The sequence below is a fragment of the Nesoenas mayeri genome (assembly GCF_963082525.1).
Source record: "Nesoenas mayeri genome assembly, chromosome: 3".
NCBI lineage: Eukaryota > Metazoa > Chordata > Aves > Columbiformes > Columbidae > Nesoenas > Nesoenas mayeri.
Genome location: NC_137544.1, coordinates 106,680,134 through 106,968,491, shown reverse-complemented (window position 1 = coordinate 106,968,491; position 288,358 = coordinate 106,680,134).

The window sequence follows — 288,358 nt, the reverse complement described above, 5'->3', positions numbered from 1 at the left end:
GATGGCTGGAACTGCACATCTTGCTTTCCCACATTTTACTTTCCAGCAGCTGGGCAGCACTGAAAGGAGTCTGGTCCCATCCTCTTGACACCCACCCTTGAAATATTTATAAACATTGATGAGATCGCCTCTCAGCCTTCTCTTCTCCAGGCTGAACAGACTCAGCTCTCTCAGTCTCTCCTCATAAGAAAGGTGGCCTCTGGGCCACTAATCATCTTCATAGCCTGCCACTGGACTGCCTCCAGTAATTCCTTGTCCTTCTTAAGCTGGGGAGCCCAGAACTGAACACAGTACTCCAGATGTTGCCTCACCAGGGCAGAGTAGAAGGGGAGGATAACCTCCCTCAATCTACTGGTCACACTCTTCTTAACGCAGCCCAAGATACTGTTTGCCTTCTTGGTCACAAGGGCCCATTTCAGACTCATGGTCAACCTGTTGTCGACCAGAAATATTCCATTTTATGTATATATATATATATACACATACATATACATATATATATATATAAGATTATACAATATATAAGGTACTATATGTAATATAACATCTTATATAAAATATGTATTTATACACATTAATATATGCATATGACATATATTATATATACTATATAATTAGAATATATAATATCTATTATATAATATATAAAAATATATTATAATATATATTATTATAATGTAGCAGTGAACATTTTGTATGCACTAATTTTACCTAGTTTTCTTTACATAACTTCTGCAGTGCTCACTTGTTACAATTATCTGTTATGCCCTAGGAAATAACTTTTGTTTACAATGCTACAGTTGCTAGATTTAATTTTTGCAATGGTGGAATAGGTTTTGTTTAAACAGGACTGTTGATTCACCTCATTTACTCTTCACTACTATCAATTTCTACCTGTCACATCTGGGACTCATTAACTTAATTTAACTAAAAATCGTCGTTCAGAAAGCACACTGATTTCTGGTACTGGCCTTAATTTGGACCTTTCTTGGGACAAGCTTTTTCCATTAGATAATTACTCTCACTGTGAAAAAGACTTTATCTGTAATCTGAAAAATCTGAGTTAATTTGATCTGTTGGCTTTTGTTGTATTTATCTCTTCTAGGTGGAAAAGAAGCCCTTGATACCCAGTGTGATCCTTGGGAGCAACTGTTTTGAACCTGGTGGCTATGGGATATTACTGGCCTGAGAATCAAGGATGGGACTGGAATGTGGGTGGTGAGGGCTGGTGCTCAGTGCAGTGCTGCACCCATAACTCCTGTTTGGAAAGGAGAGATGCTGTGTGTCACCTACAATGCAAGATCCACCCACTTTTGCCTTTTATACCTGCCTTCCATAATTAGTTTTCCTGTCAAAACTGTAGTAGGTAGTAAGCCAAAAACACCTGAACTTGTGCTTACACAAAGATCAGCCTTCCAACATAGCAGTTCGCATCATGAGTTTTGTAGATACTTATACCTCATAAAAAATGGAGAAACTGAGTCTTGTTTTGGTCACTGATACGTTAAGTTTTCACCACTTACATTTTCAATGGCTGACCATGTCTTTTTCTTTGTGCTTGCCAGGAGATGTCTTGCTAATAGCTGTGCCTCATTTAGCCTCCTTCTGACTTTGCCCAGTTATATCTGCAAAAAACTATGGTTAAGCTCATGTGATGGGGTAACTGAAATAAATAATTTTTTACTTAAACTAAGGGAAAAAACTTATCATCAGCAAGTTTGCTGATGACACCTAATTGGGGGGAGTGGCTGACATGCCAGGAGGCTGTGCTGCCATCCAGCAAGACCTGGACAGGCTGGAGAGTTGAGTGGGGAAAAAATTAATGAAATATAACAAGAGAAAGTGTAGAGTCTTGCATCTGGGTAGGAACAACCCCAGGTTCTAGTATAGGTTGGGGAATGATCTGTTAGAGAGCAGTGTAGGGGAAAGGGACCTGGGGGTCCTGGTGGACAGCAGGATGACCATGAGCCAGCACTGTGCCCTTGTGGCCAGGAAGGCCAATGGCATCCTGGGGTGTATTAGAAGGGGGATGGTTAGTAGGTCGAGAGAGGTTCTCCTTCCTCTCTACTCTGCCCTGGTGCGACCACATCTAGAATATTGTGTCCAGTTCTGGGCCCCTCAGTTCCAGAAGGACAGGGAACTGCTGGAGAGAGTCCAGCACAGAGCCACGAAGATGACTGAGGGAGTGGAGCATGTCCATTATGAGGAAAGGCTGAGGGAACTGGGTCTCTTCAGTTTGGAGAGGAGGAGACTGAGGGGTGACCTTATTAATGTCTATAAATATATAAAGGGTGAGTGTCACGAGGATGGAGCCAGGTTCTTCTCAGTGACAACCAACAGTAGGACAAGGAGCAATGGGTTCAAACTGGAACACAAGAGGTTCCACTTAAATTTGAGAAGAAACTTCTTCTCAGTACAGGTGACAGAGCACTGGAACATGCTGCCCAGGGGGGTTGTGGAGTCTCCTACTCTGGAGACATTCAAAACCCTCCCGGACGCCTTTCTGTGTAACCTCATCTGGGTGTTCCTGCTCCGGCAGGGGGATTGGACTGGATGATCTTTTGAGGTCCCTTCCACTCTTAACATTCTGTGATTCTATGATATTGTTGTCCTTGTTGCACTATATGTATATTATCACCGCTGTGAAATGATGTGTCATCCTTATGCTGGTCGAACGTCTATTCACACCCCATTGGAAACAAAAGGTGCTTCTTATCTTTTGCCAGGGACTCATTAATTTACTTTCTGAAGTTAGGCTTAGATTTAAGTGCAGGTGAATTGTCCCGAGTATCTAAAAGATTCGAACTAAGATTTTTAAAGCAGGTGGTTATAATCTCTGTAGGAGCTGTGAAATCTGAGGATGTTTTTCTTCTGCAAAGGGAATACAACTTTCTGGAAAGTTAATCTCTGACTTTGAGGCACTCCTCTGTGGCTCTGTCTGTGAAGGAGCTGCTCCCTAAGGCAGCAGATGTGCTGGGAGCCAAAGGAGACCCCAGCACCTGTCCTGGCCAAGGTGCAAACCCACAGGATATGAGCAGCATGGGTAGAGAAGGGAGCTGGTAGCATGGTCCAGCAGCTCTGGACAAGGCAAGGGAATGAGCCACACTGGGGTCCATTCAGGGCACTGTCAGCAGGAGATAGGGACAGGAGCAGGGGGGTGGGGAGGAGGAGGTGAGTGACTACAATGTAGGTCTGAGGTCTATGCAGGAGACAGGGATGAAGGCAGAAAACAACACAGCTCAGGTGAGGACTAGGGCTGCAGCCTGAGCTTATCCAGAGCTTGTGTACTGTGGGCAAAGGTTTGCTTGGGGTTCCCAGGTGGGGATGGTCAGGGTGATTTGGGGTCTGCTTGTAGACTCTGGGCTCTGATGCTGTTTAGTTACACAGTATGTGTATATATACATGTGTGTAGGGAAATGTTTTCATTAGGTCAATATTTGTGATTAATTTTCTGATTGCATTTAAGAAAAGACATTTCCTTTAAAATAGCTAAATAGACACAAACTCTTCTTGCATGGGCTCCATGTAGGTCTTGCTGGCTGAGTCCCAGGTACCACCTCACCCACCTCCCATGGGTCAGGTGCTGACTGCATCCACCTAATTCCCTGGCTGTCACAGTATCAGCACAGTAAATGCTGAGACTAGGTAGGAAGAGAGACTCCACATGAAGCTGTGTGAAAGAAATTGGATTATGAGCAAAGTGAATCTCGGAATCTAGGGATATGGGTAGGAGAGGAAATAGTGTTTGAAGTCGAGTGGAAAAAGCAGGGTGTACTCATTGTAGAAGTGTTAATTTGGCTTGTGATTACAGTGGGTATATTTTGTATTGCTTCTTGCTCTTTGATTTATTGTTTGCAATTACAAGCTGCAGTTAACAATTCTAGGTTATTTTGCATTCATATTTCTAACCAGAGCAATGGATTTGCCTTTGTGGAGTCTAATGGAATAGGTAATTATTTGGGTCATCCATAGTCCAAAGAAAAAGCACAGGCAAGGAAGGAACAAAGACATTTTGTTTATCATCAGTACAATGTAATCTCTTCTACAAATAGTTACTGGTTTCTGCCTACTGCTCTTGGGGTTTAAGCTAATTGCTGTGTTAGCAGACTGCAGGCTGAGTTCAAAAGGCTAGAGCTTGTGCAGGTGGTTCTGGAGGGAAGGAGTAAGAAGAAAACTCACAGGCAATGAAAAGAAAGGAATTTTGGGATGCTGTTCCCACAAACACTGAACATGCGTGGTTTTGGTAAGTTCTCAAATGAATGGCTCCTGCAGATTATTGCTAACTTATTTTTTTGGTTTGTCAGCTGTTTTCAGCAACTGCTAAAGTGTTGCTTCTTGCTGTCCTTTATACATAGTCCTGCCAGCCGGGTTACTGCTTATTTTCAGCTCCTTAGTAAATATCTGCTGAGTCTTAGTGACATTCTAAGATTTTACAAGGGCATTCCCAATTTGTGAAGCAGGAAATAAGTGCCAAGGTTGCTGCTGAAGGGGAGATGTATGCTGCAAAATCAGGGAGCAGAGAAAATGTGCAACAGAAGCAGCAAAGATCCAAAGATGAGCACATGGTATAAAATAAACTAGCCTTAGCTGATGCTATCATGAAACTCTTAGCAGCATGGTTATGCTGTGGGTTTTCGGATGCAGGGATGCATGGGGCACTTCGATTCAGTGTCACATCCACACTTGACATGAAAGGTAAATAGTCCCTAAGAATTCAACACTACCTCCATAGTCATGAAGGGCTCTGTTTGGAATTGGTAATGTACCACCAACATTGATCAACAGTTGTGCGTGCTTTAATTCAAATTAATCTGGGAAATGGTAGAGTACTGTGGTAACTTGAGAGCTATTTTGGCCTCTTGGATAAACACCATTTAGACTTGTGTAAATTTGTAGAAGTTATTTTGACAAAAGTACTATTCACCCAAGTTAATATGTGCTTTATTTTGGTGCATGCTCTATATGTATTTGATCAGTCTGCATACTGTTTACTTACACTGTAACTCTAATGCTTTCAAGACACATAGACCACTGGATATAGTATATTTTAGTTTGATTTCTGGCTTAGATTGAAGACAGACAGTGCTAACATTAATAGACTGAAATAATCTAACAGGTATGTTGTGGTTTAACCCGAGCTAGCAATATAACCATGATAGCTGCTTACTCAGTCCATCCCCTTGCCCCTAATAGGGGAGAGAATCGAAACGGAGAAACTTGGATTGAGATAAACACAGTTTAAAAAAATAACAAAATGCTAATACACTACTAGTAAATAAATATATAAAATAGAAACAGAATATAAAATGAAAGATACTCAGTGCAATTCCTCATGAAATCTGTTGGCACAAAGCAGGCAGTCCCAGGAAGCAGCACCTGGTCCTAGCAGTCAATCCTGGAAAGAGAAAAGAGGAAAAAGGCAGAAAGGCTGAGAGGCCTCTGCAAAATAGCAGGATGGGAAAAAGCCAAACTAACGCAAGTCCTGAACAGAACTCCCCTGAACAGGTCTCTGTCCCAGCTCCGACAAAGAGAGCATGAGAGAAGAGAGAAACTGGAAGATCTTGGCTCTTCTTAAATACAAAGCATGATGTTAATGGGATGGAATACTGTTATTGATCAGTGTGGATGTCAGTCAAGGTCTGCCCCATCCATGCCCCGCTTCCTTGACGCCTCGCACATGTGGGCAGACCACTCAGAACATCTTTGGCTCTCAGAACAGAGCAATTGAAAATATTTACGCTGTCCTGGGGTGTTGTCTCTTGCTCTCAAACTAAATTCAGACAATGACCATGCTAGCTATGAAAAAGAAAGATTTCTAACTGTATGAAGGAAAATTAACTCATTTTCAGTCACAGAATCACAGAATCGACTGGGTTGGAAAAGACCTCAGAGATCATCGAGTCCAACCCTTGGTCCAACTCTAGTCTGTTTACTAGATCACGGCACTAAGTGCCATGTCCAGCCTCACTTTAAAAACCTCCAGGGATGGTGAGTCCACCACCTCCCTGGGCAGGCCGTTCCAATGCCTGACCGCTCTCTCTGTAAAGAATTTCTTCCTAATATCCAGCCTAAACTTCCCCTGGCAGAGTTTAAGCCCATGCCCCCTTGTCCTATTGCTGACTGCCTGGGAGAAGAGACCAATCCCCACCTGGCTATAACTTCCCTTCAGGTAGTTATAGAGAGTGATGAGGTCACCTCTAAGCCTCCTCTTCTCCAGACTAAACAACCCCAGCTCCCTCAGCCTCTCCCTATAGGTCTTGTGCTCAAGTCCCTTCACCAGTTGTGTTGCTCTTTTCTGGACCCGCTCCAGCACTTCAATGTCTTTCCTGAACTGAGGGCCCCAGAACTGAACACAGTATTCCAGGTGTGGCCTCACCAATGCAGAGTACAGGGGAAGGATCACTTCCCTTGTCCTGCTGACCACGCTATTTTTGATACAGGACAGGATACCATTGGCCTTCTTGGCCACCTGGGCACACTGATTGCTCATGTTGAGCTTCCTGTCGATTAGTACCCACAGGTCCCTTTCTGTCTGACTGCTCTCCAGCCACTCTGCGCCCAGCCTGTAGCGCTGCAGGGGGTTGTTGTGGCCAAAGTGCAGCCCCCGGCACTTGGCCTTATTGAACTTCTTCCCATTGGAATCAGCCCATTTTTCCAGTCTATCCAGATCCCTCTGCAGAGCCCTCCTGCCTTCCAGCAGGTTGACACACCCTCCCAACTTGGTGTCATCAACAAATTTGCTGATGACGGTCTCAATCCCCTCATCTAAATCGTCAATAAAGATGCTAAACAGGACTTGACCCAACACTGACCCCTGGGGAACACCACTAGTGACTGGCCGCCAGCTAGATGCAGCCCCATTCACCAGCACTCTCTGGGCCCGGCCCTCCAGCCAGTTCTTAACCCAGTGTAGAGTGCACTTGTCCAAGCCATGGGCTACCAGCTTTTGCAGGAGTATATTATGGGAGACAGTGTCAAAGGCCTTGCTGAAGTCCAGATAAACCACATCCACGGCTTTCCCCTCATCCACCAGGTGAGTCACCTGACCATAAAAGGAGATCAGGTTGGTCAGACAGGACCTGCCCCTCCTAAACCCATGCTGGCTGGATCTGATCCCTTGTCCATCCTGAAGGTGCTGTGTGATTCCATTCAGGATGATCTGCTCCATAACCCTGCCAGGCACCGAGGTCAGGCTGACAGGCCTGTAGTTGCCAGGGTCAGCTTTGCAGCCCTTTTTGTGGACTGGGGTAACATTGGCCAATTTCCAATCATATGAGACCTCCCCAGTGAGCCAGGACTGTTGGAAGATGATGGAGAGCGGCTTGGCAAGTTCTTCTGCTAGCTCCCTCATCACCCTAGGATGGATCCCATCTGGTCCCATAGACTTGTGAGGATCCAGATGGCTCAGTCAATCACCAACTATTTCCTCCTGGAATACAAGGGGCCTATTTGGCTTCCAATCTCTGTCAACCACCTCCAGAGGCCAGTTGTCCTGAGGGCCACCTGTCTTTCTGGTGAAAACTGAGGCAAAGTAGGTATTAAGTACTTCAGCTTTCTCCTCATCTTTGTTAACTGTATTTCCCTCAAAATCCAACAGAGAATGGAGGTTTTCCTTGCCCCTTCTTTTGTTATTAACATATTTAAAGAAGGACTTTTTATTATCCCTGACAGAATTGGCCAAATTAACCTCAAATTGTGCTTTTGTTTCCCTGATTTTTTTCCTGCATGGTCTAGCTATTTCCATAAATTCTTCATAAGTAGCTAGCCCTTTTTTCCACAGTTGGTAAAGTCTCTTTATTTCTGATTTCCTTCAGAATCTCCCTGTTTAGCCAAGCCGGTTGTCTTCCCCGTCGGCTAGCCTTTCGGCACACTGGTATAGCCTGTTCCTGTGCACTCAAAACCTCCTGCTTGAAGCATGTCCAACCCTCCTGGGCCCCCTTGTTTTTAAGCATTGTTTCCCAGGGTATGCTCTGAACTAGGCTTCTGAATAGGCAAAAGTCTGCCCTCCGGAAGTCCAGCGTAGAGGTTTTGTTAATGGTTCTCCCTGCAAACCAGCACAAGAAGTAATTTTGAATGACAGATTGCCTGACCTGTTTCGCCCTAGAGTCAGCATAGTCATACACGAGATGCTCCTTAGATGTTTAGTCCATTGGATCAGAGCCTCTTTGCTGAGAGAGAGAGAAGTAAATATGCCTGGGTAATCATTTCCTTGGAAGAAAATGTTGACAAGCCCTCTATGAATATAGCTTTGTTTGTTTGTTTATTTGGGTTTTTGTTTGTTTTGTTTGTGTGTGGGTATATGTTGGAGAATGGGAAAATAAGGGAAATCAGAATAGTCCTGGTATGTGGTGTCATTTGCCCTGTCCCACCCCTCACTATTCATCCCTATTATTTATAGAAAAGAACTTTGTTTTTTTCTGCCAAATAACTTTGGAAAGCTTAAGCTTTGTCCTGGTATTGCAAGAAGTTGCCTGGGAAATGCTTAACAATTTTTGGTAGAACTAAATTGTTTTCATTTAGCCCAAGTTCCTTGAGACTTCTTCACTCAGCTACTAGTTTCAGAGCTTGCTTGTGCTTGTCCCTCTCAGCTTTCATTTGTTTATTTTTCTGCATCTATTATTTTCTGTTGGTTAAACTCCTTTTGGTCTGATTGTGATGGGACTAGAATGAGGGCTGGCAGCTAATGCCATAGATGACTGTTCCTTTGAATGACTCTGCTTTACACAATTTATTGCTTTTCAAGTGTTGCATGCATGTGAGAGATAAAAGGAAATGCTCTGTGGGCTGTTTCATTGCTTGGTTTGCAAAGAGAAAAATTCAGTTCAAAATGAAAAGGTATAGCCAACCTATGGCTAAGGCATCCAACATTAGCAGGTGATGACAGGTAAGGAGTCAGCAAATGTTTATCTACCAAAATTAGTAGGTACTAATTTCTACCATTTTAAGCAGTTGTATCTTTGCTTATTCCCTCTATTGACATGATCAGACAAATTGCAGTAAATCTTGCTGTTCCTGCTTAAGGCTGTGTCAACCTCCAGTCAGGAGACTCCAAAGGTACTCTCTCTTCCAGGATGCAATTATACTAAAATAGCCATCAGAATTGCCTCTTAATGAGCCTTGTTGTTGTTGACACAGCAGCTCGCACTCTAGTTTCTCAGAGCATAACACTGTGAGAGGTTGTTCTTGTACGAGATGTGGTGGCAAGCTTTCACAGACTGGGAACTCTGAGCTGCCTCACACCACACTGAATTCTTGGAACATATTTTTGACGATCAGTACGACTCCATGTTCACTGCAGATAATGTTTATGTGGGGTTTGTTACACCCGTGAAGGAGATGTGAATAAGAGACACGACACAGAAAAGAGTCAAATTTAAGCCAGTGCCAGTTAAAAAACGGGGCAAATCGCACTCTGACAACTCTTTTGCTCAGGAGCAAGAAAAAGAGTTGCTTAACTGTGTAGCTGTCAAGTAATGTACTAATCAGCTACCAAAACAGTTCTGTAGTCTTCTGAGCCTCAGCAGAGGGGATGACATGCCATGGCATGTGCTGAAGCAATTAGGTACTGAACCATGAGGTGGGTGAATGTATCTGATGCCTCACTCTGGCTAATGAGGGAAGAGCACACAGGGAATGTGGAGGCAGCAATGCTCTGGCTGTGAGTTCTTGGTCAGGTGCCACAGCTATATTTCTGTGATGTTGACATGGCTTCAGCTCCTCGTGAACCCCAGCTTTGAGGCAGATTGCAATGGTGAGAGAGCTTATCTAATTCTTGCTTTAAATCATTGCATTACTTGATCGTATGCTCTGCATGTAATGTGACTGTCTGGTTGCTTATACTGTGCTCCTGGATCTGAGTGGCTTTTTATAAAAAATAGCTCTTCAGATTGTGAAATAAATGTGAAACAAGGCAACACCCTATTTCTAGTACTTCAGGCAGATTCTGTTTATTTTAACTCTGTGAACTAATGATACTGGTAGAGATACCAGTATTAGCCTTTTTAATCAGTCTTCCAGCAGAAACACCAGGCTGAAGGACCCACCTTACTGGATGTACAGCTGGATACAAGGATTAACCTGATACTTACTACTATGAATTTTTCTTGAATAAAATCTTCCCTCTTAGATTTAGAGTTAATTTAGCCTGCACTCAGAGATGCCCTTCTCCATCCCCTGTGACTTAAGCTTTCCCTGTCTTCCTTCCCTGACAATGCCCACCAAAGCTGCACATTCCCCATGCTCTCAAACTCTTGAGTCTCTCCTAGCAACTTTGGAAGGTGCAGAATCGCCATGTTCTCTATACTTCTGAAAAGTGTTAATAGGGACCATCAAGGATATCTTCTGATCTCTAGGTGGGTACAGAGCGGTGAAAGTGATGAGCGGGTCCTATTGAAGGTGGCTGGGTCCTACTGGAGGTGTTTCTATGTGCCATTGAGTAATTGCAGAGGAGGCAACAGGAGGGTGTTAGTTGTTTTTTTCATGCTATTTAACGTTATTGTTTCATATCATAGTAGGTGGTAGGCCATGCAGCCTCTTGTAAATCAGACTAGGTAGAAGCAAATATAGAGACAGAAATGTCCTTAATTTCAGGCTCATTCAGGCTAAACTTCATTCGTAGATCTGTTCTTGTTAATGGTATAGACATTGACAGCTCTGTATTTTAATTACATTAATTTAATGTAGTTTGTCTACATTTATAGCCAAAACTATCAAACCTCAAATGGAGCTAAATGCATGTCTGTCATGTGTGAAATTTGTAATTAATTATAAGTTTTATTTAACCTTAACCTGGGCTTCCAACTGCAGTTTTATCTGTTCTTATGCCAGCTCTGATTAGTAATTCAGCTTGTCATTTATATAATGCTGTCAATTATCTTTTCTTCTTGAAAGAAGTCAGGCAATAAATCAAGTTGCTTTGCTTGTAGAGGAACAGATTAACTAAAGGTTTCTTTGGCATAAAAAATCTTTGATTTTAAGGATGTACACACATTGCCCTTGGTATATCTCAGCCTTTGTTTTATTGTCCCTCATGAAAGCTAAGTGAACCTATTGTGAATCATATTTTCAAAACTAATGTATTTAAGTAAACTGATGGGAGCACTGGGCTCAGAAATATTATTGCTGTTCTGATGTTTCAAAATGTAATTAAATGCAGAATAATTCAAGCTAATTCAGGTAATTTTCAAGATCAGCTAGTCCAAGCCCTCCAAAGGTTGAATTTTTTTTTTTTTTTTTTTGGGAGGGAAGGGTAGAGGGAAATGGGGGTGAGGGAGGAAGGGAGGGAAGCCACACAGATGTTAATGGCAGTGGGAGGCTGGCGTTTGCCAGAGGTCTAAATGTAGGATTTAAAATCATCTAAAGGGACAAACTTTTGTGTATCCACTATTTATATACAAACTGTGCTAGGACACCAGTCTGTGTCCTGGTGACAGCACGACAGTAAATGATGGCAGTTTTTCAGATGATGTGGAGTACACAGAATGGCATCTCATGTGTCTGTGATTCTCCAGCATTTTATTTTTCTTCCTGTGTCATAACACCATGTTATCTGATCTGCTGGCACCTGTGCTTTTGCAGGGCTTTGGGATGCTGAAGGAACTTGGCAAAAGGAGGAACACTATCTGAATGGCAGGTGCACAGAATTTTAGATAAATTGATGAGGCAAGGTAGAAGTCTAGCTCATGATAGTTGTTCCACAGGTGAGAGGCAGCTTTGCTCTGGTCAAAAGTTTGGGCAGAAGGTAGGAGATGATGGCTAAAGGGTCTGGAGCTGGATCAGAGGCAGTAGGTAGGAAACATCCTGGAGAGAGGAGTGAGGGCTCTGGATCAAACAAGATGGATTTGGGAGCCTGAGCTGCCAGGCGTTGGGTGGAAAGAGCTGACCAGGTTTACCTTTTTCTGTGTTTACATGGCTTTTGGGGAGTGGTGTTGAAAAACTGTGAAACAGTTGGTGAAGGAATGAAGTTGTGGACACAGGGGATAGTTTGGGAAAGTTGCAGAAGTGTGGATGATATTCAGGTTTGGGTTTAACTAGGTACTTAAGTGCCAAACTGAATTCCAGATCAGCTTAAGAAATGCTTAAATGCTATGTGTGGCTACCACATTTTCCACCCCTACAGGATATTCTGAGGCTTCTGGGAAACCTTTCATATCCAAGAACTGTGAACTAAATACTGAGAACAGATTATAAGAAGAAGTTGTTTTGTCTTATTTGGGCAACCTTCTTTTGTAATCTCGCTGGTCCTATTGCAGCATTTGAACTCTTAGTTGATACAGCCTGTGGTATAGCCTTTCTGATGTCCTTGTGTGCTGCATGCCAACACAGAGGTCTCTGACCTTCTCAGACCAAACGAGCTGTTGTAAGGGCACTATGTCCAGAGGTGCCGGTTTTAAACATCACTGCAGCCATGTAAACACAAACAGCCTCCTGACCAAACTTCCCACTTTGGTGGTATTGTTCTTCCTTCTGTTACTGCTGCAGGTTGCCACAAATACCGCATCTTCCTGCAGAAGATTTTTCAACTCTGGCCCCTCTAGCAGAGGATTATTAGGGTGTTAAATAAGATGACACATCTCTGTCCCAGCTGGATCAATATTTGAGTTGCTTTTACGTCAGCCTGTCACAGGTGAGCAGGTAGATAAATTGTCTGAATTGCTAAGGAATATTCACAATACCAGCTGCCAAGGATGTAGCTTCTAAATACAGCATCTGCTTCAGTGTGATGCCTCCCTTGGAGACCTGTGCACTGTGGGATATGTTTCCTGGGCTGATGGGACCTCCTGGTTGCCAGGTGCACATTTCAAGTGAATGAGTGACACCTTCAGGACATTGTAGAGTAGGTGGAGAAAAGGTTTTCTTTCATCTGGGAACCTTAGCTGCAGTCTGCAAAAAGGAAAAAAAAAAAAAAATCCTCAAAGGGAAAGAAAAATAAATGCCTGATAGGGCTGCATCTGCTTTCCATCATAATTTGCAAGATATCAAACCCTCTGTAAGGGGAAAAAAGTCCTTAAAGAAGTCTGTGATTCTGAGCAAGAATGCTTAAACTCATTTAGGCTGGTCTAAGTGATGTGTGGTGATTTGTTTGTGTTTTGTTTGTTTGCTTTTTTTAACAGTGTCAATATAATATTCTGTTGATGCAGCTACTTTGGGCTATTTCTTATTGCTCACTTGATCTGTTCTCTATGGAAAAGGTGGAGAATGTTTCCTGGGCTGGGAGAAAGGAAGCATTGTCTTGCCCAGAGCTTGCTGAGCTCAGTGGGAAGCCCTGTGTTGAGTTCAGTGTGTGTGAGGTGCTGAGCAAAACATGGCAGGGTGCCTGATAAGCTGCATCCCTTGCCTGCTGATGTGAGCTCCTGCTCCCAAAACCAGCTGCTCCTTGTGTCTTTTTTTTCCCCACTAAAAGCCCAGACATGTGACTCCCCACTCACCAAGCAGTTATAAGCAGTGGAAAACTTATACCCTGTGGCAGATCAAAGAGCTAAGAGGAACAGGGGAGAGGTGGGTAGCAGGCAGGCACAAAAGGGACAGGGAGATATGGGATTCACTTGCCTGTTCATCCTTGGTAGGCTGCTGCTGTGTGAAGTTTAGATGAGTGCACAGATTTATGTGGACACATACACCTTAGAAGCTGCCTGACAGCCTGATTACCTTTAGTACCCTGATGTGTCACATTAAACCAATGGAAAGTGCCCCAAATACACAAATACATTTATATCTCCCTCTTTAGGAAATGGGAATCAATTTGAATTTGAAATCTGGGAAGACTCATCTGCATTTAGTCTGACAGGTGACATACAGTGTTGCTTGAAATAGAGTCTATGATGAATAGAATGTGTTCAGAAAGGAGTAGACCATCATTTGGTTTGATTTTTGAGGCCTAACACATATTCCAAGTGGAAAATGGATGATGTCCTTCAGGTCTGATGTCTTGGTTTTATCTGTATAGTGAGGTGAGCTCTGAACTTCTGGTCAGCTTGTGCTGAGTTGGTCTCCCCTGACCTTCATCTGCACTAACAAATGAATACAGGAGGAAAGAAATAATAGTAGAAAAGAACCGAACTGGAACAGCTGTAGGGGAAGGAATTTTAAATGATGCCATGTGCACTGTGTATTTGCAGTTGGGCTCACTGCAAACTTGTTTAACTCAGAAATGCTATCTCTTTGCATGCAATACTTCTGCAGTTATGATGTTTGTGATGACCTGGCAGCCTGTATGTCACCTCTCTATCAAAGAGATGAAGGTGATTTCAGATTGAGGTTAACTCTCCCAGCTGCTGCCTAAGAATGTAATAGGCTTATCTGTGAGGCTTGCATTTGGTTATTTTCTTTGTAGCAGATTTAGGGTTTGATCATGCCTGAGCAGAGGACAAAGAAAAATGTCATCTCACTGTGTCTCTATGTGCAAGGAGGGTGCTCTTCTATTGGAGCAAGCCACTTGCTTCTTGGGTTTCTTTGTGTAGTGAATGTGTGGGGCAGGATGTTTGCAGGGCTGCAGCTGGGATATTGGAGCTGTTTTGGTTGCTGTGGGGAGTGATCGCTGCTGCTACTGTGCAGTCAGAGCATGCAAAACCCCGTGGTAAGCAGGGGAAGCATATTCTTTGGCACGTCTTGGCAGCGCCTTGTGCCTGAGAGCAGCAAGGATGGGCTGGTCTGTAAGGGCAGGTGACCTGGAAGCCCAGTGCAGGCTGCAAACCAAGCAGAGCAGACCTGGCAGAAGCCACCAAAAGTCCAGATCGCTGGGGAAATCACTGGTGATGAGGCAAGCCCAAGCTAAGAAGCCAGGTCTACAGAATGGGGACCAGTTCAATAGAGTACCTGCTTGGGCACAGGGGTGGTTGCAGTGCAGCTGCAGCAGAGCTCAGGTGTGTATCAAGGAGATGAGCCTCAGTGTTAGAGCAGTTCCCAAGCAAAAGTGGCAGAAAGCCAGCTGGGGCATACCTCAGCACTTTCTGCACAACAGCTTTTGCCAGGGAACTGGTCTTGGGAAGTGAGCTGAGCCAGGATGGTTGGGCTGTGCAGATCTTGCATCTGTCCCAGCAGGATATGCCTTTTAAATAGATCCTTAATAGGTCTATTTACTGTTTTCATAACTCTGTGTTCAGTCTTTTTTCTTATAGATAGCTGATGCACATAATAAAGGTGGTAGTGCTTGTGAGGGTGGTTTGGTCGTGGCTCTCAGCATTTTTCCTCACTGCTGCACATCAGCTCTACTTGCTTCTCAAGGAGCCACAGCGTACTGCTCTGTATGACAGAGGCAGAGGCTTCTTGTTGAAAACAGGTGATTTTTATTTTTGGCAGGCTAATTTGTCATGCATTACTGGAAAGCAATGTGTAAAAGAAGAGCACAAAATTCTACTTTGTTCATTTACATGTTAAAACATTCATACTTTTTTGTCTTTTAAGCATAAAAACAAGACTAAACTACTTACAGGCCTCCCTAGAAGTCTGTAGCTATTAGACAGTCATGAGTATTCTATTTACCTATTTATTCTTTTTGAACAATCATTTTAGGAGTAATTTCTTGACTCTGAAACTACTATTCCTTTATTTCAGGCACATTCATTGCATATATCTGATATTTCCAAAGAACATGTAATTGTTAGAAAAGCAGATAGTATAATTCTCTCAGCACTGTATTTTTCCTTGCTAATTACTAATTATTACACTACTTGAAGCAATTATCTAAGTGTTGCTTTACATTCCTAGCTGCCTGACTTCTTGTGCAGCTTGTTCATTTAGCCATAGAAATTCCAACAAACATAAGGAGTCTCCTGCTTTCACAAGCTGCCCATCCTGTTATTTCCAGGGTGTAAATGGTTCACTTTGATTGTAGCATGGCTGAAATCACTGGGGGGAGTCTCTTAGGGGGACATAGAGCTTGCTGTATAGCGGACAACAAGATACCTCATCTAAATAGTTAGGAAGTAAAATAGAGAAAATTGGGAAAAAACTGCTGAACATTTTTCCCTCAATGATTCCTTATAATTGTTCTTTGCATGGAACAGCCTCCTCAACATTCTACATTGAGTTGATACCTCCTATACCTTGCACTTTTTGCAGTAAACATTTGAGGTGGATGTCACTTAGCATCATCTTAGGAGCTGGAGATGTTATTCCAGCTACCTCAGGGAGAAGGATGAACACAAAGACTGACCCCTCTGGGGGTCCATAGTCTTTTTGACTGTCCATAGTCTTTCCAGGGCATTTTTCAGGTATATCCTGGGCTTGATGGTTCCTTAACTGCTGTTGAGATTTTGTTGGCTTCCTGTCTTTTGGTCACTGCAAGAGCCATTTACTGAGACCCTGCCTCTCTCTGCATTGTTCTCTTTTTTTGTTTCCTCATTCCTCCCCCATCGCCACTTTGTTCGCTCACCCTCCAAAACTGAGCTATATTGCCATTTTTGATGAGCCTCTAAGGACATGACATCTTTGTATACATGCTTATAGCTTCTGCATACTAACTATATAGTGTGTAATATTATTTACATAGTATAATATTAGTATAATTAGATAGTATGTAATACTATATAGTATATAAAATGTATAAGCATGTACACAGAAGTTATGGTCTTTGGGCTTGTTCTTTGGTTTTAGCCTTACCAGATGGCTTTATTTAAAGCTCCTCATCCAGAGATCTGTAGAAATGGACACTTTTTTTCCCATTCTGTGTTTCACTGCAGGGAGTGATTGATATCCTGTTCAGAGCCAGGGTGTGAACCTGTAGTTTAGCAGGTGAGGTGGTGTGAGTGGTTTCTTCTGTAAGTCTGAAAGGCATCTGCCCTGATCTGAGCCATGTGGCAATAAAAATGAGTGTAAAATTTTGATGTTCAAAAGTTTTGATGTTTTGGTGCCCACTGCTTTATTTTCTTGTCTACCGCCTTTCCCAAACCTCTTGCTGATTCCTCACTCCTGGTGGAGGGTGTTTGAGGAATTAATCTTGGAAATATCTATGCTACCCAGCCCAAGAAGGAAGTTCCAGCCTAATAGAAACTGTGAGCAAAACACACATAGGTTTCTTCCTCTTCTTCTGTTTTTATTCCCCATTTCTATGGAAACAGTGATCCCACCCTGAACGAACCACTTGGTAACTAGAAAGCACGTGGAGACCTCTAAAGCTTCATGACAGCTCAGATGTATCTAGCATGGTTTTAAGATAGCTTTTGAAGTGCTCATTGCAATCTGGACTTGGCAACATGAAGCTTTGGGCAGGCTGGTTGGATATTTACCTTGAATGTTTTTTGCAGCTCACGCTGAACGCTGTGCTGCGTGGCTATGATGTTCATTTTTGGATGGATTTTTCCCTGCATTTGCATTATTGCATTGGAAAACTGTTGTCAACTAACTTGTTTTGTTTTCCTGAATGCCTGTAGCTTTAGTTTTTAGGTACAGTAGTCTCAAGGAACACAAATAAAAAAGTCTTCCCTTACTCATTCCCGCTACTCATTGGAAGAGTTGGGGTGTCATCCTCTTGCTTGTGTCCCTGCCACCACTATCCATGGCCATATACAGCTGAAAAAGCTGCAAATCTTTGCTTGAAGCTGATAAGGTTCTTATTTGAGTGGAAGTGAATTTATTTATCTTTCAAGGATGGCCTATTACCAGTGAGAAATTAGCATATGACAATTTTCAGTTTTCAGCATCTTTTGCTGAATTTTTTTTTAAAGATCGTCTATTCAATGTGATGTGTTAAAGCTAATTATTTTGTTGAAATAATTCTTGCATTTCTCAAGTTACAAATTTTGTTTGAACTATTCAGCTTGATACTAGCTTGTCTGTTCAGTTTATAATTACTTGGTAGTCTGTCCTTTCTGAAATCTGGCTACAATATACTTAAAGATGAATGTGGTATGTAGAGTTTGTGGCTTTCTGAGGAAACATTTTCTTTAAAGCATTAATTCTACAGCTGCAGAAACAAATGTCATACTTCATTATCCTTTAAAACCAGAACAAAACACAAACAAACAAATAAAAACAACAAAAAAACCAAAACCAAACCAAACACAACAACAAAACAAACCCAACAACAACAAAACCCAAACCAACAACTTTGTGAAAGGTCCTGTGTTGTACTTCTCTTCTTCAGGGTTGAAGAGGTTGTCACTTTTATGAGAATATTCCTATACTTTTGCTCTGGCTGAAGTAGAAATGGAGATGAAAAAAATCAAGGAGGAATTTGGTCTTTGCAGATAAAACCAATTTGTCTACTACATGCAATAATTTCATGTTGGGTTTCATAATACTTATTTTCAAAATTTCATTTAAATGTAATAGGATTTAGTCCCTCTCATACAACCACGGTCTCACGTCCTGCGTGGTGAGAACTCAAATCTTCTATGCTAGCTATTGTGAAGGTGACATTAGCCAATATATTGCCTGTTAAAGACAACTATTTCTGGTTTTGAAATGGAGCAGTTGGGGTAGGTGAAGTAAGTACCACAAAAGAAGCTTTCTGAGGTTAAACTGATGTTTAATCATTCCACCTACAATAAAGAACAAAAACATCAAGTATTTTTAAAAGATATCCAGGTGGCCTTTCCAGAATCTCTTGAAGAGTCCTTGTAATGTGTAAATACCTAGAACCTGCTTTGTGCTGATTTTAGCTTAGGAGCTTAACCGGCACATTGAGCGCTTATGTGCTGTGGAAAGTGGTCAATGTGTAGAAGGTGAGTGTTGCTGGGCTATTACAGATCAGCTTCTTAATCACTGAATACTGCAGCCTTGGCATTTTCTCTCAAACTAAGTCCTGTGACAAAGGACAATTACGGGTTAATCTGTAGCCACTTTGGTAAGTGATACTCTACTGATCCAGCAGTTTGCAGCACAATAATTTACTTTTTTTTTTTTTTTTCCCCTTTTGCTTGAGTAACCACTATTCCTGTTATCACTTTAGCAGTGCTACCAGTGTGCTACCAGTTTATCCATGAGAAAAACCATAAAGCATGATCTAGTGTAAATACTTAAGCATACCGCTCGTGTTTACTCCTCTAAAATACCAGTCAGAGTTGCAATATTTACTTTGAAAATATAAGTAAATTATAGTTATCTCTTGCACAAAGAGTAGAACTGCCAATATTCTGTATTGGCTATCCTGAAAGAGAATAGATCACCCATGTCTCCAAGGTAGAGAGGTTACACAAATACGGGGAGTAGGCAGTGAAGCCCGCCCAGGCTGTCATAGGGTAATTTATTAGTGAGTCAGTAAAGAAGTGAACAAGAAAAGCTACAGGAGCCCTCTTTCATGGAAACTGTGGAACACCTGTAAGACAGATGCTGACCAAAGATATTATTTTCTGTTCTGCTAATGGGAGGCTTTTAGGATAATTAATGGATGTCTTTAAGACATACTCCCCATCCCCTTCTTGCCAGTTTTCTTTCTGTTTTTTAAAACCAGATTGCTTTAATCTTTCTCTAAATGACTCCTTTATTGCAGCAGCAGGAGTTACACAGTGTTAAACTGAATGTCTGTGCAAAAGAAAAGGGGGTTGTTGTCACAGCAGTGAATCGTAAAGATGCATATGGAACTGCCTTTAGCTAAAGTGAGTCACATATTTGTTGGAATTTACTGTTTTTTTTTTTTTTTTTTTTTTCTCTGGTACTATTTATGACAGTGATATAACAAAAGCCAGCAAAAAGTCATTTTTAGCAAGTAAATAAATATTGGTAGTTAGTTGATCTCCATGTGACCCACACCAGACAGGATTTGGGCACTGGGCTGTTTAGTGCTGAGCCTGAAGCCAGCGTGAGCAGCAGCAGCGCAGCGGCAGGTATGGAATAGCCATGCTACATGTTGTGCTACCTCCCGCACTCTACCCTGCAGCATTTCTCAGGGAACTCCTGAGAAGATGCTGCCTCATACTGTTAGCGTCAGAAGACTTCCCTAGCACAGATACAGTTGATCCTAACACTGCACCTTTGCTTGGAGGTTCTGGGAGAGGCATGAATGCTGAAAAATGGAAAACAGTACCAGAGAGGTAAGGCAGTTCCTTAAACGACTGATCAAGTTCGGTTTGTAAGGAGAGCAGGTAAGTGGGTTTCTTCTCCTTTAAAGTGAATAATGTGTATTTTGCTCTGCGTGTAGATTTAATGCTGAGAACAGGCCTCTTCCTAAGCACATGCTGGGATAGAGATCTGTGGGTGGTTGGTATCACAGAATCACCAATCAGCTGAAAAAATATTAAGTATAGTATAGGCGCCCCTGAATTTGAACCCATTTTTAGCTATGACAGTGTTTTACACATGATGGACTGAATTTGCTGCTCTGGTGAGTGGCCTGCTTGCTTGATGGTCTTCTCTCCACCACTCTTTTGCTTGTTTGGGTGTGTTTTGGGTTTTTTTGTTTGCGTGTGTGGTGTGGTGTGTTTTTGGAGGTGTTTTTGTGGTTTTATTTTTTTATTTATAATTTCCCAAAGAATACTCCTGCGTACATAGCATGCAAAGTGCAAACAAGCAAACCGCAGTTTTATTACATAACCTGAAACTCTGTGCCAGTGTCCTCTGGCTTTGGCACATATTGTTGCCTACCCCAACATGTTGAACCACTTTCTCACCTGGAGAAAACACTGCCAGGGCAGGCACAGAGGAGCCCTGACTGCCTCATCCAAACCACTGTCAAGTACCTCTAATGGCAAACCGATCAGCCATCACAGTTTAGACTTTTGTATTGAAGTGAACCAGTGACATCAGAAATTAATGACCAAGTCAACAGGATTTCTCCATAAAGGTAAGGATCAAAGGACCTAAGGGCAAGTATCAAATGACTGTGTGCAATGAGGTACAGAGATATGTCTGGGTAGACAGCTACCAGGCAGGGAGGTGTTGGCAAGGATTAGGCTCTCTGTGTGCCAGTAACCTGCCTGAGCAAGGGAAAAGAAGATGGATGAGAAGACATATCTTGCTGAGGTGCAGCCTAGGAAGGAGCAATGGAAGGGCTTGGAGAGGTTGTTCAAGGTGAACCTTAATATCTAGTGTTACCAAACAAGGCTAATCCACATTTTCCTTGCTTGTGTTATATGTCTAGCATGAGATATAGTGGGCTTTTTCATTTTCACTTTAATTCGGGATGTTGGGGGTTTGGTGCTGTAAAGGATGCAATTGCTCAGTTACCTGTTTGCAGCTATTGCAAAAAATTGGTTTTTAAAATGCTAGTCTGTTGTGGAGTAACATACCCTCTCTGCAGTCAGCACGTAATGTAGCTTTTTTGGGATTCCTGGCAGGCCTCTCCTGCCTGAGGTAGACTCAGTTACTTCAAAATCACCAGCACTAACCTCACTTTAAGATGTGCTGCTTGAATTTCTCAGACTGAGATAGTTAAAATGATGTTATGCTGTGATATCATATCTATTTGCTAGATCCCATCTAAAACTGTCCTTTTTTACAAGCCATTTTGCTGCAAACCAAAGATGAGAATGAAAATTAGGCAATTTAAAAAATTTTCATTCCTGATGTCCTCGTGCTCTAGCAAAGGCTGTGACCAATTCCCCATGTACTGCCTGAGGCAGGAACATTCAGCTGGATTCAGAAATGCACTTTTTTGCCTTGTCAGTCTGTCATAATGTCTGAAAGATTGACAGGGTATGGTGATGAATAAACATATGGCATTTATATGTAGTCTTTGAATACAGAACACGGAGCTGATTCCTGAAATAAAGCGAAAGTGTAGGAGAAAGAAGATGGAAGAGTCAAATCCTGGCTCAGAAGAGTTCATTTCCTTTGGAAAGAAGTCAGCCACTGTGTAAATAGAGGCAAAGGCAGGTAATGAAACAGAAAATGGAGATTTTGTGACAAAACTGTAGTTCACGTTCATGGGAGGTATATCAGTGTACTAGACAAGCACCAAAGCCTTGTGATGCTTTGGAAACTGGGGTTGTTGCCTTACTCACATCAAAGGTTGGAAGGTTTGGCTATTTGATTAATAACTTTTCCCCAGACAGTGAGGAATCACATAGTTTTCTTTTATCTGTTTTCCATTTAATGATAAAAGTGGTGGTAGCTACTTTGCTCTGTTTCATCTTGGAGTAGTGGTTTACATAAAATATAAAGATTAATAGATGGAATAGGCTCTAAGAAGAAATCACCTCATGTTAAAACAGAGGACTGCTGAGTAATCCCTTACAGGCACACAGATAAGACTTCTAAAATAACATGGGTAACCCTCTGTCTATACATTCTGACTTTCTGATAAAAATCTGTTCTTTTTTAATTTCCCCAGAGTTTGTATGTGTGCTACCATTTTCTAGAGATAAGCCCACACAATTGTTCAAGATGAAATTGTTGGTGAAAGTAAAATGTCCTATGGTGAACTTCTCATATTCTGCTATGTGTGACTTTTTATCTTTAGAGCTGGATTCAAGCACTGAACTTTCTGTCCAAACCTCAACTTCTCCAAGGCTCAGTGATTTTCACAGTTCAAAGATTAAGCTTGAGCTGTTTTCTGTTGATTCTTGTTTCAAACGCACTCTTCAGAAGTCATCTCTCTGGGAGGAGTCCAGCTGAGAAACACATGAAGTGTGAAAAAACCCCCTGTCCTGCAGGTTGATTGTTTGTCTTGCCTTAAAAATCAAGAATGGTTTCTCATAATACCTTCTAGAAGCATTAAGGGTAGCTTGCCCTGATCATGCTCTCTTTTAAGACCACAACCCCTTCCATTTTCTACTCTACGAACCCTCCCATATTTGCTTTCTAGGAACTGTTGGGGTTTTTTAGGATTCACCCTTTAATGCTTTCTAGGACTCTGATCTGCTTTTTGTTTCTAGGATTCTCTCCCTGCTTTTTTGATTTTTAGGAATTTTTCACAATTTGTAGGAACTCTTGCTTTTTCTTTCTCAGAATCCTCCTCTTTTGCTTTAGCACTGCTCCTTGATGCTTTCTAGGAATATTTCATGTTTTCTAGGGCTTCTTTGATGTGCCTGTAGGAATCGTTGACATTTCCTAGGACTCTGACAGTTTAATTTCTGAGATGTTGCATGTCTCTTGCTTTCTAGGAACTTTCTATAATTTCTGTGGATGCATCTGTTTTGTTTTCCAGAAAACATCTCTTTCACTTTCTAGAATTTGTGCCTTAACATTTCCTGGGACTTTTCTACACTTGGTAGGAATGTTTCCCAAAAGTTTCCTAAGAATCCTCCAGCTCCCTTCCTAGGAATTGGTGCTTTTTCTGGTATATACCTTTCTGGCATATACCCTTCTCAAGGTTTTCTACTAAACCTACATTTTCTAGGAATTGCCCCCAAAAGCTTTCCAGGAGTTTCTCCTTAATGCTTCCTTGTGTCCTTCCAAGTTTTCTGAGAATCTCTTAATGCTTTCTAGGATTCTCTCCCATTTGCTTTCTAGGAACCCCCAACATTTTGTAGCATCCTTCCCACACAAACACTTTCTGGGAGCTCTGGCACCCAAAGTATATGTATGCATATGTTTCCTAGGAAATGTCCATGTTTTTATAAGGGACTTCTCCTAATATTTAGGCACCCCCTTGGAATGCTTCCTAGGAATTTTCTGTAGTTTCTATGAATGTTTTTACTTAATGCAGTCTCTGAATACTGCACACTTTCTGGCAACACTCCCTTTTGGATTGTATAAATTGTGCATGACTTTTAGGAATGCCATCTTAGAGTTTTTCTAGAAATTGTGAGTGTTTTCTAGGAATCCTCCTATCCTCCTTCCAATTTTTTGCTTTCTAGAGGACTTTTGGGAGTGTTCCTTTTTTTCTTCTTTTTTTTTTTTTTTTTTTTGGTGTGTGTGTGTGTGTATTTTTTTTTTTTCCCTTTTTCAATATCCTCCTGCTTTCTAATATTACTTTCCCAACAGCTGCTTTCTGGCAATGGCTACCTTCTGCTTTCAAAAAGTGCTATCCCCTCTTCTTTCCCTGAATATGTCCGCTTTTGATTTCTGGGAACATTCCCTTTTGGCTTTTGAGATCTATCCTCTATTTGTTCTCTGGGCAAGTGCCCTGCCTCTTGATTTCTGGGAATATCTCCCCACCTCCACTTCTTGTTTTCTAGACATTTAATAGTTATGCTTTTATCATAGAATAGTTTAGGTCAGAAGGGACCTTCAAAGGTCATCTAGTCCAACCCTCCTGCAATGAGCAGGGACATCTTCAACCAGATCAGGTTGCTCAGAGCCCCGTCCAGCCTGGCCTTGAATGTCTCCAGGGATGAGGCATCTACCACCTCTCTGGGCAACCTGTGCCACTATTTCACCACCCTCATTGTAAAAAATTTCTTCCTTGCATCTAGCCTGAATCTCTCTTCCTTTAGTTTAAAACCATTACCCCTTGTCCTGTCATAGCAGATCCCACTAAGAACTTTGTCCTTATTATGCTTACAGGGCACTTTTAAGTACTGAATGGTTTTAAGAACATAGCTCACTAGCAATGTTCCCCCTCTACCACAGGTGGCTTTGTTTGCTACTAAAATGTCCCATTTGCTGTTTTGGAATATTGCTTGGTTTTGGTTTCAAGGAACTTTTTTTTTTTTTTCCCAGGAATATACTCCTTGTGCTTTTGAAGAGTGTGCCTTATCTGCCTTCTAGGTATGTTAACCCTCTTCTTTCTGGGAATATCCATTCTTTTCCTTTTCAAGGCTGTTCTCCCCTTTGCTTTCTAGGAACAAACCCATGCACTTTTCAGAAACAACTATTTTTAGAAATAGATATTTCTCTAATTTCTAGGCATCACTTTTTCAGAATATTTCCCCATCTCCTTCCTGGAATGCCTCATAGGCCTAATAACCTCCTATGTGCTTTCTAGGAATAACCCCCTTCCACCATTTTGCTTCTGGGAATATCCTGCATTTGCTCTGGTAGATAACTTCACTTTGCTCTCTAGGATTATGTGTCCTTTTGCTCTCTAGAAATAATGGTCCTCCACTTCTGAAAAAAAAAGTCCCTCTGTGCTCTTGAAATAATCTGTTTCTGTTTTCTTAGTTTAATTTCCCGTTACTTCCTAACATTATTTTTCTTCTGCTTTCAAAAAAACCTCTCCTCTGTTCTCCAGGCATACACTCTGTCCTCCCATTTACTTTCTAGGTATATTACCCCTCTGCTTTCTAGGGATATCTCCACCCTAGGGCGGTGTAGGAATATTCTACCTTTGCTTTCTGTGACCATCTCTTCTCAGTTTTCAAGGAACATTCCCCCTCTGGTTTCTTTGAAGAACCTCCTGTTTATGATCTAGCTATCACTTCATCACTGTTTACCAGGAGTAAGGTCCCTCTGTTTTCTGCCTGTATTCCCCGTCTTTCTGCAACCATCTAATTTGCTTTTCTATGAATATCACACCTCAGCTTTCTATGAATATCTCACTTTTACTTTCTATGAATGTCCCCTTTGTGTTCCCAGTAATATCTCCTAGCTGCTTTCTAGGAACATCCAGCCTTCAGATTTCTAGCAATTATCTGTCTCACCTGCCTCAGAACAATGTTTCTCTGCTTTCTAAGAAAATTTCTTCTGCTTTTCAGAAGCTATTACCTCATCTACTTTCTACAAATAGTTCCTTTCTGCTTCTTAGGAATGTTCTCCAATTCTTGTTTTCTAGGAATATTCCCTTACCTTTTGTTTTCAAGGAGTGTTCCTTTTGTTTTCTAGACATCTATCTGCTTTCAATCAATGCTTGCGTTTGTTATAATAAGACTCTTGTCTTATTATAAGAATTGAAGCTGGCCAGTACTGTGAAGGACAATAAAAAAGGCTTTCTAAAATATGTTACTAGCAAAAGGCAAACTAGAAATAATATTGACTCATTATGTGTTGAGCATGGTCACCTTATTAACAAGGACGTAAACAAAACTGAGATGTTTAATGCTTTCTTCACCTCAGTCTTCAACACTGAAGATGGACATAGGGGTGGCCCATAGCCCTGGGGCAGAGAACATGGCTGCATAAACAATAAACTCCCAATCAATCCAGAACTTGTATGAGATTTGCTACTCCAGATAAATCCCTACAAGTCAATGAGGCCTGATAGGATTCATCTAAAGGTGCTTAAAGAGCTGGCTGAAGTCATAGCGAGACCTCTCTACGTGAGTTTTCAATGCTCCTGGGAATCTGGGGAGATCTCAGTTGACTGGAAGCTGGCAAATGTTGTCCCAATCTACAAGAAGGGCAACAGGAATGCACCTGGGACATGGCAACCATGGCTGTACATACAGATTGAGGGATGAGATGCTGGAAAGCAGCTCTACAGAGAAGGATCTGCAGGTTCTGATTGACAGCAAGTTGAACATGAGCCAACAGTGTGCCCTGGCAGCCAAGAGGGCAACCGTGTCCTGGGTGCATCCAGCACAGCATTGCCAGCCGGGCAGGGAGGTGATTGTCCCGCTCTGCTCTGCGCTGATGCGGCCTCACCTGCAGCACTGTGTGCAGTTCTGGGTGCCACAGGATAAAAAGGATATTAAGCTACTAGAGAGTGTCCTAAAGAGGGTGACAAATTTGGTGAGGGGTTTGGAGGGGAAGCTGTATAATGAGCAGCTGAAGTCACCATGTTTGTTCAGCCTGGAGGAGAGTGAGGAGAGACCTCATCATAGTCTACAACTTCCTCACAAGGGAAGGACGAAACGCAGGCACTGATCTCTTCTCTCTGGCAACCAATGATAGAACCTGGGGGAATGGCAGGAACATGTGCCAGGGGAGGTTTAGGTTGGACATTAGGGGAAGGTTCTTCACCCAGAGGGTGGTGGAGCACTGGAACAGGCTCCCCAGGGAGGTGTCACGGCCCCAAGCCTGACAGCGTTCAAGAAGAGACTGGACAACACCCTCAGACACATGGTGTGAACTGTGGGGTTGTCCTGTGCAGGGACAGGAGTTGGACTTGATGATCCTTGTGGGTCTCTTCCAACTCAGGACATTCTATGATTCTACCTCAGCTGTAAAAAACATGAAAGGATAGAAGATTCTACATCTGTTGAAGTGGACAGGAAGTAATAATTAAAATTGCCCTCAAATGTGCATTGTGCTTCAACAAGTTAGTTGTGTGCTTCATGTAAAATGGCGATGCCTGTCCTGTCTTGTGGCTCCCCTCACCACTTCCAATAAAACAAATAAATTGAGGAAAGAGCCTACATGTACTGTAATAACTTTGGAGATAGGAAACAGTCTGGGATTTTTTTTTTTTTTTGGAAGCTACTGAAGTGACACTTCTAAGTAACAGATGTGATTTTTCAGCTATCCAGTAGCCTTTGGAGGGTTAAAAACTACATAGTGTGTTTATAAGAGGTGACTCAGAGAACAAATGAAGTTCAGGATATCCTGAGTTGTGAAACAAGTGATGAATAAAATCTCAAAGATCCTTTTCAGTCAGATTTGCTATCACTTTAGCTGGAATTTCTTTTTGCCTAAAAAGGTTGTGTATCAGGGAGGCAGATAGACTCGTGGGATCAAGCTCTAGCCTCCCTGAGACATGAAAGGCCATCACTAAGTAACCAAGAACAACGGAGTCCATTACCCTCGCCTTGACTGACTGAAGACAGTAGTAGGTCAAGGGAAAGCATAGAGGGGTGAGATGAAACAGGCTCTAAACTGATGAGCTTGGGGCGTGGGGTCCAAAGTGGTGATGTTCACACAATCACATCCAACTGTGGAACATGTCAGACCAATCAGAGCAGTGACAAAAATTCCTTATCTGCCTCCCAAGATGAGAACCAGAGGGCCAGCCACCACAAGGGTACACACGGCTGCTGTAGATCTTTCTGCACCCCTCATGAGAAAACCACATGCTTCAGTACTTCCCTGAAGTGTTTGTACGCCAACATGCATTGCATAGGGAATAAACATGAAGAATTAGAGATCTATGTGCATTCACAGGGTCGTGATCTCATTGCTATTATGGAGGCGTGGCAGGACAGCTTGCATGACTGGAATGTTGTCATGGAGAGCTATGTACTTTTCAGAAAAGACCTCAAGGTGAGGTAGAGGAGTTGCTCACTTTATGTGAGAGAGCAACTCAAATGTCTTGAACTCTGCCTAGAGGAGCACAATGAGCCCTGGAAGAAGCCTCATGATCACATGCCCTGATTCTCATGGGAGACTTCAATCACCCTGACATCTGCTGGGTGGGCAGCACAGCTAAGCCTGCACAGTCCAGGAGGTTCCTACAGATCATTGGTGACAACTTGTTGGCACAGATGGTGGAGGAGCCAAAGAGGAGAGGTGTGCTACTGGACCTTGTCCTAACATATTAAGAAGAACTGGTTGGAGATATCACAGCTGGCGGCAGCCTTGCGTGCAGTGACCATGAGATGTTGGAATATGCATGTAGGAAGCAGGACAATAAGTAGAACTAAAACCACAGATTTCAGCAGGGTGAACTTTGGCCTCTTCAAGGTCCTGCTTGGAAGAACTGCATGAGTTAGGGCTCTAGAAGGTAGGAGGGTCCAAGAGAGCTGGCTAATATTCAAACATCACTTCCTCCAAGCTCAAGATCAATGTATTCCTATGAGGAAGAAATCAAGTAAAGGGAGTTAGAGGCCGGCATAGATGAGTAACGAACTCCAGTCAAAACTCAGATGGAAGAAGGATGTCTATGTAATGTGGAAAAAGGGACAGACCACCTGGGAGGAATATAAGGAGGCTGTTAGAATTTGCAGAGCTGCGGTAAGGAAGGGTAAGCTCCACTTGGAAGCAGAGCTGGCCAGGGATGTCAAAGACAACAAGAATGGCTTCTTCAAGTATATCAGAAGCAAAAGGAAGGTTAGGGAAAATGTAGTTCTGCTGCTGAATGAGGAGAGTGCCCTGGTGATGGATGATACAGAGAAGGCAGAGATACTGAATGTCTTATTTGCTTCTGTTTTTACTGCTAAGTCTGACCCTCAGGAATCCCTGGCCCTGGAGGTAGGAAAGAAAGTCCAGCAAAAGGAAGACTTTCCCTTGGTTGAGGAGGATCAGGTTAGAGGTCATTTAGGAAACCTGGACATCCACAAATCCGTGGGCCCTGATAGGATGTACCTACAAGTGCTGAGAGAGTTGGTAGATGTTATTGCTAAGCTACTCTCCATCATCTTTGAAAGATCTTGGAGAACAGGAGAGGTGCCTGAGGACTGGAGGAGAGCCAACATCACTCTAGTCTTCAAAAAGGGCAAGAAGGACAACCGAGGAAACTACACGCCAGTCAGCCTCACCTCCATCCCTGGAAAGGTGATGGTCTTATGAGGAGAGACTGAGAGAGCTGAGTCTGTTCAGCCTGGAGAAGGGAAGGCTGAAAGGGGATCTCATCAATATTTATAAATATCTCAAGGGTGGATGTCAAGAGGACATGACCAGACTCCTTTCAGTGGTGCTCAACAATAAGATGAGTGGCAATGGGCACAGACTGAAGCACAGGAGGTTCCATCTGAATATGAGGAAGAACTTATTTACTCTGAGGCTGACAGAGCCCTGGAACAGGCTGCCCAGAGAGGTTGTGCAGTCTCCTTCTCTAGAGGCATTCAAGACCTGCCTGGACACATTCCTGTGTGGTCTACTCTAGGTGAACCTGCTTTAGCAGGTGGGTTGGACTAGATGATCTCCAGAGGTCCCTTCCAACCTCAGCCATTCTGTGATTCGGTGATTTTGCAAGTGTCTCCAATCTGACTTGAACCTTATCCAGAGCATATTTTGCTGACGGTAGAGTTATGAATACAGGATTTTTTAACAAAAAAATGGAATCCTTTCTTGATGGAGCAGCCTCCCCAATACCAAGTTTTTTTCTGGTGTGACAAGTGCTAACCAAGGTGAGAACTTAGTTTTGACACAGAGGCATAAGTCTGTAAAATAATAAAATCACAGAATCATTTTGTTTGGAAGCGGTCCTCCAGATCATCAAGTCCAATGGTTAACCTACCACTGACACTAAACTATGTCACTAAGAACCTAATCTGTGAATCTTTTAGACACCTCCAGGGATGGTGACTCCACTACTTCCCTGGGCAGCCTGTTCCATCACCTGACAACCCTTTCCGGGAAGAAATTCACTGTAGTTTGGAATGAAACTCAGCTGCTCACTGCTTAGTGCTCAGTGACACCAAAAGCTTTTAGACCGCATTAATTTTAGCAGGATTTTTGAAATCTGAGCATCTCAGTAAATAGGACTATCAAAAGCAAATGCCTTGGGGTGCTACCTGTAGAAAAGCATAGCATCTTTACTTTTCTTATGGACAATGGCATGTTGGTCTTGCTACAGCATGGGAGATGTTCAGAAATTGTTCACAAGCCCTGAAACCACAATGGAAGAAGCTTAGGACTTTGCATTTAATCTAGTACCCAATCCATATGTTTTCAAAATCCGAACTTCATAGTACAAAGCCATAAAATGTTTCAATGTTTTTCTCTCTCATTTCTTTGTCTTTTATTGCTGCAGACATTTAACTTGAAATCACGAAATGACAATCAGAAAGGTCAAGGTAACTTTTGTCTGTTGTTTACCTGATGAAATTTTTGTAGTGTTGACATCATACACTGACCACATTGTCAGCTAAAGGTAAGTTTTTGTTTATCCACCATTGTCAGCTAAGCATTCCCTTATCATTTTTCTCAGCTATTTGTTTGGTTATTTTTAAATTATCCAGACATGGGTTTGTTGAATCTTTCGGGTCACTGCTACCAAAAGAGATAAGGAAGTTTATATTAAGTGTGCACATACAATGATGTTGAGGGGAAAAAAAAATAAATGGACAGCGTTTGTGTGGCTTATCTTTATTCATGAAGCCCTTGAGGGTGATGGAAAAGGGTACCAGGAATCCACGCAGACTGTTGACTCATCCAGCAATTTTTAACTTTGTTCGTCCTGGTCGTCTCAGCTAATGCACACATGAGGCTGTGCCAAGCCTTGTACTTTGCCTACCTTGCATTATTAATGCTCCCAGAAGGGCTTACATTTGTATGTTGCTGGCTGAGGCAAGGCTGGCAGTGCTGCACCTCAGCAGAGTGCCGTGTGACATTGTGGCTCTGTGAATTGTATTAGTATTGAGTGGGCACAGCTGGAGCAAAGAGGTATCTAGTGTTTTGCAGGGCTGCCAATGGCTGTAATCCAGAAATACAGGCCTCTTTGAATCCTGATATATTTAATTATGGAGATAGTGACACATGCACAGACAGAAAACCAAATCCAACCCCTGTTATCCGCAGTGTGATTACACTCTGTGTTTTAGTATTTGTGCCTCTTTCTTTTCTTAAAACTGAAATTAAAATGCTTGCAAAGCTTCTAGGATTTTTTTGTGTACGTGTGTGTGAAAATTTTCATTTTCTAGTGCTTGTCAGTGCAGAGGAAAGCTTAAAACACAAATAGGTGCAATGTAGGAACTCAGAGATGAGATAATTCCTCATGATTATATACAGTCAATCTTGTGGATTTTTGAACCAGACTCATTGCTTATTTAGAGCTTATAACATCACAAATACATCTATTTTTGTATGTTCATTTTTACTGTTGCTGTGTGGTTTGGAGAGTGTATCCAAACAACCTGTCCACTTAAAGCAAGGTTGTCTACCTGCCTAGTAAGACCTGTTCTGCACTTGGTCTTGGCAGGCTGCAGTATGGCCAAGTGGTGGTCATGGGTCTGTGCACACACAGGGATTCCTCTTGCCCAGAACGTATTTGTTTTTTTCTTTATCTTTTTTTAAATTTTTTTTTAATTTTTTTTTTTTTTTCCATCTGTAATGTTTGGTCTATTTATGTTAGGGAAGAAAAAAACGAATTCTTTGAAAGTATTTGACTGTTTATTATTTATTTTCTTCTCCTGTTATGTAATACTTTGTAATAAATAGGTGATGCCATTTTCACGTGAGGTTTTTGTGGCCAGGTTATACAATTTGGGTAATATGCACATGTAATGTGATATTCCTGTAATAAATTTTTGCAAGTGTATTATGCTTTCATTCCACTAAAGGTGGAGGAGGGTGGCAGTATTGTAAATCAGAACAATTTATTCTAATTTAAGAGGAATTTGGGGCTGCAGAAATGCTACCTATCCAAGAGGAGTATTATAACTGAGCACAAAGTGTGAGCATGTATATACAATAGGTTAATGCAAGATAAAACCATAGTCTGCTTGCCTCTCCCTGAAGTGTACTAAAGGAAACCAAACAGATTACTTCAATGTTAGTACAGAACTACCAACCTCAGGCTTTCCCAAATCACAGGACTTGCTTAAAAGTCAATATATCCCCCACCCCTCCCCTGAACAACTGTCTCACAAAAAGCAGTTAGTTTTAAATTTTTAAGCTTTCTTCTATATTGAGGGCTAGAAATATGCTCATTTTTAAAAGAAGAAAAATTGGAATTTGTTGATGATAGGCCACTAAGGAAGTTACAAAATATCACGAGACTCATGATTAAAATTAGGGTAGCTGGTAATGCTGCTATTATTAGTTTTGCATGTGCAGTCCTTTGTGTTTGAAACATACCAGTACTTGTCAGAAACGCAATCGCTTGGGCTACTGTGAATTTGAATTTAACCATCACTCTTTCCCATTCTATGGCTGATGCTGTCACTTTGTTAGCTATTATGTTATGGAGGGCAGTTGGCAGGCACATGCACAGGATTATTTCAAGCCCCTTTCTCTAAATGGCTGCAATGTTAGGTCTTCTAGGTACGCGAAGCGAATATTGACTTATCCTTATTTCATCCCCATCTGTTACTAATGTAAAATGACCTAAAAAGTCAATTTTTAATTTAACTGGAAAAACAACAGGGTCGATACATGTTAAGATGTATTTGCTTTAGGTTGCACTTCACCCTGACATCAGCATTTCATGTTGAATCCTCAGTGGCTGCCATTCTAAAGCAGATCAGTATGTCTTAAGCAATAATTCTACCTAATGAGGTGGGTAATTCAGATAAGAGGTAAGTGGTCAACCAGTAAAGCAGCACACTATTTTCGATTGCCATGAGAAGTGTTTGCAAGATTGCATGCAACAGGGCTATGACATGCTGAGAAACTTTGAAGAAGTGTGCTAAATAAAACAAAGACATGGTCTTCTCACACATCTGGTTTGGGTTTGTTTGTTTTTTTAATAGTAATATAAACTGTCTTTCAAACAGGTGTTAAACAACATACAGCTGCTGGTCTTTTCTGTTAGGCTTCTTGTAAAATGCATGAGATTTCTCACATTGCAGGCAAACGGCTGTGAAGAGCTTCGTGGAGATGATGTAGCTTGTATATTGAAGTGCTATTACATATTAATGGCATAATTTGTCATTACATGATTAGTATAAGACACCTGTGTAGTGCCAGTCACATCCTGACTGCCAGACTTTTTCTATAAGGTGGCAGGTAGGAGGGCAGAACAGTGAAATATTGCTGTGGAGGAAAACAGCTACTTGGTTTTAAATAACTATAAACAAACTGCTAGAAGAGCGTGTGCCTGTCTTCTGATTCAGACTGAGCATGATTCCAAACTGATGGTACAACAGACTCCCTTCATGTGCCAGGTTCTGCATGTAAATTAAGAACAGAAGTAGCATCAATAAGAGGGAAAATGATAAAGCCTGAAATTAAACTGTGTGGATCTGAACACTGCTTGCCAGCAGCAAAAATACTTGTTTCACATTGAATCAGGCCCTTCAGGTTCTTGTTTGGCAATGAAGGACAATGAACAGCTCTCCTGTAGGTGACTGTAATCATTAGGGGTAACCTTGATATCCTACTAAAAAATTAATATGCTCAAGGCAGGAGGAGTGCATTAGGTGACCCCCTTAATAGCCCTTCTTGCCCACCAAGGTGATGGCCATATCCTTTAACTCCCTTTCCATCTCCAGCAATATTAAGTTGTCTCTGCAAGGCTGGGAGTTCAGGCTTTGGAGGACTGCCAGAGCTCTTGCTGCTGTGACGCTGTTGTTGGTGTAAATGATGGGTGCAGGAATGGTGGTTTCTGCAATCAGTATTCAAAATGTTTGTCTACAAGCTGAGTGACTCATTAATTACAGGCTATAAAATGCTACTTTGCTTCTTCTGGCCCCTTCAATCTAATTTGCAGGCATTTAACTCAGCCTTTTTCAGATAATGCATGGATGCAGACAATGAAACAATACTCAGTAAAATCAGTGTTCTAGTTGCCTCATCCCTGATTGATGCCTCATGAGCACAGGTGAATTATAATTCTAAGCTAGGGGGATGAATTTTCACAGTTTCTGATACATGAAGATTGTTGGTGCTACTTCTCTTCTTGCTTCCTTACAAGTGGGATTGCTCTTTCATTTACATGCAAATAAAACTGTGTTTGATCTTGTTGATAATTATCTATATTGCAAATTGCCATACAGTTTTTTCTTTCTCTTTTGCCTTGAATATCTCTGAGGATGGGGACCCACAGCATCTCTAGGCAACCTGCTTCACTGTTCAACCATTCTCACAGTGAAAAGGTGACTTGTGTGCTTAGATGGAATTTTATGGTTTTTAATTTATGCACCTTTTGTCTTGTCCCGTTGGTGTATACAACTGAGAAGAACCTGGCTCCCTCTTCTTTGCTCCCACCTATCAGGTATTTATAAATATTACTAAGATACCCCCTGAGCCTTCTCTTCTCCAAGCTGAAAAGTCCCACATCTCTCAGTATCTCCTTGTATGGGAGATACTCCAGTCCTCTCCTCATCTTTGTGGCCCTTTGGTGGACTTATTCCAATAAGTGCATGGCTTGTACTGGGGAGCACAGAACTGGTGCCACCATTCCAGGTGCGGCCCCACCAGCCCCTGGACGGAGAGAAAGGATCAACTACCTTGATCTGCTGGGAACCGTCCTAGTACAGCTCAGGATGCTCTTGGCTGCATTTGTCATGAGGATGCATTGCTGGCTCATGGGCAGCATTACCTTTTTGACAAATTGCTTTTGCTGCTGCTGCTTCTTTCCACTTCTACATCTCTTTCTGCTCTGGGTGGAAAATGGGTTTTGTTTGTTTGTAGCTTCCCCATCTCTCACCCCATCATCCTTATTTTTTTTCTGTATGCTTTCTGCAGCCATTGGGTTCAGTTAGCAAAGCTTGAGACCTGACAGAACTCAAGTCTATTCTACCAAGCTCAAATCTAGATGAAGGAAGTGACTAAATGTAGCAGGACACACAGCCAAATAACTCGTGTTGGGAGAATGGAAAAGGGCAATTTCCAAGCGATTGTATATTGTGCTCTTTCTTTCCTGTTAAATTAATGGAAGTCTACATGATATGGTTAATTAACAACTATCAAAGTAGCTTAAAAAACCAGTGAGGGGGTGATAATTCTTGTCTTTGAATAGTATCATTACTCAGAAACTTCGAACACCGAGGTTTGTCCTCACAAAAACCTCACATTACAATATGTGTATGCTTTCTGATGTGAAAAAAGTGCAGAGGTGAACGCTGAGATAAAATATTGCCTTCAAATATTCTTGATGGATTCTTAGATGAACAAAAGGTACTAAAGTCAGTAAGCCTTTCTTTATTTCCTCTGATGTGCAATTTTGTCAGCTGTGCACAGGAAGAGTTTGTGCTGTTAAGTCTACAGGTACAGAGCCTACAGCCCCACAGGGCTGTACTCTGATGCACTTGATAGATGTAACCCCTTAAGGTGAATACATTTTTTTTTTTTTAACTTCCATCTTATCAAACAGATCAAAGGAAAACCAACTTTGCTTAGTTTTTCTTTACTGAAAAAACAAACTGTAGCTTCATTTACAGTACCTGCTATGATTTGTACTTTGTTGCCAGATGTATATATTAAAACAGTTTGTCATAAAGATATAGTAGTGCATTTAGGATAAAAATGGGATGCAGAATCTTAAATGTACCTGGCAAACATCTGCACTGGTTCACTGCTTATCCACAAAAAAAAAAAAAAAAAAAAAAAAAAAAGAAAGAAAAAAAAAAAAGGAGAGTGAGCTTAAGACTCTGCTTGTATATCTCAGAATCACAGAATTGTTCAGGTTGGAAAGGTCAGCTAGAGCAGGTTGACCAGGACTGTATTCAATTTAGTTTAGAGCAGCTCCACATATAGATAATCAACAAGCTCTCTTGGAAACCTGTTCCTATGTTTGACCACCCTCATAGTAAAACATAAATAAGTAATTCTTATGGTTTCTAAAAGAAGGTGAGGGAATCAAGAGACCTTTTTCTTCCTAGAAAAGAGGTTTCTTGTGTTAACGTAGTAAGCAATTTGATGTTGTGTTTGTTTCTTCAAGTGTGAAATACTAAAGTAGTTATTGAAGAATAGTTAAAAGGTAGTGCAATATTTTCAAGGCTAAGTAAAGTATGTGGAAAAGTGTGAGCCATATATATATATATACACTTTTTTTTTTTTTTCTGCCTGGATTTTTAGAGCTAGATTTAGAGGAACCAGGCTGATTTCTGGCCCAGTTGAACAGAGATAAAGAGACTGAACAGATAAACTCTTTGTGTCCTTTAAGATAAACTCATGCAGTATACCTAGCAATATTACCTGTAGTTGTAACCTTCAAAGCGGGACAACAACAGGTGCTCAGAGAAGATTTTTCCAATCTAATTTACTCTCACATGTGCTAATCCCTCCCATTTACTAACAGTATTTAAAAAAAGATGACTAAAATGATGCAGCTTTGTCCCTGTAAAACATGTCAGCTCCAACTGAGAAATCCTCAGGTCTTTTAATGAATAAATTAATATATTTTGTATTGTTTTGGATTTCATAGAATGATGGTTTGTTTTCATACCTCAATTCCATTCTTCAGCCCATGAACTTCAAAAGAGGAGAGGAAAAACGCAGTTCCAACTGTTCAGGTCATTTCGGACAAGAAGGTTGAGCTGTGCTAGGCTTCTCATTGAGTATGGCAATGTTCTGATTCATTTTAAATTTATCGGGGCACATTTAATAATCTTGGACTGCTCTAAGCCAAGATAGCCCTATAGTTATCAAGGGCGTTGCAGCAGGGATCTACAGCAGCTGAAATCTGGACTCATTGTCTTTTTACTAAATAGATTACCCCATCTCTTGACAATGGCTATCAAGAGCTTATTCTTCAAAAAACAAAACATAGTATCATTTGTGTGTCAATGGCAACATATGCTGCTTGCATTTAAAAATTCTCAGAAGTGTTCAAAGCTGTCACCTTTCTGTGTGAGAAAGTTGTGCTGTCAAATACAGCACTCTCAAACATCCCTGTCTTGCAGAAAGAACTTGATGTCCTTTGTGTGTCCTGTGCTCCTGATGTTTCAAGACACATCACATTCTGGCGTTCTGAAAATGTTCACACACGGGAGGAATCTGTATCTCAGGTTGTTTTTGAATGGCAGAAAGACAGCATTAGACAAATGGGTGCGGTGGAGCCAGGACTGACTACTTGGGAGTATTTTGAGTGTAAATGTATAGCCAAAAAATGGGGTTTTATTGTTTTTTCTCCTGTATAGGACCATGACCCAGTTTCAGTCTCTTTACTCAGCAGGTACAGACATGAAAACAACTACTGTATTTGCAATGGGACGAGAGGGTCAAAAGAAAGATATGAAACTATCATAAGCTCCACTATAAGGCAGGAGGAATAGGATGACATTTTTGAGTATGAAGTTGAATTCACACTGAAGTCTTCCTTCCTACATGAGATAATTAAAGAGGTGGGATTTTTCCTTTTGGATTTCCTTTCCTTACATCCCAGTATTTCAATGCCTGTACTGATTTAGTTTGATAATTTAAAATTTTGATGCAAAGTTATCTGATAGAACACATTTTCTAGTGATGCACATTTTCTCTATCTTATTGCCTGTCCCACCCCCAGTCCAACCTGTCTTCACTTTTTGCCCTGCTGAACTTTAAGGTGAAAATGATTTAGGCAAAGTTCATTAGCTAGGTGATTCTAGTAATCCACATCACTTGTTTGCAGCAGCTCTGCAGTGAATATAAGGCTGTGTCATTTTTGTCCTTCTCTGTGCTGACCCCCTTCCTTGTAAGCTTTAAAATCAAATCAGACAGCAAGCAGATTTCGATCTAAGCGCTAGATGATTTTCCAAGAAAATTGTACTGAAGTCACCATGTCTAATCACAAAGCAAAAAGCCACCAGACCAGCACTGTCTGGTCACACCAGTGAGAGTGCTTCACCTCTGCCTAGCAATCATTGAGGGGGCTGGGAGCAAGGTGGGACTGGGTGCAGAGCTCTTCCATTTCAGTCAATTTGACTGAGTCATGTGATGGTCACATGAAAATTTCCTCAAGCACAATTGTTCTGTTATGTGACATTAAGGCTCGGCTGATGTAGCTGGCATGACATTTTCAGAAAGGTACAGGAGTCATAAACTAGAGTGAATGAAAAACATAAGGGCAAGTAAAAACACCAAGGTTTCTGGTCTGCAAATCCAGATAGAGTAATACCTGGGCTGTGTCTTTCCCTGACAGTGTGAACAAACAGCATAGGTCTTTGTTTGCCATCTTCCAAATACTTATCTCACTTGTCTATGACTGAATGGGACCAATGGACTCTGAAGCCTGTATTATAGGCATTTAAATGCATTTTATCCTCTCTAGAACAGTGTTTCCTATAACATCATATTCTTGATGCTTTTTCTTCTGTGCATTGGGCCATATTTCATACACATATTTTTCATCCATAGCTGTACAGAAAAGGAGTAGAAGAGAGCACTGCAATCCTTCAATCCTGTTAGCAACCTCTGAGCTAGAAATTCATGTTTCAGAGTTGTTGAGAGGAAGCTTAGCTGTTTGGTGTCTGAAAGCCTGTAGCTAGATGATGAGTGATCAACTGCATGAAGTCCTTGCTATGAAACAGCAGAAAATCGTGTAGTGTGCTCAACTTGATTAGTTCAGTCACTTCCCACTTACCACAGTGGTAATTTTGCTGAATGCTGACAAAGAATACAGCTAGCATATGCATTCACAGAGAGACATGTTCTAAAAGGCCAATAAATGCATGACAAGGGTAATTGAGCCACTGCTGATAAATGATGTCAGGGGTGCAGAGGAATGTGTATCAGTCTAATGTATGTATGCTGTTCAACATGGGAAATTAAAAAGTGTCACAAAGTCAAGTGTGTGTAGCAGTAAATATAAAGGAGAAAGAGGAAGGTAGGGATATATGAAAGACTCTCTCTGTTGTTAGTTGTAGTTTGGCTGTGCCATTTCACAAGTGCTTCTGGAGAAAAACCTTGGAAGGTAAGGAAGCAGCCAGGGCATTTACTACAGAGCAGGGCCCAGTTTGAATAACAACAGTATCCAAATGCACAGCATGAAATTGTGGTGGTTTTTTGGTGTGTGTTCTTTTTTTTTTTTTCTTTTTTGTGATCTGCATCATACTTAAATTGTTTGTGTGACTCCTTGTTGTGAACCTCTAGATCACAGCAAGCAGTATTGATACATGGTGCAGAAATTTAAAGGCAGAGAAGAAAGGCAGTGCTGGTGAGAAATGAATGAGAGGAGAACTGCAGATAATAAAGAGGAACACAGCAGATAGGAGGCTTTACATCATTTGAGGGATAATACATGAGAAAGATAGTTCAATGAAGATAAATGTGGAGTAATGATGACTTTGATGAATCCTTTTCATTCCAGACTTTGTGTTTCACAAAACAGGGCTTCAAAAAAAAGAAACTCAAAACCTAGGAGTCAAAGGGCACAGTAATGTGTGCTGTTAAAGAATAATGAACAGGAGGAAGGCAGATCTGCATGCAGATGTGAGGATTCTTGATCCAGGATACGCAGGAGTGGGATGAAACAAAAAGAGAGAAGAGGGGGGAGAGGGAAGAGTAAACCCAAAATGCAAAATAAAATATAGAGCTAAACTAAATAATGAAGAGTTTGGAATAGCGTACTTGTGTATGTGGGCTTCTGATGCCAAGATGACGTGCAGAAGTGAAGTGAATTGGTTCTAAATGGGTTTCCTTCTGTTTCTTACCAGTGGTTGCATTTGGAAGCAGTGATAGTACATATGTTTAGAACACTGGTGTGGGAAAGAAGTCTCAGAAACTAGAGAAGGGGCAGGTAATACTAACACCAATGACACAGTTTTCCCTTTGCTGATGGCAGGAGTGCAGAGACGCCAGCTGTGCCTGTCTGTCCTTGCTGACGCATGACAGGTGGAGTTAATGCTGAGTGCCTCTATGGCTTGCTAACTAGTTTCCATTTGAATTGGGCACCAGGCCCGGCTATTTTGCTATGAGATCATGTGAATCCCTTAACTCCTATGTATTTTAGTCGTCTCCACTGTATAGATGTTGAGAGACTCTAGAAGTTTTATAGAATACTTTGAGGTTTAGATTGTAAGAAGTATTAGAAAAATACAGTTATTCATTACACTGGCTTACTATGTATGCAGACAAATTTCTGTATTATTAAATGAATTATGTAGACATAAGCTTTTGTCTAATACAAGTTGTTAGAGTAGAATGATGTATCATTATGGTGCTAGAAAAATGAGGTTTTATAGTTTAAAAAATTACAGTTCAACCAAGCACAGTTATCTATAAATGCAGGTAAAAATAATAAACTTAGGATTAAATGCTTCTTGTCCTACAGCTGATCTTGAAGCCACTTAGTTTGTTAATGGTACAGCTACTTCTGGCTCCAGAGCACTGGGATTGAAAATAAAAGGTTTTAGTATGTCTTTGTGCATCTGAGCTATGTGTAATATGACTTCAAAAGATATTTCTGCACAGCTGATAAAAGAAGTGTGTGCATTTGTCCAAGTCATTCTGGTGTGGTAACTGAGCAAGAATACTTCCCCAAAAGACTGTGACTGATGCAGAGGGCATTCTGAGGTTGGCATGAGCAGAGTTGAGAATGTTTCCTGCCTTGCCATGGCATGTGGCACCATGACTCACCTGAAGTGGCAATGCAGGAGCTGGTGGGCCAGCTGAAAATGAGGCAGGTCCCATCCTCATTGCTGCTGTCATCCTCTTCCTCCTCTTCTAACATCTCCACCACCTCCCTCCCTTTACTCAGCACCCACAGCTGGTCCAGGGCCAGGCAGAGCTCTGGGCGCAGGGTGGTGCCACATTTGCAGAGAGGAAATGCAGGCAGTGAGCTGGAGGTTGCCTCCTTGGGGTGCCCCCAGGCAGAACCCTGTTCCCCACCTGTCCTTGGCATGGATGTTGGTGCATCCAGCACCAAGGTCCTAGGCTCTGTGGCTGGTGCCAGGCTGTCCCTATCTAGGTCCCATGGCCAGGGATGGGGCAAAGACAGCTGGGCTCTGAGGCTCTCACTGCAACTTGGCAACGACCAGTTCCTCCTGGAGGAGGAGAAGGTGGCTCTCACTCCTCTTGCAGCCCCAGGTCAGCCACATGTCCATACTCAGCATGGGCTTGCATTAGTGAGAGCCTCCCTGCAGAGCAGAGAGCAGCAGGCATGAGAAATGCTGCTGCTGCAGAGCCCAGCTGTGCCTGTATGTCCCTGAGCTGTGGGGGGAGCCCACCTGAGGCCACAGCAGCAGTTGGCCTGGCCGACCCTGCCTGGGACAGGAGGACCCTCGCTGTGTACCAAGGATGCAGTGCAGCTGGCCACAGTGAGGATGGGACACTGGTGCTGGTGCCAGTGCTGGAGCAGTGCTGCTGGGCCAGATCCTGCCTCCTCCTGGCTTTGCTGGGTGCCAGCACAGCTCCCTCCTGCTGTCTCTGGTGACTCCAACTGACCAACAGTCCCAGCCCAATGGAAAGTGGGAGAGGCCTGGGGGGGCACTGAGCTGGGGGTTTTCTCCAGTATGGCTATGTCTGCCTTGCTCTGGGGAGCCCAGAGCAGGACACAGCAGAGGGTAAGGACCACCTCCCTCCACCTGCTTTGCCTACTGCAGTCCAGTAGCCTTATTTGCCCCAAGGGCACCTTTTCAGCTCCAAACTGGTCAACTGGGAGTCCACCATGACCCCAGCTGTCTGCACAGCTGCTTTCTACCATATCCTGGGACAAGCACTTTTTCTCCCTGGGTGCAGGACTTTGCTCTTCCCCTCGTTGAACTGCAGCACATTCCTGTCAGCCCCTCTCTCCAGCCTGTCCAGGTCCTTCTGGTTGGCAGCATGATTCTCTCCTCCCACTTGTGTGCCACCTGCCAGCTGTCTGAGGGGACATTCTGCCCCAGCATCCAGCCCACTGAATGGGAACAGGACCCACAGAGTGCAGCGCAGGACGTTACAGACGTGCGCTTTGATGTGACATGAATTGCCATGGAAGGTTCAGAAATCTAGGGGGAAATTCCATATTATTTTTTGTATTATATAGACAGTGCTTCCTCTTTTTTATTCCTCCAAGCTATTAAAAGACGTTCAAACTGTCTCATTTTTCATTTGAACATCATATTTCTTTATAGTGCTGATGTTCTGTGTAACATGTGATTGGGTTGTACTCTCGCATAGATCATTAAATAGTTGGCAAGCCTAGATTATTAGATGGTAGAGAGCAGATCATCTACATTAATTGTGCTAACACCAGTGACAGAAGGTTGCATCTGGCTTTTGAGCCAAAGGAGAAAAGTCAAAGGTGTCTATTGAACTCAGTGTGCTATGGATCAACAATTGAATTCACCATGTTCAAAAATGAAAAGGTACCTGAGAAAGGCATATTCGATCTTGACTGCTACAATGTATGTTTTAGGAGCTATGAAGATAAATCATCTATGCCCCTCCCTATGACCCCTTCCTTGAAAAAAAAAAAAAAAAAAAAAGAAAACCCATAAATGACTAGAGAAAAAGAGATGCAACTTCTAGAACAGTCAGGCTTTTAATAACCAAGTGAATTTCCCTGTATCATTCCCATTCAATGACTAACTTTGACATTCTGCCTCCATTTGCTACCAATGTAAGACTCTTCCAGGAAAAATTAAACTAAGAAAAAACTTTGCTGTACTGCCATTTACCTGTGTTGTGCTATGGAAGATGTAGAATTCCTCTCTGACCCAGAACTTTCCACCTATAGCCAAAGCTATGGTGAAGTTGTCCTCCATCTCAACCAGTCACTGCTGCCTCTTCCCTAGGGAAAGTCCTCCCTCTGTCACCCTGTGAGCATAACTGCTCATAGATAATGCAACCCCAAGCCTTAGCCAATGCCCGAGGCCACCATCCTCCTTTAGCCACGAGAAAGATCTCAAAGTCCTTTTCAGCTCTAGGGTTGTTCATAGACATGGATGTGCAAGGCACAGTCTGTTCCAGAAGAGCCACAGTTGCTGAAAGCTTTCCGTGTCCTGGATTGACAGTTTGCAGAATCAGCAAGCTGCTCCATTGGCCTTGTAGCAAATGTTCTCTGCATCTCTGCTCTTCTGTTCTCCCTGTATGGTCCTGGTCAATAAATAAGCTGTTTTCCTTGGAAATGGCCATTGTGGCTAAAGACACGCTCCTCTTGGTGGACACCAGCGAAGCTGGGGGAATGTTTCTGGCACCCATGCTGTGCCAGTTTTTAATCCCCAAGGTGCTGGAATTAAGACAGGTTCAACAGGAAGAAAATTTGCCATTTTTCCCAAAATAAGGGAGGAACCTCCAGTTCTGAAGAGCCCTTCATATCCTGCTGAGAGCCACGTGGAAACAAAATGTGTGGTGAGCTGAGGGAGGAATACTCATGTTCATGGAGCAGCACACTTGGGTGTTAAGGCTTTATCACGCTCGGGTGTGAAGGCCTGATCCTTGGCATATGCGGCTGGAGGAGCACTAGAAAAGAGTCTTGCCCTGGTACCTGTGACCTTCACCCATCGAGTAGCTGACACAGACAGAGAAAAATCTGTGTGCAAGGCCATCCTGATGGCAAAGAAAGGATCTAACATGGATGGCATGTGTCTGGTTGAACTGTTTATACTGAGCAATGCCTTAATTCAAACAGAAGCCATTAAGAGAGTTAAAACCCCACCCTTTCAGGAAAAATGCAGGAAATCAGGGACATTTCCAAAAGTATCTTCTGGCTATTTTACACTCCAGGAAGCAACAGTGTAAGGTCCAGTGGCTGATTCTCTTAACCCTTTGGGAAAAGGAACCTAAAACCACTCTTCTGGGCAGCAAGTCCCATGCACTGGGCCAAGCTGGGACTGGAGAGCCTGGGATGGTCTCCATGGTCCCAGCTTTCCTGCAGTGCTGCCTGTTGTGGCTGCTGCCTGTCCTGTCCTGTGATGCTGCCTGCACCCAGCTGCTGGGGCTGTCCTTGGAAAGGGCCCCAGAGCTGAGAAAGGCCCTGGCAGAGGTGGGAGGAGAAGGTCTTCTCCAGAGACTCACTCTGGAGAGTTTTTGTGCAGAGCATCCATTTTCCAGCCTATGAGATTCTCAGTGTTACAAAGGAAGGACCACCTCCCTCCACCTGCTGCCAATGCCCCTTGCCTTGGGGTTCACTGTTCATTCCTGACCTCCAACTACACATGGTGCCACTGGTCACCACCCTCTGTGCTTGGCCACTCTGACAGTTTTCAATCCTCTGCACTGCTCATCAGCCCATGCAGTGTTTGCTTTCTTCTAGTCTGCAGGCACATCTCCCTTTCTGCAGTGGATTCACAAGCCCATCTGCCAGCTCCCTCAGCACTTGAGTGTGCACCCCAGCAGGGCCCATGAGGGACTTGTGCATCTCCATTTTGGTTTTCTCTAATCTCACCCTCTTCCACCCTATCCGACCAGATTGCCTTGCACTAAGGGTACCTCTTCTTCACTCCAGCCTCTCCCCAGGTCTCCAGGGCCAGGGATGGCTGAAGACTGGTCTTGCTAGGACGATGATGCCCCAGGGAGTGGCAGAACCTAGACCAACCTGATGTATTGGCACAGCCTTGTGGAGGCCAGGAGAGATTGAAGAGGGAGAAAAATCAGTCCAAACATGTGACCATGCGATGAGTACTTGTGGCTATGGGGAACTGGGCATCATGACTGTTTCCTTGTCCTGTGCTTGGTCCTGCCTTCTGGTGCTCAACAGTGTTGGCCTTGGCAGTGATGCTGGTCAGCAATTTCACGGGGAAGCACTCATGGCCTAGGTTTCCAATGAGCAGGAATGCGGTGTTGTCATCTGCTTAGCAAGGAGGTCTCTAAGCCACCGTGCCTGGGTCAGGAGTGTCTGTAGCTTTCCTCGTGCCTGGGGCTCCCAGCACATATCAGGCCTTAGCAGGAGCTGTGTGTTGGCCAGAATTCCAGCAGAAGCTGAGTGAACACTCACGTCTGGAGGTCCTGTCTGGCCCTCCTGTGTGACTGTGCTGTGGTTTAACTCCTAAAGCACTTAAACTCAGTCCTGATGCCCACTGGCAAAGATGCTGGGACAAGGGGTGATCCCATACTCCTCCACAAGGATTCATCATGAAATAACATCTCCCCAGTCCAAAATATGCAGCAGACATAGTCAGAAAAAACCCCATGTTATTATTAACATCAACTGTGGGGGGGTGCCCAAGAGTCACAGGGGTTCAGCTTGTAACAAGAAAACAGCACCTGCAACAAGAGAGTCGGAAAGCTCTGGTAAACCCACAAAGGCAGGAATAGGCAGGACTTGGTTCCCCTTTCTTTGGGGAACAGTTTTTACAAGGAATTGTTGATAACCCAGAAGAGAGAGCTATGGCTGGCATTGGCTCTGGGATGACCCTGGCGCCTTATCCCCATGGGTGGTGATCTGAGAGATGCCTAGTGCCCCATGCAGCACCATCCCTCGCTGGCCCTTGCCAGTGAGTTGGACTGACTTGGAGCAGTGCTGAGAGTTGTGAAAGATGGGCAGCAGAGTCTAGTACAAACCTGGGCTTCCTGACACTCTGGGCCTTCTTGCATCTTTTCAGTTTTTTATCCCCCAAAACACTGTTTCTCTTCCTCCTTTTCTGCATGGTGCTCACTCTCCTCTTCCCAAGCCTTTTTCCTCTTGTGGTTTCTTCTCTTTTCCTCATCCTGGGGACAGCCTGCAAAACGTTAGATCTCACAGTGGTATGAGTTAGAGAAAGCTACAATCACTCAGTCCTGATTTTAGCCAAGGTGAGCTCATTTTACCTTCTGTCCTCACAAAGGCTTGCCGGGCCTTCTGGGCAGCCCAGGGAGTCTCTGAGGTGGTTGGAGACAAAGCTGAAGTTTCTGCAACAGTCATGTCAGAGTTGGCAGGTGGAAAGAGACCTGGAGCAATAAATGACTGTTTGCCAAAATGCTACCCTAGCTCTCCAGAGGAGATCCCTTTGGCTGGTTGGCAATCAGCCACATTTTGCACAGTCCCCCCACTCCCCAAAATAAACTTGATGAAGCTCTGACCAAGTAGGAACTGAGCAAAATCCCTCTGAAGTTGTCAGCTACTCCCATGACAGTTTAGCCAAGAAGAAACTATTTAGTTCTGTGTAAACAAGAAAAGCTTGGCCAAGGTGTTACTGAAAGAGAAGAGGCAAGAGAGAAGAGTTTCATCCCTAGCAAACTTCCACTTTAGTGTAATTTAAAAGAAGGAGACATGCTTACTGACTTATGATATGGACTTGAAATCTTTAATAGTGATTGGGTTAATGGAGAATATATTTGTAACTACTGAGATTTCAGGTCATTTCCAAGCATTTTAAATTACCTAGGCACAGTTCTTTCTCTTGCACTTCTCTCTCTTCATAAAAATGGCATATATATATATATATATATATATATATATATATATATATATGTATATATGTGTATTTTATTTTCCAGGAGATATATATATCTATTCCTGGAAGGCACTGATTTGTAAGAAGCTCTATACAACCAGCTGAAAAGAAAATAAGTTTAGCTAAGATGTTGTGAGGGAAAATGGGAATTGAGCAGATCACTTCTGTATGTGGTGAAGAAAATACTGCAGCCAAGAAACTCAAGCTTTCTGTTCATGTTCCAAATCAAATCCACTTTCCACCTTCATATGAGGCTACATTCAGAGTTGTCTGGAGATATTAAAACAGAGGTGCTTATAACACTGTAGGAGCCAATGTACATCAAGCAGCCATGTATCCACACTAGCGTTTTTGCCATTTACGTTTTTTTAAAGTCAAAACTAATTTCCTAGAACGTCTGTATATGTGTGTGTGCCTGTGTATGTACAGCCACTTTTATTAGACAAACCTTAGACCTCTGTATCAGAAAATTTTGTCTTTATGCATGTATCTGTCTCTATTCCTTTCCCACCCTGTTGAATTAATGGTGGCTTGTGGAGTCTTTTCCTAAGTCATACAATAGTGATGCAGATCCCTTCTACCTTCAGCTTCCTCTATTTTGTTATCACCTTCAATTAATATACATTGTTTACGCAGTATGCTCCTGGTTCATAGGTGTCAGTGCGTCATTCAGTACCATAGACACAAAGTATTAATTCCAGAATTAGCTACTCCCACAATAAAGAGTTAACTTCCAAGAAAGATTAGACCAATTAGCAAACTGTACTATAACTAAAGAAAAGTATGGGGGCAAGGTATTTTCAAAAACATTTGGAAGACCTCTATGAGAAACACACAGCCTATAAAATGAAATAAAGAGAAGAGTGATTATCTTCCATAAAACCATTAAGAATAAAGCTTTAAAAAATAACTTGCTGAGGCAATGCAAGGGCTTTGTCCCAGGGACTGCATACTGTGCTCTTTGCTGGAATTTCATAATCAGGGCCTTTAACTGAGAATATTTTGCCTTAACTCAGTCTTGAGTAATCCAACAATGGAGTTAAATGAGAAGTATTAGTAAATAATCAAACTGGGCATGAGGTATAGCTATGTATAAAGACTCACTGCTTTGAAATGCAATAGAAGTATGGAAGAGTTGAGGAGCAAATTATAAACATATACACACAATCCTGCATCCTGGAGAAGACAGAACCCTATGGTGATTTTTACCAAAGTATTGTGATTTTGAGAAGCTTGAAAAAGAGAAGTCAAAAGGTTTGGATGATGAGACACAGTTCATGAATGAGTAAGAGAAAGAGAGCTATTTCTGGTTCTATTTTTTTTCAGGGAGGAAAAGCCCAGATTGTCTTTGCCTTTCAGGACAGAGCATTGTTGACAGAAAGACACCACATTCTTTTGGTAGGTTTAATAAAAGTGCAGCAACTTTATTTTCTATTTGTGTCAATGAAAGTGGAACAAAGAGCTGTGATCTCAATTTGAAGAGTTGCTGCTTTTTGAGTCTGAGATCCTATCTCTTGTACAATGAAGCCTCTGCCACAGTGCACACTTTCGTAAGATATCTTTAAGCTGCAAAATGTGTCATACAGAAAATACCTTGGTGTCAAAGTTTTATACCTATTTTGAAGGGCAAATAAGATTCTGGTGAGTCCTTTCTGAGATACTTCTTTGCTTCATTGCTCAGTACACACACACTTATCTTCTTATTATTCTTTTTTATTTTGCTATTATTGTTTTAAATTAGTCAGGACAGAAGGGGAGGGATTTAGTATCCGAAATGCAATCTTTGCCATTTCAATTTTTACACTAATGCAAATGGATCCACAACCACGAATGCCTCTTTGGAATGATACTCCAGTAGAGGTATCTTTCTATTAAAGGAAAAATTGCCTCTATCCACCATCACTTAGGAACCCTTGTCAGCCTTTAGTATTAACAGATGAGCCAGTCTGTCTTAACAACAATGCACAAAAGGCACAAAAGGGTGAGAGGGCTTAGACTAACAGGCATTCCCTTTGCCTATTTATTATCAAAGTGGCAAAGAAATGGATATTGACTGTGTTTTTGTAGCAGAGGTGAGAAAAGCTTTACTCACGTGCTAACTGGACATGAAGTTCGGTTGAACTGTTCTCCTCTGCCTTGTAGTCCTCATTTCTTCTGAACTTGCAGTAATGAACACTACTGTTGATGCTGTGGGATTTGGTGTTCCAGGGAGGATGCAGCAACCTGCTCCTATGCTTCTGTAAGCTTGCTTGTATTCTAGAAGCAAAGTAATAAGTTTTCAACCAATTCATTCTATTGCTACATTCAGATCTGCTGAACGGCTTTTCAGGCTTTAATCTGTGCCAGAGATATGTTGGAACCCAAAGTGAAAGTTTCCTTTGGAAGCACTGGATGTAACATTAGTTTGAGTGGGGACAGAGGATAGTGTCTCCCGAGCAGTTAGGAAGCTTCTGAAGGGCAAGAGTGCAGGATTGTGCATCTAAACCTTGATTAGAGCTGTTGGTTCAACCACTCTCTGGAAATGGCTTGAAGAAGGTCAGAAACTTAGGAAATGTGTGTGTGTGTTTTGAGGTGGAGAAGCAAACAATGTTCAAACCTGAAATTTCAGAGTAGGAATCTCTGTGCACTATAGGAACTGTGGCAATACATTAACATAATCTCCTGGTTCCTTTTCATTGGTTACTATTTCCTCCAGTGTTTATGTGAAATGCAAGGCATTTATCATCTGCTTCTTTTGAGTTGGTGGTCTATGCTTTTTTTTCTGGCTTTAGCTCTCCATGGTTCTGTATTTTTCTCAGAAACACTTTTCTTTGTATGCTGCTGGTGACAATGTGCTCAAATGGGGGAATATTTTATGAACATGTGGGTGTCATCTATGCTGCATTGTTCCAGCTCAAAACCCTGGACACTAGCATAAGGTATTTTCAGAGGGGACATTATTTCACTCATTTCAGCTTTTCTGGTAACATTTTATATCTAGAGTTACAAGATGAGAATTGCCTGCCCCGATTAGTCCAAATAGTCCAATCTTAAGCTTTTTTTAGCTCTTATTCCAGTGGAGTGCAGCTATTTTTCTGCCTCATGCTGATAACCTCGTTCTCCATAAAGGACTCTCAACCTGAATAATTTGTTTCCTAGAAATGTACCATACAAGATTTGCCCCAAAAATTCACATTTGAAAAAGGGTCCAAAGATATCACACTGGTAAGTATCTTAAATTAGGAGTCATAGGGGTGTGGACACAGTAACACTGAGCATATTTTTCTAGTGCTTTGATAAATGAGCACTGCCGAGATGGCTGTGGCGTTTGGCCCTGTAGCACACAAAACCTGAGTGCTCAGATATGTTGATAACCCCGATGGTTATAAAGAGCTTCTAGGAAACAACCTTCCTTCCTGGAGAAGGGGATTTACTAACAAATTCAGACAGTTTTGTCTACTTGGAATAGGACCTTGGTGTTTTGTTGTCCATAAGTTTCCATGATATGAGCAAGCTGAAATTGTTGTTCCAGAGAGAGGAGGAGCAGCTATTAGGTAGTTATTCCTTTAGGATGCATCCACACACTAATATTGGAGGTTTAATACTGTACAGATAAGAGCATATTTCTAAAAGTGGAGACAGCATGGCCTGAAGGATGCACTTTTAAATGGTAGAGAGATAGGAAGTACTTTCTGGCTTATGAATTGGGGACTATTGGCTGAGGTAAAATTCCCATTTCATTCATGGATGAATGGGGTATAATTTTTGTAAGAAGCTGGTGATGTACGAATCAAATGTTTTTCTTCTCACTGACAGGACAATCTTTATAATTACCGATGGCCATGCTTCAGTTGCCTTACACTTTCAGCAAATGACACTGAATATTAGTGACTCTGCTGTATCCACAGAAAGCCATTTGAAGTTGCAGTTCTGCAGAATGACTACATATTCTTGAGTCTTACATTGCTAAACTGAAGTGTTTCAGATGTGAAAATTAGATTCCTAGTGCTGCAAGTGATGCCAGAGTAATTATTTATACCACAGCAAAATACAAGTAAATTTGTGACAATGTGGTTTCTTTTGGATATTGTCCATATCTATAGAAAGTAGCTGTTGCAGTATGAGATATGGGGAAGTGGTGTTTTGGGACTTCTATAAAAAGCTGTTATGTGACAGGAGGGGAAGGCTTAGAGGTATTGAAAGTGTTACTTCCAAAGGCAATGATGCAGTTGTGGGAAAGACAAGCTAGAAAATACAAAAAATCTGACAGTCTTCCAAAATGAGTCAGTCTTTCCAAAGGAGTTTTGGGAGAGGAGTGTTAATGTGGACCATCTGCCACAAAATGTGATCTGTGATGGACCTTGGAAGAGATGTCCAAATGCACAGAGCACAGTCCAGGCCCACAAGGCAGGAAAGACAAGATGATGAGTAGAAAATTGATTGCTGGAGAGAGGCAGTATTGCAGCAGAAACAACCCTGGGCTAGAGCTGTGTAAGTGTCAGCAAGAACCTCTCACCAGTATACTGGATGCAGGGGCCTGAGCATATGCTAACAACCTGAGTATTGACTTTGAATTGCAGCCCTAATATCTCTGTAGAGCAAGGAGAAGTCTGCTTTCTGGCTGTTGATTTTTTTTTTTTTAATGACCTTTTATTTTACAACCCACCTTTAAACTCTGAAAAAATAGCATGCTTTTGCTTTTTGTACTTTACTATAAGAGACAAAGTACTGTCCCCCCTCCTTTATCTGAATCGTTTTCATGTTGGAGACCTCTCCTGTGAACAGACTCTTATCCAAAGTACAGGGAGCTCCTTGTCATCTGCTTGCTTTACCTCTGCCATTGACTACTCTATGCTCTTTTTCCTAAGCTTCTTGCTGGATCTTTCATTCATCTGAGTTTGGTGGGTAATATCATGACAGGAACAATGAAGAAGCATGTGATAGAACAAGTATGAGGGCAAAATAAACAATAAGGTTTGTCTTCCTCTTCAGCCCCTTCATTTTGTTTTCTCTCCTTCCCATACAGGAAGCTTGTTTTAATCATCTAAGCCAGTGAAATTATATTTTTTAATATATATATTATTTTCCTTCTTTTCATTGATGGTGCTCTGCCTAGCCTTTTGCTTGACATGAAGCATAAGAAAGGATGTGTGAGTGGCTCTCATGGGTGCCTGCTGATTCTTGTTACAAGAGGCTGTTTTGTCTCATCAGAGCTAGAGCTCCTGAGTTTAGTTTTCCTTTTCCAGCATGTCTGGAGCCCACAATAGTCATCACACACTCTTGCCTATCAGGAATATCAGTCTGTGGAGAGCTGTGCTGCTTCTCAGACTTGCTGCACAAGGGTCGCTGCCATTGAAACAAAGTTTGATTCTGTTTAGGAAGCCTTCATTTGAAAGGACAGCCATGTACCTGGTGGCTCCAGAACCAGCTGGGAATGCTGAGCGTGCTGTCAGCCTGTTCCTAGAGAGCTGGCCACCCTGTGTCTGCCTTATGCAAGTTGTTGTGAACCTCTAGATCACAGCCAGCAGTATTGCCAGCTTCTTGGCATAAAAACTTTTGTTTTTTGCATGATGATGAGTGATGATGATGAGCTTTGAGTAAGGCACAAAAGGAGAAACCAAGGACTTTCTCATAGCTGACTAAGACATGGTCTAAGTCCTCATGTCAGCATGTATATGAATGTCAGAATCTCTAAGTATACTTTTCTGGTTCATGCAGAGTGCAAGTTTCACGACTCATCCAAGGAGTTAGGAGGACACTCCAGTTTTTAACAGAGCAGCACTTTTGAGATGTGAGGGTCAGGACATTCTGTTGTTACTTATGAAATATAAAAAATCAGCCTTAATGCAGCAACTGGATGCAGAGCATTCAGTTGTACAGCTACCGCTGAAGACATCCTACTGCTATTCGAGTAAATGGCTATGGTTTTAGTGCCTACATGTCTTAAAAAGCAAACTTGTTTAGGATGATTATTTGGAAGCATGGCTGGATGAGAATAACAACAAAAGAAATGTTGGTATAGGAAAATAACGGAAAGAAGTTAACTCAGTTGATGTTCCCCACTCCTGTTCTTCTCCACTGCCCCACATTGATTAATCATATTCTACTCACAACTACTTCCACCTGGAAAAGAGTAAATCCACTTCTGCATAGCACTTGCAAGTCACTTGTCTGGCTTAGAGGTCCTTAAGTTTTTATCATCTCTATATGCATTCTTTGTATTTTATTTTTTCTTTGCTCTGCTTCGGTACTACACTGTTTCCTTCAGGGATTTAATTCTTTCTACACTCTTTTGTCTGAGGTGACTGTAGTTTTTAAGATACCTCAACAGTTAGTTGGATCAATTCCTGTAATTTGAAATTCAATGTTTCACTTTATAATTTTTTTTCTTATTTTTATTTGAGAGCTCTCAATCCTACCTATGAGAGTAGTTGTATTGTTAGAAGATGTTTGCTTGTAGCTTTTACATTTCTATTAAACTGCATCAACTTCTGCTGCCCTTAAACTTGCCCAGGATTTATTTCAGCTATATACCCTCTGTCTCTTAAGTATTTCTTCTTTCTGTAGTGTGCTCTTCAATATACTAGTAAGGGAGAATTGTACTTCCACGGTTGTTTTAAATTAGCTCAAAGTTAAGCTTCAAAATGTCAACATCCTTTGTGTTCTTGCTTCAGTTCTTAATATCTCTGAGAGCTAAATATTAGATAACATCTCCCTGTGGGCTCAGTATGATCTCTTACCATCATTCCCTTTATTGTTCTGTTAGATTAGCAAAGTAAAAAGTATAATTTGTTGGTTACTTTCACTTTGGAGACATTGTTTTATTATGTAGACAAGCTAGTGAATATTAATAAACCACACAAACTGCTTACTTACCTGTTTTAGTACATACTCCAAGTGTTACTTTCACATCCAAAGAAACATTGGAACCTTAAATATTTTCTTGACTTTGTTTTGAATTTGCACATTTGGATTCTTTCTGTAGTGTATTATGACAGGATGTGGACATTCATAATGTGTGTTTTGGGGGGAATGGATCAGTGAGTGTCGCATTGACTTTGATAGAGCAAAACTCCACCCTCAGTAGGCTCTGGCACTTTAATGTGTTCAGTAAGCCATCTAGTTTATTCCCTTCCAAATTCTTCAAATTCTTAACGATGATAACTTTTATGTTGTTTAGAGTTTTTCCTTCACCTTGTGCATTATGATGCAGTAACCTTTCTTTGCAGTCCTTTTTTTTTTTTTTTTTTTTTTTTCCCTACCAGGTTTACAGCCATGGAAATGCATTCTCACTCAGGTCAATTTCAGTTAATATAAGAATTAGGTTTTGCCTGACATTTATTTCAAATAATTTACCTAAGGAGCAGAAATAATATCTGGAGCTAATTTCAATTATATTACCCAGGGCTGTATATAAATCACAATGTACATTTCATTTATTTGACCACTAATTTTACTGTTCTCTCTAGAAGTGCTGACTGAGGCCAGAGCAACCATTATCCCAGACTTTGATGAGACACAGTCTGTTATTTTTACTTGAAGCAGGATCTATGATAAATTAACTTCATTAACTTCAAGGCAATGCCCAACTCTTGATTTCTAATCAGTTTCTTGTCTTGCTCAGAGATCACTAGGTGCTAAAGCATAACAGCAGTCTTCAATCAGAAGTGAAATTCATGTCTGCTTTCAGAGCTTAGAGGCAAAAGGCTTCTTCTAAAGTTTGCTGGAAGCAAGTTTAGATTTGTGCCCTTACTGTTTATAAGCCTCTTTCCATCAGAGGTTACTGTCTCCAGAGTCCAGCCAGCAGAGCACGTTGTGCAAGTGTTCCCTAAACCATTGGAGGCAGAATTTTCCAAGTTATTTCAAACAGTCTGAAGGATCTGGGCTGATACTTTAGCATTTTGCCTAATGCAGAGGAGGGAGAACTCATGGGATTCACCCCAGCAATGGTGCAGGTGGTAACAGTCTCTAACTCCTTGGTGGTGCATAGTGAAGGTGCAGTCACTGGTGGCAGGTGGACATCTTAATTATCCTTTGAATGAAAAGTGGAATAGCTGAGCAGTAATGACCCCAGCCTGAGCTGAGGTTAACACTGTGACATTCTTCTCATCTGCTCTGGAGCACAATACACTGCAAATGAAACTTGGGAGAGGCAAAGATGTGTCTGTTGCACTGATTATTTTTGTGGATTGGCACAGGTGATGGAGAAAACTGTACAGCCTGGGGATATTCTGCATTATTTATGTGACATTTTCCTGCAGGCTGGGAGACCCAATATGGCTCCTCCTGCTCTCTCAGGGGCAATGCTGCTCCACGCTGGTGCTGACCCCGTGCTTCTGTCTCTAGGATGTGCAGGTCTATCCTGAAGATCCTGGAACCAGATCTAGTCAATCTATAGCAGCAGGACTGCAATGGCCAACTGGCTTCATGAACAGCATATCAATATAGACTTGTTTTGTCTGCAATTTGCACCGAGTAATTAACTTGAGTTCAGTCCTTTCTTAGTTGATAACACCTGAAAGAATCAAACTTTAAACAGAAAACTTTTCTCAGGAATTTCTGTATCAATTGGCAATTTGTTTCAGCTTGGTCATGTGAAAGAAGCCCAGAGTTCTTGTGGGAAAGGTTTTGCTTTGTTGAGAATGTGTTCCTGGGACTGCTGTTGGCCCTCACACCTGGTCACCAACAGGCCTTAATGGCTCTGCCCCTCTGCATCTGGGACTCCTGGCCAGTGGGCCTAGGGGCTTCATTTAAGCTCAGCCTTAGAGACCCAGTCTTTTACTATATTGTAGAGTACCATTTCCGGGATCATTGTTCAGGTTTCCTGAACTGACCTTGGACCTGACTTGGTCCTTTACATCTACCTAATGATCACTGGACAATTGATAGGACACGCTTCTATCACCACCCCACTCTGCTTGCCCAGCTCTGGTGATGTGGTGCTGAACCCTGTTAGTGGCCTCACTGCTCAGCCTGTGTTGTGGCCACTGCTAGTTCTTGGCTCACCATCTTCTTAGGGAGCTGCCCCCTGGCAGTTATACTGTGGAAATAAATTAGATTTTATGGTTTTTCTTGCTTTGTAAGAAGCAGTTTGACTTTGTCTGATTCTGAGATAGGGAGGAGACAATCGTGGTGATCATGCAAGTGGACTGGTGATCAGGAGCAAATACCTATTTCTGATTTATCAAATAATAAGACATCTGTGATGTCAAACACATGAGGCTGAGCTTTATTTCTTGTGGCTCTCTGGAAAGGTCAGCTCTGAGAGGTTTTAATATCCTCATGTCCCTCTTGGTGCTCCTTCCCTTCTGGCACAGGAGAGCTGGGACACTGCTGGGCTCTGTCATTGCCTTTACACTGATCTGCTGAAAGGTGATTTGAGAGACAGAGGCTGTCAGCCTTGTGCCTCAAGCCAAATCGTGTTCATTGAGTTTTGGTGCTGCATTCCTTGCTGTTGTAATTAGCAGGTAATTTAGCAGTAAATTTAGCTTTTTGGCTTCTGAAAATCACCATTCCACACAGGTTAAATTTTTAGGCGGCTGAAGCTCTCAGTGTGGCAATTTGGTCTGTAACCCAGTCACTAATCCTTGGAAACAAAATAATCACTATAACTTCCAGTTCAAATAATGGCTTAAATAAAATATCTGTATGCTGTGCCTCTTTAATATTACTATGATTTATCAGTAGATGAGTGGAAATGAATGTATTCAGTTCCTTTTGGGATTCATTTGGGACTTTTCCTTAATTGTGTTGCATGATTTTGCCCTAGGTTTTCGAGAAGGTTTTGCTGACCCTGTAGGATATGAAAGGCCAATAAACTGTTGTGCCAGATGTATTCTGTTTTCATGGGGAGCAGACGATGCATCTGAAGGAGGTAAGCCTGAGGAATGGCTCTGTTAGTTCATTCTGTGTTGGATAGTGCCCACCACCAACTCCCTCGCTACAGGAGGTTTTAGTTATTTCTGGCAGTGAAGACTGATACTTTCAAAAGAATTTCAGGGTGTATTACCTACGCTGAAGAGAAAGGAGATAATGCAGGTTTGATCCTCAACTTTTTGGAACTGAATGGGAGCTAGATTATCGCAGAGCAAAAGGATTTGAGTTAGTTTTGCTGTTCTGTGTAAATGCTCAGAGAAGCAGTACTGCCAGAAGTCCTCATCAAGAAGGACAGCAGTTATTTTAAAAATAATTAGATGCCTTCTATTGACACGCACTTAAACCTTGAACTCTTTGTCGTCTTTACCTTTGAATGTGCTGTAGGATCCCAGTGCATATCATCCAGTAAAGATAATTTAGAAAAACTTCAAACTAAAACACTTTCAAAATGAAATACATAACACTAAACTAAGAAAGAAATCTTGTTGGGATGTTGGACTTTCCAGGGAGGTGACACTGAGCTGATATGACAGAGAAAGGTCCCTAGTTATTTCAGTTGGAAGTGGTGTAGGTTGTCCCTTTTTCAAGGTCTTGCAGTCAGGGTGCTGATGAGCAGTGAGAGATGTTGCTTTGATACCTTCAGTGCTGCAGCAAGAGCAGTAAAATGCAGTAAATGTGCATCCCTTCTCAGATCGTGGGAGCTCACTGCAGACCTGATTACTGAGGCACTTGTGTTAACGTAGTGCATGCAGGGGAATCAGAGAAGGCTTATTTATTAAGGTTTCAAACACTTTAAAGTTGTAAGCAGATGAGTTAAGCTTTCATAACTTACAGAATAAAATTATTTAGGCCATTTGCTAGGAAAGAGGTTTAGATCTTACAGTGCCTACCAAGTTAAAAGGTCTCGGTATCAGAGACAGCTGTAAGATCCTGAGGAGACAGATGAGTTAGACTAATCCTGTGGTGAAGGACAAGGGACATTTCCTTAATAAAGAGTAAATGTTTTTTGTTAGATTTCAGTCATGTTTTATCAGGGGAACTTAGAAGGACATTGTTAAATTAACTGTGCACTTAATTCTATGTGTTGAACATTTTAAAAAAATTCAACCTTTTATTTCTTCTTTATTGTGGATTAGCAAAGTAAAGAAAAAATGCTGTGACTATAACAGGGCCTTATAATTATCTGCAAAAGCTGGTGGGGAACAGGAAGGCTTAAACTCTGACTGAGGCTCAGAATTACCTGGGAGAACTTGGGTCACAGTCGTTCTATCACTGGAGATCAATCTACAGCCTGGCAACTGGGATTTTTTCAACCCAAGTTTACCCTGGAAACTGTGATTCACCTAGATCTAAGCTTTCAACAAACTTTTATAGCTTAATTAAAAGAGAATGGGATATAAAGACACAGTACAGGGATGCCAAAATGAGGCATTTGTCCAACAGCATCCATGTTCTCTGTGAAAATACAATGTTCGAACTTCATAGTGTTTAAATCCTAGCCTCGCACTTATTGGGGTGAGGAGGGAGTTCTGATCACTTCAGAAAATCTTTAATGCCTAGGACACAAAGGTGTACTGTACCAAGCCATGCTGATAAACAGAAGTGACTACATATTCTAACTGGAGCCAGGTCTCCCCATCTGCTCTCCAGCTGTTACTAATTCCTTTGGATAGGTCCAACTTGTTCCAGGTCTTGGGGAAGTCTCTTATACTTTCCAGTAAGCAGAAGTTCTTTTTCCTATGGTTTGCTGGTGGCTTGCACAATCAGTATGAAGTGGCAAAGTAGGGGAAAACTCTTCCTCCCCTCAGGATGTGAGTGGAATTTGGGATTGCAAAGGTGGCCTTAATCCAGACCTTCACCCTGATACACGTCACTTGTCTATAGCAGCCCTGAGTAGATGCTAAAAATTAAATTTGATCTGCAGGAAGTTATCTGAGAGCTTGTCTTTGAGTAACCCACTTTGAATAACCCACTGAGAACACAAGCTCCTACTACAGAGCAAATAGGCCCACCTACCCTAAAGTTCATTAAACCATAGATTGTAACATATTTTGGCACTTTTTGTAAAAGAACCTGTTGTCTCCCAGCTTGTAAAGTTTTACATCCAACAGATAAGACTTGATCAGAACAGTCACGGCCCTGTGAATAGGATTTTAGTCACTGGCACAATGGTGCAAGGGATGCCCTGGGCTTGCCTCAGCCAGGCCAACTTCAGCTGTGAGTGTCCAGCAGTCAGGTGATTGTGGCATTGCTTGGCTTCAGTTTAGCTTTATTTCATAGTAATAGCAAGCAACCATCTGTAAAAATAAAAGATTGTGTGGTGGAGTGAAAATGCAAGTTGCTGATGTTGGAGGTGCCGGTGACTTAGGAGTCACTGCAGGAGAGCTGCCTTGTCATTGCATAAAGCCAGAGTAGAGGTTAACGGAGAACAACAAAAAAAAAACCAACCAACAAATAATTGGGAACCAAAGGAAAGAAGGATTATATAAGCCAACTCTATCAAGAAAACATGAAAATGACTCTTAGTGGATTTGAGGACTGAGGAGGAAGAAGGGATTGGCACCATGAACACTGAGCTCCTTCTAGTGAAGACTTCAGGATGTGGATGACTTGTTGTCAGCTGTACCCTCACTCTGCTTCAGAAAAAATGAAACCATGAAGCAGAAGGACACTGGAAAGGTGAATACAATACCATAGAAAAGGTGCAGATAATAGGTATCACTAAGAGGATTTCTTGTGTATGTAACAATTTAAACTATATGATGTTTTCCCGAATTATGGTGGGCTATGAGTGCCAGTATTATTGCAGTTGTCCTAATAGCTAATGATAACTAGTTAATTTTAAATTGGTTTGGCAAGATATTAATCAAGCTAACTCCATCTTAACTCCATATATAGTATGACCTCTTTTGGCCTGTAACCAGCTTTTAAGAGTACCCGTCAGAAGATTTTCCCACAGGCTCCCTTTGTTTGCTAGTACTTCAACTTGCCAGAGTCTTATAAACTCATAACTTTGTTGTGGTTTTTGCCCAGCCCTACTACTTAACATGCCTGAGGAGTACAGTTTCCTTTTAAGTGCCCGAACCCTGTGAAAGGTACAGGTTGTGTTGTTGTCCTTCCAAAAATAGGATTTCTTCCATAACTAAAATTCAGGTCTGCTTTTCCTGAATGTATGAAAATAAACATGAGACACTGTGAGAACAGTGTAAAGTGAGGGAGTAATCTCAGCTGTCATTCTGTCTTTCTCAGAAGCTGCATGATCTGATGTACTCTCTGATGCTAATCACTGCTTTTTGCCTTTTTCTATTTTTCTCATAAAGGGGAAAAAAGAGAAAAAGTAAATAAAAATCTTAATTTTATTACCATTGCTTGGAGTCAGAAGGAGTAGATCTATTGCCCTGCACAGTCATGCTGCAGGTAGAAAGATCTCTTGCATTTTATGGGCTAAATTGCTAATTGAGTCACAGTGATGTTTAGTGAATTTGGAAGATAAAATGTCTGGGGAGCCACAGAAGACCAAAATCTTGCCCAGGGCTTCTTTAAGACTTTTATGGATGTTGTGTATCTGGCAATAGCAGTATAAGTTTCTCCTGCCCCTCTGCCTCCTGTCAGAGCTGTTGGCCCCAGTGCAGAATAGCAGACAGTTACTGAAATATGTTTTCATCTGCTACTACCATTCAAAATGTGTTGCTTCTGTTTGAATCTCTTTTTTTTTTCCCTGTGGTGCAGACTGAGATGCTTGTGACTCATGTGGTGGCCGCTTGGGCATTGTCACCTGTCCAATGCATCCCTCCCACTGAGGGGGAGGGCAGATAGCACCATCTTAAGTTACCCTGGCAAGGCTCCGCAGGTGCTCATTTGCCTGGGCCAGGCTTGTGCAGGGCACAGAAGCTCCTGAGGAGCTGCTCTGCTGTCCAGGGCTGCAAGATTTATTTCAATCCAGACTTCCAGCAGCTTTACGATGGGCTTTCACAGGGGACAGATAATGTTGTTTTCCAGTTTGTGCATCAGGGCATTTCTCTCCATTCTACCAGATAGTACGTAGTCACTACAATGAATATATAGTGGTAAATACATGTTTTTATATATTGTATTTCAGTATAGTAACACACAAGTAGACAGTCAAAGCACCAAGTTTCTTTCTGCTCGTGATGCTTTGTGCATGTTGGTGTTACTGCATTGAGGGCAAGAAGCACTGCACTGCACTTCACGAATGATAGCAGCACAGCTATCAGTTCTAGTTTCTTTTTATGTCACTTGATTTATTGGCCTTATTTCACAGATCCTGGTTTCTGACTTATCTGTGGAAAAAACTGCAAAAAAGGCCTTTTTCTTTGAGATAGGTTTAGGTCCTCACTATATGTGTTATTTCTTTATCTCCCGTTAAGGACAAAATCACAAAATTATTCAGAAGCTGCAGGGAAATCTAATGGCATCTTCAGTGACTAGTGTTATTTGTTTGTTTGTTTGTGGGATTTTTTTTTTCTTTTTTCTTTGAATTAAAGAAGTATAAGAAGAGTGGGAATATATTTTCTGCTTGGGACTTCACCAGGGGAACCTGCATATTCTTGGTCTTCCTATCTTGTGGATTACAAAAACTAGGGTTATTTCAAAGTGTTCACAGAACTTGGTGTTCCTTCTCTCCCATCCCTGCTTATGGAGAAGATGAGCTGCTATGAGTCTGTCATATTAAACATGCCTCATGGTAATAGCCCAAGTGCTGTGAGCTATTTTGTTGTACCTGCATATTTTCATGAAGGATTTCAAATACCTCTTTTGAGAGTCTTTGGAGATTCTTTATTCATTACTGTCAGCCGTGTGGGAAAACTGATTTGAAATACCATTCCAAACAAACATAAGCCAAGGTAAAAATGCAGTAGGAAAGCAACACAAAATATCAAAATTGCATTTTATATTAACCTACCTTACAGTATATTATTGTGGGTTTATCACATAGGGTAACATTTAATCTGTGGAGAAAAACAGAGAACTGATTTCCACACAAAGGCTTTTTGTCTGGCTGGAAATTTGAATGTCTGTAGAGTGGTAGGTCCTACACTATGAAACCAAACATGCTCCTTAGGCAGGTCTCTCAGTTGTTCTTGAATGGAGTGAGCTGAATCATCTCTGAGAAATGTTTTCTCTGACCGTGCTGTTTCCCAGTAGTAAACTATGCAATCCATACAGCTCAATATGCAACAATTCGTTGACCTGAATTGTGACAAGCACCAATCTATTTAACAGTGTCAGCCTTGATGATTTGCATAAAGTCTTACTGCAGACAGAAAACAAGGTCTGGTGCTCATAGTTAATGGTGTAGAAGAGACTGACAGGATTATGTCAGGGATAGTTACTAATTTTGTTTAGTAATCATACAGAGATGATAATTTTTTTTGGTAAGCTTTCTGTAGTGAGATTTTTTGCAAGGGTTCCCAAAGACCTTAATATGCCTGGATTTAGTTGCCCTGTATGAGGACAGAGATCAATATTCCTGTTTCTCCTACATGGATATGACTAGCAGAATCATTGCACTAGATTAACCACGTGGTCCATTTCCTCTGGTCTCCATACTCAACAGTAGCAGGCAGTACCAGATGCTTCAGATGAACATGTAAGGAAAGGTGATGCCCTCCTAAACTCTAATTAGTAGAGTCTGGTTTATGCCTTGAGACATCAGGGTTTATGACCTTCCCAGTGGTCGTTGTTTTGTTTGTTTTTTGTTGCTGTTGGTTTTTTGTTTTGTTTTTGTGGCTTGTTTTTGTTTTTGTTTTTTGTTTTTTCATTAACTGAATTAAATATATATATTCTTATAAACCCTAGACTCCTTTTGCCTTGAAATGGTACCAAGCAGGTGCGTGAGTTATGACTGTTTCAATGGATTCAATATTTCTCACAAACACTCTCTGGACAATGTAATCTTTCTGTTTATACAATTCAGACGAAACACAAGAAGGAGTGCAAGCTATCCCCCATGGGTCTGTCATCATGCCACAAATCAAGAAAGGTCCATTTTAAATTAAAATTTTATTTCTGAAAGGATTGCCAAGCTGAAATGTGCTGAGTAGTGCTGCCTGCATTCTGAGTGTTCAAAATGTGCTAGGTTTGGTAAAAGACTATAATTTTCTGCTATAATAATACAGCTGGTGAGAAATATGTCGTAGCCAAATTTGTATCAGCTTTCCCAAGAATTAGAAATAGTTCTATTCAACCCCAAAGACAAAGAGGAATAATAAGGTACTTGCTGGTTGATCATATAGCAAAATGTTTTGAAATGCTACCAAGAAGATATCAAAGATGTGAACCTGAACCTGACTCCATAGTCCCAGTTCCTGTTTGTCAGGAGAAGACAGCAGGAGAAAGAGCTGATAATTGATTCAGTGAGGATGGCAGATCACTACTGATTTGAAGATAAGAAACTAAAAATAGTAGAAAAATGCAGGAAATGGTTTTCATGATAGTAGTTCTGGGTGCCATACAATGAACATCTATAGAAGAAGAACCCCATACCCCATATTTAACTATCTTTAGTCCATGTGAATAACTTAATCTGATTATCACACTTTTCTCATATGTAGAAAAGATTAATTCTCTTCCCCCTCCCTCTCCCCCCCCAGCATAACTTTGGAAATCAAAATGATTAAGCCAAAAAAAAAAAGAGAGTTTTTTTTCTTTTACATGCTTAGTAGAGGGGAGTAAGCATTGAAAAGACAATTTTCAGTAAAATATCTACTGAATTGAAAATGAAATTCTTTGAAATCCAGTTCTGAGAAACTCATTGATGTTAGTTGAACTGCACACCTATGCTAAGAAAATGCCAAAGTACTCTAACGCCTTGCTGCATTTGTGATATGGAGAAAAATTGAACAGCCTGAAAATTTGAAAGGACTAATGAAAGCAAAGGAATAAATGAGATGAGACTGTGATGAGCAGCAGAGAAGACAGAGCTGAAACCTTCCATATTAAAAGAGGAAAACAATGAAGTGGGTGAGGTCACTTTTTTAGGATGGGGGAGGGGCAAGTCTTACACAGCATCCTGTGCATTAATTAGCAGTAATGAAAATAATTGTTCCCTCCAGCTTGAAACTGTGGCTAATTACAATTAAGTGTTCATTACTAGCTAACATAATGAGACCTTCACTGTGTTTCATAAATACATGGCTTAAATTATGCAGGGAGGGAGGAAGCGTCCTTTGTAGTGCTTTCCTGTCTGTCTTTATCTCCTTTTTCTATCTACTTCCACAGCTGTTTCTCAGTCTCCTTTCTTAGACGATCCCACTGTGTGTGCTAGACCTGATTATCAAGGCAATTTCTTGCCAAGCCTGAAACATTTTTGTGCTGTTTGTCCCTTTTGTTGGGCAGGATCAGTAAGACCCATCTTTGCAGAGGATTTCAGGAACTGCAGCCTTACTGAAGTTGTGCTTTCATGCCTCTGACCCCAAAAGCATAGTTTAAGTAATAAGCTTTTGTAAAATGAGTGTCATGACTTGACTCCAGCTGGCAACCAAGCACCACATAGCAGCTTGCTCACCGCCCCACCCCCAGTAGGTTAAGGTTAAAAATAAATAATACCTCATGGCTTGAGATAAAGACAGTTTATTGGATAGCAAAGGAAGAGATAATTACAATTATACTAATAATAACAAAAGAATATACAAATGAAGTGGTGCACAACGCAATTGCGCACCACCTGGTGACTGATACTCAGCACAGCCAGCTTTCCCCAGGTTTATACACTGAGCATGGTGTAATATGGTATGGAATATCCCTTGGCCAGTTTGGACCAGCTGTCCTGGCTGTGTTCCCTCCTGGCTTCTTGTGTACTCCCTGCCTTCTTGTTGGCAGGCCACTATGAGAGGCTGAAAAGTCCTTGACTGCTTAGCAGCAACTAAACTGTTATCAACATTATTCTTACTTTAAATCCAAAACACAGCACCATACCAGCTACCAGAAAGAAAATCAACTCTATCCCAGCTGAAACCAGGACAAGGAAGGGAAGAAGGGAGTACGAAAAAAGGAAAATATGTAGCTTTCTTCTGTCTTTCTAAAAATACAGTTTCCTTATAATAAAACATCTGGCAATTTAGCTGATGTAGACTACTATGTCTACAGTGGATTTGTGCTGATTTTGTTTTCTACTGAGATGTGGAAGACAGCAAAATAACATTTCGTTACATTTGGGTGGAATTGGAGATGTTTTTTATTTCCATGTGAGGATAAAATATCATTGATTCATTCTTCATCCTTTCCCATATCCTAATTTAGACATAAGTTGCATACAAAAAGAGTTACATTTAGCCTTATCTCTTCTCTCTCTCTCCCTCTCTATTCCACCTTTATTTTCATTGAGTCATGAGACTAAAAATTTAGATGTTACACTAGGAAGCAATCACTAACATTTTGCTGTTCTGATGGTTATCTGCCAGCTAGAGGATATATGTGCTCTAGCATGTTGCTGTCAGAAGACCTGCTGCTTGTCTTACCAGCTCACAGGTGAGGTGAGATGTCACCTGCATCATCACATGGTCTGTTCTGGTCATTAGCTCTGGAAGAGCTGGAGGTGATGGGGGTGTTTATGGCTGAGAAATTAGTGCAGTGATGCCTGCCTAGGGAGAAGGGATGGAGAATGGAGAGCTAATTGAGCATAAAAGCAGCAATGGAAAAGGCAAATTGTGGGAGAAGGAAGGAGAGTGAAATGGCTGGAGATTAAAAAGCCGTTCAGCAAAGTGAGAAAATAAGCAAACAAAGGAAATGCCACAGGCAGTAATTCCAGTGGCCTGAGCAAAGTAATCAAAACTGAGACTGGTGATCAGATGGCAAGAGGTGGGGGGGAACCTGGACTTTAGCAGGGCTTTTCCCCCCTCTGCACTGCTGCTCTGCAGGCATCTGCTGCTCTGCCAGAGAGCTGCTCCTGGGCTGTGGTGTGACAATGCAGGTACAATCCTGTGCTTGGTGATCTGAGACCTTAATAGCTGGTTTTGTCAAAACAGATTTCTTACCTTGAGTTCTGGTCCATTTTCAGCTTAGGTAATTTTGTTCTGGTAGTCATCCTAATATTGTACTGATATTTCATTTTCTAATGTATTCATTACTTTGTGTCACCTCCTGTCCTTGTGTCTTGTGTAGTGTTGCTGTGGGCTCTTGAATAGCTGTTGCAGGTTGAGGTGAAGTGGTTTCTGACCCTTTAAAGTGCTTATGTTGTTCCCTGAGATGAGAAGCACAGGTCAGCAATATCTATTATAATATGGCTTTGCCTTTGTGTAAAGCAAATCAACCTGAAATAGAAGGATTAATCATATTGCAGAGTAATGATAGAGTGAGGACCGGAACTGAGACCTCCTAATTTGTAATCCCCCAATTTGAGAAACTTTATATGATTTTTGGCCAAGTTTTAAGATGAAAGAAGAGAAAGTCCTTTATGGACCTTTAAAACAGCATGTCATGAAATTGAAAGTCAAAAAGCCATTCAGGTTGGAAGGGACCTCTGGAGGTCTGTAGTTGAAACTCCATCTCAAAGAAACATCAGCTGGTCAGAGAAGTTGGGCTACTCAGGACTTTGTTCAGTTGGGCCCTAGAATCATCCAGGGATGGAGCCAGCACGTCCCTGTGCAACCTCTGTCACTGCTTGACAGTCCCAGGGTAAAAAAGCTTTTCCTTGTGTCCAGGTGTAACACTTCTTGATCCAGTTTATGCCTGTTGTCCCTCATCTTCCCACAGTGCTGTGAAGTGCTTGACTCTGTGTCCTCTGTAACATTGTCAGGAATAGTGGTAGGCTGCCATTTCTCTCTCTAAAGCCAACGCTTCTCCAAGCTGAACAAGTCCATCACCCTCAGCCTCTCCTCTCACAGCAAGTGTTCCAGACACCAATCATTGCAGTGAACCTTCACTGAACTCGTTCCAATTTATTGATGCCTGAGTTGTACTGGAGGTTCCCAAATCAGATGCCATATTCTAGATGTGGTGTAACAAGTGCTGCCTTTAATATACCAGCTGTGCTGCTGGTAATGCAGCCCAGGATGCTGTTGGTCTCCATCACTGCCAGGGGTCCTTCCTGACCCACATTCAGTTTAGTGTCTACCAAGATCTAATGTTTCTTTTCCACAGAGCTGCAGCCTGTGTCATTGCCAGGGATTCCTCCTTCTCAGATGCAGGACATGGCATTTGTCCTTGTTGAACTTCACAGGGCTCCTGTTGACCCATTCCTCCATCCTTTCCCTTTGAACAGCAGCCCTGCCCTTGCATGTATCAACTGGTCCCCCTGACACCACCATTAATGTGGTGTCACATGCAAGCTTGATGAGAGTGACATCCATGGCTTCTTCCAAGTCATAGATGAAGATGTGAAGGAGGATAGATCCCAGAGCAGACCCGGATGGTAATCTGCTTGCTACCTCCAGGTAGAGTATGACCCATGAATCTCTGCCTTCTGAGCCTGCACATCCTATCATTTTCCATCCATGTAGGTTGTCTATGCATCCAGTGTAACATACAAACTTGAATATGTGAATACTCAGGGGAGTGTCAAAAGCCACAGCTGAGGTAAATGGCATACATTGCCTTTCCCGTTATCCCCAAATCCATTCATTTTCACTTAGTAGGTGGCCAGCTTGGCAGTACATGATTTATCCTTGGTAAGTGGAACAGCGCTAATTATAACAGGCAAGAAAACAAAAATATTGTTCTGTTTTTCATGCAAGAAACACAGCTTTTCCCTTTATGGGCCAATTACTATTTTTTTTGCCTTTAGCAAACAATTACTTTGCAGTTAGCCCCTTTACCTTTTTGCAAATTCCTGTAAATGCGAGATGGCCAAAAAGGGGAACCTGAATTCCCTGCCCTGGGAAAAACACATCAGAACCCTTTGTTTATTCTATTTCTATGCTTGACAGCTGCTCTGTAGGTTTCACACAGGTGTCTGTGGAATATAATGCAAAATTAATATTTGTCTAGCTGGTTTAATCCCCATCAATCAAGTGCTCAAAGAAGATTGGCTTAAGAACAAAACCATTCCCCAACCTGATGCCCTTGCACGGTTTTGTGTGGTTGGAGCCCTGCACTTTGCTGATCACTGCATCTCCAGTGACGTTTCTGAAGGAGGTTAAGTCCAAGTCCCATAATTCCTCATGGATTAAAAACAGAGCAGTGGTTGGTTTTCTTTGGGAGGCTGACCTCTAGTGTTCCAACATGACAAGCTCAGTTGAAGAGGAGCAGCAGAGGAATCAATGCTCTGTGGAGTGATGCTCAAAATATACCTGCATTGACTGGCATTTTATGAGCTGCAAGATACTTAATATATTTAATAATAAAAGAGGAAGTGTTGGTATGGTATCTTGAGGTGTATTTATATTGCTATGGCCACTCGAGGATTCCATGATATTTTTAATCTTTATTTTAATTACTGAGTTCAATTTTTTTGAAATTACAGGGGTCTCTTACATTTTTTGATTACGCAGTGTGCTGTGAGATTAAAATATTAATTGAAACAAGAGCTGTCTCACTCTTTTCTGAAAAGAAATCAAATAATTTCTGAAGCTCAAGCTACATACAAGATTTGATTAAAAGTCATATGGAGGTCACTGGAACAGCCAGTGCTGAAACAGTTATTTTTTATACATGAAAAGCCTAAGCTTGGTCTTAGAAGCAACCCAGAGATATCTATTATTCATGGTGGGTTTTTGTGTCTGCCTACGTAAATATCCAAAACACAAGCAGGGTTTTGTTGCTACAGGTCAGACCCCACAGCACAGCATGGTTCAGCTGTGAGGTACTGGGCACTTTTGAATTTCCATTGACTTAGCATCTTTCTGTGTCTACTTCTACCCGATGTCTGGGATAGTGGAAAAAAATATCAATTGTTTTGCTGATACAAACATGTTTGTAAAACACATGTTTATGGAGCAAAAGGAGAAGTGCTTCATTTCACAGAATCACAGAATCACAGAATCGACTGGGTTGGAAAAGACCTCAGAGATCATCGAGTCCAACTCTTGGTCCAACTCTAGTCTGTTTACTAGATCATGGCACTAAGTGCCATGTCCAATCTCAGTTTAAAAACCTCCAGGGACGACGAGTCCACCACCTCCCTGGGCAGGCCGTTCCAATGCCTGACCACTCTCTCTGTAAAGAATTTCTTTCTAATATCCAGCCTAAATTTCCCCTGGCAGAGTTTAAGCCCATGCCCCCTTGTCCTATTGCTGACTGCCTGGGAGAAGAGACCAATCCCCACCTGGCTATAACTTCCCTTCAGGTAGTTATAGAGAGTGATGAGGTCACCTCTAAGCCTCCTCTTCTCCAGACTAAACAACCCCAGCTCCCTCAGCCTCTCCCCATAGGTCTTATGTTCAAGTCCCTTCACCAGTCGTGTTGCTCTTCTCTGGACCCGCTCCAGCACTTCAATGTCTTTCCTGAACTGAGGGGCCCAGAACTGAACACAATTTCTTACTGTTGTACTACAGGGGAAGCTGTTTGTTCTTTCATTTGCTTACTTTCACGTACATTTGATAATATTTAAAGCTTATTATGGATTTTTTTTTTGTAAGGTTGGTTTGAGAGCTAGTGTTGTATGTGGGAGCTAATACCTGTGAACAAATGTACTGTTGTAGCCATGGTGTACTGCTTTACTCTGCAAAGCACTGGCTCACCTAAGGTCCACAGGCAAGCAAGATACTTTATATTACTATAAACCAGCCATTGCTGCTCGTGGGAAGTTCTTGCATAAGGTTTCTTTCCCTTCCAGTGCATTATTTCCATCCCACCAATTCAAATAGCCTGAATTTGTTGACCTTCTGGCAATGGTGCTAGACTTTTTTTTTTTTTTTTAAGGGGAGCTGCTGAGAAAATGAATCTTGCCTGAAGGGCTGTGGAGCAAGAGCATGTCTTCAAATATCTGCTTTGTTTTTGCTGTACAGTAGGTTAGTGGCCAGATTTTCTGAGATGTTATTTTGGCTTTTTTATCCTTTTTTCGCTAGGTGTGAGTGAAAGTTCGTTTAAGTCAGTGAGCATTAGTTTAAGAAACATAAATAACACATATTTTTCACAGAGAAAAGTAAAATGTGAGCAAGAGTAGACAAGTGGGGAATCTGTTGAATGTTCCTGGAACATCTCATGCCACGGCAATAGGCCTGTGACAGAATTTGCAGCATGATTGAAAAATATATATATGAGATTAAAGGTTTTGTAATATACTCCTTGCTGGGGCAGGACATCTGTGCTGGTTTTGCATGTCTAGTTTATCTTGAAATCATTACATTTGTGGTGATCTGTTTGTGCTGCAGTACGTATCTCTATAAGAGAAAATTACACAAGCCTTCTCTTCCCTTTTACCCTTCTAGTATCATTCCACATTTGTATTGTTAAAACTGACTACAGCATCCTATTGCAGACTTTTTTCCAAGGCAACAGGCACTGAATAGATGACCAGAAATAGCTCTCTTCATCTCAGCAAATTCAATTAAACCATTCTGAAAATGAGTGTGTAGAGGCAGAGGCATCTCTTTACTTAACGACACCTCTTTTGCTAATGTTATTATTGCACTCTTCATGGTTCTAAGGCAATGTCAGCTATATCCCAAGCACACAACAATAGTTATATCTCAAACGTGAAGGGGAAGGACAAGCAATGCATGGCTGAGAAAACTGTTAGTAGGATTAAGAAATAGCCATCATGTCTTCTGGTAGTTTAAATCCAGACTAGTCTAGTATGGGTAGCAGCAGTGTTCATGCTTTCAGTAAAGAGAAATCAATTATCAGCTTCACAGATAAAATGAGGTCATGATGCTAGTGCAGAACTCAGTAGAGATCAGACATTTGGGTATAGAAGCTAATACCTCTTCAAGATGTGTTTTTGGAGAACAGGAAAGCTGAAAGTTGCCTACTTGGATTGAAGACATTTCTATTACTAGTGCTAGTGCAACACCTGTTTTAAACAGAAACAAAGACTTGTATTATTTACTGTCACTGCCTTAGGTGCATTTCATGAATAAAACTTGATTTTTTGGATTAAACAGTGTTTATGTGTAACATAGAAGAAGATCCACAACCCTCATTATGAAGGCTTACAATTTGCTACAGATCCAGAGGAAGTATTTTTAATTTAATCTCAACTTAGAAATTAGTAGCTGGTGATATTAACATATCTACATTGTATTGATTTCTGACCTGTTTACAGCTGTCTAGGGTAAACCTGTGTTGAACAGTTGCATATAAAATGTTGATGACATGTCAGCTTCTTTAATAAACAAATATAAACAAATAGACCTTTGCATGCAGACAGTAAAGATTTTCCATTTCAAAGGACCCTTTGCTGAAGAACATATAAAATCAAAAAGTTACTAGAGAAACATGATTCTGTCTTTTTTAAAAAAAGGAAACTCAAAACTACAAAACCCAGGTAGTTCTACTCTTTACACTCTCCCGTCAGGGTGAATGGGTAGGGTTTAGCTGAACCTGCAGACATCTGTATGAAGGCTATAGAAATTAGGCTCCTGTTGAAGTCAATTGGAAGAAACTGTTTTTTCAGGTGTCATTTTTTTTTTCTGAAATATACACCTAACATTAGGCAAATAAACTGATACTTTAAGAACACAATTTCTTTCTTTTAGGGACAGTTCTCCATTAAGTTCCATTTTACACTGACATTTAATTCTCTTATGGGCTAAAAATGACTTCATCCTTTGTAATTATTGAGAGGATGCTTTGTGGGTTCTCCTTGGCTTAAATTTTTCCTTTTCTTTAAGGCCCTCCAACCTGTATGTGACTACATCACTACAGGACTTCTGTAGAGCCTTTAACATGTTCTTCATCTTGTGGATGTACCTGACCTCCTCTGGCATGACCTTTTAGATCATATAATACTCCTGGTTCTTCTCTGCGCTTCTCTCCTTCCATATACCTTCTTTGGCAAAGAACTTTCTCATCCCTGCTCTGTAACCCTCCACTTCTAGTTTTGAATACCTGGGCCTGCCTTCTTTCATTTAAGTGTGATTTAACATTTTTGGCTCCATAGCTCCATGTCCAGCATAGCGTTTATGTCTGTGAATCTCAATAAAGCAGATGGACCTCATAATCTACATTTCTCATCTGCAAATAAAGCTTTTTCACTGCTAATTATATCAGCGGAACCAAAAGTTTGGAACCATATCAGAAATTATATAGGTTCACAAAACCAGATGCATTTTGATATTTTTTGGTTATAGATGTCCTTTCCTCCACCAGAAAAATACTAAACTTGCTGCAAAATATTTTGGTTTTCAGAGGAAAAAGAGTGTGCTGCAATAGTAAAAAATCCTCCAAATATTGTAGCAAAATGCTGCTTAAAGACAAACTGAAAAGTTTGAGTTTGGGTTACTTTCAAACTATTGAAATGTTTTGGTTTTTCCAAAATTTTTGAGGGGTGGATTTCAACTGCAAATAAATCTGCAAAGTTTGCATACATCCAAAAATATTCAATGATAATGCATTTTGTACTCATGGTGGGATGTTACACTTATTTTTAAGCATTAATGTTTCTTTGGTGATAGAAATCTTTCTGGTATTAGTAGTACGGTTTGCAAAGACAGTTTGGCTTCTTGGTTAGGAGGATCTGAGTGTCATCAGAGATGACCTGCCTGTAGACCAAAATATGGGCTACACACTGTTATACTTCTCATTGAATTTGCATTTAGAAGGAGACACATGTGCATCAGTTAGTTTTCATGCCATAACCACAAAAATACAGAGGCAATTCTGAGTGCCTGCAAAAAGCTCGTCTTCATTTGAAGCCTAGATCCTTAAGATCTTTTTGAGTGCTAGACTCTTAAAATCCATCACTGTCTCAGTGGTTTTGAACATGAAGGATTCTTCATGCAAGGTATTTAATGAATTTTAGACAACTAACAAAAAAAACCTCTTTACAGCATTTTAACTTTTCAGTTAAGGTCTGAAGCTTTGAGAAAAAGTGAAGCTCATTACTGACTGAAGGAAAAGTCATTGAGACGTGCTGTGAGCATGGATCTCTGCCATCCCCTGGATCAGACCCAGAGTAATCTCTTGGTGCACAGAGGTCGGGTGTTGCTAGCCTGCACTGGTTTTGAACTAAATATAAATCCAACCTGCTTTCTTTGTTATTAGCTGGTGGGTGATACATTTCCTTTGTTTGCTGCCTCAGAGCTCTCTCTGGGGAAAAAAAAAAAAAAGCGACAATGGTGATGTGTTCCTGCTCTTTCTTTCACTGTCAAGCTGTCGGTTTCATCAGCTCAATTTTTATGCTCCAGACTGTGTGAACAGTTGTTGAATGCCTAATATTACTTCCATTTGCCAAGCTAATCTACTTCTAGTACTTAAAATTCAACTTCACATGAAATCTTTAGCAGCAGCAGATCTATGCTCAGTAGAACCTGTGATAGTTGACAAAGAATATTTTGAACTCAAGGCTATAGTCAGAAATATAACTGCAGAGGAATTAAATTGCAGATTTCATGATCATGCTTTTTTTTAGGAGAGAGAAATCAACCATAGAACATTTGCTTTTAAATAATAAGTATAGACTATACTGACAAAATCAGAGGGCTCTTGCTAGCCAGACTGCTTAACAATGAAAATTATGTAGGCTATGGCTTGAATATAGAGTGGAATATAGGAGTAGTAGTTTGTCTTAATATTTTTGACTTGCTGAGATATTCTGGTAGCTCGCAGTACAAAGTCATTGGTAAATTTAAGACCATAACAGTATGTTGAAATTATTGTCCTAGCCTAGTTATCATGTAAGATATCATGACATACATATTTTATAGCTTAAAGGCTAACAGTGCACATCTCATTGTATGCCAGTATTTTTTCTCTTGGAAGGAAAAAAACTCACATCATATGATGAGATTGGATACAGCATTTTGCAAAGGGCGAAACATTTGCAACAGCCCCCATAACCTGGTGATAGCTCCATTTTATAAGGTAAATAGTGCTTTCTGATGCTTCTTTGCACTGGTGGGATTGCTGGTGCCACTCATTTAATTGTGAACTGTGTGTCCAGTTGGTATCTGGACCTCTGACTCTGATTGACCAGGTTGAACTTGGTGCAATCTGAGACTGCAACATTTCACTGGCTTCCACAGCTGCTCCCGAGCTCTGAGGCAGCAGGAGCAGGCAGAATTGTTTTTTCCCCATGCCTTTCCACCTTTGCAGACTTCCCTTTCAGGCTCAGGCCTTTGTCTCTTGAATTTGCCCTTCTTGGGCCCTTGTTCTGTCTGCCTCATTTTGCCAGTCTTAAAATTTTAGTCATTGAGCAGTCTTCAGTTATTGCTAGGTTAAATACGATGCCCTCTGTCAAATCTTACCTGTTTTTACTGCAAGGAATTGAGCCAGAAGCAGCGTGGTTCCTGCTTTTCAAAAGTGTCGGATCCAAACTACTGCTATATGAGATTTAAAACAGGAAGCTGAAGTAGAGGAGGACCCTAAGACTGTGCTTGATATGACTTGTTTGAGGCCATTGGGAAGCTGATTGTAAGCCTGAGTCTTTGGCCAGTGTTAGACCTATCTTGTTCCTTAGGGATCCAAACTGACGGATATGCTTTGGAGGTGTTCGTCTTATGGGGGATGTGATAAGCTCCAGGATCACTTCATTCCCCAAGCTTGAAGGGATGATGGAGCTTCCTGGCAGCACAGCGGGGCTGGCAGGGCCAATTAAAAGATTTTGCCATGCCGATCACAGTTAAAACAAGAAGGAAACTCATTTTTCAGAAGTTGTTAATCCTGATTAAAGCAGGCAAGAAATAGTTGGCCAAGGCACCTTAGGGCTATTAACAGCTTCAGATGATGGTCAGTTACACACTAGAAGGAATGGTGGACAGATTCCCCTTGGCATCTCCTCTGAATATTGGATGCCTGGATAAGGCTGGGTCTTCTTCTGAGAATTTAAAGCTTGGAATTTTTTCCATCAGACCTGTGAATTATATTTTCTTCAGACAGAATTTTTATCGCTACTGTTGGGAGGGAATTAACAAGGAAGCAAATTTGCTGAAAATTAATGATTTCTCTAATTTAAAAGTTTGAATTCTACTCTCTCACCAAGACAGACTACATACAGCAGTATATTTTGTTTCAGATGTTGGTGTGTAATCCTCCTTGCTTTTAATGCAGTATAACCAAAACACAGGGGATTGCCAACAAGAGGAGCAGGTTGCCTGCCTTTGCCTTGTAACAGCCACATAACCCAACAGGCAGGATGCTGCAGCTCTCAGTGAGGCGGCAGGCCTGCCTGATAGTAGGGTGTTTCATTTGACTTTGCCCCAGATAGAAATGTAATTCCCAGGTCTTAGAGTGTGTTCTGCTGGTATGATGGTAAAGAAAGGTGTAGCTCAGGAGCTTTGATTTTTATTTACTTCCAGTTTTCCTCATTTTAGAAAAAATACCTTAGGCAACAAGTTTTTCTGCCTTCCTCAGGTGGGATTTGGGTTCTTACTGAAATAAGAATGTACTAAAATTCAGAATTTGTAGGTGTGCAAATTGATCTTTTAGTTGTTGTGCAATTGCATGGGGAGTAAATATATCAGTGCCTGCAATTAAAGACTCAGTAAACAGTTGGAAATGTTTTTATAAAATTCCATATGCATTCCCAAATGCACAGATATACCTATTATAGCGTATTCTTAGGACTCCAGAGTGTACAGGGGTACCTGACTTTAGCATGCATGGGTAGGTTGAATATTTTAGTCCCATAGACAACAGCAAATTTTATGTTTAGTACAAATTAGCCATACAGGACATAAAATGAATGCCTGAGGTGAGGTGCAGTGTGTTGAAATTAGAGTCCAAATGAAATCTGTTTAGTATTAAAAAATTCAAATCCTGAGCTAGCTTCTCCACTGGTGTCAATCAGTCCAGCTCCATTAACTTCAGTGGAGCTGTGCCTCCATGTCTGCTGGGGAAAAGGCTTATTCTGAATGTTTTGACTAAACACAGCACAGTTCTTTTAATAGATGAAAAATGCTTTTGTGCAATTTTTGGAATGTAAATTTACTCTCACAATTTATAAATTAGCTTTGAGCCTGGTCTGCAAACCAATATCAGTCATCATGAGCAGCTGCTGGAGAGGGTGTTCAGGTCTGATAGAAGAGGGGAGGGTCTGAATGGGGACCAAGCAGGATTCCACTAGATGCTGACCAACTACCCTGTCAGGGGGCATGGGAACTGGGTGTCCTTACCAGGGGAGAGAATTGGCCTTAGAACATTCTATGAGTGTCGCATCTTTTAGTGGCTGCAAATTGTGAGTTCCACTCAGGCTGGCATTTTCAAAAAAAGACAGATGACTTAGAACCTGGAGACATGTTCTTTGTCAGTAGGACTCAGGGTCCCAGATGTATAAGACTTTTAATCATTGTTTCATGAAGTCCTGAGTCCTGAAGATGTTTCAAAAAAATGCTCACTCTGAAATGAAAATGATAGATACTTTAAAAATACCACGGTTTAATTAGCTGACCTGAATAAAAGAAAGTCAACCTGTGCATTCTTTCTGTCTGTCAGTTTTAATTACCATAGAGAAGACTCAGAAACTCATTTGTACCGTTTGAGTTTGATCTCTCAAAATAGAGACCATCAAGCTTCCTGGGAGGGAGCAGAATGTGTCCTCATAGCAATACAAGACAAGACCTTTTTATTTAGAATCGGAGGGATTTTGAATGCTTTTTCTCTTGTGACTTGAGTTAGCATAGGGAAAGAACTGAAGAGCAATTGGATTAGAAATTAGGGCTTAGAGAAATGTTTGAAAGGGAAAAATTAAACTTCTCTTGTGTTTAGCCATAGAGAGTTCCTATATTACAGACACCACAGCTACAGTATTTATACTGTCTCTAATTTAATTCTGTAGTAAAGAAAAGGGCTTAATGTCTTTGCTGCTCATGTGTAAACCTCTTAAATATGGCTGAACTCTTTTGGTATCCTTTAGTAAGTATTGGTCAGTCAAGCCTGGGGCTTTGCTAGATTTGGCAACTAATTATTACAGATCTTATTATTGGATAGTTGTTTGAAATCAAGACAGAGGCCTTTATATGCCAGCACAGAAACTTTCACGAGGATTCAGTAATCACTCATGTCATGCACTGCATGCTCCATCAACCCTAAGCAACAGCAAATAGCAGCACCTCCTTAATTGTTTACCTCACATTCTTGGAGTTGTAAATACTCCCTTTTTTGTTAAAGGCTGATAACGAATAGATTATAGTTGCAGTGTTTCTTTTCCACCCTGAGGTTTTGTTTATTCCTGAAGTAAAAAACAACAACAAAAAAATGAATCTAGTAATAGCATATTCAACAAAGATTCAGTACAGGCATATATGCTGCCCTTTAATTAAATTAATTATTGAGATATGATAAACCTGACAATACTTGGGCAAGGTTTTTAAAAAGCAGAGCCTCTGTTTAGTCCTTATGTATGGAGCCACTTGGGTATTATGTGAACCTTAGATATGTTATATTCCCGGGGCTCCTCCTAGGGCGCTCACAGACTGTGCAGGAGAGCTCTGGGAACCACTACCAGGTGTAACTCCTTCTCAGGAAGGGAGTTATTACCTCTGTCATACTCAAATCTCTGAGGATGTCAATTTAATCTCTCCTACTCACTTGTATCCTCCTTTGGTACCTCTGTGCAATGACACTGTCTGAGATCACTTTACTTCCCATCATTGCCTCCTATAGTAATCACTGCAACCAAGACAACAGTTCATACTTCAGTTCACTGCTTTCACTTTGTCTTTTACTGCTTGAGAATGAAGGGATCTGTTTTTTACTGTAGTGAGATAGATAGAGGTGAGGAACCCAAGATCACCTCCAAGTTACTGCATTAAAATAAAGACATGGTGAGTTATGGCAGTACACACACTATAAACTGTAGTCGCTTATAGTTTATGAAGCTGCTATAGGAAGCAAAAATCTGTATATTAGATTTTTTTTCATTACATGATTATAAACAATTTTTTTACAGTATTGTCAGGTCTGTTGTTTCATGTTTATATGCTAACTTATATTAATATCAATGAAAGATCCAGGAATATGAATTTCTAAGTGGGATGGTACAAGACATTATACAAAAACCTCAATAGAAAAGTAAGTTAAATCAGGTGCTAATGAAATTAGTTGAGGAGTTTTGTTCTTTACAGTCTGATCTGCACATTTTCCTCTGTGTAGGGGCACCTGCATGACCCATTGACATATGGGAAAGTGTGTGATATTTGAAATATGAGAAGAATACTCATTGGCAGATGGGGAAATAATGTGGTGTTTGAAGTATTAGGATAATAATAATGAATCTAATTTAACCTTTTTTCCTTCATATTTGCAGATAATTAATATTGCACACATCACCAGTTGCTACTGAGGTAAGAGGTGGTAACCTTCTAAGAAAGTGTGATTTGGTTTCTTGCAGTTTATTTTCTACAATGGGATAGTAGAAACATCTGGTTTATTGTGAAACTTTATTTGTGACTACAGAATTAAATGTGATAGGTGTCAGAGAGAGCAGTCTCCTATCTATAGTGAAATTTTGGTCTGCCAAAAACCAGCGTAAGCTCCAGCCATAGTTTTGTCACAATTTGATGACAAAGAGTCAACAAATCACATTTAGATTTTTCAGCTGCAAAAATAAGATGTAAGATTAAAGCTACTTTGGAAGAATCTTGGACAGTCAAAGGACTATAGAACAATATACCTAGAAGGAATTGTTAAATGGTGCAGCCCAGTCAGGAGGAATTGTATGCAATAAAATGATGTATGTGCACCAAGCCAAAAGCTATGTGCATTGAGATATGCTGGGTATACCAAAGTTTTTATGCTAAGAAGAGTTATTGTTCCCACTTGGCCAAAAGTGTTGCTAATGCACAAGAACTATTTTATCTGATCATTTACACTCACATACTCTTTAACTTGTTAAAGGAGAACTCAATATTTTGAATATACCTAGTGTCTTTGTATTGGCATGGGTTTAAAACATAATTTATCTTAGGTAAAAGATGGATCCTAAATATCATTTATCCAATTACATAATTGCAGGCACCTTCTATGAATATTCAGCACTCAGGAGAACCCAGACCTTGCCTGTCTCTTTCCACCATCCTCCTGGAGACTTGTAATCAACACTTGGGCTCCCTATAGAAAGTTCCCTATAGAAGGGAGGAAATATTTTGACTAAACAAACTCCACAAGTCAATAAACTTTACAGATTTATTGCTCTGATCCATATGCAACATTATGGAAATATGTACTAAGTAGGAAGCTCTGTAGAGAATCTAAATTCAGCTCTCTACAGAAAGTAAAAAGGAGTTAAATTCGGGACTCACTTCATCTTGACATTTACTGGATTGTACTTCCAATAAGGAGTTTTCAGTATTTAATAAATATATTTTGGGGTTTCTTTGGTAACCAGTATTACCTTTAGGCAATTAAATTAGATAGTCAACATCTTTTGGTCTTTTACCAAATAAAGTCCTACAAATAATGATGAAAATCCTCATATTGAGATATTTTTCTGGTCTTGTCTCTGTTGATTCCAAAAGCTTTAAAGATGTGACATAAACCAATGTAACAATAATTGTCTCAAAAATGCAGGATAACTTTCTGATGACAGTGCTTTAGAGATTATTCTTAAAAAAGAAGAAAAAAAAAGCTGAACAAAAAGACAGTAGGGAAGCTTCTTGTTTTGGAGGATTGCAGTAAAGACTGATAAATGGTGTTAAGCTGAGGAATCTGTCCCAGTGGAGCTTCCTGCCTTATTGAGTTTGGAACCTGTATATTAGACTTCTTTTTTTTTTTTAATCTTTCCTGAACTTAGGCAGGGTGAAGATGGACTTTCAAAATTAACAGACTCCACCTTTGCAAGACCTGGGGCTCTGCTTTCCAGCTGCTGTAGGATAAATGATGCCCCAAGTTCCTCAGCTTCCCGTGTTTGAGAGCTTCAGTCTTGCAGCTACCCGAGGCTTACAGTTCACCTTTTCATGGATATATGTTTAGAGAAGCAAAAATGCCCAGGGAAATAGATCAAAAATACATCAGTCTTCACATCACATAGGTAGCTCAGGTCATACATTCTGTCTCCCTGCATAGATGTAAATATATGCAGAGGTGTATGTGTATACATATGATTATTTGAGGATATGCTTCACTTCTCCATATCGGGATGTTCTTCAGGAATCATGTTGCTGCTCAAGCACTCTGATTTTATACCAGTTGTTTCAAACAACTCTGTCTCTTCTGTTTCTGAGGAAATGCCATTCCTTCTGGATCCACCTTCTAGAAGAAAACCTTGCATCAGTCAAACCATTGTCTAAAAATGATCCCATTTGAATGGGTGCATACAAAAGATTCACTCATTCTCCAGTGTCCATGATCTGATATAACCTTTATCAGTAATGAGTGTCATATTCACAGAAGGATTTGGTAATGCAGACATCTAATTAAATCAACTAGAAATCAGATGTTTTATGTAGTCAAATTTCTCAAATAATGACAATAGCTGTAATTGGCTTAAATTGGTACCTAGTTAAAATGCAGGAAGAACAGCTGACATGTTTTTCATGTGCAGTTCAGGCTATTACTTGTTTTGTAAATTTGAGATCTCGTCAACATAATCAATTAGGCAATTCTGGGTGATACACGTGCACTGGTTCAAACTTTTTGTGAAAACAATCAAACTGCCTGTCTAATTTCATTTTATGTGTAGCCAATCTTAGATGGATTTTATTTAGCACCCTTTCAGGCTGAATGTTGGTGTAGGGCTTTCAGGTTATGCCAGGAAAAACATTAATTCAAACAGTGGACCTACCTTCCTATATCTGCTTTTTTCATCCCCCATCCCGCCTCAGTCCTTCTCCAAAGCTGGAATCAGAAGAGTTTTTCATAAATCTCTAAACAAAATATTTCATTAAAATCTCACAAAAAATATTTAAAAACCTGTAGATTTCAAAAGTAGCTTTATTTTTGAAGTATCTGCTTGCTATCAGATGTTAAAAGTGATCATTTTTTTCTTTTGTAAGAACAGCAATTTTAATTTATGTAATGCCTATTGACCATCTTTTTCTCCTTGTCAGAACCACAGACAGCATAGAAGTAGTATCTAATAAAAAGAACTTTAGGTTTAAGCCTTCATTCAGAATCTTATGCTTGTTGGAATCAGGTTTTGATTTTATTAAATTATTGGTGAGAATATGTAACCTTAACCTGAGAAGGTAGGAAAGTAAAACATGATCAGGTCTCTGTAGTTTCCTAACAAATGAAAGACAGAAATAGGACCTGGTGTATGTGATAAACAGCACTTCAGCAACAAAGCCCTGATGAGCAGGAAGGCACATGGCCTCTGGAAAGTAGATTTTTGGGTGTGCAACCCCGGACTGCAGCATGTGGAACTGGAGTGAACTTACAGCGCTATAAAGAAAAGGAATAAACTTGAAAATAATTAGTACAAAATCTCTGGTACAAAAACCTCGGGGATATAAAAGCAAGATAGTGAAGGAATCCTTCTGAGGAAAATAAAAGAAATTTCAGTGTTACATTTGAGAACCTAACCCCATCAGGAAATACTGATATTCCACAGCCATTTTATTCTCTAATTATTTTTCAGTTGTACTGTTTTCTGTCTTGTTAGAGAGCTGTCTATATAGGATGTTTCTAAAACTGTCACTTTAATGTGAGTATTTTTACTCTGAATTACTTGCCATTGTTTTTCGTCTCATTGCTTTGAGGAATTACCAGGTGAAGTGTGTTGCTTGGTGTGAGGTTCATTTCAGACTGTTCTTGTATCACAGCTGGAAGTCAGGAGGTGGATTCCTTTTTCTGAGCAATACAGAACTGTTTTGCTTTGCTCCATGGAGGGATATTGCAAGCTATGGAGAAACAGAAAGGCAATCATAGGCATAGAGAAAGGAAAAAGGAGAGAGAAGCAGCTGTAAATGCAATGATATTGAATCACACAAGAATATTCTGGGAACAGTGTAGTTTTAATGTAACAATAAGGCTGAAAGAGGAAAACAAACAGAAGTTGGTTATTTTAAGACCTTGAAACCCAAAATGACTTAGGCAATTTTACCTTGATTTGCTGTGGTGTGTGCATATATATACACATACACGCAAAGCAGTAATAAAACCAGACTAGCCCTTGTTTCAGTGTGTCGTTTAATCTAGTTCCTTGATGTCAGGGGAACATGGAATAAAATCATTTTTTGGCATCCAAAACAATGACAGTGCACTTCTGTGTATCAGCAAAACTCAGTATAAATAACTGGCCCCTTAAGGCCACTCATCGGGGCTAAAAGGAAAAACAGAAAATATTTTTTTCTTGTAGATAGTAATTAATGCACTTGGTCCCTTTCGGTTGGTTCCAGTTTAGGGGAATGTAGGCTCCTCAGCACTTCTTGGCTGTTGATGCTGGCAGTTTTGCCACATGTGAGAGAAGAAGAGTTCATTCCCTCCCTCCTGGAATTTCTGGCTCAATAATGACCAAATTTTTTATATCCAGCTTTTCTAGTTTAGTGCTAGAGTTAGGTTATGGTTGGACTCAATGATCTTGAGGGGCTCTTCCAATCAAAATGATTCTATGATTCTTTCTAAGCATCTCAAATAGTTTTCTTAAAGGACTGGAAAATAAAAAGACTCCTCAAATGTCACGTACCTAATACCATCCTTTAGAAGTATTTTTCTGTATCCATTTGGGTTACTCTATGAGATTTCTGATAATGATATTACACTGGAGACACTGAGCTTATGAATGTCTGGCATTTTTTTCTCTTTGTCTCTAACTGGTGGTGGTTGCAAGCACTGTTCCATTTTTCACTGAAAATGGTTTTAGTATCCTGGGGAGTGAGTACAGTGCAAAGCTGAAAATCTATTTCTTCTCACAAGGCAAGTGGTCCAGACACCAGTCATCGCACTGAATTCGTTCCCATTTATTGATGCCTGAGTTGTACTGGAGGTCCCCAAATCAGATGCCATATTCTAGATGTAGTGTAACAAGTGCTGCCTTTAATATACCAGCTGTGCTGCCGGTAATGCAGCCCAGGATGCTGTTGGTCTCCATCACTGCCAGGGGTCCTTCCTGACCCACATTCAGTTTAGTGTCTACCAAGATCTAATGTTTCTTTTCCACAGAGCTGCAGCCTGTGTCATTGCCAGGGGTTCCTCCTTCCCAGATGCAGGACATGGCATTTGTCCTTGTTAAATTTCCCAGGGCTCCTGTTGGCCCATTCCTCCATCCTTTCCCTTTGAACAGCAGCCCTGCCCTTGCATGTATCAACTGGTCCCCCTGACACCACCATTAATGTGGTGTCACATGCAAGCTTGATGAGAGTGACATCCATGGCTTCCTCCAAGTCATAGATGAAGATGTGAAGGAGGATAGATCCCAGAATGGACCCGGATGGTTCTCTGCTTGTTATCTCCAGGTAGAGTATGACCCATGAATCTCTGCCTTCTGAGTCTGCCCATCTATTTTCCATCCGTGTGCTTGTCTACGTATATAGACTGTAACATCTACATTCAGACCCATGGCTGTTTTGGTAGAGAGTGTCAAAAGCCTCACAAAAGATGAAGTAAAAGAGATTTACTGCTCTCCCCTTGTCCTCAAATAAATTCATTTTCACCTAGAAGGCAATCAGGTTGGTCAGGCATAATTTACACTTGGTAAATCTAGTCCTGACTGTTTTCCTGTTCATTCGTGAGCCCAGAAATGTGTTTCCAAGAGGACCTGCTCCAACAATCCTCTGCATTTATGTTTATTTTAGTTTATTCAGGTTAGGTATGGTTTTATTCTAAATCTCTATGTTCTGAACCTAGTCAAATCAGCGTTCCTTGTATGCTTTATCAGTCACTGGGACTGCACACGGTCCTTCATAAAACTGAAATCAAATCTATTGTTGAACATTATTAACTCACATTGGTTTGGCTTTGGAACTGATGATGTTTTTATTTAAAAATTCCATTGAATAGTTAAACTGATTTTTTACGCATTTTACTTGTAAATCAGGCAGTTCTGCTCAGCAACAGAAATCATTAATCTTATAGTCTCAGATTTGATCAATACCATGTTCCTTGGACTACTGTTTTATTTGATATTTCATAGTGTCATTGTGCATATCAAACAAAACCTCCTTCTACTACTAAAAAAATAGAGTATGTTGTGGATTTTCCATACCCTGTGGTGTTCACTTGTATGTTTTTATTATGCATCAACTGTGTTCAGCAGGAAAATAATTCTGCATTTCTGAAATTTAAAGTAGAGGTCCTAATATTTGTTTTACTTATAAATCAGATGGTCTCTGTTCTATGTAGTGTCTTCTTAGTGTGGTACATTAACCTGAATCACATTAAAGAAAAATCCTGCCTCCAGATTTCTGTTATTTTTCTGGATTTTGTAGAATTCAGAGTGTAATCTGGGTGTATCCTGCATTATCAGTGTCCTATGGACAAAGCTTCTTGCAGCAGGGCAATAGTAGCAAGGCATCAGAGTGCGATTCGGCAAGCCATTTCTCTAGGTCCCCAATTCCTCCCCCACCTTGTACTCTTTAATTCCTACTGTCTTAATGTGGGCAAAACCAGGCAGCCTATTTCTATACTTGGCTGCTCCATCAGCAGGATCTATAGTTTCCCACTTGGTGCTCTTTGTAACTAGTAAGTTGTTGCAGGCCTTCAACTGTCAAGCAACTGTTCATAGATATTTGAGAACCGTGGAAATCAGAGCCTAATGACCTAGCACTTTAATGAAATGTATACTTATATGTGAGGCAAGAGAAACAGAACTCCTAAATTGTTTCACTGCAGTTTGTGCAGCTGGAGGCTTAGGGGAGTTGATGTTGAGTGTTTTTTTTTTTACTGCTGACTTCTTTCAGGTGTCATCGCCAACCACACCACAATCACAAATGCTTTACATCTATATTCTGTCATTTAAATTCAGGACATGTATGTCCTTGATGACTACTGCTTAGACAGTAAGTGACAGTAATGAGTGCCGACGGAGGCGGATAGGAAGGGAACCTCTGTTAACACAGCCATTATCACAGGATGCCCACACTGGGTATTTTCAGAGAACTCAGGTGGAAGCTTCTAATCATACTCTTTGTGGTTGTGTGGAAAACAGATTTGTCCTGTCTTCTCTAGCACTTAATCCAATATCCGTGTCAATTTCAGATACCCATTGCCAAAAGGTCATCATCAAGTAGTGGTTATGTGATTTGCATAAAGCATTGACATGCTTATTCAGTCTACAGACTCAGTAAAAATTTGATACATTTAATATGGATTCTGCTGTGCTGCATCTGCTAGTATGCAAGTAAAAAGTGGAAAAAAAATGCTGGTAAGTATTTCCTTGGAACACTGGAAGGAATAATGAGTGAATGTAGAGGTGGAAAATTCTGGGTCCAACAAGATTTTATTTCTGATTCAAATTTCTTTTCAAAAATGTTGTCTCTTATTATAAATCTCTTAGTTTCTCAGCAAAGTAGGTTCTTTTCCTGGCTAAAAGGCTATTTTGTCATAGTCACCAGTCATTTTGTTCAAAATTATGAATTTGCTCAAAGTAAAACAAAACAAAACTCAAAAACCCCAAACAAACAAACAAACAAAAACCCCAACAAACTAAAAGACAAACCCAAACCGGAAAGCTGGGTTCATGAGAAATCAACAAATTTAGAATTGTGTAAGGTCTTGGCACAATTTCTTGGAACCACGTAGTGACTTTACTGAAAAATGCTGAAAACGTAATGATAGATAAGTGATTTTCATAGTTGTTTGTTATTTGATTGTTATTATTGATGATTATGCATTTTTTACTTACAGAATTTTTAAACCTCTTTCAGTGTTCATCTCCTGTGTGTTCACTGTCTGCGTCAGTGTATATATATTTTAATTGAATCCTTTTCCAAAATAGGCATTATCACGCTTAAGTTGACTGACTTATCTAAGACATTTCATGACACTAGTTGCCTAACTCCTTCACTTCTGACATGCATTTGAAATTGCTAAATACTCAATTTTTTAGTGGTGATTTCTGTGTACTTTTGAAAATTTTGGGAGTAGAAATGATAGAGCCTTTCTCCCTCTGTTTCTTTTCCTTTCTGGTGTGTAAAATACTTTCATTTTCAAGATACACAGAATGACATCTCTGAGGAATCAGTAGTAGCACTAGAATCTGGTAGTTTTTCATCTGATGCTTTCTGCCCATCCTCCTCTAATGACATACAACTTTGGTCCAGTCACCTCTCTATAGTATGTCTGTCCTCATCAGTAGAAGGTGGGGTCTTGCTTCTTACACCTTTCAGCACTTAAGATATAGGTAACATAAAGAGTTGAATAGTTTGTAAAACACATAGTATAAAGACTCTTGTAATTTAAATATCCGTCTGTACCAGTCATGGAAAAATACCGAAGACAATATGTACAATATGTAATTAGAGCACCCCACAATATTTGGCCAAGGAAGGAATCCTCAAGGAAAGCGGTTTATTCCTCTTCATGAAGCCAAGAGCAGAGAACTTGCAGACTATTGTGAGAGAAGGTGAGAAAACATAGATCTGAGTTGCTTTTCATAGCTTTGTATATTTTTTAGTATTTCATAATTTCTGTTTTGCACAAAAAAAAAATAGTAGTAAAGGAATGAGTAGTTTGATATTCAGGTGCAGAAACATGCATTGTAGAGGGTGTTAAATATTAAAAGGACACATATCTGGAAATAATTTGGTTTAAATATATATAAAAACTGATTCATTGCAGTATAATTCTAGTTTGGAAGTCAGTTGATTTCAATGTATTTTGGGACTGGAGCAATGCAAGAATGAATCAGTTCCGTAATTATTTTAGGAAAAAATATTATGCTAGAAATTCTGGAGAATTTTTTCTGTATGAGTCATTACTGTTTAGGGAAGGAAGCCATACCTTTCTTCATACTTTTAAATGAATTCTATCTTGCATATGCAGAAATGTTTCTTTTTAGGTTTCATTAGGGAAGGATTTTTTTTCCTCTGTAAAGAGCAGATGTCTCAGATGAGTAAGAAAATTCTGGCATGCCGTTATGAGACAGAATCCTAAAAAATCTGATTATTGTAATAAAGAGGGACTAGAGGTTTCAAAAGCTTACTTCAGAGCAGGTCTAAAATTAAGCTATTAAAAAAAATTAAGATATTTGCCACCACCTTTGACAATTGAAATAGTTAATTAAAAAGAAAGAATTAAGTTCTTAGCATTTTCTCAGCGACAAAGAAGAGAGGACACATTTGGGGTGTAAATTAATCAAACATATGACATTGGCTCACAGTGAGGAAGAATTTTATTAGTTACATTAATAGCTACAGAAACAGTAGCATTAATGCAGCTTGTAGAGGTATTTGTTGAGTTAATGAATTAAAAATATTTGAATTTTTTTTTGTCAGGCTTCATTAAGGTGTATAAATTGCATTAATAGATATGCTATGTGTAGTTTCTTAATTAGCTAAAAAGTGTATGTAGATAAGTGTATGGTAACATAGCTGTCACAAATCTTAAATATCTGAAACAGTATTTAGGTTTATTTGTTTTGTTTTGTTTCGTTTTTTTTTTTCATTTTGAGATAGACAGACAAACATCAACCAAAACTGAAACGCAGAGAGAGAAAAAAAAATGTTGTAAATATATTTACGTAGCACAGAGAAATATTGAAACACCAATGAGTTGTGACCTCTGTAGGTCTTGTCAACTAAATATTATTACAGAGTACCCATGCAGAAATGTAAAATCTTCCTCTGTATTTATTAAAACAGTTACTTAGTATGAAAAGACAGAGGTTTCAGTAAGAAAGTGGAAAGATACATGACAAAATGTGACTAGATTATTTTTGTATTTAATGTAAATCTACCAAACACCAAAGCGCTACAATCTGTTTGCCAGGGTTTCAAAGGTTTATCTCTGCTTGCAGGGGGCACTCAATTGTGACCAAAATTAGTATTTATGTCTAACATGTTACTGTCCAGATTTCAGCATTTCAGGTAGAAAAACCATTGTGCCAGTACTGTCTTATTCACAAAGAGAGACAGAATCTTATTCTGGAGCTCCAAGATGAAATGGCATGAAAATTATATTCTTAGTGTACATGGAATATTAGTAGGAGCATTAGTGTGGCATTAACCATTGTATTGGAAGACTAAAGAAAAAACATTTTCTTCTGGCAGTGAAGGGACATAACAGAATAGGAAAAGTGAAAGTACCAGAGGAGAATAGTAGCAGTATACAGCAGGTGAAGAAACTTGGGAGCAGAAAGAGTCTCAGGGACCTTCTTTTATCTAGAGATGTTCTGAGAAGCATTGATAACAGTCCTGCATGAACAAAAGAGTCACTCTGAACCTCAATCTGATGTGAAGAGTCAGATGAACCACTCCTGTACAATGCTGTCAGCCTTTATGGAAGGGGTTTTTTTACACAGTAATTAAAAAGATTATTAAAAACTGACCTTGTTATGGTCAGTTTATTCATTTGTCACACCTGCAGAATCATGAGATTGCTTGATTCAGTAGTAGATTGCTAAACCAGTGTTTTTAATATTGATTTTAAACCTACACAAAAGGAAGAAGTAAAAAAACCAAAAAATACCAAAACAAACAAAAAAACCACAAAAGCCCCACCCCCAAAAAAACAAACACAAAAAATACCAAAACCAAACCAGCCAAAGCAAACCAGACCAAAACAAAAAACAAGCCAATAAACAAACAAAGGACGAAAAAAGTAAACAACCCCAAATGGTCTAACAGTAATAATATGCTGATAGATGGACCTTTTTTGGCCTTTGACAAGCACATTGTTTCAGTAAATATTGCAGCTAGGTTCATGACTAAAGCATGAACAATTGTTATTTTATTTGAACTGGAAAACTGCAGCACATTTCTTCTTCCTGGTAGGAATGCCAGATTACATGCAGAAAAGAGATACTGATAATTGAACCACAGCTGCTATCGTTTGGACATCATTGCATCAATAGTCACTCCTGCAGATAAGCTGCAAGTGAGAAATAAGATGTTTCCTTTGAGTGTAGGGAAGTGAAAGCCTTTCTTTGGTTATGAACCCTTTTCTAGTTGAAGGCCAAAAGAGTGAGGATCTAGAAGATTCATAAGGTTATATTGTCACTAATTTTCTGCTTTTTGATTTTCAGTAAAGGCTGTGACACACTATGATATTTCATGGCATCTTGGCATGGTGATATGTCACAACTCAGGTTTATGGTAATGCAATCCTTTCATATTTTATTAGACGCAGTCAATGCCTTTCTTTCTAATAATGAATCTAATTTGAAATTTTCTAGTCGACAAATTTATATTAGTTGTTTCCTCTTGGATTTTATGTTTGCTATTTATTGTTAGTCAATCACAGTTCATTGCTGATTTTAGATGACTGTGATGTAACCTGTGGGACTTAATGTTTTTATTTTTCTTCCTTTAAAGCATACATTCAGATTTCATGTGCATATGTAAAGTGCTGAAAATAACACTTGAAAACCAAAGTGGACTGGGTATCCAAAAATCATTAACCACTGTTAATAATTTCGAGTGAAGACTTTTGAAATATATTATGTTCTGCTTTTCGATTATGCTACTTATATATGCCATTTCATTATGTCTTTACAACTGGGAGAAACAGAGAATAATCTTTCACATGAAAATGCTTTAAAAATGGTCATATCTGATGAGAGGGTTTATGGATGAGATGAAGATGTAATTAATGGACATAGGTATTGGTAATGACATTGTGACCAGTGTAGCTTATTTAAGCCTTTATTCTAGCCAGTATTTAAATAATGTGCCCAATATTGAGAATGCACTTAAGCATTTCCCTTCTGGGTGTTTGAATCTTTGCTTGCTTTTACAAAAATTAATGATCTGTTCTGCCTTTAGACGCTGAAGAGGAAATTGCATTAGGGCCTGCTTGTACAGCTCTGTCTTGACAGCATTGGAGCTAGGTCATAAAGAAGCTACAGTTAAATAGTAATTTGTGAGGAAAGATCTAACGGTAAACATGGAAACGGTCCTAAAGCAGTTTAAAAATATTCATATGTTTTCTGCATGCATTGTCCTTGGCTTAATAGTATTATAATCTGCTGTAAAAAGTCCATTTTTCTTGTCCTTTGGGCAGAAAAGAGAATTAGGAAGCAGGAGGAAATACATGGAATAATTGCATAAGGTTGTTCAGATTCACAGTCAATTTAAATGGGTGATATGCAGTACTTTATGCAGTGTCTGCTCAGCAGAAGAGATAGTGGGAAAAGACAGGAGATCATTGCACTCCTGTGCAGAGTTGTGGTGGGTGCATGACTTCAGTGCCATTCTGGTGTCCACATCTCAGGCAGAACAGAGCTAAGATGAGGTGTGAGGAAAGACAACTGAATGGGTGTCGGGGTTGTAACTGCTGCTGTATGAGGAGGCACTAGGAAGGCTAGTTTGGCACAGCTATTTAAACAGCATGAAGCTGAGAAAGGATAGGACTGAGATTTACAGACTCTCAAAGGTGGTAAATACAGCAAATGTAAATAGTGCTAGGAATATTTCTTAAAACTATTACTTGAAGCAGTTAAAGGAAGCACTTCCTTACCCGGGGATTAGTGAACATCTGGAATTTGTTGCCAGAGGAGGACATGGGGCAGACAGTATCAGCCAGATCAGAGAGGCAGTTACACACATTCATAAACAACAGGTTCATAATCAAGAACAGGAGAGGATGTGCCCTCCTTCATCCCAGGGACAACAGCTATGGATGCTGGGGAGGTGTGAGGAAAACCAACAGCCAAGAGTGCCCAGGCATCCCCAGACCAGTGTCCCTTGCACCACAGACGGAAAGAGCATTGGCCTAGGAGGATGACCTGTCTAGTGCAATGTTACATGTCTTACATATTTCTTTTTTTTTTTTAATTGGATTTAGGTCTGGCAAGGGTGGATACCTGTAACAATCTGTCCATGGTAGAACAGATCTGTGCCTGAGATAAATTATGTTATTACTTAGACAGCTTTTCCATCATAGAGTGATGGCCTTGACTCGTTTATGTCACCTTTAACCTCTTTTTCCTTTGGGTCAGTGAAATGTTCATCTGTAGCGACTACTTTACCAGGTGACGGTGGGAAAACTGTAAGACAGTGTTTTTGTTATGGACACCTATTTTGAGAATGCTCTAACATTTATTTGCCTTATATGACTAAGAATTACTCTTTCTCCTGGGTCAGAAGTACACAGTTACAAATGGAAGGTTGAATAAATCTTGATTCTCAACAAAACAGGAAGAAATTTGCAAAGGATATTTTTTTCTTCTCAGCAGCTGCAGCCTCCTGCTCCTTGGAAATTGCCCTTATGTGAATGAGGGGCTAATCTGACCTCTTCTGACCCTTTAGAGACATCTTCTACCCCTTTCTCAGGACAGCCAAGGTATGCTCCATGGACCACTGCCTGCCTTAATTTACAGATTTCTGTGGTTCTGCATGTTTACAGAGCATATGAAAGAATATTAAATGAGATAAAATTAAGATAAAGAGAGAAGAATGTAAAACAGATGAGAGACTTTATGTCTAACAAGTATAAAGAAGAATATTGAGTTCTACATACCTTGTACCAGCACTAAGTCAAATGAAAATAGGGTAAGTAGTGACGACAGTTTTGAGTTTTGGGTAGCTGGTGAAATTTCTCTTGTCCTAATACAAGATTTATTAATGCCAGGACAAAAATATCACTGAAGTTCCTTGTGGACTTACACCTACATATCCTTAGCCTCTGCATAATATATTTGCATTATTTAAATGTATATTTTGTAGATTTTAAGTTCAAGCTTTAAAAATCTAAATTATGGATATACCCTTTGAGGAGAAAAAGGAATGGCAAGATTTACACATAGTGAGAAAGCAAACAACTGAAGACCTTCCTCTTCTTCTCTGCACCCTTGTGTCCCTGTGGTCCCAAACACCTAAATTCAAGGCATTATACTTTGTCTCAACTGTCCTCAAAAGCACTGTTATTACCTCAGGCAGAGCAAGTTGGTTCAGATCTCCCTTAAATCACTGGGCAACCTGCTGTTCATTTTTGTCTGCCTGAATTGATCCAGACTTTCCAGGATCTCTGAGAGACGAGGTCTCTACCTAGATCAGAGCCTCAAAACACTGAGGTTGTATTTCAAAAAGTACCTCTAAAACACCATAAGCTGTCAAAAATAGCAGCAGAATTACAATACAAAGGTCTTGTTGCTGTAGGAAATTAAATAACAAAGAAAACATGTAAACACACCCATTATTTAACAGCAGTAACTCAATCTGATGTACACAGTAAGATCTTCTAAAAGATATACAGATTTTTTTTTTTTTCTATTATATTATCATTGCCAGATTTCTCTTTCTGCTTGAATCTCAAGCTTTATGATATGTTCTCCTAAAGATTTAGCAGCTATTACTTCCCCTAAAAGATGCATATGAAATAAATAGCTTTCATCTGAGAGGGGATTGGAGTTGGTGCAACCTGAGAGAAGAGGCAACCTGTCCTGCAGAGACTGCTACTGCCCTGATGCACTGTTCTTGCTCTTTTTCACAGCAGTGAAAGATGTGTTTGCTACCTGCTTTGCTTTCAGGCTGTAGAGACAAGTAACTCTTCCTGCTCCTGTCTCACGTGTCACAGCACTGATACACAGCACTGTATTTGGTTTCAAATTATGTTAAACAGAGATTCTTGCATGCCAAAGTAAAAGCATAAAGAAGAGCAGGGAAAGCAAAGTGTAAAATACAGACATAAGGTAACATATTCTGATACCAACAGTTCAAATCACTATGCAAATAATGCTGAAAAGGATTATCTTTCAGGAGACTTCTGCCATCCACTGCTGGGTTTCTCCCTCCATTTCACTTTCACATGACTTATGCAAGAGTCTGCTCCGCTTCATTTTTCCCCAGATCTTGAAAGTAGAGTTTAGAGAGAGGGGACTGTATTTTGCATGTTTTTATTCTTTCTGTATGTTTGTTCAGACCATGACAAGAAACAGAAGGGGTCAGTGTAGAACTCCAAACTTACCTTTGTTGATGAACACTGGAATATACACCATCATGGCCAATAAAGTTTCATCTCTGGCTTCTGTGATCACAAACAGAAATGACTGGGATGCCTTACTGATGAGAGCTCTTTTTGTAGGTCCCTCACAAAATCAGACCGATGTCACCTTTCCACTCATGTTCTGTGTTTTCAAGGTTTTATTGTATTATTTTGTTTTTAAAAATAAACCAAACCAAACCAAACAAACAACAAACAAAAAAACCCACAGAAAAACAGATGCACTGGGGAACAACCTGAGCTTCTGCAAATGTTTTCCTGGTTAGTCTTTCCCCCATTATGCTCTCTCTTAAGGCCCACTTTTGAAAAGTTAATTGTGTCTATCCAGGTATTTTGTGCTGATATTCTTTCTCAGATGAAGTATATCCATTTTGGCAGATCTGTCTTTCCTCATAGATGGGTCTCTTTAGTCTTTTTTCAGCATTTTCCTTTCTGTCAGTACTTAAGAAAACAAGTGGTCTAGAAGAAATTAAATTTTAAATAATAAGTACAGCTTGTTAAATGACAGTCACAACATCTGCAACATCCAAGTCTAGAGGAATAGTTGAAACACAGTACATCATGAAGTTTCTTAAAATAAACATTGCCCAAATTATGTTCTTAGGGACATGGTTTAGAGGTGGACTTGACAGTGCTAGGTTAACAGTTGTACCTGCTGATCTTAAAGATCTTTTCCAACCAAAATTATTCTATGACTATTTTCTACAATGTGTAAGCAAACACATAAGATATCTCTCTCTTCTACCTTAAGTTACCTGTTGGGACATACCTGTATGACAGATTGCTTCAAGGACTTATCTCTCACTAGTAATTCATTAACTCACAACAGGTTGTTGTCATAAATCTATTAAATTAATTTCCAATACAATAGCTCTTACCCTCTTTTCCTGCTTTCTTAGTTTTAAGCTGTTGATAGTAATGTGGAGTGTATTTAAGTAATAAGCAAGGCACTTGATTAAAGAGAATGACGAAAGTGGTTGAGATGTTATGGGCTAGTCTTTTAAAAAGTGTACATAATTCAAAATTTGCATATTCATGCCTCTTGTCAGATTTGTGTGCACAGATCAATGGCATCTAGAAGCTTAAGCTAATTGTTATGTGAACAAATACCGGTTTCCATTTACACCATGAATACAAAAAGACTTAGCTGCAAAATAATGCATCTCCAACTTATAGCCTGAAGTTCGATGTTTGGTCCCTTGTGCAAATCACAAATATTAGAAAAAGTATCCCCTTCCAGATGCAGCTATTACATTTTTAATGTGATACAGATACTGGTGCACTGTGTTAAGACAGAGTTGGAAGACAGCTAGAGGCAATAAGAATAACAAAACTATTGCAGCTGAGTACAAAGGTTCATTGTAAAAAGAAAAAAAAAAAAAGATAAATAGTAAAGGAAAAGAGGAAAACTGTATCACACTGGTGAAAGTATATCTAGCACACTTATTTTACTGTATTAGAAATGGGAGTCTTCAGAAAGTGAAACTGATTCAGTCTTTTGGTTATTTCAAAGAGAGTTAAGCACATGTCAAGTGCTTTGTAGAACTGGGACCTTATATGAAAGACAGTTCACATTGCATCATTTTGTAAAATGTATAGTTGTGAACTGATTTTGAGAGAGATCTGAATTATTTGTGTGTCTTGCATATAAATGGCATCCTAGAAAGAGGCTCATGTTTCCCACTGAATGACCAGGCGTGTTCAACTGAGTACTAATTTAACATCCATGTCGATAAAATTATAAGGTGATAGTGATGTGACTCAAACATTGTTTCATGTGAGGTATGTGGCCCAAGAAACTTAAGTGTCTCCAAGATAATGCCTGTTTGTTTGTTTGCTTGTTTTTTTAAATAAGCTTCCATGTAAAATTAAGATTGGAAAAAAATTCCAAAAGATAGAATTGCTGAAGTGAAATCAAGAAAATTGCCTAACATATCATACTAAAAGAGAAAAATGCCTTCACTATGTCAGTTGCTCTAAATTTTCTAGTAATCTTCATGCAATTGTACTTTAATTGCTGTATAATTATGTTCCCATATACGGTTTCAATCCCAATTTCTTTTTTATGTTTGACACATTAGTAGTTTTAATCAAATGTTAAAATAGTGATTCAGAGTGAAATCTATAAGAAATTACTACAAGATGATTAAATTATAATTATAGGTATATTATTTGACATAATCAAATTATGGTTTATATGCTCTCAGAAAGAGACGTGTATTTGGTAGAAGCTTTATATGCTCTTACTATATCTGTGATTTTCTTTTTAAGAAAGGTGACAGAACAGATGTTTCTCACAGAGGAAAGTGGAGGAATAAATCTTATAAACAGAGTAGACAAGTTCCACTAAAAATCTGATTTTAGAAAGAAGAAAATATTTCTTGTCCTGTATGCCATTATACTCGACTGCTAATGCTGTTATTCTGGTCAGCATAGTTCCTCTGGAATTAATTTAAAGCTCTTGAGATTTCATCTAATTTCATGAAACTGGGTTCTTACCTGAGTTTAATAAGACAGAAAGATATTTCTTTGCTTTTCACATTTTAAATTATGTGGGGAAAAACCATGGAAGACAAAGATGATGAAACAGTTGGTCTTTACACAAAAATATTTCAATCTGGTTTTGAAGTGGGACTGTTGGCTAGATGCAGGTAAGACTAAGTGAGATGGAGGTGTTTGTCTCCTTCTGCATTGGGCAAATTATCAGTTTTCATATCATCTGAAACCCCTTGTGGGATTCCTTATGACCTTTCCCATGAGGGTTGTAATTTATGGGCTTGTTGGTGTTGTAAACAGCTTAGCAGGCTGCCTTAACCTCTGGGCTTGGCTGTTTTGCTGGCACACAATCTGAAAAGCTTTGATCCTCTCAGGGGGTCTGAGGAGGGCTGGAACAACCTAAAAAGCACAACATCTTCTGGCCACAAACCCTCAGTGCATTGTCCAGCATGCTCAGATGGTTGAGGGTCAATATTTAGGAGGTAACAGCCGAGGAGAGAGTTATAGATAAACTTGTATCCTGTGGTACTCGAAACAAGGATGCTGATGGGCTGACCTGGGATCTGTAAGGAAGGAAGAAGGCAGTATAGGATCCACAGGAACAAAGGCCATTTCTCCTCTACCCACTATAATCCAGAATTGGACTGAGAGGTTTTGGCATCTTCTGATTGGAGTGACACATAACAACCCACAGTCTAGGAAATCATACCTAGAAATTTTAAACATGTGGTTATACGTAAAGATTGTTGTCTGCCTTATGAAGAGTATTTTGTGCCAAACTCTTGGGTGGCTGCTAATGCATGGCTGTCTTTTGTGGATTACCTAGATAAAATTCTGTAGGCAACACATATATTAACGGTATGTGAAAAGGTAAATATTGCTGATCCTTATGGAAACAAATCAGCAATATTAATATATTCATATATATATCATGCAGTTTACTATTTGTGTTCCAGTTAAAAAAAAACAAAAGGCAAAAAGAAGCCATCCTTCACATGGTCATACATTTTGCTTTTTGTATTTTGTTTTGGCATTCTTTTATCATTAATGCTTCACAAATGACTATGGTTCTGCCTGAGTTTATAATAGGTTATTTTTTAAAATAATCAATGCTGCAAGAGCCATATGTTCGCTCATAACTTTGTCCTTCAAGATTAGCATTGAATTAGTAATCCAAAGGAGGAGTTAACAAGTTTAATAAAGTGCTTTGGCAGCAAATAATCTATTTAGAGGATGATTATAATCTAAAAGTGTTGTGCCAGTTATTTTGAAAGTGCATGTCAGCAGGAATAAAAACATTGGATGTGAAAGCAGAAACAGAAGTGACAGAACTCTTAAGGAAATTGCTTGTGTTTTTTTTAAAAAACCACAATATTGGTTGTGTTCATAATTTGAAGTACTTTAAAGAACAGAAGCAGAAATGGGTTGCTAAGTGAGATAATACAGGTTCCAGTGAGTTCTAGTTGTAAAATATGAGCTCTCTACAATACTCAATGGAAAACTGCTTACAATGTTGAAGCTTGCACTTACAGGAAAACACAAGCAAATCTAGTGAGAAGAATGAGAGAGGTGAGAAAGCTGTGAAGGACTATTTGTGCACAACAAAAAATTCTTGGGTCACCTGTTATGCTGTAGACGAGAAAAAGCCCCTTATTTAGGATGGGGTTGTCATTCAGGATGTGAAACCCCTGCTTGAACCAGTGAGAAGCGAGTGAGGAAAGGCCTTTGGCATCAGAGACACAGCTCAGAGGAGATGCTCTGGAGGTGATGGGGGGAGAGTGGCGTGCTCTGAATCTTGCCCTGTGCTGTTCATAATCATAACTTTGTATGTACGTTATCCTTTGTATTCTGATATCCTTTTTATTCTCCACAGGTATTCCATCGTACCATTGCCTCTATTATGCCTATGAACTTCACAAGAGAGTGAAGACAGGAGACTGGATGCCTTCTGAAAGTTTAGTTGAAAATTATTTCAGGTTGGCTTATGGAGTGTGTTGTCATGTAGCCTGAAAACTGGGATATCCAGTGATAGATCCATTGGAAAGATATATAATTGGGTAACTTTCAGGTCTCACTAAGTATCTTTGTTATTGATCTGGAAGAGAAATAAAATGGAAATTCCTGAAGGCAGGTAAATCAGGAAAAGCAGTGTATGCTGGTGAGGGTGGACAAGTTTAATTTACACAGGCACTTAGAAGCTGAATGAAGGGGCACAAAATATTAAATAAAAAATTCAGAGAAGTGAACTTAATATATCTGGAAAATAATTTAGCTATTCACTGGGAGGGAAAAATCAGTAAGACATCGAGGAATGAAACTGAATAGTAATTTTAATTTTTGTTTTTTTTTTTTTTTTAATGTAGATGAAAATCTGGAAGTACTCAACTGATTCCTAAGAGCAGCAAATTATACCTTCCTGACACATGAATGTGATTCCTATTGATACATCTGGATGCAAGTCCCTTTAATATCTGAGAACAGGGTGTTACAGGTGGACTGAAATAAGGGGATGTCTTTGCACCAGTTTGCAAGCTTACCTGAACCTCCCTTCAGCCAAGGTCTTAATTATGTGTTTAGCTTTAAGCTGGCTGAAGTCCATTACTTTAAATTTAGCTTTCTGGATGAGAGTTTTTGTGTGTGCTGTTCACTGTAGAGGAAAAGGATGGTATTATTACCCTGATCTGATCTCTGAGCAAAGTAGTTCTCCTACCCACATTCCTTGGGGAAAAAAATAAATTCCCTCCCTGAACTAGATTAATCTCAAGGAAAGTGCATAGATTATTTTTGCCATCAGACTTTATCTCTCACCTTGGGCAAGTCACTTAAACCATCTGCACCTCCATTCTCAGCATATGCTTTTAAGCTTACACCTCTTCCATTTTATGTGATATTAATTTTGGCTGGAAACTAAACTGCCTCCTGTTACGTGCTTGCATCATATACGTACTGTAGACTATGGACATTGCTGTGATATGAAGAAGAATAACAGAAGGATGGAAGAGACATAAACCCAGAGGTGAGAAAGAAAAACAATGCATTGGATGCATGCTGGGCTGTCAAACAGAAGAGCTTTCATTATTTGGCCTGTAAAGCGAGGCATTCAGGAGTGTCAATTTCTGATGTGTATTTCTGTTTGCTGAGGTGCATGTCACACAGGGACAATAGATCCTAGCTCTGGACTCTGCCTTTCTGAAACACCAGGAGGCAGTTTGTATAGATCATACAGCCTGGAAAGTGACTGGCAGTTTGTCATAGAATCATAGCATGTCCTGATTTGGACAGGACCTACAAGGATCGAGTCCAGCTCATGTCTCAGCATAGGACAACCCCAAAATTCACACCATGTGCCTGAGGGTGTTGTCCAGTTGCTTCTTGAACACTATCAGGCTTGCAGCCATGACTATTTCCGTGGGGAGACTGTTCCAGTGCTCCACCACCTTCTGAGCAAAGAAGCTTTTCCTAATGTCCAAACTAAACCTCCCCTGGGACATCTTTGTGTTATTCCTTCAGGTCCCGCTGGTGACCAGATAGTATCCTCAGTATGATGCATTTACATTGATTTTATTTTCCCATAAACCTTTTTTCATATATAATTCAGTGGATACTTTCCATTTTGAGGCTGCTTAATATAATATTTTGATTTTTGTCTAGACTGAAGCAAACACAGTTAAATGTTCACTGAAAACCTCAGGCTGACAGAAACAAAGTAACTGCTTGTGTTCTCGGTCATTGTCTTCAATGTCTGCCAGAATGCCTTTTCACCAGCTTCTCTCATTTTTCTTTCCTCATCTTGGTGACAGACTGCAACACACACACCGTCACCCATTACAGCCTCATAAATCTATGGGTAGCAGTGGTTTAGGGAACGGACGATATGTCACCTAAAGAGAGAGGATAGACTTGACTTGGCCAACTTAAGCTGCTCCCTGGATGTGGAGCAAGGAAGGAGGATTATACTCATGTGCCAGCATCTTGGTAGAAAGGTGTTCAGAAAGTCCTTGAGAAGCTCCTGTGTTTCAGCAGGTGTAAGTAAAGTCCTGTGGTCTTTAGCTGTGTAAAGCAAGCCACTGCCTTGTTTGGAATGCATGATGTTATTGATGCCAGTATGTGACAGTGGCCTTTGGAAGAGTCTTAGTGTCCTGACTTCATAATTTCTCGCTGATTCAACAGGAATATTAGCCTGGGGATTATCTCACCATTTACTTTTCTCTCTTTGGCTTGTGGTTTTGTGGTCTTCCCACAGAACAGGTCTTTGTGACAGCATGAGCTTCTCTGGTTAAACATACATAGCATATGACTGCTATTTTCCTTTATTTCTTTAGAAACAGAATATGTCTAGAGTACTTCCTTGTTTGTACTTTAGTAGTCATGGATCAGTATAAGCCATTGTTGCCACATATGCACAACACTTCTTTTTGTATGGCTTCTATAGGTCTAAGTTTTTGAAGTACTAGTCCTATGGTGAAGTGGTCAAATAGAGATGTGTGTCACTGGGATACGAAGAAGAAGAGTGCCTGCTGCCCTTCCTTTTACAGAATTGGGTGTTTTCTATCAAGACTGGGATTTAGCTATTGGGAAAGGAGCTGTCAGCAATGAGGGTGGAGATGAGCCTCAGAAACCCCAGGCAGGAGTGTTTAAAAGGAAATGAAAGTTACTCACTCTTTGGATTGCCTGAGTTGAAAGATTTTTCCCATGCCTTATTGCCATGCTATCTATGGTTTGATATCTGTATTCTTTTCAACCTGCTGCTTTCTCTGGGCTATTGGTTTTTTTAATAGGCATACCCCTTGTTTGTTTATTTCTCCCTTGGTGTTTAGTTCTAATTATGTTCAAAATAGTAACGTGTGTTAACTTCCATTTTCGTTATGTTGCATTTTGACTAGGACATAAATAAGCAAACAAGTCTGAAAAAACCTGTGACCTGGCATGTTATTGTACCCAGTGCCTTGTTTTTGTTTGATTCGAGTGGAAACTGTAGTTCTGTTTGGTGGTTGTTGTTGTTTGTTGTTGTTGTTCTTTTTTTTTTTCTTTCCTCAGTCTAGAGTCTCTCAGCAGTTGAAGTCATCCCTCTTTTTACTTATTCTTTCTTGGACACATGCTCCCATGCCTACCTGGCCTGCTCAAAGCGAGTTCAGCTCAGTGCAGTTTTCCCTTTCATGCTCAATGTCTGCTTTGCCTGTTGCCACCAGACATGCATCCTACATTCTCTTGCTGAAATTACTCTTTGAGCATGTTCCCCCAAGGAGTCTTTTGACCTTGGCTATTTATAGACTAAAAGTTGAAGTTAATATAATTGCATCTAAAACATCAACAAAATCGTACTGCATTATCTTTCATTCATATATATGAGTTTCCCAAGTGACCACATAATTATAACAAATTGTCATTCTACCTTGCCCTTCCTTCTCCTTTACTTTTCTCTTAACTTAGTCTATAAACTCTTTTGTACTGATACCTAAAATCAGCAATTAGTAAAAAAATAAGTCTATATGAACAAGGGTCATAGATTTTAGGCATTTACTAAGTTAGTAAGAATAAGGTTCACAGATATTAGATTTTAGGCACTCATTAGATTTTAGGAGCCTCTTCTACTCCCTTCCACTGGGAGGATGGATCCCCTGGGGTTGGCGATGTGCCAATAAAGAATGCTTGCTTTTAAAACTGCAAATTTTGGGATTAGAAACTTCTTTTTAATTCAACTTTACAGACATTCCTGAAGTCCATGTGCTATTCTGTTTGTAGTACTACTAAAAATTGGCTAGGTATGTGAGAACTCCTCTGAGTGCTCCCTAAAGACCCTTCATCATTGCAACCTTGCACATCAGCTTTTCTTTATGTTATGACATAAAGCCTTGCTGACTAAGCAAGTAGGTATAATGCCCTTCACATATTTGCTGCTGCAGGACCTGGTGATGGCTTTTAGTATTGGAAGGGAAAAAAATTAGCCAGGAGACGGAGGTGAAACCAACAGATAAGATAGCAGAGGTCCTGCTCTCACTTCTGCAACTTTTTTGTTATCTGGAGTCTTCTTACCTCAGCTGCTGCTGCTCTCATTTGATTGTCTCTATCTTTTTCCATTTAAGGCTAAAATTGTCCATGGCTGATCATAATCGACCTGTGTCACTGTGATGATTAGTTATAGAGTTTCACAATCTCGCTCACCCAGAAATACCGTAAAGGCATTTTGCCCACTTTTTGCCCTCAGTGAAGATTGGGCTAGTTGCTGGGCGCTAGGGGCATCCAAGCTGACATCCAACAGAGAAATGTGTAACTTTGTCTTTTTAATAGAACATTTTGTTTTACATTCCTGGACTGCTGCAGGGCACCCTTGAAGCTTACAGCTCAAAACTCAAATTCCCTGCTCTCTCAGAGTTAAGAAAGCATGAAAAAGCAAACAAAGGTGTGAAGGTAATGGGGTTTAGATCAGGATCACACAGCAGGTCAATGGCTGTGCTTGAACTGCAGTCAAAGACTGCTGCATTCTAGATCAGAGCCTTCTTCGCTTCATCTCACTACCACGCTTGAGCCATGTGGGCAGGACGGTGACACCCAGCTGTCTGGGCAACATGCAGTTTTGTTGTGCTGCTTTAAACTGCACAATAATGGAGAAAGACTGGTTATCTTCGGTCTTCTCCTTTTCCAAAATACCGTGCACACATGCACATGTCCTTTCCACATCAACAATAACAGCTGTACTTTCTGGTGGATACGTCTAGAAGTACTTGCACTCTGGTTTGTTGGAAGTTTGTTTTTTCTCACAAAAACCCTGCTTCTGGATGTAACAGGATAACACATGGTTTCTTAATGTTTCTCACTGTCTGTTACACTTTCATCATGACTTTTTCTTTCTTCAGGCGATTTGGTGGAACCCAGTAAGTTTCTGACCTGTCTGCACTGCAAGCATAGAAATCAGAGTTTCAAAATAGAAAATATGCTAATTCTTTTATCCATGATAATTAAAGTAGGACCTTTAAAATAGGCAATGTGGTAACTATTTTTTCAAAATCTTTTTGGAAATAACTCCATTGTTATGTTTGGTGAGCAACATGCTATGTCTGCAAGCACAGATGAAAAGTATGTTAGAGAAACAGCTTCTTGTGGTTAGATTTCTGGATCAGGAGGTTAGTGGATGCATCTCTCTATCTGTCCTTCTGCCGTTACCATGAGCTAAGTTCTGAAGACTAAGGGTAAAAGTTGTTTGCACACATTTTATGACAAACTGCTTAAATACTGAGAATTTTCAGGGTGAGATGCTGTCATACTTATGGACAGGAAGGGTGCTATTACCAGGAAAGGTTAAGTAAGCATACCAGCTGAAAGTTGAACAACACATCGAATTTGACCAAGTCCTCATAGCTAGTCAATTGATTAAAAAAGCGAAACTCATCTTTAGAGACTTGGGATATCGGAAGTCTGGACTGGATGCTGTTTAGTTCTGGTGATTTACGTCAACTCAATGTTTTAGTGCCATCAAGATGTCCAGGATGGTGAAAGCTTACAGGTCATGTGATTTGTGATCCATCAGTACAAAATTGCACCTGAAAAGCAGAGGTTCAGGAGTGTATTTTTAAAAATAACGTTTACACACTGCGGCATCATCTCAACTACAGTATACATCATCCTAACTACAGTACAAGGAATACCTCTGGGACAATAATTACCTTGTAATCCTCTGTGGTGAGACCTACTGCAAATGAATAATTCACAGTTGCCAAACAGAAGTGAATGCTTCATATTAATTTGGAACTTTCTTCTGGAAATTATTACAAGGGAACAGATCAAGGATAGCCTGAACCTCAGAGAATTTCTGATATTAAGAAAACAATTGAGTACTTTTTTTTTTTTTTTTTTTTTTTTTTTTTTTATGCATTATGAAACCTAATTTTAAGTTCCTTGATTTGGAGCTTCTTGCCAGACAGCTATTTTTCCCCTACTTGGGTTATTGCCAAAATATAGTATAAACAAATTAGCACTTTCTTTTTCAAAAGCTTTAATCTCATTGTTTTTGTCATACCAAATAACAAATAATAGACAAACCAGAGGCATGAAATCTTCTTAAGTTTAAAGCTCAAATTAATTTAGTCTCCTTGATATTTTTAGCCTTGAAGCAACTAGATTGCTATTGAAATATTACATTACACATTTAATTCTAACAATGTTATCTTTTGCATTCACTTTATGTTCTAATGGGAGTGAGGGGCACTTGGCAAAGTGTGATTTTCATTATGTACTTATTTATAAGTAGATACACATATACATGTGTATAAAATGTGTGTGTAATCTCCAGAGACTCTTTAAGGGGAAAGATCTGTAATCACTGCTGAATTATATCTTTGCTTTAGAAAAGCCTCTCTATTATCCACTGTAATGCAATCATCCAGCTCAGTGCTTTACACATTCCAAATGAAGTAAAACTATTGCTTAGATTCTTGTTTCAGAAACTCCACAGATTATTTTTTTTCCAGTTTCAAACTCTCATTTTGACAATATGAATTTATTTGAACAGGACATATTTTTAATTAAAAAAAGAAAACTCTCACAAATAAATAAATAAGTGTGTATCAGTTTTATCCATGGTGGCTGTTGATATGGAATTAAATCAAGGTCAAGCTTAGAACCTAGTGCTAACTTACTGAACTTTAATGAATGATAAGTCATTATGAATTGCAGTTCTAAATTCCTATTTTCTTTTGTTTAAGCAAATTAAGCCTGTCTGTATATAGGCTTTTTGTATGCAAGTATTTACAGATATGATGGAACTTTTGCACAAATTTGCAAAACTTTGCATACTAAAGATCATGGATTTTCTGTTGCATACAGGCAGATTTCCACTTGCAAAATCAAGGCATAACTTTGGGTATATTCAGTTATGCTTTACCCAAAAGATAGAGAAAGTTTGCATTTAATATGTATCTCATTTGAGATTAGGTGGAACTGCTGAATTAATGTTGAAAGCTGCCGATTATAATAATGTTAAATCAATATGCATAAAACCTCAACATTTTATTTTACACTGTTTTGTGTTGTTGTTTGTGGTTTTTTTGTTTGTTTTTTTGTTTGTTTGTTTGTTGTTTTTTTTTTTAATGAACTGAAAGTAGAAATTTGACCTCCATCCTGAGGTTTATCAATGCAAATTTGTGAATATATACAACTTGTTTCTGTCTGAATGTCAAAACATGAAACAACCTCTTGGGAAGCTGCAAGTCCAAGTCCTGGTTCTCACGCACTCTTTGTAAATGAATTAACTGGCTTATTTTGCTGTTCAATTAGAATGATAAGAGCTGAACTCCATTAAATAGCTTGTTTAGAAAATGTCAAATTAGAAAATTAATGTGAAGTCCTTTGTCAGTGAACATGGCTTTGTTCTTTTTAGGCAGCCCATAAATGATGTTCAAAATACAGCTATGTCACAGAAAGCCTAAGGAATGCCATTTTTAGTCCTTGGAAAAAACTAGTAATTAGCTTTTTCAAGGCATGAAGTTTTGGTTGGATCTTCAAAGACAGTATAGAACTTTCTTCATGTGGCAACATGCAACACTTCTAACACTAGTCTAAATGGGACCTTAGATGCTTGTCCATGTGTCAGAATGGACAAAGAATTTGTCTTTTCGGCTTGACATAGGGCAAGAGATCAACATGGACCAGTACCTTGCACCTGTCTGGTACTCCGAAGCTCTCTTGGAATGTTATGCATTGGGAAGGGTGTGTCAGGAAAGATAAGATGAGCAAGAAAGTTCTTTACTTTGAGGGTGACAGAACACTGGAACAGGATGCCCAGAGAGACTGTGGAGTCTACTTCTCTGGAGACATTCAAAACCCACCTGGATGCATTCTTGTGCAATCTACTCTAGATCAACCTGTTTTAGCAGGTGGATTGGAGTAGATGATCTCCAGAGGTCCCTTCCAACACTAACCATTCTATGATTCTGTGCCCTCCTCTTTTCTTCTTTCACCGAGGAGTGCAGGGCTGAACTTTTCATCTTTGTAGTGCTTGAAACTACCACATCTAGGTACAATCAAACATGTTGCCCTTGGAAATTTTACCAGTATAGATTCAAAGCCTTTCCTACATGTGTTGGGAAGTGTAGTGGCTTGGGTGGGCGACTGCTCATTAGGTCTGACCAGACTGCTGTCTGTTGAGCAGCCCAAGAAGAAAGCACTCAGCTGTTCTGTGATGTGCAGGATGTCTGACACTGTGGAAAGTACTGAATTTGCTGTGCAGAGGTGAGGTAGGAATAACATACTTTTGCAATAGGTCTGACATCTTTGTGTTACAACCCTTGCGCACGTTCAGCAAGTCTAATATGCAATGCCTAACACGCTTTATGCAGGTGAACCCAACAGTCTATATGGGTTCTGCATAGACCCAGAGTAAGGCAGCCCACATGCCGTAATTCACTTTACAACTACAGAAAAATCTGACAACAAAATGTGGGTCATACTCAACTTCTGCAACAAATCACTGCCTGGGTATATCAGTCATCAGGCTCAGTGTACAGATTCAGGCCTGCAAGCAGGTGTAACACCCATGGGAATATGTTTTTTATAATCATAGATTCATTTTGGTTGGAAGAGGTCCTCAAGATCATCGAGTCCAACCATAACCTAATTCCAGCACAAAAGCAATGCAGCTAAGAACCTCATCTATAAGACTTTTAAACATCTCCAGGGATGGTGACTCAACCACTTCCCTGTGCAGCCTGTTATAGTGCCTCACAATCCTTTCCATTAATATATTTTTCCTAATATCCAATTTGAACCTTTCATGGTGCACCTTGAGGTCATTTCCTCTTGTCCTTTTAAACTTGTTCTGATTGATTCCAGGAACTGCATTTAATCCTAAATCTAATTCCCTGGATTTAACAGATATGCTAATTGCAGCAACTACAAATAAACTGATCAGGCTAAATTTAAATCTGAATTAAATCAATTGTGAAAGCCTGACAGCAGAATTTCCTCCTGTTTAATCCAGGAATGGCTATTACTGCCATGTTTCTCTTTGCTTTTCAGGTGTGAACGTCCTTAAATGTTTTTTCCTTCTTCGTTTGTATAGGTTGTTGGAGAACTTTAAAGAATAAAAGTCCACCTATGAAGACAACCACAAGGATGGAAGATAAGAGCCCTAGCATATGCTCCAATGCAAGGACCTCACTCTTGTGATGGATGCTGTTCCTGTCTCAGAAGGCTTACGTGATCAGTTGGTCAAGGGCAAGGTTAATAGCATAGGCACACTCTAGGTATTATTACTTAGCTTCTTTTCTGAAGGAAAAATTATGTATGTCAAGAGATTTCCTTCCCTGCATTAATGCCCTCACAAAACCATTAGACACTGCTGGCCAATTTTAACCACTTCAGACAAAAATTTGAGGATCTGAAGGATAATTAAGTTTCTACAAATTCCATGAAAATCAGTGGGTTTGGAAAAACAAGAGACCCTTACTGTTTTATCCTCAGTGAAAAAACAACCAGGTAGAGTATTTGTCCTCTTTGGCCTGCCACTTCATCATTCACCACATATACATTGTTTAGCCAGTTAGCATAGGTGCGTAGTTTCGAAACACCTACAGCAATGCAACATCATGCCAGCTTGCAATCAGGCAAAGGATACACGGTGTATGAAAGGAACATGGCAAAGGACTAGGAAGAAGTGTGGGGCATGCTCAAGCTATTGCTGTCATGTCTGGAGAATAAGACTAAAGAGTTATCAAGGAGAGAGTACACATTTGGTATGGAAGCGATCTGACATCATTAACTCTGGTAAATGGTGTTTTTGCTGCCAGAATGTGGAATTTAATGTGCAAATCCACAGGGAAAGGTGGCTACTTGTCTTGGAACAATGTATTTGTTACCTTTGAAAGCCTGGTACCTTTTTGTTCCACAACTGAATGGAGCACTTCTTGTTGCATCCAAACTGCATTACAGTCTCCATGAACCTGCCTCAGAAGGTTGTAATCTTCTTTCTCCACCCTAATTCCAGTTTTGGCTTCTTTGCTGAGAAAGGTAACAGCTTCCCTGACAGGTCTGATGTGGTTTTTATAGTCAGCAAGAATAAGTTCACCATGGGCAAACTTTTTTTTAAAATAGAACAACAAGAAATTTTAGCTCTAGTCTAGATATTAAAAATAGGGCAGGGCAAGTGGAGCAAGATACCACATACATTTTTCACATGCACATCTGGTGGCACAAGGAATGTCCCTAAAAAGACTGTGGTGACTCTGAAGTCCCTCTGGCTTGAACTGTGAAGCAACTGCATTACTTCCAACATCTCTGAAGTCTTCCCCAAATTCAGTAGATGCTTGACATGGGTCCTCAGATGCCATTAGCTAGCAAAGAGAGAGGTTAATTTCAGGTGCAATAAGTTATATGCCTTGAAAAATGGAAGTTGTCTAAAAAATAACAGGATATTCTGGAACTGTTGGATATTATGTAATGGGAGCATTGTCTAGCACCTGCTGTGATTCCTTGTTCTCTGGACACAGCTGGGGGTTGCAAAGTTGTCTGAATATCTCTGAGAAATACCATAGAAAACACTGCTTAAATGACATTTGTGGCTTACAGATGGAGTACAGAGAAGAAATTCCAGTTTTATCCTAAAGTAACAAATTAAAAAAAAATTTACTCTGCTACCTAAAATTAAAATTTTGAAGAGGTAAATAAAAATACTGAATGTACTTAGGAGTCTTTAGCTGTTCTATTTTTTTATCAAAAGACTGTTCAATCTGCTTTCCTGAGTACAGTAGTCTCCCCTCTCTTGGCTCATCTTTCACCAAGATGAGTAATGTTTTGGGCACATGGAAGTGTATGTCCAGATTTTGGCTGGGATAGAGTTCACTTTCTTCTTAGTAGCTGGTATAGCACTGTGTTTTGGATTTAGTATGAGAATAATGTTGATAACATACTGACATTTTAGTTGTTGCTAAACAGTCAAGGACTTTTTGGCTCCTCATGCCACCCCACCAGAGAGTAAGCTGCACAAGAGGTTGGGAGGTTGAGAGGAGGCACAGCCGGGACAGTTGACCCCAACCGACCAAAGCGATATTCTTTACCATGTAACATCATGCTCATTATATAAAGCTGAGGGAAGAAGAAGGAAAGGGTGGACATTTGGGGTTATGACATTTGTCTTCCCAAGTAATGGCTACATGTGATGGGAAGTCTGCCTGTCCATGGGAAGCAGTGAATGAATTCCTTGTTTTGCTTTGCTTGTGAGCATGGCTTCTGCTCTATCTATTAAACTGTCTTTATCTCAACCCATGAGTTTTCTCACTTTCACCCTTCTGATTATCTCCTCCCTCCCATCCAGAGGGCATTGAGAGAGTTAGTGAGTGGGGCTTAGTTGCTGTCTGGGGTTAAACCACAACGGTGTATTGAATAATTTGCATTTCTTATGGGCAACAGTGAAGGTTGTAGGCATTTCAATTGTATGAACAAACTTCTGCTACATGGAACTAAACCCATTTTCTTTTGCTTTCTGTGATTTCACCCAAGAAAACAATAAGAAAGCACTGTTTGTCTTCAGCCAATTGAGTTCTGATCATGCCTAAAAATTAATAATAATCCTAACAGCAAAAAGTCCTTCTGCCAGATACATAAATCATCAAAAAATGAGCCTTCTCCTTCATTGCACTTGATTTATGTCCAGTAGCAGAGTGATCGAGGGAAATAAGCAAATACATGCTTTCTATCAGCTTGTTTAGATGAGATTTGTAAGACAATTGTCATGGGCAAGTCTGGTATAAATTAATAGGTAATTTAATTTGACCTTTTAAAAATGCAAACACTGCCTTAAATATCTCACATAAACTGCTTGATTTAATAAATGTGATTTTCTTCATTTATTTATTTTATTGCTTGTTGTGTGTTTTCAGAGCTTTCTCCAGTCACTTTCCTAATGTAATAAAATTGAAATGAAAGTCAGAGGACTGTCAAATGGCTAGGCAGCTCTGAAGCTTATGAAAATGAGCTGATAGGGGTATTACTTAACTGTCATAAGATTTCACACCATTTTATGATGCTTTCACAGAAGTTATGTTACAGATCATGTTCCTTCCCATTGCATCGGCCTCTTGACCTCTTCCTCACGAAAACGTACCCTCCCTTTGCAACTACAACAATCACTTACATGGATAACTAAATTTAGGAATATAATAAATGATTTTCTCACAGTTTTTAAAATGAAAGTTTAGAGTTTATATACTGATTTTAATTGTAGTTGCAGCCTCAGCAGCTCTGCTCTCTACCTTCCTCAAACTAGTACAGTGAATACCACCTGTCTGAATGCTGACCTGGTTGAGAATTGTATATATTTTAATCCTGACCCTTGTGATTCAGTAGAGAGAAACCGAAAGGCAAACACTGGAAGCATTATGTACGTTAAAGCAATACCAACTCTTCCACAGTTCATGCAAGGGGCCTCTGTAGCTCTCCAGGATTTTGCGACGGATGAGTACTAGCCCTTGCCTACATGCAGGATCTCCACCTGCTCTGCAAAATGAACAATATCACTCCTTTATGGAAGTAATTTTTTCAGAATTACTAAGTCAGTTAACTACAGTGACAGACATAAAAAGGCCAGGCATGTACCTTTGAATAAGTCTCTACAGTCCTCAGCATCTGTGAGGAGATGAGTGGAAATGGGGTGAGGTCAGTAAGTCAAATGTTGTTCAGAGGCATCACACCAAGGGGTAAAAAAGTAACATTAGCCTGCAAAAGGAAACTTTCTTATTTAAAATAAGTTAGAGACTGCCTGAAAGGAAAAAGTTAGGAAACTAATTCCCCAGACTCAGCATGGAGACACATAAAGAGCACCTTATTAGCATCACAGAGGGGACAGTGTGCACACCCAAAAATATAAAAGGCAAAAAAAATAGGAATTTGAGACCCCCTGTAATGTGTTAAAGAGGTAAGATACAATAGTTTATTGAAACTAAAAATCTATCCTTTAGAAACAGACTTGGGAGTCCAAAAAATTCTAATAAAATGGACTTTGGCAGATAGGAGAAGCAAAGTGGGAGCTTGAAGAACTAATACTCAAAGGTACAAAGACAAGAAGTAAGTGTTTTAAGGTGATCACCTTAAATAGTGTGAAATAGTGTGCCTGTGGGAAAAAATGTTGGATCTGTTAGACTGCTGAAGGTAGGACAGCAAGCTGCCAAGCAGTGTATGAGTGTTTCTTTACAGGCTGAGTGTCCTGGCCCCACTTAGCCCAGGAAAGGATAAGTGGCGTTTCATGGGGACACTGACAAGTGCCATTACAGAGTGCAAGATGTGGATTCTTTCTGAGGAATAAATTCTTAAGCCAAGTAAGCTTTATTTTGGGGTTGCCATCTTTGAGATAGCAAACACTAAGAGGAATGGGTAACAATTCCATTGTTATCATATAGTATATGTGGGTTGATCCATGGAGGAACATGTAGGATAAATTATTTCAACCTATGGTCTACCTACTCAGCTTCAACCTAGAGATCATTTTGCTGACTTCTCCCTGTGCTGAAAATCTATTTTTGAAGCTCTCCTGCTTTCTGATCTTGATCAATACAGCATGCAACGACAGTTAGGGATTCTTTTCCCCTCTACCTCTATTTTCCCCAATCTAAGCAGTCTCTATTACTGTCTTTTAAAATCTCAGGATAATTTTCATTCACACTAAATAATCTCTCAACATTTTGCTGGTTTGCCTTAAGCCTCCTTAAGAACCTGTTTTATAGATATAACTGCATTTAATGTTGGACAGAGTTATAGGATTGATTCCATTCAGTTGAATTCAATGAGATTTTGTCATTAACTTTGATGGAAAATGGCTCATACCCTAAATCCATGGAGGAATCAGACAAAAAACAGCAACAACAGAACTTCTGCTGTTTGGTATTAAGTAGATCTAAAGTTACCCAAATTAACTGTACATCTATTCACTCTTCCTTCATAGCCCTACTTCATCAATTTTGTTACTTGTGTTCAGTTGCCAGAAAAATATTTAACATTTCTATCTCATAGCTTTGCTGCAGCCTTCATAGCTTTCTCCAATGGGATATGGAAGAAATATGAAAGGTTTCTTGTAGCACTGTGGGGCAAGAATTGTGTAAAAGTGACCTTTTACATCACATTTAGAGCAAAACACATCTGATATCTGTACAGCTACTTCCACAGTGATATGAATAGTTGTCTACCTCTTTATGCTTTTTAGTTTCTATTTAAAATAACCATTGAGATAACCTTGTTATTTCTTTGTGGCTGTATGTCTTTTTTTCATAATATTCCGATTTCTTAGCTCTCAGGAACAATAATAATAAAAACCTACCCAGAATTGTTTAAAAAGCATAAGGTGTTAAGACACCTGGAGGCGTAAGGAGTTAAAACACCTGGAGGTGTTTAAAAGGCTTATCAATGAGGTTCTTAGGAACATGGTTCACTGATAGAGTTAGGTTATGATTGGACTCAATGATCCTGAGGATCTCTTCCCACTGAAATGATTCTATGATACTATAGTAACTGATAATAAGAGCTGGTTCTGTACAGCTGTGTAAACTGCTTTATTCACTCACTTGGCTTTTACTGACTAAGGATACAGGTTCATCAGAGCTGAATTATTTGTCTGTCTTTATTACAGGTATGGAGAAAACAGGCTATTAACAAGCTCAAGCTTGGGGTGTGCCCATGTCTGATTCTGCTGTATGAAGTTAAATACTTTCACATTATATCTTACTGCTGCTGACAGACTGACTTATTATTTAATTTTCATAATCTAGATAAATTGCTGGTGATAATGCTCATTAATTCCAGAAGACATATGTCCATAACTGTCATGTTAGCAGCTTATTTTCTTCTTTTTTTTTTTTTTTTTTAAATTTACTTCTCTTCACAAAATACTCTATTTGCCTTTTTAGCCATCCCCAAGCTCTGACTACCTCCTCAAAAAGTTCTCAGCAATGCTAGTTAATCAGCATCTGACAACTTTCTAGATATATCTGCAGAATGATAAAGGCTGATTGAACTGAAGTTGATTTCCACTTGGCTTTTACCTTCTAATTATTTAGCAGCTGAGAATCGAAACCCCTTTACCATGACATGCCTGCAGGGCCCTTAGTAGACAGTACATAGCTCAGTAGAGTTTAGCTACCTCAAAAGAAATGTTACAGCTCAAGTGATTTTGAAATATTTGAAAGCTGAGAGACTTTGCTGCTCATGAGAGTATAGTGAAAATTATAAATTAGAATACAAATGTACTAATTAATGTATCAAAAAAATAAAACTCCAATAAGCATATAACAAAGCAGCAGACTGGTTGACATGCAAAACTAAATTTGTTCTGAATACTGCATTAGTACAGGCAAAAAACACTATCTCAAAATAGAAAATTTATGACACAGTATTTGGTAAAAGGAAGCCATTTTTAGGCTCATGATTTGTTTTTTCCTGGGATGCTGATTGCAGCTCATTCTCATTGCATGGAATAGAGCATTGACGATGTTTTGCCAGAAGCCAGTCTCATAATGCATATATATGATCAGTTTTGCTTGATTAAATTAATGTAGCTCTCCTGACATTCAACCCAAAATGCACAAGCAGAGAGGGAGCTACCAAATTAAGTCTAATGGTGTCCTGCTGCCTAACAGAATCCACAAAATACTCAAATTTACCAGATCTAGTGCATGTTCATGTTTAATTGACACGCAAAATTCACCAACCTCCCTCAAAGGTTTTCCTTTAAATACCATTTTAGTTCCAGTAATCACAAGGGCTCCTCGACTCTGTCATGAAGAAATCTCAGTGGCAAGACTGTCCCACCCTTAAAATGGAAATTTATGTTTGCGTGTGTCACAGAACTTTCCTGTTGGTTTCTACCAGAGGACTTGGGCATATGGTTGCATAAAGTGAGCAGGTATGAAAAGCTGCATTTTGACTCAGCTAAAAGAGTAAATGTAATGGATCTTGGGATATACAGAATGTGTTTGATCAGATATTTTTTCATTGTTGTCAATGATACATATGAGAGATTGTTTAAAGATGAATCTAGGGGTTATTCTGATTTATCAGAAATATGAATATTTTAAGAAATTAGTAAATAGTATTATTGCTCATTAAGGCTTGAAACGATATAGAAAGTTACGTCATTGTAGGACAAAAATTTGGTAGGTATAATTTCAGATGGATGAGGATTGCATTTTCTTGCAAATCAATGATTGGTTTCAAACATGATTTGTTAGAATTGAGAAAAAGATACAGTCATCTAAAAATTCAGTGAGACTCCAAGGAAAACCACAAGTGATCACAGCTTTCTTAGGTCATGATTCTTCATTCTGAAGTAGTTAAGAATATCCCTTCCTTTCTTCTCACCCTGTGTGCACATGAGCACCCATGTCTGTATGCATACACACCCCTGATCCAAATGGTCCCTTAATTTGCTGGAAGAAATGAAGTACATGAAGTACCATCTTTCAGATGCAATGTAAAGTTCAGATTCCAGTGATTTATTGTCTTTAAAACTCTCTGCTATTTTCTGCAGGAATTAATCATAATTTTGAGAGAAAGTTCTGGTTTGGGTAATTACATTCTACCTTCCTGAAACTCCTTGTGTAGCTTCAGTTAATTAGATAGTCCTCACCATTTGTCTTGAATCACTGTATGGCTTTATCTATCTGCAGGTATAAAAAAAGAAACTTCAATTAATTTTTAACCTGAAATTTAGGAAAGGACTGGGATGCCTGAAAACCAAGAAAACTTATGTTTTCTCAAAGCAGTATACAATAAACACATGAATTACTTTACATAAATAATATTTTAGATTTATTTTGAAGTAGAGTCTCAGGCTTTATTGTTATATGGGATGGAAATAATATACTAAATGTCTTTATAAATAAACTACCATTGAGTTAGATCCACAAAGAAAGTTAAGACATCTGTGTGTTTTATTTGCTAACACTTGAATGGCTCTGAACAAGCTAATTCCCTTGAGCCATGTGGTGAATAAGGTACTTCCGAACTAACTCCGTGTTATAGGGAGCATTATGAAGAAAAATCAAAGTTATATGAAATGTTCCTATTAATTTTTAAATATGCAGAATACAGACAAATAAGCCTGAAAGTTCATATCTGTCAAAAGGACTTTTTTTGGTAGAAAGTACATTATGGAGTTTAGTACTAACTTTGAGGGCTTCTAAGTTTTCTCTCAGTTGACATGCCTGTAAAATTATTCTGGCAAATGAAACTCCAGCACTGTTTCTCCCTTTGTTTTTCTTTATATGTTAGTAGACTTACTGTGCTGAATAATCCTGATGGTGCTATAGAGATTCATACCCCAAGTATTATAGCTCAAGATAAATCATCTGCATGTACAACAGCAGGGTAAGTAAGACAGAGTTAATTTATGTAAATACAGAGGACACGGCAGGTATCAGGCAGTTTGAGCGATGGCTTCAAGGACAACTGGGAACCTAGAAAAAACTTAATCCTTTCACCCCTCCCCTATCAAGATTTTTGGTGGTGCAGTGGTCCGTGACAGGGTTGCCCAAGAATCAATAGCAGAGAGACAAACATGGAATTACTGCTGAGAGACAGAGTCTAGCTTGAAGAAGTTGTAAATGTGGACACTAAATGCTCTTCTTGTTTCATCTGACTGTAAAACCTACCAAAATCCCAGAGTTAACCAGAGAAAATAGTCAAGGTTTTCCTGACTCCAGAGACATCTCAGTGGGTTTCTGTACAGAAGTTGAGGACAGGGCTCATTCTCTCTTGGCTGTGCTTACTTCACAAACCTCACCAGAATAAAAAATAGTAGCTGTGTGTCCCTTTTGTCATTCAAATCTACAATCCTGACATGAGCCTGATGAAGAGGAAAATACACTTTTTACTTTGTGGGAGACCCTTTTCTGAACATAAATGTAATTTTCCATGTTTGCTACTAGAAAAAGAGAAATTCCACCCTGACCCCTTCTTCCTGGCTACTTAACATGTCTCAAGAAAACAGTGCTGGATAGAACAGATCCATGCTGTTCTGTCTCTATATTTTGTAATATTTTATGAAACTAAATCCAAACACAGACTTTATGCTGTTCTATTAGGAGAAGTCCAGCCACCTGCTCCACATGCTGGCAGTTTACACAATTAATTAATTTCCTGCAGCACGGATGTTCTGCCATTTCAGTTTAGCAGGCTTAAAGGAAACCCACATTAAAGATACTGTGAGACCTTTATTTTTTTTCAAGGAAAAAGAAAAAAGTAGAAATTATATTTGGTTAGATGAACACCAAGATGAGGTGTGTGCTTCTTTTAAATACAAATCTGTACAATAACATACAACAGCTTTCTGCGTATTTTCTGATATCAGGGAATCTATATTTCTGGGTCTTGTTGGTCTTTGGCCTCATAAGGCATACTAGAATTGTAGTTAGGTTTTCAATATTTTTTTCCTCTAAGTAAGAGGATCTTAAGTATGCAGAGATTTATTCTGACATTTCTGATTGAGTAACTCGGTAACCAATGGGCATTTCTAACTCTTTGGATAACTCCTTTAAAATGCAGGAGGTATTACTAATAGAGATTTGTTTAGGAAATAACTCCCTCCAAGGAATTCTAATTTCTTTTTGTAAGTCTTAATATAGAAACAGTCTTGACTGTTAACTGTGTTATCTGTTTCTGAAGATGTTGGCAGAGTCACGCACATGAGCTCTGTGGTGGCATTCGTCATCTTCATTCAAGGAAAGCAATCTACCACTGGAGAGCTGTGTCTTGAAAAATTAGTTTCTCTACGAAACTTTTTGAATCCCACTGAAGAGATGAGATTCACTACTTTTAACCCATCAGAATGCAGGAATTCAGCCTGACTTCCCTTATCGAGTCCTTTACATCCAATATTTCCTGGTTTTAGAGAGTTCTTCAGAGTAGTCCCTTTGCTACAGTTGGGATCAGAGCCCCTTGCCCAGATTCTCAGGTTGGAATGGGAAGGTGCTGGGATAGTCTGTACTGAAAAATTTTTCTCTGTGATGGGGTGATGTGTTCCAGGAGCTTTACAGAAGAACTGAGGTCAAGTGTGTCATTCCATATGTGAAGGCTGTCACAGTAGTCACACTGTTACATGTGGTTCCTATGAGAAGTCTCATATATGGATCCATTTTTAAGCCATAGGAAGAGAAAAAAAAATAGTTATTTGAAGAAAGTGTACTTACCATGCAAACATTCTTCCTCAATGGAATTTTAACACCACAAACAAGGTAAATCATACTGGAGTCACTTAAAATGGAGCTTTTATTTACAGTACGTATTTGTTTGACAATGCTCAAAAATCCAGGTGGGCCTTAATCTTACAGCCAGAAGGCAGAATACTTCAGTAGCATAAGAACTTTCCCTTTCTCCCTTTAGAAAACAGTGTTCAGCTATTTGTCTTTTTGCACATCCATTAACTTTTGCAGATTATACACCCAGAGCCCTTTTGTCCTCTGGGTGCACATGTTTAACTTCCAGTAATACCAGTAAATCTTTACTGGGAATACTGTCTTAATGAGTCTTTAGAAACTCATGAACTGTGTGTTTTGTGTGGTTTGCTTTCAAAGTGAGCCTTTGTTTTAGCTGTTTGAGGCAGGCTTGCTCAAGATTCTAGTACAGCTCAGAGGATTCATCTAATAAAGAAATGTTAGTTAGGCCAGACAGTTCCAAATCACTCAACCAACTTATTGGCTTGTAGACTTCTTCATTAACTGCATACTCTCTTATCACATGGTGGTTACTGAATAAAGTCTGTCTTCAGTAACTTACAGCTGTCACCCCTGCCACTCATTGTAATATGACTTAAACAATACTTTTTTTTTTCCCTTGGTGATGTTGCAGTTAAATTCTGTCTAGAAGTTCACACAAGAATAAAAGCTGTTATAACTTAAATGTATATCTTTCCTCCTATGGAAATTGAGTTCTTATCATCTCAGTGCCTTATTCGCAAAGGCCTGTATTTGTAGCACCATTTATCTTTCCAAAGGGAATTGTATGGGACCTTGGGGATGAGTAATGACTTTTCTTAATCAGCCTTTTGAAATGCCATTGTCTTGTCTGTCTTTGTAGAACATCGGCACAGTGGTGGGTGTTTTGTAGCATAATATGAAACAAGGTGCTTGCTGCTAAGAGCTTGTAATTTAAACAAAGCAGCAGCAATCAGAAAAGCAGCTGGCATACACTGACACTTGAAATTCAAGGGCTGAATGCTTTCTGCACTGAGGGCAGGAGCGAAGGAAAGAATGAACAAACACCAAATGGATCAGAGTTCTCTTGTGTGTGCCAGTGTAATCTGCCAGTTCCTACTTAGCAGGCTGTGTTGGCATTGATTGGTACATTCTAGGCTCATATACCTTCTCCTTGCCTGCTTATTTAGCTGTTACATTTTTTGGATCACTGTCTCAGTATTAAGATTCAACCTACATTTGCTTTAATATGCTTGGTCCCTGCTTTTTATTGCTTTTCCTGCTCTAAATAAATGGTATTTATCAAAAGTTGAAATAAGCCCAAAACAAAATGAAAGCACAAAATTTTCAGTACGGGATAAAAACATGTGAATTTTCCCATTTAGGACTTAAACAAGGCAGAAAGAGACCACCAGAGGTCATCAAAACATGTTTTAGATGTGCCCAGGCAAGTGTACCTACATTATTGCTAACTGACCTTTTCCTTAAAATCTTCCAATTAAGGAGCTGCCCCAACAGCCCTACCCAGCCAATTTCCATGTTTTACCATTCTGATTATTAGAATCGTCATGAACTCTAACCTCACTCCAAATAAGCTGTATCTTTCCCTCCTTTAATAAAAAAAGTTCATGTTTGCTATCAACTCCTTCAATCTTTTATCATAATCTTGTTTGTTTGTTTGTCTTTCCCCCTCTCATTATTCCCTTTGTTTTCCTCTGGATTATGTCAAACTGGTCTTCTTTCTATTTTAAGCACTGCATGCAGAACTGGCTACATACCTAGTCCTCCCCTGACTGAGGAAGAAATAACTCAGGTGGTGTGGGACACAGCATTAATGTACTTCGAGTTAAGGCTTGCTGTTTTGTCTGCACTATCATGTGGTCGATGTTTATCCTCTTTGTGTTACAAACTTAGGTCTCATCTTCTTCCTGCTGCACGGCTGCATCACCAGCTGCTTCCCATTTTGTATATTTGTTTTCAATTTCTCTTTACACTGTGTAGCACTTTGAGCTTGTCTTCATTGAACTGCATCCTCTTGATTTAGAACTCTCTTTCAAATTAATCAGGTTCATTTTGGATTCTGATTCTGTCCCTCAGCTTGCTTGCACCTCCTCTCCTCCTGCTGATTTTAGAAGTATACACTCTAGTCCATCATCCAAGTCATTAATGAGATATTAAACAAAATTTGTAGTGATAGGATGATGAGCAGAGATGACTAGGATATTCAGGGCACAGAGATGTGGCATGGTTTTCTAACTCGAGCACAGAACTATTATTTTTCTATTTCTCTTCTTTTTCTTCTTTTCCAGAAAACTGGAGACCATGGACTTGTTAGTAGTGGTGCAAAACTGTGAGACTTAGATTTTTTTACAGGCTTCACATACCAAATTGTTTTAAATTGTAGTAAAAAACTTTATCTCCATTTTACAGGTCAGGCAGCTGGCGAGTGGCAAAGCTGGTTCTGGCAATGCACTTTCCCTCAATAGCACCACCATCTCCCTTCACAGATCTGCTCTTCTTCTCACGTCACTGCCTTCACTGCAGAAAAGTTGGTGCAGTAAAATCAACTATCTACATCAAATAGGCCTGTTTTCCACCTTGATTAGCATTCATAAAATGCCAATGAATTGGTTAGTGATACTGATATTGCTAACAGAAAGAGAAGCAATAAAAAGGAAAATCATATAGAATTATCATAGTATGACATAAGCCCCCTTAATTTCTTCTCTCTCTATTCCCCAGCTGTAAATAGCTGAGGTATAGCACCCTTGTGGATGCAAGTTGTATGTCCACCTCATCTCTGCTATTTATTACACATAGCTGAGAGCTTGCTACTGCTCACTATTGATTCAAGATGTGAATATGTCCCAGCACATGGATTTATCTGTTGTCCTTCAGCTCCTCCAGCAGCAGCAGGAAATATATGTATTTCGGGGCTGAGTTCAATGGTGAGTGCTAGGATTTGAAGGGTGTTTGTGGGATTGCTCTGCTTTCAGAAAGAGTGATAGTACAGACTTCGGTGCTATCTTTCTGCCTTAGTTGTTTGCAAAGTTCTGCTGTTCTACTCTTCTATAAGAAAGAAAACCAATCAAAACAAAACCAAACAAATGAAAAACCTACAACACTTTGCTTATCTACTCTGTTTACTTTTAAGTAAAATTATCACTTTTTTACCTGAATGACATTACTTTGAACCTCAAATGCATTTCAGGAGTAAGTTGGCTGTTAAGTAAGAGAGGTTGTTATTATTTTAAAACCAGAATTAGATTAGATTAAAATAGAATTGGCCAGTGTTTCCACATACAAACATATATTGCAACAGATATTACGATACTTCATAACTCTTTAAGTACAGTGAGACAAAAACAAGCTTAGCATGAAGGAAAAAAAAATGGTGATCTGATTGATACAAGTCTTCCAAGATTTCTCCTCTTTTAGGCTATGAAGGGTAAAGATTTAACCCTGATGCCAAAACTAATCCTAGGTGTTAAAATCTGTGTCAGAGTTTGCATTCATCAATGTCAAGGAAATCTCCATAATCCCCGCAAAAGGTTAGAGCAGTGGGGATCTGATTAGAAATACAGTTAAAAGAAGGATGGGTTGCCTTTCATTCAACTTCACTACAGTAGTCTGCAGCTGCTAAATTACAACTCTCAATGTTTTTCAGCCAAAGTTTCAATGCAGAACAGTTGTTCCGGTGTCGTCAGCCAGACAGCCCATGGAGGGATGTAGTTCAGGAGTTTCTGTGGTGGAGCCAACAGAGTTGGCTTATAGCTCTGATTTGCAATTTTATGGTTGCCCTTTATTGCTGAGTGAAGAGAACACTGAGGAAAATCACAACAGGACAGGGAAAACACCAACTCTCTCTTCTATTTCATTGTTGGATACTTATTGGAGAACTGCTGGGAGTTTCTACGGCCCTGGGAGATTACACTGCTGGGAGAGCAAAACTTAGCAGAGACATGGACTTGCTTTTCAAAGGGCTCTGTGCATGTGCAGCTGCCAGCAAGTTCAACAGGGATTTCTAGTATTTCATCTGTATTCTGAACTGCAATATTGAGGTGAGTGAAGACCTTTCTTACCACTGTGTGCTTGCTATGGGGAGATGGATGCAATATCCTTATTCCTGTGTTGTTAGAATTGTAATAATTATTACAGCCATTTACTCTAGGGAATAGGAGTGTACAAACTACGTATTTATCTTTCTGGAGATCATTTGCTCTTAAAATACACTGCTGTTCTGGGAAATGTGAAAATGATGCAGGATTTTAGGTGGATGGAAATTGTTTCTGTTCTCAGAAAATAATTTCTGAATTATTTCAACCTAGAAGTTGCTAATTTATTTTAGCCTAGTTCTGTGAACCTAAGGTCAAACCACCAAGTCTGGTCTCACTCTCTTGATACCCACCCTTGAGATACTTATCTCATTGATAGGATCCCCTCTCAGCCTTCTCTTCTCCAGGTTGAACAGACCCAGCTCTCTCAGTCTCTCCTCATAAGAAAGATGTTCCAGGCCCCTAATCATCCTCAGAGCCTGCAGCTGGACTCCCCCCAGTAATTCCTTGTCCTTAAACTGGGGAGCCCAGAGCTGGACACAGAACTCCAAATGCAGCCTCACCATGGCAGAGTATACTGGAAGGATAAATAACCTCCCTTGACCTGCTGGCCACAGTCTTTGCAATGCACCTCAGGATACCGTTGGCCTTCTTGGCCACAAGGGCGCATTAGGGGCTCATGATTAACTTTTTGTCCATCAGGACTACCAGGCTTTTCTCCATGAAGCTGCCTTCCAACAGGTCTGCCCCTAACCTGTACTGGTGCCCAGGGTTGTTCCTCCCTAGGTGTAGGACCTTGCACCTACACTTGTCTTCATTGAACTTCATTAGGTTCCAACTCTCTAGCCTGTACAAATCTCTCTGAATGGCAGCACAGCTTTTTGTTGTATCAGCCACTCCTCACAGTTTTGTATTATCAGCAAACTTGCTGTTGGTACACTCTGTCACTTCATTCAGGTCATTGACAAATAGGTTGACCAAGACTGGATCTAGTACTGACCCCTGTGGAACACCACTAGCTACAGGCTAGTACAACCAGACTCTGCACCACAAAGCTCTGAGATCTGTCATCCAGCTTCAATCCATCTCACTGTCTACTTATCCAACCCACATTTCATGAGCTTACCTCTGAGGATGTTATAGGAGACAGCATCAATAACCTTGCTGAAGTCAAGGTAGACAACATCCACTGCTCTTTCTATCCAGTCAGTCATACCATCATAGAAGGCTTTCATTTGGTTATTTCGCCAACTTAATAGCAACTTTCTGCTTGACACAAAGAAAAATAAAGCTGTTTCCACACTTCCTGGTGCTGCTGTCTCTCACTACCAGGGAGGCTGGTGTGTTTAGCACAGTGGCAGACAGTGGCCAATCTCAACTTTTTTTGCTCTGGTTTTGGCCCTTTTTCTTCCTAAACAGGGACATGCCTACCCTACAACTTCAGTGTTTTGTGTATCCACATTGAATGAAAAGCAACAATATTCACAGGAAAATAATCCATATTGCATTCTTTGCCTTGATGGGGTTTTTTGTTCATTTGATTTGGTTTGGTTGTTTTGTTTTGTTTTGGTTTGGTTTGGTTTGATTTTGCTTTGGTTTGAGTAGCACTCAAGCTGTGAAGTAGCACTACCAGTCTTTTGATAACAAACTTGCTAGGGTAACTCTCAGCATTCATTACTACCATGCTCAGCTGAATTTCTTCTTAGATTTTGTGTGTTCCATGTTGTGGGGCACCAACCTGGAAATTAAAGGACTTCTGGTGCTTGGGTGAAACAAAATACCCTGTCACCTAGCTCTTCTGTTTTGGAGAGTCAATACTATTTTCCAAGCAGTGTCCAGCAATAAAGAGGAAATGTCTCACACTGCACCTGTCCTAAGATTGTCATAGTGTTGAAGTCACTAGTGGGTTACATGAATGTCCCCTTCACAATGTCTGAATATGGCTGTCTACGGCGTTATCACTGCTCATTCTTCCTGGTTAATGCTGCTCTGGTGTAAAGATCTTGGAGGTGTGATGCTATGCAGGGTTGTAGGACGCAGAACCCTCAAACAGTCATAAGGCTTGGTATTGTGCTGGCAGTAACTATAAGGTTACACTGTACTGTGTTTTGCACATGAAGTCTGAACACAGATAGCAAATAATGTATCTCATCTAAAGTTCCATTTCCTAAGCACTTCATGTTTAGTTTTTAACTGGTTGCCAGAATCTAGGTTAACACATTAACAGTACTGAAGCTGGCTATATTAGGCTGTTCAGATGAATTAGGAGGCAAGCTGATGTCTTGTTTCAAAATATTTTGAAAAACTGATCAAGTGTGCAAGTTTTAACTGTTCTTAAAACTGTCCCTTGCTCACTTTTGTAGCAAAATATCTTGCTAGCTACAACTGCATTACAGAGGTCATTCAAGGAGTTCAGAGAGATAACTGCTTTCAGACTTTTTCTCCAACCCATTAGGTCCATGCTCTCTGTCTTTCAGTGTCAAATGTGACTGTCTTTCTGTCTATTTCTGTCCTGAAAACACACATTTTTGTGGGCACCACAAGGAACATTACAGTCCCCGATAATGTTTAAAACCTGTCTTATGGATCACAAAGCCATGATTGAGTACCATATGTTGTTCGCTACCTGCGATATGTCTTTTTCTTTGGAAAGGCCCCTCTTCAAGAAAACTCAAATGATAAAGGGAAACTGGTGTAGTTTATTACTCTGCTCCATCAGAAGGTGCCTTTCCTCTGTCCTTCTGTGCAGAGGCAAATATTTTACTGTTGCTGGTGAAGACTGAGAATGGCACAAACAGGTTTTTCTTCTAAGCACACAGGTCTTCCTTTTTTGGTTCAACAAACCTGTTCTGTGGAGACGATGCAATGACTCTAATGATTCTACCTGGTCTCCATCTAAATTGCTCTTTCTTTAATTTCTATAATTACTGAGGTAGCTGATCAGAACCCTATAGCTGGGGCTACAAAATTGTTTCCATTCTAATTTCAGGTTTTCCATTACCTGTTAATATTTGCATGATGTTCAGTTTCCACAGTGAAATAATCTTCCACCTTCAGGTAGATTCTCAGGCAACATGACTGCTTAAGGAAGGGTAGAGGTTGTTAGAAAAAGCAGTGGTCCAGAAATTAACAAGAGTCATCTTTTAAAACAAACACTGTTGATGTTGCCTCATCTAACTTGGCTGTAAATCTTTCTGTCTCTGAGGCTATTGTATAGTATTTGTGTGTACATCTGTGTGAATCGGCGGTATTAGAGCACAGAATTATGTCCTGCTGCACCTTGGGTGATGTGAAATTCCCTTTTGAAGTTTCATTTCTTCCGCCATTGCTACTGTCTATGGTTGCATAACACCCTGTATCAGGGGTGTCAAATGCATTTTCGCCTGGGGCCACATCAGCCTCACCCTTGCCTTCAAAGGGCTGAATGTAATTTTAGGACTGTATAAATGTAGAAGTAGCCTATATATCATGTTCACATGATGAGGCTGGCATGGTTACTCACTTCATAAGTTATTGCTCTGCAATCTGATTTTAATCCAGTTCTCCCTACTAAGAAGGATTAAGCAAATAATTAAATGCAGAAGCTACTAAAAGTAATTAGAAGCCAAATTCTTTAAATTCCAGCACTGTTCATTCTCACTTTTGATTATTCTCTAAGTAGGAGATTACTTACATAAGAGGGAATAAGAATAAATCTCTTAATATAAAAATTAATAAGTAGAAAAATTATTTCTCATACGTTGAGGATAGTGTGGGAACATAAATTCTTTCCTCTTTATTACCAGTTTGCAGTTTTTGTCTTTGTGCTTTTTTGGGAGAACCGTGTCTTTTATTCAGGCAGTACTCCTTGTTCTGACTGACACTGATTTGAAGCTCTCGGAAATATAAAGATCTATAGGCTAACCACTTCTTTTGTTTCTTCCAGAGGTGCTGATATCCGCTGCTGAAATACAGTATGCTGTGTCTTGTGGCTGATCTCATTCACCAGGACTCATCTCTATTTTCGTGCTATTGTGCTTCCCCAAAACCTCTGGGACGTGGGTTTCTCTGCAGCCAATTGTCACTGAGGGGACAGATTTCACTTCACTTCACTGTGATATTTTTAGACATATTGCTTCAAAAAAGTGTTCACCTCTCAGTTCCTGAGATCAGCTGACCGGAGCCAGCTCGGCGGGTCCCGATTCGGCGAAATCTTCGAGGTACAGAGAAGCCTTTTTTTTTTTTTTTTTGTCTGAATCGGGCACTTTCGTTCCCGGGAGACCCGGCAGCTCCTGGCAGCCCTTGCAAGAGCAGCTGACGTGAGGTGGGCGCTACCGCGGAAAGGGCCATCACACCCCTCCCCTTGCCTTGAAAAAGCCTCAGGGAGGGCATTTGTCAGTCTCCGACAGCATCCTCACAGCTAAACTGAGGGAGTGCGGTCTGGGCAATCGGGTAGTGAGGTGAACTGGCTGAAGGGAAGAAGCCAAAGAGTTGTGGTCAATGGGGTGGAGTCCAGTTGGAGGTCTGTATCTAGTGGAGTGCCTCAAGGGTCAGTACTGGGGCCAGTATTATGCAATATCTTCATCAATGATTTGGACAAGGGAATAGAGTGTTCTATCAGCAAGTTTGCTGATGACACCAAGCTGGGAGGAGTGGCTGACACGCCAGAAGGCTGTGCTGCCATCCAGCGAGACCTGGACAGGCTGGAGAGTTGGGCAGGGAAAAGTTTACTGCAATATAACAAGAGCAAGTGTAGAGTCTTGCATCTGGGCAGGAACAATCCTAGGTTCCAGTATAAGTTGGGGAATGACCTATTAGAGAGCAGTGTAGGGGAAAGGGACTTGGGGGTCCTGGTGGACAGCAGGATGACCATGAGGCAGCACTGTGCCCTTGTGGCCAAGAGGGCCAATGGCATCCTGGGGTGTATTAGAAGGGGGGTGGTCAGTAGGTCAGAGAGGTTCTCCTCCCCCTCTGCTCTGCCCTGGTGAGACCACACCTGGAATATTGTGTCCAGTTCTGGGCCCCTCAGTTCCAGAAGGACAGGGTACTGCTGGAGAGGGTCCAGCGTAGGGCAACCAAGATGATTAAGGGAGTGGAGCATCTCCCTTATGAGGAAAGGCTGAGGGAGCTGGGGCTCTTTAGCTTGGAGAAGAGGAGACTGAGGGGCGACCTCATTAATGTTTATAAATATGTAAAGGGTGAGGGTCACGAGGATGGAGCCAGGCTCTTCTCGGTGACAACCAGTGGTACAACAAGGGGTAATGGGTTCAAACTGGAACACAGGAGGTTCCACTTAAATTTGAGAATAAGCTTCTTCTCAGTGAGGGTAACAGACACTGTAACAGGCTGCCCAGGGGGGTTGTGGAGTCTCCTACTCTGAAGACATTCAAAACCTGCTTGGACACCTTTCTGTGTAACCTCATCTAGGTGTTCCTGCTCTGGCTGGGGGATTGGACTAGGTGATCTTTTGAGGTCCCTTCCAGTCCCTAACATTCTGTGATTCTGTGATGCCTGATGGGTTTGAGTGGTGTAGAACATACGGTCTTCCAGTGGCAGACATTAGGTTTCCTGACCATAGCAATCCAAACTGCTGTGCCCATAAATAAGCTCAAGTGTCAAGTCAGAATCTAACAGTGAGTTAATACTAGTTAGTGCACATAATCGAAAGAAAGCCTACATTAGTCTAAGTGTACATTTCCAACTCAATACTCTGCTTTTCTGTATAGCTGTATATGAACATCCATTATAATTTTTGCCTCCTCTTTCCCACCCCCAATTTAATTTGCCATTATCTTCTACAGTGGATGACACTTCTGTTGCTCTTAAAAAAAGCTATGATGCTTACATGCTAAGGTATTTTGCAAATTAATGAATTAAAGTACTTTTACAGGTAGGAGTCAGATTTGAAAACAAGTCATTAAACTAAATTGTAACCGATGACACATAGCAGCATAATTGCTATGACAGATTCTGCAAGGGTAGGCAACAATTGGCTTCCACAAATATCACATATTTTTCACTTACCATAACACTTTATGGGTCTAAGGGCAACTCTTTCCAGCAATAAATTATTTATCAACTCTCAAATTCAGGTGCACATGTACATTTTTTGTGGCATTCTATTGGTATATGCAGAAATTCAGGCAAGAGGGCTACATGCTGAGCTGTGTGGAACATGGAAATACTGAAATAAAATGTCCTCTGAATATGATTGAAGGCATAGCATTTTTTAAGTACTTGGAGTAGGAAGGATATGAGGCCTTCTTTTGGTCTTTATTTAATGTCAGTGAGGCTTTTCTGGTAAAAGTACTTGTTTAGCTTTGCTTTAAACTGACTTTAGAATAGCAATGATAGTACAATCTTTTAAAAAAGTTCCAAATATAAAATAGTATTGAAATGACACGTACAGATGTTTCAATGTTAAAACAGCCATTAGGTGATATTTTGCAGACCGAAGTCCTATTTTACAGGGTACTGAGGTTGAATTTATCTTTGTATCCTGAATAAAAAAATATATATATATATGGAAAATTCTCTGACCAATGACTGCCCAGTATCTCAAAACAAAAGCTTATGTTCCTTTTGTTCAGAGTTTGATGCTGAAAGTTAGTCTTTAACTCTAAAGATATCCAATGGGATGTATTAGGCTTTCATGCATTTGGCAACTTATTTTGAATCTGACCCTAATTGTAGATGTTGAGTGCTTAAAATTGTGGCTCTGAGCTAGAGCTCTCTTCATGCTGTGTAACACCTGCTCCTTTTTGGTAAATTTTCATTTAATTTTCCTTCCTTTTAGAAGTGGAATTTTATAACGTTCTCCAGATTTTGCATCTTTCAGTTTTTATTTTCGTTTTGTAACTATAAACCTTTTAACTTCTGAAAATGTCTGTATGTAAGAAGATATAATTCATAACATTGAGATAGTGCAGAAACATAACTAAAATTCCTCACTTAAGTCAGTTAATTACTCTTGAAAAGTGCACTGTCTTCTTTGCTCCAGAATCCTCCTAGACATACTACTCCAAACTCCTCATTATTTTCCAGATAAGCATTTGTGATCTTGAAGCACATTTCAGACTTGTATAGTGTGCCTTAAATTTGAAAACAGTGTGCCTCAGCTGAAGACCATAGCTGTTTTTCTATTCTGTTTAATGGAAAGTTGATCTGGCTTAGTATCTTTATGCTGTGATATGGCATATACTACTTCATCTGACCAGCTCTTAATATAACTGCCCTTCTTCTGTATTTAATCCTTAAACTTGAAAGAAAAATAGCTAAACCTGTGAATTCGTGGGTTTCAATGCTGGAGGTGTTTAGCCTGCAGTTTATGGTTGGTGGCGCTCTCTGCATCTGGCTGTGCAGATCATCTGATGGGAAACTCCCAGCCAGCACTTTGCTGATGCAGGGATGCTTTTAGTGATTCAGGAGGAGTTGTCCTTCTCTATTTAATGTCACAGTGAAGTGTTGAGGGATACCATGCATCCAAACGAATGTCTTTTGGGTAAGCTGGAAAGCCTATGTGCAGGCTACTTTTTAGCATTTTGATTTAGGTTCCAGTCCTAAACCCAAACCTCTGTAAGATGCAGACCACAGCAAAGTGCTCAGCCCCCTAACAGCCTGAGCTGGATAGATGCATTTTCTGGGGATACAAAAAATTAAACCACTAAGCTCAGGTTTTGAAGATGACAAGTACTGCAAAAACCTTTGCAAGGCAAAAATATGAAGTAGGAACTGAAGTCCAGAAACAGTCACTTAATGTAAACAAAGGCTATTTTTTCCTTAAAAAATCTAAAAGAAAACAGCTGAAATTTATAAATAAACCGAAGGTGACCTAATTTCTATCATATTAAGCAACTATGATACCTCTTCAATGAAGACTAATATTGAGTAATGATTAAAACATGTAATATAGCTCTGGAATATGAATATGTAACTACAAATATGAAACTTTTTTTCAGGCAAGGGAAAAATTTAGACACTCTGAATGATTATAATTCTTTGAGTTGGAGAGGTAAAGCTCCTAAGGTTTGAAGAATTCTGCTAAGGAATTCAAATAAATCAGTATTTTGGTCTTGGTGTGTTACTATTTGAGGCAGCATTTCCAGATTACAGCTGGAAGCACACATGCTGCTTGAAACATGCAGTTAGAGAGTCCTTATGGTCCATTAGTATTTTATTTTCTATGAAAACCCAACAACCAAAATCCTATTATTTATAGATAATAAAACATAGTCATTGAGAGGAGAAAGCAGCCTTTACTCCTTGACCCTGCAGCAGCCTAATCCTTCACCTACCTTGGTCTCTGGAGAAGCATGTATTCCTTTTCAGAGATTTGAGCTGGAATCAGTTTTTCAGGACTGCCTCTGCACCTGTTGCCTGAATAAATTCCCATAGAATTATAAAGGAGACATTGCTGTAGTGTATCTGCCGGGAGATACAATTTTACGGTAGGGCTTTCTGCCTGCCTGATAACTCTGTGTGGTAATGTGGTTTGATACTTGTCAAAAATCTATGGTTGATCATAGTTTAGGGGCAACATTAAAAGTCTGCTTCAGTCGGGAATAGACATAGTTTGCTGTGAGGGAGTCTTCATAAACGTATTGCTTCAGGCTATATAGGCATCCTGTCTCTCTTCCTATGGCCCCTCAGTCCCACTCTCAGCAACTATTAAAATATATAGGCCAACAGCCTTATGTATCTGGACATATTCAAGGGAGCAGATCTCAGTATGAAAGTGGTAAAAGGGTAAATGTTTCCATGGCAATACATTTAAAGTACATGGATCAGTAACAAAGATTGGTCTTGTTACTGTCACATCAACTGTTGTCAAGTCACATTCAGTGTTTTGTGTAGTAATTGAAAGTCAGTTAATCCAAATGAAAAGTTATTTCACATGGCCAAGGCTAATCAAAAGTTTGCTGTTTAAGGCATAACTTATGAAGGGTTGCATCAGGGACCTGTTTTTGGCTGCTCTTATTTAATATCTAGAGGCTTTTCCAAGAATTCCTTGAAAGAAAAAAAAGTGTTTAATCACTGTTATCCTTAATTTTCTCATAAAAGAAAATGATATTTCATCACAGATTCTAGCCGTGACTGTACTGGAGACCTTTAGCATATTTCCATACTTAGTGAAGGGGATTTATTTTCTACAATTTAGATAAAGTGAAAAGAAAAAAAAAAAAAAGTGGGAAAGAATATTTGACTAGTATGAAGGACTTTGCTTGATTTATATTTGCATGAAAAATATTGTTCAGGGGCAGTCTGGGAGCTATCTTCTATCCCAGTGCCTTTTATTTGCTAGTAGCTAGTATTGGATGTTTATGGCAACAATATAGGAACTGACAAGTGCAGACTGTAATTTTTCTTACTTTACATTCTTGCTTCAAACTTCAGGAAGCAATATATGCATTTTTAATAGCCCTAAGTGGATTTCTGTTAATTTATCTGATCATTTTTTGAACTTATATATTTCTTACATAAATTCACGCTTTGTAATTTATCCCTTTATACTTCCAGCATCTTGTGGCACTGAATTCCACAGTATAATTATGTCTTTTCTCAAAAAAAATCCTACTTGAATAATTCAGGATACCATGTTGGCACAAAAGCAAGCAGGTATAAACTGGCATGAATATATTTAAGGTTAGAAATTAGGGAAGTCCTAGCAATTCCAGTCAGCCTCTTAGAGGCAATCTGAAGAAGGAACATGAAAAGTTTATCAGAACAATTATAAAATGTATTTGTAGGTGACTGAAATTAATGAGTCAAGTGCTTTCCTGCAATATGTTCCCCTTTTTCTCTAACTTTTAAATTACCGATGGTACATGTTTCTTGCTACAAAGCATGAAAAATTAGGGAGCACAGCTCCTGTCAACATTAATTACAGCTGTTATGAAGTCAAAAGAATGTTAGGAAAAAGGCTCTAAAAAAGCATTTGTAAGTTGTAAAACAAAGACTGATCTATTGTTGCCATTAAGAGCCTCATATTTCAGAATGCACTATAAATCTTATGAGTCGTGGAGACCTATTATGTATAAAACATCATTTTGGCACCCTGGAAAATTGCCAGTTGAGTTTTAGTGTGTTCCCTTCAGTCTGGTTGTGGACAGAAGAACAGAGTCATAAATTACCTTAGGGCATTTTTATTTTCTGCTTTATCAGGATGACTCTGCTAATGTACTTCACCTTTCAATTGCCTAATTTGTAAACACTTTTCATGAGCTCTGTAATTAATTGGCAGGCAAGACTACACACTGGCTGGAAGTAACCAAAGATTACTCTTAATTGTGAGAGTACACTTTTGGTGGATCATTTAAAATACACATGTATATTAGAGAAAAATATAAACAATAATGTGTGAATGCAAACAGTGCATTGGTTTGGGAGAGGTGCTGTCAGGGTTCATCTGCTCTTCTGAACCTCCATGCTCCTTACTTGCATTTCACAGAGTCACAGAATGGCTGGGGTTGGAAGGGACCTCTGGAGATCATCTAGTCCAACCCACCTGCCAAAGCATGTTCACCTAGAGTAGATCACACAGGAGTGTGTCCAGGCAGGTTTTGAATGTCTCCAGAGAAGGAGACTCTACAACCTCTCTGGGCAGCCTGTTCCAGGGCTCTGGCAGCCTCAAAGTAAAAACATTTCTCCTCATGTTTAGATGGAACCTCCTATGTTTCAGTCTGTGCCCATTGCCCCTCATCCTATTGTTGGGCACCACTGAAAAGAGTCTGGTCACATCCTCTTGGCACCTACCCTTGAGATATTTGTAAGCATAAATAAGATCCCCTCTCAGCCTTCTCTTCTCCAGGCTGAACAGACCCAGCTTTCTCAGTTCATTCCTCATAAAAAGGATAGTCTAGACCTCTCATTATCTTTGTAGCTCTCCACTGGACTCCTTCCAGTAATTAAAGCTGGAATTCCTTTAGCCTGGAGCACAGAACCGTGGCTGCTGCACCTGAGCAAAGGCTCTGAGAAGGGGTAGAATGGTGACACGCTTTTGGTTAATAAGGAGGTAACCCACAAACTAAAGGCATTCGCCATCTGACAGCTACCCAGCCAAATTCCACCTTTCACAGACACACCCTGTCTCTTATTGCCAACTGAAATAAATCAAATGTTAGAATGAAACAGCAGAGCTATATTAACATTTCTTTGTAGGATTGCAGCAACAGTTGGGCAGCCTGGGCCTGCAAAAGCACCTAGCCTTCTTGTCAGGATGACAGATTATTATCTAGATATGAGATTCTGACTTAAACTGGTATAAATCAAATCAGAATTGACACCTTTAAAGTGGGTTGGTTGAAACTGTTGCTTTTTATGTTCTATTACTTTACATGCTTTCTTGCAGCATCTCCTGAGCTAGGTGGGTGATAATGTTAGATTAGAAATTGGAGGATTTTTACATTATCTTAGCCAAGCAGGCAGGCCTAAATACACAGTTGGAAACTGTACATCTGACATGCTGATGCTAGTCAAACAATTGGCTATAGAAAATAAAATTTTCCTGTACAAATATGAATATTACACAGGAATCTTTGGAGACAGGTTTGAATACTTGAATCCTGCTAGAGCCATTATTATTTTCACAGGCTGGATATGCTTCTGCTGAAGCAGTCTGATTTTTGATGTTTTGTCCATTTAGACTGTGTATTTATTGGTTTATGGAGTATTCTGTATCTTCAAAAAGCTGCTTTGATTAAAAATTCCAGATAGCTTCTTTCTATTTCAAGCTCTTAGTAGGGTTAAAAATGATTCACACTACACATTAAATTTGGTATTTTTGCAAGCATGGACATGAAATGCTGTAGTAATTTCCATGTTTTTCCAAGTATTATTCACCCTGAAATTGCTTACAGAAATGATTGAAACCTTATCTAAGTAATCATATTGTAGATATTTAAGCTATACCTGCTTGAATTGCATCATGCTGTCAAATAGCTTGAAAGATATTTCTGTGGAAGCTCAGCAAAAATGAGTAGTGTGATATTATGGTTATAGTGTGTGATATCTGGCTGAGATAGATTTTGTCTAAGTTCTTTAAAATTCCATGTCTTTCCTGAAAGTGCACACTCAAACATTAAGCTTGCGTTTGAGTCAGAACTTGTGTTGATTTTTATGTTTTATCTGTGCAGAATGCAAGTAAAAATCAGAATTATGGAAAAATTATGTATTATATCACAAGTTGGGTAAAATTTCACAGCTTGCTCTATGAAAATTTATCTAAGCTTTATTTTGGAGATTTTTCTGTGAGATAATGAGTGCTATTTAGAAGTAACTCATTTTTCAAGACTTGCAGTATCTTACATTCTGGTTTAAGAGAAAGGATGAAGATTATTGATTGCTTCTGCAGTTTATTGAACAAAAAGTATGCATTCTGACTGGAAGTCAAATGAGGACGCAAAAATAAAAACAGGAAACTATACTGATGCTACCTATAATGTGACTTGATAAATTCCATAAAAAGGATATCCTTAGAAGAGTTTCTGAAGTAACTTTCTCTTCACTATCAACATTAAATAAATTATTGTTTCAAAGAAAGGGGGTGGAAATATTGTAGCTTTTCTCTTTTTGTTCTAAGACTATTAATAAAGTGACCAGAATTATTTGCCTTCTTGAAGCTCTGATTAGTGTGTTTATTAGAGTGTAGATATTAGAGTCATAAAATTTGAAAACATGTCTTCATTTTTTTTCCATCTGTTTTTTCACCGTACTGCTGGTTTCCTATGAAAATGTTAGTACTAGTCAGAAATTGTGTATATCCTCATAGAGTTGGGCTTATGCTGTAGTTACAAAGGAAGCATTCAGATTTTACTGTGGAGGAAAGCTGGAGACATGTTGAAAAGAAGAAAACATTACAGCATGTTGCACTCAATGTATAAATTCTGTAAAACAATATAGTTTCTTAGTAGTGGTTTGATGTTGTTTAGTTTAGTTTATTTTTAACAAAGATATATGTATTACATGGATTGCAGCTTTTTTTCCTCACTCAAATGATGTTTTATATCCCAAAAAGCTTCCTCTGGAAATTGTTGAACAAATTGTATTGAGGCCAACCAAGTAGTCAACAAATGTATGAAAGAATGTGAATTGTAGTCACATGGGAACATTTCAACAGTTTTGGTGTGATAGTTGCTTGTATATGTTCACTGGGCTAGAAAACATCTTACAATATGAAAAATGTGTGGTTTCACCTTGTCTTCAAATATCATGTTGCTGTTGAGTCTTAACCACAAAGAGAATTTTTAGATTTGTATTCAATTTCAGGCCACTGTTATTAGGTAATAACAAATTACGAGTCATTGCATTAAAAACTTGGATTACCTTTGACAAGGTGCCCAGTAAAAACTGTGGTTTTTGTTAGTAAATTTAATAAGGAAACATCTGAAAATCTATAGACGTGTAGATAGACAATATCAAGATTGAAATATAAATTGCCTGAATTACTGGACTAAATGTAATAATTAACTATTAATTGACTCTTGCCCTGTCTTTTGCTCTGATATAAAAAGCCTGATTCTAATCACATTTACAGATGTTTTGTCAGTTATAGTATAATTTTACTGCACCTATTGACTTGGAGAATCAGTAAATCAGTTTACCCAAACACATTTCCTCTCTGTGTCAGCTGTGAAATACTGGTTGCAAGTACTATTTGAAGTATTTAATATCTGAAATAGAAAATCCAGGTTAAAGTGCACAAATCAAATTATTTCAGTTCTCTGCTATTTTTGCCATATCTCTTTAAATACAGTAGTGTACACGTAGTGTACAAATCTATTTAATTATAAATATTAATTACCCAAAATATACATAGTATGTGTTGGAATTTAAAACTAAAACATTGTCTTCTATGTCATATGAGAGAGGCAAGGCCAGAAGAAGCTTGTTTTGAAAACAGTGATGAAAGAGCTTTCAACTAAAACACCCACCTACCAATCCTCTAGTTTTTTGGTAAACTTTTGTTACCATAGCCTTTTCCACCTTCTTGTTCCTCAGTTTCTGGAGGAAGGAAACCTGTAATGTTCTGTGTATGTTAAACATTCTACTTATCCTGTTTAAAATGCTTTATTTGAGATATCCACTTTCCATTGCTTTACATGACAGTGCCTTGGCTCCGGTGGTTTATGTATTATACCCCTGTGTATGGAGATGATGGCTTCTCCAACAAGGGATATCTGAAATGTTGCACAATTCACTGGAGATAGTTTATCCAATAAACCTATTTGTCTCTTGATAAAAGTAAAAGTAACACGTAGCTAGTTGCATTGGTTTGGGTTGAAATGGCAGTCAGTAACTAGCAATATTAATGGATAAGAACACTTCTGCAAGTTTGCTAAATTGACAGTATTGGGCATCAGTGTGCACGCTGGGATGTCTGGGCATCCTATTTGCAGTTCTGCCACTCATTGGCATTGGGGAATTGAGAATGTTCCTTACTGTCAATTTCTCAGTAATTTTTTTTTTTTTTCTTTTTGTCATTATTTTCCTATTCAGCCAGACAATTCCTGTCTATTACATTTGGGCAGTATCTGTCTTTGTTTTTAACTTCTCTGGCCTCCTGTACCCTCAGATATAAGTTAAAAATAATCATCCTTGGTCTGTTGCATATGCTTTAATGTTCAGAAACAGCCAGATTCCTTTATAATGCTATTTCATTTTCAGTTTTGGTTTTAGGATACAGAATATGTTCTGTCAGGTTTACTTTCAGAAGTGTCCAAAACTAGATAAGACTCAATAAAATTTTGGGTTCAAAATCTACTTGTCAGCAGGAAATGACTTAGCTTACGGCCTTAGCTTACTCAGGCCGTTTGTGTCAATGAGAAATTAAGCAATAAATTGACAGCAAAAATGGTGTAAGTACTGTCCCAGTTTCAAAAGAGAGTTCAAGCACTCTTATATTATTAAAAAAATAAATATAAAAGCCAGACCAATCTGATTCCTGCTGCACAGGCATATAATACAGCTGGCTCAGCTCTGAGAAGCTCAAAAGAGATAAACAATTTTTTCTTTCTCTCTTTTTCTATTTTACTGAGGGTTTTTTGTCTTTCATAAATGACAATAACACAGTATAGCTTCACAGAACACTATAAATTATTTCAAAAATTCATGGTTTTGCTTGTAGTGTTAGGAGAGAAGAATTTTATTTCATGATTTAACTTCAAAATCGCTGTCTTTCTCTGAGGTGCCACTAGCACTGTCAGTATTTTCAGTATGCGCACTCCTAGGAACAAATTAACATATTTTTACAGCTTTAGAGACTCTGATAAGCAACTCTTTTTGTGGACTGCCCAACACACCATTGTTTGCACACCATAGATGTCAGTCTTATTCTACTTCCCACTTCAAAGTCAGCAGCAAAACCGATGTCATGCATATTGCAGGCAGTGTGAAAATGTTCCTGTATAAATAGCTTCCCTGGTCAATGTCCATATAAATGAAAACCAGAAAATATATGAGCATAATTCAGAGGATTACATGGCTTTTGTAGAATAATTTATTATATGGATTTCATTCTCTGCCTCATTTTTTTTTTTCCTTCTGAGCAGGAGTTGCCAGCAGCTTTTTCTTAGACTTGTTTGCAGTTCAAAATACTGACCCAATTATTTCTCTGTCATTTTAAAGGAAGAATTATGTTTTGATTACAGGGAAGACTGGTAAAGTTGAATGGAAATTATAGGTCATATCCAAATATTCAGAAAAGCTGAAGTTCATAAACCTAGAGTCAATCTATGTTTATGTTTGATATGGTGATGCCTGACTCTGCCTGATCAAATCAGCTTGTTTCTGAATCAGTTGAGACATTTAGTTACAGCTATTTACCTATGGCAACTTGCATTAAAAGTTTATTGGATAACGGGAGAAAAGAAAAATGTGGCTTAAGCAATTAACTATCATTTAGATCGTAAAAATTTTGTACTAAGGGATATATTTTCATTCAGCGCCTGTGAAGTATGGCACGCTTGACTGTTTTTTTTTTAGGACAATCCTAGTTTGTGACTCTTTGGAAATGCTCTGACCTTGGTTTCACAGATAGTAGATGATCAGGTGTGGACAGTGCTGCAGTTCTAAGGAGCAAATTTACTTTTTCTCCACATTTCCATTTTGAGTGTCTTGTTAGCAGGCAAGGTGCATCTTAAGGCTTTAAAAACAAGATATTCAAGCATAAGCATATGTATAATGTTGTATTTCTTATGTTGGTGCCTTGGGATGGTTCGTTATCTGGTAGATACTCTACAGACAGTATGGGAAGTATAAGAGTCATTGGTGGGATTTTTGCTCTACTGCTTTTATTGGCCCTTGCAAAAGTCACCTTACTGAGCTAAGTGCCAACATAATTGTCATATGCAGCGTGGACTGCTTTCAGCCTTCTCAAACCTCTTTTGTTTCCTATGTTTAAAGTCTCATAATTGTAGGAGATTTTAATTGCAAAATGTATTGTCTGTCCTCTTAATCAGTGTGCTGACCTTCAGCATTCCCATACAGGAAATTTCAGCTGAGCTGAATTGAAAGATAGTAATATCAGCCTTTCTTAGTTGGTTGACCTAATCAGGTGTATTAGTTTAATGAAAACCCAGATTAATTTTAATGTGCATAGGCCCATCCTCACACATAATACATCACTCCTATTCCCGAGCACCACACATTCTACAGTTAACCTTAATAAGAATAAAATTGAAGTGCATATGCAGGGAAGCAATCAGCTGGGGCTCTTTTGACTCAAGGTTTTCCATTCCTCATGAGCTGGTGTTGTGTTCAGATATACAGACTTCCTTCTTCCTATTGGTTTTTAGGAGTGAATGAAACTGTTGCAGTATAAAATAAGTGGCCAGTAATTTCTGGAATTTTAATTATTGCTTACTTCCATTCTTCTTCCTTTTTTTTTGGTGTGTTTTTTTTTGTTGTGTTTTTGTTTGATTTTGTTTTTTTTTAAAAAAAAAAAGAAAAGAAAAAATGTCTAAAATAAGATGCTATTCAGATCCTCATCCAAAGTTCACACAAACCAGAAACTGCTGCAGGTGAAATTTGACTAAGATTATTTCACATAAAATATATGTGAAATCTGGCCCTGGTTGAGCTTAGTAGCAAAACTGCTCGATTCAGTAGCGCCAGGCTTTCAACACAAATTCATATTGTATTTCACTTCTTTCTTCTCCCCCTTCAAAATCCTTACTGTGTTAATTTTTTTTTTTTTTTTTTTTTTTTAAATAAACTGTTAAGGTATAGCAAACTGACAAATATGTTGTTTGCTTTCCTTGTCAGGAAAGTGGCAGAATTCTGTTCTTGACCATTAATTACTGATTTCAAAGGCAACTCAGGATTTCTCTTCATTTAATTGCCAAAAGATTTTTTTTTTGTACTAATATGAGCCATACCTGGCACGAAAACACCCCTGAGGAGCTTTTGTTATTCAAGAACCTGTGTTTCTTTTCTACAACCAACAGATCTAGACCTATTAGTAAAGTTCAGAAACCAGGTCATCAATGCATTTCTCTGCTAAGTAGTAATTGAATTCAGTTGATGTCCATGTTGACTTGAAGCTGTTTGCCTTGTATCTTGGATCTCCAAATGTATCTTCCCCCACAGATGTCCTGGTATCGAGCAGTATGTTCAGTACTGAAATTTCCTGGAAAAAATGCTCCTCTCGTCAGAGGACAGAACATTGAAAATCCTATCTATGACTACCAGTTCACCTAAATCTAAATGATGTTTATAAGCCTAAATACTGTATTATTACAATTAATGGTCTCCTATTCTCATTTTATTCTTAATGTCCTGGTTTTGTGTGTGTCTGTTTCTAGAGTACGATCTCCTCTTTCTCTATATCTTATTTTAATTTTGCCATTTTTGTAACTTCAGATTTTTACCTCCCTCTCGAGTTTTGTGCAAAAGGAAAGAAAGAAAAGTACAAAGATTACAGTTGGGTGGCATTTTTCAAGTTTCCCCCTTTTCTAATGATACTAGAGCAATCCACTTAATTGTCTGCTATTCATTTTCCTTCTCATGCGCATTCAGGATACAAAGATTTTCATCACAATCCTCTCTTTTATAATAAATTGCTGATTTTAGAAAACTATTCAGTCTTCTAATATTTCCATTTTAATTTATGTGGAAAGTAATTTTGACATCAGCCTTTTCAGTCTGTGTCACTGTCTTTTGCCAACTATGTAGGATTAAGATAAGGTTTCATCACCAGCTGAACTATGTTAGTATTTGTTTGAAGATAAGAAGTGTTAGTTTTCCTCACCAAGTGACATGGTTGGAAATAGAGGCATGAAAGTCTGGATAGAGACTTCTGGGAATGAGTTATGAGTGTACCTTTTTCATTTCACTTGGCATTCATTGTAGATAACCACTGATATGAAGTTTTATGTACTAGTAATATTACTGACTTGAATTATGAATGGATATGATAAATTATGTAACTACAACTGTAGCTGTGGACATCATTAAAAATACAGGATATTAATGGAAGATATGGCAAAGTAAAGGCATTGCAATAAACAGGAAGAGGGAGAGCAGACAGGATTTAAAAACTGTGGCATAGAATAGCAAAATGAACCCTTCTGTCTGAGTTCCCCTTAAAATTAATGCAAGGAGTACCTCTGTCTGTGATGTACACTAGCAATGGGGAATTAATCATAATGGGCCAAGAAGTTGTGCTGGTGGAGGATAACATATAGCTAATTATCTGTATCCATGGAACTGATCTTAGACACAAGGTATCTTCTGACAGCTGCTGCAGAATCTTTCTGTTTTAAAAAAAAAAGAAAAAGAAAAAAAGAAAAAAGGGCCTTCTACTGAATGTTGCTGTTAAATATGAAAATTCAGACACCAACATTAGGTTTTAAATTATCTCTAGAACAGGCAAGTAGTGAGTGTGAAACAACGGAATTAGTGATGTGAATGAGAAGTCTCTGGCAGTTGGGAATTGTACATTTAGGGTTTGGCCTATTTTGTGACTTTTTGTTTGTTTATAAATACAGTGCTCAAAATGGGACAGAGAAAGTGAGGGGGGAGGGAGACTGCCAGAATTACATTTAACTAATTCACTACTTGGAGCTAATTTAAAGTTATGAACAAAATTAATGATATTTGCCTTTCAGGCTTTAGATGAAATACTTGCAGCAGCTAGTATCTGGATGTGTAATTCATCCTTCCCTACCCCAAAACCCAACCAACCAAACCCCCACTAAATCAGAGCCTTTATTTTCTTCAGCTGCATTCAAACACTTCCCCACGCCAACTCTCCCCCACCCCTGCCTTGACCTTGCAAGCAGCACAGGTGGTTTCTCAAACATGTTTCGCAGTTCTCTCTCCATTTAGCAAAAATTACCAAAACTAGTAGGTTTTGTTCTTGAACACACCTTGTAAAGATTTATTTCTGAGTTCAACTGAAGAAAAAGTAAAAACTGGTTTTCTGCACTGCTGTCTCACCCAGGAATGTTCCTATAGTTATGGCTAAATGAAAGACTAGTTACTGCTAAATAAAAGGCCAGGTTCTTGCTTCTAAGGCTGAGTGGTGCTGAGTGGCTTATGTTAACACTGCCTAGAGCTTTCTCCCTGAATAGCAGACACTAGAGAATTCTTCTGTGCTTTTTAAAACAGGTCTAAAATTCAACTAACAATGAGGCAATGCAAATAGTCTGGTACTCAGATTTGCTCCTTGGCTGCCTTTTCATTTAGTGGTAAGAGCATTCTTAGGAGTCCATGAACCCTTGGTAGAGTGTGTATGACCTGCACACCCTGAAGAGGATCCTGTGCTTCCATTATAGCATTGTCTGAGTAGCAGGAGAAACTGAAACCTGATGTTTGTCCAAAATTAAGCCACTAGAGGGAAGTGTCATTGAGCCGTGCAAGGACAAGTAATGCTTGCCAAATACTAATACTAATATTATACTAGTACTAATACAATAATAATAGTAATACTATAAAAATAATATTAGTACTGGAATTAAGGATTTTGAAAGATTTGAAAACGTAGAAAACTATTTTTTCTAAAGGTATGTTGAGTGAAACCAAACCTTTTTCTGACATGATGATAGCTGTGTGGGAATCTCTATACATCATTGCTCAGCTGTGAACAGGCTGCACTGTGACTCACAGGTGTCCAGGATGATGTGCCATCCAGAATTGCTTGGAAAAATGAATGAAAAGCTGTCTTTGATGCTTATCAATGTGCTGCCCTGTATATAATGAACCTGGAAACTAACCAAACTGCCATGACTAAAAGAGCCTTATAACCCAAGCTACATGAGGGACATTGAGCCATTTTGTTCTTCACAGTAAGCAGAATTTCAGGGGTTGTTAGATCCTGGATAAGGGAACATTTGGTACAGTGCACGATTCGTATTAACTTTGTTACCATCTAAATCTTTATGAGTCATGCTATTCGTACCCAATGACTAAGCAGCATATTTTTGAGATTTTTCTTCTTTAATTTATAAATACAGCGTATAAATATTAATATGCTGAAGAGAAGGTTAAAAAATAACTACTGATGCCTAAAATCTCCTGTGTAAGAGAAAGATACCTGACTCCGGAAATTTCTTTATGAAACAAAGACATACAAAGATCAGCTAGATGAGAAAAACAAAAAGCAGGAAAAGATATATTGCTCCCTGGGCAAAATCTTCAAGTGGAACTGGATACTTTTTGACAGATACGTGTGCTAATGCATCTGTGAATTATTTTGACTTGACATGGAAACGACTAGATGACTTTCTATGGCTGTTGGTGTTCTGCAGCTGAGCTAGACCATTTTAATTGGGCCCTTCTAGAAGAAAATGCTTGTTCTCATTAAGCTGTGAAAGTTACTGTCAGTCTCAGTATAACTGGGACTGTTCCATATGAATTGGTGATTACATATACGTGAATATTGTATAAATGTACTGTTTTGATGAGAAATGTTCTTTGTTGCGTGCCAAAGGTTTAAAAGTTTTTGCCCTCACAGTTTGGTGTTTTGTTTTGTTTTGTTTTTTCTGGAAAGTCTTGTAAATATCTCTGGTACATTTACTTCCTAAGAACGCTGAAAAGGATTGGTTGTTTTTGTCAATAGAAACACAGCATTAACTGACTGTGGTTTTGGAGAATATTATCCATATTGACATTTTTGCTATAACTGAGTTCTAGAGGCAAAGAAAGAAACTGTATGAGAGAGAATCCTGCAGGAGTACTTGCAGGAGGGAGTGAAAGACAATATAAATGGGAAATGCAAACTGTACTACAAACATACGACACCCATTAAAACACTGTTCTTACAATTTAAGCAGGAAAAAAAAAAGGCTGTTGATTTAAAGAATATGAGTGTTAGAAACAGAGTGTTTTAAAGAACATCTTTTGCAAGTGTTGGCATTGTCATCTTTGATCATTGTGAAGCTTTATATGAGTTTGAACTGCAGTATGTCAGCATGATTCTTTATGGTTTGAATGAGAAACCACTTCAGGAGACAGAGTTGATGTGTCTAAGGGGGAAAAATTGACGGATGTTGATAGTAATATTTAGTGCTGAGCTTACTGCAGCTAGCATTTTATAAACTGCTTTCTAAGTAGCTGATTTTGAACATCTTCTGGAATAGTATAGCCAGAATTTATTTAGTTCCTTCTGTAGGCTTCAGCAATGCCTCTGTGTAGTGAGAAGACATAGAAATCTATGGAAAAAGATGTACAGAGGCTACATAGGGGCTGAGTGCCTTCTAAGGGGGAGAGAAAAGAAACAAGCAAAGGAAGGCCTGGGAACAGCTCTTTGTATGATTAAGAGATGTCTTGTGCTGTTATGTGTACTTCTTGTGTCATGCCTCACAAACTGAAGTCATCTTTCTGTGTGCATGGCAGCAGCTGGCTGTGCCTCCACCCGTTCCATTTCACCAGGGTGCTTCAGACACATGCTAAATAGAATGAGAATTTGCTGGTTGAAGGTTGATGAAATTGCAGTTTATTCAAGGATTATCGTTTCTTCATAAATCTGCCTCAAACCTACCTCCCTGCTCACCTGGCAGAGATAGAGGAACAGCTTGTTATCCTGTAAAACACAGATTAAAATCAGCAACATTTAGAAAAGGATTCAGGCGATCAAATAACCAGCTTCAGGAGCAGAGGTGTCTGCCACTCTGTTCACCACGATTTATCAATTCCTCTGCACTTTGCCAAAGTAATTACTTGAGAGAATAGTTGATAGATGAAAGAATGAATTTCTAGGCTAAGAGTATCACTGGGGCACAATGTGAACAACTAGGTCTTGAGTTGCTGTGGGTGGTTGGTGCCTGGTATTTAATTTGTTTTGCCTGTTCTAATTAAACAGCTAGTAGACTGGTTTGTATTTGGGCATGGTCACATTAAACCTCGAGACTTAGACCTGTGAGGCATTAAGGTTCCCATGTTGTTTGTGGTGTAGCAAAAAAAAAAAGTGCTAATGCCTGAGACTGGGTTTGATTTTGGTTTACATTATTCCTGCAAGTCAGGTATGTGTTTGGTAATACAGTACCATCACCTGCTTTTACACCTTTGTCATTCATCAACTTTCGTAGCCTATCACGTTTAGCTAGATCTTTGTAGTGGCTTTTTAATTACATGGTTTGAAAGCATTGCTACTACATCAAAGAGATCCTGAGAGATGCTCTATACTCTATAATTCGGGTGTTTGGAGCTAAGGGACATATCAGTCAGTAGACGACCAGTAAAAACAAGGCATTTGTTTGGGTTGTCCTGCTTGAGTAGGTAATCAGAGTGGGTAATGCCCTTCCTTGACTTTTTTGTCAGAAAACATAACAATCATATATTCACACGAGGAAAGTTTGAAATTTCGTGAAGTGTGAGTATTTAGCAGGTTACAGAGAGATCTGTGGCCAGGCTCCAGCTGACTGTATGCTGAATAAAATGCTCCATTGCAATGGCCTGTTCTCCTGTGGGCTGGCAAGGAGAGCCAGCAGCTGGTCACAACTAGACATGATCAGAGACCGCTGAGAATTACTTACCAGTTAGCACTGAAAAAACAGGGTTGGATGGAATATGCTGGCCTGGCCAGGAAGAAGGTGCTTTGTTGCATGGCAGCAAGAAGGGAATTGCCACCTGTCTAGCATCAAGTTAATTGTTGCCATGTCTTGAGGCAGTAATTCTATAGACAGGTCTGATTACCTTATAGTTGTAAATTAGAATGAGTATTTGAGCCTCTGTATATATTAAGCAGTGAGGAGGCACTTCCTTGTACCACTTGTGTTAATGCTTGCAAGATGGCAAGCTCAGAGGGGTCCTAGGAGAATGCTTGAAGTGGTCTGAAGCAGGGCAAAGGGATGACAACAGCACTCAAACAGCTGGAAATGATTAAAAGAGGAATAATTACTTTCTCCTCTGTTATATATTGCCAAGATGAGCTAACAATGTTGCAGTCTAATTAGAGAATGTCTCTTACATCTTGTCTTCTTACTGAGTGGACAAGATAATAGGGTAATGTTGTGCTGCGGGGACAGTGGAAAGGGTGAAAAATATTTCACCCATTTCATAAATGGTTGTAACTTCAGCCAGTGATCAAAAATTGCAGTGTTAACATAGCAGATGGCATGACTTCTTAAAAGCCTGTTTGAAGCGTTTTTGGCACTAGTACCTTTCTAGTTGAGGAAATTTTTGAAGTTCTTGCAGCATTAGAGCTGTCAGCTGTACTAAATGACTGTTTAATATTTTTACAGAATAGTACTTTATCATAGACGTGCTTTTCTCTCCCTCTTAATGATAAGCAATTTGTGCTTCTGTAATAGTTTGCTTATATTCCATTCTGTTTCTTAATTTTTCTCTTTGAATTTTTGTGATATCCTTCAAGTCAGGGGCTGAGGATTTGCCATTTAAAAATGGTCCTTCCTATAGTGTTAATACAGGTTGTCAGTGAAATTACTACATTGTCTTGAAGAAGAATTTGTATCCTGGTCATTTTGGCTTGAAGAAAACAAAAGCCATTACATTTCAATCATTGTTTACAGCTGTGTAAAATATTTCTTGTAATATGTAACATTTAAAAAATGTTATTGAAAATCAGACCATTATTTTCAATATGTTGATTAGATTGATCAAACAATGACTCAGAAAGGGTTGTCTAATCTGAAATTTCAGAAGTTATAAGAAAATAAGGCACACTTCAGATTTTTAGGGAACAATATTGATTCTCATTCATGTGAAAGCTTTTTTAATTAATTCAAGGGAATGTTCACAATCAGATCATGTAGCTTCTGGTAAATAAACTAAATAACTATAGCTTTCAAGAATAAAATTTAAGAGAATTAGAAAATGGGAAATATTCTGTATGTCAGACTATTTTATTAGGGACTTAAAATTTTGAACTGATTAGGAACTTGAAATAAGGATCCAAGATTTGGACCAAATGAGAATCCTATTCAGCACCATCTACATAAACATCAACTGACACATGGATGAAATTAATACAGAGATGTTATCAAGCCTTCAAAATATTTTAATCTGGTACAAGTGTTAGTAGCTGAGGTGTATTAGAGCAGTGAAACTCATATAAATAAGTTGTGATGGTGTGTGAGGATGTTTGTGTTTTCCACATAACTGAATTTTCAATTAAAAATCAGAGTAAATTATTTTTATGGTTTTTTTTTTTAAATATTTTTTCCTAATCTTGGGAGAAAATAAACTTTTCTACCAATAATACCAAGCAAAATATTTAACTTCATATTAGATCACTTGAATAGAAATAGCTCAGTTTGCTTCATTTATTCAGAAGGGTTTATCTTGGATCTTTTCAACATTAAACTGAATTTTCCTGTGTTGATGAAGTATACTGTGGGAGTTGCAGCTCAGGTTTTTGTTTTCACAAATAGAGATTCCCATATTTCCCAAGATCATCAACATAAAAATATCCAGCCTGACCAATTCTGACAAATAGAAATTCCATGGGTTTTATTTTAAATCCAGTCCAAGAAAGAGAGGTTTGCAGGTTCACCAAGTATTAATGTTTCTTAAGAAACCCATGGAAACACCTCCTAAAAGCCAAGTATAAGACTTTCTTAAAGAAAAATGAAAACTAGTACTACTGCTTGTTTTCTTTTCCAGTAACACTAAAGAATAAAGGATCTGCGGTCAGGCCTACAGCCAGAAAAGCCCTTAAATACATGTTTAACTTCAAATACATGAAGTCTCATCAAAGTCAAAACATTTAATTTTTATCCTCAAAAAATGCTGGATTTTGTAATTGGCACTTGCAGAACAGACTGATGAATTAGGAGCACATTTAATAAAATCTCTGACTTCCCATATTCAAATTAACAGGAATTTGTTATAATTTCATACGGTCTGAAAACTTTGGCCAGATCCCCCATGAGTGAGACATTTCTTTGTTGAAATTAAAACAGAAAACCTGTTCCCATTCTGTTTATGTAAATATCTAGACAGCTGACCTGTCTGATTTGGGCTTTTTTTTTTTTTTTCTTTTCCCCCTCTTCATTCTTCATCTTTTAACCGAATAGCTGTATAATGTGTCTGTTCAGTTTTGAATCTACAGTACTCAAGGATGCGATAACCAAATTTTATTTTTGAACCTTATTTGAATCTACAATTTAAAGCACTTTTTGCCCCTTTGGTCATCGCAGCTCACCCTTAGTAGCGAACATTCTGAATTGTCACTCAGCTGTCTACAAATGAAGTCTTACATGGCCATGACATCTCCCTCCTGATAGGTTTTTCTGGTTAGACCTTGGTGTTGTTGACATGTCCAGGCTTCCAAACCAGGATAAAGCCCTTTATAACTGCAATTAATCTTGTCCCAAGTAACTGTAATTTGAAACATGATCTCACATACACCAGGTGAATGATGTAACTAGTAGGCTACTGGTAATTCTGGAGTATTTCTGTCTTTTTTCTGTCTTTTTGTCTTTTCTTAGCTTTTCAGATGAGATAGGTTAAATGATGTGGATGGTCTAAGCAGCTGACCTATATATATACATCTAACTTCAGGAAAGCCCTTATAGCACAGGGTTCTGAGCCTGCCTGTCACAGACCATGTCAGGTTCTCCACAATGCCCATTTTCTGTGTCTCTACCTGCTGGATAGGGCAGGCAGGTTCCCAGCTCCGTCTAACACTACCTGTCATTATAGTAGCTCTATTACCTTACCATTTGTAGATAGACTGGACACACATTTAAGAGATGATGGTACCCTAGGTAATGGCATGATAGGTTTAGCATGCCCAGACAAGGAGCAAATTTATGATCATGGCAGCAAATTGGTCAAGGTTTTGTAAGTGCGTACTTGAAGTTTTAAAATTAAAAAATTAATTAGGATTTCGAGAATTCATGAGTCAACTTCTGGTAGCTTTCTTATTTCACATTCTATTTTAAAGGAGAGAAGGCGTTGTGATTCTGCAAGGTTTTGATACAGAAGGGTACATAAGACTTGTTACTGCTTTTTTAACAAGGATTTGTCAGAGAGCTTTCTTCCCATTCCTGTTTTGGTGAGGCCTGTTTCTCCTGCAGCTTCTTTCTCTTCCCTTTCTCTTCCCTTTCTCTTCTGCTGTTATCTCCTGGAAGCTTCAAGATGTGGATCCTTGTGGCTGCTTTGAGTCCCGCAGTGACTTCTGTGTACTCCTTCTCAGATTTTGTTATTGACTGACAGTTTCTCTTTTCTTGTAGATGCTGTTTTTCAGAAAAAATCCTGACTTAGCAGGACTCCCGTTACAGTCTCCATGCTGGGGCTTGACACTTATACATATCCTAAAATGAACCACGTGCCCTCATCAGCAGGATGATCAAGGCATCTGACTTGTGTGTACCTGCCCTTACCTCAGTATTTAGAAAGGTGACCTGAAAAGGCTTGACCCACAGTGCCGAAGTTGTTGCTTGTTAATGCTGTGAAGCTCTTCAGCTTTACAGAAAGACACTTCAGTTAACAGCAACAGCAGCAGCAAAAAGAAAAAAAGAAAGGAGAAAGGACATGGAAGTAGAACTGCTGAATGGAATTAGCATTGTTAAAATCCTATTACCACTGCTACTGAAAAGCAGTTCCAAGTTTTCAAATGTGGTTGATACGCTCTAGGAGTATGCTCACGTTGGTCAATTTAGATTTCGAGGATTTAAATACTCTGCTTTGAAGAAGGGAAAAAATCCGTAGTTGGGAAAATTTGGAAGGATTTAACACTCTCTTAGAAACCTGGCAACTCTCCCACTCCTATCAGGAGCCACACTCTCAATGAAACGATCAAAAGAAATGCCAGCTTGTGTACACATTATCTCTGATTACACTATGAGAGTGCTAAGGGTCTTTATTATCTAGACTTGCGTGTGAAGAAAACAATTGGGTAGGAGAGGGGCATCACAAAGTGTTCAGAATTCATTTTTCAGTGTGACCCAGGTTCTGGCTCTCTGTAGCCTGCCTTACACCCAGGCACTGAATTCTTACATGATCTGCTCATCTTTCAAGATTATAGATGATTTCGTATTATCGATTTTCATTCCTTTGATATTGAAAGGAAAAAAAAGGCTCTTCTGTGAACTTTAGCAATGTTTTCTAGCAGTACTTCAAACGAAATCATTCCAGTAGATGTCACTGTGGGCCCCTGAGTGACAGCCATCCCATTTTTAGCTGTTGTTTGCTTTGATGTCACACACCTGCTATCAACAAGGTTCAAACATCTTTGTAATGATGGCTCCGAATTACAGCTGTCTCGGCATTGCTAATTCCAGCTTTTTAATGAGCAACATGAGGACAGATACCTGCTGGTTTGTCTCTCGATCTCGGCAAAACCCACAAAGCCTGGAAGCAGTGTAGTTGTGATAAGCTGTTGCAGAATACACGGGGATGAGCATCCCTGTGCAATGTGAGATGTAGGCACAGATTATTGTGAGCAGGGTTGTGAGCAGTCCTGTGTGAATGCATATGGCCTTAATGTTACAGTGAGAAACAACAGCTTTACTTAATGTAGCAGCAGAGCCTGGGTACACAAATATGGAGCTTAAAAAAACAACCAGACAAAAAGCCCTCACTGACCGTCAAGAGATTTCTAAATATCTTGTTTCCAAGGATCCTGAAATGAATTTTTTATGTGATTGTTTTATGCTGAGGATTTTCCTGGGACTTTGTGCAGAACAGATCTGGTAGTATTTTATAGGCTTTCAGCAGCCCTAAATATGATATGAATTCATAACCTGTGAGGGAATACAAAATAGCAGATGAGGAACAAGGATAGAGATTAAAACAGTGTGCACCAGGCTGTAGAGAAGTAGAAGGAGGAAATAAATGTAAAGAAGATCTGATGTAGGAAGAGGGCAAGTGAAGCAAAAATATAATAATACTGGAAATGCTAAATGCTGCTTTGACTACTACTTAGAATTCAGGACTAGTCAGCAAGGTCTTAGTTTACCTTTTAGCTGGTCTCGTCACAGTGTTATTCTTCATGGCACTGGTGAGAAACTTGGTTGTTCTGGTAGCAGTCTTAGCAGTTCTCTCGTCCCAAACTCCATCCATCCAGAATGTTTACAGCATCAGGAGTGTTTTCAGATCAGACTTCTTCTCAAAGAGGGGTTTCATTTTGGTGAGGAAGCTTGGCATGCTCTCTTGCGAGCCATATCTGTTAATGGTAAAAACAGAGATCACGAGAAAAACTGGGAAGTTCTCATTATTACTTTGATGGCTTAGTTCTGATGTTTTATCATATTTACATGTATGTGGCTTATATTGTCACTTCTGTGACACCCCTCCATAGAATTGTTTTCTTTTAATTATATTCATTTCAGACTGCAAGATCTGGAAACATACATTATTAGACAAGGAAATGCTCTTCTTGCATATAACAGATAAGAAAAAGCAAATGAATTGCTCAACTATTTGTTGTCCCTGTGCTTCTAGCCTACAAATGACTCCCAGGAGTCTCAGGATGTGATTTTTACAAGGCTTGAGCCAATATTCAGTCTCTTGTCAGAACCCTTCACGTTTCCTTCATAAACATCTGTAGTAGCCTTATTTTTTCCCACTCGATCGTGGTGCTAATGCAGAAGTGAGAGAACTCTGTCTAGCCCAAGCAGAAGCTGTGGCCTTTGATGGAATTTTCAACTATAAATTCTTTCATCTGTTGGTCCCCAAAGTGATGCTCTGAAAAGAAGCTTTATTATTCATATAAATTCCAAGGAGAGGGCACTTGTTTGAAGGAATGAGTTGGAAGGTTGAACGTGAAGAACTTCAGTCCAAATGTGATAACTTTACAACGAAAAAGTAGACCCAGACAAGCTTTTTACAAAAACTTAAGAAACTAGACCTGGAGTGAAGCAGAACTTGTGTTACTTTAACACACCCTTTTTTGCAGATCTGCCCATGTGGCATGAGATAAAAGCATTCGGGTGGCAAATAAGAATATTTTCAGCCTCTCAGGGCAGCATATATTTTCATCTTCTGGAGGAAAAGTAGCAACTAGATAAACACTCTTACAAGTCAGTGACAGAGGAAATCACATATTGTGTGTTTCTCCAGATGTTCTCACAACTGGCTTTCCAGTCCTTGCATCAAATTGTTAAGATATCACAAAAAATAACAAGGGGATTTACCATTATTCAGCTAGACATAGGGTGCGTACTTGCACATTAACTACAGATGGTTTCAGAATTACCTTTGTTTTTTCATATGGAGGTATGGGATTTTGTGTAGCTTTTGCTAGGTGTGTATTGAGATTCTCCTATGAGGCAGAAATTGGTGTATTATATAACTAAAGACAAGGAGTTTGATTTTGCAGCTACATTCTGGCTTTCCACAGCACATGCCCAGAGGAGAATCATCTCTGCTGGGAAAATTTTTTGCTTCAGTAGAGCCTTCCAGGTAGAGATGTGTAAAGATGGGTACAGGTTGTGTTTGCATGTATGTCTGCTGTCCAGGTATGAAAAACCGTAATGACCTTAAAGGAATGGCTGGAGTTAAAGTTGTCTGACAGCAGAATTTGTTTGCACAGACTGCAGCTAGGATTCAGTCAAGGAGGTTAAATGATTTCCTGATTTGCCTTCCTCTGTTCCTCTGTCATGCAGTCCCATCAAGCTGAGGTCTCACAACAGCCTTAGCTGAGTCTGAAGAAATCCCTGAAAGCCCAGTGCAAGTTGTGAGTTCCTTACGCTATAAAGTTCTATAAAGGCTCAGCTTCACTTTTGGCATTCCCAGTGACCAATTCGGTATCAGGTCTTCCTTGAAATTCATAGCTTTTAGTGACTCTTTATGATGATTGTCACTAAGAATGTGAGGAAGGAAGGCTTATTGTTTCATCCTTAGCAGTATTAGGCATTAGATGCTCATAAAATTTTCTTTTACCTTTTTAAAAACACTCAAATTTTATTTCACTCCCCCCCAACTACCCCTGAGATAAGCAAGGAAAAGAAAGCATCAGGCTTGTGAAACCTCTAGCCTGATTCTGCACCTTCTAACTCAGCCACTTAATGACTGCAGTAACATATTGACTGTTACACCAGATTCTCAGCTGATCTAATTCTGCAAAGCTACAGTGGCTTTAATGGAGACAGGATGTTTTGTAGCAGCTGGAGATGGGACTCAGAGTATTACCTAGACCAGACTTCTATTGTAATTGCCTAATTTATGCTACTGAAAGTAGGCTATGTGCAAGGTGTCTGAGCTAGTAGTGAAGAAGTAATTATAACACTTGAATTTCCTGATTTTTTGAGCGCTTGATTCTTCAACTGTGATGTTGCTTTAATGTTTTTTCAATACTACCAGTCTCATCTAGCTGTTTTATGGCTCCCACTCCCATTATCTCAGAACTGTATCCTGCCTTGTATCTCAGAACTGTATCCTGCCTTGTGCCATTGCTGGACTTAGCTTGCTCTAGAAGAAATCAGGACTCCCATAGGATGCCAGATTTTCATTTTGAAAAACACACTGAGCTAGTCTGACTTAGATTTTTAGTGCAATTCTAGGCACTTTCCTCATGCACTTTGTCATAGAAAGCTTATGCTGGAGGTCCTCAAACAGAAAGCCCTTGAGTAAAGCTGTAATCCTAGCTTGGAGCAAGAGGCAATAGACCTGTCAATAATACAGTGGCATGGGAAATGCTGCTGTAATTAAAGTTCACTCAGCTTTTCTGTTATAAATCTCTGTAACAGAAGCTTTGTCTGCTAGTGCTGCCATTTTAATTTATGTTATTTTGAAATTAGGTAATCAGATTGTCAACTTTAGTGTGATCATTTCTCCATAAATGTGTTTCACAAAATTGTGCTTAAAACTATCAAAATGAATTAATCATCTGTGTGGTGCTGTAAAAATAACAAGAATGATTTTTAAACCTGCCAGCTCAAATTGTTTGAGAAGCTCAGGTACAGAAGCGTGGAAACTATGTGCAATGGTAAAAAATGGATAATACTTGATTTCCTTTAGGTGAACAGGATTTTGCCTTAAGTTTTGCAGATCATTCGTTCAATGGCTCATAAGTTTTTTTAAAAAATATATTTACTGATTTTTTTTTTGAAAATTGCATAAAATATCTATATTTTGATGTTATAAACAATACTGGATTTTTTTTCTATTAAAAATATTCTATACATAGTGGATTTTAAAAAGCTGGCATAAGATCCCATTGAAGTTAGATACTTGGTAGAATTAAATGTTAAGTATTTGAACTTTTAAATTTTATATTACTATTATTCTTTTCAAGGTTAGAGCAAAAAAACAAAGCATATGTACCATGCTGTAATGTGAATGTTTGTTTGCTTGAATGATTTCTATAATAAAAATCCACAGAGAAATCAAGTTCTCTTCAGTTTGCAGCAGAAGAAATGGCAAAATTTGCCAAACGTCATTAAAAATGAGTAGTTCTAACTGTAGGGTTGACCTACTGAATTATCATATAAAGACTTCACAGTTTCTCAGAATTCTGCCTCTGGGAAGAAGGAGACAAAGTATCTATTTTTAGGTAACATCAGTTAACTCATTCTGAATAATTTTCAAGTTCTTATTTATATCCAGAAACAGCTAGAATTTAAAAATAATGGGAATCACACAATGCTGTTTTAAAAGTTGAAATGGCAACTTGAGAATGAAAAGAGTGTTAGGTAGTTTGCTACAAGCTGCTCAGATCAGGCTTAGAGTAAGATAGCTATACTGGTACAGCTTTGCTGGCAAGCCCTTCTCATGCAGATGGAAATACAGAGAGGCTTTTTTGATAATAGATGCCCAGATGAAATTAGTTATTTTTGGAAAAAAAAGTATTTAAAAATATTTTCATAACTATTCACTGAACTAACTTTAGTAAATATCGAAATATTATTAAAAACAAAAACTCCCAGACCCTTCTTGACACAGTATTGTCTAAAGTGTCAACAAATGTGCTTCCTTAGTACCACATTTATTAATACTAGACCCTGTGATGTACTATATTGTTTGGAACAACAAGACCTGCTGCCTACTTACAAAAAGAGTAGCAGGGAAACAGTTTGCACTCACTGTAAAAACTGAGAAGTCTGGTTGAAATAATGGTTGAGATCCTTTCCACTGTGCCATTGTGGATCCTTTCCACTGTTTTAAGTGATTCATGGTCTCCCACCAGATGCCAGTGAAAGATTTTGTTGCTGTAGTGAAGGTAGCAATCATAAAGTAATGGCTACACTGACATTAAAGAATGGTTACAGTCCTTATCCTTCCAAGGGTTAAAGAAGAGTTGGTGCAAAAGTTCACAGGGTGCTGCATGAAGAGCAGGTAAGGTAGCAAGGGCTGGTTCTCAGCCAAGCTGCAGCATCTCCATGCTGTTCCAACTCAATGGCACAGAAATTACAGGAACAGGGCAGGAAGGGAGAATCATGGGTTTTTTTTAAACTCTGAAAGGTTTTGAGTTATTAGTTTGACTGAAGAACCAGACTGTAATTTAGATCTGAACTCCCTCTTCTTTTTACAGTTAACTGCATTGTGACGGATGCACTGGAGTCCCCCCAACCAAATCAGCAGCTGTTTGGTGCAGGCTCCAAAGGAGGTAAAGGCCTGAGCTGCAGCTGGGCCAAGAACTCCTATTGGGAAACTCACAAGAAAGCAGGACGGCAACCTGAACACCGATCAGTTATGGGTGCAAAGAATCTTGTGCAGACCTTTTTCCCACTGTATGCCATTTGACTACAAGCCCACCATTTCATTACATACATATGACAGCCTGTGTGAGCCTACTGAGAGATCTCTCTGCTAAACAATCTGACCGTATGGCAGTGATATTTTACTACTCACAAATCAATGGATGAGCCCAATTTAAGTTTTGTATTAAGCTTAAGTAAATGCATTTTAAATAGAATGAATCACTTAGAATTATGAGGTCATGTGATTTTTTTTTTTTTTTTAATACACTGTCTGCTTCAGGTAACTTAGTAAGTTAGATTTGCTGAAATCTTAAACTGTATCTTGTAAAGTTCCAGTCATATTCACCAAACTTGTAGCTATAAGACATCATGGACTACCTATCTAAGCTATCATGGACTAAGCTATCATGGACACCTGCAAGACAAGGCCTGTTATGCACTTTGGTGAGAAAAACACGACTCATTCAGACTGAATAACACTTTAAAGGCCTGCACAAAGTGGCTTCAGACTATCAACAATGTCTACAGCTAAACAAAACAAGGGCCTGTCTGAAGACAGTGAAAGAATCCATTGAGAAGAAGACCCCAGACTCAAATATTGCTGTTGGATGTGCAGGGCAGGTAAATAGTCTGTAAAGGTATAAGTAACCCAGTGGCTTCTATGCTTGTCTCATCACCTCTGTGAAGGCACCCAGCTCAAACCAAACTTGCTGCTGTACTACTGCATTAAATTATTTATTTCTATGAACTTTGATGCCTGAGAGCTTGCTTTGAGAGACCTGGCATCCAGAGTTCAGAGTAATCTAGCACTAGGCTCCTAGAGGGGACATAAACAGGTTGAGATGCAGAATGAATCTAGGGCTAAGTTTGTATCCAGCTGCAGCTAGATACCTCTCTGTGAAGTTTAGAAAGCAAGGGGATCCATTCTTAACCTCATGACTCAATAGGCAGGGCCTCATTTTATCCTGCCACATCTTCTGTCTCCATAGAAATCACTCTAAAACAACTCCCACCCCATTCTGCTTGGCATATTTCCCCCACTTCTTGGCATATTTCCTCCATAAAGTAAGTAATAGAGTAAGCCTTGCCGTTGAACTCTGTTAAGTCACACTTTTCTTTAAGTGATCTCAACATTGCTCTGTGGCAAGCAGGATCCTAAATCAGTCATCCACAACAGGGATAAACCTGAGGTTTTAGAAAATATATTACAAAATATATTATGTATGTTTCATTTATTGATAGTGTCTGTACTCCTACGGAATTACTATATGTGGATTTTTTTACTGCCTACTGATAAAATTGACTAAAATAAGATGCTAGAAATGAACTCTTGGGGATAGCTATGAAAGAAGAAATTACACTTTGTTTATGAGTGAGGGATGATGCTGTGTGCAAAGCTGATCCAACAGAGGTTTTTCACTGCATTTTGTTTGAAAGATGTTCCAGAGCATGGCTCTGAATGTTAACTGTGTAAGTACTTTATTTCACTACAGCCAGTGTATTACTCTCTATCACTCCTCTTATTTTATATCATAAAAGTCAATATTTCCCCCACTGGAAATCACGTACCAGCTCTGTGATTGTTGTAGGTTTTATGAAATGCAATATCTGCACTCTTAGAGACTGTCTTTGCAGCTGTAAGTTTGGGGCAGTCTGTAAGGAAAAAAACCCAATTCCATTGTCTCCATGTGCCTGCTACTATTTCTTTCGATATCAGTGGGAACCTTTACCCTTTTTTGGTGTCCAAGAGAAAAATAATCCAGCTGCTGCTGGAAGTTCGATAGCATGTGAAACTGCTAATTTTGAAATACTGCAATCCGTTCATTAAAAAGTGCAATTTTAAAGGAAGGAAAAACAATAATTATTTTGTTTAAATGGCTTTAGAGTTTTCAGTCTGAACATTTTCTTTAAGGATTCTTTGAAATTTCAGTCTGAAAAGAGCTGATACAGTTAGTGAGAATATTATTTGAAAATGCATTTATGTGTCAAATCATATTTAGTGGAATCTGAATGAAACAAGTTCAAGTTTGATGGTGTATCCTGTGGTGCTCTTCAAAAAATATTAACCACCTTCATGCTGTATAAGTGCAAATTATTGTTCCAGAGTATATTATTATACTGCACTGCTCCTGTAGCTATAACAGTACTCAGTGTAGTGTAAATGATTGGGAAAATACTTCACTACACAATAAGAATCACACTACGGTTTTAATTAAGTGATCCGTTTCAGTAGAATATGTATTTCAACTGAATAATAGTGCCTATCAGCAAGATAAATGCTAATTCATAGGTGGGAAATTACAGAAAATAAGCATCCAAGCAAAGTGGTAAACCATTAGCTAGTCGCAGTATTCAGTGTCACTGACATTATTGCTATTGTATTTAACAATTCACACAGAAATAAGAACATAATGAGAGATGACAGCAGCAGGTGGACCCCACGTTGTAGTAGAGGACTTGCAACAGTTTTGAGAGTAGAAAAAGGTCCTTTTTGATTTGGCCTTGAATCAAATACCTTTTAGATCTGAGTTGGCCTGAAGGCACTCTTGTAGAATTCTACCAAATTCTGCTAGTCCAGATATTAGCAAAACATCTGCAATTAGTAAAAATGTCCAAACAAGCTGTATAGGTTCCTCTTGGCCTTTCTGTATAATGGCAGTGGTTCTAGCGAAGAGTGATTATAATGGTGCAACAAACCAAGACACCAGCTTGGGAGAACACAGTCAGGGTGGAGACAGAAAGAAATGGAGTAGGGTCACAGAAACAGGAAAGAATAACTGAGTGGCATGTACCATGCACACGGTAGCATCACAGGCGGCGTGTTAACGACTCTAGCAATAAAGTTAACTGGAAATTTTACTTCAACAAAACACACTGAAAACCTGACCATTCCCTGCATACCTGAAAGCTACCTTCTTTTTAACTATTTGTAGTACCAGCTCTCCAAGCCATGACTTTTCCACAGGAAACGCAAGGCACAAGACCCCATTTCACAGCTGCTGAATGCACCCCAGTGCCGCACCACCCCCTCTGGTGCCTGGTCAGGCATGACTATTGCCCCGGCAGCCGGGGGCTGAAAGATTGCCAGATAGTCCCTTGCATTTCACAAATCCTTCTTTAACTTTGAGGATTCATGAGAATACGCAAAAGCTGTGTGATTGACCCCATGGCGCCACTTGGCCACAGGGCTCGGGCTGCTGGCCAGGTTGTGCCATGGAGATCAAAGCAGGTGGAGAGAGGAACAAAGAAGAGACAAAGTTGGGATCTTGGTGCAGAGGAAGGGAGTTGTGCTTTTTGGAGAAGGGCCAGGGTTCTGGTCAGAAGAGGTGAAGGGTATGTGTGTTTCAGGAGCTGGGGGTGGAAGGATTAAAGAGAAGTCCTGCATGCAGTGGGGAATGCAGTACAGGGGAGGGGAAGGAGAGGACTGGGACAGCTCTGCCTGTGCCATGTGGTCTAGGGCAAAATTTGGAAGAGCTGTTGCTCCAAAAAGAGTTTGAGATTAAAATATGAAAGAAGTCAGACATAATCCAGAATCAGGTACTGACATATGTTTCTATTTACAAATGTGATAAGCAAGTCAGATGAGGTGTTGTAATGCTATTCTTTAGAAACAGTGCCTGTGGAAGGAGGGAAGGGGCCTGAGTTAAGTTTGTGCAGACTGAATCTCTTCCATTTCTTAAATTCTCTCTGACTGAGAGCATGTATCATGGTTTTAATCTAGAGTTTGTCAAGTAAGGTGTGTCATCCCCGCTCCTTGCCACCTAGATTTGGCCTTTCCCACACACAAGCTTTGGTGCAACATGATGGGCAGGCAGCTGGCACGTTGCAATGCCCCGGCCCCTGCAGTTCTCTTCAGATCATCTGCAGATAAGAAACACCAGAGCACACTAACACTAAACCAATGCCTGCTGATGTGGAGAGCTTTCTAATTGCAGGTGTATTTTCTGCTGCTTATCAGAAAGTGGCTGCATGATCTTTTCTTCCTTATGGTTTGGATAGTACCAGGCTGCAGTAGTTTTATAGCATTTTTAGGAATGTATTCTGGAGAGGGAGAATGCTGATAAAATTGTTTATTATGCAGTGACATGTAAAACTCTTCCCTGATTAAACTCAGCAATGGATCTGCAGATACTACAAATAGGTGTAAGATTTTATGCAGATTTGGAAATTAGAAAAAAATTTAAACAAAGATCATTAGTTAATAACAATATAAAATAATTTTATTCCAATTTAGGTAAAAAATTATCAGCTCTAATAACACTGACATGCCTCTGTGGCTATTAGTGAAGCATGCCAATATACCTTGTTCTTGGAGCTGGACCTCTGTGGAAATGTATCAGCATTATGTAATACTGGCAGCAGTTATTACATGGTGTTTCATGATTCACGGACAAACAATTCTAATCCATATAAGAATGACAGCTTTGAACCTTATTGAATCTACTATTGTCCAGTAAATGTTTTAAAGAAATGTTGCATTACTAGGTTTTGTCTGGTTACTTTAGGGAGCAACAGATATGTTGAAATTTCCAAACTGCACTTCAGGTCCGTTTGTAGGGTATTAAGTCAGGCATAAGATTTTTCTCTTTGTCTCAAGATAATGTTTTATGCTCAGCCTTTCAAAAAGTTGTTTCTTTGACATGAGCAAAACCAAGCCCATTGAAGAGATGGCTATAAATGCCAAGGAAGGTGAAATAAGTGAAATGTTGGAGAACATTTGGAAGTTGTTGGAAGTGTTGGAAGTTCTTAAGTAGCAAATTCAAGGTTTGAAGAATTATTTTGTAGCAGTTTTATTGTAAGAGCATTTAGTAAAATGGTGAGAGGCCTTGTTTCCTTTGCTGTCTTGTAACTGTGGAAGACTTGCTTCTTTTTCTTGCTTCTTGTTGAGACAGTCATTTTAAAGGACATGGGAGAGACAACCAGGAGGTATTCAGCTGATTTCAGCTTTGGCCATGGTGCGTGGCTTAGCCTGTTGAGTGGGGAGTCTGGGTGCTGGAAACACAGGGCATAATAATGCAAGAGGAATTTAGGCTATCAGTGTAAGCTTTGTAAAATTCTTAGTTTATGAATTGGAGCTCAGGTTGCCTAGAATTACATGAGAATACATGCAGTATGTGACAAGACTGTGCATGGGTGTTGGATGTATATACTGTAACATCTGGAATGATATTATTGTCCCCAAAGCAGTGAGTTTTTATACAATGTCTATGATCAGTAGTTAGTCTAGTTCTCAAAGGCTTAATTATTGTGCAGTCCTGTGTGTTTATTCACGGTGAATGGAGTTTTTTGTGTTGGAGTTTGGACGCTTGTTTGTTTGGATTTTTTTTCCCCGGTCATTCTTGATCATAGCGAGAAGGTTTATGCAAGAGGCTTCCACTCCTCATATGTATTGAGACCACAAAAGGAGAGATCTGAGGGGTAATAGATTATCCCACTCATTGACTAATGAACCGTATCCTTAATGGCATTGTTTGAGAGAGGAAAATGGGAATTTAATCCTGCGGGCCCAGTGCTTGCCAGAATACAGGTACAATACATGACTGAAGGTGATTTATAAAGGATTTAGAAGCAAGTCAGAGAGGATGGCATCTGGAGAATTAAAGACTGCTTTTCAGTAAACTTTACAAATAGGAGTGAAGTCTGTTGAGTTCTTGGCAGGGGGACTTTTTGGTTTATTTTTCATCAGATTTGCAAGACCTAACCAGACTTGTAACATATCAGCAAACACGATCTAGTGTTTGAAAAGGAGACAGGTGCCTCTATGATGAGTGAAATCAGGGATAAAGCACTGAAAGTAAGCTGAACCGGGTGAGCTCTAAGTAAACAACTTTTAAGAGCATGGTATGCCTCGGCATAGACCTCACTTTCAGCTGAGAATTTGGGCCAACTGTAATGAGACAGTTAAGTGACTAATTGTGAAGATTAAGGACCTACTGGGATTTTCAAAATCATTATGTTTTCTACTGCTAGCTTTAAGTACCTCTACAAATCAGGCCCTGGTCCTCCTATTTGCATTTAGGTGCCTAACTGCTGTGGAAATCAATCGAGTCTGAATATGAGCATGGATAACAATGGAGGTCCCCTCTCAATTCTGGGTTCTTTTTTTTTTCTTTTCCCGGTTAGTGCTATTAAAACTATGTAGCTTAAAAGTACAAATAGTTGTCTGAATGCTTGCAAGGTGTTGTGAGTTGTTTTAGGCTACATGAGACATCTACTTTGTGTGCTCCGAGTAGCCCGTAAAAGTGTTAAATGAAACATAAATGCTTAACTCTGGTCCATTGATTTGCACTGGTTATAAACAAAGTAGGCTAGTGAAAGCAGTTGCCCTTTCTGTTGCATTCCCCCGAGTGTTGGCTTTTACTGTGGAAGACAGCAGGATTTCACCTCTGCTTTAAGCTTTAGACAATGCAGAACCTTTGCTTCCTAAATCTGTATTTAGGTCCTTGCATTTAAGCAGTTTGATGATAAGGAATACCAAACAGTTTCACTTCTTAAGGCAGTCCTGGCTGAATTTGCAAAGATGTTGGCCTGCTTGAAAGAAAGGTGGATTTTGGATTTCTGCTTTGGCTGGATGTTCTTTCATAACAGATGATTCTTATCTTTGAGGATGTTGAATTATTTTGCTCTGTGCAGGATAATAGGAGGGAAAAGTAGTTTTCAGGTTTTCTCTATTAAGAGAAAATAGCTGTTGGATGTCTGTCTGGCTTGATTAAAAGAATTGAGACAATCTATAATGCAAAAGAAACTGAAATTGCTTTGCAATGTTATTATAATACTGACTGCAATATTTTGCTTATAATAGTGACTAAGGAATTTTACATCATATTGATTTTACTTTGTTTTCTGTATAAAGTAAATGATGCTTAACCTTGTTTAATTAAAAATACATATACATATATATTTTTTTTTAAATGCCACAATCTGATTTATTTTAATTTGATTTGATAATTAAAACCAATAGGGAGAAATAGGCGATGTATTGGAATATGAATATTTTTCTTTGATTAAAATTGTGGTGCTACAGTGTATAACTGAATCTTCACTTAGGGTAGTATCTAGACAATGTGTCAGATCTGTAACGACTGCTGGCTAACTCAGATGGCATCAGCTGACAAGACAGCGAAAATTGTCTGGAGTTGTATTTGGTTTTGAAAAGGAAACCATCTGAGAAAGTAAGCAGAAGATACTGGATGTGAATTGATGACTAGACAAATGGTTTAGATGAGGGTTTGGGGTTGCAGAGGTTTTGCATTATTTTATTTTATTCCCCCTTTTTTTTTTTTTTTTAATTCTGGATCTTTGAGGAGAGAGGGATCAATACTTTGGATCCTTTATTTCGATAGATGGCTAATTGATTTTTAGGATGGAACTAAATTGAAAAGATACCACATGGGAGCATTCCTTCCAAAATCAGGGTGAGAGATAGGAGAACAGCCTTGGCACCAAAGCACACAGAGAGAAGGATTCCTTGATCGGCAGAATGTTAACAGAGAGGACTAGATGATAAGTGAGTGGGCCTGGAAATCCTTGTTCATGAGCTTAAACGTGATGTTATTGGTGTGACAGAGGCTTAGAAGAGATTTGACTGCAGTGTTAAAAACCACAGCATAGAATGAATTGGGTGGGAAAACAGTCATGTATAAGTTAGAAGCAAATGATCTTGAAAATTTAGAATTGAATCCCAACAAGTGAAATATGGTGTAATAGTACGTAGTGCTGGCAGCAAATCAGAAGGTAGCTGTTAAGGAAAGCACATATCTTAGATCAGTAGATCAGTACCTGATATATAGGAAACTGTCTTCTACTAGCACTGGAGGTGTCTTGTGGAACACACTTCACCAGCACTATTGATACCGTAAAATTGGCAAATTGAAGAAACTTCTAAAACCAGAGTATCAGACTTTAGAAACAGCATTCTTTTGTTTGCACCAGGCTCACTCATGGGACAGCTCCATCTCTCGAGTACACCGAATGATTCCCAGACACGGTTATATCTGCACAGATCACACATATTCATTACATTTCCAGGAAATTCTTTACATACACATTACGTTTCTTGGAACCACTTGGCATATGTGATTGTCCCTCATGCATGCACAGTTCAATGAATTGGTGGTCTTTGGAGGGTCCTGGAAGGAAGTGAGATGTCTTCCTCAGGCTGTCCGCTGCTTGACCTGAAGTTCTGGGCATGTGCAGTCCCTTTGTTATTTGGCTCATAACCGCAAAGACCAGTCCTGTGCTGGTCTTGCCAGCTTACCTTCTAAGGAGCAAGCACGTTGTCTCCTAACCTTATCCTGCTTATCTTATCAAATACCATTCTTGTGACTTAACGCCTAATAAGTGCCTGACACCTAACATCTGTGAACCTTATTCTTAGTAAGTGCCTAACATCTATAAACCTTATTAACCAAATTTGATACTAATTTCTGATTTTAGGTATCACTAACATATCTATGTGGCTTAAGAAAATGATTGATTAAAGTTGCTTAACTCTATAAAGAGTCAGTTCAACAGTTCAGTTCTGGGCAATTTTACATTAAAATGTCTCTCTGACATTATTTTTTTAATGTATTCTTAAGACATTTGGGGAATTCCAGAGGGAGGCTAAAACTTTGTCATAGGATAGGCTTACTGTCAGGTAAGTCTGGCATCCACACTAAGAGAATGGTTGATGTGAGACTTGATTGATAAAGATTTTAAGGAATGGAATATAATGAATGCTAATCTACATGTATTTTTTGGAAATTGACATTAACAATTTTTACATCACTTTTTTGAAGTTACATGTTTGGTTGATAAAGGTGTTGATGTAAAGTCTGCAATAGATGTTGTCAGTGTCCAGTATTCTCAGACCAGGTTCTTTCAGGTATTCCATGCTTGGAGAGTATAATGTTTAATGTCAAACTTATTTTTAAGATATTTGATGTTACATATGATTTTTTTTATTTAGCAGAATGATAAAAAATATACTGAAAACACAATACAAATGTAAATTACACTTAGAAAAATATAACAATTGCAATAAACCATTCACTCACAAGAACAATGGCATTCCCTTTAGTGATCTTAACAGTATGCTCTCTGTCAAGCTGCTGGGCATCCTCTGTTGTCAGGAATGAATATGTAGGTTCAAGCCAGTGCAAACCTGTTGCTCTGTTTGAAAATCTGTTGTTAGTTATTTTCTATACTCTGGTTGAGCCCCACGTCCTGCTCTGGCTCAGGGAGACATTTACGCCAACAGTTGATCTTTTGATATCTGTTTATCTTAATCAAAGGCCAGCCACACTCTGGTCCCCTTTGTGTTGAGATAAAGTCAACTTCTTTGTTTTATTCTCTGATCTTCAGGGGCACATCACCCTTGCCCATCTCCTCTAAGTTTTGTGTCATCTCAGGGGCTCATTCAGGGACTTGCATTCCTCCCTCAGTGGTTTAGGCAGTCACAGATGTCTATGAGGGTTTGAACTCAACAGCCCATGGCACTTAGATTAAAAAAATAATATTTCCATGGCTCATGCTAAATGGAATAAAACAGGCTAATGTATCTCAAAATATAATTGTAAACAGACAATAATTTCTATACATCTGTGTTTCTGTTCGAGTGCCTAGAGGAACTGCTTTTTAACCCTAAGTTATTTTACATTTTTGTTTTAATCTGCAAGTGAAAATGCAAAATCATCACAAATTTAAGTTTGCAGACAACACCAGTTTGGAAGAAGTGGGTCAGTGGCAAAGAGAACAAACTGACTGCTCTGAGTGACGCTGGATCACTTGATAATGTGGGCACAAGGAGACAGGGCTCAGTGTGGCCACATGTAAAATCAGGCTTGAGCAAGGAACACAGAACACACTTAAGGCATGTGAATCTCTGTCCTGTGGAAAAATTTAGGGGTAGAGATAGCTGAAAAGGACTGAGTTGGATTTAAGAACAGACAAATACAGGACTGAAGTAGAGAAAGTCACAGTGCTTGTCATGCTGCAGTCAGGGCAGCAAAATGTGGGAGCAACTCATCACCTATTGAGTTCTCCATTGCCAGAAATTTTCATCAAGAGTGGCTGTTTTTCTAAAAAAAATATCTAGTTCAGATTAATTTGGGAAAATGTAGTTTTTGCACTCCTGCTGAGGCCCCATGACTCTCATCAGTCAGACCTGCTGCTTGGAGGAAAACTGTTTCTGTCACTCTTGCTTTGTGAAAGTAGTGGGCAAGGTAACCCTTACCGTGTAGCTGAATAGCTGGATTTGCTTCCCAGGGCACTACAAAGCAAATAGAGTGTTCCACTATGTCTCCTAAGGGTGTGACTTTGCTAGCAAAATGTATGTGATATGTCAAATTAACTCCATGTCTACATTATGGAGATTTGATTAGGTTTTGCATGTTATCATAGGGAAATTCTGTTTCTTGTGCTGTTTCTTATGTGAATCATCTTTCCAGTGTTGATTTCTTTCTGCTGCTCTACCATACTAGTCTCTTTTTATAAGCTGCTAAATGCCATGCAGAAGTAATTTATTTTATCTAGTTAAAGAGCTGTGTCATACCCAGCACAGACAGTTGATGCTCTGGTTTCTCTCCTTTTTCTGTTATTCAAACTGCCTCCATGTTCAGCTGAAATAACACTTTTATTTGCTAGAAGTTCAGTTTGTTTTCACTTCCTTGTTTGCCAACTTATTTGGCTAAATCTCCTAGTGTCATGTGAACACGAATGCCTCCTATTGACAATACTTATAGCTTCAACATGAAGTGCTGTGAAGATTTTAGGAATTTAAGATTGTTACCTTTGAACCCTCTCCTCTCATCAGATAGTATGTGAATACTGACATGCATTTTAGTGGGCTGTAAAATCTGGTAGGTTTTTCTTGTACAAAATCTGTGAGAAATTTTTTGTATCGCTGCCACGATTATGATCAGAATGAGTGTATGTATATAATATATATGAAGGTTGATAATGCTCTGTAACTTCTAGTTGTGGATTTATATTCATATAAGTATATAATCACAGAAGTATCTGCACATAAATAACATCTGCAAGAATGGAATTTGTTAAATAAAGCATGCAGCAATCTATAGCTGTGGAGAGCTAGCTTTACTATCTGATGAAGCTAATCGCTTCAGCAGTGTGTTTTGTTAACATCTTCCAGTTACTTTCTGAGCTTCTGAAGAAAGAGAAAGCAAGCATCTGATTTCACATCATTCATGAGAGAGAGTGTATTGATTTCTCTTTCCTTAGACTCTTTCTTTTCACAATCTCTGGGCAGTTGATCAAAATACTGGCCAAAGCAGGATCTTTCAACCATCCTGTGTCTCTTGGCAATTTATGCTAATCAAACAAACTGAGAAATTTGGCATCACAAGTAAATGCTTTATGTTATTGTATATATATATACGTAGAATGTTGCTAACTTTTTGTCTGCACCTAAATTTACACTAGGTCACTACATTGGTTAAAATAAAGCAATGCAAATTTTTTGGGACAGACTTAGTTAAGAAAGGCTGCTCCTAATTGAATTGAGGTACACTGAAAGTCTGGTTTTAGTGGAAATGGGAGGTTCCACATATTTTTTGCAGCAATTTAGTTTTTGTAGTTTAAAATTTAACAGAAGCAAATTATAGTGTAGATGGCATTTTATAGATTTGAACTATAAACATGGGAGTGGCTCACAACTGCCCAGTAGATTTGGAACCCTTGCATAATAACATTTTTTTGAGAGTAGCGTTGGCAGTTACAGGCTTCTGCTCATACAAATAAGCAACCATGAAGTTGGTTTGTTTAATTAAAAGCAGCTCCTAGTCCTCCAAAACAACCACCCTTTTACAAATGCAGAAAGTCTTTAACAGAAAGACAGATGCCTGCATTTATCACATTTCCCTAAATCTGCAAGCCTCATAAAATGTATGAAAAAGAGATTATGTGTATGTATTTACAGAGGTGCTAAGAAATTAAACTGCATGATTGTTGCTACTTTCCACATAGCTATAAGAATGATTGAAATTCATATGTGTGAACTAAAATACTGATGCTGGTAACTTCTTGCATGTAAAGAGGCATCCTGCGATGTCAGTGCAGGTCCTGGTGATACAGGGGACTGTTAAAGTGAATCAGACTCTCAAGATTAGTAGTATAGATGTGTAAATGTGGAGAAAGATTCCATATAAGGTTTTTTAATGCATAGAGAACACAGAATATTAAGATAGATTCTGATAGTGTTTGAATACGCACAATGTAAGATATAAATAATATGAAGTCAGTAGCATCATATACTTTATAGAATAATATATCCTTATATGAGATCTGAATGACTTGTGAGGGCACTCACAACAGTGTGCCTGCACACAGAGGGAGGAGATGCCGTGAAAGGAGCAGTTTAGGCATCAAATCAAATGTTACAATCAGTTATTTAGTTAAGATTACAGCTGTCATGCTATAGTTTAAAAATAAATTACTGAAGCTGTAATGCCCTCCTCCATTTTAATCTTTTTGACCAAAGCGAGTCCCACTCCAGAGGTTTGTCTGCTCTAACAATGCATTTGATACAAGCTTCCCTAAGGCACCAAGCAAGATGGGCAACCAATTTGGAAATTATAATAATCCAGTCAAGGTTAAGATTGCCTTGTTCTGCTGGGATATTATAAAATTTGAACCATGTACATACATCTAAAATAAATTAGCTGTGGGTGGTTGCTGGAGTTTTATCACTCCAGGGAACTCTTTCTTTAAATTTGAGATACATTGGACTCCTATTATCTGGTAATGCATTAATTTCAGTGGCATATATTTTTAGATTAATGTTGGCTCCAAAATTATTTGAGCATTTGGGATAAAATGGGGTCATAAGAAGACAGTTTGAAAGGCAAAGAATTTAATTATTATTTTAGAGTCCATGATCACTGGCAATGAGATGCTCACATCTCCCCTCTGCTTAAAATATCTGCTATGCTGTGAAGGAGGATACTAAAAAGCGTAATTTAGCTGACTGATGCTGATGGTCTCTGCTTGCCATTTCTAAGTAATTTTAAATATATGTAAGATGTTATAAACAATATACATATATTTTGCTCTAAAAAGATGATTATTTAAAGCCCTGTATTCTGGTGTATGTAGTCTCTGCAAAGTTCCAGTGTGTGGCTGCAGAAAATCCCACAAATCCTGGAGGAGACTGTGGGCCTCAATCAGTTGAATCAGACACAACAAGGGAACAAGCAATAGTTTGAAGGCATTGTCAGCCAGCTGTAATACTTTATGAATATTCTTTTTATTGTCTCCTAGTTTGTGTTGTATGTATGTATTGAGAGGTATGCCTGAAGGATTGGCTAATGTCATGGTGATTCTATTAATCCAAAAGGAACATGAAAGGTTTGATATACACTCAGGTGGCATCTAAACTAACCTGCAGGTACGCATGATGGTGTGACACAGGCTCATGTTCCCCTGATAAGGAGAAAAAGAATAGTGTTGGTTCACGTCTACTCTAAATTCAGGATATGGCTGGGGCATAGCTGGTTTAACTGTAAGCTCTAGAACTAGTCCTAGTCCTCAACCTGTGATGAAGAGTTCTATGAGTCCTAAAAATGAAGGACATGGAAGTGAACTTGGTGTTCATTCTTGGAAAGTACTGACCCCAGTTTGGGTTCTGTCTTGCACCTGTTGGATTGTAGGAGGATTTCAGGCTATTTCAAAATGTTACAAGATCCAGACAGTGAATTAGAGAGGGATTATTAGTGACAATTAAAAGGAAACAAAGGAGAAAGCTGGAGGCACATAGATCGAGGCAGCAACATAAACAGCCTGCTTGGGGGTAAAAAGAAGATAGTAAGATGGTAGTTTGGGTAGTGAGACTCAATAATTGTCTTTTTGTTGGTGTGGTTTTGTTGGCATTGCACAGACCAAATTATGACAAAGAACTGTTCAAGGTGTGAGAGGAAGTTAGCACAAATGTGGAGAAAAAGGTCCATCTGTCTATGGAAAGCAGATACCAAAAGAGAAAATGAAACCTCAAATTGAAGCAAAAAGCATTGCTGGGTGTTTGGTTGCTTTTGAGGCAACTAATGAAGTTCTGTGGAGCATAAGAAGGAGCTGATGATGGCGAAGGGTAAAGTGTAGGCAGGAGTCAGTGGGGCTAATGACCTAAGAAACTGCAGAGAGACGAAACAGAAGATATTTAGGAGTAGAAGAGACAGGTTGAGGTATGAGATGGGTAACTCTGAAAGAAGCTGGTGCAGGCACGGAGCTTCCTGGGAAACGCTCAGCAGCTGCCTGAGGAATGGAAGGCAACGCCAGCTGATGAGAAATGAGGTAGGGCTCCAGTCCTAGGTGTGTGTTTAGGGTAGATGTGATAAATTGCCTTCATTTTTCCAACTGTCCTGTCTCACAAAGGGCAGTACAGTCATTTTCTCTTGCTGTTACCTCTGCATTTCTCACTGGAGTGTCTCAGAGGAAGTGAGTAACTATGGCTTCTCCAAGCTCCACAAACAACCAGCCCATCAAACGTGATCAGTGTAATCCCCTTCCTGCTAAAAACTGTAACATGTCTTTGTGACAAATTTTCAAGTAGTCCTGTTTTTCAAAACAGAAGTTTTCACAGAAGATAATGAGGATATTTTTGTACATTTATTATAGCTGCTCCTTTTTTCTTGGTGTTTTGTGATCTCTACAAGGTAATTTTAGATATACAATATCCTGCCTGTAAATCTGTTCCCAGATTACCAAAGCTCTTATGCATGATATGATTTCTGACAATTCTTGAGGAAGTGTTACATTTTCTCTTTCTTAATTGTCTCAGTCTGCATTATGAAGTTAATTAATTAAACAAGAAAATCAGACCCAGGTGGATGGTTATCAGAAAGGTTTATTCATCCTGGAACTGGTATGTGTTTAAATTTTGTGTTTCTTACCTGGCTTAATTCACTAATAAAGAGGTGAGTATCCCAGACCTTCAGGCACTTGGACCGAAGTATATATACCGTCTTTTTTCCTGTATGGTCACTGAAGAATCTGTGTAACTCTGAGGAGCACCTCTCCACAAAGGTGCCTTTAGTATAAAGTCTCAGTGCACCAAATTTAAATAAAGGCTTCCCCTTAGTGTGTACATCAATCCTCACTGACGGGAGCACTCCATAATGTGCAGCCACTGTAGGAATATGGTCAGATGAAAAACAACATAACAGCCATAAAGACAGTTAATAAAGTTATTTAACATTAACCTTAAAGTATTTTTTTTACAGTGAAGTATATTAAAGAGACTAGAGCCTTTATGTCCATTTGTGCAGAGAGAAGTTCTTTCCCAAGGGCCACTGAGTTAATTGGCTGCCATGCAAGAGTGTAGAGTGTACACTGCAGCAAAGAGGAATAGATGCAAAGCATTCAGACTTCTGAGCCTGATAATCTTTATTACCCCTTGCGAGATTAAAAGAGTTTGTCTTCATCCCATAGGAAATGGCACAGCGCAGCAGTATTTACACAATAAGATCACTATTCAGTAAGGCAAATTCAATTCCGCTTCATAAAGCTCTCACTGCGTGTTGCCATAATCAATAGGAATAGTACGTAATAGTAAATATTATTTAAAATCAGTTTTGTGTCTCTGTCAAGTGGCAGTGGGTGTCCTGAAGATTGCTGATTCACTTCCTAGTGTAAATACTGTTAAGTTTTAGCTAATTTATAAAGCAAAGCCTCAGGTTTTCAGAGCTGTCTGGTCAGAAGTTTCCACATATAAGTTTCAGCCCAAATGTCCCACTGTTTTCTAGAGAGCAAAATCAGCTCTGCTCAGAGACCAAGCTCAGGCTCAGCTCTTAGCTTCTGTGCAGAGAGCTTTCATCTGTGCAGATTTGAGTTACTGAAGTGAACGAAAATGTTTTCCATGATTAAAGACTGAGTAACAATGACACCTGTCTGCTATATTATTTTCTTTTGTAGAAGTATTTTAAAAACACTTGCTGTCTATAATTTTTTGTCCAAAAACTGGCCTGAACTTCCACGATGAAAGTGAAACAAATAAGAACAGTTGTGTTTGTGGTGGTTACGAACAGTAGGAGGAATCTATGTGGAGACTTCTTTCAATGTAGAGAATTACACTGACACAATTTGATGTAGAACAAACTTTGAACATGGTGTTAGTCCCTGTTTATCCCACAGCAATGAAGTTATTATGTAAGTCAAAACAGTTTGCTAAAAGGAGAACATACAGTTTTATAGAAATACTCTGGGAAAACAGAAACTGAAGAAATTCTCTGTTCAATTGAGAAAGGAGGTGAGGTAGGGAGACAACAGAGAAGACAATGACAATGGCGAGGTGTTCAGAGAGTAGCTAAGGTAAATCAGGTGCTCCTCCTTGTGAGGCAGAACCAAGATCAAAAAGTTGTAAGGCTGTAGTCTACGTATGACCTCCAGTTTTAAAGGATGGTTGAATGTTTCCATACTTCAGGAGCTGAACTCTTTCTGCCTTCCAAGGACACATCCGTATAAAAATGCCATTTGAACTTGAAGCTCTAGCTTTTACATCATTAATTTGCTGGTGATTTCAGTGACAGCTGCATGAGATTGGTAGGACTCTTCCTTTTCCTAGAAATGCTGAGCACCAATCACTTCAAATGACATCAATGAAAATGATCAAGGACTGGTTTCCCTGAGAAGTTAATCCTTCAGTTCTTTTGTAAATCACATTTTATACTCTGGAGAACAATTAGTAAGTGAGTGGACCATTTAATTGATTCACCAAAAGGACTCCGATCATAAATTGTGATTCTCAATAAATTTGATGGAACTGAGGTACAGGCATGCCTTGCTACCTGTTGAAACTATTTTCAGTTTGAATACTCTGGTGTGGAGTATGCTTGTGATAGCGCATGTGATAACTGCAGCTGATATCTTATCTTTTATAGTTTGGATAAAAGGGTATTTTTGGATGCGGTCTTTGTTGCCAGTAAACAAAGGTTTTGTTTGCTAATGTGTCTTAGATTGCTGTTCCACTCTTTCAGTGCCAGAACACAGTGACAGAATATACTGATGTTCTCAATTCGTGTGGACCATGGATAACTTCTCAGTTATTTGACTTTGAAAGAGGGAAGCAGGTTTCAGTCAAATACCAAGTATACTGAGTTAGATCTTCCTGGGTTTCAGGGACCGCTCTTCCCATTGTTCATTTCTTTCCCCTTCTGACTTCTATATAATTGGTGCCAAAAGTTTCAGATGAAATTTTTTTGTTTTCTTTTATGGCATAAGTATCAAGTATTTGATTTTTTCAGATTCTGGATTTGTGCACAACCCCACTATATTTTTATTAGATTTAGATGTACTTTTTTGTTATTCATTTTTTTGACAGATAAGATTAAGAAAACTGTTAAGGTAAAGGCTGAGGTTTAATGTTGCATTGCTAATGGCACAATTATTGAACATAGTTTACCATTATTTAAAACTTACCACCATAATTTTTTTTGTGTGTTTAGTTATTTCAAAAACATCAGTCTTGCTTGCATGTTGTATAGGAGGCTTTCCTTTTCCATCCATAGGTCTTGGTAGGGACAACAGTGCCAAATTTTCTGCCAGGATCTGTATTTTGAAGAAGGTTGCATAGGGCTGCTTGTGTGTGTATCAGGGAAAGCAGTTATGTGCTCTGACTGGTTCCTAGGAGGTGGCTGGTGGTGGTGATGGAGAGGAGGGTGTCCAAAGGTGGCACTTGATTGTCTCCTGCAGTAGGCAGGATCTGTCCCTTGATGAAGCCAGGCTTTGGGAGGCTCAAATTCAGTTCTTGGTGGCGGGGAGTAGTCTCCAACAAAAGCATGTGTGTGCTTTGAGAGGACAATGCTTCCTTGGCAATGTCCTTGAGTGCCCCATGCACTTCGCTGCCAGAATATGGCTGCAACAGCATCTCCTGGCTTTCTGCTGTGAAGGTAGAAACTGTAGCACTTAAAGTGAACAAAACTGTCCGTACTTGGAGTTAGGAGGGCTGTGTGCAGTGATTTGCTGACTCGACCGAAGTTATTGTCAACAAACAGCCCTTAACTGAATACTTGCCTTTTTTTTTAATGACACTCAGAAAAAGGGAAAGGAAGCGGTAAATAGGTGGAGAAAGTCATACTTTCCTTCCCTGTTTCATTTACTGGGTGGAACTGGAATCTTATTCTAGTTTGTGGTAGATAAGTTGCAGTAGGGATAGTCTCTTTTAACATCCATGGGTGACTGGCTGTTTTCTTTGTGTTTTGGAGGGCTCTTAATGAAGTGGACCCCATTGCCCATGTTTGCAGTCCACAGCCCTGAGCTTTGCCAGCTGTGCGGCTGGGTGCTGCCTGAAGCTCCTTGTTGCTTCTGAACCCACTGCCTTCTTCTACTGTTCCCTTCTTGGGTTGTAACATCATGCCTTCTAAGTGCTCTACTGGTATATAAACTCTATATTTCTTTAGCCTTGTAAATCTTAAGCACTCAAGTGCAAGTGTGTTTTGAAAAAAACCTTATTTTTACAGGAGACTGTGTGTCCGTCTTCAGGGATAATTTTTGCATTTTATTCCTGCCACAATCTGTGAGAGAGAACCCTGGAACATCAATGCAGCTGTAGCAAAATGACATTTTCTAAAGTCCAGCTGGTTTATTATTCAATATCTGTGGTATTTTTTGTGTATTTATATGCACTTGTAATAGATTTAAAACATGTATTAATAATAAAAAGCAAAGTATTTGGCCTTATGCTTTGGTGTTACTTAAGATACAGAGAGCTCTTGAAATCTTCTCAAATACATGCAGAATATTTTTATCCAGCACATTTGTAGTACGTTTTTTTCGTCTCACTGTGCAGGGCAATGAGTCAAGAAGTGCTGGAAACAAAACAAACCATTCCCACACTTTCCAAACCTTCCAGAAAACTGTAAGTCTGGTACCAGAGAAAGATAGAAATGTATGCATAACGATTTCTGTAGTGCTGGGTATTGTGCTTAGTCACACTGTTCTTGCATGTCACATTACATCATGTCTTATTTTGATACAGCACACCCATATGTAACCAAAGGAAAACAATATATTGGTTAGAAATCCTCCCAGTCTTTGAAAGTTGAGGATTTTTGATGCTACTTACTTGTTCTAATCTTATTAAAGAACAATGACGTTAATAACTTTTTTTTTTTTTTTAAACAGACATGGGGATAATATAGCAGTCCAGAGTAGATATTCCCTGTCTTTTGTTATTATAGAAATATCTCCCAGACCTGTAGTGGTTTCTTTTGGAATATAGCTTGTAGCAGCCCTTTAGAAACTTTATAGCAGTTGTAACATGGTGACTAGCACAAGGGGCTCTGCAGAGGGGGTTAACACCTAAATGTCAGAAAAAAACCCCAAAAAACAAGAAACAAACAAAACCCAAAAAAACAAACAAGAGGGCAAAAAAGAACAAACCTTCAGCCATTCTCTCCTCCCTTCTCTGAGATCTCACTGCCCTGGTATTTTCTGATTGTTGTTCTGGAAAGAGGCTGCTGCAGTTGTGGGATTTACATCTGTGTGGTGTAGCATCATCCATCTTTTGAGATGTTTACGTAGTTCCTTGAAAGTAGAGCCAGACACAGGCTGGAGCTCAGGGATGCACTTACGACTATGTCTTGATCACAGACTTCAAAAAAATGGTTAGCATTTCTGTAATCCTGTAATCTTATCTGCCTATTTTTTTTCCTTTTGTTTCATGCTCCAGGCTTAAAACCTGAGGAGCAGATAAACTCTATCCATAAAAAACTTTATCAATACCTAACTAACATTGTCCTTAGTGCAGCAGTAGTTGCATCTACAGGTGGAAACTGGATCTTACTGATGGAAACATTTTTATTTATAATTAGAAAACAGGTGTTTTATTCTGGACATGTTGTTAGTTATCTTTAAACTTTGTGAATGACATGTGGAGAGAAAGGTTTCATTTCTTTTTGAGTTAATTATTGGTTGATAGGTATATTTCTAAAACCTTGTGACTGGAAGAAATTAAGTGAATTCATGATGTCAAATAGATACCAGGAAAAATATGAAAGAATATTGTGTCCCATAATCACTGCTGAAATGATTTGAATTCAATTTGAGGGGCTTAAGTAATAAGTTGGTCTCTTTCTTTTTTCATCCTATCTGGCATGCACAGTAACTGGTTGTTATTTCTATCGCATCTGTCATCCATCAGCAACTTGAGCATTGTTAGGTTAGATGCTGTATCTATACATTGTGAGGGGTTTCTGGCCTTGAAGAGTTTATGTTGTAAAGTATCATGGGTAGAAAGATTTTTGAAGGTTCTCGTTTGTGAGAAGGAGTGATGCTCACAGTACCACATGATCATATCGGTGGGCTGAGGCCAGTTGTATGAGGTTCAACAAGGCCAAGTGCCAGGTCCTGCACTTGGGTCACAACAACCCCAGGCAGCACTACAGGCTCAGGGAAGAGTGGCTGAAAAGCTGCCTGGCAGAGAGGGATCTGGAGGTGTTGATTGACAGCTGGCTAAATATGAGCCAGCAGTGTGCCCAGGTGGCCAAAAAGACCAACAGCATCCTGGCTTATATCAGGAATAGTGTGGCCAGCAGGACTAAAGAATTGATTGTGCCACTGTATTTGGTGCTGGTGAGGCCCCACCTTGAATACTGTGTTCAGTTTTGGGTCCCTAATCACAAGAAAAAAATTGAGGTGTGGGGAGAGTTCAGAGGAGGATGATGAAGCTGGTGAGGGGTCTGGAGCACAAGTCTGATGGGGAGCAGCTGAGGGATCTGGGGCTGTTTAGCCTGGAGAAGAGGAGGCTGAGGGGAGACCCTATCGCTGTCTACAACTACAAGTCTACAACTAAAAACAGATTGTAGAATGGAGTGTGTTGGCCTCTTCTCCCAAGTAGCAAGTGATAGGACAAGAGGAAATGGACTCACGTTAACCGGGGAATGTTCAGATTGGATATTAGGAAAAAATTCTTCACAGAGAGGGTGGTGAAGCAGTGGAACAGGTTGCCCAGGGAAGTGGTGGAGTCACCATCCATGGTGGTGTTTAACAGATGTATAGATGAGGTTCTTAGGGACACGGTTTAGTGCCAGAGTTAGATTAATGGTTGGACTTGATGGTCTTGAGGGTCTCTTGTAACCAAAGTGATTCTATGATTTTCCCAGATGTCATTGTAATAGTGCTGTCAGAGCTGGGAACTGTGCCCAAATACCTCCAATCTGACTGCCAGTGCCTCAGATGCAAAGCCCACCTTCCTCTCTCATTGAAAGGTGGGTTTTTTGTTGTTGTTTTTTCCAAAAATATTCATAGTATAATTTCAAATGCGCACAGCTGAAAAGGAATTTTATGCTTAGCTCCTGCTATTTTAGGAAACTACCTGGTAAGCATTTTCCTGTTCGTAAGAGTAGCTCTGAACTTGGGAAAGTCTTTCACTTCCAGGGCAGCTTCAGACCTTGTAATGAACTTACCATCTTTGTTATTATTGAAGGAAACCAATGAGATGTGTGTCATAATAGACAGGTAATATAGAAGAGGCACATTCTCCAAGCATTTTTTTTATGAAGTAATGCAGAATTGATCTCTTGACTTGACAAATTTGTTTGAGGTTCTAGAGAGATGTGCTTAATTATATTCCCCACCATTTTTTGGCCTATATCTGATTTTCTCTAAGCTGCATTTGATATATTTAAACAACTTTGTTTATTAATTATTTCTCCTGTCCTGCTTCCTTGTACGTAAATAGAAATCCAAGAACTCAGATACTAAGGAATGGAAGATATTTACCAGTGGCAATATTTTGTTTTTTTGGCAGAAAATGCAAGCAAATGAGGTAATTGTTGCTATGGTTTCTGGAGCTGTCTTGGAGTGTGTCATGCAGCTGACATAATGATGACCTGATTGGGCTGTCCTGTCCACTTGGACACACTTCAGCTTTGATTCTTCATTAATTCTGTAGGAAAACCAGCTGCTGTGCCAGTCCCATTCATAGAAGGACTGTTGCAAATGAGTGTTCATTATTAAAAGGAAATTGTATTTTCTTATGACCATATATGTTCTTTAGGATTCCCCTCAGCTCTCAGGAAACCTGTTTGTTGCTCTCAGAGATGGTGTATACAGAAGCTGAACATTTGAATTGGAAAACGAATTGAAAAAACTAATAAAAGTATGACAAAAAAAGTACTTATTCTAAAAGGAAAAGGACTTGCATATTGATAATCTTCAAAAGAACAAAAAAGAAACAATAAAACATTCTTGGTGGTGTAACATGGACTAAACGCATGTCTTGTCACTAAACCAAATATGAAACTGGAGCTCAGGATAGTCTGTTTCCAGTAGAAGTGTTTTTCTCCATTTATTTTACTGATAGCAGAGACTTAAGCTAAGTGTCCGTATAACACTTGAAATTATTTTTAAGTTCTTAATATTTTATTATCAAAATTATCAAAATTAGTAACCCCCTCACATACACACACACACACAAACACAATGTCAGTAAATAATGCAAAAAAGAAAAAGAATTTGTGATGAAGGTATGTATGAAGGTCAATGTAAGTGACAAGGTCTTCTCTGCTAGGTATGTGTACTTTTTTCATTCTTGCATATGGGAGGAAATATTGACATTTAGCCAATAGGCAAAGTGTCTGACATTATGTAGTTGAATGTTTCGAGGAATAAATCAGAAAGGTATAGTGAACATGTTTTTGCTGCCCAAAGCTTGTCTGGTTACATTAGGGTTCTGTTTTATTTCAGTATTATGTATATTTGAGATGCAGACTTATAGGGTTATATCTGTAATTTTCCCAGCTAATTGGGAAACATTCTATGTGCAGGCAAAAGGAAGAGACCACATGGGTCAATCAGAAGTTACTGGTAGTTTCTTCCAGTTAGACCATTATTGCTCTTTTCTCTTTCTTTTTAATTTCAAAGGGAGTTCCAGTGGAGTTGTGGCACATGCTGTGTATGTAATACTCTGAGAAGAAGAGGTCATGGAAATAGATGGTAAGATGAGAACAGCTGGCCAGGGATGTTAAGAATTTGATGCTTTACAACAGAAAGTTTTGGCACATCCTGACTTTTTTTTTTTTTCCCCTTGTGTTTGTGTGCAGAGAAGAATGCAGTTTGTTCATGTTCTTTAGAAGGTTTGAAATAAATTCATCTTTGGGGCTCACGAGACATCCCATTGATATGTCAGTGAAATACACTTAAGTATAGCACATTTAATTTTGACCATGATCCTGTTGGTTGAGACCTGCAAACCAACAAAACACATGGGCACACAATAAAGTATGCATTCAAGGAATTCAGACTTAACACATGCTGAGTGGCCTAGTAACATTTAGCAAAATGCTTCATTCATGCCAGTGTGCTCCACTGAAAATTTCAGCTCTGTTTCATCATGTGGCATGGCATTTTGTGAATTCTACTCTGAGAAAACTGGAGATTTTTGCTCATTGTATAGTTCATTCATTGAAAGTAGTCACTTGTAGTGTTTAACAGTGCAGGGGCAGCTTAAGGGAGGCTGAATGGTATCTGACTTAAGGGAATTGAAAAGGAAATTTAGGGAGAAAGGAGGCAATTACCTGAACTGGAATTTAGCCAGGAGATAGGAACTAACATTGCAGTGTTTATTAAATCCTGTGGGTAACAAAGAGCTATCTTTTACTGCCAGATAGTAATGGATGCTGTTGATCTCGGAATGACCATGGTTAGAGTACCAAGAAACCTGTAGAGAGCACTCTGCTCGATTTGCTATGTGAGCAGGCCCATTCTTCATTGCCAGGAATTTGTTGGGCATTGTGAAATACTTCTGAAAACTGTCAAAAAGGGAGTTTGCAGGTTTTTGGGTTTTTTTTACAGGATATTACAAATGATCATATCGAATCCTTGTACATGATGATACAGTGTATTTATGAAAAGTTATTCAACTGTTTCTATAAATATACCATTACTATTCCTGTAATATGTTATAATAATTTTCAATATAAAATAATGATAAATTTGCATAATAGATTTTAAAATATTTAGTAAAGATTCTGAATATTGCTTTTGAGTATATGTATTGAATTTACACATTGACTTTTTTTTTTTAGGTTCATCTGCCTCCTTTATTTGAAAATTCTTTCAAAAAATGTGAAAAACTCTTGCCTAATGTACTAATGTACTCTAATGTAGAGCTACTGATTTTTTTTTTTTTTTAAAGTGAAATTAAATAAAATTATTTCAAAGCCTTACATTTCTCAGAGGAGCATCAGAACGTAAGTGATTTAAATGAATTCTTTAGGAGACACTGAAAAATGTAAATTTACATTGTCTATATGTTGTGCCTACCCATAAACTGCTCAAATAACTAGTAAGTTTTGCCTGAGGAGGCAATAGGGTTTTGTTGATAACCTAAAGATCAGAAATCTTGTTTTCTATTCCAGTTCAGCTTCCCTCTTTCTCTATATTTCTTCTTTTTTTTTTTTTTTTTTTTTTTTTTTTTCCTATTTTTGTTTAATTAGACTGCCAGACTTTTGGTCAGAGACTGTTTTACTGTTTTTATACATTTTATAGTGTAATTATAGTCTTAACAGGATGTTAGATTCTCAACACTGTATAGAATAAATTTCAAGTACTTTGTAACAATTTGAAATTACCGATTTCACCAAGACTCTCATTCAACAAAACACTTGATTGTGTGTTTCACTTTTAGCTGATGAATTCTGCTCTTGATTATTATTGAGACCATTTTAAGGCTTGAATTTAAACAGCTACAGAAGTGCTTTGTAGTGAGATATATGCTAGAACAAAGCTGCTCAGAAATACATTTATAAATAGAGTTTAATTCACTCTATCACTCTTCTGAGACAGATTGACATGCTTATGGGGAGGAGCTCAAAGCCGTACTTCAAATCAGATTTGAGAAATCTAAATAAAAATTGAGTGATTTTTTCCCTTTTGAGAGTTAATAAAGTTTTTCCTATAAGTAAGTGCATGGCTATGAGAGATGTATTTAGCTGCAGTGAATTTCACTAGCCCAATGAAAGACCTCTAAGTGGTATGACTGTTCAGTGTCTCCATGTTTTAGTCTACTAGACTGTCAGCTGTTTGCATCCAGTGTTTGAATGTGAAGCTACCATGTACCATTTTTAATTGGAAATGCAAGAGTTGGTTAGCAAGAAAAACAGATAAATGTGAAACTTGGAACACAGTGGTTTTTGTCAGCTCTGTTCTGACTAGGGTCTTGATATATTTAAAGAAAGCACCTTAAAGCAAAAAAACCCCAAACTCTGAGAATTTCAGTGTAACTAAATAGGCAGGCTTTGCTTTGACAAACACGTTTTAATTTGAAGAATGCTTCAGGCTGTGGGTGTGCTGGTTAATTTAAGTGATTAGGAAAGCACGAGCTGAATCTGACTCCTCTGGATTTAGCTGGTCTTGCTTTTGCTTCAGCACTGCTTATAGATTGCCAATCTTTGACTACTTTCCCTGGCCAGTTATCCAGCTATGGCTTAAGGTCTTTTCAATCTAAAGGCTTTTTTTTTGTTTACTTCCTGCTAGCAATTTTATCTTTATTTTAAGGTGCTTGATTTATTTAGAATAAAGCTCCATTTTCTACAACTTTCTTTAGATGCAGAATGCTATCAGGGAGCTGAGTTAAATTTTATTATAGCATTTCATAAATGCATGCTGCTTATTCAAGAAAACCCATTTCAGTCAGCTAAGTGAAAATAAATAGAAAGATATGCATTATTTATGGAACATAATGTGAGTAGGTTGCATGCACAAATAGCAGATGAAAAAATCAACAGATATTGCTAGGAAAATGGCTGTTAAAAAAGCTTCTCTTCAGGCCCATGTGCTGTATATACATATATATATATATATATATAAATACTTTTTGAAAAAACAGAGGTAAATCAATTTTTCACAATTGTCATCCCTGGACTTTTCTCTAAGAAACAAGAGACACTGGTGTTCACTTTTGTCAGCAGTTAAGACTATAAAACTACATCTTGATTGCCATCTTATTTCTTTATGTAAATTGGAGGAAGAGGTTGGCCTGTTTAATTAGGAGATTGCTTTCTATGCTGGCTAAGGCTTTTGCTTGATTTTCCTGGCTGGTTATTTCCAGCCTCAGCAAATGATCAGCAGCCAGCATGGTATGCATAATGCTTGCAAGTAGAATTCAGCCAGGCAAACTCTTCCTCACACCCATGTATTGTACACCTCATATTATGTACAATCTTCTTGCCTGTTTCAGGTTTAATTATGGTCTAAGTGGCATTATTTTTTCTTCATGTGGAGTTAATGAGTTTGAAAAATCTCCCCAGTTACAGGAGCCTTGCCAGAGATAACCTCTCTTCTTGAAAGCAGAGTGCATTATCTCATTGTCAGTTATCTAAAGTTAATTAGGATGGATAAGATAGGGCAGGAGAAGCTACCAATGTTTCAGAGAAGTTGAAGAGCGAGAATCGGGGAGCAAAAGGAAGGGAAAGGGAAGGCAAGGGAAAAGCAAGATGGGAACAAGAGTGACAACTTTGCATGCACAGAAAGGCTTCTCACAGGTCATTTTTCATAGTAGTATGATCCCAGGTTATACATCATGCCAGAGCAGAGCAGCTTTGAGGGCAGTCTTCAAGTATTCAGGTTTTCTGAAGCTTTGCTGACCTTGCCAGAAATTTCTCCATTAGTAGAAAGTGTCCAAGAACCTTCCAGACATGAGTCACAAGACAAGGGATGCAATGCTTATGACTCTTGCATGGTTCAAGATGACAGATTTTGTGTTGTTAGCTGCTTTATGCTTTCTGTGAGTAATTGCAGAACTCAAAATCAAGAAGATACAAACAAGAGGAGTTAAAGATGTGCACACAGTTGCAGGGCTACAATCTTGTTGGCATCACAGAGACATGGTGGGATGACTTCTGTGACTGGAGTGTTGGAAGGATACAGGCTCTTTAGGAAGGACAGGCAGGGGAGATGAGGAGGGAGTGTCACCCTGTATGTCAATGACCAGCTGGAATGCATGGAATTCCACGGATGAGGAGCCAACCAAAAGCTTATGGTTCAGGATTAAAGGGAGGGTGGGGACAGGTGGCATTATGTGAGGGTTTGCAACAGGCTACCCAACGAGGAAGACCAAAGGGATGAGACACTCTCTAGGCAGATGGGAGCAGACTCACATTCACAAGCCCTGGTCCTCATGGGGAACTTCACACTGGTATCTGTTGGAGGGACAACACAGCAGGGCATAAGCAATCCAAGAGGTTCCTGGAATCCACTGATGATAACTCCCTTCTCCAAGTGATATAGGAACCAATGAGGAGAGGTGCTATGCTGGACCTTGTTCTCACCAAAAGGAGGTGCTGGTGGTGAATGTGAATATTCAAGGGCAGCCTTGACTGCAGTGACTATGAAATGACAGAGTTCAAAATCCTCAGGACAGTAAAGAGAACATACAGCAAGCTCACCACTGTGGGTGCAAGGAGAGTGGACTTGGGCCTCTTCAGGGACCTGCTTGGTAGAGCACAATGGGATAAAGCCCTGGAGGGAAGAGAGGCTGGTTAATATTCAAGGCTCACCTCCCCCAAGTTCCTGAGCAGTGCATCCCAACAAAGAGGAAGTCAGGCAAAAATGCCAAGCTGCCTGCATGGATGAACAAGGCAGCCCTGGACAAACTTAAATAGGAGGCCTGAAGAGTGCAGAAGCAAAGACAGGTAGCCTGAGAAGAGTACAGAGTAGTTGTCTGAGCAGGCAGGGGTCAGCTTAGGAAAGGTAAAGCCCTGATAGAACTAAATATAGCCAGGATCATCAAGGGCAACAAGAAAAGCTGCTGTAGGTACATTGGTGACAAAAAGAATAATAGGTAAAATGTGACCCCTCTCCAAAAGGGAATGGGAAGACCTGATTACCCTGCATATGGAGAAGATCAAGGTACTCAAGTACTTTTTTGCCTCAGTCTTCATCAGTGAGTGCTCTAGCCACACCGCTCAAATCACAGAAGGAAAAGGCAGAAGAACCACCTACTGTAGAAGAAAATTGGGTTCAAGACCATCTAAGGAACCTGAAGGTGCTCCAGTCTGTGGGACCTTATGAGATGCGTCCATGGGTCCTGAGGGAACTGGCAGATGAAGTTGCTAAGCCATTATCTATCACATTTGAGAACTCATGGCAGTTTGAAGTCCCCACTGACTGGAAAATCCCTATTTCTAAACAGGGAAAAAAGGAACATCTGAGGAACTGCAGGGCAGTCAGTCTCACTCCTGTGCCCAGCAACATCATGGAGCAGATCCTCCTGGTAACTATGCTAAGGCACATGGAAAATAAGGAGGTGATTGGTGACAGCCAGCATGGCTTCACTAAGTGCAGTTGTGCCTGACAATCTGGTGGCCTTTTATGATGGGGTTACAGTGTTGGGGAACTGACATCATCTGACTGGACTTGCACGAAGTATTTGACACTGTCCCATACGACATCCTTGTCTCTAAATTGGAGAGACATGGATTGGATGAATAGTCACACTCAGTGGATAAGAAATTGGCTGGATGGTCACACTTCAAGAGTTGAGGTTAATGGCTTGATGTCCAAGTGAAGACCAGTGATGAGGGCCGTGCCTCAGGGTCAGCATTGGGACCTGTGCCATTTAACATCTTTGTTAGTGAACATGGACAGTGAGACTGAGTATACCATCAGCAAGTCTGCCAATGACACCAAGCTGTGTGGTGCAATTGACGTGCTGGAAGAAGGGAATACTATCCAGAGGGACCTGGATAGGCTTGAGAGGTGAGCCTGTATGAACCTCATGAAATTCAACAAAGCAAACTGCAAGGACCTGCACATGGATCAGGGAAATCCCATGCACAGGCTGTGCAGAGAATGGATTGAGAGCAGCCCTGAAGAGAAGGACTTGGGGGTGTTGGTTGATGAGAAGCTCAACAAGACCCATCAATATGTACTTGCAGCCCAAAAAGTCAACTGTATCCTGGGCTGCATCAAAAGAATTGTTAGCAGCAGGTCAAGGGAGGTGATTCTCCCCCTCTGCTCTCCTCAGACTCTGCCTGGAGTACTGCATTCAGCACTGGGGCCTCCAACATAAGAAGGACGTGGACCTGGTGGAGCGAGTCCAGAGGAGGGTTACAAAGATGATCAGAGGGCTGGAGCACCTCTCCTGTGAGGACAGGCTGACAGAGGAGGAGAGGGAGAGGCCCCAGTACCTAAAGGGGACCTACAAGAAAGCTAGAGAGGGAATTTTTATAAGGTCATGTAGTTACAGGACAAGGGGCAATGGCTTTAAACTGAAAGAGGGTATATTTAGATTAGATCTAAGGAAGAAATTCTTCACCCTGAGGGTGATGAAGCACTGGAACAGGTTGTACAGAGAAGCTGTGGACGTGCCGTCCCTGGAAGTGTTCAAGGCCAGGTTGGATGGGGCTTTGAGTATCCTGGTCTAGTAGATTGTGGCCCTGTCCATGGCAGTGGGCGTTGGAACTAGATGAGCTATAGGACCCCTCCAACCCAAACCATTCTATGATACCATGAAGGTGGGATGAAAATATTAAAAATACTGAATTAAGTGTTAGGCTGATTTTTATTAATCCAAGAATGATTTTACCCGTGATTTGACAATGGTACAGATTTGTTTATATCTGTGTCCTGTGGGTCCCAAAGCCAAAACTCCAACTGATATTGCATCCTGCCAGAAGGCTCAGAGAAAAGAGAAATCCAGCTATGCTTGTAAAGAAAAAGTAGCAGAATGGATCATATTCTGTGTGTATCTGAATAAGCTCAAGGTTTCTGTTAATGAATATGTTGTAGCTGCTGTAAGGAACAGTTATAATATGCTGTAAATATAAATGAGTTCTGGGATGAAGAGACACTATCTTGGAAGATGAATCCTAAGTCCTTTTTTTTCGTACACAGGGGAAAGCTATATAATTAGGTCTTAGTTAATTCATAATAAGAAAATTTTTACCGTGTCCTTCCCTGAGTAAGATGGTAAAGAAGGCGGGATCTGGGGAAACAGTGTTTTACCTGATAAATGGGCTTCATGTCACAGGAATGAGAACTTTTAACAAAGTTCACTGATTATATTGTGGGTCGGTAAAATGATAGTTCATTAACAAAAGCAGCAATATGGTAGTCCTAAAGCTCATACAAGAATCCTCCTGATTAAGATATGAGCTATTGATAGTTGCATGTTTTTCTTAGAAAATTATGATTTGTGAATGAAATTCTACTTTTCAATAGGAAAGTTCAGAACAAGCACCTCAAACTCTTCAGGCTTAAAAATGTTGAACATTTCAAATGCAGATAGTTCAGTTTTAATCAGCATTGCAAAACAAAACACTCTGCTAAGAGCTACAATAATTTTAATTGAAGCATTTTTAGCTTGGTATGTCAGGCTTATCTATTATACTACACTGTATTATATATTGACTTACCTCCTCTTTTAACATTGGAATTAGTGTTGAAGTGTCAAAAGATTCTCCTGAGATTGAAATTATGTTTCCTAGATAACTCTAAATGGATCTGCTTGTCTTCCTGTAGTGGTTTGATTTCTTAATTTTTAATGCAATTACCCTTGATTTATACCACTAAATGAGAAGGTGTTTCTTTAAACCAACAAAGATGAGCCACCTAGGTTTTCTTAATTGCCAAAATGAGTTGTTCACATGTGCCTCCTTTAAATGTGATGGAATTACTTTATTTAGTATGCAGGTTTTCATTCAAGAGGAGGAGTGCGGATTCCCAATGCTGGTGCCAGCTGCAGTGATTTATCAGTGTGCTGCTATGCACTTTGCTAATAAGTCGTGCCTTTTACTGGCATCTCTAAAAGCTAACATCTTTGTCTTGTCCTTTCCTCTGTTTCTGAACTGTTCTGAGTGCTTGAACTACACTTTAAATTTAAGGTTTGGGACAGATACAATAGATCCAGCCACCATGAAGGCACAAGTGGCTAGTAGAAGCCCCTCGAATATTTTCCATTGCAAGGTCCAGTATGTTCATGTTAATCCAGCATGGCTGAGAAACAAGAGATTATAAACAAGACATTTTAAGAGAAAAATGATTTTAATTTGTGCATCTTTCAAGGATCATTGTACAAAGGTTTGGAGTTGCTCTGTCCAGAAGTTGAGAAGAAAATCTGAGTCCTATAAGGACATCCTTTATGTTCATAACTATTTTATCCTTACTAAAAGAAGGCCTAATTAAAATAATATTTTAAGCTTTTTTCACTGACTCTAGCTATCTTTAATCTTGTATGTATACCCATAATTAATATATTGAATTAATATTGAAACAATTAATATTGAAAAATGGCATGTTTTACACATAAACATCACACTGTTCACTTTCTGTATCATTAAATTTAAACACAATATTTACACATTTGTACTAATGCTGTTGACTGACGTGATTTAGTCAAAAACGTGAGCCTGGCTTCTGTTGAGGACAGCTCTTGCTGTTCAGCTTAGTGGAGGGCTGGCCCTTGTGAAAGCAACAATGTAGAAGACTAGAAATGCTGGCAAATAAGAAATCAAAATCCTCTCTAAAACCACAAAGACTGAGTCTGTGCTCTAATATAGACAGTCACCATCACTGCTGAAGGCCAGGTTTTCCTACGTCCATTCATTCTCTTAGTTGACTGTCACTTTGAGTTTTTGTTTAATTTACCATAATTCATAAATGCTGCCTCTTTTTAACATGCTTAGTTACGTTTCTGTGTTTGAAAAATGGGAGACAACATTTATTTTAGATCATGTGCCCTTACAGTTGGTAACGCAGGCTTTGCCTCTGAGGAATGAGCTGTGACTTTGCCTCGAGCCAAGCAGCCAGGTGACACCTGGGCCAACCCTCCTGGCAACCTGTGTCTCCTGCTCCAAGGGGTTCTTCTCTTTACAGCCTGGGATTTAGTTGTGAATCTCATCTATGCCTCACTACTTTTTGGTAAAAGCATTCTGACAAGAAAGTCCACTCCAGCAGTGATCCACGCTAGTTTTTGTACATTACACGTATTACCCGTGCAGCTGTGGTGCTGGGAGCATCCCGATGTAGTGCCTCTTCCAAACCAAACTTTGTGAAGGCTTTATCTTTACCTTCCAAGTCCATCTTTAATGCTAAGCTTCTTTCCTTGTAAGAGTGACATTGAGTACCAAGGAAATAGTAGTGATATGTTGTTACTTTCCCTCTTCCTTGTGTATATAACCTGTCTGTTGTGACTTGCTAATATTCATATTGGATACACCAGTGAATATAAATTTCTGGACAAATAAATGTTATTATTAACATCCTTGTTATAGATATCAAGAAAAGCAACACTAATTTAATAATACTTGATATTACACTGATAAGAATCACTGATGCAGTCCATAAAGCCTAAAAAATCTACATTGAGGTGCTTCCTCAGGGCAAATTAACATGGATCCCATGTTACAAAAACAGCCGGGTGGGTTTGTGAGATGCTGTTTTAGTAGCTTGAAGGATATCTTGGTGCAGTTCCATTTAACTTTAGGGGTTACTTTCTTTTAAAAAAGAAATACTTTTAAAAAATGTGTTACCTATGAAATTCAATTTAACTATTAAATTCCATTGAAATAAAGGGAGAGTATTTCCATTAGCCTTAATGGAATGAGAACTGGAATGTTGGAAATGTGAAGAGTTCTAAGTGTAGACAGATGTAGCAAAATGTTTGTGCAACGTTTCTACTGTCAACTGTCTGTGGTGAATGTATGTGTATTTTTATTTCTTTTGTTTTTTGTTTTTTGTTTTTTTTTTTTAAATTCAGCTGCAATAGCATAACTTGTCACCTGTCTTTACTATCTTCTCCTGCAGGACTCTGTGATTTGTGACTGCTTAATGATTTGAGCTTGCAACAATATCCCACAAACTTGATAAAAGCAGGGTGACTGAGGAAGGAATGAAATAATATGACATACAAGAGTCCTAGAAATAAAATAAGAATGTGAAACATAAGTGTTTCTTAATGCCTTCATTACTGAAGAGTGTTGTCTTCATTAAGGTAGAGACAAAGGATCAGTTAAGATTTGTTTCAGGTTTTCTTTATAATGTTTAAGGAGCTATTATTTTCCTCATACTGCTGGTTCAGAGATGAATGCATGGTCTGAGAATGAGTTTCCTCTCAGTAGTATGCTGATGTACTGCCAATGAAGAGAGAATATACCCATTGTATTTATACCTTGTAAAAATATTTCATGAATCTGGGGGGAGAAGCATGCAGAGTGTTTTTATTAGTTTACATATGTGTGACAAATAGCACAATTTTGGAAAACCACTTAGCATGTCTTGTAAAATGTTATTTTATTAGGCATACTTATAATCTGATACCATCTTGAATTTTTTTTACTGTAAAATATTTTTAGTGTTTGAGTTACTAATTTACATACATTTTCTTGCCACTGCTGGGATTTTTGGAATACTTTCTTAATACCATATTACATTGTATGATAGATCCAACTGGATAAGTTTGCTGCTCATTCCTACAAAATAAGTACAGAAAGGTCAGTAGGATTTGCCCTTTAAATAATTCCACAGTTTATCTTAATTTTTTATCAGTGGTGTATTTGGAATATGAAGGTGAAATCAGTGTGTCTTTTACATATTGTGTCTCAAAACTGTTGTGAATCCTTAAGTAGAAGAATATAGCTCCAGAATTTAGCTTTATAGGCAGTTCTTCTGGCCTGTTTTGCCCTATGTATTTCTTGGTACTTCTTTTTGTTACAATCTGCTGAAATGTCACTGTATGTTTCATTCTTTGCCTGCACCAATTAAAATGGAAATTGTATGAGAATTGTGTGTAGCTTGTCACTGGAGTTGAGGATAGTTGCAGTCATCTGTGTTGGCCTGGTGGTAACCTTCTCTCCTGGGTGGGTACCTGCTGAGGTGGTCCCATGCTCATTCTAGTCATAGAACACGTTTGGGAGCCATATGGGACATATGAAAATATGTTTATGGCAAATTCTGCCTAAACAGGCTTAGATGTCTTGACTGAGGAGGGAAGCTTAGCTTCTTCCAAATTTCTACCTAAGCTAAGCAGGCCATTAACTTACGGAAGGCTCTAGAAAATCAGCTTTAGTGTATTTTCCCACCCCTCTAATCCCACCGTTTGTGCTTCCTTGTAGTGAAAGATCTCTGCATACTAAAATTCCCTTTTTTTTTTTGCATTCCCATGAAACCCTAACATCATAATGAGGTCAGTAGGAATTTAAGCTGCAAAATAAATTATTTATCAACTGTCTTTCTAGATTTGAATAGCTGGATTGTTTTTTAAATAACATTCATGTAACTCTCAGCATCCTGGAATTTAACTTGACAGCAATATAACAATGATGGGTTTGATCCTACCATAACTAAATAGCGAGTATAGTGATTTTTGGATCCTTTTTTCATTGACAACTTTATTATTCTGCAGCCATATGAACAATATAGCAGAATTGTTCCATGAAGCTTATAAAGCTTAACCCAAGTTTATTTTCCCCTTTCATTTGTGTTAGAAATATAGAAGCTGACCTTGGCTACTGTGTCTCCTGAGACTATGTTAGTTGTGCATGTCTCAAAAGGAGGAGATAAAGAGAGAGTCTGCTAAGGTCACTGTGCAATATAATGCATGCAGAACACCTGTGTTTGAAATTACAAGAAGAAATGTAATTAATTAAAAACTGGTGATTTTTTGTCAGAGTGAGTAATGTGAGCAAGTCTGGTGAAAAGGTAATGGAACTGCTTTATGCTGAAAAATTGTCTAGCTAAGTAGCTTGTATATTATATATGTGTACATTGTGATTACTTTAATATTGTAGAATAAATACTCAAATTTGCAAGTATCTACAATCTGTTCCATTTGAGAACTTTCTAATTTGAGAGAAATGTGGATTTAGAATGAAAGGAGTTTCTTTTGGCCCTGATTTATCTGTTTTTGTTATTGTGAGTGGGGAATAAAGAGGGGTAATTTTCCCCCTCATTGTCTCTTGAAATTTTACTTCTTTAAAATGATGTTGAGGGGGAAGACCGAGATAAAGAGCTCAGTTCACAGCTCAGTGATCAGGAGCTGGAAGGTGTGGGAATTCTGCTTACAAAAATGATGAGAAGAGCCAGTGTTCCTCCTCAGGTGCCTAGTGTCAGCATGGAGGTTAGAACTGGAGACCTCATCTGTAATCCACCAGATCAACTATATTTAAAATTATGACATAAATCTACTGACCTTAGTCCTTGACTACAGTTACTGAAGCAGAGTCTGGACAATATTTTCTGTGTGAAACAGAGGAAAAATTCTCTAACAAAAGAAATAAATGGAAATTTGTTGTATAAGAAGTTCCCTCCCTCCAGTTCCCTCCCTCTCTCCTGAAGTGGTGTTGCCTAGAATGGCCCCATACATCTGGTTACTTGGTTTACAGGATCTGTCAGCAGAGCATCATCATTTTATGCACCTCATCCCTGAAAACTGGGAACAAAAAGGTCTTTTTTTTTTTTTTTTTTCTGGACTCCTGTTCATGATGCTGATGTTATTTTATATTAATTGTATGATAAGGGACAAGTTAAATTGAATCTATAGCTAAAAACAGTCATGTTGACAACAGATTTATTCAGAATGCATGTTAAAAATGTTCACATTGGAGAAGGATAAACTCAATATGATGAATAGAAAACTCTAAATGGACTTGAGATTTTCAGTGCTTCTATAAGTGCATGCTTGATGGAGGACTGCTTAGCTGTTATTGGTAAGATTTTTCTTGCGGGTTGGATAAAAGTGGATTTTTTTTCCCACATTGAATCCTTCATGCTAGTGGTGGTTTCCTTTCCCACCTGCACCACCCACATGTTGTCATGTTGCCCCATATTTTCCTCCCATGTTCCCTGCACCTCTTGGGCTAGAAATAATATCTTGTCGCTGTTAATGTACTCTTGGCAGAGTATATAATTTGCAAAGTGCCAGGTTATTTATTATATTTACAGTCTTTACCATCCTGTACAAGTTCTGGATGTTTTTTTCCCCTTCCTTCCTCCTTCCTCCCTCTTCCCTCCTCCCTCCTTCCTCCTTCCTCCTTCCTCCTCTCCGTTTTGGAGCTTGTTTAAGCATCTAAATGTTCCATGCATCTTTGAGATGTCAGTACATTAATGTGGACTTCTACATTACTTTGAAAGTAATGGAGTGAAACCATCCGAATAGTTATCCTGAAATTGTTGAGTTTCCAGATAGAATAGAGCTGAATTGAAATATCTCTGCAGAACGTAAGAAGCTTCCATAGTAAAGAAATATCAAATTATTGCACCAAAATGTGTATATATGTATATTATAATATCTATAGAAATTACAATACATATATCTTATCTATATTATATATAGATATATATTTAAGGCTGGGAAAATCGTATTACTTGGTTAAGTGTAACTACAATGGAACATGTGTAGCACGAAACTACTGGGGAACTTGCATAAAACTGGAGAAAAGCATGAAAGAATCTCTGGATACAAAACAATTCTAAGCAATATTATTGTCAACTAATTTTTTAAAATGAAGGTATGCTCTGTAATGTTATGTATCTCTAGTTTATATGTCATAAATATAAATCTTGACTTTTTATACCAGTAGAAGCAAAATCTAGAAGCAAAACAATGTGATTTGGAAAATAAAGATTTTCTATAAATTATATCCACATCACTTTTTCTACATTCAACTCTACTAAAACAAGGATAATATTGCAAATGTGTGAATTTAGTCAAGTAATTTCTGATAGCTAAGTCACCACAAGTAATATTTGAACCTTACAACAGGTTTAGACAACATCTGAAAAACCCTACCCAGATTTTGTTGGTCTTTTGATCTTGCTTGCTGTCCCGTCACTTTTCAGTACACTGCAAACAAAAGGCTGTATTGACTTTGTTTAGCCTCGGCTCTTATGGCAACTTCTGTTCTGATCCTCTCTCATGTCTTTTGAAAGATAGTATTCTTGGTACTGCTTTAGCAGTAATTTCCTTGTTATTTTTCATCTGCCACGTGCTTGGGTGAATGCTTTTTGCATAATCTCTTCCTGCTGTATTTTTAAGTCTTGTACTCTACATAGGGGTAGTCTGTTGATTACTTTATTTTTTGGCACAGAAAAAAAAGATCCTTTTTGTGGCAAGCAGGGCAAGGCTTGGCAAGGAATCATTGTAAAGTACTGCTGAGTTACTACCATGGTTGCCACGCTTTGGTTTTACCTGCTTGAGAAAAAGTTGGGAAGGAGTTCAAAAATCTATTTGAAAGAAACTCCAAATCTCAAGCCACTAGTTTGTAATTTTTATTCCTGTACACTGATAGAGGGACTCAGCAACAAGCATTGTGCAAAGTTAAGGCTAACCTTTTGTGATGGGGTGGGTAGAAGGGCAGACTGAAAAAAAATCTAGGCAAAATCTTTAATTTGGTATGTTGCTGATGCTGAAATATGGGAAAGGAAATATAAAATTTGCTTTTGGTTGAGAAAGTGTTTTACTGTTCTATAGCCCCTGGGACTGGTTGGGAAGCTACCGGCAATGTCATACAACCTTGAAGAGGTAAGTCCAGACTACCAAATTCTGACCTTGCAGATAAAAGGGTCATTTTTTGGAGTGTATGGTATGTGTTCTGAGTCTCTGAATAAGTCTAGACTACTTAAGGAGTTTGACCAGAGTCAGACTTTTGGTACACTAAACTAGATCAGATTGTCCTTGCAGGCTGTTTTAGCCTTCATGAATGTCCACGTTATAGTTGTGGTTAGAGTTGACCAGAGTGGGGATTTTCCTGCCAGTAACATAATTACACGTTTTTGATATCTTTTCTTTGTTAAGAGTAACGCAAAAAAAAAATCCAAATGCATGCATGTGAATGACTGGGGACAGGCTGCTGACAAGCAGGCCTTACTGAGGAAGAAAAATGAGAACAAGTAAACAAAAAAATCAGTGTTATTTGACTTGCAAGAAATTGGGACTGAAACCAAAGATGGTACAAATAAGCTCTATTACTGCATTTCACTTGAACTGTTCAATGGTATTGATATGTTTCCATGGAAAATACCGTTGCACTGAATCAGCGTTTTTGAGATGAGCATTATTTTGTCAGTGGACCATTTCTGAGTTTTCTTCCCCCACAAGACCTGTGATCATTTCATAGCGCAGAAATGAATGTTGCTCAAGAAATGCTCAACCGTTCAGTACTTTGTTCTAGCATGTACTCTGACCCTGCTTTGGATGCAGAATGAATAACTGCTGACTTTTTCCTCTTTCTTAGAGAAACTTCTGTTGGATTAAAGAAAATATAGGAAGTCAGGATGTTGTTTAAAGAGAGACAAGATTTGCTAGAACTTTGGGAGGTTATGGGGACCTTGTGCAAATGCTGTTTTCTCTCTCACATGGACATCATGAGTGGTCCTGGGGTACGTCAACATTTTCAAGCACTTTGCAGAATGCTTGGTTTCCCTTTCATCAATGCCTTTAAACTGACTATTTTTCACCCTGAATTGCACAGTATTTTATAATTAATGGTTAAAATATGTGAACAAGAACAAGGCTCACAAAAGGTCTTTTAAAAATGCATTTCGTTAAGATCATGATTTAAATACCACAGGGCTGGAATCGATTGAAAATATAGACTTAACTTCCTCAATGTGGAAGCCAATGGAAATCTATAATAACCTCTGGGGATTAAAAATCAAATCAAAGTTTGTGGATTCAGTAACCATGAGAAGACTCAACACCTCCAAAGCTGAGTATGCATGTCCTCAATGCAGTTTTGTACTAAACAAAAGCATACTTTTTGAAATAATTTCCTTTATTTTTTTTTTTTTCCTGCAGTAGCTGCACTGGCTAATCCTTATTAAACTGCAGAAAGGAAGGGAATGCATTCCTGCTTGCAAATTAATATAAACAGTAAAGAGCACCTGTAGGAGTATAATGATATATCATTACTGGATAACTTTGGAATGTTACAACCAATGCAGCAAAATACAATGAAGTTGTCAGATAGTAGTAACTAGTGGTTACTCTCTAGCATTTCATTAAGAAAAGGAATGACAGAGGTTAAGGGAATTAAGATCTATATCCAATGAAAGGACAATGTAGACAGTTAGAGGGACTGCCTTGAAATAGTTGTATACATAATTATTTTGTCATGCCATGCCATGCTTCAGTTGAAGCATCAAATTAGTTGAAATTAGAAGATTAAAATTCCTTAAAAAGGGAAATTTGGAACTGATAAATGGGAATACTCTTTTGTACAACTTTTGAGTAAACTGTAGAACTTTCAAGCACAGGAATCTATTGAGGTCATGAATGTAATATTTATGAGATGTTAAATTGGCATTTATATTGGATATCTATGACTTCTCTAATTAGTGATGAGTACTTCTGGAAGGATTTCAAACATTGAGCTTCAAGCTTTGAACAAATATTGGTTGGAGATGAGGTCTAGGAGCACATTACTCCACATCTTCTACCTAGTTCTGGAAGAGATACATTGAATTAATATGTTGGTATTGCCCTGAAGAAGACCAGCTGCACAACAAATAACATGTAGACAGCAGACTGAGGGAAGAGATTATTCCCCTCCATTCAGCACCTGTGAAACCACACTGGGAGTGCCATGTCCAGTTCTGGGCTCCTCAGTACAAGACAGACATAGACATAGTAGAACGAGTCCATTGGAGGCCACCAGGATACTCTGGAACTGGAAGCAGAAGGTGTGTGAGGAGAGGCTGAGAGAGCTGGTTTGTTCAGGCTGGAGGAGACAAAGGGCAGATCTTACTGCTGTTTACACATGAAGGAATAGAGAAGATGGAGCTAGACTCTTCTAAGATATATGCAGTAATAGAACTGGAGGGAACAGAATGCAAGAAATTATTTTGTTGTAAGTTTTGTTGGTTATTTTTTTATTTAACCATAAGTGCTGTCAAATGCCACCTGACATGAGAGGGTGGAACAGATTGTTTGGACTGGCTGCGGGACCTCCCTTCTTAGAAGTATTGAAAGCAGGATGGGTATATATAGCTATGGGTGAACTGGTATAAGCTGACTATAATTCATAGTTAAATTAGAAGTATACAAAAATACTTCAGAAAATGAAGTCAAAAATGAAATTATTTGTGACATTTGTGAAGTTAACACTTAGTATCTGTTGCTTATGGATACCTGGGCAAATGTCAATTGTTTCCAGTAGTCCCATATGTTTTCAGAGGGGCTTATATCTGGCAAGGATTTCTGGAGCTGTAATTTTTTTTGTGTGGTTGTTTGCTTTTATTTTTGGTGTTGTGTGTTCATTGAGTGCTCAGGACAAAGGAGTTCACGTGGATAAATTGTGGGAAACTGCGGCGGGTCTGTGGAATCCTTGACAGAAAATATGAGAGTAGAGATCAGCCTTGAGATATTAAGATTTACCCTTGAGAAGGATGGGAGTAAGGAAGTATCCGGAGAGAGGAGAGATGTACCCGTGAGAGAGAAGGGGATAGAAGAATAGCATGGATGATAGAAAAATTGATGACCATTGAGATGTTAGTGCTGTAACTTGTAACCAGTAGTGAAAAGACACATGAACTGGTAGAATTGTATAAAAATGCACTTGTAGCAATAAATGGCATCTATTACTTTCATCTTGAAAGAACTTGGTCCATGTCGTTTGTCCGTCTCAACCGCAACAATACATTATTTGCATTATTAATGTCTCTAAACTCAATGCCAACTCATTTGAAGAGGCTCGTATGTGACTCTTTTTATGGTAAGGTTTCCTAAAGTGCTTCAAAGATTATATAGGGATGTCAGTGTTGCTCTTGGTGCAGTATACTGTAATTTCTTAAATAATCCCTTAATAAAAAAAAAAGTTTCTGTATTAGAACTTGTATTTGTGCAATAACTAGTTGCAAGGTGTCTATATTAAGCAATACTGAAACAGATCTTTTATAATTCTGAAATTGTGTGCAGATTATATTATATTCAGCTTTATAACACCCTCAGCTAATTTTTAAATGTAATCTTTCAATAATTCTGTCACTCGGTTGTCTAACAAGTTAGTCACAGCATAATGAAGTTTATTATTAGACAGTGAAAGACAGAGTAGCCACCTCCACTAGGTTTATACCTGCTTTTTTTAGATAATATTTTTACTTAGGAGGGAATGTATTTGAAGGTTGATGGCTTGCGAAGATGATTCTGGAAGTGATATTCTGGAAACACAGCAGAGGCATATTTGAGAATTATGGATAATGGGATACCATGATAAGGAATGTGAGGAACATTGAGCGCACTACTGAGCTAGTTAGAAGAGGGAAAGGAGTTGTTTTTGCAGCACTAGAAAGATGAAGCTTGGGCATTAATGAACTTGTGGATTTGTGGCAGAAGAAGAGGTGAAAAATGAAGAAAATGGAATCATAGAATGATTTGGTTTGGAAGTGACCATTAAAGGTCATCTAGTCCAACCCCCCTGCAATAAGCAGGGACATCTTCAACTAGATCAGGTTGCTCAGAGCCTGGTCCAGCCTGGCCTGGAATGTTTCCAGGGATGGGGCATCTACCACCTCCCTGGGCAACCTGCACCAGTGTTCATTCATAAACTTGCTGAGGGTGCACTCGATTCCACTGTCCATACCACTGATGAAGATATTATGCAGTACTGGTCCCATTATGGATACCTGAGGGACACTGATCTCCATTCGGACATTGAGCCATTGACCAGTACCCTCTGTATGTGGCCATCCAGCCAATTCCTTATCCACTGAACAGTTCACCCATCATATCTGTATCTATCCAATTTAGAGAGAAGGATGTTGTGGGGGACCATGTCAAAGGCCTTAAGACAAGGCCAGATAGATGAAATCTGTAGCTCTTCTGTTGTCCACAGCTGTAGTCATTCCAAGATTATCCTCCTGCCTCAAAGATGAGAAGACTAACAGAGATAGGAGTTTGCAGGGAGATGAGTTAAACTGAATGTGACTTTAGGTATCATTCCCAGGGTGAGGGGAGCTGGACCTATTCAAGAAGATGAGATTGTACATCTTATATCTGACTGTTATACAATACAGTAAGAACATCTTAAACAAAGCCATAAGCCCAGGTTCACATAACGGCAAAGAAAGGATGAATAATCATTAGATATTACAAAAGATATAACAAAATGCTACATCAATAGCAGAGGAAGTGACTGGTGAGAACAGGACAGAAGAACAGTCAGAAACTATTATAGAAATAGACTGGTATAAGAAGAGAAATTCAAGTAATTCTTCCTTATATTACTGAAATGTTGCTTTTGCATTTATTTTGTAATTAATATCACAGTGAGAAACACTTTGAGAACACAAATAAATCTATAATATTCAGTATAACAACCTCTTACTTGCAAAACAGCTTCCAGACTTCGTAACCTTGGCAATATGTGTATTCAAATGGTTGAATTTGAAGCAGCTCTGCAGCAGTACTCAATTGACAGTAAGCAACCAACAAAATTTGAATACTTTTTTTTGTGAGATTAATTCAATTGTGACCTAAACTGTTATGAAAACTCAGTTCAGCTGTGTACAGAAATGTGGAACACTTGAAGCAGTGTGCAGCTTGTAAACACCAAGTATTTTCCCTAAGCTTGTTTGCATTTCTAGCACATTTTTGTCTACTTGTTCTACTTCCATTTGATAGGAATACCAAATGAGGCATTACTGTAGTTGCGACTATATGAAATGCACTGTGTTCATTTGTCATGCTGCATTAAACTGTAAAGGCATTAATGACCAATACAGTGAATGGTGTCGTTAAACAGAAGCTTAAATAGACAGAGCTGAGATCATTAATGAAGCCAGAAGATAGGCGATACAAACTTTAGGGACAAATTACCACCACGCTCAATTTATTACTGTATAAAAGTTCACGAGATGTGGAAATAGTGTTGAAAATCAGTAGGGATGCAATGCTCATCTTGTTTGAAATTAAGGGATATTTGTTAAACAGAGTAGCTCCATTACAGATTTTAGGCATCGCTTTCCATTGTTAGTCCCATGGGACCTGGGCCATATGCAGCTTAACCCCTTAAAATAAAGTGCTGGATTTTCAGGCTGTGTGAATCTCATGTTACCTATGCTGAAGATACTGTGTGAGATGCACTGTCTCAGCAGATAACTGGATAATTCTGTGCTGCACAAACAGTTTACAGTCTCTTTTCCAATGTTGCTGTTTATATAATCTCTCAGCTTGTTGCAAATGCATAGTCTATAAGTAAAGTATGCTGTAAAGTTTTATGAGAAGACATGTATCAATATATCCCAATTGGAAACTGAGCATAAATTAGGGCAGTGCTCAGGGATGAAGATAAGGAAGGACTAAGGACTCTTAGTAATGAATAGAGCAAAACATAAGTAAAGAGAAAGGGAGTAGTGGAGGAAATAGTAATCTGGAATGTAGAATACTACCTAATTTTCTCAATTAAACTTACTCTGCTCCATCAGTGGCAGATTCTGCCCAGTTCCTATATTTCTATGGCAGTAATACACATCGAGAAACATTTAGTTTTGGTCTGCTGATATGACTGTGGTTGTAATAATGAGCAGGCTAAAAATTAATGTCTGCCTTTTTGATGAGAGTGCACTGGCATATTTGTACATTTTAAGACAAGTGAGAAGTTATTGACAGTTATGCAGACATGCTCTTACTGTATTTATTAAGCCAGCTTCTTTGACTAAATATCATTATCCCATCTCATTGTAAAAATTTTCAAGATCTGGGGGTGTTTTTGATTTTTTTTTTCAGGATCTGGGGATGTTGATTGACAGCCATCTGAACATGAGCCAGCAGTGTACCCAGGTGAAAAAGACCAACAGCATCCTGGCTTATATCAGGAATAGTGTGACCAGCAGGATTAGAGACATGATCGTGATGCTGTACTTGGCACTGGTGAGGCCCCACCTTGAATTCTGTGTTCAGTTTTGGGTCCCTCACCACAAGAAAGACATTGAGGTGCTGGAGAAAGTTCAGAGAAGGGCAACAAAGCTGGTGAAGGGTCTGGAGCACAAGTCTGATGAGGAGCAGCTGAGGAAACTGGGGCTGTTTAGCCTGGAGAAAGGAGGCTGAGGGGAGACCTTATTGCTGTCTACACCTGCCTGAAAGGAGGTTGTAGCATGTAGGGTATTGGTCTCTTCTCCCAAGTAGCCAGTGGTAGGACAAGAGGAAATGGCCCCAAGTTACGCCAGGGGAAGTTTAGATCGGATATTAGGAAAAAATTCTTCACAGAGAGGGTTGTGAAGTGTTGAAACAGGCTTCCCAGGGAAGTGCTTGAGTCACCATCCCTAGAGGCGATTAAAGGCATTTACATGAGGTTCTTAGGGACATGGTTTAGTGCTGGAGTTAGGTTATGGCTGGACTCAGTGATCCTGAGGGTGTCTTCCAACTGAAATGATTCTATGAAGGCTAGGCTCTGCTACTAATAAAACTAACCCCATACTTATGCATAAGATAAACATATTTGTATTTGTAGGTACCTATTGCCCCTAAGCCCTGAAAAAGGAAATTATGTAAAAATGATTGAGAACATGTTAAGAATTTCTCTTCACTGTGATATTTTAACTTACTTGCTCTTTGACCTGCTGCATTATAATTTTTTATCCAGTGAAGAACTGCTGGATAAAATAATTTTGTTCTGCTTTACCCGGTGCTTTTTTCAATAATGCCATTAACATGAGATCTTTAGCGCACTTGTGTGAAATTTTTGCCCAAATATTCTCAGCATGTCTTTGTTAAAGTATTTTGTCACAGGGGTTCATTTGATGGGAAAACTCAAAGGATGTATCTCTCATATCTTTTAATGCACTGCACATTTGACACAAATCCACAAAACTGACGGTCATGGCTTCAAAGCATCCCACAGTGGCACAAATAGCATCTCATTCTGGTGGAATATTGTTTTAACATGTCAAAATGTATTTGAGAAATAATATGATTACCCGTGGATAATGCTCTTTGCCTCATTGTGGTGATTAAATAGATGCTGGGTTTGCAGCGAGTTCTGCAGCCCTTTGTGAAGCCTGACCTTTTCTTCTGGCTGCAATGCACTATGGCGCATTAGCATGTCTTCTGCTTGTTACAGGGAGAGGCAATTGCCGTCATCAGAAACATCAGATGTCCCAATTTGTACACGATCCGCTTTTCTTTTCCCTTGGCCTTAACCCACTGTCACTGAATATCCTGAACAAATGCTGAATACGGTTGCCAATATTGTAGAAAAATTGATCCCAGCATCTGGCTCAATGTGTTTGGAACAAGCTAACACTTTAGGAGTGAGTATTTTGTTTCTCTTTGCCCCTCTGCTTCCCTTTGTCTTGCATAAATATTTGTGTCTGTAATTCTGAATCTTCCATATAGTTGTAGGAACATAATGCTAAGGTGCCATAACTGAGGTTCAGAATGACTTTGACATATAAAGCAGTAAAAAAAGGACCATATCTATTCATTAAAAAAAAAAAAAAAAAAAAAAAGTCTAAAACGCTAAATCTTTCTTTATAGCTTAAACATATTTCTTGAATGTTCTAGCAAGCCTCTTTGGTGCTCTTGCTCTTTGGTGGCATGGGGGCTGGCCATGACAGGGAACTCGTATGGCCACGCCACAAGTAATGATCGAGACTGAATCCTGATCTTGTTAAATATGAATTAACTTCATTGGTCAAAGTGGAGATGTTTCAACCAACTCTAATGTAATGAGGTCAGAGTCTCATTATAGAGAGACACAGTGTTCAGCAACTTAACAAGACAATATTATTGATATAGCCAAGGCATTAAAACAGGACTTTGCTGCCTCAGCCCTTCCTGCTTTTGGTGATGCTCTTGCTTTCTTGTCCCATGCTTATGGAGCTATTGTTGTTGTTACTACACACTATGAAGCGCTGTGTCTGCTGTCAAATTCTGCATCACCTTAGGTGAGAAACTGGAAATCACTGCAGATGCAATGGAAGAGATGGTTAGGGAAATAGATCTTTAGAAGGGAAAAGCATGCAAAAGACAATTTTGTGAGAACCAAAACAGATTTCTCAAATGAGAAGTAGTGTTTGAACTCCAGCTCCTACCACAGAAGCTCATTTAGAAATGTCACTGAAGTGTGGCCAGTATATTAGTGAGACAATAGTCTGTCTCCCATGTAATTCTGGCTGACTGAGCTACTGTAGCAACTGGCCAGCTCATGCTTAAAATCCTAATGCTTCCAGATGCTTTGGAGCCTTTTTGTGGTGAATTAACAAACTTAAATGTTTGCTTAACAAACTTAACATTGCTCTATGACACGGTTACCTACGTAGTTGACCAAGGGAAGCCTGTCGATGTGATCTTTTTGGATTTCAGGAAAGCCTTTGATATTGTCTCTCACAGTATCCTCCTGGACGAGATGTCGAGCACACAGCTGGGTAAACACACAATGCAGTGGGTGAGCAATTGGCTGATGGGCCAGGCTCAAAGGGTTCTGGTAACTGGGGTTATGTTGGGCTGGCAATCAGTCACTAGTGGGGTTTTGCAGCAATACATCTTAGGGCTGGCACTCTTTAATGTCTTCATAAATGACTTAGACTCAGGACTTGAGGGAATATTAAGTAAGTTTGCCAATGACACAAAATTGGGAGGAGCTGTTGATGCTCTCAAGGGCAGAGAGGCCCTTCAGAGGCATCTGGACAAATTGGAGAACTGGGCCATCACCAACCACATGAACAAGGGCAAGTGCTGGATTTTTCACCTGGAACACAGCAGCCCTGGCTGTACATACAGACTGGGTGACGAGATGCTAGAGAGCAGCCCCGTGGAGAAGGATCTGGGAATTCTGGTCAATGGCAAGTTGAACATGAGCCAACAGTGTGCCCTGGCAGCCAAGAGGGCAACCGTGTCCTGGGTGCATCCAGCAGAGCATTGACAGCCGGGTGAGGGAGGTGATTGTCCCACTCTGGTCTGCACTGGTGCGGCCTCACCTGGAGCTCTGTGTGCAGTTCTGGGTGCCACAGGATAAAAAAAAGATGTTAAGCTACTGGAGAGTGTCCAGAAGAGGGCTACAAACTTGCTGAAGGGTTTGGTTAGGAAGCTGTGTGAGGAGCGACTAAAGTCACTTGGTTTGTTCAGCCCAGAGAAGAGGAGCCTGAGGGGAGACCTCATTGTGGTCTACAGCTTCCTCACAAGAGGAGGAGAAGGGGCAGGTGTTGATCTCTTCTCTTTGGTGACCAATGATAGAGCCTGAAGGAATGGCAGGAAGATGTGCCAGGGGAGGTTCAGGTTGGACATTAGGAAAAGGTTTTTCACTCAGAGAGTGGTGGAGCACTGGAACAGGATCCCCAAGGAGGCGTCACGGCCCCAAGCCTGACAGTGTTCAAGAAGAGACTGGACAATGCCCTTGGACACATGGTGTGAACTGTGGAGTTTTCATATGCAGGGACAGGACTTGGACTCGGTCATCCTTGGGGTCCCTTCCAACTCAGGACATTCTATGATTCTAGGACTAGGGGTACAGTGCAGTTGGCTTTAGGTGACAGACTGCTTCTCTGCAGTGTCTGCTGCTCTGTATTATTAAGCATTCTTAGCAGAGCTTACCCTAAAGAGGAATATTTCAGCTTTGCTTTTATTTTCTCCACATGTGAAGCAAAAAACTTGAGTTCATGATTGAATTAATAAAAAAAAATTAATTAAAATTAATGTGATTGATTTAAAATAAGCTTATAGTAATACAATAAATGTGTAACTAGGGAAGGACTGAAATTGCACATTAGAAAGAGCGTGGGTTTTAGTCCAATATTACATCACTGCAAAGCTCCCTCTATCTGCCTCTGTAAATAATTCAGCTGATTTCAGTGTAAGATCAGAAATAGTTGGATAATTTGACCTTTTGAATCTGTTCTAATTAGCTTCCCACTGCTAAGCAAACTATCCTGTCAGACACTGTTTTTTTGCATTTGGAGAGGCTTGTGTCACTTCACTGAAAACAGAGCTTGTATCCTCAGTTTGTGTATATTATCCCGTCGCATTCAAGTTAATAGTTATGTCTATTCTCTGACCGGGGAGCATGTCCCACATTGCTTCATACACGTGTTGCGTATATGGAAATACAGAAAAGCAACTAAGTGGGAACAGATGGTTTCAATATGCAATGAGGTAGATGTGCTCAGTTTCTGTTAACATCTTCACCGTGATCTCTAACACTGTATTATTCACTCCAGTGTTTGTTCTCAAGCACCAGGGCTCCTGCTTTAGCGATGTGTTAATGCTTGATCAAGCCTTGAAGCTTAAAGGTTTTAAACATAACACTGAAAACAACTTCAGTTAAGAGGTGAATCAGAAACTTTGATACTCTGGTCTGTCATCTGTGCGGAAGAGAGAATCTTTCAAGATGCACTGTGCATCCCAACACACCTATAATTCCTGCAAGTTGGGATAAATTGGCAGTCCTTGACATTTAATTAGTGTTTTCTTTAAAAAAATTGGGGTGAATGCAGAGCCAGAGATAAAAAGTGAATGACTGTATTTTTGCTGCAGTGCAGCTCTGAAGAATGATCTGTGTACTGAAGCAATGGATATTTAAGAACAGTTAATATTACCTCCTTCAGTTAAGCTTACTTTTTAGCTGCAAGTCCTTCAATGTATTCTCCATATTTTATTGTTTGAATAACATGCCTTTGCAATAAATGGCTGAAAACAAACTGATAAAAGAAGGAACTCTGAGAACTGATAGTTTTCCTACTCTTGCAATGTCTGGACAGCTAATACTATATTTAATTGCATAATTATGTTCTTCCTTTCTTCCTGCACAAGCATCTCAAAGTGGGACTCTCAAAAGTACATGAGGAAATAAAGTTCTGCCTTCTTTTCCATTCAGTTATCAGCACCTCTTTCCTTTAAATACTTTTAAAAAGTATTTGGAGAGAATGAGAGAAAAGATAATGCTTTCTCTGAAAGGTAGTCTCTTCTGTTTTGAGTTTTGATCTGTATTAGTGATTTTAACCCTCAGGTGACCTAGCTGTCCATTTAGCTTAAAAGAAGAAATGATGGCTTAGGTTTGTATGCCACATGGTAAGGGCATTTGCTGTTCCTATTGCAAAGTTATTAGCTCTGTCTCTGCAACTTAGTTTTGGTCTTTTTTGCTATTAGTTGTGCAATGATGTGACAATATGGTGATGCTTGCTGTTATTTTTTATCTGTGATATTTAGCATGGGATGACAGATCCTTCTGCTGTCCCAACTAATTTCCAGACATCAGAAAATGTGCAGGAGGTCTAGGAAGAATAGAGTGATCTGACTCCTGGCCCAGTTGTACAATTTATGAAGCAGTTCAGTTCTGCAGCTAGAACTCTCATTTATTTGCATCACCTTAGTGAGATCAGGTCTGTAAAGAAGAATGTTGCTGGAAACTTCTAGTGAACTTTTGGACTCTAGTAGTTTGCTGTGGGCCAAGCTACAGCCTGGGAGTTGAATCAAGACAGGTTTTTATGTCCCTGAGGAAGTCACTAAACCTCTACTTACTTCAGTTGGTGAGGATTCATTCATTCCTCTTTCAAAAATACTTTAAATTGTCATCTGGATGGAGTCATAACAGTGTAACATAAAAACAGTGCACCACAGTCTATGGCTCAGCAAACTAAAGAAGCACTGAGGAATATATACCGCTGAACACTATCCAGGTGTTGCTAAATCCATCTTTATGTCTCTAGGGCTGTAGTGTTGAAGTGTAAGTAAATAAATTGTTTAATTCCAAGATTAATTTCTTTTTGAAAAATGTCATACCTACATTCTAAGTGTTGCAAGTGAAATATGGTGTTACATAATCCACATATGACTTCTCACGTGTTTTTTTCAGAATACAGTAAAAATAAATTGTGTTTAATGTACTGCTTGCAAAGTAAGTTTCCACTTCTTGCATTAAAATTCTGAGAAGGCATCTTGCTTGAATAGGAAAATATAAAAATACAATGGTATATTATTCCTTCTCATGTCCCTTGATATGCTTGTGTGAATAGCACAAATCTGTTGATTCCTGCCATATGTGGTCCATTTAAAAAAGTGACAGTCCAAATGTCAGTCTTCCCAAATGTCCCCCCTTTTTGGATCTATATATTCATTATTGTCTTTTAAGCAGCCTTTTCTTTCAAGATCTGAAAAAGAAATACCGAATCCAGAACATTTCTGTAGTTTACAGCAAGTATTAAGGAACTTAAATATACAGTTGGAAAGGAATGAATAGTTTGCAAAGAATAGTGTCTAGTAGAATAGTCCCATTCGCATTAGCAGTGTATTTGTCAGCAGACTGTGGTTTATTCAGGTTTTTGAGTTTTTTCAGCAAATGTTTTTGAATGTTTACTCTATTGATTGATGGTGAATATTCACTGTTCGAGCTTTGTGCCTATGAGCTCTATGCCTACAGGCTATTGATCAGAAGCATTTTATAATGTTTTTTTCTGCTCCTGGATTAGGTAAACATGCAAGCACTCTGGCACAAATAATTATATGGGTGAAGCTGAGGCTTGGTTGCCAGGAACACTTTCATAGGTTTTTAAAGTTTCTCCAAAGTCTTTGGTCAGAAAAACAGGGTGACTCAAATGTTTTCAGAGAATTGACTTAAAAGGCTCAAGAAGGGTTGAAAAAGAACCTAAAACGTCCATATAGATAGTTGTGGATATATTTCTTTTAGCATTTTCCTTGTTGTATTTGAAACAGAGAAGACTGTCGTGGAGTATGTAGATCCAAATGATCACATCTGTAATTAGCAGTAGCACTAAAGATTGCTGTCTAATCTGGGAGAAGCACTTCTGTTCATCCTCATCCTGGAGCTGTGATCCACAGAAACCCCATGGAGTTTGATCTCCCTGATGCCAGCAGGGACATGGTGGCACTGACTCATCCATGACTGAGCCCTGAGCCGACTGGTGTTTGGGTGTCTAGGCAGCAAGCTAAGATACATCTGTAAAAGAACAGTATGGACTCAGTTTCCAACAAAAACACTGAGATCCTTGTTGTGCTGAGGACTGGGAATAAGGAATAGATGAATTCTCTTAACTTAGGTCTCCTCAGGGCAAGAAGTACTGCACCATTCCTTATGGTCCATAAAAGCCCTTAGTAAAAAGAACATTAGAGCTGCTGAAAATGCTGTTCAAACTCTCATCTGGCTCCTTTGAACTTGTCAGTTTTATCTCATAAGTTCAGTTTGGTTCAGGCAGTGGATTAGGGAGAGGTGCAAGAATTGTGCTCTGCAGCCATCAAACCAATGCGAAAAGTCAAGCTGTCAAGCTCTGATGTTGGGAGACAGCAGAGCTTCTGAAGTCATGTAGCTCTGGATGCATATAGCTCAGGATAGCCACTCTCCCTCTTCCTTTCCCTTCTCTTTGGTAATGTTCTAAATATGACCTCAGCTATGTGGATAAGCTAATGCTCAAGCCTAGGGGAGAGCATCAGAATAGAAGGGTGGATGCCAATAAAACACTTCTCATGTTTAGTAGTGTGATAGTGTTTGAGAGTTGGAGGGCAGGTCAGTTCACCCTAATCCAGGTTTTGCCTGCTAACTGTGTCTGGACTCATGCTCTCTGTGTGTGTTTACTAGGATTTATAAAGGGATTTGTACTGAGAGTAGTGCAAACTGAATTATTCATTTCACCTAAGAAAGATCTTCATAAATTGTTTGGGAGCTGTGAGAGTATTTGTTCATACTTACTTGCCAAAGGCCGAGGTTTGCAAAATATGTGGTATTCTTTGAGGTCCTTCCTTTCACAATGAAGTGAAACCAAGGATCCGGTGAAATTATGTGAGAATTTTGATCTTAGAAATTGGTAGGCCTAGGGCTCACAACTTATTGATTAATCACCCTGATTGGGCTACTGAAAAAATTTTCAGCAGGCAAATAATAAATCAATGAATTGCATATAATGCAGTTTGCTTGCATAAAATCTTTATACATCCTTTTCTTTTTGGTGTGCTGAGCAGTCCAGCTGTCCAGCTGACTAATATGACACTCCATTTTTTGCTTTCCTTCTCCTAACTTTCAGCAGTGGTCAATCTGTCCATAGTGGGTTTCTCTGTTGGGAGGGACATTTTGAGACTATTTTGAAAAGTGGCTATCACTGTGGGCTCTGCTAAAAACAAATAGGTGAAGAGTATACTGTCAGTCCTCAATAGTGACCATGAAGCAAGAAGGCTGATACACCTGGACAAAATGAGCTGCATTGCAGAATAACAAGCAGGTGGGCAGATTCCTTTTGCTACATGACTCACTGCGACAGTAGTTTCCCTTTCATTTTTTTTTAGCTGTGTTTGCTCTCAAGCACACCCGTGCTACAGCCATTTTTCACCTCTGTTTATTTGCCAGTATGAGGCGTATATATGATATTGCTCTTGCTCGAACTGAGAGTTGCACTGAAAACCTTTCTTTCATGTAGCAGAATATACAGAGTGCTTTGAGGGTCCTTCAGTGAGATAGTTGTAGTAATCAAAGGCTTCAAGGCACACAGAGAACTCAGGGACACAGGCTGAAATTCTGGTCTTGACCTTGAGTTTTACTTTCATGTGTTCTTGCTGACTGTTTTATTTTTGCTGCATTCCAGTTTTGAAGTTGCTGAAATAAGAAGATCATTCTTCCTACAATCTCTGTAGTGCCGAAAATGGCCAGACTTTCCACAGATAAAGAAGTGCATGCAAAACTAAAAAGACCAAAACACCCCAGCCAATGAACCAAAGAAATCCCCTTAACTTTGGGATTCTGATGTCTCCTATAATGGCATTTGTGGAGCTGGTTCAGTCTTTGAAAAGATCTTTGGGGAGTCTTCCAGCTTTGCATAGTGGTCCCAGTAGGTCACTGCAGAAGCCAGAATCGTGGTTGCATGTGTTGCCTTCATCATGGTATATGTTCATTTTTTTCTGCATTGTTCATACTCCAGTTCAGCTGGGTACATACTCCAGTCCAGATGGGTATTGCTTCTGCCTCAGGGTACACTGTGTAGCTGCATGGTCACAACCAGTTTGGGTTTGCTGGGAGGGAAGCATGTCTCTGGTAGCCTCAGGACCCTTTCCACTAGCCCAACTGGGAGAAGGGTCACAAGTGGAGGTGAATCAGTTCTGTGAAATTTGGGGGGAATTATTAAAATCTGGCAACTGCATGCATCACCACATAGCTAATGGGAGGTTTGGAAAAGGCTTATTTATGTGAAAGTTAGGGTGATTATTTTTCCTTTGACTTGTAAACAATCTTGCACATCGCTCTGACTTACAACACAGCTATTCTTTGTTCTTATTTGATGCATCTCATTATATCTTGTACTTAATTTTACATTTCTTGAACTTTTACCTTTTTCAAGAATATAATAAATGTGATTCTGACAAGCATTTGAGTATGTCATCTTGTTTTGGGAAAGCAATCAAAACACGGTTCTCATACTAAATGGACAACAGTCAGTTGTAGACAATGAACATGAACATTGCAAAGAAAGAATAAGGCATATATACAAGAGAAGAGGCAGGAAAGGATTTATGGTGGTGCATGCATTTTTAAAGTTTTAAAGGTATCTTCATCCATTATCTTCCTCAGTGTCTCCTTACAAGGGACAGACAGTTTAAGTGGGGCTTGTTTTTCTTTTTAGATTTAATGAAAGCCAGAGACTACATAGTGAAATACATGCTTTCAGCAATGAGGTAACATTATCAAGGCATGGTAAAGTACTAAAAGAGTATCTTGTGCTATTTGTTTAGTATATCACACATGCTTGACTTTGTCTGAGCTTTCCTGTGTATCATTGCATCAACACATTCAGAGGTCAGTGGAAGAATCACTGTAAGGGGGCACCTGGGCTCCCCATGACAACTTGAGCCTGAAGCGATCCCTTCCTGTGGCACTGCTAGGGCAGGCTGGATGTTCCACTACTAGATCTTGCACACACAGAAAATATTATTTCCCTCCCACAACCTTTGTTTATCCCCTGCAATACAAAATGGCTACTACTCCTCTTACCCAGAACAGTAACACAGAAGTGCTAAACTAGCTTTTTTGCTTCCCATGCATGTCAAGCTCCGATTTTGATGTTTCTTCTTTTGCTGTCCATTGAAAGAACTAGTTCTCTGTCTCTGTCAGCCAGGAACTGGAGGCCAGATAACTCCTCCCAGCTGCTTTTAATTGCTGCAAGCTCCCCTCTTTTGACTTTCTCAGTGCCTTCAGTCACACAGTACTAGATCCCTGACAATGTAGAAGTGAAGCTATTTTTCCCATTCTATTACCATGCTGTAAGAGTTTCAGAACTTATCCTTTTCCTTAAGGCCCATGTTTGTCTACATCTCCAGCTGGATTTCTTACATTCTGTCTTTATTCCATTTTTTCCCACTCATCCATAAGCATAGTCTGTGTCTTTTTCTATATTGCCTTATGTTTGGAGGCTGTCTTTTCAGTTGAGCTTGTTAAGTCATTGCACTTTTGTCCTTGATATTGCCTCTTAATATTTATCACTTCCTTATAGCCACCAAGAGGTGAGTCTTTACAAATGACACTTTCATTTCTGTTTGAACCTCCATGTGCTTGCTTCACAGCAGAAGCCAAATGATCTTGTTCAATCTTGTCCTGCCTTCACTTTCTTACTAATACTAACCAATATCCCTTTGAAAAGCTGGCAGTGAGCTCTTCAAGGCAATGCTTGTGACACTCATGAAAATCATAAGCTAAATGGCAAGTAAGATTTTGTGTACTAAGGATAAGAATGTTTCTTTTAAAATAAAATAAATGAAGTGGAAAAGAAAGCAGCTAAATGTATTGTGTCGCTGGTGCAACAGAGAGATTCTTTGGGAGTACTGAATCTGTATGACACCATTTCTACAATATCCATATAGTTGTTTTCTCTGTGAGAAGGGCCTTGCTTACCTGGATGATGTTTTTGCATTAGCTGCCTGATTTGCTATCCACACTCCTAAAGAATCCTATTTCTGAATGTCCTGGATTCAACAGAATGTTTCTCATTGAGCTCTGTTGTTGTTACAGTCAGACTTAGCATTGAGAGGCTGCCTAGGATGGGAATGGGACATAGTTTAGTGGAAATTCAAACAGAGATGCTTGTGGGATGACTTAAAAAAACCAAATAAAATATTCTGAAACAGAAACAACACAATATCATACTTCAGCTCAGAGTGTTTGTGGTGTTTGTGTGATTTGGTACAGATTAGGAAAGTAGGCAGTGGTATTTTTAACAAGAGGTTAGTCCTAAAACTCTCTGCATGCCTTAGTGGAAGGAAGTGATATCAAACTGTTGAGATCTGCTGATGTATTTTTCATTTCACTAAGCCTTGATTCACATCCATGTGTCTGAAGAAATACAGGGCAATTTCTGCTTGGCCCCACCTTTGGGTGATTGGGAGAATACAGAAAACTCTCTTTATTCACTTTATTCCCTTTCTTTTCTCCCTCACAGAACAACACACGGAACTCTAGCATTTCTACTCCAGAAGAGGGGTGATCTTCTGCTCTTACCTGTAGTTTCTTGGCCAGTTTATGAGATGCACGAGAGAGTACCTCCATCTGCCAGGAATGTTTTCTGCCCATCTTGGATATAATTCCTTTCAGCATAGGCCTGTACGAACTCTCTACAGTCTGTCTGTGCAATCATGATATGTACTCATTTCTCCACAATGATGTGCTTGTATAGTGTGGTGATTAATTCAGATAAGTGCTCTGTGGCAAACTCCTAGCTAGAATCAAGTGTTCTTTACCTTTCCATAGCCAGGTGAAATAAATATATTGTCCTCTCAACTACAGTTAACCTCAGCTATGTTAAGATTATATCTACTATATAGCTGGTTTTGTTAAAATATGTTCTAGCTAGATCAGGTTAGTTGCCTTGCTGTCAAATAGCCAACGTTTTTCTGGCAATGAAAATATAAACTCAGTGTACTGACAGTTAGAAGAACTCTTCCAGATGGAATGGGGGTGGTTAAGGTAGAAACTCATGTTCTTAAGAAGGGAGTAGAAAGTAATCCATTTGATTATGTGTTGAAGTGTGGCTGTTTTGTCGTTGGTGTGGGTTTTTAAATTTTTCTTTCTTCCCTGAACTGATTCTGTTTCACGAACATTTTCTTGTGTTTCCTGTTTCCATATGTATTTGTTGGGAAATCCTGACAGGTGCTATGCATGGGGACAGAGCCTACCTGGATGATTTGATTCATGATTCTGGAGAAGTTACGTACCAAGAATTTGTTTGTAGGCATTTGCCTGTCATCTTTATTATCTCCTGAAAAGGGTCTAAAAAAATCTCCTCTGTGTCTGTATATGTTTAATTTTCTTGTACTAAATTTTACCCTCTTTGTGGAAGAAATTACTTTTTTTATTTTGCATTTGTACAGTGCCTGTTATGCCAACCTGCTGATCTCTGCTTAGAACAGTAAGATGCTGTGGCAGTACTCCTAATGTTCATAAACATAATAGTGAATTGTAAGGAGACTGGACAATTATTTTGAAATTTCTGATGTTTAGCATGCTAAACAGAAGCAAAAGTCAATTCCACTGAAACTTATAGCTCTTTTTAGCCTGTGATAAGTCATTCTTTTCTTGGATAAACTCAGTGGTTTGAGATTTTTTTGGTGTGTGTTTTTTTTGTATGTGTGTGTTATTTTTTTCTTTTTTCTTTTTTTTTTGGGTTTATGCTTTAAATTTAGTAGCAATAAGCAACTGTGATTATAGGTCTCATGATGCTAGGCAAATTTAACCACAGCAAGTTTACTGATGTTGTCAAGATTGTCATGTTCTTACAGTAGTAGAAGCGACTCATGTGTAAAACTAAGGCACTGATGGCGGTACAAGTGCTGTGTAGATGCAAGATGTGGTGGGCATTCTCATGACGCACATTCTTAGCCGGCAAACAAACAAAGGCTTTAAAGTGGGGTTTATTTATTTATTATTATTATTATTTTTTTTTTTTTTTTTTTTCCCCAGAAAAGACCTGAAACAAGGAGAGGTTAAAAAATGTGCACAAGGTCATACAGGAACAGGAATCTGTTACAGAGTCAGGAACTAAGTGCAGCTCTTCAAGCTTTAAGTATCTGTTAGAATAAAAGACAGATTTACTCTCTTTTGATCATCTGTACAATGGTATTTCAACGGGAAAGTTGTGTGATGGCCACTGAACTGAATGTGTTTCACGTTTTCAGATTATGCTCACTGTTTATTTGGGAATGATCTTTCTCAATTCCACCTTTCAGTGTTGTTTCCTGTACCTAAAATGTATCCAATTGTGCAGTAATATTTTACATTTTAGAGTAGTTGAGTTATTAAAAAAGGAAGAAAATTTTGTAAAACAACTGCTTCCCCAAAAAGGAATAATGTCGTGCACCTGTATTTAAAAAAAAAAAAAGAACATCCCAAACCAAACGAACAAAGAAAAACCAAACCAGCAAAACTTTTTTATATTAAGCAAGTATGAAATACAAAAGACTGGCATTAAGGGAATATTTTAATTTTTATTTTTAATTTTAATTTTAATTTTTAATGCATAAATTCTTTGCCGTTTCTACGCAAAGATCATATAAAAACCATCGGAAAAAAAATAGCATAAAGCACCTATGGAAGTTTTTGCCTAATACCTTAATGCAATATGAAAAACATATTTTCAAATGTGACTTTTATACAATTCAAAATAATTCATTTGGAGTTGACTTGACTTTAGTTATATGTTAAAAAGTCGTTTTTAGAAAGTCATTCCCATTTAACTGCTTTTGCACTTTGCAAATTGTTACCTAAGGAAAAAAAAACATATAAGATTTTTTGCTGATGATCTAAAGAATGTGAGTAAGATAGCTGGCAGATGGCTTACAGATATCATTCTGAAATACCTTATACTGACAAATAACAGCGGTGCGTATAATTAGCACTCTGCAGATGGTACGCAAAGTGATCTCCACTTAGTACAGAAACTATTTTTTTTTTTTTTTGATAGGTGATTTTTGAGAGCCAATTTTGAAAACAAGGCTTGTAGTGCCACTCAGGATAGACCCAGACATAGCTGAAAATTTATTCCCCATTGAGTTTTGTGTGCGACCAGACCTATGGGTTTGGAGTCTTGGTCCCCAGGCAGTATGCTACCACAATATAAGTGATAATGACATGTTGGTAGATCATATTAGACTAATATAAAATTTGCAGACTTGTACAGGGAGGAGGTTGAGACAAGGCACAGTTGAATAATTCCACTTTTATTCCTTGGAATTTTGTGAATTATCCAATATTTTTAAGCATGCAATGCATTTTCAGTCTGATGTTCCTTTCAGCACAAATTATTTGATTGCAGTTTTGTACTGGACGTAATGCTGATCTCTACTGGTATTTTTTACCCAGATGTTGGCAAAAGCAAGTGGCAAAGAATAGACTTCAATGACCTCTTACTATAATGATGTTGTTATTGTCCTTTATTTGTATTATTGTACCAGTTAGGAGCCTTCATCTCAGATCAGTTCCCATTGTGTTTGGAACTACAGAAACACAAAAACCCTGACATCTTGCTTTAAAGAATTTTCTACTTAGTGTAGACAAGAGGCAACACATCAGCATATGCAGCTACCTCAGAGACTGTAAGGAAACAGTTTTGTCATCTTATCGTATGTCTTTTTTGATTATATTGCTGCTGAGGAGAATATACAGTTTAGAGGGAAGATGACATAAGTGACAGTGGGAAGACAAGTGGAAAGATATTAATTTGAAAAAACATAGTAAATAAATGATGGCAGGAGAGGTCATAAGCTCATCAGGGACTGGAAGTAGTCTTTCAAAAAGTAATGAAAGATTTTGGGGAATCGATAATTAATTGCTTTAAAAGTAAAGGAGGGAAATTAGCTTGTGACTTTGTGATAGAGGAAGGAGTCCATAGAGGCATACAAAGTGTAAAAGCTGGTGTAGTTGAAGAGATCAGCTAGGAATGTGGTTCCGTCAGCAGTGTTTGGAATGACTATGAACAGTGAACAGGTACAGGCTTTATTTTTCAGAGCCAGAATAAATGATATTGCAGTAAGCAAGATGGAAGTGAAAGTGTGAAAGTGAATTTTAGCAGCTTGACAGTAACCAGACAGGAGATATTATAACTCAAAGATGATATGCAAGATAGCTCTACAGAATTTGAATGTGTACTCAGAATTAAAGATGAGACAGGGTGAACAGCAAGTGAAATGGTGAGTGATAATCATCAAATAGCCAGAAAGAGTCTGTGGAAAGGAAGGGTCAGGAACTCTTTTTAGGTTTTCTTGCACTTCAGTTCATGGCTAAAAATCACTGAGAAGTTGATCAGGATATGGATTTGCCTAGGAGACAAATTTGCAGTATACATAGGTCCTTGAGGTGATGGCAAGATGAAGATATCTGCATTTCTAATCTGACGTTACCTTGGGAAGTGCTGTAGAAGGAAAAGTAACTCCTCGCAAAAGCAGAGGGAGTCAGGTGGATGTGCTCTGTGATAAGAGTAAAGAGAAAATAAAATGACAGAAACCAAAAAAGCTGATACCAGGCAGGACATGTCAAAGCACATGAAAATGGAGTACTGATTGTAAAATCCAAATTTATGATGCATTGATTAGTGCCTGGTAAGTGCTGAGCAGAGCACATGGGCAAGGTAAGCAGGGGCTGAGGCTTAACCATAGAAAACAGTGTATTTAAGGATCTCAGAAGTGAAAGGTCAAAGATGAATGTGATAAAAGAAAAGAGGCAATGAAGTCATGGATATGGAATCTCCAAACATGCTTGCAGTTTGAGGGGAAAAGCCAACATGGGGGGGAGGTCACAAAGGGAGCAGAGCAATGAGAGTGGGTCACTGGGATTAGGGAAGAAAATGCTACATTCTGCATTCATTGGAGAAAGGAGAGGAAACTTCAGCTGAGACAGATAAAAAGCTTTTGTAAATAAAACTGTCCCTTTCTGCTCTGCTCTTGCAGGGTGGTAGCCTTCTTTCATGCTTGATTCTTACACAACTCCAAGGCTTTCCATGGAGAGCTCTCTGCAGGTCACTTGGTGTCTTTTTCTTCCTGCTACATCTGAGATACGGCTGTGTGACTGTTTGAGGTAATGTAAGTCTTTGCTGGCTTCTGTGGCTCTATCTCTCCTGGGCTATGGGGTTTTCATGCTGACCTCTTGCACTTCTTACTGCATATCTCTGCCTACTCCATCCAAGCAGGCTGGATGCTTTGCTCTCCCAGGACTGAACACTTGCTCCCGGAGGGTCCACCTGACCCCTTTGTACTCTGATTAAATCTAAATATTTATATGCACAGACAGCAAAGCAGTCCTCACCCATGACAACATGGAATTTATTTTAAGTGAGAGATTTGCTTAATGAAATAAATGCTGAGAGGACAAATCTATAGTGGACACATGATCGTGTTTTTTCCTCCAGAAATATTGAGGAGGCAGGAAGGGGATCATGTGGATGAGCTGGGATTGCCAGATTAGCAGGTGAAGGAAAGGAGGAGAGAAGTGATAGCCAGGCCACTGTCAGCAGGTGAAACTAAAGAAGAAAGAGTCATTAGGGTGGAGAAGAAGGTTGCAGTGCAAGAGCATGGGAATTAGTGCTACTGAGGATAAGAGAGCCCAAGGGCAAGGTAGGCAGAGATATCAGTGTGGGGAATCCATGCTGTAAAAGATGAATGAGAGGCAGCAAGAACTGTGTCTTGACCTGCTGCAGTTACTGTAGTGGAAGGACTGACCCAGCAAGATGAGGAACTGTTCAGCTGTGGGTTGTGTGGGTCACAAGTATGAGAGCTGAAGGCACCAGGAACTGTTGGGAGAGGTGTGCGTGAGGGGAGGAATGCTACAATGGAGCAGGGAGAAGGTCTGTGCTGCTCAGGAGAGAAAAGGAAGAGGAAGGTGTTTAAACACCAAGCAATGGCAGAGAAGTAATCAGACAGGCCTGTGTGTGTGTAAGTGATCTGAGATGAGAGCAGGTGATTCTAGGAGAGAGGTGCTTCATCAGAATCTTGCTGCATATTCAGATAAGAAGAGCAGTATTAGGTAAAGCTGAAATGTCTGTAGAGTGTTTGCCATCTGCTGTACCTGTACATACTACAGACCTCGCAAGCCTGCAGCCATGTTTCCATGTTGTTATCCTTCTTCACACCAGCCTTCTTCTCTGTCACTTGTATCTGCCTTGTCAGGGAGGGCAAATAGCTGGTGGGATGAATTTCAGTAGTAATGAAATAGATTTTGGAAACAAAACTAGACCAAGGTGGATGATGTGGCTCTGTTCAACTTGCACTTACACAGGCATCCAGTGGCTGTGCATTATTGGTGGCAAAACATCTGGAGGAAGAGATGGCAGTGAACAAAGAGCAGGTCACCCACTTTGGCAGACTAAGAGGATCTTGTAAAGAGCCTGTAAAACTGTATTGGGAGAGCATGCATCTGGAGAGGGCAGTTGTTTAGGAAATAGCATCTCAGATTCAAATTACAGGAGTCTGTTTTTGACAGCAGGTTCAATAAACCAAATTGATCCACCTCCACCCGGCCCAGCACGCAGTCAGAGCACTGTATTTTGATAGTCCTCTGTAGCTTCCTGCTGCTACAGTTATACCCACCTCCAAGGTATGAGGTCAGCTGGATTTATTGCTTACTGAGAGTGAAATGAACACTTGAAGATTGAATAATTGTTTTCTTTTTCAGTGTTTCAGTCTATTGTACACACCCTTTCTGCTATTATTCCTAGTGAGGGTGAATGCATCTGGCTCAACTTTGGCATTTAATGGTGCTTTCAGAGAGCTGCCAGAACAGCACACCCAGGGAGTTATCCTCTCTCAGCTCTTCTCTTATACTCAGGTAGATGATCAGCTTTTATTTTTTCTGGTCTGATTCCAGGACCATATTTAAATGTGACGTGCACCGCTATTTACAATGAATTTACTTTATGCAGTGAGTAGAATTGAGAGGCCTGAAAACTGCCTTTGAGTCCAAGGATCTACAGAAAAGGCTTAAATGAATCTGAGTAATGTGGGATTCTTAAATATGCTCTTGAGGTTTACACAGTGATATTTTCCCCAGAGTTTGTGGTGCATAACTTTATAGAGTGATATATCACACATCTCTAAATGTTCCTTGAGTTATATTAAACATATTGGGCTACTACAGCTCAGTAGAGGGTGATCTTCTACAATTTTTGTCTCTGCTTGCAGATGATCCATTTAAAACTTCTAGGGGGCTGTCAATGAACTGAAGTCATGATGTGATGGGCTAAACTGGTTGTGTCCATGCTTTATATTGATCCGATATTCCTGATTGGGTACCAACCAGCATAATAGCGTGAGTGTACCTTTGTGGGTTGCAAAAGAAATGTAGGGGTTAAAGTACCGTAGAGCCACACACACCAAACAAAAGTACCTAGCATTTTTTAAAAAAATATGTGAATATAGTGGAGCACAGTAGAAGCCAAACTGACAACTTTATTTAATTATATGGAGACTTGGTCTAAAGACTTTGAGATTTAAAAAGACGTAAGAGAAGAAGGCAGTGGTCCATGTAGGTACATTAAACCTCTTGTCTATTTTTGTCTTACTGGTTTCTCAGTTTCTGCAGTGACTGTGTTCAGATCTGGAGGACTTCCTACTTCTTAACAGGGAAGAAAATGATAGAAACGCTCTTTGACTGGGGAGTGTAATGAAAAATAGCTTAAGTTGTGTGTGTGGGCAGGGGGAGTGAATGTCCAAAGTTGAGCTTCTGAACACTCAAACAGAAGCCTGCTAATTGCCAGTTTCAACCAGTATGGGCTGGGTTTAAATTTTGATAATCTGTACTAAGCTGAAGTGGCATGGCTTGGATCCTCCAGTCAATACAGAGAGATGAGAGACAACCACAATCACTTGTTGAGCATCTGTGCATAGACTATTTACATTGGGAAAGAAGTAATTTTGGGGGTCTGGAGACAAAAAGAAGGATTCCTGAAAGGAAGAAATGGTTTCAGGAAGAAGGAGGAGCTCTGGATATAAGAAAGGTGGGGTTCCTGACTGGAGAAAAGAACTTGAAAGTGGGGAAAGACCTAAAGGTCAGAGAAGTGCATGGAGACAAATGCTGGGGATGCCCAGGGACTTTGACGTGTAACAGTTGAGATACTTTAGGGTGAGGAGTGGAGCAGCATGAACCAACGTGACTTTCTGGCCTTTCCAGACCAGCATTAACCAGGGAAAGGAAACTGAGATCTACTGGATGTAATGCTGTGGTGGAGAGTAAACTAGAGAGTATGTGAAATAATCAAATAGAGTAAAAGCACTAACAACAGTGCTTCATAAATAAACCTTAGTATCCAGAGCCACTACAGGTTGTTGTTTTCTCTGTCTCACCAGGGATGTGGAGTAACCCTGAAAAAATGAAACTGACTAATACCTGAGTTCTTAACCTTAGGCTTTTCAGGGGAAGAGGAGTGCAAGTACAACCTGCAAACTTTCCAAGACACCATAATTGTATATCCTCCACCTTCCTTACCAGCCAACTGCCAAAAGGATGCACCATGAAGTGCAGGAGCACCTGCAAGTCTCAGAGCTCCATCCTTGACCACAACAGCAGCAGCCCTTTCTGCTCCTGATTTTCTTCTCTGTACTGAGTGGCAGCAGAAGCTGATGTGGGTAATGTTGAGTGGTTGCTGTAGTGCCTGTTGGGAGACTTGAATCTTCTTGATTTTGCGCAGATGACCCTCACAGTGTTTGAGCCCTTCACATTGATTTTTGAAAGGCTCATACCTGGGCCATACAGAAGGTATTACAGAAAGTCTGGGGCCCCAGCGCTGGCAATTTCACATTCCTGACACAGGGTTTGACAGTGTTTAGGCTTTAGGATTTGCTTTCTGTTTCTCTGCAGAAGAGCATAATGTGTGAGAGTGAGTAAGAATCGCTTAAGATCAAATGTAGAAGGAAGTCTTAAAGCTATTTACTTTCCTTTCAGTGATCCTAACTCCCATATGTATTACTCCATAGTTAATGGAAAGTAATTCTTTTGACTTCAGAGAAGCTTTTCCTGATCTGAATGTCTGAGTGAGGCAAGTCTCATGTGCGTAACCATATTATATACCTGAGAGCCCTGGGATTTCTCTTGCATTGTTACATCTGTCAATCTTCATAGTTTCTTCTTTTCAGTTGGCAAAAGTCACTCCATGTAACCCTTTTGTGTCTCCTGGTATCATGCCAGGAATTATTTCTTAGTGCTTGGCTATAATGCCCAAGAACCCCAGTGGGGATTTAAACTCCAAAGAATTAAAGCACAGATTTAAGGACAGTCCCTAAACAGAAAAATGGTGAAAATTCTTCCCAAAAGCCATATTAGACAAGAAGTCAAGAGATACAGGAATGAAATTACAATTGCCACAAGCCGGATGAAGAGATATCTTGGAAGGAATATTAATAGGAAATGGCAAAAGCTTCTTCAACCTGAAAAACCAAAAAGAGCAATGACTGGAGAATGGTTTGGTGTACAATGAGGGAGAAAGGAAAATAATCCAAGCATAGCACCTAAGAGTAGAACTGAATGGTTTGTGCTGGGATATAGCAGGTCTAGTATGTTGACTATTAGAGCAAAGGCAAGACGGCTAGCAGTGATGAGGTTATGGAAACAGAAATTACCACTTTCTGGATGAGAACCCAAAGAGCTTAATCCTTTCAAGTCTGGAGACCAACTACTTTCCATCCCACAATGTTGAAAGAGCTGGCACATGAAATTGCAGGACTGCTGGTGAATGTTTTTAATAAGCCTCAAGGGAGAATGGATCTGACTACAGAATAGAAAATGCAGTACCTTTATTTTAGAAGGGGGAGAAAAAGTGATGTGAGAAAGGACAGGCCATTAATCTCACCTCAGTTGCTTGCATGGCTTAGAACAAAGTTTGAAGGAAGGACTAATTAAGACACATGAGAAAATGGGCAGTGGGATAAAGAGCAACCTGGCTTTATCACAAGAAAGCTAAGGAAAAGGCAGACACCTGGCCTTTTTCTTGTCTTAAAAAAAAGTGTTCAAAAATTTGAAAGAGTGCTTCTAAGCACCTGCTCTCTGGAGAAAATTCTTAATTATCATTCCTTAGTGGCTCAGACTTTACAGTGGCTGTGCTCAGCATTTCCCTCCAGACTTTCCTAAAGTTTCATGCTGAATAAACTGTTCTTCAGGAGTTATTTAAAATATAGCTCTGGTCTCTTCCTTGCATACCAGACACCAAAAGGTAGATACAAAACTGAGGCTTACTACGATATTACAATTTTTTATATGATTGTTTCTGTAGTATTTTTAATGTTGGTAATTGCTTTGTGTGTCTACAGTTAAGTGTCCTCATCTCAAAACAAGGACAGTGTGTCCTGACCTAGCTAAAACATTAAAAAGAGATTTTGATGTGGTTTAATTTTACCTTAAAACCAGCCTGCAACATTCAAGATTTTTTGAATGCTTTTTAGGACCAGCCTTCAATTTACATTGTTATGAACAATCAGTTGGTCAAGTAAGCAAAACAAAGAGTTCTGTGAAAAAACAAAGATTTCTGTGAACAGCAAGCAATTTGATTGTAGTATTTTAGAATTACTTCGAATATGTTCATACTAGGGCTATTTTTATGATTCTTGTATAGTGTAGAGTGATATCAGGAAGAGTTGGGTTGTGTTGAGTGCTATCTCAGCCTGCTTCCACCCTCCGGCTCAGCTCAGGTATTTCTACAATAAATTGCAGTCTGCATTACAGAGACAAATGATGCTGCCTTGGCAACATTGGCTGAAGCACGAGGGATTGAACTGGATGTCATGTGGAACCGTATGCAACTTTCCTGTTTCTTTAAATTGCTAGATCTGTGTGCAATATTAACCATATACACTGGTAAGGATACAGAAAGTAGAGTTCAACCAAATGCTTTTTGAAAGTTGCTGTAATCAGCAATATATGCTTAAAGTGCGTTTCCTTGAAATGTTAGTTTACACATTTTGTTCTGTATATAAATGATCCTTATACATTTTGAGCTACCTAGGATATTGGCTCATCAGATAACTTTAATTGTGAGATCCTTATGGCCATTAAAGTTTTTGATTTTGAAGACATTTCTGATTAGCTGGAAGTTATCTTACAGACCGCCAAGAAACGGGAAGGGTGCTGCTGCTTGTGAGCGTGGGGAAATAGCAATGGTGACCTTCATCTCCTGTCTGCCTCATGAAGCAGCAAGAATTCTTGACAGGCTCTAAGAAGGATTTGCAAGTGATGCTCCTATGTGTTAGGTAGGCCTGGCTTTTACATCTAATTCCTGCTCTCCAGAGGTAAGTACGTTGGAAAATTCTGGACATCAAGGAACAGGTCCCGTACTGCCCAAAGGCCATGCTAAGGCAAAGAACTATTTATCTGTCATTCTTTTTTGAAAGTCTGTCAAGCGTTTTTTGCTTGCAATGTGGGAGAGAGGAACATGGATAAAACACTAGGTTGTTCTTGGTAGAAGACTGCAGACATAGCAATTAAGTGGTAATTTAAGCTTCCTGATCATGTTAGCATCTAGTAACAGTCAGAAAAATGACCTACTTGGATCTCAGGCAATACAACTATATATGGTGAAGTGATTTTTTTCTTTCTCGAACTTCAGCTAGCTGGTAGCAAATGTCTTTATGTTATATTGTCCCTTACAGTCTGCCGAAACAAACTTCTGCAGTTCCTAAATTCAGATTTCAAGTCCCATGTGTCTTGCTGAGAATCTTGTTGTTTGTTGTTTTCAAATGCCTGCAGCAAACCAAGAATTTTCCCAATTTTAGCCTTTAATAATTTCTGGCCATGGTAGGTCTTAATTACAATTCTCCTGTCTTTTAGCCTGTCTGCACTTACAGACCTTTTTCTGCTCTTCTCAAGATTAAACTTAGCTGATGAGGAGAAAAGAATTAGAAAATAAATAAGAACAGTAGGAACAAACCCCTTATACTGTCCACTTCTACATTTGGGGTATGCGTATGACTTCCTGTGTGTGAAAGCTTGAGAATATAGATATTTTCCATAAATAGCACAGCTGACCATGTTCTTCCAAACACTGATCTGATAGGGCAGTGTTTCTTTGTGTGGGACTGAGGATGACACATAAGGAAGAAAGGATAAGAGGAGGCTTAGAAAAGCAATATGACTGCTGCAGCTCTGTAAAAGTGTATTAACTGTGTGGGAAAAGTTTAGCAGTGTGTTGATGTGGGTTTTTTGTTTGTTTGTTTTTTGTTTATTGAGGTGGGCAGATACAGAAGAGTTGCCTCCTGGGAGGGTTTGTACTTTCCAAATATTCTAGGCTAAAGACATGTGTAACAACTCGGTTTGCATTGATTTTTTTTTTTTTTTTTTTTTTTCCATTATCAAAGTTTAATCATGTTAACCTCAGGAGGTAATTTTAAAGACTTCCATTAAATTCAGGTATATGAACACCTCTGAGACTGATGCCACTATTTGCTTGTCACCTTTATTTTTACAACCCTCTTATTCAAGCTAGACTGAATTGTCTGTTGATGCTCAGTGTTTTCTAAAACAGACTGAGAGCTGGGTGAAAACTTGTGAGTTAATTCTCATGAACTTTTGAGGTGTTCAGATATTAAACAGATCTTACCTTGAGCTGAATTCTGAACAGATTTAAAAACAAAATGATAGTAGCTAGTGCTCTCTGTCTTTACATCCAATATTTAGAATGATTGGCAGCAAAATTTAAAACACAATATTACGTACTAGTTGGGCAACCTACATGTAGGTAATATCTGGGCATTATCAGATGGTTTCTAAATTCTTCTGACTTTAGAGATATTACTGATTGCAGCAAAATGTAAAGAGCAATATGTAAAATATTTAAGCTGGAAAAAGGGAATAAGATGCAATATTGCCTTTCATGGTAGGTTAAGCCTGGCCAGATGCTATGCCCCACCAGGGTTGTTTGCTCACTTCATTCCTCCTCTCACTGCTGAAAGACATGGGAGATAATAGGAAGAGCAAAAGTGGGAGAACTCATTGGTCAAGGTAAAGACAGTTTAGTAGGTGAAGGAAAGAGGAAAAACCTGTGAAGTGATGCAAGGGCAAGCACTCAACACTTACGGGACACCTGTTGTCAAGGACAACCTTAAGAAGCAGATATTTATGTAGTACCTATCTCTAACTACTTTGTCTCCTCAAGAATACTCCTATTCTGTCAGGAAAACACACACTAAATTTTTAAACCTAGTGAGTAGTAAAAACACCCTCATATGCTTTGTTTTTAGATTGTGACTGGTCTTTCTTTGTACCTCTTAACTTTATGCATCTTTGTAACTTACTTAAGAGTGGATTTCAGATGTGCCCGTGTAGAACATTCAGTTCACCTGAGCAAATCATGCCCTGATTCACTCAATTTTTAACTTACTTTTAATTGTAATGGTAACTCTCTTTCTATTTTGCTGTGAGATAGCTGGGAAAAAGATTGAGGCCTTTAGATTCAAATCAGTCCAAACCTCCATGAAACCCTGTTTAAGATATGTCCATATGTGTCATACAAACAGATGTATTAGATGTTCTGAATTTGTAACTGATCAGTTTAATATCCAGCATGACTTTAAAAAAGACCATAATCTGAAAAATAAAGCAACATTGAAATAATCCATGTAGTTAGTTTAAAAAATCAGTACTAGATTGATTTTTATTGAATTACAGCTATGCATACAGTCTACAAATTAAACAAGTTTATCTAAGTGGAAAAGGGTGAGTATAAATTAAAACATGGAAAATTAAACATGGCCAATGACGTGCAGTATTTTCAAGTTTTTGTTGTAAAGATGATAAATTATTGCTACAAAGGTATGAAAAATGCAGAGGTTTTCACACAATACTTGAACTTATATATTCTGGTTTTGTTCTGTGAACACACTGGCATTTAATGGTTAGATTTTGTTTTGTTTTGTGGGGGTGCTTTTTTTTTTTCTGTAGCTATTCTCAAAAAAAACCCAAAAGAAATACCAGAAATCTCATTTTCTTGTTTTGTGAACACTGGGTATGAAGGGCAGTTTCTACTGTATTATAAGTCTCCCTGCTGTCAAATGAAAGAAAGATTCCCACTAAATTACTAATTTCTCAGCAGACCTGTGTGTTGACTTAGTAGTAAAGTTTCACTTAAAATAATCCTGGGCATAATATGGCCTCAATTTAATCTGAAGTCACTGTGGGAATGACATTTGTGAATGTTCCATTATCAGTCTGAGAGCAACTGACCCTTCCTATTCAAGAGATTTGTTTGCCCATGTAAGCATTACCCTATGCAAAAATCTCAATAAAGTTTTTTGTTTGTTTATTTGTTTTTATGAAGGACTCTGTCTGTGATTGCCTGTGTGACAATACTGATAGGTATTGTGTAGTAATCAATCAGAGTGATGTGAGAGGTTTTTGATAAGATACTGAGTATTATGTGGCTGTAGAAATATTTGCCTATTATAGTATTGACGAAGTCCATGTTTAGAATCAGTGGAAGAATGACTGATATTTGCTGAGTCCCCAGAGTCCCACTGAGGGAACTATTCTGGGACCAAGTCACCTGATAGAATTTGCTGAATGAAAGTTGCATTATTTCATTCTGAAAATATTATTCCACCATCCTTCAGGTTTTCTGGTGAGTAACGGGGTTTGTTTTTAGCAGCTAAAGCCCTCAGAGAATAGTGATCAGTTTTCGAATGCTAATCCCCTTAAAAATGTGGGTGATGAATAGCTGGTGAAACTGTGACAAGAGGCCTCTTTGTTACTGGAGTCATTCTGCAAATAAAGTCAAAAAGGCATTAGAAGGCAGTTAAAAAACAATAGAAAGTGCAAACTGATGGTAGAGCCAGTGGAGTACAAATCCAGAAGAGACCCAAGCATTTACAAAACTAATCAAAGACATTGAACTAAATTCTTTTATATGCTGTAATGCTACCTTGATGGATAGCAAAATAAAGAATGATTGCCTATTCATAGACATTAATTTGATTGAGTTACTATTAATGACACCTGAGGGGGAGGCTTTTGTAACTGGAGTAAAAATGATAATCAGGAAGTATCGAGTGAGAAATATTGGAGAGGAAGTGTCAAATTGCACTAAAAATGGCATCTCCTGGTGCCAAATGACTCGTACCTCAAACACAAATCATGCTCAGCGCTTGCCAGTTTCTCAAAGCTGTAACTGCTGTTCGCCATACAAACTGAATTTGGGAAGAAAAATAGAATTGGGAATCAGTTAGGAACATTTCAGTAAAGGTCTACACATTGATGATCTAATCCATGATGAAGATCCTGAACATGAGAAGTGCTTCTGTTAAAGAAAAATGTGGCTAGACAGCAAATGAAAAAAAGCTTAATGTCTTGTTTCCCTGGCCAAGTAGACAGATATTGACCATTTTAAACCAATCTGTACTTAGTTCACTGCTTACACTTATGTAATTTAAGAAATTCAGCCAAACATAACTAACTTAATGAGCACACTACTAATACATTAGCACTCAGTCCAGTTTTTCACGGCTTTACACAGCTTTTTGTGCATGGACACCTTTGTTTTACTGAGTCTGTGTTCAAATGGATATTGGAGTCTCATCTCTTATAGAGGTGAGACGGGAAGGAACAAGTCCAAAGGTTCTTCAACAGCAGCTGTTAAAAGGAAAATATTCTGTATCTACAGATCTAAATAATTTGCAAAGAGCCTTCCTGGGTCATTGATGTTGATTTTTCAGGAAATTTTCAAAGTCATGGCAAACTTCCCTGAAATGAAAGAAAACAAGTTTGCAATGTTTAAATACACTAAAAGAGACCATTCTTGGTAGTTCTTGGCCTATCATTCTGGCATCAGTCCTGGACACAATAGTACTAGACAGTATACCTTGATAGAAATGTCTGTTATTATTGTTACTATTGAATTTAAAGTATTGATAATTTAATGGCAGTGTAATTAAACTTTGATAAGGCATTGCATTAATACTACACAACTGTAGGAGTGAAAATGACACAAAATCAAATTGTTATAAAATATATGGATTAAAAAGAGCTAAGTGCTATGTCTCAAACCTGAACTGTAAACAGGAAGAAACAACTCCTGTCTGAAATCTTTCCTATTTCTTTGTTTCTTTCTAGAATTGACTTAGCGTGAAGATGTGTAGCACTGGTGAAGTTTAAAGTGATGCAAGTACTGGGAATATGGCGGTTGCTGGAAGAGAGAAGACATCTGATGCAGAATGACCTGGATTGCTTTGGTATACTGAAAAGAGCTGAAAACTGTCTTATGGTGTGAAATTCTTCCTGTAGAGGTAATGACAGTAAGGATGGAGAATTGTCTTTCTGGCGAGTAATGTTGGAAAAGTCCTGTGGATTTTCAACCAGGTATGAAAAGCGCATAATGTTGTGACCATAAGACTTTGGCTGTATATGCAGGGAATTATCAAACATTTAGGGTACAGAAGGTACCTCATTTGTACTTTTGGTACATATGGTCCCTAATGGACTACAGCATAGACCTATAAATAAATACTGACCCTGTCAAATCCAGACCTGAAAGCTGCTGGGCTGGCTCACTGTATTTGGCTATGTCATCATGGTGACACTAGAGGTCTCTACACTGTCTTGCTCTGGGAGGTATAGAGGCACAATACAACAAATGGTATACAAATAAAGTGTCCATGCTGTGTGGATGAGAATTACAAAGTCAGAATGCTGAGAGCTAAAAGTGACAAATTCAGATGTGAAATATCGCATATGAATAGGGAGAATAATTAACTTTTCCCTTACCATGACAAGCATGGTGGTTGTCTGTCCAGCTTCAGGGACTTTAAAAATAAAGAATGGGTGTCGTCCTAGGAGTTGACATGCTAGTCCAAGCAGGAACATTTCAACAGAACCCCATGGCTTACCTTGTGCATGAAACCAGTCACAGACCACAACAGTCCCTCCTGGCGTCACAGTCTGGGTTAGCCACCTCAAAAGCAACAAAATGAAAAAAAAAATTCCTCATACTGTTGTATTGACTCATACAACAAGAGAGTTGGGATCAAGCAGACCTTTATGAGTCTCCCAGTATGCATAAACAGTTCAAAATGCTCTATATGTGAAAAAGAAAACTGGCTCTTGGTTAGCCCCAGAAATTTCGTGAGTGGCAAACTGTCTAAAGGTAAAAGTACAGCAAGACAACCTGCATAATTTACATTCTTTGAATGGGTTCAGTTTAGACGGTTAATATGCAATATGTGGAGACCCCACGGGCATAGTGTCTTGTCACAGAATATGATCAAATGCCAGATGTGACAGCACGTGAGATGAAGGTCAAGAATTTATCATCCTTTCATTAATCAAAATGGAAATTAAAGAACAATAAAAAGGGAGAAAATCAGCAGGTATAATGGCAGCAAGATTAAAACTAGCTATTTCAAAAGGATTACTGTTAATGTCCTCTAGGTTTTAACACTAAATGGCAAGGTTGTGTGTTTTGTTGGGGTTGAAAACCCTGAGCTGCTTTCTCCAGTGTGATGACCTTTCCATTGTAATTGTCCTTTGAGCAAACTGATAACAGGAAAATGAGAGGGAAGATAGTCTTGCCCTGATGTGCACTGCCCATACACTGTCTTGCTAGATGCTCAAGATTCTGTTTTCAAATGACAAAGAAAAAAAAAAAAAAGCCCTTCTTTCAATTGAAAACTTATGATCTATTTAGCTTTAAATCACAGGAGATACTGCGACTTAAATGATTCCAGTAGTTTGCATTATGTGAATAATTATGTTTTTCTTATGAGAAAATGAAATTATTACTCGGTTTAAGATGTTGCTTCTTAATTCAAGGAGAAATTTGTCTTTTTAAAATTTATTGCAGATAATGTATTTTTCATTCACTCTTCCTTTTCCCCTTTCCCCCCTATCCTTCTTCCTTTTTATTATGTCATTGTGAGAGCTAGATGTAATTTTGCTGCTATGGGCTCAGACACCGTGAAACAAAGAAAAGAGGAGATATCTTAATCCTTGAATTATATGGTCACCACACTAAACACATGAATTTCATCTGTCTGTAGACTTTCAAGGATGCTTACAGATGAAATAAATAGTAAATCCCTTTCCTTACTGTGGAGGTCAGGAAGTGTCCATCTGCCATAGAAGCTGCCCTATGTCTGAGTATATATATACTGAGTATAGCATTAAATTGATAGTGCAACTGTGTCTACAATAAAATCCTCACAATTCTGGGAACAAATCCAGTCTCATAATAATGTAGTTATTTTATATATTCTTCTTTTGCTAGGCTTTCATTCTATTTAAAGGAAAATAATATGTTCCTCTTTTCTTCTCTACAGAAGGAGAGGAAGCTGGAAGTAACAGAATGTTCTATTAACTGAGCTAATGGAGCAGCTCTTTCTGCTAAACTTGTATAACTCTTTGGAAACACCATGTGCTGCTTGTTCACTTTCAGTCTCTTTACTAATCATTTTAGCAAGTCAAGTAAGGTCCCTTCCTCCTTTAAGGATGTTTCCCTACATCACAGTCTTGAAGCCTCGCTTGCTGCTAATTGCAGTGATTGCAAATATGTTGACACTAAAGCTTGGTGAGTAGTGAAAAGAAATCTGCAAATATTTATTTGACTTAGTAAGCACATTTGCTTTGGCAGTGTACACACCCCTTGGAGATTTTCTTTCACTAGCAAGCTCTTAATGGCATGAATGATTGCAAAGTGATGTATTTTGAATAAAAACCTGCGAATTTCAAAATCAGAACGGTAACTATTATTGCCATAAAACTGTTTCTTAAGCAGACTGTTGGACCTACTGAAGTCAGTGTGCTATCTTGCAGATGAAATAGCGTGTGAGTTTTCAGCAAAACATATGAGAGATCAGTGAAACTGCCAGTTTACACTAGCAAAAAGCTTGACTGCTAAGCCATATCCATAGAGCCATCTGGGCATCATTACTTGAGATGTGCACAGTTTGTCCTTGGGGAAATGGGGAATTTAAGTGCCAAAATAAATGTACTGTGCTATAGCTTAAAATATACATTGAACTGTTTTACCACTCTCATCTGTCTTTCCTTTTGGAAGTTGCAGAGCCCTGCAGTGATCAGTCTATTAGTGAACCTTAGTGAAAAATGGTGCTCAAAGGATTCCTATAATTTTGTGTCTTCCAAAACTCCTGATGTTTCCCTTGCAGGATTTTTGCTGTCAGCCCTACATGGTTGAGAACAAAACAGTAAGAAAACATGCTAATGAGGTTAAAAGGGAAGAAAGATAAACGTGAGGAGAGAACAGGAAAGAAATGAAATAATCCTTATTTCTAAAGAAATTTGTTTTAAAGAGGAAGAGGAATAGATGGATTTGTAGTTTTTGACTGGTAAATTACAGACTTCTACAAACGTACCATGCAATTAAGTTAGAATATTATAAAATTTTAAAGCCTGCTTTTTTAAATGCCCTTCCATATCTGGTCTCCATTATTTTAAATTTATAACACCATCAGGAATATTAGCCATCGAGGCTAAGCATGGGAACAAGGCTAAGCATGTGGAATAAAATGACTTTTTCTTCCAATTTATGTTTAGTCTCTATATTGCAATGTTAGGGGAAAACCAGAATATTATTTTTCTGCAGCATTTCATCTTGCACTGCTGATTTACTGAATCTTACTTAGATGAAGTTACATTAAAAAATGTACTGATAATCAACTTTACAGACAGTTTATTTCAAGCTTGAAGAAAGCAGCTTTCTCTTTTATATGGGTGCAAAATATAAGACGTTGGCAAAGCTCTAGAAAGAATTTAAGGCAGAAGAAGGAGTTACATTACTTTGGAAAATAGCAGGATTGCCACCTAATTTTTCTTTAGATGCTTCCCTTTCCTTTGTATCGGTCCCTGCTGTTTAAAGTTTCCCTGTGTTGTTTGACAAAAATCTATCAGTTTATTCTCAGTATACACAGCTTTCCCTAAAGTATTATAACAAGAAACCAAATCACCTGCAAAGTTTGCAAGCAATTTAGTGTTGCTGAGTGTGTATTCAGTGTCTTACAAAATGCAGTTAATTGTTTTAATAATTTGTTTAGCAGTGTCTGATTAAACATGAAGACATATCACCATAATTAAGTTAGTTTGGCTCTGAACTTACTACATATCAGCTCAGATGCTGAGGTCTAATCACTGGGAGTTGTAAGCACTAGTTGCAACTGGTGAAAATAATGGATTAATATCTTACAGAAGCCTGAAGCTTTGGAGAGGGAGTTTTTACCAGGCTTGATGAAAACTATCACGATGGCATTAAGTGGTGTTAACAATAGCGTCTACTTCCTTTACAAAACTCTCAAAATCAGAATGTTCTATTTTTCTTTTCTCTTTTTTTTTGTACTTTAAGTGACGTGCAAAATTTTAGTAAGAGACTTTTTGTCCTGAAGATCATACCTTTGAAGTATACAAGACAGGCAAAATGTGGCAGAAAGGAAGGACTGTTATAACTAATTTACAGGAAACTGAAGCTCAAAGATGTTAACTTTTTCCAAGATCAGACAGGAAGCTAGAACTGTGAATCAAGGTAAGGACCTTAAAGGCAAGATGTTCCTTCTGGATTTGTTTGCTTAAATATTGGAAAGAAAATGTTTGTGATCTCCAGATTTGACATAGCAGAAATCATTCTGTCTTTGCAAGTCTCCATGGAAACTCATGATACAGGGTTGAAATGGAGACTGTAAAGCAAAAGTAGTGCAGCTCTGCGCTGTTTAACTGTAGCAAATACTTCTTTTTCTGTGTAGTAACATCTCCTTAAAAGTGGATTAGGAACTGTGAATAGAGGAATTTTCTTCATCATGAACTTTTGTTGTTAGTGAAATGTTGTAGCAGCAAGGCACCCCTCTTGTAGAGTTATCAGATTTTAAAGGCTGAAAATTATGACAAATCCAGAAGAAAAATCACTGTCAGAGTAAAAAAAAAAAAAAAATACTTACTGCACCTGTAGGGTAGAACTGCTGCAACTGCATATGCACAATTGATTTTGCATTCTTCTGGATGCCCAGCATCCAGGAAGAGCAGACGTCTTGACTGATAGACTTTTCAAATGGCTACAGAATTTGTCTATATAGGATGAAGGTTTTGAGTTATGAAGGCTGTCTGGCAAATTTTCAACTTTCTTCTGGGGAATAAAGGACACACTCAACCTGTTCTGGGTGCAATGCCACACAGGAGAAATTCTGTAGTTTTCTTCTGAGATTTCAAGGTAGCATTAGGCATTGTGATCCTTTTAATGCCAAAGTAAATATTTCAGAGATTGATGTTGCTTCCGTCTGCCCATACATGTCTTTATTAAAATAATAATTTTTAGATCCTATGATATAAAGAATTAGGCCTTATCTGTTCTAAACTGAGTGTGGAAATTTAATTTATTTCAAGTCAAAGGTACTGCTTCATCAGTTCTATCAAGACTCAAACAGATGTATATAGTTTACACACGTAAGCTACTTTGTTTATCTTCATTGTTACATTATTACCTTTAGATTCTGACTGTAAAATAAGAGCTAATAAAGTTTTCCTTTAATTAGTCCATTTTGATTTAATGTTTTATAGCTCATTTGAGACATGCAGATTTGTTATTTGCTTATGTTTATTTTCTTTCTATAAACTTAAAGTTAGGTTCATTTACTGAGGAACAATATTAACTGTGAATGCCAGTTCGCTTTCTGGCATGTTCCTTTATGTTTTAATTGTGTTTAATAGTAGCAGCTCTGAATTTCCTCTCAAAGGTACAGGTGATACTTGTGCAGTGGTCCTGATTCTGCAGTTGCCTGTGTGTTAAATTCTTAGTATTTCTGCATTTAAAATTCATACCTTCAAGTATTGTTTTTTGAAGGAGTAGGATCTTTGTACATGCCAAAGTGGGCGTAAAGTGATAATCACACTAGGACTCTCATTGCAGGAAACTGCTTAAAAGCATTTAAGTCCTATATAAATTACACTGAATTAATGAGACTTTCACTGAAGAGAACTGACATCCTTGCTAATGGTAAATGAAATCACAATAATTAGTCTAATACATTGAATAAGAGATCTGCCCATTGTAATTAAAGAGTATGGGACAGACAGGTCTCCTGATAATACATTCACAAGCAGAGGAGCTGTATAAAATGTTTTTAGTTGACTGTCCCCACTGAGAGGGTGCCCTGTGTGGTGATATCGTGTCCAAATACAGGTGCAGTGCCACTGTGCCCAGCTAGCACACCAGTTAAACTTAAATGGGGCATCACTCCCTGCAAGCTTTGAGGCATGATCTACTGAGGGAACCTCCTTTGCATTTTAAAGGAGCAGACGATAGTCTTGCTTTCTTGTTTTAGGCACACAGACTCTGCAGCCAGGGAAGGGACCCTCCTACAGAAATCAAGGGAAAGCAGGAGCTCAATGCGAGTGGTCTGAAATTCCTGTTTGGAAAACCTCATCTCTCTCCATCAGCTACCTGCTGAGCCCAGGAAGTGCGGGTCTTGAGTTGGGCAGCTGAAGCAGGATGGTAAAATATTATAGTGCATCCCTTGGCTAAAGCAAGAATTTCCATCAAAACATCCCAGTGAGAGAACAAAATATTTCAAACAACTTTACTAGTTCATAGAATCATAGAATAGTTTGGGTTGGAAGGGACCTTCAAAGATGATCTTGTCCATCCCACAAGTGAACCCATAGGCTGTGTTACAGCAGGAAGCTATCAGGCTTATGGCTCTGGACAAGAAACTTCCCAGAACTGCTGTGTTCCTGTAAGGGTCCTCCTGGACTATGAGGGAGAGAGACCCCACCAACCCTGCTGACCAAACCTGTCCCAGCAGCTGCAGGACGGGCAGTCTCTCAGTCTGCTGTAAGGAAATGACTGAGTTATTCTGTGTTTGCCTTTGCACAGAACAGCTTGAAATTGCTGGAATTGCTGGCTTGGTGAGACCACATCTGGAATATTGTGTCCAGTTCTGGGCCCCTCAGTTCATGAAGGACAGGGAACTGCTGGAGAGAGTCCAGTGCAGGGCAGCAAAGATGATGAAGGGAGTGGAGAATCTCCCTTATGAGGAAAGGCTGAGGGAGCTAGGTCTCTTTAGGTTGGAGAAGAGGAGACTGAGGGGCGACCTCCTTAATATTTACAGATATATAAAGGGTGAGTGTCACGAGGATGGAGCCAGGCTCTTCTCGGTGACAACCAATGATAGGACAAGGGGTAATGGGCACAAACTGGAACACAAAAGTTTCCACTTAAATTTGAGAAGAAACTTCTTCTCAGTGAGGGTGACAGACACTGGAACAGGCTGCCCAGGAAGGTTGTGGAGTCTCCTACTCTGAAGGCATTCAAGACCTACCTGGACACCTTCCTGTGTAACCTCTTCTAGGTGTTCCTGCTCCAGCAGGGGGATCGGACTGGATGATCTTTCAAGGTCCCTTCCAATCCCTAACATTCTGTGATTCTGTGAAATTTGGCCTGTTTCAGGAACAAGTCAAGAAATATGAAATTTTCAAGTGGACATTGTGATTCTGCTTTTCTTGGGAATGCTTTTGGGAACACAGCATTACTAAGTGAGAAATAGGCCCAGGAAAAAGCAGAATCTTGATTATTCTTAATGGATAAACCTGCCAGAAAAAGTGCTTTTCAGCCTGTTCATGAACTTTCTCCCATCCCCTCTCACTGGTCCTGCTCTCTCTTGAGACCTGTTATTGTATGGTTTCTCATTTCTAACAGAGAAGACTCCATCAGGAGCAGCTTCTTTTTTTACTCCATGGACTTCAACCTTTCTGTATTTTTTCCCCATTTCTTTAGAGGTGGGTTAGATTGTTCATTGCAGCTGTTGATATTTCTCTTTATGGGAAATGTCTTTGGCTTTTTTTCTGTCTCATGTTGATTTTGTGGTAACTTGCCCAGAATGGGAGGTGGAACAAATTCATTTTCCTGAAATGTAGTTATGGGTGGGCTGCACCAGAAAGATGAGAGAGAATAGGAGAGCATCTCCATTACTGTGTTTATAGCTACCTGTCACTATTGATCATTAACTATCTTGCTGGAAGTATGGCTTCAATTTTCTTTTTCCAATGTGGATTAAGCAATGTTGCCAACACACATTTTTCTCTGTCAGACATTAGAGTAAGCACGTGGCATGCAACAGTTTGAAAATTCTCAGGCTACTGTTTAAAAAGGACTTTTGAATGACTTCATTGGAGATTTCATGGTTACAGACACTGAAAAAATATAATTTAACATTTTCAACTGACTTAAAAGACTACAAAACTGATATAAAATAGACAAAACACTCTGTGAAAGTAAAAAAGGAAAAAGGAAAAGAGTAGAGAGTGGTGGGAGAAGGGAGATACTTGCTTTTGAAAAGGCTTGAATTGCAGGTCCCATTTGGCATACTGTACATTGTTAAAAAAATTGCCCCCCAGCCAAAAACCAAACCACCACATCTCTACCTGTGTCAGGATAGGACTGAAGACGAGGCAGTTGAATATTCTCTGAGAAATGGGTAAAAATTAATTCAGACAAAACAGGCAAGTGCCTGGAGAGATTGAGATCTGAAGTGAAGCTTGAGCAGTCTTTGTAAGATGTATAAAAACAAAGGGCAACATCTTAAAATCAGTAGGAGGAATAGTGTGTGTCCATGTTTTGCAGGGGTAGCTGTGGGACTTTCTGCACTCTGAATGTCTCTTCTGGTTTGGATCTGAAGGATACTTATTTCTAATATTTCCAAGGACAGAGCCTAGCACTCAATGTAGGAAAAGCAGGCAGCAAATGACTGGAGGTGGCAAAATGTTTGTGGTCTTGTTCCTTAGCCAGACACTGTTCCCCAGCAAGACAGGTGTCTGTCTGCCTCACCGAGGGAGGGAGAGCTGGGCTCTGGAGGGAGAGGCTGGCTTGCAGGAGGGGTGCCAGCTGGTATCCCCGTTCTGCATGTCCCTTTGTCTGGCAGAGCCTTCATCCCACTCTGCCTCCCTCCCCCTGTGATGTGGGAGTAGTCCCTTGGTCATCAGTCTTCAGCAGCTACAAGGCCTGGAGCTGATGCTGGCCGGGCACATTAGAAGTTACTTGGTCCCCATTGAACTACCAAATGCACTGAGGAACTGCTACAAATAAATACTCTCTGAGCATAATTTGTGGAAGTTCAGTGATCTCCTTTGTAGGACTGTCTATCACAACCCACATGGGAACTGGAGGATGTTACTGGGTCATGATTTATTACTGGGAAGGAAACCTGAGCTCTCAAGTGCTGGAGTTTATGCAGCCAGTTGGTTTGCATTGATTTATCAGGAATTTAGCAAGTCAGTTACTCTGGTAGTATGTATTGCAAAACTCAGGTTTTACAAATAAAGTGCTGTAAGGAACAGGGAAAGGAAAAGGTACTACATCCAAGGGGATGCAGTATAGGAAGAACTTCAAGAGCTGTGGAAACGAGAGGTTGCGGTGCTGACACCTCTTACTATGAAATGTCTGTCTTGCAGCAGGCTCCAGAGAGTGCCACGGTTTATGTGTGGAAATCACAGTAAATCCTCAGACCTTCTTCATTTCCCCCCTGCAGTTAGGGTGTTTTGTGACTGGTTTCTGTGGGCTGACTGATTTGTGTAGTTGTAAGGCTCTGTGGGGAGAGGCTTAAAGCATCAGGTATGTGTGAAGGAGGCATATCTACCTTTCAGGGGTTCCTGGAGAAAATTCCACCCTGTCTGCTCTGCTCTCTCTGCAAATAAAATAAAATATAATGAAATCAGAAACTTCAGTGACATGTGGAAGGATTAATTCTCTTGTCTGAAGCCAGGGTGGGTATTATCTACAAACTGGTAGCCTCCTGGTAGTGGAATGAAATTTTTTTAGTATATAATACTAAATGCTACTTCAGTAGTAGTATTTCAAGAGCATGATACATTCTCTGCTCAAAGTAAAAATAGTTGGTTAACTCAGATATCTGTCGCTCCTGCATGTTCCTCAGCAGGTATTTGGGTGTGATGGACATATGCAGCCCTTGTGATCCAGCTGAGAGATACCAAGTTCCAAACCAAACTCCACAAACAGATGAAAACTATCCTAAGTTTAAGAGGTATGCTTCTTTTAGGTCTTTCAGTTTTCTTTGCTATTCTTTTAGGTTTGTTTGTTTGTTTTTAAGACTTTAGGTTTGGTTGATTTTACTGAAAGGAACACTCCAGCTGCCTTCTGATAAACGAGAATTAATGTCTAGAGTACAATGAAGTGTTAGCAAGCTTTCCAGAGCTATCTCAGTGCAGGGCAGCATATGTAAAAAAAATGCAATGCAAAGGTTAGAGAATATACAAAGGAAGATGAAACCTGCCCTCACAAATAAAATGTTACAAGTAAAAGAAAATACATGAAGCTATGCAACTTGCCTGTAAAAAACTAAAGCTCGTAGAGACAAAAAAAAAAAACAAAACACCATTGACAGTTATAGTAAATGCACAGGTCTAGTAAATACATGAGAAGTCCACCTGTAAATTTGGAATAGGCAGTTTCTTTCATATCACAAGAATAAGTGAGGGAGGCAAGAGTGGGACGAGATCAAAGGACACTTACAGTATGTTCTGAACAAACAAGGAAGAAATAGGCAGGACAGAAAGCAGGATCAAAGGACACTAATGATAAAGAAACTCTGCTTGCCATCTCCTATGAAGAAACAGGGTGAGTCAGCAGAAGTTCAAACAGTATTAAACAAAAAATTCTACAATGAGATGGCATTAGAAGCAAGCTACATGTATTTCCTGACCATCAAGGGATGGAATAATAATGGAATGTGGGTGACATTCAGGCAGGTGCCTTTAGCTTTCAAACTATGGAACAAAAAGCCTTTAAGGGAATTGTCTGAAAGAAGCTAAAGCAGCTGGTGCATTAAATGATGGTCTCTACCTGCCTTGTCTAGAGTGCTCTGAATTCAGATCTCTTCCTAGCTAATGCCCTACTGTCAGTAAACAGAAATGGTGCATGTGTTTATGTTTTGTTCTTTTCCTTTGGGGCAATGACATAAATGTTATTGCTCTTGACTACTTCTGGAAAGTGAAGCCAGTTCTGACAAGTCTATGGGTTAGTGAGGTGATGTGCCATTGAACGAGTAGTGAAAAGAAGCTTGAAATGCACTTAATTAAGGATACCGACCACACAATTAGAATAATTAGGAAATTGCTCAGTATACTATTTAGCACTTAATACTTGTTGTCCATCAGTCTCAGAGGACTTCATGCATAGTATACTTATAGTACCCTTACCACTGTTTTTCAGAGGCCAGTTTGTGCCCAAGTCAGTGACTGGTGTGTGTAGACTTTTGCCACAAATCCAAAAAAAAGGTGGGTACATAACTCATACCTGACACTTGAAGGAGAAACACAATAGTACATTGTATGTAGTCTAGAAGGAGCATTATTGTAGGGGAGCATTACTGACTACCTCTAGAACAAGGAAAGGGAAAAAAACAACACGACAATTCGCCTCTCCCCATCACAGACCCTACTAGCAGGGTAGTACATGGTCAGTGTGGCATGGTGCGAGAGAGGAAACTTCTCAGGAAATTCACTGCACTGTTCCTTGAATAAAATGTGACTTTTCCATTGCCTTGGGAGACTGATGAGAGGTGCTCCTGCAACCAGCCTTCCTATGTAGAAAACCCTATATAGGTTTTTCTCTTTTCAGTTTCTATATACCAGAAAGTGGCTTGGAGCACTTGGCAACAGCAAGTTGAGGGACTTAACATCTCAAGGTTCTGTGTCAGCTTCTCAGATGGTGAAAATCTGTGTAGCTGACAATCTTCTTGTCTCTCTCACTAAATATTAAGATTTGCTGAAATGAGGGAAGCTTACTCTGTGTCGAGCTGTTTGTTGAATAGATGCAGTTAATCAATGAATGCTTTCTTCAGTCCCTTTGTGCTGCAATTTCCCTGTGTATGCCTTGAGGAACTTTTCCAAGCTGATTAATATAATAATTTCTGCTCAGTTTCTTCTGGCTAGCTTGGTTTTTGTTACTAATCCAGATTTTTTCTTGCCCTTTTTTTATTTCTTGTTGAATACACAACGGAATGAAAACAGTTTGAACTAGACCAAGAAAAATAGAACTTCCTTAGCAGTTATTCTACTGTTTTACCTCTCTCAGTTTTAATGCAATTGGGCTCCCTCTGTTTCATCCATGATCAGTGTTCTAGTGCTCTCACATCTTATTTTCCTTATCTGCTTAAATAAAGTAGTTTCTGGTTTCCTGATTTTATTGTGCTTTTACCCTAAAAATTTCTGCAACTGTTTTAGTGAACACTTTTCTGTTGGAGTAGTTAGAGCATATTTTACTACTTCTTTCTGTAATCTTGAGATAAATCTCCTCATGGGTTTTCTATGTTAAGCTTAAGATTTCATCTCTATCATCCTAAGGATTTTGGGTAGAAGGTTGAAAGTGCTAGAACCAGCTTCCCCAGAACCATTTGATTTCTTTTTCTTTTCCTGTTGAATGATGTTCTCCAGTTTGTTGATCAAGTTGTGTGGTGATTGTTGAAAGATGGAGATCTGCCTGAAGTACTTTGCTTCCTTATGGTCCTACCTGTTTGAGTGAAATGAAAGTCACTGAGTTAAAAGGTTTAGTTTGGATGGAAATCTAAATTTAAGATCTTGAAATTTTAGCTCTCTTTTAACATTACCAGACATTACAGTAATCAGAATCAAGACTTAAAGACTTGAGAATTTTTTGTCACTGGAGAAGTGACAAAAGAAATACAATTTTATATATTTCATGCAATATATACTTTTAATATATAGTAATGCTGTAACATATAGAAAACTTTTTGAAGATGAAAGGAAGGAGTTATATCCCATTTTACATGCAAGTGCCATATGGTGCAGTCTCGTATATTGCTATGCCAAATGATTGCTTTCCAGAAATTTTGAACTTGCAATAAAAGTAGCCCTTGCCAAGCCATGTGTGGTGGCATTAAAATGGGATAAATGAGTTTCAGTAGAAAAAGTGAAACAATTTATTACAGTTTTGTGCAAATAATTGCAATTAAATTTATAATATGACCTAGAACCATGGCAGTTTTAAAAGTTTTGCTGATGTAAAGAGTGTTTGTAATTCATCTCCTATGTATCCATCAGCACTGATTGGCAGACTTGGGTTTTGCCTGTTTGTGTCTCATTGCTCAAGCTCTCATAGAATCAGAATGGTTTGGCTTGTAAGGAACCTTAAAGATTATCGATTTCCAACCCCCCTGCCACAGGCAAGGGCACCTTCCACTAGACCAGGTTGCTCAAAGCCCCATCCAACCTGGCCTTGAACACTTCCAGAGCTGGGGCATCCATAACTTCTATGGGCAACTTGTTCCGGTGCCTCACCATCCTAATTTCCACGCATAGAGCACAAACAGAGGAAAGGATGTTTGGACTTTTCATCTTGAGATTATGAAACAATATACATCCCTCTTAAATTGTAGCCTTCTGTGCTTTCTGATGCTGTCCTTTTTTGTGTGACCCCATCTCTGTCATCCTAGAGCACTGAAATCAATGTGACCCTTTAGATGCCATAACTTATTCTGGCATGGTCTATTAAGTACTCCCCAAACTGGTGATTTTTCACCTGTGTTGTTTTGGATTATGGGATTCAGACCTACTGTCTTAGATGGCAAGGAACAGGGCACATTTGCCAAAAGTGCTGGCTATTGCTATGTGGAGAAAGATGGAAGGAAAGAATCTGTAGAAAGAAGCTTGTGATATCCCCAGATTCTTTAAAGCAGTAGTTACTGTGACTGAGACACTACAGAGTTTGTTGTCAGGAGCAGAAAGGGGAAAGACTATTGACATACTGTTTAAAAAGACTTGTGTTCAGGTTCATCGGGATTTTAACTGTGAGATATTATAAGAATTGTTCGAAATCTATGCATAAAACCAACATCACACCATTGAGTCCTGACTCCTGTTTCTTGAGGCTTCTGAGCATTGTAGACAGCTTTTTGAGCTTCTGACTCAAAGAACCTAAACCAAATTCCCTTCCCTTTCCTCTCTATTTGAGAAAAGCATTGATCTTAATGGCAAGAAGGGCTCTGATTTATGATATTACATTTTTCATTTGGAGTATAAGAACTTGAATACTTCTGTTGTACACTAGACGTATGTAAATGCTATTCCATGAAAGAGATTCATGCATCTGGTATATTCACTGATGATGCACTCATTCAATTTCTGCTGGTCAGAACCATATGTGGAATAAAAAACAATCGTGTAATAGAAAATCACTCCAAATGTTTTAACAGAGAAATATTTATTGCTACTATGAAATGAATAGATCATGACACATGTTATGGTGAAATCAGAAAAATACATTTTGGCCAGATTCTGTGCTTGAAGGCTTTGGATAAGGTAAAATAAAAGAAGTGAATGTACATATTACAGCTAAACTCATGTTCATTAAAGTGAGAACAGAGGGGAAGTAATAGTGCTAAAACTACAAAAGAGATGTAAAAGGGGATTGAAATTGAACTGTACAGACCCGTAGATAGCACATTATCAGCCCAAGGTACTTTTGCTTTATGGCCTAGATGGTTAAAGAGCAACGAGAGAAAGATGAAAATGCTTTGAGCAATGATCAATGAAAAATAAGGTCAATGTGGCATTCCCTAAACAAATTATCATTTTCAAGATAGAAAGAAATAAATCATCAGGGAAGAAAGTCCACCCCAAAGTCTGTTATGATGCAGATAAAAGCAAAATAAAACAAACTCTGAGAAATAATTTCAATAAGCCACACATTTTGTTGATATGCAGCACACATTCTCACTCTACTTCTCAGCTTTCTCCTCATTACTACCACAGATCAAATAGGAAGAAGTGGACTTAGTAAAACATGGCCTTGACCTGAGTTGCTCCTCATTTCCTGCATCTTTACAAGATTTGTCTTCATTTTGTCCTCCTAAGTTGTAAGTTCCTGTTTGTGCATCTGCACATGAAATAGACTCTGCTTTTGGTAGCAAACTTAAAACATCGTTGATTGGAGGCAATAACTGATAAATAGAAGCCATATTATCAGCACAAAACCAATATAAAATGTACAAAGGTCAGAATAGCAATGCCCTCCTCTCAGCAGTGCCATCTTGCCACCTCTTTTTTGGCAGTTCTTGATGGCTGAGGATTCACAGTTCCAACTCTGAAATTTATGCTCGTTTTTTTAATCAATCCTTGGAATAAGGGATATTTTCTGAGTATTAGGAGACCTTCGCTTTAGTGAGAGACCAGCTATCCAATTTCTGGATTATGGATAGTCCCTTCACTTCCCCTCATACATCCCCATTTTTGTTAGTGACACCACAGCTTGTACCGCAAGGAGCTGGTGTTGAAATCCTCATCAGTTTTAAAAATGGGCAGGGTTAATTGTGAACATGTTTCCCCTGAAAAGACAAAAATCTTATCCCGACTGCTCAAGAAGAACTGGGAGCACTGGAGAAGTCTCAAAATCTCTTCTTAATGCCTTTTCATGAAATGCCATAGACACAAAACAGGCTCTATAAGGAATGCCTGGGATAAGTATAATTTGTCTTTTATGCATGCAACTTTACCAGTGTAAGCTGATATGTTAACTAATAGATTTGGTTAATTTGGCTGTCGAAATGCTAAATGACATCACATTTATAATCCTATAATTACATTGTAATTGAGAAGGGTTTGAATCAGCTAGCTAGCTGCTAATACGCAGCAGAGGCTTGAGAGTATGAGAAGAACTATAATTTCAGTGTATATATTTCTTTCATGCAGGCTGTTTGTGTAGCTTGAGTATCAATTGCTTCGGAGTCAAACTGACCAACCTTTATTCTAACATCACTGTGTCATGACATTATGCCATGATTTGCAATCAGACTCCTGGATAGCGGGGTGGTAATTTTTTGAAAAAAGGATTGCAGTTGCCATATAATCACATGGAAGTCATTAGAATAAAACAAAACAGGGTAACTGTAGTAAAAATAAACAAAAGTAAATTAAGAGCTTAAGAAAGACAAAAAAAAAAGTGGAAAAGGTAAGGATGAAAAGCTTATTGGGACTCTTATGGTATATTTTCTAATGATGGCAATATGTCTTACTGATGAGCACTATGAGATAATTTTGCATTGTTGTACATATATAATATTGTTAACATTACAGAAATAAGTGTAAGCAGCAATTATACACCAATATTCTTGTATAATAGTCATCCTTGGCCTTAGGTATGTTTATTCATCCAGATCTTTGCTTTCATCAGCCTCTGTGACAATAACACCAAGTACACCTTCCTTTATAAGAATAGGGACTATAAGTCTTCTGCTCTAAACAGTGCGACAGGAATGTTCTCCACAATCCATTGTTTATATGCGGCTTTCTTTACTACACTTTTCAGGTAGGTCAATATTTATTTATTTGTTTGTTTGTAATTTGTCCCCTAAAATTTTAATGGTTTGATTCTGCTACAAATTACTTTTAAATAGTTATAATAAATTAAATTAGTTCCACCTGCCCTGTTCTCGAAGGCAGAATTTATGTTAAGTATTTTTGAAAAGCCTTCAGATTAACTTGAAATACTTGTGCTGAAGTATTAAAAGGAAGCAAATATTCACCATATGGACATTGCAGAAGAGGCAATCAGGTATAAATTTGTACCTTTTCAGACCATTTTCTTCCTTTCCTATTATGTTTTATTTTCCCCTTTTTTCTTTACTCCAAATTTTTTATTTAGATTAGAAACAGAAAAGTGGAGAAAAGTTATACATGAGTATTTATAGAAACAACCAAGGTCATACAAATTATTTAAAATTTATGAAAAAGAAAAGCCAACTGCAGGTGCCTTGAGATTGGGAAAGTGTTGACATCCTATCCAGTGGCTTGTGAAAACTCAGCTGCAATTTTCTTTTGTATTTGTAGGAGCTAATAAACCATGTGACTCCCAGGGTAGAAATAAAAAATGGGTTTATCTCAGTGTAAGTCTAAAAGATTGATATTTTGGAGCTCTAGTGACTGAGCACAGGGGTGTCTCTTTAAAGTAACAGTGTTTTCCACCTTTTTCTTCAAAGGGCTTTCCCTGCAGAAAATAAACTCTTCTTAGCAATAAACAGATTTGCACCTGTTTTGAATCATTGAACCGGAGGGGAATACCTGTCTTCTTGGTACTCGATCTACTTCAGCTTTCTGCACTGAATGGAGAATAAAACTCTACTGCCCAGTAAAACCTTAAAATCAAAACGTAAATTTCGTGACATGGATTTGTAAGTAGAGTTTACGAAGAAATCCAATAGCTGAATATATTTTGCATAATTTATAAGTTAAATACTTGATAATGTGGGCAATACTTGGGGAAGCAGATGTAAAAACATACTAACTGATTACATACAGCTGATTCAAATGTCAGTGTGAAGAGCCCAAGACCTTTTCTGAAATTGGAAGTGCAGTCGGTAGTTAGGAAATCTGCCGTTTAAATCTGACTTACACTTGTGGCATGACTGGCTTAGGTCCAGCTGGCACTGACCTGTTTCCTGAGAGTTCGTCCACAAAAAAACAGTGACAGAAGCGACTGGATCATTCTGAACCCAAGAACTCAGATTTGTCTGTTTTACACCACTTTGAGACTCCTCTGATTGAAAAACCTAAGAATAGTGGTTTATACTCTGATAAAACCTGGCTTTTTGGAGAACAAAAAGCCCTTTAGCATCTTCTAGGACCTCATTGGAGGAGAAGGGGTGGGTGCATCAGCCTCAGAGGTCTGGCTCTAATTTAGGTAAAGAAATAAAATGATCTTATAACTGTAAAGGCAGCTTGACAGGCCACGTGCTGGTTGGGTAGTGTGAAAGGGAATGGGTGTTTGGGACGAACAGCAGTAAGAGCATTTTGGCTTAAGAGGCCCAAGTGTTTCCAAAAAGAAACACACCCAACAACTCTCTATTAATACTTTGGTGCTGCATTTAGCTCCAAGTGTAAGATTTGAAGGAAATAAATTTTTTCAAATTCTCAGAGCTGGATGGTATCAATGATTATCAACATCCACCAGACCACCTCCAACTAGTAGACCAGTTTGAATGGACTTTGTTAGGTCCCAGATTTAATCTTAGAGCAAGAGAGAGACCCTCATTAAATCTGCACAAGTTAGCCTGGGTACCAGAAGCAGTGTACCTGCAGCAGTGAGAAGCATCTTTTCTACATGTTTTCCAAGATGCCAGTTGGTTTACAGCTGATTCTGATACTTCACTATGATATTACTGTTTATAAGGTAGGTTACTTCTAGAGAAATCAAGTAGAACTGTTTGCATTTGTACCATTATTTGAATAAGAAGTGTGAGTACTATTTAGCTTCCTTGGAAACTTTTCATTATTGCATCTTCAGAGTAAGGTAGTAGACTTGCCAAAGCACAAAAAACCAAACCAAAACAAAAAAATCCAAAAGCAAATCACCCCTAAACTAATCAACCACAGTTCAATTTAAAGGTCACTTACTAAGCATTTATGGGGCAAAATCAAACAGCAGTTATGTAGGAAATTTCAAGAGACTTGCATGCTAAGTTGGTAGGAAACTTCATTGCTACAACTCTACCCGTTTGGAGAAAAACTGTAATGTATGACTTATTTTCAGATTATTTTGAGGCAACCCTAACTCTGGAGTATCTATGAGTTGTTAGTAACCTCCACATGTCTACTACATCTGTTTGCAGAAAGGAGATGTTTGTATGTCCAGCCTTTTCTTGTGACACAATAAAGGAAGTAAGTTTACCACCTATGTAGTTTGTAGTTGCTGAAATGGTTGTAATTATACTAAAAACATAAAATAAGCTGTCTGATATCCTGGCTTTTCACTGTAATCAGTGTAAAAAGGAACATGAAATGACCTTCTGATAATTAAAGGAGTAACAAATGCTCTTATAACCCCATTATGTGCCCAATATATCACCTGTGCTTTGAGGTTGCACATGTTTTGGAATTGGATGAAAATAGTACAAAGTAATATAAAAAGGTACTGTGCTTTAAATCAGATAAGAGGAAATAATAAAAGGAAAGAGAGAAGTCTGGCATTTTGTAGCTGCCTGGGTTTGGAGTATATGATTGCTCATTATTCTTAACACTGAATCATCTCATCACCGAATGACCTATCCCAGGTCACAACAAAATATACAGACATTACATTATCTAACATCAGTTTTGTTCCTATAGTGTATAATTTACAAGTTAGAAACATAATTTCAATGAAAACTGGGCAAGTCCTGTTTTGCTTGTGGGATACAGGTTAAATAATCTGCATGGCACCTATAACAATGTCTGATTCAATGAAAAGGTTCACCCTGACCTGAGTAGCTCCTGAGGAGAGTTGTCTTCTAATTAACTCTCTGCCTGTCTTAAATTCTGTTGTCTGTAAGTGGATGTTTATGGCTTGTCATACACTTCTGTTTGGCTATTTCTTGTAAGTAAGTATCTCCCTCTTTTTGGCAAGGGACTAGTAATTATTCAGGGCTTTATGAAATTCAGTTCTTTTTACTTTAACACCTATAAAGGTGATTTCATAATAGCTATTGATGTCAATAAACACTTCAATATTTTACAGCAGCTATGTCAATAGCTTATTAATTGTGAATGCCATTTACTAGAACACAGTCATTTGTTCTGCAGATGACTCCACTCATTGAAGTGCTTAGAATGTACTGTTTTTTGTCATTTTCTCTCCAGCTCAGGCAGAATGAGGTTTTCAAGATAAAGGGAAACTTAATAAAGGAATTTTAACAAGATGCTGCTTTAAGAAGCTACAAAGGTTTGGTAGAAATATCTTTAAGTTACAGAAATTGACTGAGGGGCAATTAGATAATTTCACAGATAACAGACTTCTTTTTTTTTTTTTTTTTTCCCCACAAGGGAGAATTAGTACATCCCAGAGTGTGGAACTAGCCTGGAATATCCCTTGAATTCCTGACTGCCTTGTCTAGGATGATAAACTCAAGGCAGAATGAAGATTAAAGCTATTCCCCACATATCCCATGGCAATTTTGTCGTTGCTGGAATACTCTAGAGCCTTTAAATTCCTTTGTCACCCTCCGATTTTGCAGAGTGGTTGGAAAGGGCTCAGTTTGGCCTCACAAGACGCCCTAACATGACAGATGCTCCAAATTTTTTGCAGAACAGAGGCGCTATTCTTCACTCAGCCCTGCTAGCAAGTTCCTTGTGTGGTGTTTACCATTTTGTGTTGACTGCGCTGTGAGTGGAGGTGAAACATCAATGGAGAGGCTTGGAACCAGTGGTGGGAAGTGATTTAGGCACAATGTAGTGGATGAGCTGGAATGCTGCATGTGGTGTCTACTGTTGCTGAGGAAGAATGGGAGAGAATGAGGATAGAGGACACGAGAGGGTTAAACTGGGGATAAAAACTTTTGTTAATGAAACAGCTGATCATTGTGGTAATCCAACGTGCTTTGTAGCACTTCCTGATTAGAGCAGCCAAAACCTTACTGGTTCTTATGACCCATATGCTGTCATTGTTTGAGGAATACTCTGCTATTAACTATTTTGCATATAGATCAACTGAACTGCAGATCAGTTTGTTTTTTTTTTTCTCTAAATGAATGCCAATAGTGAGAAGTAATGACAGACAGCACGACAGAACCAAAATTTGATGCTTGTTCAGTTTGCCTGAATCTGCGGCCTGCTGTTCTTCACGTGGTGTGGCTGCTCTTCCCTTCTGCTCTGCGCATCCACATTTGCAGATGAGCAGCTTCTTCCTTCAGGGACATGCAGAGAAGGGCTGGCAAGTTGCTTCTGTCTCTTCTGACGCTTCTGTCATCCAGCAAGGCCTCTGTTCTTCTGAACCCCCATGCAGTTTGACAGGAAGAAGAAAGAGGCAACCTCTTTCCTCTAAGAGAGAACAAATGCCATGCTGTGTTTCAGTCATCCTGGTTTTTCCCTCTATAAATAATACAGAACACTTTCCACAAACCTTTCATTTTTTTGGATAGGATCAATGAGTGTTGCTAGTAAAGACTGAAGAAGACCAGATTCACAAATTCTCCCTGAAACAAAGGTAGATGTGACTGTCAGTGATTTGGAAGCAGTTGTTGGGATTCAGAGAAGAGCTAGAAATATGAACAGACGAGGAATAGGAAAATACTTTTTTGTTTCTTTTTGTTAGAAAAAAAGTTGTAGAAAGGAATGGTGATACAACTGCAGATGCATTCATACAGAAGTTATGTGAGTCTGCTGACAATCCAGAAAGTTCCATTAAGTTACCAGGAAATGAATGGTTTTATGAGATTTGCAAGTGAATCCCATCAGATGCTTTGGGAAAGGGGTACTTAGCACTGGAGTGCAAACCAGCAAAGCCAGGCCTATACTGCCTGTATACTAGTACAGTTTGTGCGCTGAACTTCTTGACATAAAGTTCACATACAGATAACACTCAGTTGGTAATGGAATTAGGACCTAAATTTGAAAGTTTCTTACTCAATGTACTGTGTAACTGTTCTTTCCTGAAGTGAAATCCCTGCTTGGTCCTTTTGCTTCTGCTGGTATTCATGGTAGTGACTTTGCGTTCTCTGGCTGCATCTATGGGAGGAGTTGAATTGCTAGTTTTAAAATGTTTAAATTAACTTTTCTTCCTTTTGTCTTCCTTGCTACAATATGTGGTTTGTATGGTAGATGGAAAAGATTATTTTTCTGGCTGGGTTCTGCATATACTCGGACATCTGGTTACTCAGAGTTGTGCATACTATGGGTGCATTTTCCTGTTTTGAATCTTTCAACTCTTATGCTTTGCTCCCTCTCTTCAGCCTCTCATCTTCTTTCTCATGCTTATTTATACAGGGCCTTTCTAATCACAATAGTTTCCAAGCTTTTGTTTCACCTATTCTCAACTTCTATAATTTATTTCTTGTTTCAGGAAGATGTTTCTGCTCCGTCTCTCTTTTACAACCTATTACCTGTACCCTAATCTACTGATTTTCCACAGTGTTTTTCACCACATCGATCAGCTGGTTTTAATTTTATTCCCAAAATGCTTTTTTCCATGTTCTTCCAGTAAGGTTTTAATCTGTTATCCTACTTATGTATTATTGTGTACCTCCACCTGGCTTTTATCAGGCCATAGTCTGCAGCCTCCAAAATTCCTTGTGCAAGACAAATTTCCAAGCTGAGCAAATAGATTTTTTTAAAAAAAGTTGTATTAAGTTCACAGTATGAAAAAAAAGTATAAACTTAGAGAGTTTATAGAAAATGTTTATATTCAAAAACATAATATCCCAGTGGGATTGTGTATTGTCATCCCATATTTTGCATCTTCCTCTTGTCTCTGTTTGGATCTTGGAAGGCTGAAATGCATGTGCTTTCTGGGGGAAAATACCACACCACAGGACCCATTAGTACTAAGATTGCTATATTACACTGTATCATAACTAAGAATCTGAAAACTGTTTCATGTACACCATGTAACCCTGTCATTTGCCCAGCCTCACTTGATCACTGATCATTTTCTTATTAAAAGCCTCTGGCTTTCTTCTTCTGTAGGACAATATCAAAAGGACAGAGCAACCATGCCAGCTGGTACCTGCCTGTGAGGAATTTTGAGGTTCGGGGTCAGTGGAGCAGAGTAGAAGCACAGGACTGGAAAAGTTGCCTGTATTCCGTAGCTGCCTGAATTAGTGCTTTCCTATCCAGGTCATGAGTTAGAGAACCCTTTACAGAGATGGATCAAACACCATTGTAAAAAACGTAAGGTTTTGCTGGCATTTCTCCTACTGATGAGTTTTATCTTGAGCTATACTGTTCTGACAAATACTTTCTAGCTATGGCCAGCCTGGAACTAATGAGTTTTGTCCTTTAGCTCCCATTGCTTGTTTCCCTCCCCAGTGCTTGCCTCTTCTGTTCCTTGCTTTCTTGGTCTGTAGGTAGCAAGCTTACTCTCTCTCATCTCTCATATTATTACACTAAGAAAATCAGGCCTTTTTAGTCTGCCCTTATAATAGGCTTGCCATTTCCCCTGTGCTCCTAGTAATTCTGTCTGCATGCTAAAGCTTCTGCAATTCCAGTTCAGTTGGAAGTGCAGGTCCCCAGCATGCCCAAAACCCAAGCCTGACCATAGGTTAGGTCTGTTCAGTTTTTAAAAGGTGATGCTTGTAATCACAGAATTTGCATGGTATTAGCACAGATGTTACAGAGAGATAATGCTAATGCTGGCACAGAGACCCAGCATTGTCCTGTCTTTGCTCCCATTCTCCAGGCACATGGCTAGTGTCAGTGCGGTAAGGGTGGCCCATCTTTTATGTGTTCTGTCATGCGAGCAGCTGTTGAAATAAGACCAGCAGGCATTATAAAATAATAATGACTAATAACGATCCCAACAGGAGCCTGCCCCTCCATTAGCTAAGCTGTAGGGTAGGATAAATTGTAGTATGTTCTAGTTAAGGGTTTAAAATCAGTGGGGGATATGAGTCAAGCCCACTCTGTGCAGATATTTCACACATGGATGTCTGCAAGGCTGTGTGTATGCTGACTTGTCTGTTTAACAGGTGACTTGGCTTCTGTGAGCACTCCCTGTTAAACTGGTTTTGTGCTTCATTATCAAGGTTTGGGAAAAGAGCAAGCACATGCTCTCATTTCTGTGATCCATGCTGCTAATGGATGCTTCATGGAAGGTCTTTTAACAGGAAGAAATGGACAGAATCAGAGAAGCTCTCATGGACACCTCTCAGGGTGATTACTGTCCTTATTCATCGTTATCCCAGGGCATCTGTAAGTAGAAAGAGCTGTTACAAATTATGTTGAGGCAGGAACTTCACAGCAAACAAAAAGATTTGAGAATAAGAATAAATGAGTGTAGAAAGCCATTTCCGCTAAAACAGTCTGTTTTACTTAGTGTCCACTGATGGGGACTGTGTGTAGCATTTTTCTCATTTATTGAATATGTATGAGGTGTTGTGAGGCCTTGCAGTGTTGGATCAGACAAGCATCATATGCATTTATTCTGCACTGTCAGCAGTAGTGAGACAGCCAGACCCACCCATGTATCAGTTGGCTATGGATTTTGTTTTGGTTTTGCCCGCTAGGGTCATGCATGGCATTCCGATCAGCAGCATAGCAAAACTGCTTCTAAATTCAAAAGAATATCACATGTTCCTGAAGGAAATATCAAGAAGCAATATTTTTGATAAACCAATAAATGGCCTTTCCCCTGCTGATACTCCTCATTTCTCACATGGGAGAAGTATGAAAGAAGAGTTTTTTTCTTATTTTAGTAATTTGTCAATGGTTGTGGAATCACAGAAAAGAGGTATGGAAGAGACTAGTGAAATCTAATGAGGAATGAAAAACATGCCTCACCATGGCAGCATAATGCATAAGACAAACAGTAAATCATATGAGCATTTCAATTACCTTGTGTGTGCCAGTGAAATGTAGTTATTGTTTTTTCTACCATTTATTTCACAGTTTTGCCTGTCTCCTCAGCAGTAATTATCATTCCATTGGGGTTCTGTCTAAGAAAGCAGAACCATCTGGGGAAATCAGCATTGCTTCACTCAGTCTCAGCTGGAATTAAAATGATCTGCTGTGAAGACAAAGAAAGAGAAAAAAAGTCTGAAATATCTTGTCATGAGAATTAATCAGGGCTGTTGACCAGCATCTACAGTTCAGCCTGAGAAAGAAATTTTATTAAATTAGATACTAGAATGTACACTAACATTAGAAATAAAGAAAGAAGAAAGTTTGGTCCTATTTTTACATAGCAGATATGGCCTCTTGAAATTGTGGTGCATGTGTACTTCAATGAAAGCCAATGAATCGTTTCTGCTTACAAAAATGACAGAATGAGACCAGCATGTGTTAAAATCAGTGAAATATATTCATTTTCATTCTTAAAATATGACCTCATGTTCCCAGGACTACAGAAATGGAAGATATGCAGTAAATTAGTCCAACAGCCTTTTACCTTTAGGTCTGAACCCTGCTTAGATCACCAGCTGAAATGAATCTCTGTCTTAATCTGAAGCAAGTCTCCTCTGAATATTTATTGACATCACAAAACTGCTTTGGCATCTGGCACAATTTGACATGATTAATTGTCACAGTTCAAAGAGAGCAGGGAAACAGAGCAGAGCGCAGTTGTAGTGTCTGGGAGTCTGCACAGTGACTGCTAAACTCATGTTGTTACTGTCGGGCCTACACTTTCCAAAACACGCAGAAAGCTAATATTAACAAAAAAAGTTTGTGTGTATGTGAGTAAGGGAGAAGGATAGTCAACAAACATTTTAGCAAGATACTCAGTCTTTCAAAATTACTATATATCACACACGATTCAGCACTGATGCCTTAAGTAATGTTTGCTGCTTATGATTTGAATTTGTCTCATAAAATTATCAGTGCAAAGAACACATTGGCTAAGTTATTGAATAATATGGAAATTAAAGTCACATCAGGAAATAGTGTTAAATGAATAATTATCTGAGCATTGGAGCAAATGAAGCCTGATGTTTTATGAATTTGTATCCAGTGTTTTGACAGAATAGGATTTATTGAAGTGTGAGTTGCTGGAGTGAAGGATGCTTCTGTCATTTCTCTGCTGTGCGGATCCTATGGTACCTGGAAATAACTTTGTAGTCTGTCCCTTGTTGAGGACTACTCAGTGTCTGTCTTGTACCCTAACCTCAGTCATCAAATATCTGGCAGTGCAGTATTGACTGTACCTCCACAGCTGGGATAAGCTGGAATCAGAGCGTTTACTCAGTCCTGCATTCGTTGATAATCTGCATTGCCCACATGATTCTTGCTCTGGCTGCAGTGAGGCTGCAGTGAGGCAGACAAGTATAGACCTGTGTGGAAGAAAAGCACAAGCTCTCAGTGGTAAAGTGGATGCAACTTGCCCAGACCTTTTAGCTTTGAGAACTCTAGCGCAGCCTTTTTGTTGACTCTAGGTGAACATGCTCAAAAGATGAGGACTGACAGATTTAGTTACTGTATAAGCCTTACTTTACAATAAAAGCAGGTCAAACATTGTGCAGGAGCTGGGAGGAGCTCATATATTCCTGCTATTGCCCTTCTTAATGAATTGGAGAACAGCAAATGATGACATCTGTCAGTTTCTGGAAAACAAATATAAGACTCCATTTCATTAAAGCCTATATCATGACTGCTCTCCAGTCTTAGAAAAGAAAATGCTTTAACTGATAAAAAAGCAAAGTAAGGAAGGCAGTATCATCACCACAATAAAGTTAGAGTTTTTGTTTATTCCTTGACTGTTGCCTGATTTAGAGCAGGAAGGAGAAGGTGGTGTTTCACTGCACAAGATGGTCAGAAAAAAAATGTCTGAAATTTTCAGGGAAAGAATGGATGTGAAAATACTGTTTTCACCAAATCTTATGATAACTGAGCAGAAGTCTTGAGAAATGTAGGCTTCAAGTTTTGTAGAGTAGCTTTCCTCTGCTAAAAACGCTAGCTAGCTGGCTGCCCTCAGTGGGTGTTCTTGGCAGAAGAAAACAACAGGGGGAAAAAAAAACCCGAACAAACCAGAAGATGATATTCCTAAAATCTGACAGTGATACAAAAATATTAACAGGCAGTACTGTTTGTCAGGGACATTTACTTCTGTGCGTTTGTTTCCACTTGGTATTTTTTATAGTGAAAGCACTTAAAAGCTGCTTTGGTTTCTGTGGATGAATTTTCCTATCTTGCTGCTGATTCCATAGCACTACATGAAGTGTAACAGAAAGAAGTGCGGCAAAAGAGCTTATTCCTTCTTGTGCAGTTCCAGACTGCTGTTTCAGGTGGCTGTACTGTCTTCACTGATCTGCACTCGTCGTCTCCCTCTCTGAAACAGGATATAAGAATATGGAGGGGGTAAACAAGTTATCTTCAGGCTTTGAGATGGATTTTTAGAAGTGAAAGAGCAATTAATTGTCCTGTGCATGTCATTTATTTGAGAAGAGGTTATTCTGATGCTTACATAGAGAATATAAGCTCTTCCTTGGCTTGGGAAAGCCAAAGGTCCATATTTGCAGAGAACAGGATTGGGAGAAGTGTGGCAGGTCTTGAGAGATATACTGCAACTTCAAGGAGGATCTATAAACCAGGGTAAAACAGGCTGAGGAGGTGATAACTAGAGAGTTACATATGTGGATAGCTCACATGTGCAAATGTTCAGAGACACTCACAGGCATGAACACACACCCTGCAAGCAGGGAAGACAACAACTACAACTGCTGATTAGATACTCCTCTGACTTTTACTGTTCTTCACATTGAAAAGTGCTCTCTTGGAAACACTCTCTTTCTGTGTTACTTCTTTTTCCAGTTTTGAGGTTGGATGAGGTCTGTAATGGCAGAATATCCTGGCAGAACAGCTGACCTGTCAGTCCGTTTTTAGAATGAAAATACTCTGAAAGCAGCCCAAAAGGCAGTGACATCGAAGTACACAATTTGGAACAGAGTTTATTAATTGTAGACTGGTTGCGCATTACCGTAGGAGCTCTATTTAAGCTCTGCTCTGGGTTTTGTTCTGGGTTTGAGTTATGCTGTAGGTGTATTTGGTTTTACTGCTGACTTGTTCTTTGGTTTTGCTGCATTGCTGCCTTGCTTTTGCCTAGATTGTCCATGTCCATGTCTTGTTATTTTTGTCTGCTCTGGGGCTGAGCCCTTTTGGTGAGGCTGTTGCCCAGCCTGTCTTGTGGTTGCCCTCGGCTCACCTTCTCTCTTGAAGCCACTCTTTTTTTGCTGCTCCACGCTGTTAGGGAACTTTCTGTGACTTTTCTAGTTATATGTATCTCCAATGTTGTTATTCCATTCTGAAGAACATCTATAAACTATGGCATAAATTAAAGTATTGTAATAGCTAACAGGTTATAACCCAGGCTTGAGAGTAAAGTTACCTCCTCCAAAAAATGATGACTGTTATTTTCAAACAAAAACCAAAGTACTTTAAAGTAGTGATGTAGTTTAAAGACTGTGTTAGGACTGATGAAAGGGTTAGCAGTGGAAATTGCTGTAGGAAATACCTCTGCTTATACCTATTTTTAAAAATTAATTTATAGCTGGATGGTTTCATCTTGTTTGAAATGCAAACATTCAGCAGCTTCATCATTATTGTTTTCTGTTATTATTATTGATTCTCTTAATTCTGTAATGTGGCCAGTGCAGTTATCGTGGCTGTGTGCTTTCTGAATGATAAGTAGTGTCACCTACCTAGCTTTGCAGAAGGGGAAGAGAAACTAGTGCAGGCGGGTCACAAGAACAACCAGAGGCCACGAATGCAATTGCAAAGAGCAAATTTATGTCAGTTACCCTGCTGCAAGGGGGTCTCCGAAACAGCTCCTGGGCAGAGGTGATAGAAGTGGAGATGCAGGTGCGGCAGAATTCAGCCAGGTAGAAGATCACCAGGCCTGCTGTGTTCGCTTGTATTTCAAGGCTTCAAGTATGTGCAGCCTTCTGCTGTGCTCTGCTCTTTCTCACAACAAAGCAGGAATCGCAGGCATAATGATAAGGTGCCTTAGAGTTTCTCACAGGCCTATGTTATCTAACACAGAGGTTCTACTTGTCAAGCATACAAGGTCGGTAAAACAAATAGTGTGATGTATGTGTTTTCTCTATACTCTAGCTGCAAGTCACTTGAGTGTGTTTACATTTCTCCTTTTTTTTTTTTTTTTTAATCAAAAAGTAAGTTTTCTTGGGAAACAAATATAGTCATCCTAAAATCATCTGTGGTTTAGGAACAACAAGAGATAACAAGCCAAATTATGCTTGCTTTTTTTGTCTTATCACAAGCAAAATGCCTAACCACAACACTGAACCAAGTGTTTGTTTTATTGCTTCAAAATGATGTGACAGGAAGCAAAGCCTGTTTGAACCATTAACCAATTCTGCTGTTGTATTTAATAAATGCTGTTTGAGTTTATATTCCCTTGCTGGCTTATTTGGGGGAATTGCCCATAACTATGAAATCTGGAAGTTCAAGAGAAAAAACTATGAAAGGGAATATCTAATTTCTTTACACTAGCTGCTGTTTCATTGCCTCAATTAATCTACACTTACAAAGTCCTTCAATTTATGAAAAATTAATGGAGTGGCATTGTGCACTATGCATAGCTGAAAGCTGGATTTTTGTAATTGTGGGCTATTTAGTGCACAAACATGGGCTGGCCTTTGAAATCTATCAAGGCTTGTCCAGCCTGCTCTGAATAATTTTAAGAAATCGGTGCATAATTAATGAAAAATGTTATCAGGTCTTTTGCCTGTAGGCTGTCATCCTTGTTTCTAGCAAATGTGAGGTTTATACAACAGTCTGGGTTAAAATTTCTGAACTTGTCACCAGTCCTTTAGATGGGCTCTGCTTGCATGCTAGTATGATTTATCTCTGCAAAATATAAATTAGTAAATGGAAATCAGTTGTTCAATAGTACACCTGAACTAGAAATATAATTATTTATATAATGCATGTAGTGTTTGTAAGTGTCAGGAATGTTTTTCAAACAATGTCCCTTGGCTCAAATTCTGATTTACATTTGCCAAAGTAAAACAGTAGCCTGAAAAAACTATCTGAAGGGTTTAATCCAGTATTACTAAAAACCTGGTTGTAATACTAACTTATATCAAATTTGTAACTAGGTGATTTGTAATAAGGCCTTGATTGTTATAGCCACAGTCACCATAGTGAGTTAGCAAGCTGGCTATTAACTAGACTTTGTTCTCTGGATAAACACTGTTGGCAAGTCTGTGTGCTGGCTTAGCCCTCATCTGCCCAAGGAGAGCTTTTGTAAGGGTACAGTGTGACACGGAAAGTGTCTGGGAGGCACTCAATTGCAGTGGGGTGAGTGTCTCACTGTACTAATAGCTGGATAATTAGATTTCCACAACTTTATGGGACACATTCTGGATGAATCACCTTGTATCTATTCACATTTGACTAATGCTTATTGAAAACAGTTAACGAGCATTGTACTCTGCTCCTGTTGTAAAGAGCAGTGTGTGTGAGGAGGTGAATTTTAAAGGATCTTTTGAAAGTCATGAGATGCAGAAAACATGGTGGGTAGGGGGAAGAAGGAAGTTCCAGCTAAAGGTACTTCATGGAGAGCATGTGGACAGGCTTGTCTGGATTGCAGATCAGATGAGGAAAACAGAGTTACTGTTCCCTCTGATTCAGTAAAGGGCTGAACCTTATTTGCTCTGCTGTAAATATTTGATTGGTTCCACTTAATAACAGACTAATCACATTTCTTTCTATCTGTACAAACTGAAATAGACAGAATGGGGAAGGAAGAGAAGGGAAGAGGCTTTTACTTCTGTATAGCTACCAAAATTCCCTTCTTGGATATATAATATGTAAATATAGCTTAGATATACAAATTTATATAGGAATATGAATACATTATATAAGTACTTAAGTATGTACAAATATACATAATCCATTTGTCATAGTGAAGTAGGCAAACGTATTTACTGACATCTGTTTAAAAAAAAAAAAAAGAAAATAGGGCATTTATTTTGACCTCAGTTCCTGCTTAAAACCTCTGCATTTGGGACAGCTTGTCCTAATGTCACCAGGCTAATTCAACACCTGCTCCCTTCTATATTTTTTCCCCACTATCTTGATGTACTATTCTGGTTATTAATCTCACTGAGTCATTTTTTTTTTAATAACTTATAGAAAAGAATGTGTCTAACTGTGGAAAATCTGGAAGTGGAGTCTGGAGGGAGCTTGCCCAGCCCTGCTGGCTGCCTCCATGGCACTGTGCTGGCCACGCATCTGCTGACTGACAGGCCTGTGTCCCAGATTTCCCCTGCCTGTCACTTAAATTTCCACATAATTATTAAAAAAAGACTTACTCCTGAGGCTCATTAGGAAGTGACCATGCTCAAGTAAAAGCAATCAGACATTTTTGTGTGGAAACTTGTCTTGTTTCCTGCATGGTGGGTTCTATCCTTCTGCCCTAGTGCTTGGCCTGCCTTCAGCAGCTGAAGGTTGAATCAGGATGTTCTCTATAGGTCATGCCACTGATTCAGATTAGACCATCTGAAAGTGAGCATAGACTTTGCATGGCAGAATATTTTTTAAAAATGTTTTTGTATAAATGTATATTGAAAAAAGGCCTCAGTTGCAAACCTTTAACAACTGACAGAGCCCACAGAAACTAAAAGGGGAGGGGGGAAGTCTGAATCTCCCACTTAACATTACACACCCCTCATTTCCAACTGGAACGCAGAGGCCACCAACAGCTACCTAACCCGTCATTTAATCTTGGTTTTGTAGGTGTCCTCTTGGAAAACAACATTTTAACCCCTGCTTCTCCTCTTCTGGTGCCTCAGTATGCTGGTGAGTCAGCAGCTTTTTTCCAGATTTGCAGCATAAAGCTGTTAGTGGCTGGTGGTATGTACCTCTACTTGATGTTTTCTTCTGTTTTAATACTTTTTTTTTTTTTTTCCTCTGCACAAGGCTATCTCCAGAGGATTAAAGCACTGACTGCCCCACATTAAGCTGTTCTCTAAATTGTAAAATTGTTTGTTTACAACTTAACAGCTATCTACAAAGACTCTATTAACCTATAGAAATGGGCAGAGATATTTTGCAAGTAGGAGAATGAATTTTATGTCACCAGTCTTGACCAAGAACTGATTTTATTTAAAATAGTTTGTTTCCCCTGCCTCTGTCTCTGACTTTTCACTTGTGGTCTGTTCAGACTGCATTACCTTTCTCACTGGTTATAAAACCCAACCTGCCTTTTGCCTGAAAACAACACTGCAAAGTGTATCGTGTTACTAAATAAGACAAACTTTAATATTTTATGTTTTTAGTTAAAGTTTGGTGGTTGAAATGTCAGCCTTGTAGCTTGTTAAGCTCTTCAAGAGTTCAGAGTTTATTGAAAAAAGATGACTTCTTGATTAAAAATGAGCTATTTTAGCCTTGGAAAGTATTCTTTAATTAAAAAGTGAATCATATTATATGTTCACCATGATGAACTGATAATAATTGCAAATAACTATTTTATTAGCTTACGTATCAATAAAGTGGCACAGTATTTGTGAGTGGCAAATAAAAAATAACCTTAAAATTCTGTCTCAGTGACAGGCTCTTCAATGGCTATAAGTATAAGCATTAATTTTTTGTGTATTGTGGCTTAATGCTTTTATTATCTTGAATGTCATATAGAAATAAAAATTATTTTCCATCACATTTTAAATATTATCCTGTAACAAACCTTGACTGTGCCATTAAATCTTCAAGAACTATTAATTTTATTTATAGTAATGGAATTTACATTTGGCCATACTGTAGCTGTTAGTTCAAGTACAGGACATTCAGGGGTTGGTCTTATCTCCATAATGAAAGATACTTGTCTCTTTTTCTCAGTATTAGATACTGTCCAGACTGCAAATGAGGTGACAGTTCAGAGCTGTATCAGTGCAATGGACACAGGTGTGGTTGGACTGCTAGTCTTTCACCATTTATTAATTCCAAAGCATTTATGAGGTCTGTTCAAAAGCATCTTAGGCCCTTAGGCACCTGGGCTTGTGGGTTAGCCATGTATGCAAGCAAGAAGACTTGCGCAAATATGGAGATGTGCTATGCAGTCAGATTGGAGAATATTGTTCTGTAATATTCTGAAAGTGGATACCATGAGAACTCTAACCTGAGTGTGGAGTAGAACTACTTGGCTACCCAAATAGGGATATATAATTTATTAAACTAAATGAGGTTTCAGAATCAGGGGACTTTTTGGTGCAAATGATGCATGTCAAGGGAGATAAATCAGTTTTGCTTAGTAGTAGTTTTGGATAACAAGAATCCAGATAAACAAGTCTCCAATGTACTATGTACTGTATTTAAATATGAACTTCTGTTCCTACCACATTTTTAAAATAACCACTGCTTGTACTAATTATCAAAATGACAAGGTTTCTAAATGGAAAAAAAGCGTTTCCTTCTATGCTCCCTTCTGTGTTCTGTTGTGAAGTCATTGTGATCAAAAGTTGTGAGATTACAAGTCTTTTTGGGAGTAAGAGCGAAGTCCTAAACCCTGTATTCTAATTTTCTTGCAGAATAAAGAACAAAAAAACCCCTGGTCTAGGAGAGACAAGTTGTTGTTCATAAAAGATTCCATAACTAGGAAATACAACAGGGATAAAGGAAATTGAGCACAGTAAATTGCTTTTTGTTTCAACTTTATTCAATCTTGCCCCAGTGTTGTATCTGTTCTTTCAGTGCAAATTTTCATCAGTCATGCCAAGAGATTTCAACAGAACGAAATGGTAACTATTAGTGTATCTCAAGCTCAAACCAATTTCTCATTCTTCTGAATTTGGTCAAAATTCAGGGGCTCCTCATGGCTTGGGAAAGGTTACGTGAAGAAAAGAAAAATCCGATCCCTGACCTATAAGTGAGTCGTTATAATTTCACTGGTAGCAAGCCTAGAGAAACACACTCAGAAACAGAAGAGAACAGATGCTGGGTTTGCATGTAGTAATGTCAGATGCAATATTGTGCTTTTGTAAACTTATGTAGATAAAATCAACTTAAAAGTGATGTATTTCAACTTGAGTTCTGTCATTTAAAAAGGTTTTTTTTTTCCTGTTTGAAAGAAACTTTTTTTTTTTTTTAATTTTTTTCACTTTATAGCAGAGTAAGGAGAGAATGTGCATCTGTGATGCAAGATAGTGATGGTATAGTAAAGGGTTGCTGAAGCTGCATGGAGTTTTAATAAATATGTGTTCCAGTCCTAGGGATATTTTAAGTAGAATCTTGGTCATGGTGGCCTTAGGAAAAAGTGAGTGTCAGATGCAATTAGGCTATTTCCTATTTAGTGGAATTATTACCTCGCTTTTAATGCAGCTTAATACTCAAGCATCCTTGGGGACTACTCAGGGTATATGAGGGATGGAGTAACACTAATAAAGTACAGATGGGAATATATTGGCTGCATTCAGCCTTTCCCAAAACACTCTTTGTGCTTGGAAACTTAAGCAAGGAGAGCTCGGCAGGACCCAGTAATCCTTCCTGCTATCATGAGGAGATGGACCATGCTGCTTCAGAGGGATAAACTGGGCTTGTGGGATCACACTCATCTGCATGCAGGGGTAGGGGTTTTTCCATGGAAAGAAAGGGTGGAGAAGCAGGGAGCTGAATGATTTCATTCTTCAATATCTTGTACTCAGAACTCCCTGTCACTCATGCTATGCTGTCATGGAAGAACCCCAAAACTAAACCAGATAGGTGATAAACTTTATTCTAACAAAAAAATGATTCAACAGAAAACCAGTTATGGATGGGGTCTATCGAAACTCATTCAACACTCAGTTAACATTTAGCAAACCACAGGTTCAGGATACCAGCTTGGATATTATTGCTACACAGCAGCACATGGCAATGTTGATTCAGAGTGTGTATGTACTCACTCACAAATGAGGACTCTCAGGGTAATCTGGAAGACCCAATCACTCACCCATAAGGTGAGGTCACTCAAGGATATCCAGAAGGTATGATCACTCACCAATAAAGCAAGGGCATTCAGTCCTCAAGGAGGTTTCCTTAGGTGACATCTCATTCCAAGGGAAGAGTCCCTGGCTGCAGACCTAGTACTGCTCAAATGGGGTTTCTGACAGGGCCCCATTTGTACCCTAGGTGGAATCTGGTCTGTGGTCATATATAGTCAGTGGTCAAAAAACTTCGCTTGACCAAAGCTTTTCAATTGGTTGAGGGCCCTGTCTGTCGACTGAGGGTGCCTTGCATTTTCCCATCCCCTGACTGGGATGTATATGTGACCATGGTCAGGTCAAGAAATTTTTTGAACTTGTAGAAGCAGGGAAGTGCACTCGTCACATGTGTCCATACTAAAAGTCACATGTGTCAGGTGATGACCCCAGGATACTGTCCAAAACCGACATCAATTTTATTATTTTCCAATTTGTCTGAACCTAGTCCTTTCCTGTCCCCAGTGTCCTAAGTGGGCAATGAGTTGCTCCCATATGTCTGTTGAATACTTTTGAAATCTAGTGTCTCAGTTCTTGGTTTGGAAACAGACTAGCTGAAAATTTAAAGGATATTGAACTCTACTGATCTATCTACTTTTATATAAATCCAGTAGATAGCCTATGTAACCTAAATAATGCTAAATGATGGGTTTTTTTGGTTGGTGGAAGGAATCTCAGCATTCATTTTACTTGTTTTTGTTACCCATGCAGATGCTATCAAGAAATGCTGAAGAACTGAATGTCTTCTTTGTCTCAGTCTTTTGTAGTCAAAACAGTTGTGCTCCACGTACCCAGCCCCCTGAGCTAGAAGACAGGGATGGAGTGCAGAATGAAGCCCTGGTAGTCCAAGGGGATATGGTTAGTGACCTGCTACACCACTTAGACAACCACAAGTCTTTGGGGCCCTACGAAATCCATCCAAGGGTTCTGAGGGAACTGACATAGGTGATCACTAAGCCACTTTCCATTATCTATCAGCAATCCTGGCTAAATGAGGACATCCCAGTTGACTAGAAGTTGTCTAATGTGATGCCCATCTGCAAGAAGGGCCAGAAGGAGAAACCGGGGAACTACAGGCCTGTCAGTCTAACCTCAGTGCTGGGGAAGGTGATGGAGCAGATCATCCTGAGTAACATCACACGGCACATAGAAGACAACCAAGCGATCAGGCCCAGTCAGCGTGGGTTTATGAAAAGTCCTGTTTGACCAGTCTGTTTTCCTATGACAAGGTGACCCACTTAGTAGATGAGGGAAGGGATGTGGATGTTGTATACTTGGACTTCAGTAAGGCCTTTGACACTGTATGCCACAGCATTCTCCTGGAGAAGCTGGCAGCTCATGGCCTGTATGGGTGTACTCTGAGATGGATAAAGAACAGGCTGGAGGGAGGCAAATCCAGTTGGAAAGTGATCACGAGTGGTGTTCCCCATGGCTCAGTGTTTGGGCCAGTTCTGTTTAATCTTGTTATCAGTGATCTGGATGAGGGGATTGAGTGCACACTCAGTAAGTTTGCAGATGACACCAAGTTGGGTTGGAGTGTTGATTTGCTGGAGAGTAAGAAGGCCATACAGAGGGATCTGGACTGGCTGGATTGTTGGGATGAGGCCAAGTGTATGAGGTTTAACAAGGCCAAGTGCCAGGTCATGCACTTGGGTCATAACAACCCCAGGCAGCGCTACAGGCTTAGGGAAGAGTGGCTGGAAAGCTGCCTGGCAGAAAAGGATCCGAGGATGTTGATTGACAGCTGGCTGAACATGAGCCAGCAGTGTGCCCAGGTGGCCAAAAAGGCCAACAGCATCCTGGCTTGTATCAGGAACAGTCTGGCCAGCAGGACTAGGGAAGTGATTGTGCCACTGTATTTGGTGCTGGTGAGGCCCCACCTTGAATCCTGTGTTCAGTTTTTGGCCCCTTATCATAAGAAAGATACTGAGGTACTAGAGAGAGTGCAGAGAAGGGCAGTGAAGCTGGTGAGGGGTCTGGAGCACAAGTCTCTGATGAGGAGTGGCTGAGGGAACTGGGCCTGTTTGGCCTGGAGAAAAGGAGTCTGAGGGGAGACCTTATTGCTGTCTGCAACTACCTGAAAGGAGGTTGTAGCATGGAGGGTGTTGGTCTCTTCTCCCAAGTAACAAGTGATAGGACAAGAGGAAATGGCCTCAAGTTGCACCAGGGGAGGTTAAGATTGAATATTAGGAAAAAATTCTTCACAGAAAGGGTTGTCAGGCATTGGAACAGGCTTCCCAGGGAAGTGATTGTGTCACCATCCCTGGAGGTGTTTAAAAGGTGTTTAGACAAGGTTCTTAGGGACATGCTTTATTGCTCTAGTTATGTTAGGTTATGGTTGGACTCTATGATCCTGAGGGTCTCTTCCAACTGAAATGATTCTATGAGTGTATGGTAGCTTAGGAATGGCTGAATTAAGCTCAGATGGGCATGTTATGTTTTCTGTTTCATAGCTATACATCAACAAATGGAGTAAAACTCAAACTGACTTCAGTATTGTTGAGACTCTGACTGTGTATCAATACAGTGGACTTAGGTAGCGGTGGCAGCCGCCCTAGTTGATATCACATAAGCAGCTCTGTTTTGTTTTGCTGGTTTCTGCTGTCCATATTTTTCTTACCTTTTAAACTTCAAGGCTTAATTTTTCCAGGTGTTTTCCCAATTTACTTAAGCATATTCACAATCTAAATATGAAAAGTGTTTGCCAACAATTTTGAAGAATACTGAAAGGTGTTTACTCCATTACACACACACATGCATCAGTATCTGCTTAGCTCTTTATGTGCAACTCTAATGTTTTAAGATTGTAGACTTTTCTGGTTTTTAATTCTTTTGTGCAGATATGTGCCTTTGAGTGCCAGCTTTTAAATGAGACACTAAAAATGCTATTTGAGTATGCCTTGTATAAATTCACCTGTAGTTTTCTAGCATTATTAAGAGGGAAGGTGGGATTTACTATAATTTACTAAGGAAACTTTAGCCTTTTTGTTATCGTGGCTTGCAGTGGTGTGTACTCTGTCCCGGGAGATACAGATACATTCAGGAATATTCAGAATATTGTGGATTATGCAAGAAGAGGGAAGTGCTAAGAAGTCTGAAAGGCCCAGTTTGGCTGGCACATCTGCTGTGCTAACAGCATTATGTGTAGGGTGATGGTGAGGGAATGCTGGTATATTCTTGTCGTTAACCTAATGTAAGTCATGGATCCAAGATGCTAATCCCCCAGATTAGCACACCCAGTTTCACCATGCCTTTAAGATAGTAGACCACCTCCTTCTACCATTTCAAGGAGTTCTTGGGGAAGATGTGGATGTGAATGGAACCCACAGCTGCTTTACCTGAGGGAGCTTGTGACCTCAAATTTGTTACGGAAATAATAAGATGGCATTGTCACATCCCACCCAGATATAAGGGTGGGAGCAGGGTTGACTCAGCCTCATTGACCTCCTTGGTTGGAAAAGAGTATACACAATACCTAAGGTCTGTAAACAAAAGGCTTTTATTTTGCATCTTGGCCTAATTGGCAAATGATTTGGTGGCAGGAGGATTTATGTTATTTAGGTTCAAATGGTAAACATAAAAAGTTTGCGGCTCATGAAGGGCTGTAAATCTTATATTACTATATTGTGTATAAAAAGAAAAGGAAAATAGAAATACAGGAAAGAAAAAGAGAGAGAGAGGGAGATTTTACCACCCTTGTGGCACCACAGTGTGTTTGATGAGATCGGTAGTCTTGGATACAGCGATGTGCAGCATCCTCTGGTGTCTGTTTCAGTTCCCATGGTGAGCCTGGTGGGCGGAATAGTCCTCAGGGTGGTGGGCATGCCACCAGTGCTTGTACAGGTGGACTTTTTAAAGACCTTTGGATCGCCTGCTTGCATAATCTTTGGTCTTTTGCATAGGTGTCACTGGGTGGTCATTGTGAAAGATGGGAGAGCCCGAAGGGTCTTGGGCCACCTTAAGGGTCTCGAGCAGTCTGGGGTCTTCTCCTTAGTGCCATGCTGGGCCTATCAGAACACAGAGAGAGCTACGTGTCCTTCAACAAGTCCCCTGCCTCCAGTATCAGCCAGCTGGCCTTTGTGGCTTGTTAGCTTTTGGTTGATACGTAAATCGCAATTCACCTTATTGTTAATGTCCCATCTCGTAGGGCTGGATGTTGCAGAACTGGTTTTGCCACAATGTTTGAGACATTATCCTTCCAGACATCCATTCTGAAAGGTGAAAATCATGTGATTGCTCTTTGAAAATGACAATTATTCTGTGATCTCTGTGTAGGATATTAAGTTTTTATTTATGAGGGTTAAAGAAAAATAAAACTTATATTAACCCTCTCCAAAAACCTAATCTGATTCACAAGTATGGGTTTTTATGTAGGTCATTTGGAGAAGTAACAAATATAATCTCATACTTTGTGTACCTGTATTTCCTGAAAGGCTAGTTAAACTGTTCTAATTCAGAAATGAATTTATTTATGAATTCTCAAAAAAGTAATTTATGCTTTTGAGAGGCCCTATACTGTTCTTCAGGCAAAAGAGAAATCTTTAAACCTTGTTTTAAACATGACAATCAATGTGTTCTATATAATTGTGTTACGTTTAATGTCTACATAATGTAAAAAAGCTGAAAAACTAAGGCTAGATCGTTCACTGGTGTGTTTGACACATTTCTTGCCTCAGCACTCCAATTGCTTTAACTGAGGAAGTCAGTATTGAGGTCCTTCCGTGGTGCGAGTTGAGTTGCAGTGAAGTAAAAACCCTGCACATGATATCAGTAACTGTATTGTATCTCCTTCTTCTAGAACAGATTGCATTGGCCCACTGGTAATATTTCTTGGCACCTTCTGCATCTATCCATTATATTATTGTTTAGAAATAAGGAAACAAGAGTATTACTTTACCCTGGCCTTGAAATTTTGCTCTCAAACTACTTTGGTTTATTCCTAAATTAATCTAGTGCCACCATCCCTTTCAGGCATCACATAAACCTACACAATGAACACAATTTGGCATTTATCTACTTGTCACTCAGGTAAAGTTGCTGCAGAACTTGTGGCCTAGTCACTACGTTTAATGTGTATCCTTGTTTTTTATCAAATTTGATCACTCATTCAGAATATGAATTGAAGATTTTAGGTACTAATGACACTCTTTATTCTCATAGTTTAAATATTCACAGCCTTTTAGTGCATAGAGTTTTAATCACTGGTCAGTAGTGATATAGTGATTTATGGTTAAGAATGCAGAAAATTCTGCATTCAAATTTGTTTCTGTGTGAATACTTTTAAAATAATCCCCTTAAACCATTGGGTTTGCCATTATTTGCAGAGACCCAGAGTGATCATAGGGTAATTTATGTGTGCACAATACTCCCTTCATACTGAAACTTACTATATAATAGAACCAAATCTTATGACAACTGCAGTCATTTAAGGGTGAAGATAGTTTCTTACATAAAGCATAAATTTTGTTTTGAAGGCTGAGTAGCTTTCTATGTGGTTTATTTGTGGAGTTATTTACCAGCTAAAAATGTAAGCTACTACATAAATATTTGTTCAGGCTTAGTTGCAAAGTGTCAGAGCAGTGTTTCATGTACAGTACTTTATTGATGGAACAATTTGATTGAAGTCCATAGGGAAACTGTGACAATGAAAGGAATTATTTCAATGCTAGCATTGTTTCCAAGGGGGTTTCAAGCACTTACTGTCTTTCCAGTCATAGCTGTATAACACAGCATATACATAACAGTTAACTATGGAGGTGTATTATCTTTCAGTTTTGTTTTTCTCAGTGGAATTTCTACCATCTTGTAAGATTTTCAGGAATGTGCAAAATTTTCATGTTATTTTCGGAACAAATCTTGAAGTCTCCATGTGTGTTTCAGTGTAATGAGTAAAAGTTTAACATGAGCTTTCTGCTTCAGTTATCACTTTCACGTTTCAGCCTCCCATACACAGTGGATCTGTGTCTGATATTTTAAACCAAAATACATCACTGGGAGGCAAAAAGATAATAAATGAAACATCTTTTTATTGCACTGTACAAACTATGTCTGTGAAGGGCTGTAGATTACACTTTTACTTTCTTTAGCTGTTCCCTTGAAGAGCACTTCATAAATGTAGGTACTGCAAAACAGAGGACAGGATAATATTTTATGGTGTGGAGCTGGTCTACTGAGATCCAGTGTTTCAAGTGTTCTCTGCCTACTTCTGCTACAAATTGTTGTCTGATTTTGATGAAATAATAGCAAATATATTTAATTTCATATAAATAGTTGAGACTATTACACGAATGTAATAATTTGACAGTTCAACAGTGACAATCTGTACTTGAAGAAGTCTGAAATTATGGAGTAAAAGCCTTTACATAAATTCATATAGTGAGAAGGGTTATTTATTAATTGAACTTTTCAGTGTAAATTTGAGGCAGGTGTATATGCCCAGGTACATAAAGTGATTCATGGGCAGCCATAATGACTTGATTCTTGTTACATATGAGTTTTATGGCAACACCTCAAAAACACTGTTCCACATAACCCATGTATATACACTCAGCTCTGTCTCCATCTTCTTTAATTCTTCATCCCATTTAAAAAATACCTTTTTTTTTGTGAAACAGTATTGAAATATGTCTTTATTTTCTCTGTAACATTGTTACACAGCTGCTTCTTTGTCTGCAAATGGTAAGGAAATCAAAAGAAGCATTGACTGCATAGAATTTGAAATAAAATATTCCAAAAACTTTAATTGTTTTAGTATGTCATTTATGCCAACATATCTGATAGAGTGATCTGGCCTGTTAAGAGGTTCACCACTTTTTGGAATTATCCAGGGATGAATAACTGACGAAAGAACTGAGTATGAAAGAATGTTAGTACTGAAAGATCTCTTGGCCACAAAGCAGGTAGGAGGGTATCTCATATGTATGCTTCCCATTAATGAGTATCTTAATTATCTGAGTGGAGGAGTTGCATGTCTGAGTCCATGTGCTTGGATTTATTTTTTCTCATGCAATAGTCAATTTTATGATCAACCCTCTGTCCTGTCTCAAAGTAGGCAGCAAGATATCAAAGGTTTTTTGTGTAATACAAACTCTACTATCTGAGTCACCACGTTCTTCCTAGTTGCGTATTTTCTGGGGTAATTTGACTGGGAATTGCTACTACTGACAAGATAAAATAGTGCTGGATAATCTTGCAGCAATTAGGAAAGTCTTTTCTGACATCAGACACTATTTTTTTCTTACACAAAGGTAAATTCACCTTTAATACATGAGATTAGTTACAAAATCTGAGACACTCCTGGATTCTGCTTACAGAATGAAAAGGTGGAAAAGCACCCGCAAAGCATCTGTTGAATAAACAGCCCATTTTACCCTTGAGAGCTCTTGCTGCTTCGATAGAAAATGCAATGGATGGACAAAGCTTGCAGAAAGAAATAATCAGCTCTTGGCTAGCTGAGAAGGAGACTAACCTCAGAGTCCCAGGAGAGGTTTTGAGTCAACTCTATTATCCTTGGAAGGCTGTAACGGTAGCAAGGAGTGTCGATCCTTTCATCCTGCAGCTTTAACATGGTTATTATCAAGAGCTCGGCAAATACTTGAGACAAAACTGACCTTTGGGCTTAGAAAAGCCTGGGGGTTCTGGACATTCTTGATTGTGGAAAAAATATTAAATTAAAGTCAGCGTTGGGTTGATAGATTGGTCTGTCGCTCTGGCCTTTTAAAGATCACCTTGGAAAGAACAGTCAAAGAAATCACCTGATCTGGAAGAAGCAAGTGCTAAAACTCTGTTAGGAGAAAACTTTTTACATAAAGACTTTCGGGGTTGTTTGTTTGTTGTTGTTTGTTGTTGGTTTTGTTTATTTGTTTGTTTTTAAAGTTTTATGATGTAAACTTGAAGGTGATCTGAAGTAGCAGGAAATGAAAGGAAGAGAAAGCTATTGCAAAGTGAGAAGCTTTCTGAACCTTCCCAGCATAGATTTCCTTCCTGCCAACTTAAGTGGGATCTATGTGTATCCTTCAATCTTATTCCTTGCTGTTTCAGAAAATACTGTTCCAGAGACAGACAAGCCTGTTTTTCTTTATTCCTAATCTGTACCAGTTCAGGAGAACTAAAGTGTGTTGATGGTTAATGGTGAGGTTTGGTTTTGTTTTCCCATAGTATTTGGAGTTATGGCTTTATAAAAATTGTGGTTAATCTGCAGCTTTTCAGAAGTTTGAATGGCCTGACTGTTTCTTCCTTGAGATATGTTATAGCAAAGCCAAATAATCGCAAACAGAATGTACTGAATGTGTAGGATGTTTCCACTCTGGTAATTAAAAATGTTTTGAATTCAGGTTTCCTAAACGTTGCAGCATAACTACCTAGTGTAGTCATTGCAAGGCCTGATTAATGGTACAGATTTTCAGACCAGAATTTGTTACCTCTGTGTCTTGCACACTGTTATGTGGTAGAAATGTTTCACTGGCCGTAAAGCTGTCGCTTCTGACAGCTGCAATTTTTGAAAAAACATAGCTTGCTGGAGCCTTGATTCTGCTCTCACTGGAGGATGCATCCCACATTTCAGACCTGCTTAGATGTTGCAGGTCCATTGAAAATGTCTGCTCTATAATGAGGGCTCTGTTAAATCTTGGATGTATCTGGGTCTTTTTCTGTTTGATATGACCCTCAACATAAAGTAAATATAGTACCTGAGCAAAACATCAGCAAAATTATTTGGTGACCTTTTAGTAGATATTTTGGCTGCAGCAGATACAATTCTTGTATCACTGAACATGATATGCTGCATCTCAGTGAGAGAGATGCTTTATTTAAAGCAGTGTTTCATAAAAAAGATTAATTTCTCAGAAGTGAAAAGCGAAGCTTTCTGAAAGAACTGTGATGTTCATCCAGTTCCATTACTTTCAAGTTCTGATGCCTGCTGAAGCATGATGTTGCCTCAGAAGTAAAAGGAGGGGGACTTTTCCACAGATGATAAAGAAGTTGTGACATTTCTCAGATACATAATAGTTTCTATGAAGCTGCAGCATTAACTCTTTTATGCTATCATAGATCTGAACTGGAAAACCCTTTTGTTCCCTATACCAATCATATTTTTAGGGTTGATCAGTCACTACAGTTCATGCATACCACAAGCTGTCAATTCCTAGGAATATGTTTAGTTTTCTGTGCTCTGCCTGTGTAAAAATTTAATCTCAGCCTTTCCTAGTTTTAATTATTGCCTCTTGCTCAAATTAATGGATTTTGCAGTAGCATAGCTGATACTAATGCAATTAAAACATTTAAGTATAGAGGAGTTGATATTCCAGAAAATGTTTAAGTAAGCTGCGAAGTGAGGCTGATACTACTCTTCTAGTAATAGAATAGAGATACACTATTTCATTGCAGTAATTATTTACACTGATGAATAGGGAAATGGGGCAAAACGTTCTGCCCCAGGCTTTTACTGTAACTCGTTTGACGCTGAGCAAAATAACTAATATTTCTTTTTTTGTGAAGAGGAATGCAGATGATGTGACAAAATGTGACTGGGGAATGAGGTTGTAACAAGATCCTGTCTGTGAGGGAACCAGTAGAAATGAGGGTAGGATGTTCCCCAGTGCAGCTATGCTGGCTTCCAAAGGAATAAGTCTGTGCAGGACATGTCACAATCTCACCATAGGCTACTGAAAAAAAGTCTTAAAGGCATGATCCTTTATTTTCTCCTCTCTTGAGAAAGTCATTCTTCTACAGAAATTTCTGTTGTTTTAGTGTCAGAAAATAGGGTCATTTTGAGCAACGCTGGTATTTAGTACCCCAAAGAATCTGTTGTGACAAACAGGTGAGGCTCCTACAGGCTTCCAGGGAAAACTTAATGAGTGGAAGAGTAATAGAAACATAGAATCATAGAATCATTTCAGTTGGAAGAAACCTTGAGGATCATCGAGTCCAGCCACAAACTAACTCTAGAACTAAACCTCATCTAAATGCCTTTTGAACACCTCCAGGGATGGTAACACAATGACTTCCCTGGGCAGCCTGTTCCAATGCCTGACAACCCTTTCTGTGAAGAATTTTTTCCTAATATCCAAACCAAACCTCCCCTGGCACATCTTGAGGCCATTTCCTCTCATCCTATTACTTGCTGCTTGGGAGAAGACACCAATTCCCTCCATGCTAAAACCTCCTTTCAAGTAGTGGTAGACAGCGATAAGGTCTCCCCTCAGCCTCCTTTTCTCCAGGCCAAATAGGCCCAGTTCCCTTAGCCACTCCTTGTCACGCTTGTGCTCCAGGCCCCTCATCAGCTTCATCACCCTGCTGTCTACCTCTCTAGTACCTCGATGTACTTCTTATAACGAGGGGCCCAAAACTGAACACACCATTCAAGTTGCAGCCTCACCAGCACCGAGTAGAGTGGCACAATCACTTCCCTAGTCCTGCTGGCCACACTATTCCTGCTACAAACCAGGATGCTGTTGGCCTTTTTGGCCACCTGGGCACACTGCTGGCTCGTGTTCTGCCACTGTCAATCAACACCCCCAGATCCCTTTCTGCCAGGCAGCTTTCCAGCCACTCTTCCCTAAGCCTGTAGCACTGCCTGGGGTTGTTGTGACCCAAGTGCATGACCTGGCACTTGGCCTTGTTAAACCTCATACACTTGGCCTCATCCCAACAATCCAGCCAGTCCAGATCCCTCTGTATGGCCTTCTTACTCTCCAGCAAATCAACACTCCAACCCAACTTGGTGTCATCTGCAAACTTACTGAGTGTGCACTCAATCCCCTCATCCAGATCATTGATAATGAGATTAAACAGAACTGGTCCAAATACTGAGCCATGGGGTACAGTACTTGGGACTGGCTGCCAACTGGATTTGGCTCCGTTCACTACAACTCTTTTGGCCCGGCCATCCAACCAGTTCTTTATTCATCGCAGAGTACACCCATCCAGGCCAGAGCTGCCAGCCTCTCCAGGAGAATGCTGTGGGATATGGTGTCAAAGACCTTACTGAAGTCCAAGTACACAACATCCGCACCCTTTCCCTCATCTACTAGGTGGGTCACCTTGTCACAGAAGGAGATCAGGTTGGTCAAACAGGACCTGCCATTCATAAACCCATATTGACTAGGTCTGAGCAGGTTGTTTTCTTGTGTGTGCCATGTGATGTTACTCGGTATGATCTGCTACTATGTGGAGGTGGAGGAGTGTTGCTCCTTAGCAAGGCAAGTCAGGTGTTGCTGCTTTGGCAAAGGGAAGGGATGTTGCATGGGGCCAGATGCATAGGCACAGAGATGACTGAACTAACAGAGCTCTTCACTGTAGAACTGGAGAAGTCATGTGCAGCTACATTAAGAGCTTACTGCTTTTGGTGTGGATTTTTATGGCTCTGCGAATGCTGATGCCTGAAACCCAGTGCACTGCTTTGTGGGTGCAGCGAATCACTGCTAACACTGACATCAGGCGGGAAGATTTCAAATCTATATTTCATCTGTCTGAGCACAGAAGAGAGTGCTGTGACCACTACATGCTTCAGGTTGTGTCAGCTGCTGCACTGGGTGAGCCCTGCAGGTATTTCTGCATGTATCCCACGCTGCCCTTTGATGCAAAGTGTTACTGGTGCTCGTTGTTCTAAGAACAGGAGCAATGTTCTGTTATGGATCAGATACAGTCTAAAACCTCAGAAACAAGGAAACATAAATAGCTCATCCAATGTCAATAGTGTGTATCAGCTAAACTGTATGTGAGTGGAGCTGTATTCTTGATATTTTTTCCAAAATATTAATAAAATCGAAGAACTGGATGATGATGCCAAAGCCAAGAGGAGACTAATTCCAGAATGAATTCAAACAAAGTGAAGAGACAATATGATATCAAGTCAAACTGAGAAATGCCAAGAGGTAAAGGGTAATGACTTGCAGTTTTCTAGAATGACTATATTTTTTAATTTTTTTTTTCCCCTTGAAGTAACTGCATCAGACTCTGAAACAAAGCAGAAGAAAGATGAGTGTACATAAAGAATAAAATAGTGAATAAAGAGATATTCCCAGTAACATTGTATTCCATTGTCCATTATATCTCTGGGGAATTCAATATCCATGTGGTCTCAAGAGCACACAATCACATGGAGGAGAAAACTCATAAGAAGACAGGGAAGTTCAAGAACTGAGAAAAGAGATTATAGATATATGAAAGTGTTCTTTATAGAAAGTAAGGTAGGAATTAACAGTCAGGTTTCAGTAATGTTAACAGCTCATAACCAGTCCCAATAACCCTGCAACCAACTAGGTGACAAACTCCAAGAAATACTCCTTACACAGCTTGTAATGTGGTAATACTAACAGTCACACTGTGACTAAGTGCTACTATAAAGGAGGGATTAGTACAAGAGTAAACATTTTCATGCTTTGCGTACAAGCAAACTGCCTAAGTGCTTGTGTTTTAGAGAAAATATTCCTTGAACAACCTATTCCCCTACTGCAAGGTTTCTGTAGGAAAGTATTCTTTTAGATGATGTGGAGGGTTTGTGCCATGCTCTTGTTACACTGCCTTAACTAGCTACAGCTTGGTTAGTAAATGGAGCAGAATCTGTCAGCGTCTGTGACTTCCAATGTCACTGAACACCTGCTGTCTTTGCTCTTCTCTGAAGAACCTCACATTACCTCTAGGATGCCTGTTTAGGTGTAACACTGCTGACAGATTATAGCAACTCCTATGAACCTTGTTTTGTTTCATTTGATCTATCTGAATGAAGTACAGTTGGTTCAAAGCAACTGAAGGAAGCAGAAGCCATTAATTTTCTCAAAATCATTTTTTGTGCAAACCTATACACTGGCTTTGGTGGCTGCTTGTGGAAATAAGCCTAGGATTGCTTTAAAGTTTGATATACCTCAAGAAGTATTTTGAAACTTGATTTATTTCTAATTAAAATGAAATCTGAATGCACATGAGTTTTTTGATAATTTCAGTTTTGTTGCAAGAACAGTTCTACACAAAGTTCTTTTATCTTAGGAACTAGCTGCTATTGTACCATTTTATATGATAGTTGCTATATTCACCCACACAGTCTCATTGACTTCAGTGGGAATTTTCCTTAGACAAGGAATTAAATAGTCTTCAGAATTAGTTCCCCCATGAATTCAGAATATTAGATATCAGCTCAAGTTATGTTGCATGCTGTCAATTTTCCATCTGTTAAAATTCTTGGAACAGATGCAATAAAATTTCTTCAAGCTTGATAAGAAAAGTTACATGTAGTTTGAATTCTCAGTAGGAGTTCGTGAAGGCTGCTCTTAATTTCTTTTACAGGAAAGGAGTTTTCTGTACTAAGCTCCGTATTACACCCCTGTCGATTCTGCATTACTTCGATGTTACACATTTAAATATAGAGAAATAACTTGGTTTTTTTTCTTTGTAAATGATGTATAAAGAATAAAGGCAAGAGCATAACAAGAAAAAAAAACGCAGCTCAGCATGGTTCTTTGACCTTGAAAGAAAATCCGCAATAATTTATTCACGTTTGGTTTTGTGTGTGGTGAGAGAAAATATAAGTAGTATATGGGAAACTGAGGATGGGATGTCATTAGTTGTGCAAAATTGAAGGAATACATCTTATAATGACCGTGTTCCTTTGTATGGAAGCAAACTTTGGCACACAGAACATTTTTAATCTTCCTTGGGTCTTCTAGCTGTGCTCATCTGTCAGTGTAAGTATATGCCTGGAACTAGCAGAGGGACATCAGCGCATGCTTAAGAAGTGCCCACTGGACTTTTTTGTTCTTGTAACTTACAGATAAAGTGATTGGTTGGAAATAATTGTCATTCACCTTGATCCTGCCTGTGAAGGCTGGTTCCAAGAATATTTTTCAGTTTTTTATCTCACTTTTTCTAAATATAGGCACCTTCCCTGTAATCAAATACTTTTGACAAGATATGGATGATTTTGATAATAATTCAGATGCTCTTTATCTATTAAAAATATGTTTAGTAAATACTTAGTTTTGAGGCTGTGTTAGTGAATATGCTAAAGGTCCACACATTTCTGTACTAGATGCATAAACTTCATAGGGTCTGGTGATTAAATCAAGAAAAAAAAAAGGAGTTTATGAGAATCTACACTGCGGTTATGTTTATTTAACTAGCTGAATGCCTTATGTGTAGCATAGCCTTATGAACTGATATTCTTCTAGCGAACTAGAAGTGTATCTTTGGGGTATGTTTGGTTTGTAGCAAGCATCAGTTCTATGGGTGTGGTTTTTTGTTTTTTAAACTATATAGTACAATACATGTCGATGCTGTGCTCAAGAAATAAATAATGTACTCTGAAAGCATATTGTAACCACATCATCTTTAAAATGCTTTGAGTAATTCATCTGGATGAATTGAACAATTTTTTTTTTTTTTTCCCCTATTCTTTTATCTTTGCTACCATTTGAAACTGCTATAGGTAAAACCTTTCCCTCAGAACTGGGTGAGACCTGGGGACAGGATCTTCAGCTAGAATAGATCAGTGCAGCTTGTCTCGTTTTGCTTTTGTCCTGCTGATGATCTTGCTCTCGAAGAAATGTACTTCAGCCTGCCTCTCCTAACAACCTTGTTCCCCTGAGGTGCATGTGGAGTCCAGCAGGTCTGCAGCCTGGCTTCTAGCATGCCAACAACTGGTTTTCGTGTCTCCCCCTCACACCTCACTGGGTAATATGGCTATCTTTTATTTACCTAAAACTGGCTTAGATCACATCCTTGTTTTAGCAAGTAGAAGCATAAGGTATTATCACAGAAGCAAGGCTTAAGTTTCACCTGTGGGATTCCTCTACTGGGCAGTGTGGTAGTAGAAACAGTATATTTTTTTTTAGCTTGGAAATTCTCTAGAAGATACTTTGGCAGTAAATAATACAGCAGTATCAATTTTATTTTAAATAAGAACACCAGATCATGGCTCATGGCTGCTTTATTTCGTTCTTCATTGGTCAAGCTGCAGTAGACTCTGGTATGAGTTTGCTCAAGTGATGCTGAATATGAATGTGTAAACCTGGGTTTTGACCAATTATGTCTGAGTTGTGAGTGAAAATACTTTCTTATTGTAATAGGTAAGGCACTGAAGATAGTTAGTCACAAAAATGTCGTTATTGTTACAGAGCATGTGACGAACTGAGTGGTGTGTACAAACAAGTGGGGAAAGTGTTGTGCTCCTCTGATATTAAAAAAAAAATGCTTTTAGGATAGACTGAGGTTTTTCCTCTTCTTTTGTAGTATAAGCTGATATAATTTATCATCTCACCCTCTCCTGTGCAGATCTGGGGAAGAAATATCACCACCATGACAGTTAAGATTTTGGATAAAGCCACATGATCTCAGCAGCTGGCACATCATGAAAAATACTAAATATTGTGGAAGTTTTCAGTTAGCAGTTCTGCAGGTCACTTCCTGGCCATTTGGGATGTTGCTTGCCCAGGACCTTACTGTCCCTATGTGATGTTTCTCATGAAGGAGAGAAGACTGAAGACAAAGATAAAAAGTCAAGATCTGTGATGTCTAGTATCTAGCTTGCTGTTTCCAAATATTGTTGAGTGACTGCCATAATTTTGTAATGAATAATGCTATTGCTCAAGGTCAGCATAGGTCCTCAATGCAATTAATTGATTCTGGAGTGAAATAGTTTAATTTAGTGTGACTTGAGGATGTGTGTATAGGGAAAAATTAATTGCTGATATTTATTGCTGATATGTATCAAGGAAGGTTGTGTTCAACACACTTAGCATTATTCTTACTATCGTTCTGTAAACCTGCTTCAGGGAAGGTATTTATGTGACAGATTGATGATGAGTGTGGTCCAGCTAGGTCCACTTTCTGTTTGAATGTGAACTAGGAAAGAATTGTCCCTTTACTTACTTGTGGGCTTATTGCCTGACAGAGAAAGCAAGAGACATAGTCCTACCCTCAGAGCATGGCAGAACACTTATTCGTAATAAAATGGCTCTGTGGAAAAGTTGTGAGTCATTGACCTAAGAAGGAATGAAGCAACCATTTTGAAAAGGTTATGGGACCTACTGTGTTGTAATTGTGTGCTATTCCAATGCAAATATTGAAGCTTGAGATAGTTTTGGAGCACTGTGATGGATGCATGACACTATTTCTGAATGTTTTTTTGAACAAATAGAGTAGAAATGTATTTAGGTGCTTCTCTGAGGCTGCTAGCAAGCGTTCAAAGCAAGTGAAAGTGTGGCTCTGTACCTGCCAGACCAAGGCTTCTAGTAACGTACAATTAAGCCTACTGCTTGTTGGAGGTTTCCAAGTTCATTTTCCACAGCTATGCCAGGCTTTGACGGTGAGATCACAGAACAGGTATAGATATTAAAAGTGCATCCTAGTTTGTCATTTGGTCAAAAAAAACTCCCAGTGCAACAGAAGTATGCCTCTATTTGATGGTTGAGGCTTAAGAAATTAATACACAATTCCTGTGTATTTTAGGAGCTGTTGACGTGAGTATATTTTGAAAAATAACTTTTCCAAGTACATAGTGCTTAAGGTGACTGTATTTTATGAATCTTCCTCTTATAGATGTTTTTCCCTTACATTCTGATGCAGCTGTTGGAAAAGAGACAAACCCTTTAAGCCAGAACACTTAGCTCAATACATGTATTATAGTTACTTTTTATTTTCCGTGCTCTCTCCCCTAGAGAAAGTCCTGAGATGGACAAGACAGAAGTCATCTAGAAGACAGAAATCTTATAGTCTGTCTAAAAATATGTATTTTCCTGGGCTTCACGTCATGGTATTCTCTGAGTAACACTTGAGATCGACATGCAATTCTGATACTGCATTTCTTGATTCGTCTGACTCCTGGTACTACATCCTGAGCTGATCTGAGAGCAATTGAGGTGTAAAGGATGTAGCGTCTGGAATAAGGGCAGGCAGGGATTTCTTAATTATGGCTGAGAACATGTCCAAGAGTGATGCAGCATCTTGCTTTGGTGGAAGGCCAATCTCTGATTGCTGGGCTGCCAGGAGCAGCCTGATGAGGCTGTGGTAGTTGGCAAGAAATTCAGCTTGCTCTCACGTGGCCTTCTTAGGCTGCTGTGGGGAGGACAACTGTTTTCTGTCAAGTAAAACCAGTAAGAATATTAGAGGAAGGATGCTGACCTTTGCTAAGGAGGGCTAGGAAATGGATGATTTAAAAAGAATAGTCAGTAATATATGTCTGTCTGTGCCTTCTCTTTCCCATCCCCTCTCTTCATGTCTTTTTTTTTTGGTGGTAATGGATGGGCTTTTCTTTTGTTGTTGTTGTTGTTGCTGTTGTTGTTGTTTTTCTCCAAAGACTGATATGTTATTCTTGCAAAAATGCATCTTCTGCAATCCTGCTTCTGACTGCTGTTTTTTTTTCTTCCCCGGCACTGGTGTGATCCATCATAAGGGAGAATGTTATTAAATGTGCTGCTGACTATTGAATATTTCTAAATTGTGTCTTTGTGTGGTGTTGACCTGCACAGTAGTGCTTAAATTGTGCAAGTTGTGATATGGCTAGGAAGCTGAAGACCTCCTAATGTCAGGTGTTCAGGAAGCTCCTCATCATTGTAAGAACTCGGTGGGCTATTCAAGAAGAATAGCATAATGGGTCACCTATTCTGATTTAATATGAGCTTATTGTAAACAAGTGGCAAATAATGTGATCAGCTTAGCTGCTTCTGTTTTGTAACAGGAGGAAGTGCCTGCTGGTGCTTGCAGTGTCATCATGGTGTTGGTGATGATGGTTGAGAACTTCAGGCCTTGTCCTTTTTGTGTTCCACTTCATTTACTGGGCTTTATGAAAAACTGGATTTAACTGTTGAAGTATGGGCTCATTTCAGGCAAGGCATGACTCTGGGCTGGGGTTGCAGCCATCTGATGCTTTCCCCTGTGGTGGCCCCATGACCCTCGCTGTCCTCCTGGCCTCTGTCTGCACATGCAGGATCACAGGCTGGGGCCACCACATGACATGGGACTCTACTCCAGGGACAGGTTGGTGGCTGATGGCTCTGTGCCCATCACTCCTGTCATCCTCGTGGACACCTATATGTTAGCCATGTCAAATGCTGTCCTGGGTGTCACTTCTCCATGGCTGTATAAGGGAAAGGTGGCTGCAGACCTCTAACAGAGGAAGCAGGAATTAATGGTACTGATTTAAAAATAAATATTTAAAAAAAAAAAAAAATTACAGTTTTAGCTTTGAAACTTGATCTCATTTGTACTCTACCCATAAAGTGGAGAACATTGCTCACTTCTTTTTCAAAGGAGGTTTGGCTACAAAAAGGTTGTGACTTATCGACACAGTGGATTTTGCTAAGCAACAGAAGACTTGAAGCTCAGCCAGTTTAGCCTAAACTGGTCATATCAAATTCCTGCATCCCAATTATACCCCATGAGTGGATCGCTTCAGCAGAAATGGTTTTGTTTAGCTAAAAGCATGTTCCTCTGTTACAACACATAACAGCACAGAGTTCTTGCATCTTTAAAGCACCATGGAGTGCTATGTTAGAGTTTTGGGTTGTAGATCTTTCTTTGTGCTATCTCAGTTCTTTATGATGCTCCTGTATTTGGAGAAAACAAGGAACAGGTATCTGTGATCTTTTCTCTGGTCGATACCACTACCACTGACTATAAGGGTACTGGTGAAACATTTTACTCCCTGCTCTAATTCTCTACCCTTTTTGTTTTTCTTTGTACACTTGAGAACAAAATGCTAAAAATCAGTTTTCTAAAAGCATCTGATCTTTTGCACAGAACTGATTAATGTTACAATCTGATTTTTATTAGATAGAACCCCCCAGATTACAACTTTTTAGTATGAGAAGCAAGTGACTTAGCTGTGAGAGGTAGGTATCTCCTAAAATGCCTTGGGTCTGTCTTTGAAAATATCCTTGAGAGAAAAGAAAGATATATCTATTAGGAAAAGAAAAACAAAACGTAAGATGAATGAGTGTGTGGTGCTGGTGGGGACAGCTGCTCTTTCTCTGTATGTATGTACCTAAGCTGAGCTAGAAAGTGAGTCTGGACTGTGGCAAATTAAAGTGCCTGTCTTGTTATTTCCAATGGAAGAAAATTTCATTACTCTATTGATTTACAGTGATCAGTGTTTTGTTTCTGCCTCTCTTTTTTTTTTTTTTGAGGTTGCATTGTCAGAAGAGCAGGCATTCACAGTGGCTTATTGATTCTAACCAGGACTGAAAGATGATTGAGTCCTCTGACTTTTTGTACCTCATTGTTTCTCCTTGTGCTCTGGTGGAAAAACAATTAAAAGTATTCCCATTTCCATTCCCAACAGCATCTCTGGATGTTCTCTTAGTCCCCAAATATACTGCTAGGGATGGAGATGGAAATGCCAATGACCAGCCCAATTAAGATTGATGTTCATCATTTTATGAGAAAACAGCTATAAACAATACAATCCAGCTCTTCAGAACAGGGCTGAAATATTTATTTAATCTGTAAAACTGCAGATCTATAGTAATAAAGAATTATTAACAAAGAAAAGATTTAAGGATTTGGCTGCATTGTAGTTCATGGTAACTGAACAGCTAGAAGCATGTCTGTTTAGCTGATCAATGAGAGGCTGTTGCTGTGTCTTGTATTGTCCTGTCACTGTGATAATGACATTGGGGATGTAATTGGTTTCTTAGTTTGCTCCATACTATACATATTTGAATCCATAAATAGGATTTAGCTTTGCTAAATTTAGATTTGGATTATGGAGCAGTACTAGCATTGATTTTATGTATTGCTTCAGCATTTTAGTGAACAAGAATGGGTTTATTTCACACTAGTGTTCTTCTCTGGTGAAAAATGTGGGCAAGTAAAAACATAACTGACAGACTGATGGGGGAATGAAGGAGATACTAGAAAAAAAAGTGAAAGTGGAATTGTTGTCAAATAGTAGATTTTAAATCCTTCTGAACTGCTATCGTAATACAGTTTCACTGGCCTGCATGGCCTTGTTACATCTGCCACCACTGCTGGGTCTAAGGCACCTGTGTTTTCTCTTTGCTTTCACCTCTGACTCCAAGCATACTCTTCTCCCTTAATGGTTATTTTTGTCCCTGAGTAGCTGTGGACTCAGGGGCATTCTTGCTGACAAAAGATACCCTGTCAAGTGACAAGGGGATGCTCTCCTGGTTGGTGGCCATGCTGTTGTCCATGGTGCTCCTTGGTCACTAGGAAATATTCTTTAGGAGTGAAAACCTGTGGCATCTCACAGGCATTGCATTTGAAGATGTCTCTTCTTAAGAGAAGAAAAAACATAACAATGAAACTTCTTCTTATACTGATCTTTTTTCTAGCCCAAAAATAAACAGCAGCCAGAGACCAAATAATTGGAAGTGATGTATATATGCACTGCAGTATATATACAGCAGAAATTGTGTGGGTATGTTCTGCAGGTTACTTGTAGGTTGTTTGTAGTTACAGCTGAAGGATCAGGAGCAAACAGCTGCAAGGAGATGAACATGCAGGGGTGGGAGTGTGTGTGACCTGTAACTAGCCTAGTGCTTGAAGCCATGTGAAATGTAGGCAGTCCTAGTCTTTGGGCTCTTCTGTTTTGCAGCAAGGAAAGCAGACTCTGCCATGGTAGTTGTATGAAGCAAATATATCTGTCGTCTTCTTTATGTGTATTTTGTGTGATTGTGTTTTTTCTTTTTACCCCATTAGGTTTTTTTTGCCCTGTTACTGATGCTTTTACTCTGCCAGATAAGTACTTGGAGATCCGGCTTACGTAGGCACTGATGCTGACAGTTTTGTTACAATAATACTGTGCTAGTGCCCTTGTCACAAATCACAGCCAGTCACTTGGAAACTTAAATTACAGGTATGTCTTATGAATTGCCCTGTATAATTAAAGTGCCATATAAATACCTGGCATGGATTTTAATTAGCAGCATAGCCAAAGTGCTGCCAACTATCTGCTGTCTGCTGTTGGGATGTTAATTTTTTTTAACTGCTATTAAATATAGTGAGCAACATGGCTAGTGTCTGTTGTGAGAAGAAATGCCAGCATTGCCACCAGCACAGCTGTTTAGCTGGAAGTGTACCAATGTCTGCCCTGAGGAAGGCGACATTTATGAGAAGGTAAGGCATATTGTAGACAGCAATAATATTCCTCTGGCTGTGAGGGGCTGACACCTCCTAGAACAATTGCAAGAACAGCAGAACTCAGTGCTAAATAAAATTTCAGTAAACCAAAGAGAAGTCCTACCTGGAAAATTGCTATCATGATTGTGCAAGTTGGACTTGATCATCCTTGTGAGTCTCCTCCAGCTCAGGACATTGTATGATTCTGTGATTCTATGTGCCCTGTCGACCTAGTGCACATAGTGAGTCTGAGTCTGGTGATTGGACTTGGAGTAAATGCAAGTTGGGTGCAATGTCTTGCAATAAGCTAATGCTTGAACTTATTACCATGTGATTCACTGCAAGTGATGCTGCTTACTGCCCTGCAGGCAAGGGTAAATTGTCAAGGGGAGATATATGGGTGAAGTAGGAGATACTAGACTTCTGCATTTCATTAAAGGGAAAAGATGGTAGAGTTTCCAGGCATAGAGCATTGAAGTTAGCAATTAGGAATGCATTCACAGCTAGAAAAATTCAGTGGCAAAACCAAAGTCTGATGCTGCTTAGGAGTGGGGCTGCTGCATATTGATCACTTGTGAAAACCGGTACTGAAGATGTTGGCTTTAGAAGCATCCACTTGGGACACTCCTAGCCAGTGTCTGAATTTTTTTAACACACCATCTTTCTAGTGGTTTGAATGACGAGTTTAAAATAAATAACTTCTTGCTGCTGGAATTATTCCATGTGGACAGGAATACAAAGGTTCTGCTAACACTTTCATTCCACTGAGACTACACTTCCTACTTAGCACTGTTAAGGTGGTGGCAAATCTCTGGTTTTTGCTGTGTAACTGCTGTATGCATATAGGAAAACTGCTATTTTTTAATACATTAAAGAACATCTCTAGTTGAACAAAGATGTAAGAGGTCATTTGTAAAGGAGGTTACATACTCCAAACCTACCTGTATTAGCTGGCCTCTAGTGGAAACTTGCTTGTTTTATCATCAAGGCGGTAGCTCTTTAGACATGGGGAATCATCTGCTTTTCCTTTCCAGTAGAAAGAATTCTCTCCATCCTTCTGCCTGTACTTTTTCCAGTAATGGTACATGCCATTTCTCATCTGGGCTGACTGGACAATGAAATGTTGATTGTTCCCTTGTTGCAATACCATCGTACTCTGATGCAAATATGTTGATTACCATGATGTTTCTTCTCTGTGCCTCAGAGAAGAAATCTGCATCAGCTTTGTCCTGGGCAGCTCTTCCCAAGCTCAAAATCCTTCTTCCTCCTCTGTACTTCAGCCTCCCCTTTTCACTTGAGATGTGACCTGTTTTCTGTGGAATTACTGACGCCATTCAAGAGATCTCTGTCTTTCAACAGCTTTAACTGGATGGCCCAATTACTGATTATTAGTGGTCTTCTTTGTAAAGGACATAAGAATGGGAAGAACTGCCTCCTGTCATTATTGAAAAGCAGTGAGTGGCATCACTGAAGTACAGAAAGCTGCACCATGCTTGTAATGTTGTGGTTTCAATCCTTTTGAAATCAGATTCAAGCAAATTCTTGTTTCCCTGGGATTTAATATCTTGAATAGAAATAATCTGTTTGTTAGTATATTTGGTATTTGAATAAATCAAATTTCAGCACTTTGGGAAGTTATTCACATCATCAGACTCATGCATCTAACACAGATGCTCTGAATTGTTCCATTGACTTCTCTTATTCATTACATAAAGAATTTAGTCTCCTAAATTGCAAGATGTAACACAGAGGTACCTAAAGAAAAAGGTCTAACACTGAAGTTGCTGAAACTCCCATTCAGAATTGTAAATGGATGCAGCCGAGTATTTAATGTGAAAATAGTCATACTATTAAGAAAGAAAAAAAAAATATTATTTTATCCTTAGAAACTGGCAGTCTTAAACTGGAGTGGCATATCAAGAGAAAAATAACTACTGTTGTTAGTGTCTCATCATTCATTACACTTGAGGAAAAACTTGTAGAAAGAGCACTTTGGTCAACATGTTGCTTATGTATTGGCATTCTGCCTCCGATTATGTGTAGTGTCTTATAAAAACATTAATTATTTGTCATGAGTGAGTTTTACAAAAGGTATACATTGATAATCTGTCTTAATATTTAAATATTTTTGCTTTTTAAAAATCTGTGCACCATATGTAGCGCTGTTGAGCCTTTAAGTTTCTACCTCCATGGTGATTTGATTTATTACTTACTTTTGTCTGAAGGATATAAATGAAGGTAAAATAGCTTGAAGCCTTCATCTGAATCACAGAATCACAGAGTGTCAGGGATTGGAAGGGACCTCAAAAGATCATCTAGTCCAATCCCCCTGCTGGAGCAGGAACACCTAGATGAGGTTACACAGGCTGCACATTTCTTATAGGATAATGAAGAAGTAGAATGCTTACCCATGGCACTTGTTTATCAAAAGTCCTGTTTAGCCCAGTGGAGATGTGTGATTAAAAAAAACCCAAATAAACACAAGAGTTGTGTCAGGGCACATCATATGCAAAGAGTATTTGGTTTTCTGCATCATGGGCCAGCATATATTACCTACAGTACAATGATAATGCTAATGTCTCATTTTCCTTGCCAGCTAAGCTACGTTAGCTACGTCAGGTATTGCAATCAAAGGTGTCTTGCTTAACTTTCATCTCTCATGTGCTGTAGTTTGTGGTGGTTTTCTGCCATGATAATGTGAAATTTTAATTATAAAGAATAAAGCCTGGAGGAATATTACTGAGATATGGTTCAGTTTTCCAATGGAATACCTTTCCCTGCAGATGGAGTCAAGCAAGTATTTCAATGTTGCGTGTAACTCTCCAGAGATATGAAAAATACTGTTTTTCTTTAAAGTGTCAGATTGTCGGGATGTAATCTCAGTGATACTTCACAGTGCATGAACAAAACAGGATGGGCATAGAGATGCTTGGATGGCCTGAGGAAAGAAGTCAAATTCTTATTAGGATCTGACTGAAAAATATCAGATTGTTTACTGAGAAAATCTTCACCCAAGTGATTGGTTTTGATATTGGGCTTCTCAATGGAAGTTTGTTTTTCAACCAACTTTACTTTGTCCCAGCATAGAGAGAAATAAGATGAAGAGTTCTTAGTGAGTAAAATATAATTTACTTGAGCAGCGGCAAAATCTAAAAAGTTTGACTATTGCCAAACCCAGTGGGGTAAACCTTAAGCAGGAAATGATGTAGGTGTTGTTGAATAAATATTAGTGTTTGCTTCTCTCACATGATGACATAGCATTATTACCTTTAAGATTGTTAGAAGATTTAAAAAAAAAAAAAAAAAAGAAAAAAAAAAAAAGAAGGAAATTAGTTCCATTTCCTGAATAGTACTTCTGACCAAGTTACTTTTGAGAGTAAAACTGTGGAATGAGTGGAAAACCTTCATGTCCTGCCTTTCCATACTAAGGTGTTGTAGCTCAGGCAGGTATTCCTGACATCATGAGAGTGGTTTGCATAAATGATCTAACTTAAAATATTAAATCCAGCTTGTTAGCTAAGTGCTTAGGGTGTAAATATTGAATGAACTTCAGATGCTGTGGTTTGACTGCTAACAGGTCTGTAGGGCTGTAAGAGCTGCATCAGTTTTGGAATTTGCAGAATTTTTGGTTTCCCTCTGTATTTTCATGTTATGTAGTCATGGCAGCTGCAAAATGCTTCTGTCTTTCCAATATTTGTATTAAGTTCTTTTGTAAGAAGCCATCCAGTGTATAGGATGTGTTCATGTATGGTGCATTTTTTTGGTGACATAACTGGATTTGAAATTCTAGTAGATGGTGGAGCTGGGTTTGGATGACGTATTCTGGTATTCAGCTGAGTCAGTCAGCAAAAGGCCCTCTGGTGCCTGAGCCAGCATCACCACATCACCATCCAGATCTCTGCTGGGCACAGCTGAAGCAGCTTCAATTTGAGTATTCTACAACACAGTATGGCATGATACACATACCTCAGTTTGGAACTGGGATAGAGTGTTACCTGTGTCCCCGTAGCACTGTGTGCAGGCCACCAGGAACGCTCTCAGCTGCTCAAAAGTCATGTATCAACTTTGTGTGGTTGCTGACTCCAGATCTGTAGCATGTTTGAAGTCTGACTTGCAACTACCACTGCATAGTGGTGCATTTCCATAACAGAGTAGCTAGAAACATCCAGTGAAACAAATGTTCAGCAATTAACATTTTTGAGCCAGAAACAGTTCATTGAAAGGTCTCAAGCTCGACAAATGTTCTCTAATCTAAGCTAGAGAATGTTGGCTTCCCACTTAGATTTCTAGTGAGTTTGTCACTGAGCAAAGCCAATGCCAAACAGAAAGAGTTTTGGCCTGAAACTCTGTAGTTCGGAAACTCCTTTCATGACTGCTTATGTATCAGCAGAAGGAACTCACAATATGAAGGAAAAAATGTTTTTATAACTCACCAGAAATAATCTTGGCATCTGAAGCTGATGTGGTTTTAGTCTTAGCCTGGGTGGAATTTATTCCTACTTCTAGTAAAAGAAAATGGATGTAATAAATATTTACACTGCAACAAGATTATAAAATACAAACACAGAGGTCCACAGCCTCCCTTTTTGCCAGTTGAAAGAGTTCTTCTGTCAAACTGTACACATTCCTGCAGCTTGAAGGCATTTGTTTTCTCTAGTTCTCCGGTAACTTCAAAAATTTAATTCTGCTGGAGAGTTGTCTTCATGTCTGAAATGGGCATCTTGATGCTGCTTCAAAATGTCATGTGAACGCTTTAATTTACTGCTACCATTTTTAGACTGGTAGGTGGAAATGAACGCTTATTGTCCATTGGTTTTGTATTTATCCTGCCTCTGAACTGTTGAATGTTGTGGTGTTGACAGTAACTGCTGAGTAACCTTTTTCTCACAGTAAACCTGTGGGACACCGTCAGTCTTCTGCATTTGTGCTTTCTCTTGCCATGCACATCCTTTGCGTAGGGGACCATCCACCCTCTTCTTTTACTACTTATACAGTATGGGCATATACATATATTGTTTTATAGTATCTGAACATTTTTTCACCCTATAGATTTGTCCTTTTGTATTCACTACTAAGCAGGCAGAATTTGAACATGATGCTGCTGAATGGTTCTTGCATTTTGTGTGTTCTGACTGGTTATCACAGGCAGGCAATAGCATGCGGTATCTAAAATGTTTACAGAGAAGGGGGAAAAAACCACATTTGTGAGGTGAGAGTATTGATTCAGCTTATTGGCACATTAACATGTGGTTTATTCTGCTTTTTGATTGGTCACAGTGATATTATGACATTGCTGCAATTGGTTTCTCTTCAGTGCAGAATATTTTTCCACAGCATCTCTCACGCTCCCCTAAATGGTGACAAAATAGGAAGCATTTCTTCCTTGCTGGTTAGTGTGGCTCCTCTGCCTTCTGCACTTTCACTATCTTGCTTCACAGCTATTTTACCCAGGGGAACCTAAAGCACCTCCAGTTCTCACATACATTTGGATTGCATGTTTATGTCAATGATTCTCTGCAGTTGACCACAGGGACAAAGCCGCAAAATCTATCTTTGTGTCAGGCACTGTGCTAATTTTCCACATGAAGAGATGCAGCTGGGAAGCCCAGCACCAAATCATACTGAATTCTAACTAATCTCTCCAGTTCTTTCTTGTCCTGCTCCCCAAATACAAGAGTATGTATCCTGAGCTTCATTATTGGTTTGTTCATTAACTACTTGAAGAAGGCAGCTGCAGCTTTGGTGTCTGTGGTCTGTGGCTATGGAAGGACTCAAGTTGTTCCCTTGCTTGCTGTTTGTGTGCTGTTCCCTTGCTACAGGTCTTGGGGCACTAGGCCTGTGTCCAGAGCACTGAGCACCAATCTGAGCAGTGCTGGGAGGGAAAGGTTTGGTTTGATTTGACTGGGTCATCTTTCTGAGGGGTGGTGGTGATGTTTGAAGTGCTATTCTCCTCCTTTGCGAAGGTGAAAATAGTATCCTGAGTTTGCCAAAGCCAATGATTTCTGCATCCCTCTGCTATGGCAGTGAGAGAGGCAGGCAGGCAGATTTGCTTCTGTAAGTAGATTTTCTGCTGCTCTTCCTCCTGCCCTCTGCTCCTTCTTCTGTCCCACCTTGGAGCTGAAGGTATTAGGAAGAGTTAGTTGGCAGATCAAGGGAAGTTATTCCCCACCCACTCACTCAGTTAGCATCCAGTTTTGGCTATCCCAGGAGGAAACCAGTCAACTGGACTATGACCACCAAAGAGATTGAGGTGGTGGTGGCCCTGGAAGGAGAGGCTGTGGGTCTGGGGCCAGTACAGCCCAGGGAAGGGTGGTTCTGTGGGGCCAACAGCAGGCTCTGGCACCTGTGGGAGGTGACTGAGGGGTACAGCCAGGTTCTTTTCAGCATAGGGGGAGAATAAGAGGCAAAGAGCATAAAAGCAAATGAATGGGAAAGACTCTCAATGTGAGGAGAAAGTTAGGCTCTACAGAGGGATCTGGACAAGCTGGATCATTGGGCTGAGGCCAATGGTATGAGGTTTAACAAGGCCAAGTGCCAGGTCCTTCACTTGGGTCACAACAACCCCAGGCAGCGCTACAGGTTCAGGAAAGAGTGGCTGGAAAACTGCCTGGCAGAAAGGTATCTGGGGGTGTTGACTGACAGCGGCTGAACATGAGCCAGCAGTATGCACAGGTGGCCAGAAAAGCCAACAGCATTCTGGCTTGTAGCAGGAATAGTGTGGCCAGCAGGACTAGAAAATGATTGTGCCACTCTACTCAGCACTGATGAGGCCCTTCCTCAAATACTGTGCTCAGTTTTGAGCCCTTCACTACAAGAAAGACATTGAGGTGCTGGAGAGAGTTCAGAGAATGGCGATGAAGCTGGTGAGGGGCCTGGAGCACAAGTCTCATGAGGAGCAGCTGAGGGAACTGGGGCTGTTTAGCCTGGAGAAGAGGAGGCTGAGGGGAGACCTTATAGCTGTCTACAAGTACCTGAGAGGAGGCTGTAGCATGGAGGGTGTTAAAGGGTGGTAGGACAAGGTGAAATGGCCTCAGGTTGTGCCAGAGGAGGTTCAGATTGGATATTAGGAAAAATTTCTTCATGGAAAGAGTTGTCATGCATTGGAACAGGCTGCCCAGGGAAGTGGTTGTGTCACCGTCCCTGGAGGTGTTTAAAAGGCTTATAAAGTTAGGTTATAGTTGGACGCAATGATCTTGAGAGTCTCTCCCAACCAGAATGATTCTGTGATGCTATGATTCTCCAACTAAGGCCATGTGAGAGCTGACGACCACAGCAGGCCATTTCTGTCTACATCCCACTATAGTCCTCTTGCTGTGTCTTGATATACCATGTTCCTCTTTTGCATGTAAGGTCACTTCTTTTCAGTGCACGATTTGCTACACATCATACATCCTTTTCTAAAGAAAAGGTGACTGCATAGTTGATGATTCCCATGAGAGTTTCATACCTGGAACCTGTCCTTGCAGCTTCCCACCCAGCGCTTAGAAGCAGCTTTTGCGGTAGCTGTTTCTACCTTCTGTTGTCTTCTTGCTTTTCCACAATATAGTTAAGGTGGCTGATCTGCAATTCCTGTTTCTCCCTGTCTCTGCTTTTATCAGACTTTGATTTGCCAGTAGCTCTGATTTCTTTTTGTAATAAACTTTTTAACAGCTCTGAGATTTATGCAAGCTTTTTCTTAAGGAGTCAGATGAAGTTTATAAAGCCCAGCTGGTACAAAGAAATGTCAGAAGTGATTTCTAGCAACTTCCTCTGGCTGCCTTCTAGGGTACTTTATGCTTTTCCTGGTGGTATTAATTGCACTAGCAACTCAGTCATGCTAATGGCAACTGACATAAGTGGGGGTTTACATTCTTTGGACTTCCACTTGTACTTTGATGCTTTTGCTTTCCTTTGTGCAGCAGTCCTGTACTTGATTTGCTCTTCCTTCCCTGGCTAATTTGCTGACAGATGAGACTTGTGTGTTGAGAGCTGCATCTCATTTAATGGCGTAGCTTTTATCACTAATGAGCATTGGTTTTGTTCTTCCTGCATGCTTGCTTTTTGTGTGATACCGGTGGAGAAGGTCTCATTGGGGTGGCATAGCAGGCTGTGTGTGACCCAGCTACCAGAATCCACATAAGAGGAGTGTATGATGTCTGAGGCTGTAATTCTGCACTGTGTCTGTGTGGGTGAGAAACTTTTAAGTACCGCCTTTAGCAGAAGAAAGGTGGTTTCAAAGTTGTTGGATAATTAGCATGGAAATTCTGGATTATATTCTCACTGCAGTAGATGTATCGTATGCTGAACATATTGATTCCAGCTTGGCGCAATATGATTTAATCTTAAACAGATTTTGAAAAATGCAAATATACGAATCATTACTCTCCTTTACTTCCCATTTTGTATTTTTTTATGTTTTTAACAAGTAGTATGAGATTTCTTTGATTTCAGGGCAAAGCAAATTTTTATTTTGAATTAAAAATGCATGGAAATAAGGATTTCTTGCATCTGAACTTTTTTTTCTTAACAGCCATGGTTAAGCTTCTAAACCATTGCACAGTAATTAGGTTTATTGCAGTGTGCCATGATGTAGACTTATTTAAATTCCTAACATATGGATCTAATTTTGTATCTTGATGGCAGAGAGAGAAAGAGAATATGTAAAAAGGTGTTACACTTTTCACTGCTCTGTTATTGGAAGGTGACGAAATAAAAATAAAATCACCTTAATTGCAAGGGTAATGTGCATTGGGTACTATTCCTTTTAGCCTCAACTGTTTTATACAGGGCTTTTTTTCAAACTGATGCATAGTAATTAAAATGTGGTGATTTTTCCCTTACAAGTGAGCATATACAACCTATCAAAGAGCAATTGGATGATGGTAGGTAAATTAATTTTCTACATTCAGACGTGTTATCCTCTCCCTGATTCATATGTTGCTATAGCAACAATTGACTTCACAAGGCCTGACTCAGTTCCCAAAGAAATATGAAATGCCCTAGTTTATATTTTTCTGGTGTAAGTCATGGAGTAGCAGTA